This window comes from Oreochromis niloticus, linkage group LG20 (assembly GCF_001858045.2).
Source record: "Oreochromis niloticus isolate F11D_XX linkage group LG20, O_niloticus_UMD_NMBU, whole genome shotgun sequence".
In the NCBI taxonomy this organism is placed as follows: Eukaryota; Metazoa; Chordata; class Actinopteri; order Cichliformes; family Cichlidae; genus Oreochromis; species Oreochromis niloticus.
In genome coordinates, this window is record NC_031984.2 from 32,093,132 (window position 1) to 32,350,095 (window position 256,964).

Below are 256,964 nucleotides of genomic sequence, written 5' to 3' on the forward strand. Positions count from 1 at the left end.
CTTTTAAACCGATGACTCTTTTGCATGCAACAGCATGCGAGACAATCCACACAGTAGTGTCCCAGCTGCAGCCATCACACCCCCAAGCCTTCCTTTTCATCTGTGGAGATTTCAATCATGTTTCCTTGTCCTCAACTCTTCAATATTTTCACCCAGTATGTGGACTGTTTTATCAGGGAAAAAAAAGACTGGACTTACTGTATGCAAATACTAAGGATGCATATACATCATCACCCCTCCCCCCACTGGGTCGCTCAGACCATAACGTGGTCCATCTGGCTCCCTCATACATACCTGGAGCCTGGAGTCCAGGTTTGGGCTAACAGATTGAACCAGTTCTTTAACAGGTTTGATTCCGTAGCCCTTTCCTCCCCCATTCACCAGAGCTCTTCACCTCTCTGCAGCCCCGCCCCCCATAGCACGAGGGACAACAGATGCACCTCACCTGTGTCCTTTCTCCCTCAACGACTCCACTGCCTCCTCCCCCCATGCGAGTCATGAGGAACCACCCACTCACACCTCACACTCCAGCCTCTCCGTCACAGCTGACCAGGTGTGAAGTCAGCTGAGGACGATGAAAACCAGGAAGGCCACGGGTCCGGATGGAATCAGCTCCAGACTGTTGAGGGACTGTGCAGATCGACTCTGTGAGGTTACCACATCTTTAACCTCAGTCTCAGCCTGGAGAGGGGCTGTCAGACTCTATAATGCAGCTCAACATCCTCTGGTCATCTTACTCACCAGCTTGTTTGTTCTCTGCACATTTCATACATGGCTCTGTGCATCGTTACCTGTATATACGAACTTCACTTGCTTATGTATATAGGAACACTTTGCGTCTTCCTTTTATATTTTATATTGCTATAAGAACTGTAACACCCACATTTCTCATCTGTGGGATAATAAAGGTTTATTCTTTTCTATTCTAAAAATACTTTGAAAGCATTTTTCACTCAAACTGGAATAAGACAGAGAGAAGCACAGCTGTTCTTTAAGCCATTTTCATTCAGACAAAGTCAATGATGTCACTTGCCAATGAAGATGAGCAGCAGCCCCACTATGACCTGTAACGCGATGGACAGGGACAGCAGCACGATGAGGGGACATAGAAACGATACTGCGGACCCACATAAAGGACAGTCTTCAGCTGAGACGAGTTGGCCATGAGCAAGGCCACGCCGCACTCTTCTTAGTGGCGTAGTGACTCATGTCAATAGGTCGGAGTGCTTTTCTAGGCCGGGCCTGTGAGAGGACGGGTTAGGTATGAGAGCAGGAACACAAATGCAAAGTCAAATAACTTTCACAATGTTTCTCCTCTCTTTAACAGTGTGACGTCTCTGTACACGTGTCCACGCTTTTTCCACACACGTTTAGTTACCTGTCCCTGAAAACATGCATGTGTGGAGAACGAGTTGAACTGGTCCTGTGTTTGAGCTGATAAATCCAGGTGACAGCCACCATGTATCTCAGAAATACTGGGAGAAAGTTTCAACCAGCTGAGACATTTAGTCCAGCTGTGTAGCACAAGGGTGCGAGACGTCACACCTGGGTGCAGCCCTGTCTCAGCCCCAAAGCTATCATTCAGCTCTCTGTACAGCTGATGAGTGGAACAGACGCTGGAGAGGGGTCGTTCCTATTTTCTCTCCCCGTTATCATGGACTTTAACAGCATAATGATGAAGTGACACTGAACTGAATCATTAATCTTTTTGTTTTTGTGACTTTGTCATTCTGATTGTTCTTCGAGGCTGATGTGATGTCAGGGATTACTGCTGCATGCTCAAACATCCAGGTAAATCCCAAAAGGTTGGTTCTGTTCACCTGGACGTTCTCAGTTTTCATCACTGTATAGGTCATCTTTGTTATAGCATAGCCTGCACACGCCTGACGTGGATCAGAGCATTAAGAGAACTCATAGTTACTTTCAGACTGCCCGTCGCTAGCTTCACCATATAAATAAATCAGGAATAACAAAAGCCAAAGACATTAAGACGACACACAGCCCCAGTCTTTGTTAAATTTATCAGTAGGATGGGATTAAAAGAGACTTCTTAAGCTCACGTCAAATACCTTAATTTTATTATTGAATCACAGTTCAAAATGATCCTTATTTATCTCATGCTGGGCTTTTGTGTTCATCGATTGTCAAAAATGAGCTGTTTTAGCCTTTTTGATCCACCTTTCTTTTGGCTCCTCAGAAACAGAAATGTAGAGTATCATGTGGGTGAGACTAAAGTCCTGCTAGAACGAAGCTACACCTGGTTCTATGAAAAAGCCCCATGTCTAAATGATCGGTGGGGAGAGAGCCACAGCTTTACTTTTGCTTCAGAAGTTTGGTCAGTTTGCCCCAAGACAGGATAAAAAGTTTGTTTTCCCCACACGAGCTATAACTCCATATACAACTCTGCTGCTTCCTTCAGTAACAGCTTCATGATGTGCCGACACAAACTTTAGGCATTTCAGCTACGAGCACCGTGGCCCCCGAGGGCAGAGAGGATGAGACGGGCTTGATGCTTACCTATGTCGCCCAGTTTATTTAGAGCCATGTCCTCTGCATCAGTAGCGGTTTTTGATACGGGTGACATGGGCGGTTGCCCGGGGCGGGATCGTGATGGGGGGCGACATCACGGGCATCAGCAAAAAAAAAAGAAAAGAAGAAATTGCTCGTACTCATGCTGCCCCGACATCAGCCAGCGCATATTGGGAATGGCAAAGGCACCGATCGGTTTTCTACCGCCCATTTGCTGAGAGCAAGGGCGCCCTCCGTTTGCGAGGTGCGCCTGCTGCTTGCGGCACAGGGAGGAGATGGCGGGGTGGCGGGGGCTTCTCTGGCTGGCTGGAGCAGCATCTAATAATCAACTCGCAAAATAAAACAAAATAAAAACAAAACAACAAACACGAAAACACCAGACATCATGATACAGACTCATAATTTGCACCGATGTTTTTTAGAAATTCTATACGGGAAAAGTGAGCGCGAGAGCCCTCGGTGCGCCTGCTCGCTGCTGAAGTCAAAGTAAACTTTATTGTCATCTCCGCTACATACAGTCCAGTATGTAGAGAGACGAGACGACGAGGCTCCAGTTACAACAGTGCAAGTAAACAAACAATAAATATAAGAAGAGTAAGAAAATAAATATACACTTAAGACTAGGGGTGTAACAATTTAAAATGTATAATTTACAGTTTGATGATTTAAAGTCTCACACACAACCTGTCGAAAGGGGAGGGGGACCGGCTGCTTCCAAACAGAGCACATTTCATTCATAATGATGTAAATCCAAGCCCATTATGTATTCATGATTTGAATCCTGGGTTGTGCGAAATCCCAGAAATACACCCTAGACAAAGTGAATCTGTGAACTAAGGTGTAGGTCTATTAGGTTATGTTGTGGTGATCCTCGAGTTGGGGGATTTGTGTTCACACTGGAGTGTAACATTAAAACCAATGGAAGATGGACAAGAAAAGTTCAAAGCCATCAGGTGCTCAGTTTAGAAAAAAAAGAAAAGAAGAGGAGGAGAAACGAGCAAAAGATACAGGTAAGCAGATGTGTCATTGGATAATGGCAGGTCATGTATCCTGAAACAATCAGAATCAGAATACTTTATTAATCCCCAAGGAAATAATGTGGGTTACAGTTGCTCCAAGAAGAAATGGTAAAAATAGTAACAGTAACAGACTAAACTCCAAACAATACATTATGTTACAGATTTTAATATTAATTAGTCAGTGTCAATTGTTGATTTGTCCTGTTCTCATTGTATGACGAATTATGATGGCTGTTTGGTAGCCGTTTGCTGGGGCGGGCGCCAGAGGGAGTGTTCGCCCAGGGCGCCAAACAGGCTAGGACGGCCACTGCTCTGCATTAAGCGTGTGCTCTGCCATTCTTCTTCCTGCTGCTGGAGTCTGTGCTGTACTGCCAGTCAAGGGCGTAGATTTGGCATGGACGGAAGGGACATGTCCCCACCAATATACAGCGATTATTGAATTGTCCCCACCAATAATTTGATCTCTTCGAGTAAAGAAAAACAAACCCGATAGAAAGAAAAAAAAAAGATCTGTCAACGTCTCATTCACCCAGCGGTGCAGAAAGAGTTAAACAACGTTCTCTACTGGAGACCTACCTCATGTGACAAATATGGACAATGTGATTGGCTGTGCCTTTCAGGGAGCTCTGTTTAGTTTTAGCAGCGGCAAGCCTGCGCTGTGAGGACCTGCAAGGAGGAGAGGAGGATGGCAGCAAAAAGGAAGAACCTGAATATAAGAAAGTATTTTTCAAAGAAACCTGTAAGTCACTTAAAGTCAAGTTCACTCATAAAATATGTCCGTCATAATAACGTTACAGGCTATGCTAGGCTTTGGCCCACATCAGTCTAAAATTGTATGTAACCATGAATAACGTGTTTTAGAAATTAACTGCACAGCAAGCAGCACTATTAGTTACCTCAGTCTCCCAGAGTAGCATTTCTAATTTTGATTGAAACTGTCAGAGAAAACGGCAGCCTCGAGCAAGCCAGGATATTAGTTTACAGAGGCTGTTAAAATTATATGTCTAACGTTAAAATGTTGGTGACACAATAATTTCATTGCAATGGTACTGATATTTTCATAGGGTTAATTTTTGAGACAAAATATCATGAGGTAGTCATGATTTTGCAAATATTCCACCTTGGAGTGCAGTTTGCACAAATTGTTTTAAAAATCACCCTGCAAACATTACTGATGAGTCAAGATCTGCACACATCGACAGAAGCACTGAAGCAGCTACACATTTTATTCTTATTGTCATGTATGTCCTATTTGTCAGGTGACAGAAGAACCAACACAAAGCTCAGAGAGTAATGGTGATACAAGATCACAGGTGAAATTGGAGGATGACTTGGTGGTTCATGACTGTATTTGAAGCACATGTGTGACTGCATGTATTTGGAATGTCTCACTGTTATTTATCAGGTGACAGAGGCAGCTCTGCCATGTTGTAGCTCGGACAGAGGTGAAGAGGCGAGGTCACAGGTGACTGACTGATGTGTTGGTGCTATAGATTAACAAGAGGAGAAGGCATGTGTTTGGCTCCTTCACATACTGGAAATTGAGTTGTTGTGTGGGGCACCAGTAGTCCATGTCTGTTGCTGTAACAGTAGTTCATGTTTAGAATAAAAAATCCCAGCTCACTGATTTGATCGGGGCAATAGTTCCTAAAATGTTGCATAATTTTGCTGAGAGATCTTTTACTTTGTGGTAATCTTAGATGAGTAGTTTTATGGACAAAAACCACCAGGTCATTCAGTGTTCCCTTAGTGCTAATGTGTCAGAGATGTTGGTGCACTATAACTGAAGTTAAGTCATTATGCAAATGTACTGTTTATAAGATTGGGGAAACCTGCAGTCAGCTGAGACTGAAGAAGTCACTTGGATGAGTGGCGAAACGTTTCTTCCACAAAACGCTGCATCCAGATGAACAGAATCAGCTTTTGGAAAATTAATTATCTGGATGATTGAGCATGCATCAAGACGATATAACTGAAGTAATTTTGTTAAGTCCTTAAAGTCATATTCTTTTATTGTCATGATTGTATTTGAAACTATTTTTATTTTTGTATACCTGATTTATATGGAATATGGCTGAAGTAAACTAAAGTCTAAAATACTTAGTCATTTGTTTAATAGTAATTTAACATTATATAATTCACATATAAAACTATCAATTGTAATTTTAAATGGTTTAAAAGCATGTAGAATAGCATATGTAGGCAAGTATATTTCTCCCTTTTTTTAAAAAAATCAAGAAGCAAAGACAAAAAGGGGGAAAAAAAAGAAACCGGGCAGGGTTCGGTGGTTGAATCATCCGTCCCCACCAATGCCAAAACCAAATCTACGCCCTTGTCATGAGTACATTTGCATTTGCTGTTCATTCACACTGTTTAACATTCCATTTCTTTACTTCTGCCTGTGATATTGGAAACAGTCAGAGGATAAATGACAGGCTGTTTCAGACATCATAAATATGACTTCTGAACTCATGGAACTGCATTTCAGTGAGCATTAAGAGGTAAGAGGCTTTGGCAATAACCTGACAATCTGATGCTTCTCTGCTGCCATTTAGAAAGGAAAAAGTGTGCATGTGCCCAAATCACTGGCACTGACAATTCCTCATCTAAAACCCCTGAGAAGCTCAGCTGGGTAAGGACAGAGCGCACAGCAGCAAAGTTCTCTGTTTAATTTGCAAAAGACTTCAGGTTTAGGATGGGAACAAGTTTTATAATGTGTTTACAATATGGTAAATGGACTGATTTTTATATAACACTTTTCTACTCTCCCGGAGTACTCAAAGCACTCTATACAACATGCCTCATTCATCCATTCACACCCACTCATACAAGCACTTCTAAACTCAAGTGCAAACTAAACTACATTCACACACAGTCAGACTCCGATGAACGCATCAGAGGGCAACTTGGGGTTAGTATCTTGACCAAGTATATTTGGCATGCAGACTGGGGAAGCCAAGGATCGAACCACCAACCTTCCAGTCAGTAGCTGATCTGCTCTACCACCTGAGCCACAGCCACCCCATATTTATACACATTATAAAATTTATATATATACATATATTATTTCTAAAAGTAAATGGATCGGTATTTGCACATTTTGAGTTTTTCTATCCACCCAAAGCCCTTTTCCCAGGCTTCATTTACCCATTCACACACCTCTTTATTATTTAAACATACTTATCTCTCACACACAAAAGCAACAGGGGCACTGGGTCATTTACCATTTGAAAGTTTGGTGATTCATTTCCCAGCTCCTCCATTCTGCATGTAAAAGTATCTTTGGGCAAGATACTGAACCCTGAGCTGCTCCAATGCATCCATCTAGGTGCTTAGATACAGAAAAAAACTGCCAGTATAAATAAGAGTGCATGTGTGAATGATGCGTGTAGGAAAAAGTGCTTTGAGTGCTCAGAGTAGAAAAGTGCTAAATAAGTCAGTGGACCAACTTTATTAATCAATATTAGCAGAGATAGCAATATTTTACATTTACACTTAAGTAATTTGAATTCTTATCTACCATTTGCACAAAAATATTGTCTATTCATAATTGAATAATACTAGCCAAAGAAACTAGTTTCATAACAAGAAGATGATCTCATATGTTTCCATTTTTAATGCTGGTTGTGAATAACAAATAAAACTGTCATTCCCCTTTGAAGCCTAAACCATGAAAAAATTGCCAGAAAATTCAACAAGTTTGATATTGGGGCATTTATTGAAAAATAATTCAAAATTAATTTGCATATATCAGTTTCAGTTTGAATCGTATTTGCTATTTGCTGCATTTTTTTTCTATTTTTTTTTAAGGGCAAACAACCTTAGAGCCAAGAGTAGTTTCTTTTTATAGACAAGTGCACTAACACTTCCACCATAACTCATTATAAAATCCAGAAAGCACACACTGTAGTATTTTACCAATTAAAAGTACAGTCTTTTGTTTGTAAGGTAGCAGTCCTGCACATTCATGCAATTAGCAAATCGTGTCATTAAAGAAATAAAAAGGTACAGCCGGGTGCAATTATAGTGTCTGTAGAATAGCCAACAAACAGCCAGTAATGACAAGTTAATTACTGGTGTAAGGTGTAAGGTTTTTTGGGCTGTTTCACAGTATTAGATTTGAGATAAACCAAGTAGTTAGGCTTCGTTTAGGTATCGAAATACATATGATGCACTGAACAAAAACTACAATGAATTCTGAGTAAAATAAGCTTTTTTCCCTGAGAAAATGGGTAGATAAATGACAGGAGGCTATTTAACCTTCAGCTCTGTTTACCTGACAGATGTTTTTCTTTTGGAAACGGTTATAAACTGTTATAAAGACAATTTTACCGGAAATTTGACTGTATAGTGTAACAATACTATTAATCAAAATTCCTGTTGGATGAAGTCTCAGTGCATTGCAAACCCATAGCAAAGACTGGATGCTGCATACATTGGGAAATGCATCTTCCAAGCGGAGTACTTCAAAAATATTTGCTAAAGGAGTGAGAAAATTCTCAATTTGTTTGACGATTTCTAAAAAAAATGAAAACAAGCTACTTCATTCATACACTAGATGGCAGTATTGCCCTTGAGCACAATACCTATATTTTATTAGGACTTTGCATCTGCTTCTATGTGTTTTACTGAATTCCAGGTAATTGCTATTGATTTATTGTGAGAATCACCAATCTGGCAATCCTGCTCACATGTGTGGGAGCATATTAGGTAATTTATTCTAACACTAATATGTAAGCCTCAAACAATGAGACTGATTGCTTTGTAGAAAGAAAAAAGAATGTGTTTGATGGATTTGTATCTTTAACTTTTAAAGCAAATTATCCCCTTCTCTCAATAATTGCCATCTATTTGTCCAGGCCATTTGTCTGCACCACTGATTGGATTTTCACCCACACAGAAGCAGACAGCTTCTGCTTCCGTGCAGACAGAAATGCTCAGCGACGCATGAATTTCCAGAGTCTATCAGGAAAATATTTCCTTTGGATAAGAAGGTCCTTGGTTCTATCACATCTTTTTAACATGTCAGCACCTCCCACACTCTCATTTGATCTTTTTAAGGTTTGATATGATGTTGCATCAGTGTGTAAGTCCACTCAGGATGGCATGTCTGCCAACAATATCATACATACCTTAAAGATGCATCCCACCATGGAGTGGCAGGACTCGATTTCATGGCTGATGTGAGTCTGAGGAACAATTCTATGATCATAGCTCTGTGTATAGGTGGGTTACAAGAGCCATCAAAGATGTGATGGAAATTGCAAAACCATTACAGCAGATGGACTAGGTGACTTAAAGTCGTGCCTAAGGGACATGAGCTGTGTAGCAGAAGAGCTGCAAGAATAACAAGTTTCCTTTCTTTATATCATTTTTCGCTCTTTTGTTCTGTCTAGCTTTAATGTTGCTGAATGCCTTTGCAATGCTGCTCTCTTTTAAATGACAGACTTTATTCTGAGACAGACATTCAGAGATCAAGATGCATTTAGAGCTACACAGAAATAATAAGACATGATTCAAAGCCTATAAAAAAGCTTAGCGATAAGTAGGCGTAAATTACTCTATAAGATTTCATATCATCTTATTGTTTCATTTTCACACCTTTTCTGACAGTTGCACTCGAGATGCATGTAAACCATGAGTTTGTCTAACGCCTTCTATCCTTTGAGCAACTACTTCATTTTGACACATCAATAAGGTTTAGGTTTAGGTAATTAGGCATTATTACTGGTGTTGGCCAGAGGGGCCGATGGCGCGATATGGCAGCCTCGCCTCTGTCAGTCTGCCCCAGGGCAGCTGTGGCTACAACCGTAGCTTGTCTCCACCAGTGTATGAATGTGAGCGTGAATGAATAATGGCATTGTAAAGTGCTTTGGGTGCCTTGAAAAGCGCTATATAAATCCAATCCATTATTATTATTATGTGTTGGATGTTCCCTGTGATGCCAGCAATATAATCTTTTATCTTTAAGTAGATCTGTTAAACATTAGGGTGTGTCTGGTCAGACCAGACACACCCTAATAAATCCTGTACATGGAGTTTTGTCATTTCTTGTACAGGTTTGAGCACAACTCCTCTAAGCTTGCTTAATTGTTGTTACACATCTGTATTTGTCTCCTTACACACACACTGTTTTGGTATTGCATCGATTAATGCTTTCTGCTGTTTTGTATTCAAATATTTAAGCCATCCAATGTATATAAAAGATGAATGTAGCTATTGTAACGTTACACAGATTTGGGAAACTGAAATCTGAAGCCTGAATGCTTGCATGTTGGCTGTTTTTGACAGAAAAGACAGAATGCTAAGCAAGCTTTTGTAACAGAAACTAAAATATCTAGCATTTTAAAATGGTAGTCTATGGGCAATAACTTGTTTTGAAGCCACCCTTAAATGGCCACTCCATGAACAGCAGCTTTTTGCATTTCTACATTGGCTTAATTTTTCAGCCATGGGGGTTGCCAAAACCAAAAGGCAGGCGGAGGAGAGTCTACAAAGCAGTAATGGCAGTTCAGGAGGTCTGTCCAACAGGGCAAAGCAGAGGAACAGATCTGGAGGCCAGCCCAGATGCAGAGCTGAGTAGAGGCTTAGTTCAGGGGGTAAACCTGGAGGTGGAGCAGAATGAAGAAATTCCCGTGGAGGGTACTGTGGTGGTCAAGGAGAGGGCAGATGATGATGGTGGTCAAGACCCTCTGGAGACTTGGCAGGAAGCAAATGGCAGTGACCTAGTCAAGATCCCTCCGATAGCTTGGCTGAGGGCCTGCAGTGCAGAAGGGGTTCCTCAGGAGGCTGGGCTGGAGTGTGGCAGTGAAGGAAAAATTGGGGGCCAACATCGGGGTGCCCCAACAGATCTGAGCCCATCTGGAGATAAGATGGTAAATGGACTGGTTCTTATATAGCATTTTTCTACTCTTCTGAGCACTCAAAGGGCTTTACACAACTTGTACATTCACCCATTCACACAAGCACATTTGTCTAAGTGCTTCTTTTAGCTAACATTCACACACATTCATACTCCGATGGATGCATCGGAGAGCAATTTGGGGTTAGTATCTTGCCCAAGGATATTTGGCATGCAGACTAGGGGAAACCAGGAATTGAACCACCAACCTTCCGATCAGTAGGTGACCTGCTCTACCACCTGAGCTACAGCCATCCCACAAGATGAGTGACCAGCATCAATTTGGAAGCTAGAACTTGGGGAATGAGCTCAAGTGACATGAGACTCTCAGGCTTAGGCTCGGATAAGTCAGGTTGAATGAGGTTGGCTGGCACAGGACCCGCCAGACACACTGAAAGCGTGCGCCGCGCACGACCTACAGACGTTTTGGGCTGGGTCTTCGGATTTGGCATCATTAGTTCAGGCCCCTCTGGATTCAGGGGCTCAGGATAGAATACATAGGATTAACAGCCTCTGCTAACAGTCTCAGGGCAAGACAACCAAAGCATCCTTTGTGCTCTGTTGTGGCTGGGGCACAGTCTCTAAGGCAGCCTGTAAAGACTCTAATGGCACTAGCTCAGTCTCTAAGGAGACCCTGTATGGAGCAGTCTCTTGTGAGACACCACAAGGATGGGTGAGAGCGAGAACCCCGCTTCCTCAAGGCTGAACCCCCAATGAGCCAGGTATGGAGCTGGCCTGGTGAATCAGAATGGCTGAGCTGCAGCAATGGCAAGGAGGAAGTATGTCCTTAAACAGGGCTGCCAATATTTAACAGTTCATTCTGGAGGTTTTGTTTTTTCCCCCTTTTGCTGGGTAACTGTATGTGCCAGAGTAGAAACACAGAGTGTTATATTGGCATTTCTTGACACAGAGTGCCAATAAATGTATCCAAAAGGTTAGCTGAATGAACTTCCTATATGGGCTTTTGGCTTCCTTGACACACACAGCACAATTTTGAAACTCAGCTGATGCAAAACTTACCAAACTTACCAGGGTCCATTGTCATGCACCATACCTTCTCAGAAAGAAAGAGAACTCAATGTAGAACTCAAAAATTATATTAAAAGACAAAAAACCCCCAAAACCTTTATTAAGTTTATTAAGCTTAAATGCAGAGAGAGACAAAATCCAAATGTTGTTTTGGATTTTGTCTCTCTTATGGGGCAAAAAACAGGAACATTTCAAGAGTTGCCTCTCCAAAGCATGAAATGGAAACGAAGTTGCAGTACCAACAGGGTGAGATAATATATTCAAAGCCTCGAAGTCGCTCGTGACCAAGGAAGCTATGAAGTACATTTCTTCTATGCCTAAAAGGATTAAGCTAGGTGGCTAAAGTTTATTTAGATGTAAATGTCTTAGTAATGTCTATTTAGACACTTCCCTGTGATTTTTTTCATGTTAGCTTGAAGTAAAATACCTCCCTCTGCTAGTACTGCAGCTTACTGCAACCTCTGCATACATGTACATTTCAGGCTTTGGAGAGGCAAACTGTGAAATGGACAAGGTAAACAGATGTGTCTATTACACACTTTGCCATGATACTGGGAGGCAGAGACATGATGAGAAAAACCCGGGAAGCGCAAACAGTTAAAACTAATCCGGGGAAAAAAAGGAAGGTTAAGAAAAATGTCATACAAGGCACAAAAGACTGAAGAATAATCAGAAAAGTCAAAATCACACAGTCACCCTGGACCATAACCAAACAGAGTGCATGAAAATGTCCAGGAACTCAGAAAACAAACTCACAGCTCATCACTCAGGACCATGACACTGTGGTCTTGTAGGCTTAAGAAAAGTCAAAGAAACTCCTTTTAGGGATGAAATAATAAAGGATGCAATGCCGGTTTGTACAGAAAATGGATAAAATTCAAAGCACGTTAACCAGTGTTACTAACAGAACAGTTCCACAACATTTAGACCCTGAGAACCATCACGCTTAACAATCTCTGCTTTGCCATTCTGTTTGCAATGTCAACTTTACACTTGGCTGTCTCTGATGTCAACAGGCTGAAATGGTCAAAAGAAAATGATGGAAGTTCATGAAGTCATTACTAGTTAACGTTAAAGGGATTGTTGGCTCAGTAGAGCTCTGACTTTTTGTCAGTCTGGCTACAGTGCTGAAGAGAAACCTGGGGTTGTTCTTATTTTCTTCAATTAGTGACGAATAGTAAGATGTTCTGGCTTTGCGGAGGGCTTTCTTATAAAGCAGCAAACTATTTCTCCAGGCTAAATGATGATCCTCTAAATTTGTGACACGCCATTTCCTCTCCAGCTTACGAGTTATCTGCTTTAGGCTACGTGTTTGAGAATTATACCACGGAGTCAGGTACTTCGGATTTGAGGCTTTAGTTTTCACAGGAGCTACAGTATCCAGAGTCGTACGTAGAGAGGAGGTAAAATTATTAACAAGATAATCGACCTCTGTTGGAGTAGCGTTCAGATAGCTGCTCTGCTCTATGTTGGTACAGGGCATTGAAGATGATAACAGTGGGTGGATTATATTCTTAAACTTAGTTACAGCACTTTCAGAAAGACATCTACTTTGATAAAGTCTACTCTCCACTGCTGTGTAATCAATTATTGTAAATGTAAATGTTATCAGGAAATGATCAGACAGCAGAGGGTTTTCAGGAAACACTGTTACATGTTCAGTTTCTATGCCATATGTTAAAACAAGATCTAGAGTGTGATTAAAGTGGTGGGTGGGTTCTTTTACATTTTGAGAGAAGCCAATTGAGTCTAATAACAGATTAAATGCGATGTTGAGGCTGTCATTTTTAGCATCTACATGGATGTTAAAATCACCCACAATAATTATTTTATCTGAGCTGAGCACTAAATCAGATAAAAAGTCTGAGAAATCAGAGAGAAACTCTGTGTAAGGCCCAGGTGGACGATAGATGATAACAAGTAAGACTGGTTTCTGAGTTTTACAGCTGGGGTGGACAAGGTTAAGCATCAGGCTTTCAAATGAATTAAAAGTCTGTCTTGGTCTTTCGTTAATTAATAGACTGGTGTGAAAAATTGCTGCCACACCGCCCCCTCGGCCTGTGCTTCGGGATTTCTGGTAGTTAGAATGACTCGGGGGTGTTGATTCATTTAAACTAACATACTCATCCTGCTGCAACCAGGTTTCTGTAAGGCAGAGTAAATCGATTTGTTGATCAATTATTAAGTCATGTACTAACAGAGACTTGGAGGAGAGAGACCTAATATTTAATAATCCACATTTCACTGTTTTACTCTTTGGTTCAGATGTGGATACTGTATTGTTCTTTCTTTGTGATTTTTTATGTTTAAGTTGTTTATTGCTGGTTTTTAGTTTGTTTTTTGTCTTTTTGGGAGCTGACACAGTCTCAATGGAGATGGGTTTTTGGGGGGGTAGCAGGAGGAGAGAAGCTGCAGAGAGGCGTGTAAGACTGCAACTCTGCTTCCTGGTCCCAACTCTGGATAGTCATATTTTGGGGGGTTTAATGAATTTGTCCATATTTCTAGAAATGAGAGCTGCTCCATCCAAAGTGGGATGGATGCCGTCTCTCCTAACAAGACCAGGTTTCCTCCAGAAGGTTTGCCAATTATCTATGAAGCCCACATCGTTTCTGGGACACCACTCAGACAGCCAGCAATTTAAGGAGAACATGCGGCTAAACATGTCACTCCTGGTCTGATTGGGGAGGGGACCAGAGAAAACTACAGAGTCCGACATTGTTTTGGCAAAGTTACACACCGATTCAATATTGATTTTAGTGACCTCCGATTGGCGTAACCGGGTGTCATTACTGCCGACGTGAATTATGATCTTACTGTATTTACGTTTACCCTTAGCCAGCAGTTTTAAATTTCCTTCAATGTCGCCTGCTCTGGCCCCTGGAAGACAATTGACTATGGTTGCCGGTGTCTCTAGCTTCACATGTCTGAGAACAGAATCAAACATATCGATCTCTCTCTGTGAGCATGTGCGTATGAGCTGGCAGGTCTTAGCATCCCTTTGAGGTCCTCCTACAGCCGTGTGTTCTCACCAGTTCCCGGTGGATCTCTGACTGGTACACCCTCATTCCATTGGCTCATCTCCCTCCTGTGCACTTAAGTAGCAGCTCATTCACTCCTCTCTGCTTGCCAGATCATATAGCCGGCCTCCTCTCTGGAAAACCAAAACACCCACCTGTCCACTCTCCACCACTCCATGCCAAATTAGATATTAATTTGTTCTTCTGGGAGGAAACTTATTCAGATATATGCTATAATAATATAAAATTTAGAACTAACCGAGAATCCTATATTAATACTGATTTTTCAGTACATATCACTGTGAGTGCACCCTCAACAAACTTGAATAATACATATCTCACACACACGAGCCAGGTGAACAGATCATCATGCATGAAAGAAAATTAATTTGTATCGAACAAATTTTTTTGCAATGCTAGTAATATTTGCAGGTGAATACTGCATTCAAAATCAAACACAAGTTTTAACATCAAAATATCCCAAAGGTACCTTTAGTGAAAGCAATCATTATGCAGAACAGCCCATTTCAGAGCGGCACACATTATGTTGTGTTTATAATTTTTGTAAATGTATTTGGGGAAGATGTCCCTGAAGGCAATACACAAAACATTAGCATGCACTGCAGCTGAATATAAGCTACCATAATGTAAATAGGCTTTGTGTTTGTCTTAGTTAGTTTTGCTTTTTACCTCCCTTGTCTGTGTGGGGCGTACTTTGCAGCATTTAAGCGTGACTGTGGCAGGGCCTTTAAAGGAAAGACATTTCTCTCTCTCCTCTGCTTTTTTTTGGCTTTTCATTTTGCTGTGTCACTGGGCTGCCATGTTAAGGCACATAGGTACATGCACAAATCTGGATACACAGGACAGTTCAGCTCTAGTTATTAGCCATATGTGTCTTTGGAGTGCACAGCTGCAGTCAGTCGTGCCTCATATATGGATTCTGGATGATGAATTACTGATCAGCATTCAACAAAATGACCCTCAGACCACAAGGAAATGTCCTGCTGTTCTCAAAAAGCTCCACTGTACATGGTACAATGGAGCAAATGCCATATTAGCCTAAAAATTGTACTTTTCTTCAAAAAGGACAATTGTGTCAGAACATGTGTGCTTCATCATTTACATTAATGTTGTGACATGATTTTCCAGTAGAAATTTACTTTATAACATAAGTAGTAGGAGGAGAATACTTTCTTAAGCTACCAAACAGATAACTTTAGCACAACCTTGGCAGGCTTTCTTTGCTAGATTATTACAATAGTTGACTTCTGCAAGACTGAACCACTCCAAAGGGAAAAATTCCAGTCATGCAAGATAAAAGTAGATAATGGAAATGCAATTGAACTTTTAGATAAAAAAAAAAAATATAGAAGCTTATGTAATGTTCTAACCGGACAAACCTTGAAACTGATTGAGATCTGTGTGTGGCCTTCTGTCTGCCTCTCTGACTCTCATGACTTGTCACAGAAAAATATGTTCATTCTAAAGTCTGAAGACTTTATCAGTTTCCATGGTAATGCTTAAAAAAGTGTTATTTGTGTCCTTGAAAACTCCGAACCATCTAAGCAAATTGCAAATGTGAAGTGAAAATAGAGCTTAATGGTGAACAGGTGTTCTGATTAATCAGAGTATCTGTGTATGAACCAGTTTGTCTTACATCTTGGTGGACTGGGAGCTTTTTGGCCTTAGGCTTATGCTCCATTCAGGTTTTGTGTTGGGTAAGGATACATCTTAGTAATATAATATCATTATTATAGTATTTTGCTAAAATTGCTGGAGGTCCTCTAACTCACCTTTTTCCAAATTAAAGGCGGTTGAAAGGTTTCAGTCCAAAGTGGAGAAGACTTAATTGCAGGTCACAAAAAGCTTTTAAAAGCACAACAAGCAAAACTTTAAACAGTGAGTTAATACAAGAAAGCAATTGGCAATAAACAAAACTAAGGCTACGTTCACACTGCAGGCCTTAATGCTCAATTCCGATTTTTTGATCAAATCTGATTTTTTTGTCTGCTTGTTCACACTACAAATAAAATGTGACAGCAAACGCGCTCTAGTGTGAACCCTCAAAGCGGCCCGCATGCGCAAAAGAAGACGTCACACACAACGCGCTCTGTTTAGACCCAGACCAAACAGTATTGTTTGACTGATGGCCCTTAATATAAAGACTTGTTTCGGACTTTACTTTTCCCAATTTTGCTTTAAGTTATTTTGTTATTTTGTTATTTACATACGGCCTAATAATTATCCTTATTGCTGTTTTAGAGAGGAGCGGTGCTTCAAAGGATAATTGCAGATTTCTGTCAGAATCTGCAGATTATACAGTACAAATAAAATGTTCACGTTTCTCCAACGTTGTCTTCCCAACAGTTTCACTAACATCTACACAGAATGGCCAGGAAGCGTTCACGATGTCTTCTCGGGCGCTTCTCCGGCGCTGATAATTACCGTCTGTCTTGTGTCAGTGAGGTAAAAGACGGATTTAATGCGACATGACCATTCAAACAGCAGTCGCTTTCTAAAACATCAGATATGTATCGGATTCAGTACCACATACGAAAGTGAGCCAGATCGGATTTGAAAGTATCAGATTTGTGCTGTTCACACTGTCATACCATGATCGGATACGGGTCACATAGGGTCAAAAAAGTCGGATTTGATGTGCTTTTGCCTGCAGTGTGAACGTAGCCTAAGAGGTAGAGGATAAAAACAGTCATGAAAAAGCACAGACTAGAGGTATCATAGGTCTGGATTACAGTTTATTTAGCTCACATGGTATAAAAAAAACAGTTAACAACCCCTCTCGAAAAAATAAATAATCTAAGAACAGATGCACTGTCTTTATCAGTGCATGCATAGCCTCAAAGGTTATTTCCAAAGCTCCAATTTACAACAGTCATCTCAACGCACTTTATACTTAAAAGTATATTAAAGACAGACCACTAAAATTCACACAATTTCTTAAGATATGGTGCTTCAAGCTGATAGGAAGGCAACGATAACTCAAATAACTATATACTATAACTAAAGTATGCAGAAGAGCATCTCTGAATGGACAACACGTCGAACCAGCAGAAGGTCACACTGGAAGCCAGTCCTGTCCAGGTGTGGACTGGCCCTCCAGTGCCCTCCCCGACAAGACTCATATGTTGGTCATAATTTTAATAAAAATTAGCACAAAAGAGAGAAAGACACCCTACAATAACTCGAAACATTAACTTGTTACTTATACCTGCATATCCAATTTTTGTCATTGGTATTGTGTCACTTTATATGTCCCCCATGATTAGCCATCATCACCCCCTCCCCTACGCTGGACCCCTGTACTGTTTTTTTTGGTGTACCAACCCAATATTTTTGGTGGCCCCCATATGATAAAATTCTGGAGGTGCCCCTGCTCCGAAAATTGAGGCTGCAACTTACACAAACTTACCAAAATTGGAAAAAAAAGGAAGACTGGAAAAACATTGCCTGGTTTGATGAGTCTCAGTTTCTGAGAATTTGGCTTAAATAGTAATTCAGTCAGAATTTGGTGTAAACGACATGAAAGCATGACTATAGGTGTTATCTAAAAGGAAAGCCTAGTCATGAAAGTAGAGAAGAGTCTGGGGTGAAATTTGTTGGCATATTGGGGTCTTCATGTGTGGAATGTGCATGCTTGTGTTCTCGCTCAGCTTACTCCCACAGTCAAAGGAAATTGCTCACAGGGGGTCATCAGATTATTTGTGGTTTTCTCTCCATTACTTTAGAGTGTCACACTGAAGGGATGGCTGTCATCATTTGGCCCTATATAAATAAAACTGAATTGAACTGAATTATTAAGGTTTGCTTTAGTTTAGGGTGGGTCTGTAGGATATTAATGCAGGGAAGTGAAATTAGCTCTAAAAACTGTTTGTGAGAATTTAAATAGGAATAAGTAGAACAGACCAGCTCTGAAAAGCTTAGGCGCACATATGTCTCAGGTTTCTGGGATATGTGTGAATGTGTTTGAGATATAACAGCTGTGTAAATCACCTCTGAGCATAACACACTCTTTTTTTATGAAGTGGTGGATGTTAAATAGTCAGTACGTGACATTTTACCTTTGTGTGTGTACGTGTGTGTCTGTGTGCGCGTGTGTGCGCGCAGGCACATTTGAAATGGCATGTTGTTTGCTGTTTTTGTCACCTGGCTGTACTGAGAAGAGGATTTTCTCACATTTTTCATTCACCACCTTTGTAACTTCAATCGAAAAACAGGTGCACACATACGAAGTGAAAACTTTGCAGATGAATTTGAAATTCAATTCTAATATTTGCTTTGACAACAGAAATCATATTTGCACATGTGTGGAACATTGTGATTAAGCAATGGAAAAATGAACTGTGAACTTTGGGAGGAGGAGATAAAACAGACTGATCAAAGGTTTAGAGAAAGAGAAAGTTGAGAGAAGCTAAAACAGGAATCCCTTTTATCTGGTGACACCTTTTTCACATACAGCAAGGAAAAGACAAACCTATGTCTAATATGTAAGAGACTGAAGTAAGTAACTGGTAAGAATATCCATAAAAATCTGGTCCCAATATGCATGCAGTAGTAATGCAGTAGTGGCAGATTCATTATCTAAATTCCTGGTATTTCTTCTGCTTCGAGTTTGTTTTTCTTTGATTGCTGGCTCTCATCAGTTTTACAGCCGTAGTTTTGTAGCTAGACAGCTAATTAAACTAACGTTAGCTCCAAAAGCTGTTTTAAAATGCACTCTGCTTTCATTTTCCAGCTGGCTCTATAGAAGACGAAATGTTAGAAGACATAAGTAAAGCATCACCCATATCCTCCTTTTTAAGCAATAAGTCGTCATTGTGAATGACCCAAACACTTTCAGATTATGCATTTTTTTAATTGTTCTCCAAAATAATAATAATTAAAAAAAAAAACCAAAATTCAAAATCACCCTAACCATCACACATGAAAAACTGGACATTACTCAGTTCACCTCAATTCAGTTCAGCTGCATTTATATTAGCATGAAAGCAACAGCCTCCTCAAAGCACTTTACACTGTGAGGTGAAGATCCTACAATAATACACAGAAAACCCCAATAATCAGACAAACCCTTATGAGCAAACACTTGGTGACAATGGGAAGGAAAAACTCCCTTTTAACAAATTAAACTTGGCTCAGGGAGAGGCATCGATCTGCTGTGACCAGTTGAGGGTAAGGGGAAAAGAAGACAGCAGACAGAGAGACATGATAAAAAAAATAATAAAAATAATTTCTGTCCACTATGAGATAAAGGAGAACATCACAAGCCTGATACCTGCAGGCCTGACAACAGGAGATGTATCCCTCCTGTAACACCTGTAACATTCAGCAGTCGCCTCATTGTTCTGACACACACAACAAAACTATTGACTACACTACACGCCGACTACACAAGACAACACACTAACTTTAGACTCCAACGTCGCAAATCTCTCACATCTCAAAACACCGCCGCCACTCCTAAAACTCCCCCCCTTCCTAAACAACTAAATGCCATGTTGCCATATCATTTTTTGATTGGTCGACATGGTACATTTTTCCACCAATAGGAAAGTGTGGGGGTTTATTTGGATTTGTTTTTGCTCACAGGCAGAGAGTGCTTTCGAGCGCTTTCCTTATAAAATGCCGTTTTTACCGTTTCTTCCTGCAGTAAATATAAACAACGATAGTATTCGCAAGGAAAGCGTCTGGACTTCTTTAAGTTGCCTGAAGACGTTTCACCTCTCATCCGAGAAGCTTCTTCAGTTCTAAGGTCAAATGGCTGAGAGTCCCAGATTTAAACCCAGTGGGAGTATCCCCCCAAAGAGGGACAAAGGACCCCCTGGTGATCCTCTAATCACATGAGCCAAGGTGTGACTGAGAAACTTCACAGACAACGATAGTATTCAGCAAAAAACAAACATTGCATATATTTTTTATCATAACTCAGCTTTTACAACACAATTTAAAAACTGGTATAAAGTCCACACTTTTTCCGTCAATTGTTCCGGGTGTCCTGCTCACATCTCCAGTGGTTGTACACGTTGTCATTAACATGGCTTCACTCCACATCAGCCACGCCGCTTTGCTAGCTAAAATACTGATGTCGGCACATAAGGACGCTGTCATAGCCTGTCAACGACGTTGATTAGCTACATATATACGAATGTGAATCGCATCATTGGCTGGAGCAGCCAGTAACCGGTCACTTACTGACTCACACTGCAAAACAGAATGAATTGTTAACGTATTTATTTTAATTTCAATTCAAGTTAGATTTTTTTTTGTGCGCAATGCAGATTTTCTGTACACGGAGACCGTGCCAGCAGTGCGCGATTGCACACGCGCACAGCTTAGAGGGAACATTGCTTATGACCTTGGCTTTCTGCCCCCTGAAAAAGTTGTGATGTGACTGGATCACTGTAGGCACATAGGTCAGTAGGTTGGGAACAAGGTCCTAGAGGAAGGGGCCCTAATGTGTGGAGTTTGCAGGTTTTGCCTGGATGGATTATCTCTCTGAAAGGCATAATTTTCATGTTAATTGGTAAATATAATTTGCGAACTTGGTCTTTGGCTTAGTGCTGAGATAGACTGGCCACCAGGGTGACCAGAGTGTACCCCATCTTTCACCCTATGACGGGAGAAATGAATAAGAAAATGGATGGATGAGCGCTGTGTGAGAAAATCAGCATACTCATAAGACAATGATTTTGCTGTGATTTTGTCTATACTGTATATTGTACTATATGTTGTAAAAATTTGCTGCAAGGATAACATAAAACATTTCTTGTATACAACCTTCTCTATGCTAGATATTCTAAAAAGGACATCCGGTAGGTTTCAACTGTTCTTTTCAACCACACTGAGAAAAGACTAACATTTGAAGGGGTACTCAATGTAGAAATGTTATGCTGGGTTATAATCTTTCTTACCCTTTGTTCTGAATGCACAGCCTCCATGTGGGTGCATCTGATGCCAGAGAAAGCAATGGGAGAGCAATGAAAGCAAGACAGTGCTTTCCATAGAGTTTGTGACTATAGTTCAAATGTCACTGGGTGCTGAATTGGTGATGCTATAACCAGATTTGTACAAAAAAACAAATCAATACATTACAGGGTATAAAAAATAATAATAAAAGAGCTACCTCGCAACATGGTCATTAATAATGCTTTCCCAAGGTAACATACATTGTGTTACCTTATCATTTTATACAAGAATTACTTCATCTGTGTGCCAAAAGCTACAATTCAAGTTTGCTCTACTTTCCCAGCTTCTCACTTTCTTGTGTCCTTTTCCATTCTTGTTTGCAGCTTCTTCAGCTGCACAGTGACACGTTTAGTCTTTTGTTTTGAAGTGCAATCAAACACAAAGCGCTGCAATGCCCGTAGATGTGTGAAGTCTGTGTGATGACAAAAGGCAATGATGTCAAGATGTGAATCACCTTCAACTGACATATGCATAAAGAAAAATATGGACACACAGGCTAGACACAGATATCAAGAGAAATAACACCTACTCTCAAGAGGGGACTAAATTGGAGGGGTTTTTTTTCTCTCCCTCCAGTTTCTATTCAACAGCTGGGGAACATAAGACACAGGGACATTGTTTTTTTATTGATCGGTGGATCAGTCAGGAATGCAGCTCTGGGCCATTACAATGATCAATGTGCTGACAGATGCAACTACTGTCCTTTTATCAGATTTCAGAATCCATCCTCTCTTTGTTTGAAGCATTTTAAATCTTAAAACTTAAAAATCTTAAAACTTGAAATCATTAGATTCCCTTGATTTGCTTCCCCCACCTCATCCTATCCCCGTATTTAACATTGTTTTTGTCAGTTTGTGACCCCTACTCTTTTTGCCACCTTGAATGTTGACTTATCTTTGGAGGAAGAACTCCCTTTTAATAGGAAAAGACCTCTAGCTGAGCTCGTCACAGGGAAGGACAAGCATCTGCTGCAATCAGCTGAGGGGTGAAAGAAAAGTGACGCACAGCATCAAACAGGAGAAAACACAAAGTACTGAAGTAAGTAGGCAAGTTAATGACATGCAATAAGGGAATAAAGCCACACAGTGAAAAAAAGAGTGAAGTGCTCAGTGCATCATAGAAACTCCCGAGCAGCTTGTGCCTGTAACAGCATAATTAAGTGATTAATCCATGACCCTTACTACATGCCTAATCTTAAAAGCAGAGAGGATATGTGTCTCTTGAATCCGAACAGAGCAGCATCCACATGAGAGGTCTGATAGCTGAATGCTCCCCCTCTCATTCTACTTTCAGAATCTCAAGTCCATCCATCCATTTTCTTCTGCTTATCTAATTCAGGGTTCGGGGGTGTGGGGCTGGAGCCTATCCCAGCTGCCATGGGGCAAAATGCTGGGTACACCCTGGACAAGTCTCCAGTCTGTTGCCATGGCTAACACAAAAAGTCAGATAACCATTTGCATGCACTATGGGCAATTTAGACTCACCAGTTAACCTAACCCCATTAATTAAGCTGTAGCTCAGGAGGTAGAGCAGGGCATCTACTGATCAGAAGGTTGGTGGTTCAATCCCTGGGTCCTCCAGTCTGCACTAACAGTCTGCTGTTGGACCAAATTGCTCTGTTGCGTTCATCTGTGTATGAATGGTAGTTAGGAAGCACTAAGAAACTTAGACTGTGATTGGGTGAATGTGGCATGTTGTATAGAACGCTTTGAGTACTCCGGGAGAGTAGAAAAGTGCTATACAAGAATCAGTCCATTTACCAATCTGCCCACTTCATATCTTTGGACTGTGGGACCTGGTGTACCTGGAGAGAACATGCAAACTATACACAGAAAGGCCACAGCCAGATGTTGGAGTTGAAAACAGGACGTTCTTGCTGTGAGACAACACTGCTAACTACTGTCAAGCTTCCTGGGTCATTGACCCAGTGTTTTCAGTTTTGGACCTTTTGTCATTGTTTAATTTCCCCATGTATGTTTCCTGTTTTACTGTGATAACTTAAGTCTGTGTGCGAGTTGATCCCTCCAGCTGCTGTCCAGGGAGGTCCAGAAAGTGTCCCCGAGCCTGCCTCCCACATCCCGAGGGTGCTTCGAGGATGTTTGTTGGGCCATGTTGGATTGACTGGAATGATGGCGGGGGATCGGCTGTTTGCTTGGGCTTGGAAGCTGCGGCAAGGTGACTGCAAGATGGATGCTATCGCAGATTGTGCTGGAGCGGTTTGTGGAGGGGCTGCCCAGAGAGACAGCGAGGTGGGTCTTTTGTCACCGGCTTGCGTTTAATAACCTGCTGAGGCAGTATATGGGGATGCGATCACGACCTTTAGTAGCGTGTTGTGTCTGTGCGGCACTCGGGGGTGACACGCTGACTTGTCCCACGGAAGATTTTCCACTGGAATTTTCTTGCGACAACACCCTACACTGAGCCTTCGACCAAGTGATAGAGAATTATGGTCACTTGGTGCGCTCTGAAGCCGCACAGACCTACCTGCACTTCGTATTGTTAAATGATAGGCTTTATTGAGTGAGTAATGAAACTCGCACAGAGGAGGAACACAACCAGTTGTTGGTGCTTGAAAGCCGCCTAGAAATTATTTTCGCGGTGACTTACTATAACCCCATAGCTGAGCATATGGGATATGACAAAACTCTGGAAAGAATAATGGCCCAATTTCCTTGGCCAGGGATCCGGGTGGATGTGTGCCAATGGTGCGTGTCCTGCCCGGAATATCAGCTGGTTAACCGGCTGGCCATTCCAAAAGCGCCTTTACACCCATTACCATTAATGGAGGTCCTGTTTAAGCGATTAGGCATGGACCTCATCGGGATATTTCATTGAAGTACACAAGGCTATCGCTTTCTATTAGTTCTGGTGGATTATGCAACGTGATACTCAGAAGCAGTGCTGCTGTGCACCAGCTATGCAAAGAGTGTGGCACAGGTGCTGTTTCAGGTCATCACCTGAGTCGGCATCCTGAAAGAGATCAGGGTACATCGTTCATGTCTGGCATACTAAAGGAACTGTACAAGTTATTGGGCATTAAATCTGTTCGGACGTCTACCACCCTCAGACTCATGATTCTCATTCACCATTTTGAAACACAGCCTGGTGTGATCATGCGTTTACGGCCCTACAGGCTACCTGAACATAAATGGCAAATCATTCAGAAGGAATTGGCTGACATGCTGAAAATGGGGGTAATAGAAGAGTTGCATAGTGCTTGGTGTAGCCCCATAGTTTTAGTCATGAAGAAAGATGAGTCTGTCTGGTTCTGTGTTGACTACGACAAGGTGAATGAGGTGTGACAGTTTGATGCTTATCCCTGGACCGGTTAGGCACTGCTCGCTTTTATAGTTATTTGGGCATAAGGTGTCCCAGGGTGTCACAGGTGTGAAAAATTGTGTGGTACATAAATTAAATGGTAAATGGACTGATTCTTATATAGCACTTTTCTACTCTCCTGGAGCACTCAAAGAGCTTTAACCCACTTAATAGAACCCCTGTTTAAATTTATCATGATTATAGGTTGAAAACAAAAGATTAGACAGATACTCTTGTCCAAAAACAGGTAAAGGTAAATTAGGCTGGATTCAAAAGAAGGCTGGAGCGCTGACGCAACACACACTCAGATGACTTGAATCAGCAAGTGGAGGTGTTTGGCTCTAAAATTACAGTATCAGAGAAAGAAATGGCAAAATGACTGAATGACGTCCTGACAGAAATTTCAGAAGGATTAATATTTGTATAATATTTGTTCTTGCTGTTGTCATTATTTCTTTGTGCCGATGAGATTCCGTGATACACAACGTGGAAATGATACCGATTCCAAAAAGCATTACTTTTTACTGGTATGGTTAACAAAATGAAAATGTGGTGGTCTGACACAGCGAACAAAAACACTGTAAAGAATGCTAATGGTGTGAAATGGTCTTAACCCTATGCAAAACAGCGTATTATTCAATAACAAATCAATCAGTTAACACACGGATGCGCAAAAAGTAACTGCTTTGTATCCGGGGTATTGCATTGTTGTCAGCTGACTGGCAGGAAAAAAAAGGAACAGGTGCACCTGTAAGAAAAGATATAACACCTGGAACAAAAAAATGTGAAAATGCACAGATACATAAATCTGCAATTTCCCTGTGTTGTTTGTGTGTGTGTGTGTGTGTGTGTGTGTGTGTGTGTGTGAGAGAGAGAGTGTCTGTGTATGTAACTTTGTCATGAAATTTACCACACTGAAGCCACAATGCCACCCAGGTCAGATTCACCTGTTCTTAATGCAGACATTCACACCGGCCACGTAATTTAGCTGGACAGCATTATTTTTTTGAACCAAGCTTGATTTTTCAGATTTTTCAGATGTGAATAAAGAGATGTGACCAATCAGATCACTGCATTTGGCAACACATGAGCTCATAGCTCAAAAAGTGCACTGGTATGGAATATACAATGATATGGAAATAGTAAATTAATACCTCGGATACACTGCTGGACACTGCACCGGGTCAATCAGCTCTCAGAAATGATTTCTCTACCTCCTCAAACAAGGTCCCAACTATGCCAACAAGAGTTCAAACTGCCCCACTGACATCCTGAAACATGTGCGAAAGTGGTTGAGATACAGCTTCAACTCCTGGATCAAACAAAGGAATTCTCCCTGCAGCTGCCTTCTTGTAAGAGTGGCTAAACCCACAATCTCCTTTCCTTCCTGTTTAGAAACATCAGGACCACCTCAGATTGCTTAATGTTGACTCAATCTTGTTTTGTGAGGGCAAAATTTCCACAAAACGTGACACATTCAGTGTTACGTTACACGAGAGATTCAGATCTGGAAAATGTGGAATTTTGTGTCATTTTGTCGCAACATGCTTGGTGTATAATGGACTCTACACTTAGGTAATACACTGGGGGCATCTATTGACTTATGTGAGTGTATGGGGTGTAAAAGATGAGTATGACTGCGTGAAATCTGCCTTTGAAATTGAGGGGGCAGTTCTGGCACGAAGACCCAGCTGATTGTCAACAGTGCTCATCCACAGCTCCCTGCAAAACCGTCAACGTCTAATATGAAGATAAAATTGGGACAGATAGCAGTGAAAAGGTGAGTAGGAGGGGTGGCTGCAGAGCAGCTTCTAAATGAGCAAATGTTGCAGTGACTTGCTATAAATGACACTGACCACAACTGTCAAAGGTGTCAAATTTACAGCTGTCAAATGTGGCTCAACACAGTTACATTTGACAGTTGGAAGTATCAACATGTTGTACTTACTGAGTTAAATGTAGAAGAGGCAGGCAAATAAAACTTAACAAACCCAAACAAACAAAAAACTTTTTTTTTGGTAATACTATTCTATATTGTAAGACTAATTGTCAACAATAAGCCTGTGTTACAGAGGAAATACCAGCAGTGTAATTGTGCCATTTACCTAATCAGTCTATAGTACCTATAGCTATATAAATATCCACCTCTGTGGTTTATTGAGGGATCCTGTGGGTCCTGTGAGTTGCAAATTGGAGTCTCCATGACTGATGTGTTTGCAGATTTGATAGGCTTAGATCTGATGCCTCAACAAAGTACCTCTAAAATGTAATGCAGACACTGGTCCATTGATTTTATATATATTTTTTTTAGGAGCCAAAGCCAGAGTTAGTTTATTGTATCAGTCCAAAAGGGAATGAATGTGGATGCAGCAACAGGATGTTGAGGATAATGGATTTACAGCTCTTAATGCATGGATGAGGTGCTTCGGCTGGCCATGCTGGACCAGTAGAGTGGCACTTCAAGAGTGTGCAGTAGCCAGATGTCCCACTCTGCTCACCATGGACTTGATCCCTGTATAGCTGACAGACTGCTGCACAGCACTGAGGAGGTTTTCGTATGTGTTAATATTTTAATGACTAGACTCAAAAGATCAGAGGAAAGAGAATGACTTTGAACATGATTCACTCTTGTATTTCAGTTATTTCAGATCAAATTTGTTGTCCTTGCTGTCTTCATTTGATTAAAGGAACCGTGCAGTATCTTCACATTGGTTTATTTTGCAAATTCCTTAATGTATAATATATATTGAACACTGTCACATCTGTAGTAATAGAATACAGCTGTTTTATATATTTATATACAATTTATATATGAATATTTAGAAATGATTTCCTGTCTATATAAAACTATTCTGCTCAAAAATATCCAAACATTTTTTTGGGTGGAGCACAGTGGTGTGGTGGTTAGCACCGTTGCTTTGCAAGTTCCTCCACCGTGTGTTTTGTGTGGAGTTTGGATGTTCTCCCCATGTCTGCATCCTTTCAGGGTACTCTACGTTTTTCCCAGTCCAAAAAATGCAGTCATTTATTATCATTTTAATGAATGATTCTAAATTACTATTTCACTAGCTTGGACGTCTTCCTCATAGATTTGTTCACCTTTCTAGTAGACAATGGCAGATGGTTTAAACATTAATTAAGGCTGTGGTTTGGGGAAGGCCTCAGTGGTGGCTCCTGGACCGGGCAGGTCCCCATGTACTAATAAGAGGTCAATTAATTGAAAAAAGGGGCGGAGGGTGAGAACAAAAAGCTTGTAGTTCAGGAGGGCATATTTAGACAGAAAAATGGAATGGGAGTGTATGTGGTGTGGTCCCACTTCTGAAATTCAGAAAAATTATCCCCAATATGTGTGAGTGTAAATAAATAAAACTGAATTGAATTATTAAGGAACATAAAAACAATCACCAAAAACCCAAGATGTGGTAAGGGGACTGGCGTAACTGTAGGGCCCAGACAGGTGACTGAAGCTGAGGGCACTGCTGGGGAAGGATAATGGAAACAAATGAGAGAGGGATAACCAGAACCACGTCGTAGCTGACTTGCTTGGGCTGGTCACAGCTTTGTCTTTTTCCCTCTAAATGAGTCTTTGGCCTACCTGGAAAACTCCCGGCATTCCCAGTAGCCAGTCTTTCCCTGAGTTTAATGATTTATTGCTGTACAGCATATAACAGATAGGACCATGATGTAATTACAGCAGAGAAAGAAGGCAAGTGCAAAGTGCAAAAATGGATTTATCATAAATACCTAGAGAGTTTAATATTATCACTGCATATATCATCAGTTCCATCTGTCTTCACATCGTGGTCAAATTCTCTGTTTACCCACCTGAAGTGAAGATTTCAAGTGTTTATCTGGATAGATAACATTGCCAGACAAGCAAAGAGAGATTGCTGTTTCGCAAACAAAAGAAGCTCATGACTATCTCAGGCAAACATTCAAGTTGTAGGAAAAAAAGATTGCCTATGTATGTGTGTATGCTGGTTCTCGAGATTGTTTATGAACACACATGACATTTTTGTGTTTTGCTGCATTGCTTCAAGTGGCATTTCTCACTGCAGAGCCAAGGCCCAGACTTTTCTCATTATTAGTTTCTATTTTCCAATACTTTTCCAAATATTGTTGTTTTTCTTGTAGTTTTCTCTCAAACCCCCAACATATCACCATGTTTTGACAGCCCCCCAAAATTTTAGAGGCCTTAATGCATGTACCGTTAGAACTTAGTGAAAACCAGTTGTTAAGTGATGAGGTATGAACCCTGCTTCCTGTTCCAAACTACTCTGCGTTTATTAAGGCTGTTGTGTTTTTAACATGTTTTAATGCTTTGTATCTTGCTCTATTTAATCTGAACAAACACCTAAAGAAAGTCAGTGATCACTGTCAGCCTCTCTCAGTTTTTATTACCACTATTCATCGGCAGCATGTTTTAAAGCTCATGTTTTAAAACAATGCAACTACAGTATGTCTGTGAAGGTTCTCAGTCATCCAGGTCATCGTGGTCTAAGGAGCTTGGAAAGAAAAGCATCTGGACTTCTTTAAGTTTCCTTGAAGTCTTTTCATCCAAGAAACTTATTCAGTTCTAAGAGCGTCCCAGATTTTAAACCCTATGGGAGTGCCCCCAAGAGGGTCATGGACCCTATATTGATCCTATACCTAATCACACGAGCCAAGGTGTGAAAACGGGTGTGGGTCACAATCAGGCAAGGTTTCAAGTGAACCCATTGTGAAACCTAGGACAACCCTATCACATGATTTCCTGAGGTCAAATGTCCCAGGATGTGAGTGGGTGTTAAGGCCACTGGGAAGGAATCTCAAAACTGGATTATAGATGGCAGACAGTTGGTGTCGTACGCCGCCGCCTCCGTTCAAAGATGGTCGTTCACAGTGGACATAGATGGCTTCTTTCACTCATCTTTCAAACCATCTGTCTTCTCTGTCCAAAATGTGGACATTGGCATCCTCAAAAGAGTTACTTTTTTCCTTTAGATGCAGATGAACTGCTGAGTCTTGCCCTGTCGAGGTGGCTCTTCTGCGCAACCACAGCTCAGTCCGTGCAGCAGTGTGTTAATGACTAACCTCGTATTGTGGATGGATTATCTCAGTTGTTCTCCTGACTGAAGTTTGGTCCGTTTACTGCATCCTGCCATTCAACTACATTTTTCCCTAACCATCGGGAACCCTCATGTTAACTTTTATTGAGTGGGAAAAAAACTGCAGATGGTAAAATTAACAGCAACAGTATTTTGTCTATAGCTGCCATTGAAGAAAATTCATCTCATGTAGACAATAACAGGCTTCACACACAAAGGTGCACGCCTTTGACGTTTAGTGACTAAATTTCAGTTTTCCTCGTCCACACATAAGTGCAAAAACTGAGTTTTCGAAAATCTCCATCCTGGTAAGAGTTTTTAAAAATCTCAGACAGGAAACACTGGAGCACATGACAATAGTCCAAACATAGTTCAGGGGGTCGGCCTGGAGGTCGAGGGCGCAACAGTTCATACCATCCTCTATCAGGAGGCCGGCTGCGCGGAAGGTGGAGGCGTTGCAGTTCTGGAGGCCGTCCACGACGGCAGTGGTGTCCAGCTGACGGTCCGGAAAGCGGCCGGTGAAGGGCAGTCCTGGACGTGGCTTGGCGGGCCCCGGGCCTGGACGGGCTGCTCGGACCCTCCAGCAGACGAGGCAGGATCAGGCGAGGGCGAGGCAGGTCCAGGCGAAGCAGCACCAGGCGGTGGAGCAGGTGGTAGCTGAACGGACTCACCAGAGCCGTTAGCGGAGATGGAGAGATGCTGCACGGGCGCTCCATAACCCCCAGCTGACGTGGCGTGGGGCTGGACGGGCTCCTCGGGCCCCCCAGCGGACGTGGCGGGATGGACGGGCTCCTCGGGCCCCCAGCAGACGTGGTGTGAAGCAGCGGGGAGCCAGGTTGGCACACCCGGGCATCCAGCAGCAGATGCAGGATGAGCTGCTAACTGGGGTGGGAGCTGAGCTGCTAACTGGGGTGGGAGCTGAGCTGCTAACTGGGGTAATGGCTGAGGAAAAACAGGCTGTTGAGGCATAATCCCACACAGAGAGAGAGCAGGTGAAAAACAGTCCATAGTGCTTACTATCTTAGCACAGGAGTCCATGAAGGGAGCAGTGTTAATGACCACCAGTTCTGAGCCAGCATTCTTTTGGTTCTCAGGGTCTGCATCAGTTTTAATTGGCTTAAAGGCAAATGGCCCAGTCTCTGTAGTCACAGGAGGAGTCAACATAAGCTTGTTGGACCTAATCAAAGGCAGTGTAAGGCTCAGAGGGGCTGGTTTAGCCATACGACAAACAAGAATTACCACCTGACCCACAAAAACAAGACTTAGACCATTAGAGTGAGGCTCCTGGACAAACATTAAATACTCAGGTATGGATCTAACTAATGGCATGTTAGTAGCATGACTGTGATATGTTGGCCAGACACATTTGCTTGAACCCACACCCGCAGTGGTCTGAGGCTTCAGAGAGACAACTATATTGAGTGGAGAGACAGATACAGGTAAAACAGTACTTGAACCATTAACTGAAGCAGGTGACACCTCAGGCTGTGAGTGAGTGGTAACACCATTGTTCGAGGTCAAAATCTTATCTAGTAATAAGTTCACAGGGACAGGAGAAAATGGTGTCACATTAACCTTGATCTCAGCCTCCATCTCCTGATTGGAGGTAATAGTGCTGGAGCAAAACAGTTCAAAAATCACCCTGTTTATTACCTTCAGGAAGACAGAATTCATGTTGTGGTATTACACAGTCCAGGTCACCATGATCTGCAGTTATGTTTGCATCTTGACGACTTAACATGAGTTCATGATCAGCGTTCACAGTTTTCAGTTCATTAAACACAAGTGTAGCTGGGAAAACAGGATCACTAGTCATGTCACCCTTTAATTCATGGTTCGCCGCCTCTGCATTATGCTTGCTTACTGTGGCTGCAGAGGGCCCCAGAGGTGGGAAAACACATTTCTTGAGGTCCGGCTCCGACACAGGCACACCTGTTGGCCCATTGAAGAAGGGTGAGGCTTGGGAGCCGTTCAGCTCTGGTACAGCTGAACCTTTATTTAGAACATGGTTTCCAGACATGACCTTCACCAGTGACTGAGTTATGCTTTCATTACCTTCATTAAGTGACTGGTGGAGGAGCAGAGCCGACTCAGGAAGGAAGACATTTGCCATAGGCAGGTCAGACTTGGTCGGAACTGCAGACATGGTAAGAGACACAAAAGGAAACACCTCCCTCCCACTATTAACATGAGAAGCAGTGGAAGTCTCTTTCAGTCTATGTGTGGATTCTGAGGTCCTTGCAGGATTGAGTGAATTATTCGTGATTGACTGAGAAGAACTGTCTCTAGACTGTGGCTTGGTAAATAGTTCATTACTAGCCATATCTCTGGCTAAGTCTGTATTTACTTCACACGCCTTCCACTCAGAGGTAACTTGGGGTGACAGAACAGTTTCACTCACCTCCAAGTGTTGGGCGGTGTGACGGCGACGCAAACGCCGCTTTTTCTTGGCTGTGGACCCCGTTGACGTAGACGGTGGGGCCTCCTGCAGCGTCGCAGAGGCTGGGGAGGCGAGTGTTGGCGGAGCGGTTGGCGGGAGCTCCTGGCAGCTCCGGTGGCCCCCAAGGGCCAGGCGTGTACCGTGGAAAGTCACCTCATAGTTAGGGGTGAGCCACGGCTTCCCCCGGAGCTCCTCCTCCAGTTGAGCACATGCGGCTCGCTGCCGCTCCACAAGGTCTAATTCTATGATCTCCACAGCATCGTCCTGTCGCACTGTGGAGGGCGAAACATGCCATAGTGATGCGCGACGGTGGCGTGAACGCCGCTTCCTCTTTGAAGCGGCCGTGGACAAAACTTGACTCTCCATGGTGACCAGCTCCTCGTCCTCCGAAGACATCCGTGCTAGAAAGGAAGCAGGGGACGAGTAGTCCGATCGGGGCAGTGAGGGTGGGCAGCCGGTTCAAGGCTGGGCGGCTGGCGAGAGCTCCTCCTCGGAGACGAGCCAGGGCTTCCAACGGAGCTCTTCCTCGCGATACGCCCGTAACACCTGCTGCCGCTCTTCCTCACCGAAGTCAATAGCCTCTGGCATCTCCGTGTGCCGCGTAGTGCAGTCAGGCGGTGGCGAAGATGCGGAAGCCAATGAAGTGTGAGCTGACGGTGTGTCGGTGTTGAGCCTTACTGTTCCGACTCTGACTGCTTCTGGCTCACAAGGCAGCGGGGAAACAATGCAACAGCATGGCTCCGGCGACGACTCACGCACACCGGGCAGCTGCTGCTGCGGGCGGAGTCGGAGAGTGGAGACGAGAAAGTCACTGATGAGGGTGTGCAGCGTCTCCCATAACCAAGGGAACACGGACACGCACACCCCTACTTGGCGGGCTAACTCTTCCCGTTCCTCCTCTCTGGAACAGTGCAGCCATTTGTCACATAGTGACTCCACTGTCCGGGCTATCTCCGTCTGTTGTGTCGCTGGGTCCGGCATGGTCGCGTCGTACTGTCACGATCTGAGGAGACAGACCATGCGGTGGTGTGTGTGGTGGACCCAGGTGCGAACACAAGAGAGTAGACCGGAGTAAACTGGAACTGAAAGCGAGCCTTTATTATGGCTGATGACAGGTCTCAAAAGAAACAAACAAGAATGAGGGCTGCACGAGAGCAGTAACTAAACAGAAACCTAAACTGGAAACAAACTATGGTCAGGCTATGGCTGAGGATACAAAAGACTGGGCATGGAAACACGGAGGGTGGGAACACAGACAACGCGACACAGACTGCATGAAACACAGACTAAATACACATGAGGGATGATCAGGGGAAGTGGCCACACATGGGAGCACAGCTGACACACATGAACCTAACGACAGGACAGGAGAAGTGAAACTAAATACACTGACATTGAATACAGACTTTCAAAGTAAAACAGGAAACATGGAGATTAGACATGGAGATAAAACATGACATGAACTTAACATAACTGCATAGACATGAAACGTAGACGCAGAAACCAGGGAGACTGAGTACAGGGGGAGGTGACATAAACAACTAAGGAACAAGACTAAATTGCAATCTAGAAATTAACTAGGTGAACTAAGCTAAGCACAAATGAATACAAAAGATACATAAAACTCAAACACTGGGTCGCTCGACCCAGGACCATGACACCTTGAGAAAGGGCAGATACAACTTATTGTTTTATTACAGATTAACCTGATTTAATTTTTAATACATACCCACACAAGTGACACAGCAAGAGGAAAGAAAAAATAAATTAGAATAAATTAAACTCTTTGGTCTGTATTAAACTCTACTGACCTCCCAAAGACTGAGACAGTTTTACCAGAATACACTTATAGTCACCCTCCACAATATTTCTCTATTTGCCTGTATGATTTTTTCTTTTGTAAAAAAATCCAAAAAAGGAAAAATACATGTGCTTCATGCTTTTCTAAGAGGAACAACTCTGATCATGCTACCTGACACTGGTAGTGGGATTATGCACACTAAGCTAGTGTAACAGAATGACAATGCTGGCTAGAAGTTCCTAGGAAAGAGAGGAGGTGATTACGATGCAGAAAAAGCAATAGAAAGAGAATTTTGTATTTCTTATTTAAGACATACAGTGGTGTGAAAACATATTTGCAATCCCTCCTAAAAAGCCGCAACACTGCCTTCAAGTCAGGGGACAGGGCTGCGTATAGGGCGGCCAGGGCAGACCTGAGTAGAGGCATCAGGAAAGCTAAGGCTGCCTATAGGAGAAAGATTGAAGATCACTTTGCTGACAACGACCCCAGAAAAATGTGGCAGGGGATCAATCACATTACCAACTACAGAAGCAATAACCAGGCGACATCTAGGATTGATGCCTCGCTGGCTGAGGATCTAAATCGTTTCTTTGCCCGCTTTGAGACGACCAGGCCCTCAGCTGTCACACCACTTCCACCCGCCCCCAGCACCGGCACACTAACACTTAGGGAGCATCAAGTGAGGTGTGTTCTAAGGTCAGTGAATCCCAGGAAGGCGGCAGGTCCTGATGGAATACATGGAAAGGTTCTCAGAGCATGTGCTGACGAACTGACCGGAGTCTTCACTAAAATCTTCAACCTTTCCTTGTCATTAAACCCCGTCCCGCCCTGCCTCAAAACCTCCACCATCATCCCCATCGCCAAGAAGACAGCTGTGGTCAGCCCAAATGATTACAGGCCTGTTGCACTTACGCCTGTAGTGATGAAGTGCTTTGAGAGACTGGTCTGTCAGCACATCAGGGCCGGTCTGCCTCCCACTTTGGACCCCCACCAATTTGCCTACAGGACAAATCGATCCACCGAGGACGCTATCACCATAGCGCTCCACACTGCGCTGAGTCACCTGGAGCACCGGGGAAGCTATGTGAGAATGCTCTTCCTGGACTTCAGCTTAGCATTTAATCATATCATCCCAGAGATCCTGGTCCAGAAACTGTCTCACCTGGGACTCTCCACCCCCATCTGCCTCTGGATCAAGGACTTCCTGACAAATAGACCACAGTCTGTCAGACTCGGCCCCCACCTGTCCAGCACCATCACACTCAGCACCGGGTCTCCACAAGGATGTGTTCTGAGTCCCCTCCTGTTTATGCTCTACACATCCGACTGCTCCCCTACCCATCTCTCAAACACCATCATAAAGTTCGCGGATGACACCACAGTGGTTGGACTCATCTCAAGGGGGGATGAGTCGGACTACAGAGATGAGGTCAACAGACTGACTGAGTGGTGTTCAGTTAATAACCTCCAACTGAACACCACGAAAAGTAAAGAACTTATCTTGGACTTCAGGAAGGGCAGAGCAGACCCGGCCCCACTTTACATTCACGGGAACTGTGTGGAGAGGGTACACTCCATGAGGTTTCTGGGCGTGCAGATCTCTGATGATCTCTCCTGGACTGCAAATACCACGGCGGTGGTAAAAAAGGCCCAGCAGCGTCTCCACTTTCTGAGAGTGCTCAGGAGGAACAACCTGGAGGAGAGGCTGCTGGTGACATTCTACAGAGCCACCATAGAGAGCATCCTAACGTACGGCATAACAACATGGTATGCAGGGTGCTCAGCTGCAGACAGGAAAGTATGCAGAGGGTCATCAACACAGCCCAGAAGATCACTGGCTGCTCTCTGCCCAGCCTGGAGGTCATTGCAAACTCTCGGTACCTCAGCAGAGCTGGCAATATCATCAAGGACCATTCTCACCCCAGCAATCAACTGTTTGAACTATTACCGTCAGGCCGACGGTACAGGTCACATAAAACCAGGACAAACAGATTCAGGGATAGCTTCTTTCCCAGAGCTATCACCGTAGTAAATAAGCACAAAAACAACTGAACCTGCTTAGCTATATATACTGTCACTGTCATTATATTATGCTGCTATTCATACTGTCATTATATTAATGCTGCTATCCTGTATATATATCGTACTTACTATTGTTTGAGTACTTACGATTGTTTTATTGTACCTTTTATATTTTACATTTATATTTATTATTGTATTTTGCACCAAGGGAGTGGCACTCCAATTTCGTTGTACCCTGTACAATGACAATAAAAGCTATTCTATTCTATTCTATATTTGGCCCCCTTCCTGAGTTCCTATTTTTTGTATGCTTGTTACACTTAAATGTTTACGATCTTCAAGCAAATTTAAATATTAGACATAGATAACACAAATAAACACTTTGTAGGAACTTTGGCCCACTCATCTTTGCAGAATTGTTGTAATTCAGCCACATTGGAGGGTTTTTGAGCACGAAATGCCTTTGTAAGGTCATGCTATGGAATCTCAATCAGATTCAAGTCAGGACTTTGAATAGGCCATTTCTAAGTCTTTGTTTTGTTTTTCTTAAGACATTCAGGGGTAGACCCAAGTGTGCTTCAGCTTGAGGTCACAAACAGATGGCCCGGCATGTTTTATTACAGATTACCCTGATTTAATTTTTTAATACAAACCCACACAAGTGACACAAAAAGAGGAAAGAAAAAATTAATTAGAGCAAACTCTCTGGTCTGTCTTAAATGGTCGAACATTCTCCTTCAGAATGTTTTGGTAGACAGCAGAATTCATGGTTCCACTTACCACAGCAGCTAGGTCCTGAGGCAGCAAAGCAGCCCCAGACCATCACACTACTACCACCATATTTTACTGTTGGTGTGATTTGCGTTTTCTGGAATGCATAAAACATGCGTTAGTTTTATGCCACATGTAACGAGATTCAAACTTCCCAATAAGCTCAACTTCTGTCTCATGAGTCCACAGAGTATATTCACAGATGTCTTGGGGATCATCAGGATGTTTTGTGAGACGAGTCTTTAGCCCCTTTTCCATTAGTACCCACTCGGATCGAGTCACCACGGATTGCCATGACTCGACTCGGATTGACAGGTTTTCCATTACAATCCAGTACTATCTAACGTGCGTGGTTGTTGTCATAGCAATGCATCTCAGTGTCCCGTGATGTAATTAATATGCAACACGAACGCTATAATAAAGGTGGATGTCGAGGCAAGAATACACATGCTGCTTGGTCTGTGGCTTTTCGTCAGACTTGGGGGAACACAGCTTTGTTTTTTGTAGCCATTTTCCTCGTTGCCAGGTTTAAAAAATGGCGGCTTTAATTTTCGGGAACGAGATGCTCTCATGAGTCATCAAGTGACGCTACTGACCAGCCGATCTGTGGCATGCAGTCTGACAACGTCACAATTTAGTACCTGCTCGGATTGCTTGGAAACCCGGGCGAGCAGGTACCAAAAAAGTACCTGGTACCAGGTACTATGCCCTAATCGAAGTGATTCCATGGATGCCACTTGTGCACACTCTTTTACTTATTGTTGAATCGTGAACTCTGACCTTAACTGAGACATGTGAAGCTCGTGGCTCTCCAGTGTTGCTCTGGGGTCTTCTGTGACCTCTTGGATGAGTCATTGATGTGCTCTTTGAGTAATTTTGGTGGGCCAATCACTCCTGGGAAGCTTCATGTCTGTTCCAGGTGTTTGCCATTTGTATATAATGGCTCTGACTGTGGATCACTGCAGTCCCAAAGCCTTAGAAATGACTTTGTAACACTTTCCAGACTGATAGATGTCAGTGATTTTGTTTCTCAGGTGTTTCTTTAGATCGTGGAATGATGCGTTGCTTTTTAAGCTTTTTTTTTTTAGCCTGCCTCACTTTGTCAGACAGGTTTTATTTAACTGGTTTCTTGATTCAACAGGTCTGCCAGTAATCAGGCCTGAGTGTGTTTAGTAAAACTGAACTCAGCCTTCCAAAAAATTGGTCAATCACAGTTAATTCATGATTTAACAAGAGGGGCAATTTTTTTTCACACAGGACCAGGTAGGTTTGAATAACCTTTCTCCCTTAATCCATCAAATCATCAATTAAAAACTGAATTTTTTATTTTCTTGGGTTATCTTTGTCTAATATTAAAATTAGTTTGACGATATGAACAATTTAAGTGTGACAAATTAAAAAAAAAAACTAGGAAATTATTAAGGAGACAAACACTTTCACACAACTTTAACATGAGGATAGTTTTTCAACCAAGTAACTACTTAAAGATACAGTCAGTTAATTATGTCTTACAACAAACTGATGTCTTCACCTTCCACTCCTGTGTATTAAAAACCTACAGGAGCGGGCACTGGTTATTGGAAGCTGCTATGTTGCCCCGCCATCTTGAATAAAGTTGCTTAAAATGGACATGGCTGTTCTGCTTAATCAATGTTTCATGTATGTGGCTGGCGACCACCCACGTATGTTGTACACTAAAGGTGGAGGAAAATAGAACTTGTAGGTGTTCACATGCTGTGGAGGCAAATTTTAATTTGTGTCTGCACCTTCAGACTGAAGACACGGAGGATCATACCTATGATTTATCATCTGAGAAGGAGTCCTCTTAAGCAAAGAAATGTAAAACTGAAGGAAAGAGACATATGGCATCTAGATAAAACATCACCCTCTTCCTTTTCGCCTCAAATCCCATGTTCTGATTTAAAGTAAGGGTCTAACATAGGAAACTGTGCATAAACATGCTCATTTATTCCAAATATTGTTGCAATTACTTATCACACATGGAACCCTCCCGTGTCCGGGCAGGTGACAATAGCTGGATAAACAACAATGGCAGCTAGGATTGTTTATAATACAGCGGCCCCCTGTAATTAGGATTATGTATCTGAATCGGGAGGGGTAAGAAAACAAATCTGAGTTGACTGCAGGCTGCAATAAAACACATCAAGAGATTGTACACAGTGTAACTTTAAGAAAAAATAAAAGCCTGACCATCAAATTGGCTGATGATGTTTCATAGGCTTGTTGACTCAAACATTTGTATCAGGTGTCAGTAAACTGATGATATGGGGCTTGTATCTACACTCGGCTTGTGGATTCTGAAATTACATCCATGGTATATTCATAAATTTGATATCAGCTAACAGGGAATGTGACATTTTGATGGTTTTAAAGAACTAATTAAAAGTTTGAGATATATTTTCATTCTTTATTTTCTTACTTTGATTTTTTTTTACATTTACTGTGTGTGTGTGTGTGTGTGTGTGTGTGTGTGTGTGTGAGAGAGAGAGGGAGAGAGAAGTAAAATGCATTTATAGAAAACAGTACAGTATAAATCTGTGTGTTTATATGTCTGACATAAAAAGGTTTTGGAGTGGCCTGGTCAAAGTTCAGACTGATTCGATTGACATGCATGACTGTAAGAAGAGTGAATAAAACAATTCTGCAAAAACACGTGGGCCAAAATTCAATCAGAGTGATGTGAAAGAGTCATTCACAGTTATTACTTGCTGATTGAAGTTCTTGCTGCTAAGGGTGGCACAACCAGTTATTAGATTTAGATAACAACAAACAATTCATTCATTTTCATCAGATCTATCTATTTTGATGACTTCCTAAATAGTCCTGGTCAATAATAGTGACAATAATATATATTCATTCATTGTAATCAGGTTACTTCTCTTAGTTATAAACAGATAACATATACTGAATATAATTATTACACATCACTCTGGATGTTATAACTATTTACTGTCATTATATTGTAATTGTTATATATGTATGTATATGAGGCTGCTGGCATCTCGTGAATTAAAACATGAGCTATTTCTTTCACTGCTAAGTTTCAGTAATACCTTCTTAAGTTGCCTGCTTGTTTGCTTGTTTGAACCTTTATTCTTTTGTTTTTGACAGCAGACTGAGAGTTGACAGTCCCATGAACTCTGTCTCAAACACTACATTTGCAATTACCTACCAAACCCAAAAAATCAAGTCCTTTAACATCGTAACGTATACTCAACATAAACACATATAATTATAATAATTTCATGTGTAGATATTCATATACTCGTCTAGCAAATTATCATAGACAAACACTTGGTAATTTAATTTTCTCAAAAGTCAACTCTGCAGTAGCTTTTGAAAAAAGACATAATGGGATTAAAAAAGAGAAGACAGATTGCTAAACCTGCTGTTTTTTCTTTCTTTCTTTTTTTCTGAAGAGAGAATCTGTCAGAAAAAAGAAATGCTGATTCTTTCAGTCTGGGATCAAAGCCAAGACAAGGATCTCTTCAACTATTATTATTATTTTCACTTCATAACAGTTCCAGCTGGATTGCAGGTTTCATTCATTTTATTGTTGGCTTGGAAGTACATACTTCTCTACACACAGGAAAGCAGTAAAGATGAATATGATATCTAGGTTTTTCATGAAGATACATACCTTAATACATATATTTCATAGAGAGGAAGACAGACTTACTTGAAGACAGAAAACTTGAAAAGGTCAGTCTACAGGATAGCACCGAGACTTTGATCATGGCAGTACAAGAACAGGCCCTAAGCACCATATCCATAAAGGCAGTCTCTCCCCTCACACTGTGCGTTCTGTTCCTAGTTCTCAGTCTTTGTTTGTACATAATTCTAAGTTTGTGTAATTCAGCAATATAGCTGTGCTTGAATTCATGTCTGTCACTGGAGTCCTGTACTTGGGTCCTCACTCTGCCTGCCACACAGCCAGCATCTGACACCCCTTCAGTCAGCGGGGGGTGGGGCACCCTTTAAGCAGCAGGAGAGCATTGTCAGGGAGGACCAACTGACAGGAGAAAGGAAAGACAAACGTGCAGAGAGACCATAAACAACAAAGAGGAGAGAACACATTATGTGTGAGAGAAAACAGAAGTTAATGACATGGAATAGTGACATATGAATATACATAAGTAGTGAAAAGAAGTGAGTGGAAAATAAATATTTAGTACATTATAAGTCCCTCAGCCCATGAGCCTATAGCAAGATAACTAAAGGATAGTTCAAGGTCACGTGATCCAGCTCTAACTATAAGCTTCATCAATGGTGAAGTTTTAAGTCTAAAGTAGAGAGGGTGTCTGTCTCCTGAACCCAAACTAGAAGCCTGGAAAACTACTGTAGCCAACAGGTGGTCACCATCTACTGTTCTCTGCCTGCCTCCACTTTAATGCTGACAGTAAAACATTTTGTCACAGTATTGCTATAAGCATACAAAGCATACTGAAAAACTGTTTCCACTGTGAGTACAGCTTGTATGAGGAAAGTAACATGAACACAACCACATGATTATGGAAGACAGAAGGTTTCTATGGCAACTGGGAACTCTCCATTGTAGAATCAGATCAGCAGAAGAATTGAAGGAACAGGAGCTGAATAAAGAAAATCAGCTGATGGCTAATTGGTTAATTTCAGGACATTGTCATTCTTGGTGAGCTTTAGACCCATCTAGCAAAATCTTTCAGCAGATATTTTGAAAGTCTGGCAACAGATTCAGAACACACTGAAGTTTCTGCAGGACTTACTTCGTCTGATTTTCTGCACAACATTTGTACAGAAGCTGCAGTCAGGTTATGAAACAATGGACCGCTGCTTATTGGCATTCCAACCCTTCAACAAGGGAGGAAGACAGGAATCGAAAGAGAAAGTGTTATTAGTTATTTCACAGCTGAAGAAAATACTCAGGATCTCAGAAGAGAAAAATTACTTCATGACCTTTATGCTTGTCTTTTGTTGTGGATTTCTTTCCCACTTGTGATTTTAATGTTTCATATGGTGTTCTTCATGTCCCTTTGTAGTTATCTTTAATCATTGTAGTCATTTTGCATCCTTTCATTCTCATTTTTAGGTTTTTTGGTTGTTGCATTTTTTGTTCTGCATGGGTTATTGCCTTTTTGAGTTTCTCTGCAACTGTTTTGCTTTACTTTCTCTTCTTAGTCTTTTGTGTTTTTGTGCAGTTGCTCTGTCTCTGTAGCACTTCTTCATCTCTTTGTAGCTGTCACTATCTTTGTACTTTTTCTTTTTTATGTGTCTTTGTGGTAACTTTCTGCTCCTTTTTCCAGTCATATCAATACTTTTACCAAAAAAATAAAAAGAATCCTAAATTTCAGCCCCTTTGCACTTCACAAACAAGAAAGCATTAAACACCTGACATCCCAATGGGTTTAAATTGTTCTGATTGCTGTGCTTGGTTTATTTCATTTGCTTGTTTCTTACGCTTCCATGTTACTCTTTATTTTACTTCCATCCCTCACTTCATTTTCTGCAAGTTTTGTGTACCACCTCGCCAATCACACAGTTAACAGTTCCCGCTATCCCATACACAGTTTCAGAACTGTGTGGTAAAATGCCAATGTTAATTAGTGCTAGGCTTTCTTTACATCAGCCTGTTTGAGAAAACTTAAAATCCCAGCCGAAGAAATCATGATTTTGGTTATTAACCTTCTCTAATTCTCTGACATATAATTTGATTGTTCGCCTACTCCAGTCAGGATGAACTGGTCATGGGTAGGAAGATGCAAAAAGCAATGCTAATGCTGCTAACAAGACAGGACAAGAGTGCTGACGAAAAAACAAACAAAAAAACCCTCAAACACGCCCCCAAAATGCAAACCACAAAAAAACTGATTGACCGAGTTTGTAAATATATTTTATGGCACTCTCTAGTGCTATTTATGTTTCATGGGATAGCGGGACATTAAAACTCAGTTCAATTCAATTCAGTTTATTTACACAGCGCCAAATCACAACAACAGTCACCTTTATATTGTTCACAGTAGCATCGCTCAGCTAGCATGCTAAGAGCACATTTGAGTTACTCACCCCCTCCCTTGCTGTGCTGAATCGTAGCATAAGCGAATCACTCAGGACTCACTAACCCCCTCCCGGCTCACAGCTCAAACGAGTTGAACGAATCACTGACTCACTCACCCCCTCCCTTCCTGTGCTGAATTGTAGCATAGACAAATCACTCACTCACTAGCTGTGTCCCAAAACGTCGGCTGCATCCTCCGAAGACCGAGAAGGCCGGAAGTGCGAGGCTGTGAAATGGGACGGTCTAGCCTTCAGATTTGCGTCACCGCTGTGTCGGTGGAGTTTAATAAACTCGGCCGTCTGCTCCTTGCTATCTAAAATATAACAGGACACTGGCGTAAATTCTCGACCGTCTCACACTTCTGTTTAATCAGTTTTCTGTTTGACGTTTATTCAGCTGTGTGAAAATCCCGGAGGAACCCACCCGATGGATTACTAAAGTTTTATTTAATCTAATAATCTAATAACTTTGATCTCAGCCAACCCGATTTACTCCGGAACAAATAAAACACAGAAAAAAGGCAAACAATTACATTTTTAAGTCATCCGAGTGACTTATATATCATGTTTAACCTGAGTAGCGAAAGAGCGGGGATCTGAAAACGATGAAGCCGGGAGTCTGCTGCTCTCGCCGGCTCGAGCGACCATTGAACCCCCCGGCTTGCTATCGAACGGGTGGGTAACAGACGTCTCCAAAAACGTCGGCGCACTTTTGCAAATATGCGATGTCTTGATAAACCAAGCAGATATTTGAAATTTACGCCGCTACTTTCTCGCCTGAAAATATGTTAAAAGTTTATTTTGTGACCCAGAAAGATTAATAAGACTAATTTTAAAACTTAGTAGCGGCCGCCATTGTTGGCAGCTGAAATTTGGCTGGACCGCGCTATGAATTCTGGGATATGGTGGGCCACGAAGGACACACCCGACCCATCCTTCAAATTCGGGGAAATGAAGGATGCATTTGTCGGCCGCATTTGAAGGAGTCGACGAATTGGGACAACCTTCGTCGCCTGGCTGTGACGTAATCGGCCTTCAAATGTGGCCTCCGGAGGATGCAGCCGACGTTTTGGAACACAGCTACTCACCCACTCACCCCCTCCCTCCTGGCTCACAGCTTCTTCTTCTTCTTCTTGGTTGGCAACCAATGTTAAGGCTCATTACTGCCCCCTGGCTCACAGCTCAGTGGACATTTAGATGAGAAAATATATATTTGACACATTTGAGGAAATTACTAATAAAATAAAATAAAAATGAATAAATGTTCCCTTTAGAATTTTTTTTGCTCTTTTTTGCTCTATAAAATAGTTGTTTTCTTTTACAATCATTCATCTTAGCAGTAGGATTTACATTAAAAGAGAAACAAATTAAGTTTGAGTGAAAATATAAATTTTTGCACTCTCTGGTCACCTGACTCAGTGACTCAAATGACTCAAGAAACCCGATTCACTTTGGTAAGTGACTCATTAAAACTCGATTCAGTAAAAAGAATCGAATTTACCATCACTACCCTATAATAATACAGACAGTGTTCTGTAATAATACTCTTAAATATAGACATACATGTGCATCCAAGTTTGACAGCGTCCTCTAAAGAAATCATGAAATAGGTTTGACCAAATATCAGTGAAATAAATGTAGATTTTATATTACATGTGTTCTGCTTCATTGGCAGCATTGTGAAGACATACTCATTTATTTAGACTAGCTTTTAATTAGATTTGTGCTGTATGTTTGATTGTACTGTTTTATGTTTATCTGTTTTATATTATTTTGAAGCACTTTGCGGTTTTTATCCTGCGAAGAGTGCTATATAAATTAATAAAGTAAAGTAAAAGTAAAACAAGGCAAAGCAAATAGTTTTTAAAGGTAAAATGTGGAGGGAAAATCAAGAGTAGTAAAAAAATCGCCAATTATACCCCCAGGGGGTTAAACGTTCTTTGTTTTTTTTAAAGTAACGCAATAGTTACTTTTCCAAGTAATTAATTACTTTTAGAATATTGTAACTCAGTTACTAACTCAGTTACTTTTTTGAAGAAGTAACTAGTAACTATAATTGAATTACTTTTTCAAAGTAACTTGCCAACACTGTTCCTGACAGCAGTAAATATCATTCTTTTAGCATGAATACTTTTCCTAAAGTATGTCAAAATATCTAAATATTTTTAAATTCATTTTAAAATTTAAACCACAGGGGCTAGAAATGTTTTTACCCTTAGGCTGTGCGGCTCAGATTTGACCCCCATCTATTGAAATACATTTTAGATCCACAACTGTGGTTAAAATCAAGGGAAATTATGGTTTATGTTTGATTTATGGGACTGTGAGATTTTAAGGGAGATCTTGACACAGTCTTGAGAACTGCCCAACCATATTTGCCCAGGTTCCTACACAGAGAGAACATTGCTGGTCTGGTCTGGCAATCTCAAAACAGGGAAATAATAAAACAGCAAAAAGAGCCCTTCACTTACACAGCCTCAATGGCAACATTGCGCTCTGAAAGCCAATATTTCCTGTTGCTTGCATCACACACGAATGGTTTGCTGCTCCATCGAGCAAAGCGCGGTGACAGAGCTCTGTCTGTGGAGCATTTGAATGCTGTGACATACATTCACGCAGTAGAATCAATTTATCCTAAGCTAACTGAGATTAAGCTAACTGAGAGTTAAAACAGAAGCGTTGGAGATTCGTAAGACTGAACTGCCAGTGAGCGTGGGAAACAGGGAAAGTCTCACACGGGCAAGGTTTCCACCACTGCTGTAAATGCACAGACTAGTTTAAGTGTTGATTAACAGTGAATTATTATTGATAATTTTAAAAGGTAGTAATAAGGATTTTTTATGATATAGCCATAATAAATTCTTGTGAAGATTATTATTTGTCATTTATGGCCTGTAAATCTCATTAATCTGAGTTTATTTGTCTTGATGTCGAGCTCTAGAAAATAATTTAAGAATTATTTTGACTATAAAAAAATAAACAGATGAAACATAAAATACTGTTTATTACAGACTACTTTGGGTCAAAATTACCACGAGCATTTGTTTTGAAACCATTTAAACATTTTCTATCACATAAAGTAACACCTTTGTTCTCCCAAAGTGACTCTAAAAGTGACTGGGAATATTTTTCTGTTACTATGTTGTGTACGAGTGAAATTATCCCCAAATTACACTTGCTTCATCTCCAGAACCACAAACTTCCTTTGGTTCTTTTCAGGAACACTAGCTGCATGTTTTCCAAACCTGTATTTTCCAGGTATAACTTGTCCTGGCACTTGCCATATGCCATATTTAGACTGCTTGCTTGGCTTATACTGTTTGAAATGCCACCAGATGCTCATCCACTGTGACTTTTGGACTTGGGATATAGATGAGTGGCTTGTTCCAAATCACTCTGATCAATTTCTCTTGTTGACGATGGCCTTGTCTTGTATCACAGTTGTCAAAGTGAATCACCCCTAACAACATGTAAAATTTATTGACTCTCCAGACTCTGCATCCCATGGATTGCTGGTAGAATCATTTCTGTATCTGTACCCAACACTCAAAATCAGTCTTTCTGGGATACCTCCTTCCAATTTTCTTTGTAAACCTGTTTACCCTCTAAGGTGGTCAGGTTTACCACTATGGTTTGGTGAACTTTGTCAGGATACGGCACATTTTCTAGGTCCTGATGACATTTTCAGCTTAAAGCCTAACTTTATTCTCAGGTGGGGATAAATTCCAATTCTTTAATTTAATTGTAACAACAGCCTTGCTATCGTCCTTATCACAGAATTGCTCCTCATTGGTCGTTTATTGGTCTGTGCCATCCGCAGCTAGATTCCTTCTCTAACCCATCCTCACTGTCAGTTTCCTGGTCTCTGTCCTCTTCACCAGTCTAAGAATCAAATATGTAGTGAAGAGCCTCACTTAGGGTTTATCGTCCGATCATAGTACTGTCATATGGTGGCTAACTTCATAGCTAGTGTTAGGAAAAATCATGGTTTGGGTTAACACACACTCCATCACAACAGTAAACCTGCATGTTTATAATGACAAGTTACTTACTAATGCTATAACCTGGACTTCAGAGCATAGCAGCCAAAGGAAATCTTATGCATAAGTCAGCCTAAGATCATTTTAATTTACCATGGTTTCTTTTCTCACTATTTCCTCTTTGAGTTTATTTAGAAGGCTTAAACCTCATGTGGTTTCTTTGTTTTTAGTTGCTTTTGTTTATTTTACTTTTTTATGTTTTGCTCTTGCTGTTGTCTAGATCTGAGTTTACCTGTGCTGTGTTGTCTATGTGGTGTATGTGTGTTTACTCTGTTCAAGCTGTGGCTGCTACACAAAATGTATTGTGCCAGAGTAACAATGTGAATTTACACAGTTTTGGATGACATATAATAAAAAGCAAAAAGCCAAAAAAAAGATGTATAATATACTCAAGGGCTTAAACAAAGCAGCAGTAATAAAATGTAGCAAGCCAAAGGAAACAAAAGGTATTTTTTCATAAACTGTGTAGCGCTCACCGGCTCAGAAACAAGCTGAGACTCTAGAGAATAGTTGAAAGGAGCTGATCTAAAGATTGAAGTTTAGCTGTGGGGAGTAAAGCAGGAGGCAAATTTAAGATCAGGCAGACATCCTTGGTTTGGCTACAGGACATAATGTCAATCCCCCCTGAATGTAATGAGATTACAGAGACCGAGATGGATGAAGGTGTTAATGATTATTTTTATTGGTAGAGTTAAAAAAAAGGCATGGAACAGCTATTTTTCTATGTTAAATAATACTAATAAGCACTGGGCCAGAGATCAGATTAAGGCTTTAGGTGGGGAATGTCTTAACTTTCTAAACTTTTTAATGGATACAATTAGTTCCATGAAATCCAAAGTAGTAGCTCCTGATTTTTTTATTGATGCCCCCAACCCCAATCATAATATTTGATATTCTTTTATGCCAGTCTCTGTAGATTAGCTTGTAAGGACTGTGGTAAAAATTAAGTGTTCTTCAAGCTGCATGGATATGATACCCCCCAAATTTCTGTGTGATATTTTGGATGTCACTGCCTGTTGGATTGCTTTCCATAATTAACAGTTCTCTGTCCTTTGGCAGTCTTCCATAATACTTAAAAACAACGCATGTGCCTTGATTCTTCTGACTACAACAATTACAGACCAGTCTCAAAGTTACCAGTTTTTGGGAAATCATTGCCCACTGGGACCTATCCTGTTTTCATTATATATGCTAACAGTGGCTCACATTATACAGAGATACATTTCAAGAATGTTTATTAGACTGCTGCTCCTGTATCAACCAGTGGACAGCAGGCAGGCATCTGTTAGCTGTTCCAACCTCACGCTTAAATGCAAAACATGTGAAGCGTGTGTTGTTGTTACTCCACAGGAAAGCTGTTCATAATCAACAAAGAAAAACAAAACAAACACACAATAAAACCTTGTATTAGTTTTGAGGGGTTTTTTTATCAATATTTCTAGTTCTTGGTTCTTGTTTGATTATTAAATTCAATTCAATTCAATTTTATTTATATAGCGCCAAATCACAACAACAGTTGTCTCAAGGCACTTTATATTGCACAGTAGATTTTGTTTCGTCCTTTTGCTGTGTCTTCATATCTTCAGTCCCTGTTCGTGTCCAAATTCATGGGCTGCATCCTCCTGAGGACCCGGCCTTCGCGGTCTGGACCGGGTCCTCAGAAGGTCGGGTAGGCCGGAAGTAAATGGCTGTGAAATTGGATGGTCTAGCCTTCTGATTAACGTCACCGCTGTCTCGGTGGAGTTTAATAAACTCAGCCGTCTGCTCCTTGCTATGTAAAATATAACAGGACACTGGCATAAATTCTTGACCATCTCACACTTCTGTTTAATCAGTTTTCTGTTTGACGTTTATTCAGCTGTGTGAAAACCACCCGGGGGATTAATGAAGTTTTATTTTATCTAATCTAATCTAATATCTTTAATCTCAGCCAAACCGATTTACTCACAAACAAATAAAACACTGAAAAAAGCCAAACGATATCCTTTTTAGGTTGTCTAAGTGACTTATATATTACGTTTAACCTGAGTAGCGAAAGTCCGCAGTGATCTGAAAATGATGTGCCGGGAGTTGTGCCGTTCTCGGCGGCATCAGTGACCCTCGAGCTCTCTGTTAGCTATCAAGCTGGTGGGTAACAGACGTCTCCGAAAACGTCGAAGCACTTTTGCAAATATGCAATACCTTGATAAACCGAGCAGATATTTGAAGTTTACACAGCTACATTCTCACCTGAAAATATGTTAAAAGTTTATTTTGTGACCCAGAAAGATTAATAAAAGTAATTTTAAAACTTAGTAGCGGCCGCCATTGCCGGAAACTGGAGTTTGGCTGGGCCGCGCTATGAATTCTGGGATATGGTGGGCCACGAAGGACACACCCGACCCATCCTTCAAATTCGGGGAAAAGGAGGACGCATTTGTCGGCTGCATTCGGAGGAGTCTACGAATTTGGACAACCTTCGGCGCGTCGCTGTGACGTAATCGGTCTACAAATGCGGCCTCAGGAGGATGCAGCCCATGAATTTGGACACGACCCCTGTGTCAAGTTTACATCTGTTAGTGTGGGTCTCGGTGTTTGTGTGTGTGTGTGTGTGCGCGCACGTATGTGTGTATATGTGTGTGTGTTACTTCCTGTTTAATTTTGATAGTCCCTTGTCTCGTGTGCGTAGTGTTCAGTTTTGCTTCCCCTGTCTTGTCAGTTAGATGCTGCTCAGCTGCGTCCCGTCTACCCTAATCTCCTTCTGTACATATACTGTCTGCATTTACCAATTGTCCTTATGGCAGCCTTGCTCATGGTGAAGGGAGGACAGGCTGTTTAATCAGTTTGTTACAATCCAGCTCAGTTACAGTTTGCTTTTGTTTTCTCTGCAGTTTTGCCAGTGCAATAAAAGCTGTCATTTTAAGTTATCTTCTGTTTGCTCAGTCCCGCATTCCGGATCCACACTCTGCCTGCCACACATCCATTTCATGACACTTTCTAACAAAACAAACCAATCACATAACCTCCTTGGCAGAGGTGACACAGTAATTTAAAGCCGTATGTGTGGAGAATACAAACTCACAAGAGCAACACAGGAGAAGAGAAATGTAGGACTTTTCAGGTAGTATTCAGGGTGATTATTAAGACTGTAGCTTCTTCAGTTAGCTCCATAATAACAAATCATCAGTGTATTCTCTATTGTCTATTTTTCAAAAATCAGGGTTCTGCACAGAGGACTCTACAGCACAACTCAAGAGGCTGGCTAGAAAAAGTAGAAGTGAGCTTTAAGAAACACATTTAAGTTCACGAAAACTATGTAGACAAAGAAAGGACAAGGAACAGGCTGAGGCAAATTCAAGACCAAAGAAGCAGAAACCAATTGGGCAACAAACAACAGGCTCTAACAAGCAGTGGCATCTGGTAAGTATATAATGAGCTGAGGGGAAATACACTCAGGGGGTTGATTAGAAGAGTAGATGCAGGTGAGCAGAGGAGCAGGCGATGCAGCAGGTGGGAGAAGATGACCGGTGGGAGTAGCTGGTCTGAAGAGGTACGCTGTAAAAAAAAATCCTAATATAAAAGTATTTTACTGTGTATTTTACAGTTTTGTTCTGTTCTCCTAGAATATCATTAAATTTACATAAATAGACTGTGATTTCACATTTCAAATGTAAATTAACGTAAAATCACTGTAATGTAATAAAACATAATTTTCTTGTTTTTTAAATGTATTTGTCTGTACATATGCATATTTAGATTGTTAAAATACATTCACAAATGTATCATGATGTCACAAATATGTGTCCGTTATTTGAAAGATTGAACTGTTAAATTCAAATGTATTTTTCCATGCTATGGAAAAATATATAAAATGATTATCATAAACTTTTTTTACATCAAATAATAATAATAATTATTGCTATTTAGGGCGATCGTGGCTCAAGAGTTGGCAGTTCGCCTTGTAATCAGAAGGTTGCCGGTTCGAGCCCCGGCTCGCACACTCTCGGTCGTTGTGTCCTTGGTCAAGACACTTCACCTACTGGTGATGGCCAGAGGGGCCGATGGTGCAATATGGCAGCCTCGCCTCTGTTAGTCTGTCCCAGGGCATGCAATCCATTATTATTTAAACCAACTGTTAACTGTACATTTAAGTATTATTATTCATATTGCCACATTCATTGACCTTGTTTATAGGTAATTTCATTGTTTAATCACATTAACATGTTCCTAATTTAATGTTTAAAAGCACTTGAAAAAGGCAAAATCCCATGTAAAATTAGGGCAACAAACTGTATTGTCATTACTGAAAATAGTAATAAATAAGTTATTTTCTGTTATTTTATGGTATTATTTTGGCGCCCCAGCTGCCGGAATATTACTGTTTTTCTAGGATTTTTTTTTTAACAGTGTAGGGAATAGTTCATTACAGTAACAACAGCAGCACAGGTTAGCTGACCACAGCCTGTAGACAACTAAAATCAGCTGATATTATTGTGAGCAATAATTTAATTAACAACTAATACTAGCAGTGTGCAATATACTAATATAGCATGAGGTCAAGTTAGCTTGGCACAATAATAGCTGGTAGAAATATCCTTCAAAGAGCTCCTTTTCGCTTTCTTATTTTGAATACATTTCAGGGACATTTTTCTCAGTATAGAAAACTTTCTTGACTTACAGAGTAAATGAACAGAATACTTTTTTCAACTTTTACCTGAATCTTTTTTTAACAACGTATCTCATCTTAAGTAAGATGTCTGTCTTGCTTCCTCTTGTACACAGTGAACACACACAATCAGACTGAGGAGATACTTAGAATAGTTTGTTTTCAGATGTTGATTTACACCACTTTATACCACACACAGCCATAAAGTGAAGATTATAGTAGGAATTTTAAAATAACAATATGACAACCAAACATCCAATTTTCGATCACTCATCCTTGTTTAGGTAGCAGGTGACACTGTCTAAGCAGAGAAGCCCAGACTTCCCTCCCTCTGGCTCTCTTCCAGCTCATCTGGAGGAACACAGAGTTGTTTCTAAGTCAGCCAAGACATCTCTCCAAAAAGTGCCGGGTGTGCCTTGGGGCCTCCTCCCAGCAGAACATACCTTGCTTAGGAGGCATCTTAGTCAGATGCCTGGATCACCTCAACTGGCTCCTTGTGATGTGGATGAACAGAAGCTCTATTCCAAGATCCTCTTAAATGACATAGCTCCTCATCCTACCTCTAAGAGAGAGCCCAACCAACCTTTTACGGAAACTCTTTTTCCCTGCTTAGTATCTGCAACCTCACTCTTTCAGGCACTACCCATTCTGTCCATTGTGGACACTCTCATTGAAAGTCTTAGCATCTTCAGGAACTGGAAGTTAAACTGGCCGCATCATCTGTGCTTAAATCACACTGACTGAAAACAAAATAATTTTGACCCGGCAAAATTACAAGCTTGCCGCCTGACAATAGCAGCAGATTACTCTGGAGCAGTGGTGTAAGGCTGTGGCTTACTGATCAGATGACTGTTCCAGGGTCGGCACTGGCCACTTTTACCGGGCGGCTGACAGTTGCAGCATCAGCAAATCTTGATACCATCGGCCAGTTTTGGATCTCAGCGCTGAATAAACTGTTATTCATATTAGATAATGGAATAAAATAACAAATGATTTGGACTGCAAAGAAAAAAGAAGGGTATCCAAAGAGGGCTCAGATAGGCATGGAGACAATATGCAAGCACTGTGCAGAGAGACCCCAGCTGAGGTTTAAACCTTGGAACTTCTTGCTGCAAAAGTGATAATTACTGTAGCACTGCACCGCGCTACTAGTGCTATTATTATTTCAGCTGAAAATAATTTTCCAAATATGTGATAAATAAGTATTTATTATCTTGCATTACCTTAATTTGACAATTTTGACCTTCTTTTAAAAAATAAATTGTTTTACTGTATGTAGTAGTATAAAAGCTTTACTTAACAAAGATAAAATCAAGCTATAAGTTTAATTTAAATGTAAGCAACATTTTTCTGATGCCACAATCTTTATATTACAAGCCCCCAACCACCACCACCAAAAAAAGCTGAGTCCTTTAAAATTATTGAAGCAGCAGGATTTGCTGATAAAAATAATTAAGTTGTCTCCATGGCTGACACACTATGGATGATGGCCAGATAGCCAGAACAGCGTGAGTGTGTTCACTCTGCGTTGTAGATGATGATACCCAGTTTGTGTTCCAGTGGATGATGAAAGTCAAACCTTAAATACCGATAGATAAAATGTTGTAAAGCAACACATTAGTGTTTCTTCTTACAGTCACACAGACTCTGGATTCACTGATGGCAGCCAAAATTATGATGAATTAAAGCAAGAAAGTGTCATTTCATGGGAAATGGATTGGCTATGACAAATCACAATTTGTATTCATTCTGTACAATGACATTTTAAATCTTTGAGCAACTATAATTATTTGAGTCCTTTCATAGGAGGATACTAATGGGCCTAAAATTACAAATTTGTGCAGAACATTCACATAATTACAGAATCAAGCTTGAAAATGTTTTCCAGTGATCTCTTTGCACCTTTCATTCCAATAAATGATGCTGCAACTTGCTATGTGTTAACTTGTCTGTTTACAAGGGTATCTGTTAATCTGTTAATACCGCTATACTATTGACATTGCTGAGATTTCAGATATAGGATTCAAAACAAGGTACACCTTATATAACCTCTAATTTTCTACCACACAGTTGTTGACTGGAAGACAACTGACAGAGTCCTTGGCTTTCTGTGAAGATTTCTTATCTGAGAAAAATTCTGATTGGCTGTTTTGGTCTCCAATCAGCTTTAAACCAAAGCACTCCACTGGATTTAGCTAGTAGCCAGCGAGCTGATTGGAGACCAAAACAGCCAATCAGAATTTTAGCGTACAAGTCTGTGATTGGTTGGTTTTGTGGCACATTTATAATGTGCTGATAACGTTGAGAGCGTGAGCGACAGAGTGGAAGTACAGCATCCTTGCGTTTGCTGTGAAGAAAAACAGTCCAGTCCTCCAAGTGAGAAATGTGGTTGCCTTCTTTAGTTGGATTTTGCTGAGGAAACAAACTCTTCTCCAACGAAACAACAGTTTCGTTGGAGGAGAGTTTTGTTACTGCTGTGATTCTTCAGGGTCAGGTTTTTTGGGTGTACGGTTCATTGATGACCCAGTTCAAACGGCGAGCCAACCCTCCAGGATTTGTTGAGATGACTGATCTGAGAAGAAGCTGAAATTCTTTGGGCGCGCTTTGAACTTTACAAATTCTACTTAACTGGTAGGACAGAGTTGCACTTCACTGCTCCTTTGCACATTCCGCAAGGAGAGACTGTACTGCTGGAATCACACAACTTAAAGGTGTGGGCTGACACTAGAGAGACTAAGTCAAATCCCACATGGGTGTATTTTGTTTATTATTTTCCATGATTTGGGCCCATTTTTCCTTTCGTGTAATGCTGTTGTCTTTTTCTGTAAATTATTATTCATGTTGAGATTGACAAAAAAATTACAAATGAATAGAGTTCATCAAACCAAGTTCTCTGAGCGTGTTTCATTTGTCAACCACTTTGCTCTAGCAGTCGAACCCTAGCAGTTGGTTCTGTACCCATGTAAATATTGTAATCTGTATCCTAACTATTGAAAGGGGTGTTACGTGTGTTTTCTACTTTACAACAAATTAGAGCAAAGCATAGCAACTTCATTGCATATTTTGGTAAGTTCCTTTTACCAAATATTATGCTGATCATGGCTATGTTCCTTTATATTTTCAGACCTGTTCAGTGGAGTGCTGCAGAGACACAAGGGTATGCATGACAGCGATTTTTTAATGACCCTGTTAGGTCTCAAAATGGATTCACTGTAGCCCCTGTTATAACCAAGGCCAGGATAAAAGTGACTTTTGACATGCTGAACGCTTGCTTGAGTTCCCTACGTAGTCTTAGAGAATCCCCAGAATAGGCCTGCTGGCTGAGTTCTGTGTGTGTCGTGCTCCACAATAACAAATGAACAAGCCCCACCTGTCTCCCAACAACTCAAGCATGTTATCAACCCCACAACCCTGCAACACTTCACCAGCAGAGCCACAAGAGAAGCCATCAAACAGTAATGTTTTTCTTAATCAAAGAAAAATGGCTTGTTCTAAAAACTTGAGAAGTATTTGTTTTACATTCAAGTAAATAATGGCATTGAACTAGATTTCAAGCTCAAGATTCTCCAAATCAAGTTTAATTTGTTATTATTATTTATCTCTTTATTTTTTTATTTATTTAATTTTGTATTGAGTTTATGGTTCCCAATATTTAGTTCCCACAGTTTCCTTGAATAAATCATTAATAATGTCTGCTTCAAACTGAAAGATGCACAGCACAGTTGTTTGACTATTTACTAAGTAATGTGATTTGTTTTTTAAAAGAAAGGTTCAAATGTCACCAAAAACTCTGTGTAGGCATGGTGATGACACTGACTCATCCTTCAAAATTACCATGCCGGTAGAAGGAATTGAGCCCTTGAAGCAGTTGCAGAACACAACCATAACAACTTCAAATTGCAGCCAAGTATCCACACTCTGACAACCTAAGATGGGCAAACTGAAAACTAATTAAAATTGTTATGTATCCCTAAAGTGCTCTTTGAGCAGATAAAACGCTGTCTCGTCATCAAGGCCCTGCTCCTGAGAAAGAAAAAGTGTAAATGGGTGTGTTTCTTCCATGATAAGCAGCTACATATGACATACGTAAGTAGCCCAGAGAGAGCTTTACCTCTCGGTCACATCCATTCATACATGGATGTGACATCAAAATCAATGTCTCCCCATCAACTGTAAAGTAAACTGCATAGTTTTGACTGTCTAAATGAGAATTCTGTGTAAGCTAATGGTGTTCTGTTAGCAACATATCAGCTTGACACATACCCTGTATACATAACCTGTTTTATGAGCTGCCACCTGTGCCTGACAATACATCCTCTTAACCCCCTTCGTCAAGTGATGACCTTTAGCTGTACACCATGCAGCTCATCAGTGCGGCTGCACTTATTCCCTGTTGGCTGTGAGCAATTTCAGCTCCACTTATAATTTGTCTTTTAGAATTATTTAACCAAAAACCTAGACTGATAGCATTAAAGCCCTGTACTCCTAAGCTAAATCAGCTTACTACTTCTGTTTTTATTTGCTCCCAGGTTAGTTAAATTCCCCAAGCTCTGTAACTGAAATGAAAGCCTGAAGTTGTTGTGAGAACACATAAGAAAATATTACTTTCATTTCATTTTTCTAATATAATAGTTTGTTCTTTGTTCGTGAAATATATTGCTCTCCTGCTAGCAGATAAGTCTATGTTTTTAACAGGTTGCAAGCTGCAAACACCGGGTCATATGAATGTGCTTTTAGCTGGACTAGGAATACCCCCGGTTGACTTACTGAGTTGGAAATTACCTTCACATTCATTGTTTAATCAAATTGCTAATGTACGGCTAAGTAAACCCAGATAGAGAAAACATATCCTGGGTATGTTTAAGTTGCTTTAGAGTACAGACCTCAGGTGTAGCATTTTCTTCTAATAGACACCACTCTATTTTGCAAGGTTAAACACGTGTGTTTTGTTAAATGGTCATACCAAGTTGCCTTTCAATACGAAGCTGATAAAGTGTTTAAAAAATATAGGGTAAAGTGCTGAACAGTACAGTAATACAGTGAACTGTATTGTTAAATGTAGCTTGTAGTCCAAGTTGCCTTGAGTGATCCATTAGAATAGAAAATCAGAGCATATGAATTTGACTCCATTTACATTCAGTTCTTACACCAAAACGCAATGTAGAAATGCCATTTAACCTCGCAAGGATGTGTTTGAATGGTGGTAGGAAGCCTATTTAAAAAAAAGAAAAAAAGAGCACCTCTACTACGTTGCTTTCATATGCCTCAGCTCATTTTCTTTCACGAAAATCTTAAGTTAGGCTTTTAAGAAAAACCTAAACATGTATCACAAAAAATATCTTTTTTAAATTTAGTTTTAGGTTCTCTGACAATTTACCTGCCACACGAGGCATTATTGCTGTCTCCGAAGTCTCCTGTAGTTTTTTTCTCTTATTCATGAGTGTCCTCACCTTCCATTTGTTGCATGTTAATATCCAAGCTGGTGGCAATCATCTGTCAGTGCAAATGGAAAGCAATCCACTGACCCTTTCAGCCCATGTCTATTTCAGCAAAGAATTAATATAGCTCTTTGTGTAGAATGCATGTACGTTTTTATTAAGGATAAGAGCTTGGCTGTCCTATGAAGAGTGGAAAAAAGACAGTAGCAATTTCTCCTTTCATTAAAGCCAAATAAATCATTTTTTTCAGCAGGCCTTTTGGAGGATCTGACCAGTTTATGACTGACTGATAACTTATTTCTTCCCTTTCAGCCTGGAGGCTTCTCGATTCCACATTTCTGGCAGAAGATCTATCTTCTTAGAAAAGTAGTTTTAAGACTATAGACTCAGAATTTCAACTCATATTCTCATAGTTCACTCTCCACTGTCTCTGTAGACAGATCATCCTCTTTTCATTCATCAGTTTGACTCATATTACCCTTAATGTTATTCATCTGTCTGAGTCACTGTAAAATCTAATTAGATAACTTTAATAAGAGTTTGAGTAACAAAATAAAAAATGTAGAGAGTACTTCACATTTTAAGCCATATGTACACTTGACTTAGTAAACACTACTCAGACATAACATGAATGTGAAAGTTCCTTCACACATTTCTTAGTTGTATTTACTCATTAATACCATGTGCACTAGTTACTTAAAAAGAAAAAAAGTGTTATTTATTATATTCAAGAAATCCTTTGAAGTAAATGAATTAAGAACAGGTTCTCCATCCACCCATTCATCCTGCCATAGAGCCATGCATTTCTTACTGCTTATTCGAGTTTGCGTTGCAGGACAGGCAGTCTGAGCAAAGAAGTCCAGACTTCTCTCACTAAGCCACCTCTTCCAGCTCATCCGGGAAGACATGGATCTGTCAGTCTCACGCTCTACTCTCTCCTCATTTGTGAATAAGACTTAGATACTTAAACTCCTCCTGGGATAGTAACTCATCCCAGACCTGGACTGGGCAAAAACTGGTTCTATTCTCATAAAATAGTCCCATATATACAGTTATGTATAATAAAAAGGCAAAAAGTTCACAGTACAGACACATGCACATTTTATTTTCCTCATTTCTAAACAACTGACACTCTTCATCTGCAGTTTGCAGCGCAGGCATCAGCAGAAAGACAGCATCACAGCTATGTGTGCCATTTTTTAGTAGTATAAAAATGTGCTGATGGCTGAAAATAGGTTTAGTCTGAACAAGTTGGTGTTGCTCACATATTGAAATTGACAAATCATTATTTATTTTCATGTGTGATGACAAAACAATTATTTAGTTCCGCTCCATTAAAAGGTTGTAGCAGATTTGGTGAAAGGCTCTTCATTTCTGTCCCAAGCCAAGCATCAGTCTTTGAATGAATGTGAAAGTGTTTCACAGCTTTAGGGCGAGTCCAAACCAGAGGCAAAGTATTTGATATAGATTCTGGAGGCAAAAATGCCTCCTTAAAAAATCACGTCAGTAGACTCTGGGGTAAGATGCAGAGCATTTGAAGAGACGGGTACAACTTCATATGTCACAGCACTCTCATCAGACTCCAGACCTCGTCAATGTCAGAAACTTGTTTAAAAGGAAATAAAAGCAACAGATGAGGAGTTATACTTAAAAAAAGCTCGAAGTTTAACAAATAATTAAAGAGTAAGATAAATGACATGATTTCATATTGTTTACCTGTTAAGGTGTTAACTGTCCACTTAAGTTCAGAGCCTTGTTTGAGTAACAACAGCGCTACAGCCGAGATGAGGGCAGTAAAACAGATGCTAGACTGCTGAACCAGTTATGGGCTAAGCCAAACATGGATGGTTAAAATCAAATGTGTCTCTTCTTCTTTGTTCAGAAATTATTAACTGAAAATCATGTGCCAATGTTACCAAGTCAACAAGGCTTAGGTATGAAACTTTAGTAATATCTCAAACTGTTCTACTTGTTTTGTTTGTGATTGTGCTAGAAGATTCAGAACATTTGGAGCATTTAAATGTCTACATAGATATCATAAGGGGATTACATTTCAAAAGACAGGCTAGAGAAGAACAAACTGGGGAAGAAGAGAGATAAATAACTTGTCACTTTAGTCTTGAAATATAGAAGTCATCTCAGTTCTGAAAGCTTACACGTTGGAGTACTGAAGTCTAATAAAAAAGGTTTCTTTTTATTTCAGCTCTAAGAGTGCTTTAAGGTAAAGAACATTTAAAGCAATCTTGTTGTGGCTGGTTTAATGGCTGCTTGCCATTTTAACATCTTGAATTTAAGCTGAAATCAAACAAAATGATCAGATTATACAACAATTTTTTTTAAAATAATTTGCAAAAAAGCTCCAGCAAGGTAATTTTTAGTTCAGATCTGTTGAGCTGAGAGTGTTTGATATTCTTTATTACCCAGGCATTAGTCTTGTATGTGAATATCATGGCCAGTCATTTTCCTTAGTGCTGTATAAACTTGGGACTGGTTGCTCTGATGGAACAAAACAAACAAACAAACACAAAAAACAAGCATTTAACATCCAGACTCGACAAGAACGAGCCACTGTAATTGTCAGCTGAGTCATTTCTTTCTTAGTTTATCTCTAGACAGTTAATATTCCTGTTGCTGCTCAGTCTGACTGCATTTAAAGTGGACATAAAACACTGGACTACAAAAAGTCCTACACTATACAGCTCTATTATCATCGATTTACTGTCTGTGAAGCTCGATTTAAGAAATAACTTTTAGAACGTGTTTAGCGCCATCTTGTTCCAGTATAAAACATGTCGTCACTGGGTTGTCTGAGTGATTGCTGCTAATAGATTTACATGAGATTGTTCGCTAACTTTCACTAGTTATAGTGAAAGATCACATAACTCATTAGAAAACAAGGAGATTAAAAGTAAAACCCAAAAGCTTTCCAAACACATCACTTTTGTTTTGCCCCTGGCTGTAGAAATGAGTTTGGGGATATAGTGTCCACGTTCAGTTTCTGTCTGATGAAGAAAAATCTGAGTCTCTGACTCCAGCTTGTCAGTCTAGTACCAGTTGTTGTTGTGCTAAGCTAAAAGGCAGAATGCTACAGGGATGGCCCTAAAGAATGTAGCCTCATGGGCAGTGTAGTCCGTGCTGCAGGGAGAATGGACTACCATACACGTTATGTTTCTGTGAGCGAGGGAGGGAGAGAAAGGAAAAGTCCGAGCTGTCACGGAGCAAAAACGGGAGCTGGAAGCATGTAAATATAATAATAACCACTGCAGCTAAGAAGAGTGCCTGACGAGCCCAGCTCTAAGTAAGCTATTAAGACTCAACTGTACACTGTGTTCGTGTTTTCCTCCGGAAAAAATAAGTTCCGTTGGAGCAGCCTTTCAATGCCTCTCTCTGTCTCTGGCAAGCAAAGTTGACCCAGACAACAAAGTAAAGCTATTTTTCGGCTACCAGCCCGACACGGAACCCACTGTATTAGCCTGAGGTCCCTTTACTACGGTTCGGAGCCGCGGGCCTTCATTAACAGTAATAAATCACAGCAATAGTACATTCACGTAGTTGTAAACAGCATGATAATATATTAAGTAATCCAAAGTATTCAGAATACGTTACTCTCATTGAGTAACGTAACGGAATACGTTACAGAATACATTTTGGGGCATGTATTCAGTATTCTGTAATGGAATACATTTTAAAAGTAACCTTCCCAACACTGCTAACCAACCGGACATAGTGGTGGTAGACAAACAGAAGAAGATGGCCGTAGTGATCGATGTAGCGGTTCCGAATGACAGCAACATCAGGAAGAAGGAACATGAGAAGCTCGAGAAATACCAAGGGCTCAGAGAAGAGCTTGAGAAGATGTGGAGGGTGAAGGTGACGGTGGTCCCAGTGGTAATCGGAACACTAGGTGCAGTGACTCCCAAGCTAGGCGAGTGGCTCCAGCAGATCCCGGGAACAACATTGGAGATCTCTGTCCAGAAGAGCGCAGTCCTAGGAACAGCTAAGATACTGCACAGGACCCTCAAGCTCCCAGGCCTCTGGTAGAGGACCCGAGCTTGAAGGATTGACGGCCCACAGGGGCGAGCGGGGAATTTATTTATTTTTTTTATTTTTTTATTTTTTTAACATAAAATTCCTACAAAGTGACCCACTTCTGACTGCTTTTTAGTTTTAGTCTCCTTGTTTTCCACTGCATAATTGGTTCTGTTACTAGATAATGTATGTTTATTAGCAGCAACCAATCAACCCAGTGTTGTGATGGTCTGTACTGGTCTAAACATGTTCTAAAAATCTCTGAATTTAAACACTTATTTCTCAAATCCAGCTTCAAAGACAGTGTTAAATCACTTTTTGAGAGTAGGGCACCTTGGTGTAAATTAGCCTTAGTACATGTCACGTTTCTTCCACAGCACGTCTTCTATCCTGTCTTCTTTCTCTCACCCTAACCGGCCATGGCAGATGGCTGCCCCTCCCTGAGCCTGGTTGTGCTGGAGGATTCTTCCAGTTAAAAGGGAGTTTTTCCTTCCCACTGTCACCAAAGTGCTTGCTCATAGGAGGTCACATGATTGTTGGGCTTTTCTCTGTATGTATTATTGTAGGGTCTACCTTACAATATAAAGCACCTTGAGGCGACTGTTGTTGTGATTTGGCGCTGTATAAAGAAAATTGAATTGAATTGATTATCCGCTTTAATTGTTATTTGTTTCTTCATCATTTTTGTCACCATGTCTCCTTACATTCAGTGCAGCATCATCACAATACAGCAGGGCTAATAAAACCCATTTGACTTTGAAATTGTATTTTACTGTTATGAATAAAAGGATAAGGAAAAAAAATCATGCAAATTGTTCCGTAGATCCCAGGCCATGATGCCAGTCATGGGCCAGCCTTTGTATACCTGCACATTAAGCTATCAAACGATTTTTGTAATGTTGATTTTTGTTACATCCACTGACCTCTAGGGCTCTATTTACAAGGAGGGAGTTTTTTCTTTTCTTCTCTTGTTTGTTTTCAGGCCTGCTGTCACACCTTAATGCACAGCTTAAGTCACTTCCTCCACATTAGTGGACTAAAAGCCTGCATAAAATAAGCCATACTCATTCACTGCCATGGGTGGGGCATCTGTGAGGTGGTGATTCTGCTGCTGTGAACTGTAATCCTGTGTACCCAGCATGTCTGTGGTTAGATCTCTTTGTTTTGGTGAACTGGGTTAAGATATTTTGTTTTTTAAACTAGTTTTTTTCTGCTTTCTGGCCAGCCAGGGAGTTTAGGCATTGTACTCTTGTTTTGTTAGTTAAGAATTTTTTTTATTGTCAGTCAGAGACACTTTTTTTGTTTGTTGTTTTGGCCTTGGAGAACCTGAAGTCTATAGCTTCCTTTCTCTTCTTTTTAAGTCACGTGTGGGACACTGAAATTGTGAAAATAAATTACTTTAATACTGAGACAGTTTTGTTCTTTGGTTTTAATTTGCTAGAATTACTCTGTATGTTTTGTGTTGCACCCTGTGCCCCCTACACTTCCAAAGGAGGATGTAACAGTCTTACATGTTAACACACCAAAAGCTTTACAATGAATGGTCACAGTGGCTCATTTGATTGGGGTTTTCCCCAGCACCCTGTGAGGTCTGTCCATTAGATGTATTTTTTTTTAGTGCAAACACTGAAAAAGCTTTGTGTGTTAGATCTGTTTTTACCCCCTGTAATTCAAAGCTTGTTTTGCCTGCAGCATCCATCTAAATCTTAATACTTTTATCCATTTTTGAGTTGAGCCGAAATACCCATTTTTCATGTAAGCTTACTGTATCTGAGCAGGAGCATGGCTCACCGCTTTAGTTCTTTGATAACATTGTTCAAACTTCAGAAAGAAAAAAAAACCTTTTTATAAAGGCAGACTAATGGCTACATAAAGAAGGAATCCCAGACCATTAGCAAAGGACCCAAAACAACAAAAACTTTTTAAAATAATAATAATAAAAATGTCAAACTTTCAAAACCATGACTATGATGCCAAGGTTAATTTTTAAATGAATAAAATGATTTTGTTGCTAATGATTTTATTATGAAATGTTTGACTCAGAATTGGTTTTAAAGTTGGTTATTTTAACATAACAGTCTGCTGAAAATGAATACATTTCAGAGCCAAACTCATGGCTATTAGAGGGGATGCACTTGCAACTACACTGGCTTCATTCTTCAGTCCCAGAGGTTTCTGCTTGTTAAGAGCCTATGGTCAGACCCCCTGATTATGATGTTGGTGTCAGAGAGGAAAATACAGTTAGACCACAAACTGGCAAGACAACAGCAAGGGTATAAACAATGCAAGATTCAAAGTATGAAAAAATACGTGAAAAGTACTGAGCAGTAACTTTATATATGCTTTTTTTTCTGATGGCTTAATTTTATGAAATCAAAAGACCATTTACATGAACAGAAATGCCTGCATGCCAGCCACCTGAACATAATTAAGAGTGCTACTGTAATAAAATCTACAAGTTGAAAGGAAAAAAACATTTCCTTGCCTGTGCTCCTTGTCAGGGTCATGCTTGCCTGATAATCTGGTTAGGGTTGAACAGTTTCCAGTAAATCCCAGGAATGAAGCCAAATCTGGAAACCCTCACTGGCCCAACACTATCTTTCATCATAACTTTGGATTAACGTTACTGAGCGTGCCCAAACTTTGAATGTAGGGGTTAAATAAAGGCCATCTGAACCACTCATAAAGTATATAAAATTTGGTGATAATGTCAGTACGAATAATGTACTGCAAGTAAACAGTTTGATTTAATATATCTTTTTAAATGCCCGTGAATGGCAGGTCATCTCAGGAGGAAAAGGACATTTCCCTGAACAACTCCAAATTAGGTGAGGTGCAGAGGTCAAATCAATACTGAATTCCCAGAGACAAAATGAGGCTTAATCAAACACGTGAGATCAAACAGCAGCTAGTGTTGCTGTTGCTAAATGGCAAAAGCTAGAGCCTTTAAGGACAATAATGTCTGTCTTTAATTTATTGAGTATTAATGGCATTATTTAAATAGAAGCTTCACCTGTAGTTGTCAAGGGCAAATAGTTGTGGTAGTTCGGTGGTTATAATGAGTTTTCTGCTTTACCAGGCTTAATATTATAAATGTAGAAACTTGTGGCATTGGGGCAGTATCAAATCAGGGATCACTGTTTTCTGTGGTGATAAGAGGATTATTATTAGTTCTCTGCTTTTGCACTTGTGATCACAGCATTTGCGAAGGTAGCATCTCTGTAGGCACAGAGGCATATCTCTGCACTAAACTCACTTGGTAACAAACAACCAAGCACAATAAAGTAAAATGTTTATACATTTAATATTTGAGCTGTATGTTACTGTACTGTAAGTTACTGTATTTGTTGTGTCATTGTACAGCTTTCTAGCACCCAGCACTTGCCTTTTTGGTTTATGTTTAAATTTAAGTTTCTTGATAGCTCTTAAACACAATACATTTTCTTTTTTTGATATGAAGACATAGCAGTTTCTATTACACATTCTGTTGGTGGCTGATTGGTTGATTTTTTTTTATAATTCTGATCTGGTATGGCTCCCTTATAGGCTAACTGATTTGAGATGAGAAGGTGGACTAAGAATGACACGGCAGGAGGGAATACAGAAGTTAAACCTTACGCGATGATGCAAGGCTGAGTAAAGCAGAGAAACTAGTGGAAGATTTCATGAGAGTATGTTGACAAGAGACGGGAACTGGCAACACCCGACCCTGTTGAAGGGTGTTTTTAATGTCTTGATTTCAGAATCACACACACACAAATGTCTACTGAGCAAAAAGCATGAAGGTGACAGAGGAAGCAGTTTTTTTTCTCTAAAATCTTCCCTAACTGTGCATCTGCAAACCCACTATGATTAGCCTGTCAGCTAAACATGTAAATATAATACAGGGTGGGCCATTTATATGGATACACCGTAATAACATGGGAATGGTTGGTGATATTAAAGTCCTGTTTGTGGCACATTAGTATATGTGAGGGGGCAAACTCCTCAAGATGGGTGCTGACCATGGTGGCCATTTAGAAGTCGGCCATCTTGGATACAACTGTTGTTTTTTCAATAGGAAGAGGGCCATGTGACACATCAAACTTATTGGTAATGTCACAAGAAAAGCAACGGTGTGCTTGGTTTCAACGTAACTTTATTCTTTCATGAGTTATTTACAAGTTTCTGACCACTTATAAAATGTGTTCAATGTGCTGCCCATTGTGTTGGATTGTCAATGCAACCCTCTTCTCCCACTCTTCACACACTGATAGCAACACCGCAGGAGAAATGCCAACACAGGCATCCAGTATCCGTAGTTTCAGGTGCTGCACATCTCGTATCTTCACACCATAGACAATTGCCTTCAGATGACCCCAAAGATAAAAGTCTAAGGGGGTTAGATCGGGAGACCTTGGGAGCCATTCAACTGGCCCACGACGACCAATCCACTTTCCAGGAAACTGTTCATCTAGGAATGCTCGGACCTGGCACCCATAATGTGGTGGTGCACCATCTTGCTGGAAAAACTCAGGGAACGTGCCAGCTTCAGTGCATAAAGAGGGAAACACATCATCATGTAGCAATTTCAAATATCCAGTGGCCTTGAGGTTTCCATTGATGAAGAATGGACCCACTATCGTTGTACCCCATATACCACACCAAACCATCACTTTTGTTGTTCCAACAGTCTTTGAGGGATCCATCCAATGTGGGTTAGTGTCAGACCAATAGCGGTGGTTTTGTTTGTTAACTTCACCATTCACATAAAAGTTTGCCTCATCACTGAACAAAATCTTCTGCGTGAACTGAGGGTCCTGTTCCAATTTTTGTTTTGCCCATTCTGCAAATTCTGTATGCCGATCTGGGTCATCCTCGTTGAGATGCTGCAGTAGCTGGAGTTTGTAAGGGTGCCATTTGTGAGTAGCTAATATCCGCCAAAGGGATGTTCGACTAATGCCACTATCCAGTGACATGCGGTGAGTGCTACGCTGTGGGCTCTTGCTGAATGAAGCTAGGACAGCCACTGATGTTTCTTCATTCTTGCATCCACATTTTGGCAAATCCAACACTGAACCAGTTTCACGAAATTTAGCAAGCAGTTTGCTAACTGTAGCATGGGAGATGGGTGGTCTCATAGGGTGTCTTGCATTGAAATCTGCTGCAATGACCCGGTTACTGCGTTCACCAGATATCAACACAATTTCGATTCTCTCCTCACGTGTTAACCTCTTCGACATGTCAATGGCTGTGAACAAAGAGAAACTTGTAAATAACTCATGAAAGAATAAAGTTATGTTGAAACCAAGCACACCATTGGTTTTCTTGTGACATTACCAATAAATTTGATGTGTCACATGGCCCTCTTCCTATTGAAAAAACAACAGTTGTATCCAAGATGGCCGACTTCTAAATGGCCACCATGGTCACCACCCATCTTGAGGAGTTTGCCCCCTCACATACACTAATGTGCCACAAACAGGACTTTAATATCACCAACCATTCCCATGTTATTACGGTGTATCCATATAAATGGCCCACCCTTTAGAAATACTTGTTGAACCAGTGTCATCCACAGAGAGTTCTTCCTTCCTACCATCGCCAAGCGCTTCCTCCTTCCTAGGTGGTGTTCAGTGTTGTAGTTGTCTCTCTCATATATATGTTGCATCCTTACATTACAATGTCATTAAAAATGTCAGTAACAACTGCACACAGCAGCAAGAACAAACCAATCTGCTGCCACAGACAATCAAAAAGCCAGATGAGAAAAATGTGAAATGGTTTTCCTGCCAATTTGGACTTCATTGTGTGTCTCTCTGTTGGCAAACTCAAGCAAAATTGCCTCAGCATCAATTCCAATATCAGGATAGCTGTTCATCACTGCAATTCCACTCAGTGCTTTTGTGAGTCATCATATTTCTGAGATATGTATTACAAATGTCACAAAACAGCTGACCATTGCTTGAATGCCAGATGTCACTAATGTCACTTTGCATTGTTGAAGTTCCATATGTAATGTTAGCAGCATTAATGTTTGCAGACTCTGAATCTTCACTTCCCAGAACAGTTTGTGTCTCGTTTTCTGTTTTCAAAAGCTTTAAATTTTTGTTATTTACTTATTTCTGGCCTGCTTCTTTACTAGCTACGTAAGCGAAATCCAACAATGCTAAAGTGGTAATTCAGCCCAGAAACACTGACTGTGTAATGATACAGTGAAATTGTCTTTGTGTGTGTTCCTGAACACAAACTGGTTCATCAACTATAAAATGGCTTTACAAGTGTAATTCTTCACCACTCAATTTGGTCTCTGTCTATTTTTATTTTTTTATTTTCTATAAACATCTTCAATTTATGTTACGTCGTTTCGTGTCTCATTTAAAGTGTGAAAATGCAAGCACAGATTTGATATTGACTGGGTGTCAGATTGCCAAAACATATGGTGACAGCTTTGATTTCTACTGTGTTATAAACAAAAGTCAATCCCACTGTCGTCATGACTCTCTACATTGACAGGCAATGAGCCTCAGAGCTGGTCTCCTACACTTCCCTTTCTCTTTTTATTGTTAAACTTGATTAATTTAGACAATGGATTTCAGAAGATGCTGCTTTGATAATTAAGAGTTTTATGACAAGCAGTCAGTGATGTCCAAACGTCCTGTTGGGAATATTGTTTCGCTGCCATTACCGTATAATTAGTTCTAACTAAATGTGTAATCACTTTACAGCCCACACTCTGTTCCTTTCTGCCTCTCTTTCTCTCTGACTCTTTAGTTGTTTTGGTACCCATTCGATTTTAAGTAGTGTTTTGGTGTATAAGCTGCACTCAAGAGAAAAATAACATCTGTTTTTTGTTAATGATTCCTTCAGCCTAAATAACCGCATACAACAAGTGGTCCAAATATATCTGATAAATCTGTAACTTTTGAGCACTGCTAAAATAGATAATAATAATAATACATAGTACAAATATTATAACATATAGCACATAATGCCAAAATGCAAGAACAGATGAGAAACAAATTCACTTACATAATCAGTCTGAAAAGGATTGCAAAGCCTTTTTTTAAAGGCTTTTGGGACTATAATAAGAAATAGATGGGGCAAAAATGGCATCCATGGAAGAGTTCCAAGGTGAAAATCACAGTTGATTAAAAAGAGCACAAAGGCTCATCTCACATTTGGCAAAAAAACATAATCATGACTTTTAATGACCCTCAAGACTTGGGAAAATATTCTGATGAGACAAAAATTTGAAGGGTTTGTGTGCCCTGAAGCTCAAGCACATTCGGGTTATGTAGCAGGACAATGATTTGAACCCCACCCACAAACAAGCAAACAAATAAACAATCAAATGAAGGGTTGGGAGTGGCCTAGTCCAGACTTAAATCAGACTGAGCTGCTTTGTGTGTATTAGATGCCATTCCTTCAAGACTGCTTTAACAAGTCCTACTATTAATTAATGTTTCAATCTTAAATATGGTCAGTATATCTCTATTAATAGGCTACGTACCACAGCTCTTTAAGTGGGCAGTAATTAAACCATTACTTAAAAAGCCATCACTTGTCTTAGCTCATTATAACCCAGTATCCAACCTTCAGTATATCTCAAAAATTCTTGAACGAGTAGATGTAAAACAGTTAACTGATCATCTGCAGAGGATTGTGCTAGGACCAATTCTTCTTACATTATATGTGCTTCCCTGAGGCAGTATCATTCAAAATATTATATGGTGATCATATGATACCCAGCTCAATCTGTCAATGACACACACACCTTTAAACAGGGCTATCTTAAAGACAAAGGCTGTGTCCCAATTCAGAGACAGCACGCTTGAAGTACGCATTTTAAGTGCGATTACGTCACCGCCACGCGACGACGGCTGTCCCAATTCGAAGTGTACTCCAAATGCGCTGTCGATTTCCCCAAATATCAAGCGTGGTCCGGTGCACGCTTCGTGATCCCATATATCCCACGATTCATAGCGCGGCCGTGGGTGTGGATAATTTTGCCGCAAAATACGGCAGAAGGGAGCGGCCGAAGAGTGAACTGTCAAAAGTAAGTACTGAATATTATGTCACTTATTTATGTGCGAGTGTTTAATAATGAAGAACATTAAAACATTACTGTTGGCCATATGTCGGCAAAGTTGTGTGACATTAGTGATGTTTGTACTTTCAGCATTAACTTGGTTTTAAATCCTCTACTTCTAAATATATATATATATATATATATATATATATATATATATATATATATCATAATAATCTGACAATACTATAATATTGGCCATATTATATTTACATTACCACAGTGAGATGATTTTAATCTCATGAACAACATTAGCTAATTGTTATTTACTAACTAATCTTAAACTGACTGTTCAGTACAGAAATGAAGCCCAACAATCATGTTTTACAGTCCCGTGGTCTCAGCCTCAGATACTCAACTAATCAAAGTGATGTCATGACAAAAATGAATGACCAACAAAACATTTTTTCTCCTTCATTTTTGTCAAACAAAGCTGTATGAAACGTTTCTCGCGGTTAGTATCATGGTTGCTAGGCAACCTGAGCAGCACGACGAAGGCTAGACCGTCCCATTTCACAAGCCTCTCACTTCTGCACTTCTCGTACTTATAGTACGCACCGTGTGTAGTACGCGTAGTGCGCGTACTTCAAGCGTGCAGACCCTGAATTGGGACACAGCCAAAGAGCTGTATGACCTCTTTCCTACTTCTAAATTTAGATCAAACTGAGGTTGGTTTAAAAGTCTTAGAAACCGGTATCTAACCAAATACTCCGGACAGCATTACTTTGGCCTCCACTGAGAGGAATCTTTGAGTTGTTTGACCAGGATATGTCAACAAATATGTAGGACTGCTTTCTTGCATTGATCTCTAAAATGAGAAACATCCTACTCAGAGTGATGCTGAAAAAGGAGTTGATGCATTTAATACTTCTAGGCTCAACTATGGTATTTATGATTATCAGGCTGTCCTAAAGTTGATGAGTGAGGGTACTGACAGGGACTAGAAGGAGAAAGCATATTTGTCTGATATTGGCATCCTTTAATTGACTCCCTGTTAAATCCAGAGTCGAATTTAAAATCCTTCTTCTCACATACAAGGTTTTGAATAATCAGGCTCCATCTTATCTTAAAGACCTCATGGTACCACATTAATATAGCACTTAACTCTCAGACTGCTGGTTCCTAGTTCCTAGGATATTTAAAAGTAGATGGGAGGCAAAGCCCTCAGCTTTCAGGGCTCTGTTCTGTGGAAACAACTCCCAGTTTGGATGTGGGAGACATACACCCTCTCTACTACCAAGATTAGGCTTAAAACTTTCCTTTTTAACAAAGCTATAGTTAAGGCTAGATCAGGTAAACCTGGATCCTCCCTTAGTTATGCCTCAGTCCAATAGGCTTAGGTTGCTGGGGTCTGATTCGTGTTCACTCACCTTTTTCACTCCACTCTGCATTTAATCATTAGTTATCATTAATCTACACAGTCTGTGTTTTATCTTGTTGTCTTCTTATAAACATCAACCAGATGACAGATGGCCGCCCCTCCCTGAGCTGGGTTCTGCTGGAGGTTTTTTATTGTTAAAAAGGAGTTTTTTCCTTCCAATTGTAGCCAAATGTTTGCTCAAAAGGGGTTATTTTGTAACACACACACAAAAAGATTCTAGATCTGACCAACTGTCTCAGCTGTGGCCAAAAAGATGACAATAAATAAAATTCTAAAAGGTAATTTATTAACACAATAATCAAAAGATAAAAGATAAAACAGTCCAGTGTCTCATATGCGGATTAAGTAAAAACACACAGTCCAAGGCCAGAGCCAGCTATGCCACTACGCCAGTTGCACTCCACACGTTGACTTCAACAGGGTTAGCAGTTGTCCTCTGAGACCGACCACCCTGTAAGTAGATAGCCAGTGGTCATTCCAGCCTCTGCAACTCAGCTGCCTTCAGGGTGTGACATAAAATAGGCCCTGGCCTGCACAGAGAGACAAAATAACACCTTCACTATATAATTCACAGCGCACAACCCATCCATCCCAAACATATCAGGTTTCATCACATTACATACCTGCACAGAGAGACAAAATAACAAAGCAGTGTTTGTAGTGTGAACTATAAACAAACTAGCGTATCAGTGCAATCAATTACACCTGCCTCTAATTAGTCCAACCCCATTACAGCCATTGGCTCACCAGAAATGTGACACACACACACACAACCACTCCCAACCCAGTGCAACTTCACACAATAGTATGGAGATGAATTAATACAGGCACCTTAGTCTACCATGTTACATTTTGATTGTTCAGGATTTCACTCTATTATTGCAAGTATCGTTACTGTACAATACAAAGGACCTTGAGATGACTGTTGTTGGGATTTTGTGCTATATAAATAAAACTGAACTGATTTGAATTGAGTCTGTTTATGCTCAACCCACCACTCTCTAAATAGCATTCATAAAAAGAAATTCAGTTTGCCACTGTGTGAATGTCTTTAGGCGATATTGATGAAAAAATGACCATCTAATCCTCTGATACACAGACATTGTGAAGGTAAGATTCTGAACACAATCTCCCCTGAATTGCCCTCTGCAACATTTTCAGCAAGATTTGGTAGAGGGGTGTCATTAGACACACTACACCGAGCTACTGAACAATTACAGGAATGCCTGTGCTTTTACCGTGTAGGAAGCCTCCATTTGAATATTTGTTTATGTGTGTGTTATATCAAGTTGTTACTGAGCAGTGTGAGCACTGTTTAACATGTGTAGCAGAAATATCGAGGAAAAAACACCAACATTAGTCCTCACTGATGAGCTTCCTGTATCTTGGATTGTTGCTCCTTGATTTCCTGAAGCCTCCAGGCAATGTAATGGCCTCCTGCTAAGACTCTCTCCTAAGTGACATTCATTTACAGCACACATATTAATATTGTAGGGCCTTTACCCTACAATATACGGTGACTCTTGTTGTAAATTGGCACTATACAAATAAAACTAAATTGAACTGAACTGCTAATACTGTTCTGTTATAGCTACAGAGAAATGACATTTCAGCACCCTGTTGGTTTATGTTCACTGATGTATTGTTTGTCCTAAACTAAATGTCCTGTGCCAAATGGTTTGAAATGAATACGTATAGCATTATAACTCAACCTAAGACAAGTATGCTGTGGAGCCTTTGTTGGTTCATTGTGTTCCAATAAAACAACTCTTGCCTGCTGAGATTTGGACTCTGCGGGACCTCTCAAGGTGTATTGTTGTATATGTCGCTAATACAATTTTTTTTCCAGCACATCCTCTACATCTGCTTCATGGTTTGTTGTTTCCTGGGTTTATGTCAAAGTTGTCCAAAAAGTCTTAACACCTTCAACTTCTCCAGGTTTCAGGAAAACAAGAACTGAATGTGCACTCTTTTTATAAAAGCATCTCTATTTCAGCTGGTGTGAGTGGTGCAACACCATTGTAAAGAGCAAATGAATGTCTCACTTTCTGCTTTAGAGAAAGTCACATTTTATGAACTGCTGTTGTTCACCAAGGTTATCCCTACTCTTCTCAGCTGACTGTCTCCAGGTAACTCTTACTTTAACAATAAACTCCTTCATCTGTCAACTTATAGTGTAATAGACCATGCTACATCTGCACTGTATCTATACTCTCAAAAAATGTTTTGTGCTGTAGTAATTTTTCTGGGTTTCATTTCAGTTTGGGCAAACAGCATTATATATTTTGGAGAATGTTTTGCTTTTGTCTTTAGAAACATACTTTTACATTTAGAATTGGTGCAAAGTGAGCATATTCATATTGCTTTCCAGGGATTAAACTTTGCTCTTGGTGTTACGGAGAACTACGGCTGCACTTATCAACATCTTCCTATAAGAATGTGTACTATATTGCCAAAAGCATTCCTTGCCTGCCTTCACAAGCATATGGACTTTAGTGGCATCCCATTTTTAATCCATAGTCTTTAATATAATGTTGGCGCACCCTTTGCTGCTAAAACAGCTTCAACTCCTCTGGCAAGGTTTTGTACAGAGTTTAGAAGTGTGTTTATGGGAATGTTTGACCATTCTTCCAGAAGTGCATTTGTGAGGTCAGACAATGATGCCTGGCAGCATCTACTCTAATTCATCTCAAAGTTTTATGTCAGATTTCTGTGCAGGTCAGTCAGTTTATTCCACATCAAACCCACTCATCCATGTTAACTTAATAACATATCAAAATCCAAATCCACTTAATATCCACTGTATATATCCACTTAATGTATATAATATTCTCTCTTGTTGCACAGTCCAAGAGCATGTCAGGATACATTTCACTGTGTGTTCTACTCATATAACTATTCATGTGACAAATAAAGAATCTTGAATCTTGTGTGATGTAGTCACCCCATTGGTTTGTGGCATACTGTCCTGTTCAATGACAGGACTGAATGACTATTGGCCTGTAGCCCTTACCCCGATAGTTATGAAGTGCTTTCTAAGGCTGGTTATGGCCCACATAAAGGACTCTATTGATGTCACTGTGGACTTACCCTAGTACGTCTACCAGAAAAACTGCTCCACAGATGATGCCATCTCAGTAGTTCATAGGGTCTACTACACACACACTTGTAGAGTATAGAATTGTCCATATAGCGGCTATTCCTGGACTTCACTTCCACCTTCAATACAATAATTCCACAGACTCTGGTGCAAAAACTCTCAGCACTCAGCACTGCAATTTAGGCCTGGACTTCTTAGCCTACAATCTCTGCAGCCCTGTCAAGGAAACAAAGGAGATGATCGTGGACTTCAGGTAGAACAGAAACTCTCATTTGCCCCTAACAACAAGGGAGCTGTTGAAGTGGTCTCCAGATTTAAGTAGCTTGGTGTACATCTCACTTGGAACCTTACCTTGCCACAACAAGGTAAAGTAAATTATTAAAGTTCATTTATAGAGCACTTTCCACAGGCATAAAGCCACAAAGCACTTTAAAACAAGTAAGTAAAAAATCAGTAAAAAAAAACCCCACAGTTGATAATGCTTCCTCCAGTGGAGTCACTGAAGCAAAGATGGATTACTTACCAGAAGCTATGGAGCGACCATTCTCAAATGGTGGTGGAGGAAGCAACCCTGCTTTGCTGGATCTGGAAGTGATCTATGGGAGATATCACCCATAATGAGCGGTGATCATACAACAGAGCACACACAACAATGAAAAAATAGGACCAATAAGACATTTGGAGTAAACAGTTCAAGAGTTCAATCTTAAATTTATTCAGTTCTACATAGTGTACTGTGTCATGGGAGCTGCTCTGCGGCGCAAAAGAAGACTGAGGGTGGTAAAAGCTGTACAAAGGACTAAGTAAATTAGTAACGTTCATTTATGGAGCACTATAAATGCAGGAGGAAAAAGGCCTCCTGGATCTTAAAAGACCCTATTTACCCAAAATCCATGCATTTTCTTCTGCTTATCCAGTTTAGGGTCGCATGGGGGCTGGAGCCTATGTTTGTGTAAATATGTATGTTTCCTGTTTTTGTATATATCGCTCTTGATGTTTGTTATTCTTGTTGACTTAGCCAGGGCCTGGGTGCATGTATTCACGTGCACTCATGTACTGGAATCACAATAAAAACTTGAAACTTGAATCCCTTATATCAATGACAAAATGAATGTCATTTATTGTCTATATTGAAGAAGACTTGAATCCAGACATTTAGACCATAAACTACATAAATCAAGTGTGATGTAAAATCATTTCTGAACAGACATATTTGTTGTTGAGTTGTGCCCCTGCTGGTTATTAGACATAAAATATATTTTTTAAATTTTCAAAATCAAAGAAAGATTGTGTTTTCAGGCTCTCTAAGGAATTTGTTGCAAGCATTATCATTGTGATAACAGACTATTGCATGCCATATGAAACATATTAAATTATCCTGATATTGCCACCATTCGATTTAATGGTATTTCTTTGTTGTCTGTTACCTGTTTGTGTCCCTGATATTGCCACATAAATTGTTTTAAGTAAGAGTATAAAAATGACATTCATTCAGCAGATTCAATTACCTTGCATCAGTAGGATGTATATATGTATAAGATGTGCTGTGCCAATGATGCTCTATTTCAGGGCTGTTATTGAGTCTGAATCACCGGGTCACACAGGTTGAGGGATTGGAAATATCATTCAAGCAGGAGATTTTATAAATTGTTCCATGAATATAAGTGACTGCATATAGGGTATAATGTAATATTCTGCATGCACAAATTACAAATATGTCATACAAGAATTGCAGAAACAGGATGTAGGAGAGAGTTTTATGTGTGTGTGTGTGTGTGTGTGTGTGTGTGTGTGTGTGTGAGAGAGAGAGAGAGAGAGAGAGAGAGAGGTCACGTTGGTGGATTTATTAAAGTGCAAAAGAAAAAAAGACTGAATCACACAAAAAAAGTAAAAAATCAAACTCAACTATGATGATAGTAGCTACTGATTAATTGTACCTTCCAGTAATGTAATTTTCTTTGCACTTTTATGTTTGACATTCTTGATTTTAACAAGGCATTAGGCAGGGACTGAGTGGTTTGCTTGTAATGAAACCATGATCCAAGTGACAATGTTGCAGTGTGGTGTTTTTGTCGTTGTTGTCTCAGCAGAATTTAGGCTCTTTAAAGAGTGACTTGACCAACAGGGCTGCAGCTACCTGTGTCAATCCAACACAGAAGTACTCCAGGCTACAGATCTTCAAAGAAGTTGCTTCCAGAGCAGACTCCCAGGTTAAAATTTAAAAAGAAAATGTTTGCAAGTAGGTTTAATACCTGGTTTTGGTCTCCAAAGTTCATTTTCTCCTTTGTAACAACTAGATGGTGAGATTTTTCTTTTTATTATTAATCAAATAATCAATTCAAAATATTAATTCATTTGAGACTGTTAAGGTTACAAATTAGTATCAGATTTTTGCTAAGCTTCACCTCGATAGAAATCATTGAACTGCACATTTCCACTGCGTTTGTGGATTTGATTCCTTTGAGGACATTTTAAATACAATGATCTTACAAATAACATGGTCTACAGCACAAATATTAGCACTGAGGCGTAAAATATAGTGAGGCCACAAAACAATGATTTTTTTATCCACTCCTAACACTAAACTACAAACATTAACTGGGTAGTAGTTCAAATGTGTTGTCATTGTTGCCTTTTTTATTTTTGGAGCTGGGACAACATTAGTGGGAAGTTGTGGCATTAGCTATTAAGCATACAGTGCCTGCTGACCATGAAATGTGGGAACAACCGAGCAGCAGAAGCACAAACAGACTTCACAGCTGGGTAATGATAAACCTATCAAATGTATCTCTTTGAGGGAACTGAGTACATGTAAATATAATAAAACATTAGTTTTATTAATATTGAACTGTCCCTCTGATGAACTTATAAGAGCTAATAAGCTCTAATAAGACCTACTGGTATAATCCTGGTGCAGCTTCTTGCCTTTTCTCTTGAGTGGTAAACGGTTGTAACAGCTTCAATGGGGTTAACAGGTGAGCACCTCAGTGCTTTGTTGATTTGAGCCAGTTGCTGCTTAGCTTAGCAGCCTCAGAGAGTAACCTTCCAGTTTGCTAAAAGGACTGTTCTACACCCCCATTCTCTTCAGGAGCTTACTTGTAGTCTTGGTAAAATAAAACCCCCAAAATCTCTACACCTAACCTCCAAAGGGAACACCTTGGTACACTAGTTGTTGCTCTGCCTGGAATGCTATTTCAGTGTACTTTAAGCTTTCCCTTCATATACCTCACCAACTGCAGCTCCCAACTGCAGTAGGTGGTATAGGGTAGTAGACCTGGTAGTATTTTGTAGTGTCTTCTGTGAATATGCTGCAAGTTGAGCACTGGCCTGAGATTAATTGTTATTATATCTGTTGAAACGACCAGTTTGTGATCAAGGTTGACCTGCATCTTCTAGTCTCTCCAAACAAAGAGGTCAAGTCTGAAATCACTAGAATTACAAATACCTCTGAATCAGTAATAAATAAAGGGTCATATGTAGAGCTGGGCGATAGAACGATGACGATATGTATTGCGAAATAACTTTTTCTTGATAGAAAAATTAAACTATTGCGATAGGCCTCATCTCTCTTGTCCTCTTAAAAAAAAGAAAAAAGAACAGCCAATCAAAATTAAGTAGCGCAGAGCCAAACCAATCACAGCCGCAGCGTCACGTCACGTGACTTGTTACGTGCAGCACAAGTGCCAAGGCGCACATGTGTATTTGTTTGGGAAGCAGCCAGCCGGGCTGCCCAGGTAATGGAGGAAATGAGTGCGCTGACTAGAGAAAAATCAACCGAGAGCGTGAGCGAAGGTTACCGAAGAAAAAACAGATGATGGTTCCAATGCCGGAGAGCTTGTCGAACGGAAGGGCCATAGAAGTTCCGTAGTGTGAAGGTATTTCGGCTATTTCAAGTCTGACAAAAAACAGAGTAGCGCGCACTGTAAATTGTGCCGAAAGCAAGTCTGGAAATACAATAAAGCGGTGCATGCTCAATCTCTGACTGAAAGCGCTAATTCGTCATTCGGCTTTTGTCAGACTAAAGTAACTGTTAAAACTGTTTGAAAAGCTAAGCTATACAACAAGGAGAGATTGAGAATTTCCTTTTAGTTCTCAGTTTATTTGATATTGACAAAAGTTAGTCAATTTTGTCTGTTCTTCTGTAAAACAAACTAAGATTTATTTTTAGAATTAAAATTTTGTTTCTAAGTGGAATTGACAATTTAGTGGTCTGTTTTGTTTGTTCTATTTTGAAACTTAAACACTTTAGCGGCTGCCTTTTGTGTAGTTTGCAATATTTGCCTTTATTTATCTGAAACTGAAGTCTCATGTTCCTTAAGTACATCTACCCTGTTGAACTTATTATGGGAAATAAATATTTAAATCAAAACAAGCTGCTGATTATTTCACATTTTACTTGTGAGCAACGGGACATTTAAATCTTACAAATAGTTATTTGGCTTATATCGTGATATATATCGTTATCGCCTGAAATGAAAAAAACATATCGTGATATGAAAAAATCTTATATCACCCAGCTCTAGTCATATGAAACTTCTGAAAGTGTAGCTGTAGTGCTGTCATGTACATTCAAACCGGAATGAAATACTGCAGTAATAATATTTTGATCTAAAAAGGCTGGGGGCTGAAGAAAGACAACTTTCTCTAGTACCTAAGAAATTCAGAATTAATGGGTGGAGATTTTTCTTTTTAATAGAAGAAAAAGTTAGATTTAGATGCAATAATATTGTTTTTGCTGCTCTCATAGCCTTTTGACAATATAACAAGGAATCTCATAGTCAGAAGAAAACAAAAGTTTATCCTTTTTAGTCTTTCAGCTCACCTACAGACCTGAGTGCCTGGGTAGCATTACTTAGCCAAGCCTAGATTCAAGAATACTGGTCAGTAGTCAAATGAGGAGAAGACCTGTGAAAAAGGAGGGCATGATTACTATTTTGATAAGCAGAAAAACATCCAGCAGTACTCAAGATAATCATGCACAAGTGATTTGCAGGCAAATGAAGTTTGACAGGCTGACATGAAAGAGATTTTGCAAATATCACAGTCTGAAAAATTGCTATCACAAATTTCAGTTTCAGAGAGAGACAGGTCACTGGACAACAATAGGTCCACATCTAGGTTCATGTAAGTGCACACAGCACAAGAGTAGACAAATTGATTTGAAACACTTGCAGTTGAAAGCTGACGGAAACATCAGATGTTAGCTGCTGGCAGTTGAAACTGTCTTTAAAGACACCAGCTTAAAGCCTAAGCTGGTGTTCTGTAACAATAATTACAGTCTGAAGGGACAAGTTCAGAAAAAGGGGTCAACTTATCCATGTTTAGCTAAGTTTCTGTCAAAGGAAGGCAATCCAGCATTAACAGGCCCCAAATCTGATTAAAAGCAAGTTGCTGATTGACTGGGATGACCCAGTTGGTGAAGTAAAACTCTTCCACCTCTGCGAAGAGGGGGCAAGTGATGCATTGGAAGCTAAACAGGGAGATGTGGAGCCACATGTAGGATCTAGTGATAAGAAGGTAATGTTGACAGATACACTTTCTATTTGCTCCTTATGTAAGAAAATGAATGTGAAACAGTCCAGGTATTGTATTTTATACAATACACAATTTATACAATGCACAATTTCACAGGTAGTACTGTATGGCATACACTTAACTTTTGTTTTGTTTTGTTTTGTATCTTTTTCTTTGACTGCATTACCCTTTCTTTACAACATTTTTTAACAAGAAAATTGCTAAATACAGTGTTCATTAAGCATTAGTGAGTTTAGACCTTTTTCGGGGGTGCTCAGGCCCCCCTAAATTTTATGAGAGCCCACTCTAAACACTGGACATTGGATAGACGTGCAGATGATGTCTATATTAGGTCCGTCGATCAATGACCAATTCTGGACATCTGTACGACGTCCAAAATTGGTCCACAATTTGGACGTCCAACCATGACCCAACCAGGACATCAATATGACAATCAACATTTGAACTTTGACTGCCTAATTTTATCATATGAACATCTATGACAGGTGCAGGACATTTATATGATTAATACAAGTATTTTTTAATTTTTTATTTACTGTTCTATTGTGAAGAGCTTTGTAAGAGGAAGTGAATGGTGTTGTGATCGGTAGCCTGTCATGGAAAGTAGGAGAAGTGTGGATGTATGAACTCAACTATCGACTCGGCAGTCTTTGTCTGTATGCACATTTTGCAAACTGCCTGTGAGAAGATAACATTTCTGTTCCAAATCCACTGCGCAGCTGCTCATTTTTGTCTTAGCTCAAGAGTCTCCTCCATCTAGCAGATGTCTGCTAATCACTCTGCATTCCTTCACACATAACTGTTTCTGGAAACATGAGCCTATACATGTAGAAGCATTATAAAAATGATGCCTAAAATAAGTTTGACATTGAAAAGATGTTGACCATATTTGAACAGCCTGTATACGGCAGTCCTTCGGATGTTAACACTAGAAGTTTAATAGATGTCAAAAAGAAGATGTCGCTTGAAGTTACAAAACAACCCCCTCAGTGGACGACAATTGTGAATCCAAAAAATTACTTATAAAAGAAGTCGCTCTGAAATCAATTTGCACAGTGGGCCCCTAAAAATAACTAAAGTATTAATAATACCATATTTTAGTTTTGTTTTTTTTTTTAATTATCTTCAAATGTTATATTTTGCAGTACAGGATAGAATGAAAACAGGTTTTATGTCCAGTGTTGTTGATGCCATGATGTTACAGTGCGCTCACACAGAGGCGTTGCTGCATGTCATGGCTAATAAGACTTTCATTGCTGCGGGAGAAAGATGACGAAGAGGGAATTTCATGACACACATCAGTGATCTAGATGTAAAACACACTTTAACTGAAATACAGCAAAAGTTTAAACTGTTTTGATTGTACAGGGACATTAATGTGACTTCTAAAGTGACTGCTTATTTTTATTTGTTCTCTAAATAGTGTCAAAAGCGGTAGCTTTAACCTTCTGATTCACTAGTCTGCTGGTACACCAAAGAGCCGATGTGCATTATTATTTTAGTTTGGTAAAATTTCGATTGCTGTTCTGATTTAATTGAACTTCAGTCTTTGGCCACAGTAAAGCTCTAGATCCAGGTGACAACACGTCAGAATGATGTTACCTGTCTATGTCCAGCAGCAGTTTGTATTCAGTGTGATACTGCAATAAACTGATATGGATCAGTTTGTTTTTTTATTCACTGTAACACTTAAATTTAACAAAAATTATAAAGCTGTAGTTTCCGCTTTACCCACATTCATTGATAATGATTTTACATAGCTAAGCAGTCTGTTGTAGTGTTGTTGATTGTGGATCTCCCACTTACTCTTATAATAATTATTATAAGATTATATTTCTGTCATTCTCCAGTTTCTAGTTGAGTGAGGAGGGTGGAAACACAAAGGGAGAGGACAGAGAGATTGTACAAGAACACAGAGAGATTGTACAAAAACAGGGAGAACAAGGGAGCAAATAATGAAGTTAGTTGGAAAAACAGAAGTAATTTTTCATGTAGTTCATGAATGCCTTGAATGCTTTCCAGTAGGACACTTAAAAATGTCTGTGGACATTCTAAACAGAGCATATTGATATGAATGGTGGCATTTTATAGGATCCATACCACTCTAAACATTGCTCAAATAGGATGCTTGCCACTATATTGATGTTCTTTAACTTCTTTAACTTTGCCTCAGGTTTGATAACTAAATTCACTACTGTAAAAATGGTGGATTAGATTGAAATCTCTGATTATTGACTCTAAATTATTCTTAGAAATTACAATAGGCCCGTCCAATTAATTAGGTTGCTTTTGGAGGTAATATTTGCAATGTCTATCCAATTGATTTGAGATTTGCAAATGTAAAAAGGGTTGATTACATTTGGAAACAGCATATTCTATCAAAAGTAATTACAAGACACTGCATGCATGACATTATGACTGGGAGCTAAGCTCCCCAAACTAAGTATAGTTGTAAATTACCTTTCAGCTTTTAGTTTTGGCATCACTGTTCCAACATAAAGTGAAGTAAAAGAAAGGGAGAAAAGTCAGGAATGTTGTCTGTGACCCGGCCATTTCTATGTGACTGGTCTCCCTTCTCTGTCAGACTGCAGCTAATGAGAGTGACGTCTCCCTCATAAAAACCTGTGGGAAAGCCATCTCTAAGCTCCTGTGTTGGCTCTGAAAACTATTTGCTGTGCAAATTCCCAGAGATTGGATTTGAGTACCTCCTGTGTAGGTTTACCTACCTCCAGTGACTGGGCAGTAACATGCTGTTCATACGCTTGACCAAACCTCTCTCCCTGTCTGTCCTCTTGGTTCTCTTGCTTAATTTATATTTTATTTCTATTTCTCTCTTCTGTCTCTCAACTTTCAATTATTTTTCCAAAGTCTTCCTTTGACATTTTTCTCTGTACATCTGGATCCATCTGCGTTAGTGTAATGTAACTGGGAGAATGAACAGGAGAAAGATGGGAGTAATAGCTCATTCAGCAAGTGATGTAAATAAAAAAGAAATCATGTGACATGTATCTGTTTATTCTCACAGACTCTGCAACCCCATTTGAAGTTGGATCAATAATTAGATGGCTTTTAGTGATCTGGAAAGTTAGAACCCCAAACAGCTCTGTTCAAAAAAAGAAAGTAGTTCACTGTAGCCCATTTAAAGGGGCCCAAGCATGAACCCAACTGAAATAGTTGTTTTTTTCTTTATTACCTTTAACTGGTTAGCAAGGAATTTTTTTTACAGATTTATTATTAATCATATTAATTATATGATTTTGATCATGATTATTATTAATCCTAGGCAGCTTCTAATGATTAAATGTTTTGTCCTAATTGCCATATGAGTTGTTTTTCTTTACAGTAAGATTTGCAAGAATTTCAATCAAACCTTTTTTAATTTGTCATTATGAGTTATGGTCTGTAGAATTTCAATGTTAAAAATTAATTTAATCCATTTTGGAATAAGGCTGTGACGTAAAGAAAATGTGGAACAAATGAAGTGGTGTGAATACTTTTCACATACATATCGTCATATCTTGGATGAGGTTAGTAAGGAGAAGTGGACTAACTTTTTACATCTGTCAGTGTGCTGCATTTGGGTTACCACACTGTAATACTACTACTACTACTACTAATAATAATAATAATAATAATTAACAACAGTTTGATAATCAAATTAATTAAAAATAAGCTGCCTATTATATACAACCCTAATTCCAAAAAACCTGGGATGCAATGTAAAATGTAAACAAAAACAGAACGCAATATTAAACACATATTTTATTTACAGCAAAACATAGAAAAACAACATTTTACCAAAAACCTTGTGACAGGGGCAACATAATAATAGCGGTGGGCAGATCGATCCAAATATTAATAATATTGATACCAACAGTGGTATTAGTATCGGATCGATACTAACACAATGGAAAAATACTTGTTTCTATCCAGTAGGTATGGATCCTACTGAACTGTGTTAAATACAGCCTGGCAACCTGTGTGGGATGTGTTCTCTTGGCCTCTTGCCATATGACAGCTAGGATAGGCTCCCCCCAAATCCCAAAAGCATTTCCAGTGCTGCTATAAATGTTAAAAAAACAAACAAACAAAACACCAACAACATGTGACAATGAAAACACTCTTTCATTGGCTCATGACTTGTCAATCACAAGTCACTTATTATTCTCAATATTCTGACCATACACAGAATAGTCCTCCTTTTTTAGAAGTATTATGAGGAAGATTTACAAAACAGCCTAAACTTTTATACAATATAACCCAAAATGAGTGACCTCCTCATCACCTCACTCAGCATTCCACTGACATTTCTCTCCCTCTGTTTCAGCGACCTCTGTCCACGACCCACGATTGCTTCTGACTCACGTTTAGATGCTCCTCCCATGTTTTCTGAACTTAAGTATTTAACTTGTGTTTCTGTAAATAAGGTCTCACTGAAAATCCACCAGTTTTGCCTCTGCCTAAATCTGCATTTGGGTCATTTTTCATGCACTGGCCCTTGCTGGCATAACAGTAAACTGAAATAAGGCCTGATAACGTTTACTTCCCGATTCCTTTTGCAATAAATCAATAAGATCCAGTTTGATTTTTATGTTATTGAGGTTTTGGATCAATTGTCTCCTCTCGATCTGATACTTCTGACAATTCAATATGACATGTTCCATAGTTTTCTCTTCCCCACAGTAATCACATTTCCCGGTATTATGTTTCCCTATTATGAATAATGTAGTGTTCAAGCCAGTATGTCCAAATCTCATTCTTGATATGACCACCTCCTCTCTCCTGCTCCGTCCTGTGGTTCTCATTCCTCCCAACGTCCTTTGAATTTTATACAGCCATCGTCCCTTCCTTTCTTCCTCCCACTGTTTTTGCCATCTTTTCCTCATTTCTTGCCTTACAATACTCTTTATCTCTGCTTGGCCAAAGCTAACAGCCATGCCATGTTTTGTGGCCTCCTTTGCAACTCTATCTGCCCTTTCATTTGCCCTTACTCCATAGTGTGCCGAAATCCATAAAAAAACAACTGTAAGTCCCATCATGTGTATTCGGAAAAGTGTTTGCTGAACTTCTGCTAAAACAACCAGATGCAACTTGTTTCCTTTCCTCACTTTTGATTGGGTGTGGTGCTTACCCTTAATTGCACTCAACTGTCACCCATTATATAAGGACTGTACTCACCCGCAGCTAACTCTTTCTTCACTCCCACATGGGGCGGCAGCTGAGGTGAGTTTCTGGTTGAGTTTCCCAAGTTCATGTATTTGAGTTGAATGACTGAATGACTTAAATCACAATTTATTTCCTTTCAGAGTTAGCAATCCATGTGTGTCTTTCCTTTTCCTCATTATTCAATAAAACGAGAAACCTGCAAGTGATTGCTGACTGTTCATTCTCATCCTGACCGGATGAGCCATGATGGTAACAATCTCCAACCTCCTCTGAGCCTTCCTGCAAAACAGAGCTGCTGACTTTGACTGAGTACACTGTCCAGCGGTGGAAGAAATGCTTTGAGTACCTACTTAATCCCGCTGGCACATCTTCTGTAACAGAAACAGAGTCTGGGGACGAGAGGGATGACTCGTCCATCACCGGGTGTAGCAGGACAAGCACAGAGATGAGTCCACTGTCAGAGGCCATAAGAAGATCATTTATAACCTTCACTAAAGCTGTTTCTGTGCTGTGATGAGCTCTGAAACCTGACTGAAACTCTTCAAATAAGTCATTCCTCTGCAGATGATCTGTTAGCTGTTTGACAACTACTCTTTCAAGAATTTTTGAGATGAAAGGAAAGCTGGTGATTGGCCTATATTTAGCTAAGACAGCAGATGGCTTTTTAAGCAACAGTTGAACTACTGCCAGCTTGAAGGTCTGTGTTACATAGCAACTTCTGATTGGTAGAACTGACATAAACACGGCCTCATTAACGTGAATCTATTGGGTCAAACGATTAAAAACTGAGGTTCAGCATGCTGAAACTTGTAATTTCAACTGCTGAAATGAATTAAATCTTTTAAAGGAGAGTCATTCTCTCGTATTTTCTTAAAGAAAAAAACAAACACTGGTTTGGGAAGAACTGGACAGAAGGGTGAAAGCGAAGCAACCTACAAGTGCCACACATTTATGGGAACTTCAGCAACAGATTTTGCAAACAGAACTCCGATTACTTAATTGTACAATACTTTCACTTCAGACAGCAATGAGACTTTAAACTGCATAATTTTCCCTAAAAAACTGGAAAAAATTGAGGTTTGTTAAAGCTTTTGACCAGTAGTGTGTGTGTGTGTGTGTGTGTGTGTGTGTGTATATATATATATATATATTCTATTTGTTATATATATAAAACAAATAAAATATATATTTTCATTATTCATCTAATTTATTTAATAGAGCTCCTTCAGTTTAGTGTAATTTATAGTCACGTTAGGCTATAGTTTGTTAGGATTCAGAGATTCTTTTATTGCTACCATATAATCTGCTTTATGATAAATGCATTAATAACATGTTTTACAGCATTATTTTATTAGTAATATTTCTTACAGGGTTCATATTGCATTGAATATGTTTGTCATCACATTCACTCTATTCACAGGTTTAGTTCATTTTATACACATTGCATATCTGTGCTTGTTTAGAGTTGATGTTCCATCCAAGAGGGTTTTAAGCTTCACTGGTGAGGGTGTCCAGGTGATACATGTTGAGGGAAGATGAGAACATAGCAGGTTAATTGCATGCATGCTTACAATACACAAATTAATCTAGTAGCAGGCCTGAGCGAAGGCCCCAGTGTCTTCTGCTTTTCTTTGAGACCTGCTGCAATTCTGTCTACTTAGTGATTGGTGACGAGGGTCAATTATTAGCCCTTAGAGACCCTGAAGCTTGAAGTTTATTACCTTAAAAGGCAAATGTTATAGAAAAGAGAAGTTACATGTCTGTTTATAGTTATTAGAGATGTACAAGATGTACCCTTGTCTGTAAACAATGACTGTACACAATGTATTTTTGACCTGTATTGACGTGTATGTGTGGATGTTAATTTTCTATGCTATAAAACCAGCATTCAATGTATTTTTGTCAGAGGAAGCCATATGCTGATGTTTCCTCTCCGGTGTTAATAAACTCATCGTTTGATTGCACTTGTCTGGTGCCTCCGTCGTTTGTTGTTCTGGTCTCCAATTGATTGATCTCGCACGATAAGTTGCTTTGGAAAAAGGAGTTGCTGTAAAATATCATTGCTCCTTTTTGATGGCATCTACTGATGTGTGAAGTTGTGACCTCTTTCCACCTCTGATATTGCATGGGAGGGATGTGCTGCCTTTGTTAGGTGTGTCCTGACCCATCAACAGCTGTAGTGAGGGAATTTTATGTGTGCCGTGGATTGTCTCCACCATTCTTGCGGTTTTTGCTCTGGCTGTAATCAGTTAGATCCCAGCTTCAACTCCTCTCAGGTTGGTGCTGATAAACATGCGCTCATAAGACTTTCATTTTGAATGATTAGATTCTATCCTATCTTCCTCAGCTGGAAACTTGGCAGATGCAACGCACCGCACTTATAGAAATGTGTCCTCCAAACTAGAGCTTCTTTAGCTCACCACGTTCGTCAGGATGTGGTGGAAGATTCACTGCAGTTTTTTGTCTTCCACACTGAAACTGTCAATACTATTTGATATTGAGGATTTTAACTTTCACATAGATGATACATCAGTAAATATGCTGCAAAATTCAACAAACTCAGGGAATCTCTAATTTGGATTTATACTTTCAGTTTCAGTACACAATAAAACCAAAAACACCTGCAGCAAACTCCGTCAAAGATTACTTTGACATTCTTCATTTTATTTACAATGCACTCTTCAGCTTCAGTTCCATTAATCAATTCAATTCAATTCAGTTCAATTTTATTTATTTAGTGCCAAATCACAACAACAGTCGCCTCAAGGCACTTTATATTGTACAGTAGATCGTACAATAATACATACAGAGAAAAACCCAACAATCATATGACCCCCTATGAGCAAGCACTTTGGCGAAAGTGGGAAGGAAAAACAGGAAGAAACCTTTTAACAGGAAGAAACCTCCAGCAGAACCAGGCTCAGGGAGGGGCGGCCATCTGCTGCGACCGGTTGGGGTGAGAGAAGGAAAACAGGATAAAGACATGCTGTGGAAGAGAGACAGAGATTAATAACAGGTATATTCAATGCAGAGAGGTCTATTAACACATAGTGAGTGTGAAAGGTGACTGGAAAGGAAAAACTCAATACATCATGGGAGTCCCGGCAGCCTATGCCTATTGCAGCATAACTAAGGGAGGATTCAGGGTCACCTTGTCCAGCCCTAACTATATGCTTTAACAAAAAGGAAAGTTTTAAGCCTAATCTTGAAAGTAGAGATAGTGTCTGTCTCCCGAATCCAAACTGGAAGCTGGTTCCACAGAAGAGGGGCCTGAAAACTGAAGGCTCTCCCTCCCATTCTACTTTTAAATACTCTAGGAACAGCAAGTAGGCCTGCAGTGCGAGAGTGAAGTGCTCTAATAGGGTTATATGGTACTACAAGGTCATTAAGATAAGATGGGGCCTGATTATTTAAGACCTTGTATGTGAGGAGCAGGATTTTGAATTCAATTCTGGATTTAACAAGAAGCCAATGAAGGGAAGCCAATACTGGAGAAATATGCTCTCTCTTTCTAGTCCCTGTCAGCACTCTTGCTGTAGCATTTTGGATTAGCTGAAGGCTTTTCAGGGAGTTTTTAGGACTTCCTGATAATAATGAATTACAGTAGTCCAGCCTGGAAGTAATACATGCATGAACTAGTTTTTCAGCGTCACTCTGAGACAGGATATTTCTAATTTTAGAGATGTTGCGCAAATGGAAGAAAGCAGTCTTACATATTTGTTTAATATGTGCGTTGAAGGACATGTCTTGGTCAAAAATGACTCCAAGATTCCTCACAGTGTTACTGGAGGCCAAGGTAATGCCATCCAGAGTAAGGATCTGGTTAGATACCATATTTCTAAGATTTCCAGGGCCGAGTACAATAACCTCAGTTTTATCTAAATTAAGAAGCAGAAAGTTAGCGGCCATCCAGGTCTTTATGTCTTTAAGACATTCCTGCAGTTTAACTAATTGGTGTGTGTTACCTGGCTTCGTGGATAGATAGAGCTGGGTGTCATCTGCATAGCAGTAAAAATGTATACTATGTCTTCTAATGATACTGCCTAAGGGAAGCATGTATAATGTAAACAGAATTGGTCCTAGCACTGAACCCTGTGGAACACCATAGTTGACCTTAGTGTGTGAAGAGGACTCTTCATTTACATGAACAAATTGGAGTCTATTAGATAGATATGATACAACTACTGCAGCGCAGTACCTGTAATTACAGTGGGTGGCAAAAGTATTCGGCCCCTTTGAACTTTTCCACATTTTGTCACATTACAGCCACAAACATGAATCAATTTTATTGGAATTCCACGTGAAAGACCAATACAAAGTGGTGCACACATGAGAAGTGGAACGAAAATCATACATGATTCCAAACATTTTTTACAAATAAATAACTGCAAAGCGGGGTGTGCGTAATTATTCAGCCCCCTTTGGTCTGAGTGCAGTCAGTTGCCCATAGACATTGCCTGATGAGTGCTAATGACTAAATAGAGTGCACCTGTGTGTAATCTAATGTCAGTACAAATACAGCTGCTCTGTGACCGCCTCAGAGGTTGTCTAAGAGAATATTGGGAGCAACAACACCATGAAGTCCAAAGAACACAGCAGACAGGTCAGGGATAAAGTTATTGAGAAATTTAAAGCAGGCTTAGGCTACAAAAAGATTTCCCAAGCCTTGAACATCCCACGGAGCACTGTTCAAGCCATCATTCAGAAATGGAAGGAGTATGGCACAACTGTAAACCTACCAAGACAAGGCCGTCCACCTAAACTCACAGGCCGAACAAGGAGAGCGCTGATCAGAAATGCAGCCAAGAGGCCCATGGTGACTCTGGACGAGCTGCACAGATCTACAGCTCAGGTGGGGGAATCTGTCCACAGGACAACTATTAGTCGTGCACTGCACAAAGTTGGCCTTTATGGAAGAATGGCAAGAAGAAAGCCATTGTTAACAGAAAACCATAAGAAGTCCCGTTTACAGTTTGCCACAAGCCATGTGGCAAACTGCAAACATGTGGAAGAAGGTGCTCTGGTCAGATGAGACCAAAATGGAACTTTTTGGATTGGATCTAAATCCAATCGAGAATCTGTGGCAAGATCTGAAAACTGCTGTTCACAAACACTGTCCATCTAATCTGACTGAGCTGGAGCTGTTTTGCAAAGAAGAATGGGCAACGATTTCAGTCTCTAGATGTGCAAAGCTGGTAGAGACATACCCTAAAAGACTGGCAGCTGTAATTGCAGCAAAAGGTGGTTTTAGAAAGTATTGACTCAGGGGGCTGAATAATTACGCACACCCCACTTTTCAGTTATTTATTTGTAAAAAATGTTTGGAATCATGTATGATTTTTGTTCCACTTCTCACGTGTACACCACTTTGTATTGGTCTTTCACGTGGAATTCCAATAAAATTGATTCATGTTTGTGGCTGTAATGTGACAAAATGTGGGAAAGTTCAAGGGGGCCGAATACTTTTGCAAGCCACTGTATGGTCAACAGTATCGAATGCTGCACTGAGGTGTAGCAGGACAAGCACAAAGACGAGTCCACTGTCAGAGGCCATAACAAGATAATTTATAACCTTCACTAAAGCTGTTTCTGTGCTGTGATGAGCTCTGAAACCTGACTGAAACTCTTCAAATAAGCCATTCCTCTGCAGATGATCTGTTAGCTGTTTGACAACTACTCTTTCAAGGACTTTTGATATGAAAGGAAGGTTGGAGATTGGCTGATAATTAGCTAAGACAGCAGGGTCTAGAGATGGCTTTTTAAGTAAAGGTTTAACTACAGCCAGCTTGAAGGCCTGTGGTACATAGCCGATTATTAGAGATAGGTTGATCACATTTAAGATTCATCTGAAACTAAGGTTTCATTTACTTATCGTGATGGTTTAACTGCTTTAATCTTTTGCTCCTCAAATGATGCATTGTGGTGGACCACTAGAGGGCTCCACTCACACCCAGTGTTGAGGAAGTGTGTTCCTCTGTTGTGTGGCGCGATATGAGCAGTTAATGGAGAGACGAATAAAGGAGGAGTGAGAACTGAGAGCCCTGTGTCGTTGATGCTTACCTCCACATTGGTGACCCCTGACTCGAGCATGCAACGGGCCGCAGATAACGCAGACTCCGCTATGGAGGCATCAGCGGACGCCGATCCTCCGCCTCCTGTTGCAGCTACGTTCGCTGTGGCGCTGAAACTGCCGGACTTTTGGCTCCATGACCGCCCGTCATGGTTCGTACTAGAGATGGCACGATACCACCTTTTTTATGTCCGATACCGATACCGATATCATAAATTTGGATATCTGACGATACCGATATGAATCCGATATAGTGTTTTTTAATCAATAAAACTGTTTTTTTAATATCTTGCTGCATTTTGTATAAGTTCATACTCAAGTTTAAATAAACAATAACACTAAAGCTATTCTGTTATACCTGTATGTAAAAAATACACTGCACCCAAAATATTTTATAGTTCAGCAACACTGATCAATCTAATAAACTTAAACCTACTCCATCCTCCCTATTCTGGTATTTTAAAGAGTACTTAGCAGAAATATTAAGCAACCTAACTAATAGGGTTGCAAACTCCCAGCAAAAAAAAATAGGGAACCACCCCCCACCCTCCACGTCATGATGCTTAATCGATGTAATCAACTTTGATTTGATGCAGGGTGAAAAAAAATGCACAGAATTAAATTATTTTTCAAGAATAATTAAATAGATTCAACATCTTTCTTCAACAGAATTGCAGACTGCACAGATGGTATCTTCCCAAAGGAAAAAGTACTATAGCTTACTAGGGTATATTAGACTTAACAGTTACTATATACAGTAATGGACTTCTATACATTTTACATCAGATTAAAATTTTGGGTGTAAGATTCAGATAATTATTTATTAAAAGCTAGACATTTTAAATGAGAATAAGAAAGAAAAGTATGTCTTTGTGCCCCCTTTTCCCTGTTAATGCCCTATCGGCCCCCCTGGCTAAACTTTGCTAGATCCGCCCCTGCACAGTTACCAGCAGTCAGCTACGTAGAAAAGGATCCTGGTCTAGAAAGTAATATTAAATAAATTCTAACAACAGCTTATCAAGGTTAAAGGTGCTGCTGTTGTTCCGCCGCTGGTTTCCTCTTTCTGGTGCAAAGTGGACCAAAAACAAAGAAGAGAGACGGACTCGCGACAGAAAAGCCAATCAGCTGATCATTAAGCAGTTTCACGATTGAAGTAGCCGCAGGAAGGTGAGGGAGAGAGAGAGAGAGAGGCAGTCGCTCCATATATCGGTTGTTAAGCTTAACATGGGAACGCTTTACAAACATTCAGAGATGAACTTACACACTTGCTTTACTTCTCTCTGGGATAACTTCCTCGGAGATGAAATGCTGGTTTGGTAGCGAGGCTACAAATACACACAGCTGCTCTATCACGTGAGCACACTGCTCCGACGTGCTACGGTTATGAGCCGAGTTACGCCGTGTCGCAAGTTTTGTGAGGTGTTTTTTTTTTATATTTAATGTATCGGATTACATTTTTAATTTCTCACCGATATCCGATCCAGTAATTTACGTCAGTATCGGACCGATACCGATACGTACTATCGGATCGGTCCATCTCTAGTTCGTACACGTGGAGGCTCAGTTCGCCCTTCGCGGCATCTCGGCTGACGACACGAAGTATCACCATGTAGTGGCCTCGCTCGACCCGCTGGCCACCCGTCGCGCAATGACGCTCCTCCGGGACCCACCCGCCCAAGGGAAATACGCCGCCCTTAAAGAGCTGCTTCTTCGGCGCTATGCCCTCTCCGACGCTGAACGAGCCGAAAAGCTCCTCAACCTGTCAGGCACGATGCCCATAGGACTCCGCTGCGTCCCCCATATGACGGGCCATACAGGGTTCTTAAACCAGGCAACAAACATTTCATTTTGGACTTTGGCGGTCGGCAGGAGGTTGTCTCGGTTGACAGACTTAAGCCTGCACATGTTATGCATGAGGATCAGGTGGTCCCGGCCCAGGCCCCTCGCCGCGGCCGCCCACCTGCCACCCGGCTGATGGATTCTGTTTTTTCCCCCAGGAGCGACCCACAATCAACGGAGTCCGAGTCATCTGCAGCTTTTTCTGACCGCCAGTGCCAGCCTCGCTTCCGGGCTGGGTTGCCCTCTGTCAGTTCCCCACCCCCCGGTTCAGCCGTTCCGGCCGTTTGCTTAAGCCCCGGGTCCTGGACTAGTTCTGCTGGGTGTTCGGGGGGGGCATGTGTGGTGGACCACTAGAGGGCTCCACTCACACCCAGTGTTGAGGAAGTGTGTTCCTCTGTTGTGTGGCGCGATATGAGCAGTTAATGGAGAGACGAATAAAGGAGGAGTGAGAACTGAGAGCCCTGTGTCGTTGATGCTTACCTCCACAGCATATCAAATTGTTTCCATGGATCATCTGAACTGAGTGCCTGTCACTTCTATAGTTAGTCTCCAAAGCAAGAATTTTCCCACTAAGCTGTGGTAAGGACTGACTGGTTGCTTTCTGCTGTATGTTTAAATTGCTGGTAGAAATGTCTGATGATAACAAGTACCAATTTTCAAGTCACAGAAGTGTTCCATGCCTGCTCCTTTGGAACCTTGGATAGTGGAAATAGGGAGCTGGGCAATTTGCTCCATAGTCCACCAGTGCCATTGAGTTACCTTTGACACAGAGCCATGGTGACCCTGGAGGTGCTCTGCTTTAACCCATGTTAGCTTGGTGCCAGCCTCAGTTTTCTCTAGCAAGTGGATTACCCAGACTGGCAACTTCTGGCCCAAGCCTCAGTCCAGCAGTAAAACTTCTAGACTGGTATAATGAGGAGCACGTTGTCCTCAGAGGTGGTCTGCTTCCAGAATCAAGAGCTCTAAGTCCAGAGGCCAGTGTGCATGTTAGACCACAACACTGGAAATCACTGATCATTAGCAATGTCAACAAATGACATTGCCAAAGAATAGTATAAAAACATAAAAACAAGTTTTTGCATCTGTTCTGATCTCTCAAGAAATCTGTGAGGTCTGGATGTAGCTGTTTTAGTGGGAGAAACATTTTGTCACTCATCCATGTGACTTCTTCAGTCTCAGCTGAATGCAAGTTTCTCTAACCTTATAAACTGTACATTTGCATAATGACTGATACTAGCACCACTGACTAACAATTGGTCGTGAGGTCTCTAGCACTGTGTTTGACATTAACAAATGGATAACTGAAAACTTAAAGTTGATGATGGCAAAAGGCAAATTTTAACTGTCCATAAAACGGAATATGATCTGCTTATTCATGAGTTAGGAACATTGGTTCAATGATTAAAACTAGAAATGAAAACTCTTCAGATAACTTCAATAACAGATAACAGACTTCTTCCATCCTATGAATATCACCAAAATCACTTCTTGCTGTGAAGCAACAGTGCTAACCACAACAGCACCTTCTGCTCTGTTTATTTTTTATTTATTTTTTATATGTGGTGTACAGTGTTGGTCAAGTTACTTGAAAAAAGTAATCAGTTACTAATTACTGATTACTTCCCCCCAAAAGTAATCCCGTTACTTTACTAATTACTTATTGTCAAAAGTAATTAATTACCTAGTTACTTAGTTACTTTTTAAAAACATGATTTACAACCTGAATAGGTGATAAAGCGATAGATCTTTCAGACCAATTCTACTTTTTCTGCATAATTCATCATACAAAATGTAATCAAATGGAAACGTCTCTTTTTAAAACTTTAAACTTTAAATCTTTTAACTTTATGCATCAAGCAAAAACTTAATTATATGCAACATTCTCTGACTGGAAGAAATTTGTTTAACATTTAAACCTATTTTCTGCACATTCCAGCATATAAAATAAAATATTTTTTTGTGTTTACACTCATTCTTTCAAATAGATGCAAGTAAAACACAGCAGAAAATAAATAAAATCAAAGACTAGCGGTCCTGTTGCTCTATTTTCACCTGTAAAGCAGGACTGGGGAAGGCGGAGGTTTGCCCTGGTGCAGGTGTGCCGCAGCGGTCAGTTGAAGAATCCGCGAGTTTGTCTGTGAATTTCCCATTACGTCGTAGCGCACTCGGTGCTTGCTTGGAAGTTTAGGGGGTTTTTTCGCTGTAAAAAGAAGTTTTCTTCCCACGCACAACGGACACTAATGTTTTTGTCACTTTTCATGGAATCAAACTCAAAATAAGGTCAGTACTTCCACGCTTTAAACGCTGCATGCTCATACTCTTTCCCGCACTGTCCATTGTTGATCTGCACACAGCTGTTGTCACGAACGTCGCACTCGCTTACGTCACTGTCATGAGACATTCTCGCAAAAAATCACGGTTTTAGTAACGCAGTAACGCAGTGTGCTTACGGAAAAGTAACGGTAATCTAATTACCATTTTTGCAATAGTAATCCCTTACATTACTCGTTACTTGAAAAAAGTATTACGCGTTACTGCCCATCTCTGGTGGTGTATAAGATAAAGGTCTAATCATCTCTTACTTTACTCAGATTGCACAGAGTGTATATTTGTTAATAATTTGAATTATTTTGGATAAGGATAAGTGTAAGATAATGGGTAATTTCAGTTTCTACTTTATAATTTTGTTTAGCGTAATATTTACAGTTAAATTGTATTTTCTTTCCTTATTTAATTTTTACGTACTGTTCCTTTAATACATGGCAACCGTGCACGGAGGGAGCGTTCGCGACTGGCAGTGGGGAGTAACGGGGCTTTAACTAGCTGTGGAGTCAAACAGTTTTCTTACCGTGTTTGCAGTTAACTTTTGTAACCGTTTAACTTTTTTTTGGTGATTTCCTTCCTCTTTGGAGCTAAAAGAGGCCACCCAAATGCATGAGGTATTAATGGAATTCCAGGAGTTATTAGGATAGCTCAAATAAGTCAAAAGAAAAAGACCAAAACACAAATGTCCATTGCAGAGGACATAAATAAACAGGATGGTTCTCAGGAGAATATTACCAGGCTGTACAGCTTTCTTCATCCGTTACTTGTAGATTTCTGCAGCAATAACGGGGTAAAATCTCACTTGTTTCTTGTCAGGCCAGCATTATCTTCATTACCCTCACATTTGCTGAAGAGGATGTGCTCTGTAGTGAGTTTTCAGAACAGCTGAACCTCTGCTAATCATGTATCATGATTAATTAGAGAAATAAAAGCTTAACTTTAAAAAAGGGTAAACAGAGTGTAGTGCTTTACTCGAATGAGGATCCAACTGTAAGACAAAGGATGAGTGTGGTCCAAAGAGCTTTAAGCTGATTAAAATGAAGAAGTCAACTAAGAAGTCAGACTAGGAAAACTGGTGAGTTTAAAAATGATACAGTTTACAAAAGTATGTATTGTAATTACAAGTTTCTTCATGGTGGAACTCTGTATCTTATTTTGTTCTGGAAAATCAGTAAAGGTGTTCACTTTAGATAGTGGAGGAGCTGCAGTGTTGAGGTTCTGAAAACTGAATCAAACAGGAGGCTCAGACCAGAGGTTTCTGTAGAGTTTCATTACCTGCTTTACAGAAAAACAGGTGCTAATACCTTATGTTATCCCAGAAAATCCCAGACAGTGTGACATGAATAAGACAGAGGCAGCTGTAATCTGCATCTCTCCATTCTTTATTATTCCTTTTTATATGGAAACAAAAGCACATTCTGAGAGAAATGTTATACACATCTGCAGAACAGAATCATACAGCAAAAAAACGAAATACATTGTTAATTTTAATAGCAAGTTGAAAATGTAAGACATCAAAAAACCAAAAAACAAATAAAAACAACCACAACATATCATATGTATAAACTTAGTAATGTTTATCATTTATATTTATTTATTTAAGTACTATATGCTCACTTTTAATTTGATGGATCTACATGTTTAAAAAAAAACGAGACTTGGGCAATAAAAGACTGAAAATTTTAACTGTTAAAAATATAAGCGGTGGCTCTCACTAGCTAAATTAGCAACAAGCCAAAACATGGGTGTGAAAAAAAATCCCCCTATTGTAAAGATGGGAAGATCTAATCTGTGACAGAAATAGTTGTAATTGTTTTTCAGTGTAAAATGACAGAGAATAGGTTTAGTCTCTCATTTGCTGTAAGTTATATAATTAAAAGATTAAGGAAATTGTGGGGCTTGGTCATAATTCCAATAATAATTCTCAAAAGTGTTTTAAGCTCTACCATGCACTCTACCAACTAATGAATAGGGAGACCATTTAGCTTTTAAATTTCTATTAGTGCACATAACTAATTTGCATATATGTTGCATGCGGAAGAATGTCCAATTCAGTTCAGTTCATTTTCATTTATATAGAGCTAATTCATAAAAACAGTGCTCTCAGGGCATTTCATATTGTAAGATAACAATATTAGAAAGAAATCCCAACAACCACACAACCCCCTATGAGCAAGCACTTGACGACAGTGGGAAGGACAAACTCCCTCTGGCAGAAGAAACCTCCAGCAGAACCAAGCTCACATCTGTCCACCATGACTGGGGGGGGGTAAGAGGAGAGAGCAAAAAGAGATAGGACAAAAGGCAAACTTTAGGAGAGAGAGAGAGAGAGAGAGAGAGAGAAGGATTGGCCTTTTTTTATTCAGCAAGACAATGTCAAAATATTCTGTGCATATTTCATCAGCATGGAGCCACAGTAAATAAGTCTAGGTGCTAAACTGACCTGCCTGCTCTCCACACCTGTCACCCACTGGAAGCAGTTGGCACATCAGGAAAGGACAATACAAAAAATGCCATGTTTAGTCTTTTCTGATACATGTAGCTGGAATCAAATTCAAAATGAGCATATGTTTTTTTGTTTTAAATAAAGGAGCCACAGTTTTAACATTTGATATCATATAAAAGATCTCACCTCCACTATGTCACAAGATAATTGTCTAGGGCTCTGATTGGCTTTCATTATAGCTACTTGCTAAATAGACACATTCTCATAAGCTGTGTGTTTGCCTAATCTTATTCAAATGTTCACAAAAGGCAAAAAATATTCTACAAAAACATAAGTAATTAAGGTTTATTGATATTGTGTTTTTTAAGAACAAAATTCACAAAGTGTTTTACAATACAGAATAAGATACAACAATTAAAACTGTATAAATAGATCAAACTAAATAAAAGCAAAAAGCCTGAACAGGTGAGTCTTAAGTTTCTTTTTAAGGGTATCAACAGTGTCCACAGATCTTTGGTCTAATGGAAGCGAGATCCACAACTTCCACTGGATATAAGATCTACACAGCTCAAATATCTAAGTCTCTGACACACATTGGCTGCCAATCACTTGTTGGATGGGCATTTCACACATTTCACACAGTGTCCCACTTAATTCACTGTAGCAGAGGCATTACAATTATTTCTGGACTAGAAAAAATAACAATTAGAAAACATCTATGTAAAGGCTCTTACCGTATAGTTTACAAAACAACACGTACATGTGCATTGTATTAATTTGTAAATTTTTTGTGTATTTTTGATTTAGGTTCAATTGATTTTGGGTCAGTTTCTGTTTTAGGGAATCTATTGTCTGGCTGAAGTTCCAATGAGGCACATGCAAAAGACTATACAAACACAAACACGCCATAGGAACACATTTCAAGTCGTATTACAACAAACAGCATATAACTGTCACCGATAATAAAAACAAGGGTCAGTTTTTTATAAGGAACAAACAAGACACAGAGTTTAAACCTTTTTTTAAAACACTTTTGTATGGGTGACCTTTTTCTATTTATGAAGCAACACCATGTAGTTCACAAAGTTGTTGTTATGTGGGGGAAAAAAGGATTAATAACTATGAAATTGATATCCCAGAATATTCTGTGCATATTTGGCATATTTGGGCCCCAAAGTGTAGCCTTGATTTTTTTTTTTTTTTTTGGAGGGGCGGTAATGTGAGCTGTTTTTGTTTATTTTTTCCCTCTGGGAAAAACTGCAATCATCTGGGGGTTATCACTTTATTTTTCAATCATAAGGTCAAGGTATTAGTTTGTTCAGTGCTTTGATTTATACCTAAATGTTTGGAAAACCAGTGACACACCCATCAGCCACAGCTGCTGTTTCTATTTAGCCAGTGCTTGCATGCTACAGGTTCCTTTGATGTATGCTGGCAAACATAAAAGCAGGTTGCAAAAGTAAAACTCAAAAGTAAGACTTTCGTAGAATAAAAAGTGCAATGAGTGATTCTACTTCTGTGATCTTCACACTTTACCATTACTACACTTTTCTATTATGAATATCATTGATATCTGCAGGTAGGTTACATCAGTGCATAGAAGGTTCTGTTATAAATGAATTAAAAGCATGGGCTCTCTTGGTAGCTGCTCAAAATAACATCTTGTGAATCAAATGGGTAACTGCTGCTAATTCACTGACACCACCGTATATATGAAATCACAATAGGTGGTGTTGTATAAATTAGTGCTATAAGTTGTAAATCACTTGCACTACATGCACAGCGTATTAACTAAGAGCCGGTGATTAAAGCATTTCTCTGACTCTACAACATACAACAAACAAGTTTGAAATAGCAGGGCTTTTTCAGTATAAGCTGGCTTGACAAAACCTAAAACCCCAATTAGAGATGCATAATGCATTATCAATGCGTTATCACAACACTGGTTATCAGCTTTCTTTATTAAACTAGTCTTTGTGCTTTGGGATCTGTGCACGGTATTATGCAGAGTGCTCTCTTCCATTTATTTCTTCAGCATCACAGGTTCAAATTAGAGCTAAAACTTTAAACTTGATGTATTCAAACATTAGTGTGTTACCTCAGTACTGCCCCATGGCCCGAAATATAAAGATCAGGAAATCATATTAGGTTTTTTGTGAGGGGGGTGGGGGGGACCGATCAAAGTGTTTTAATGTTACTGGGTTTTTTTTATGTTTTTTTTTTTTTTTTTTTTTTTTACTGTTCACCTCCTCACTGATAAGTAGCCTATAAATAGATTTTTTTTCCCTTTTTGTGTCCCTTTTTTGTGTAGATAAAATTCTCATTCAGCAGGCTGCAAGTGTAACACTTATTACATATCAGCAATGAGTCTACATATCACCAGGAAAAGAATGAAAATCGAATCAAGACTCTGAACATAAACTACTCCCTGGTTAACACTGGTGACCAGATGATGGCTAAAGAATCACAGACAACCAGATGTTGATGTTATTCCCACACAGAAAATAGGTGTGATCAGACTGTCTCTTATAAAGTGAAAAATGTCAGTCTAATTATTGCAATGAAGGAATGATCAACATCTTTTTCTTTATTCCCCTTCTTCCTATTTAAAACAACGAGAGCTGATTTGGTTACTGTGGCTGCCACACAACATCTTTTCCAGATTAGGAGACCTGTATGATTGGAGTCTGCTTTTTAAAAAAAAAGAAAATATAAATAATACTTTGCAGGAATGGAACAGCCAGATCAACGAATGTGAAGAGTAAAACTATTTTTAACTGCAGACATGACTATGGATTGCACCAAAAGGAAAGTATGTTATTCATCTCTAAACCATGCTCTGTGAGGTTATCATTAGGCATCCTTTATCAACAGAGGCTAAGAGATTTTTTACCCCACATCCTTGTAGGGTGTTTAGTTACCTGACACAATAACCCCAAGTTAAATCACAAGGTTTGTAATTTCCAACATCATGTTGTTAATCCTTTCTAGCAGCTTGTGTGTTTTAACCATTCAGATTGTTTCTACATCGTTGTGTTGGTCCTGAAGAAAATCTTTGCTCCCCAGATCTCTGTCTGTTTCTGCAGCACTGTATCGGTTACTACTCTTTTCTCCATGTGAGGATGTTTGCATCCATGCATCCATTGCAGTTTCCTCCAAATGGCCTCTACTGGTTCTTGAAATACTTTAAATAATCAATTACAGCCACTTCTGTTCTGGCCACAGTAATGTCAAAGTTTCTAAAAACTGCCAATAATATTAGTATATTAGTATGTAAAATTGCTAAATGAATATCAGCGTTGAAGCAATGAGGACTCTCTATTATGTGGATTCGCCTCATTTTCACCAAGAATTTAGCTGAAAAGCTTGTTTTGCAAAAGCCAAATCACACAAGAGAAGTAAATTTTAATGATGCAAGAGATTCTTCCTATACAGCTGTCAATACAACTTAGATTTTAGAGAAATACATGTTCCTTGCACTGTTTTTTCTAACATCAAAGCTAGGTTTCTCCTCAGATCAATCCATCCAAAAGGAAGGTTACATCATAGCTGTTGTTGTGGTGAAAGTATTTCTACAAGGCGTTGTTTTCGAGAAAATACTTTTAGGAGTTACACAAGCTAAATGTTTAGAAAAACTGAATCAGTGAGGTACACCACCCATTAAATTCATTTCAGTGATTGGTGTAATAAAAACATATATGTACAAACATACAGTATAAATCATTTACATCAGTATCTTTTGTAAAGTCTGGCCTTCCCCCCCTTTCTTCCATCGTATTTTCTTTTTTGATTTAACAATCTCATGTTAAAGGTATGAAACACAATAATCCATGAGAAAATGTGTCTGAAATTAAATCAAAGCATTTAATGAGTGAGAATTTAACCTCACATGACGATGATGGTGACTACATTCTCCAACTCAATGCCAGAATTTCCTCTGGGAAGATGGAATCAAGATGTGGCAATATATGAATATATGACAAAGTGAAAGAAAATGTGTTTATTTGCAGCTTAATCAGTATGCTGTCTCTTTAATGATGTTAGTGGAAAGGGTGTGGCTACTGGAGATGCTAATGGAGTGGCGGTTGAGGGGGTATGGTTGCTTCCTGGGTGTGTGACGGCAGGGCATGCAGAAGTACCGCAACGTGGAGAAGAAGATCTGACGGTAGGTGGCTGATACCAGGTTGTAGAGGACAGGGTTTATGGCCGAGCTGACGTAGAACAGGACATTGGTCAGCATGTAGAAATAGTGGTAGAAGTCATATAACTCACTGGAAGAAAACACAAGGGAGAAGTATAAGAAAATAGTTATGTATCCTATGTTTAAGGCTAAACATAAATATATTACTTTTAATGCTTTGTATAAAAAAGATACAGAGGTGCACTGTGACTTGTACAGGAAAGTTAGTGCATGTGAACAGCCTCTGGAGCAGCGCATGGTGTCGAGACTCATCCAAAACTTAAAAGAAAAAAAAGAAAAAAAAAACTCAACTACATATGGTACTTGTACTGCTGAAAAACAATAAAATTAATTTTTTTAAAAACATGGCTGTTTCAAAATACTAACTTTAATAACTGACATTCAAAATGCAATATCGACATCGAGATAGACTAGTAATGTTGCAGTCTTTATTTTTAATTTTTTTGCCTGTCCCTTTTGGTTCTTTAGCCGTCAGAATTGATGTTTGAAGGCCAGCAAAGATACCCAACGGTATACCAAGTGGATCATCGGGGCCTTGCCGTATTGGTCAATTTGATTGACCTTTGTTGTTATTATTTTATTTTATTTTCAGTTGTTACAGATGGGACACACATGGCAAGAGGCACCCCCGCCATCTGGAACCCACCAAGGCCCATCCAGACCGGGGCCCACGGCAGCAGCACCCCCAAGCTCCACAGGAGAGGTAGAGGAAACTGTATCCACCCCATCAATAGACACCCAGGTTAAGTCCATTCTCCACCTCTCCTATGTCTCTCCCCCACCAGCATAGTGAACTCCTGCAAGGATGAAACAACCTCCCTGCCCATTGAAGAGCCCCCCGGTTTGGCTGATGCACCAGAGGCCCCCTGTACCAGGGCTGAGCTCGCGTGCACCCACCCGCCCACAACCTCGGCGACACACCAACAAGGACCAAAGCCCCGTAGGCCCAGCCAGAGCCCCAGCACGGAGGCGGAGCACCCCAAGAACCCCAAGCCCCCACCATATCCCAGCGCTGGGGTAGGGAAACACCATCTAAGAGCACCATCTAAGAGCCTCCAGAGCCCCTAACCAGATCATGAGCACAACCTCCAGGATAAGCCCACCAGGGATAACATCCCTAGGGACTCTCCAAATGCCCTAAACCCGTCCCTACCTCCACATCAACCACAATAGCGACCAAACTATGAACCCCACCCCAGCTAGGTGATGGAGCCTATCAAAGGAGCCCAGAGGAATTGATCTAATGTGGTTGCAGAGGCTGTATCAACTAATGTGATATATTAGATGGTTTCTATATTGGTTAGAATTAAGATTATTCTTATTTTTCCAGTTCATGAGGACCATTTTCTTGGCAATGCATAGGGCCGTAAAAACCATGTGGACTGTATTTATTTCTTTAGTGACATCATCCAATTTGCCCAACAAGCACACTAAAGGGGAGGTTGGAATTTTACATTTCAGACACTTTGATAAGTCTTCACATATCCTGCGCCAAAACTTCTGAACTGGTGGACAGAACCAAAGAGCGTGGATATAATTGTCCGTGGATGTGTATTGCCTTGACAGTGTTGCAGTCTTAAATACAATCTTTAGAACCTGATAACCCACTGATTTACTGGGGATTTTAAGTTTTTGGTCTCTTACTCATAGTATCTTTAACTTGCAGACTTCAATTCATTAATTGTACTTACAGTGAAATTGTGATTTAACCATATAACATAACAGAAAATGAGTAGTTTTGCAGTAAACAGTGCTAACTACTCTTCCTGAAAATAGACGTAAATAAAAACAGCTGCAGGGTGATTAACATTTATTTTAAACATTATATTACAAAATTAATAGATAATCATGAACATTAATATTTTGTAATGAAATGCTGTATTTTAAAGTTAACTAAGCTTTTTTCAATACAAAAATTACAAAAAATGGTGACATAGTAACCCAGGTTCTTTGACTATATCTCTGTGCTACATATTTTTATATGCATGTGTGGACTGATCTCGAACAGTATAACTCACATGGATCGTGTTTAAGACACACCACCTGCGGTGGCAGTGCAGTAATACACCTTAATAGGAATGTCTTTCTAAGCGACTTGGAGCTGGAATACATATTCCATAAGGGGACTTGAAAACTGAGCTGAAGCAGCTGCTCTTGCAGGAGCATAGAATGGCAGTTGAATTTAAAAGACAGATATTTCAGAATCAGAATTAGAATACTTTATTAATCCCTAAGGAAATTATGTGGGTTACAGTTGCTCCAGTACAGTAACAGAAACAGACTAGACTATTTAACAATACAATATGTTACAGATTTACAGATTTAAGAAACAGCACAATATATACAAATCACTCAATAATAAATATCAAGGATTGACAGAGGTGATTATAAATAAATATCAATAAAACTGACAACAACATTACAGAGTAAGAAAAGATTGTGTGCAAAAAGGATGTAACTATTGCAGTGTTTACAGTGTATTAGATGGAGGAGTTGTACAGGGAGATGACCACGGGCAGGAATGATTTCCTGTGTCATTCAGTGGTGCTTTTTGGTAATCTCAGTGTCTCACTGAACGTGCTCCTGTGGCTAGCCAGCACATCATGGAGTGGGTGGGAGGCATTATCCTACATTGTCTTCATCTTGGACAACATCCGCCTCTCCGGGACGGGAGTCCAGCTCCATCCCCACAACATTACTGGCCTTGCAGATCAGTTTATTGAGTCTGTTGGCATCTGTGACCCTCAACCTGCTGCTCCAGCATGCAACAGCATACAGGATAGCACTGGCCACAGCAGACTCATAGAAAATCCTGAGTATTGTCCAGATGTTGAAGGACCTCAGCCGCCTCAGAAAATAGAGACGACTCTGGCCTTTCCTGTAAAGTGCAGTGGTGTTTTTAACCCAGTCCAGTTTACTGTCTATGTATACTCCAAAGAATTTATAGGTATTTATAGTTTGAGAGTTTCACACAGGCTACATTCACTACACATAACTCCAAAACAACAACTGAAGGAATCGAAGAGGTCACACACTCGTACTGCTTATATACCCATGGCAGCAATTAGTGTGTGTGTTTCTGTGTGTGTATAGACACTTTTCCCCCTTAATAAATAATAACTTAAAAGCTACATTTTGTATTTTTCTCTGTGTAACATAAAAAAGGGGCCAAATACTTTTCACAGCACTGTGTTACACTGAACCTATAATGCTGATTTTAATCCTTGTTGGTCCACTACCAGAAACCCTTCCAACGTCATTATCAGATCAACTTTTGAGGAAGTGTTTCCAAATTTGCAATCTAGGCTGCTCGCCAGTCTCCAGATTTATTAATGATGTCAAAGCCCCTGCACGAAAAAGGGAAGAAAAACAATTTCCTACAAACGCTAGAATGAGATGGGCTTTTCAAGTCCAAGTGGTACAAACCTAATCTTCAGTTGGCTGGAAAAAGCACAGTATTTCTGATTTCTGTCTGCATGGATAACAGAGAGAGTGCTACTGCAGGTGGAAATTAATCCTAAATAAAAGGAACATTTACATGAAAAGCTGAATATCACACTCCTTTCACAAATATTGCACTACTGTGGAGCAACAAAAAATACAGAAATTCAGACATAATTACATATTTCAGAAAAAAATTCTTAATTCATAAAAAAAGTTTACAAGAACATTTTTTTCTGAAAAATTTACAAGAAAGAAATGTTTTTAGTGAAGCAGCAAAATCCCTTCAATTCTGATGGAATTTTAACACATAGTGGAGACATTCCTGCGCGTCATCAGAGTCGATGCGTTCTGCTTTTGCAATGGACAAGGGTTGGTGAAGTGTGCAGCAAGTCAATGATGTCTATATCTGTCTGCATACAGGCACACTATTAAAGATGAATGAGAGGAGAGCTGAGAGAGACAACAGGGACAGCATTGAACACGACCTTTTTGTTAAATATGCACTCGGGTAATTCTGTATACTGCGTTTATTTAAGGAAGGTTGACATGGACTATAAGTGAGTCTTTGCTGTGACAGAATTTTGAATCCCTCAGATTTATTTTACACTAGTTTCCTAAGTTTTTAAACAAAAGCAAACATATTTACCAGCTTACTCAAAAAATGCTTCCCTCTGCCTTCACTTCTTCTTCTTGTTGATTTACAGTCATCTACAGACAATCTGATGTTGGCTGTCTTACCTTGAATGGCTTTGATGCATGCTCTTTAATAGTGTAGCCTTTAAGCGTTTGAAAAAAATGTTTAATTTAAGTTAATATTTCAAATACCCAAAATATTTTAGGTTTACGTTTCTACAAAAACCATCCCTGTTTATCATTTTCAAGTGTCTTAACTTTTATTGAATAACGGTATACATATACTGTATATAGTATATGCTTTAAATGCAAACATTATAACAACTTTGTTCATTCTAGAGGAGTTTAACAAAATTATATACAAAAGAACACTGCGGTGAAGGACTGTGTAAATATAAGGCAGAATGTTGACCTGTACTTTAAGTCCATAAAATTGTGTATAAAAGCAAATTGTATCAGATTCCATTAACAATGTTGACAAATTAAATAACACAACCCTCTGACAGACACGTTGCAACCAAAGGACAAAAGAAAATGGAAAAGTCTTAATTTCTCCCTTTCTATAACCAGTAGCTTTCTGGTGATGGTTTCACTATCTTGGAAAAAGCTTAGAAAACATTATGGAAACAAATATGATGCTCAACCAATACATAAACAATTTTCATTATCATTGTGCAAAAGGTTATTTTGCTAAAAAGCTGTATGCTTTTATGAGTGCCTGTTCAAAGAGGCCATGATGATATTCAAAGCTCGTAACCCAGCGTGTAAGACTGACATCCAGCTGTGTCTTCTGTATATTCTAGTGTTTCAAGTAAACACATTTTGACAGCAGATTGACTAGCTTTTGAAGACGAGCTTCCCCAGTGATAAGCAACTGCAAACAGTTTCTGATACTGTCAAGCTCTTAAAATTCTTTACACAGTCTCTGAAAAATTGATGTTTTGCTTCAAATCTCATTGTCCAAATATGAATGAGTGGTCCAATTTTTAGAATTCACCTAGATTAGTGGACCATGAAATGATGTTTCAGAATAAAGTTTTTTGATGGGTAGAGTTCTTTGAAGAGTCGGTCGTGTTGCATAATAATGGGCTTTAAATACTATGTCATTGGTGACTGAGTATGAGAACACAATGTTTATAAAGTTCAAGAGCAACAAAATCAAGCTCCAGAGCAAATCCTCTGGTACAAGTCACCAAATATTAAAGGTATGTTTGTGTTGACATCAGATCTATCCCATGTCCTCAACACATTTTTCTTGTCCAGGTAGCCATAGTTAAAAATATATTCTATTTAAAAAGCTTTCTTTAGAGAAACATTTTTTAAGAAAATACTCAAATAATACTTTGACTTCATGACCAACTGACCAACCCCTTCCAAAATATTCTGTATGATGTTAATGCATGGAAAATTTTAATATTGTAGAACATTATGCTGGTATGTACGCTCCTTTTCTTTATGGTAAGTGAAGAAATTAATGCTGCTTTAATGCTCATCAACCAAAAGAAGCATAATGCTGATCAGTTGAGAACTGGTGATCTTAATGTCAAACATGGGTCATCTCAATTTACTGAACGGAAGATTACAAAATAAAAATTGACAAAAAAAAAAATGCTCTAAATGACTCCGAAATGGCTTACGCATTCCCAGGTTGTCACCAGTAATTTGTGCAAGATTCTCATGTGCAGAAACATCAGCCACTCAAAGACTCTCTTGCACATGAAACAATGATACCGAATGAATGTTCGGGTACGGTAGGGTAGAATTCAGGCTGGAGGGAAGATTCATAAAGAAGATGCAAAGGCAGCTGAATTTACACATACCTTTTTTAGAACCTAAGAAATTTGCATGCTCAAATTTGTCATAGTGCAATAAGATTGGGAGGGCAAACTAAGGAAAAACAGTCAAACTGAAAAAAGGATGACTTTTGAAATGGCTTCAACATGGAACTCCTCATATTTGTCACACTGAGTATGTATTTGCATCAAATTTTTTCATCTTTAAAACTGAACTGGAGTTTTCACTATGAGAATATACAGTATATGAATTTGTCACTAAGTGAAATTAACTTATAGGTTCCAGTTTAACTATTTTGCCTGGTATCATACCTTTCTCTTAGACACAGTGCAACTCAGAGTACTATAGCCCACTTTTTCAAAAATATTTTTTCCATTTGCTATCAGACTTCCACTGGCTCAATGAGTTGCCATTACCTTGTGAGTAAATTCAATACTTGGTCCTAAATTTTAGATGACAAATGACCCGCAAACTCATATTCTCAATTGTATAAAGAAGTACAATATTTGGTGCACTACTTGAGAAATTATTTAACCGTATTTTACTATTATTTTTTTTATTCCAGGATATATTCCAAGAATAAATTTATATCTATCCAAGACTATCCATGTAGAAGCTTGAAATCTGCCCTTTTGAAGATATGAAAAGATATGACTCGGGGTTTTCTTTAGTGATAGTTTCCTGCTAGCCATGCAGTTTGCCATTCAGTGTTAATGAGACAAAGCATGTTTGGTAAACATACTGCTAGAAGTAGAACTGCTGCATAATAACACAAGCTAACAATACACATACAACTAAACTTGACTATATTGCTATCAACTTATCTTCATCAGGCAGCTAACTAGCAAGTTTGACTAGATTGACCACTTTTTAAGCAGACAGAAAAATCCTCACAGTTTAACTTGTTTAGTTAGTAATAGTAGCAAATTTCAAAGTTAGGTGAATCAGCACCTCAGTGAACACCAAATCATACAACATACCATATATGTGTGTGTGCTTCTACATGCAGGACTGGTCACGTTGCTTCCATATTAATGTTACCATGTGCCACAGTGATAAATGATATCAGACAACTATTGTTACTAACTGCTAATAGTTAAATAGCTAGCATTAACGTGTATACTGGCTAGCAATGTTCCCTCTAAGCTGCGCATGTGCGTAATTGCGCACTGCTGGCACGGTCTCTGCGCACAGAAAATCTGTGTTGCGCACAAAAAAAATTAACCTGAATTGAAATTAAAATTAATACTTTAACAATTCTGTTTTGCAGTGTTAGTCAGTGAGTGACTGGCTGCTCCCATATTGTATTAGAACGATGCCACCTTATCCCATAGTCCAGCCAATAATGCGATCTACATTCGTATATACGCAGCCAATCAACGTGGTTGACAGGCTATGACAGCGTCCTTATATGCCGACACCGGTCTTTTAGCTGGCAAAGCGGCGTAGCTGATGTGGAGTGAAGCCACGTTAATGACAACCTGTACAACCATTGGAGATGTGAGCAGGACAGACGGAACAATTGACGGAAAAAATGTGGACTTTATACCAGTTTTTAAATTGTGTTGATAGGCCACGTAAAAACAGAGTTGTGATTAAAAAAAAATGCAATGTTTGGTTTTCTTCCTGAATACTGTCGTTGTTTATATTTACTGCGGGAAGAAACAGTAAAAACGGCATTTTATAAGAAAAAAGGCTCGAAAGCACTCTCCGCCTGTGAGCAAAAACTGCGACGTTTAGCGCAAATCTTGTGTAGTTAGTGTGTAGTGTAGTTTTGTTGTGTGTGTCAGAACAATGAGGCGAGTACTGAATGTTACAGGTGTTACAGGAGTGATACATCTCCTGTTGTCTGGCCTGCAGGTATCAGACTGTTGTTCTCCTTTATCTCATAGGGGACAGAAATTATTTTTTGGAGTGGCACAAATGATTTGTGTGGCATCAGATTTGATGCAGAACACCTGATTGTTCTGTAAATAGTTTGAAATGTTTATTTAAAAATGCCTTGGCTGCATTTAAAAAAAATAGCTGCAAAAATCTTTGTTGTTTGCCAAACTGAGTTACTTTTTTGAAGAAGTAACTATATAATTAATTGCCCAGCATTGGTCATTATATACTATATTTTGCAGACAGAGAGTTACAGGACTCTCTCCCAGACCACAGACTCATAATACAAGTCAGAGCTTTTTTTTAAAAAGAAAGAAAGTTGTGTTTTCAAAATTGGAGTTCAAGTTATTTTTACTTCCAATAGTGTTAACATACTACACAGGTCAACGACTAGATTTTTTTTACATTTTCATTGTAAGTGGGATAAAGCAGTTAATTAAAAGTAGTCTAACATAAATGTAAATGCTGTAATTTGATTATTTTAATAAACCATGTAACTTGGATGGATTAGATGGGTCCAAGGGATCGCTCAGGGAGTTTGTGTGTTCGCTCAGACACGTGAAAAATTAGAGGGAACATTGCTGGCTAGGTTAACATTTATAACAGTGTAATACTTAAATGTTGTTGAAACAGACGCTTTAGTTAGTTTTTTTAAAGTGCTGTTCTGTGTTTTGAATGTCAGCTACTGCTCATAGGATCAGCTGCTAGTGAGGGGAGGGCCGTGTGTGCAGCTGGATGTTGGTATCAATACTGAGTAATAAATTTTAGTATCGTTTAGTTTTGATTAGTATCTTAGTATCATTTTTTTTCTGACAAACTCACTACTTTAATCACACACAATCCCAGCAAGTCAGTCAGAGTTTCTGCATGTCTGCTGCCTCAGTGGAGTCTCTAAAAAAACTGATAGCCTTAGCATCTCAACAGGTTAGCAGAAATAAAAACAAATAAATCCTTTCCAGCTGACTGCAACCAAGCACCCCTATTTTACTTCTGCTTTTTCACCCTACAAAACAAACATCTCTTAAAAATAACACCCTTTTACATTTGATATTGAAGATGGCTGTCATTTTATACAGTAGAGAACGGGAGCATTGACTCATGCCATTTATATGACAGCCCTGCTGATGCTATACCCTGCAGTTACTGGGGTGCCTGTGGCAAAAAACCTACTGAGAGAATAATAATGATGCTTGCCTCTCAATAATACCTCCCCTGGAGGCATAGAGCAGGCACACCAAACCATCACACCACTCTAGTGTTGACACTTATTTTAACCTTCATTTTGTGTTCATTTCATGTTAAACAATTTTGTGTTCTCGGTCAAAAATGGTCATTACATTAAGACTCATGATAAAAACTATAAATATATATTATCATTAGTTGTTGTGTTAGATTTTTTTTCTTCAACCTAAAGTATTGTTCTTCTTCTACTTGTTATTTATGGCCTGCAAGTTTCATTGATCTGAGGTTATATGCCTTGAATTCGAATTCTAAAAAACATCATATCTGGATTATTTTGTCTCTAAGAAATAATCAGATGAAACATAATAAAAAGTTACCAAGAATATTTGATTTTAATCCATTTAAAAATATTTATACAGTCAAATAAAGTAACACCTGTTGTGTTCCCCGTCAAAAGTGACTGGGAATATTTTATTAATGAACAAAAGAAATTATCCCAAAATTACACTTGCGTCAGAGACAGCTCACGTTATCGTATGCTTGGCTCTTTTCAGGAACACCAGCTGCAGGTTTGTCAGTATAAACCTGCGTGTTCCAGGCATAAAAATCTGGCATCAGTGGTTGCCCATATTTTTATGTCATATCTAAACTGTTGCTTGGAATATACTATTTGAAAGGAGAGTGTTCCCTAAAAACAGCGAGATGGTCATCCACTGTGACGTTTTGACTTTGGATATATATGAGTGGCTTGCTTTCCACACACTTGTCCCAGACTTCTCTGATCGCTGCCATTTGTCTTATTGACGGCGACCTGGTCATGTATCATGATTGTCAAAGCGAATCACCCGTAACAACATGCTAAACTTCTTGAATGACATGGTGGCCTGAAAAATTGTCTGACCATACTCTGCATCCCATAAACTGCTGGTAGAATCCATTCTGGATCTGTGCACACCACTCACAATCAAAAGACTCATGTATGCTTTCACATCTTTCTGGGTTATTTCCTTTCAAATGTCTTTGTAAGTTTGTTTTTTCCCTTCCAGGTTGGTCACGTTTACCACTATGGTTTTGATGGACTGTCATAAATAACTCAAAGCAGGATTTGTCATAAGTCCAGGATACAGCATATTTTCTAGGTCCTGAGACATTTTCAGCTGAAAGCCTAACTTGATTCTCAGGTGGGGATCAGTTCCAATTCTTTGATTTAATTGTGACAATTATCACTGAATTCCTCCTCATCAGTCGTTTCTTGGTCTGTGCCGTCTTCAGTTCCTGACACTTCGTCCTCTAATCCATCCTCACTGTCAGTTTCCTGGTCTCTGTCTTCCTCATCAGTGTGGCAATCAAATATGTAATCAAGAGCCTCACTTAGGGTATATCGACATGCCACGATGCCATCACACAGTCAACTGTGAGCAAGCCATCAAAAAAGCATTAAACAGTACAGCTAGAAGAAATGTTCAAAGCTACTGAAACAATGTAGCCACTAAATCGGCCAAATTTATGAATAACATAACAACTGCCTTGGGTGTTACCACAGACATACAGAGCAGAGTGATATATAGATGAGCTGTAATATAGTACACACACACAATCACACACACACACAAACACACACACGCACACACACACACACAATGATTAGAGTTAATTTCACTTTTGTAAACATGCATTACATGACTTACCGTTTGATTTAATTTCTTACAAGAAAAAATACAGTGAATTCAACATTGATATATTTTGTTTTAGATGTCATGACCACAAAGACAACTGAATATGATTGGAAACCTGGAAATCAAACAGAAAGGCAAGACATATGTTTTGACTGCATGTTGGGGGGAGGGCATGAATGTGGCCAGGGGGCTTTTCCCCACAATATTCTGAGCAGACAGACACTTCATTTCCTGCAGTCTGGTGATTATTTTATACACCAGTTAACATTCGCTTCTTGTCATAGTTTTCTTTATTTATGCAAAGGAAAATACAAAATTAAGCAATAATGCAATTATCTTAAATTATTTAAGCAATAATCGTAAAGCTCTTAGGCAATATGTGTTGTTTTCAGACGTTCAGTGTCCCTTAGAGCTTCCTGCTGAATCAACACATAAGCATGATTTACTATACTCTTCTCTTTTTTTTCTTTTTGTTGCCTCACAGCATGAAGGATCTAGGTTTCCTTGTGGAACTTGTATGCGCTCCCTGTCCAGTGATTAGTGATTCAAAATTGTCTACAGATGTATGTCTATAGGCAGATGGATTCAGATGTAGTTGCTTTTTAGCTTAAAGTGGACCGTGAGTGTTAAAAAGAAAAACTGCCAATTTTCATGAAATGTGCATGTGGCAAGATTTTAAAACTTCGGATTTCAATAGTTCAAATTTATTTCAATAAGACTTCACATTTGCTTTAAAATAAAGGCTTATTATATCTGCTTTAGTCTATAACAACCTGAAAAAAAAATAGCTGTTGTTGGCAGCCTTCAGTTGGTCAGGTTTTGAGATGACTAAACTTGCATACTTGGTAGAAAAGAAGAATCTATTTTCCTGTTCTGAAAATTAAGCCAACATAGAAGTGCTTTAAACCTGCATTTTTTTAACAGTCGCATGGGGCAACCCTCTGCCCTGACCTCTGTAAACACTCTCCTGAGACTCAATCACTCTTTTGGAGTTATACTGAATAAAACTTTTTTGTAAATTCCCAGTGCATTTTGTAAATGTTTTTTCTGAGTGTTAGAAAGAAAGATTATATCCCTCACTTGTCATACCCAGTTTTAAAATACCAAGATGATGATAGCAAAAACACTTGGGTATCATCAGTGGCTTTTATATTGTACAATTTCAGACATTAATAAAAGGAAACCCAGGTACTACCCTGCACTAGTGCTGTCACAATATCATAATTTCACTTTACCTGTGATCTATATATAATTGTGGTCAAAATTATTCACCACTGCGCAATTTGTATTTAAAATATAATTAAGCTGAAATAGGGCACCAAACTGCATGGCAGTAACACTTGTGAGTAAAGGAGCTAGGTGAAGTAGAGCAGTCTCACCAACAAAATGACAATAAAGAGTAATTAAATTAGGTATTAATTACTCATTAGTCAGCTCAACCTAACAAAGTTACAGCAGCTTACCTGCTAACTGTGCAAGTGACTCAGTCTGACTTAGCAGGTTTAATGTGAAAAGTAAGTGAAGTGATCGAAATTTCAAGAGTCTTCCTCTCCTCTATAAACTGCAATATGAGTAATGAGTATATATAACTGTGCTGTCACTAAACTGATTATGATTTTATTTTAGGGGATAAAGTAGACTGGAAGGATGTGGAACAGCATTTCGCTGAGTTAATGCCCTTCTGATCCAGCTCTTCTCGTGTAATGACCTCTCTTGTGGCACCTCATCAGCATTAATGAGACTCATCTTGGGGGAGACAGCAAACTTGTTTGCGACAGCACATATGGATCTGCCGGATGTGAAAGAGCTGTAGGGACCATCACATGCTAGTGACAAAGCCATTAGCAAAACCCCAAAATGGAGAAAAAAATCAGTTAAGAGGAAAAATCTGTGGCCACAGCCTGAGAAATATTATTCAAATTCATGTAAATAAATTGTTATTTAGCATATAATTACTCTACTGTTATGTTCAGTGCCACGTGATATCACAGTCCAGAGCAACTACTTAAACTTTATTCCTAGTGTCAAATCTTCACTGCCTGTGATGCTGACTCCTCTGCAAAAGAAAGACCCAAATCAGAAGTTCTTATGTCCCTGGTTTAACTGACATGCACCCTAAAGCAGATAATCTGTAAGCTGGACACGAAATGGTGTCTCACTAATTTCGAGGATCTTCATTTTGCCTGGAAAAAGACAAAAAGATGTTACTCTGTAAAAAAACCCCAATACAAAACAAAAAAGACAAAAAAGCCCTACATAAATTCATCACAGTACCGAAACAACACTGGTGAAAGTTACAAATGATCTTCTTTCTGACAGTGGACTTCTCTTCATGTTTCTCCTGCTAGACCTCAGTGCAGCTTTTGATACTGTTGACACAGTATTTACACCATTACAGAGATAAGAACATGCTGTTGATATTAAATGTACTGCATGCAGTGGTCTGAATCATAGTTGGTTAATAGACTCCAATTTGTTTACATAAATGGAGAGTACTCTTCACACACTAAGGTTAATTATGGATTATGGATGGCTAAGAAGAATTCTGTTTACATTATACATACAGTACTTCCCCTAGGCAGAATCATTAGAAGGCATAGCATATATTTTGACTGCTAGGCAGATGATACTGAGCTTTATCTGTTAATGAAGCTAGATAACATACACCAATTAGTTAAACTGCAGGAATGTCTTAAAGACATAAAGACCTGGACGACCTTTAACTTCCTGCCTCTAAATTTACATAAAACTGAGGTTGTTGCACTCAGCCCTTAAAAATCTTAGAAACTGTCAATTCAATTCTGTTTTATTTATATAGTGCTAAATCACAACAGCAGTCACCTCAAGGTGCTTTATACTGTAAGGAAGAGACCCTACAATAATTCAAACATGGTGTTTAATCAGATACTCTGGATGGCGTTAAGAGAGTAACACTTATAGTACTGCTTTCTTGTATTTGTGCAATATCTCTAAAATCAGACAGATTGGGTCTCAGAGTGATGTTGAAAAAATAATTCAAGCATTTTTTACTTTTAGTAAGTCAATAAGAGGGGAAACTCAAGTTCAATTATATATACATTCAATTTTGTGTATACTGGGTTATTTTTAATTAGAGATACTTGTACTTATTAGAACAGTTTTGTGTCTTTGTAATATATTGTTATATATTTAATTTAATTTAGTTAATTGCTATTTTTACTGTCTTAGAGCTACTGTGACCACATCATTTTCTCTTGGATTAATAAAGTATTCCAAATGTGATAAGGTAGACTATTGTATGTCATTATTTATCAGGTCATTCTAAAAACTCCCTGAAAAGCCTTCAGTTGATCCAAAATCCAGCAGCGAGAGTACTGACAGGCACTAGAAAGAGAGTGCATATTTCTCCAATGTTAGCTTTTCTTCATTGGCTACCTGTTAAATCCATAATTGAATTTTATTCTTCTCATTACACACAAGGCCTTGAATAATCAGGCCTCATCATATCTTGAAGAGTTCATATTAGCATACCACACGAATAGAGCACTTCGCTCTCTCACTGCAGGCTTACTTGTGGCTCCTAGAGCCCCTCTTTTATGTAATCAGCTCCCAGTCTGGATTAGGGAACAAACACCATCTTGACTTTAAATATTAGTCTTAAAACTTTCCTTTTTGATAATTTAAAGTAAGGGCTTGATCAAGTGACCCTGAACCCTAACTTACTTATCATGTAAGAGGCCTAGCCTTCTGGGTGCTTCCCATGATATATGGAACTCCGTTACTCACGTCTTTTCTCTCTCTCTGTGTTTATATGATATTTTGCATTTAATCATTAGTTATTATTAATAACTAATGATTATGATAAAGAGCCTGGGACGGTGGTATAATGCTGATCTCAATGATACCTGGCAACTTGAACAACTAAGGCAGAACATGGCTAATGACCTCAGGCGGATTAACAACACTGCACTCCCAGGGAAACTGAAGCTCTGGTGCTTCCAGTTTGGGTTGTTACCCAGACTACTGTGGCCGTTGACAAAGGTCTCACTCAATCATGCCAATCGATTGGAGAGGCTAGTGAGCTCCTACGTTAAGAAGTGGCTTGGACTTCCCAAATGCCTCAGCAGCGTTGGGATACTGTCATTGCCTATCCCTAGCCTGGTAGAGGAGTTTAAATGTGCAAAAGTGAGGCTTGAGATGTCATTCATGGACTCCCGGGACTCACCTGTTCCAGAGAACTTTGTGCATATTTTGTTAGTTTCAATTGAAGGGTAAGACCTCTGCTGTAGAAACCTCTGCTGCATGTCAATGTTCAAGATGCAAATGTTTTTTCACATTTGCATGCATTAAAGCTAATGTCTACATGGAAATGAGATGTCAGACATCAAATGAGACAGAAATCAGCTATGACATGAAGTGGCAGACTCGACTCAGAAAAATACATGAATAATATACTTTGTTTGGAAAGTCTTCTGAACAGTTCAAGTCATATTAAAGAACCCTGTAACATAGTCAGTTTTGCATCTCTAATGAATAACTAAATGTTAAACTATCTGCTTGACGTTAACTCATCATGAGTAATTGCATTTCAGAATAAATGCAACACTGACCAAAAAGAGTTTGATCACATGATTATATTCTCTATTTACATATTCATGTGGTTGTTCATTCTGACAAATATGTTTTTGTGGTATACAGTTTGACAGTTCAACATATTTAAATTCAGAGGTCCTAATTGAGCTGTATGTGATTTGCTGGTGTTTTTACTGAGGTTGAATACTACAAACTTATTTGTTAAAGTAAAGCTTTCTCACAGTTTCCCTGACAGGCTGACAGTTATACTACATGATCAAGATAGCTGCCAATACATTCTTTTAGACTTCATTCATATTTTTATCATCATAAAATATGTGTTACTGTATCCAAAGAGATTAATTAGGAGTTTCTTTCAGCTACAAGCAAATCAGGTTCACAGCTTAATATTTGGCCCGGTTGTATAAGGGCCATTCTGTCATGGTCCTGGGTCTATATCCCAGTGCTTTGTGTTTTTGAATTATTTACAGTTATTTATAGTTTCTAGTATCTTGGGTTCCGTCTCTGTGTCTCACCTGAGTTCCTTGTGTCATGTCTAGTCAACTTATGTTTTCATGTCCGTTCTTCCCCTGTTCTCATTCTGTGTCTCATGTTTCCTGTTTTATTTTGATAGTTCCTTGTCTGGTGTGTGTAGTGTGTTCAGTTTTGCTTCTCCCCAGTCTCGTTGTGTGTGATTACTCCCAGCTGTGCTCTCCTCCTGTGTCTCATTCCACCGTTATCTCTCTGTGTATTTAAGCCCTGTGTTTTCCTCTGCCTGTTGTCATGTTGTCCCTCATGCTGCTGTGTGTCTCTCCCATGTTCCTCGTTTCCCCCAGTGGTTCCTAGTTAGCTCCTGGCTCCCAGTTTTTCTGTTTATTGTTTTCCTAGCTCCCTAGTTTAGTTTCCAGTTTAGTTTATGTTTTGTGTTTTCTATCCTCGGATGTTCACATCCATGTCCAATCCTGCCTCCCACACAACGCAACTTTGACAGAACAATGCGACCACACCATGGACCCAGCAGATTCAGCTCACCTCGAGAGGGAAAGGGATCTCACTCATATCCTAGGGTTGGTGAGTCATATCGACCACGCCTCAGACTTAAAGACACTGAATGCCATTGAAACCATATTCAATAAGAATCGTCACCTGCGCCAGCTCTCCCTGGCTTCAGAGTTTTGCCGTTCCCTGACTCAGGCTAAGAAGGCACTCCAAGCCCAGGAGCTGGCCAAACTCATCAGTTCATAAAGACTGTTTTTCCTTGAAGCTCGAAAACTTTGATTTTGTTTCCAAATCTGAAGAAGCAGAGGTTTCTGTTTCTGTTTGTGTTGAACCCAAACTAGGCCCCAAAGAAACTGAACTGTGTGTTTCCCAGCTCTCAGAAGCTGTGTTTTCTTTTCCTCGGGTCACCCATTCAAAGACTGTGTATAGTGTTTCTGTTTGTACCATTCGGTCGGTACTCTGAGACTGTCCCCACTCTGAGCTGTCCCCAACTGTTCCTTGTGTGGGGACAGCTGGTGTCCAACCAAAGCAATGACATTCAGTGAATATAAAGCTAAATTAAGAAGCTACGAGAGCACCGAAAAGGCCACATGTTCTGAAGATAATGTGATGAAGGCAAATAACTGGAAGAAAGAGAGAGACAATGCAGAAATCATATGTTACAACTGTGAAAAAAAGGGTCATATAGCACGAGAGTGTTACACAAAGGCCGAAAGGAAAGAACAAAAAGAGAAGCAGTGGTGCGGTTACTGCAAAAGCTCAACGCATAAGGACAGCGACTGTCGCCGACGAAGGAAGATTACTGCTAAACACGTAACTGATGCAGAAGATCATAGTTTCGCGTTCAAAGCTAAAGACTGTGGAAATCAAGGGCTGAAACAGAGAGGCCTAATGGTTGATACAGGGGCTACTTCTCACATTATTACGGACATTCAGAGATTCAAAAGTTTTGATGAGACATTCACACCTGGAAGACACTTCATGGAGTTAGCTGACGGGACGAGGACGAGTGGGGTCGCACTGAAGAGGGGAGATGTGGAGGTCTATCTACAAGACAGTGAGGGACGAAAGGTGAAGGCGACACTCGAGGGAGCACTTTACATTCCCTCTTACCCGCAAGATATCTTCTCGGTCCAGGCGGCGACGGCCAAAGGAGCCTCAGTAACCTTCAAGATGGGCTGCAACCAGCTTATCCATAAGAACGGGACAAGGTTTAAGATAAGTGAATATGAACGCCTATACTATTTGAACAGTGTTACATCTGATCATTATGTTGACAACGACGAATGCAATGGCTGTCATGATGTAGAAACTTGGCATAAAATCCTCGGCCACTGTAACTATGAAGATTTGGTTAAACTAGAGAACATTACCGAGGGTATGAAAATAAAAGGTAAAGCTAAACATTACCAAGATTGTGAAGTGTGTATAAAAGGGAAATTTATCCAAACCAGGAATAGAGAGCCTGACGAAAGAGCAGAAGAAGCATTAGAGCTAGTGCACACTGACTTAGCTGGACCGATAGAACCAGAAGCTAAAGACGGGTTCAGGTACACGTTAGCATTTACTGATGATTACTCAGGCACAATGTTTGTGTACTTTTTAAAGGCTAAAAGTGACACCGTAAAAGCAACTGAAAGATTTTTGGCAGATGTCGCCCCCTATGGGCAAGTAAAGAGAATCAGATCAGACAATGGAACTGAATTTACATCTAAAGAGTTTCAGACATTGTTAGATAAAAACACGATAAAGCATGAGACATCAGCGCCGTATTCACCTCATCAGAATGGGACTGCCGAGAGACAATGGCGAACACTTTTTGAAATGGCACGGTGTAGGTTGATTGAAAGTAACCTGCCAAAGAGATTATGGACTTATGCTGTTATGACTGCCGTAGTAATTCGTAATAGGTGTTACAACAGACGCACAAAGCAAACCCCTTATTACATGCTGACAGGAAAGAAGCCAGACATGTCGAGGATGGGGATTTTTGGATCAGTTTGCTACGGTTACGGACACAACAAAAAGAAGTTAGATGCGAGATGTGACGAAGGAGTTTTTGTGGGTTACGATAAAAACAGTCCGTCGTATCTAATCTACTACCCTAAAACAGGACGAGTTCTTAGACATAGGTTGGTCAAGTTCCCCACTAAAAGTGTAGTTGAGCACCAAACCCAGACTATTCAGGATGATGACGATGGAGATAATGATTTGACTCCAGGGGACATCTTGAAGTACCCCGCTAGAATGGACAAAACAGGGAATGACCAGAGATCAAATGAAAGTGTGATCCTTGAACCTGAAAGTGACATTCAAGACAATGGCACAAATGACACACAAAATTCAGACAAACAGAGTGACAGAACAGAGTCTGAACAATATCCTAAACAAAACAGGAGAAGGCCAGATTACCTGAAAGACTATGTCCAAACTGCAGAAGACGACCAAACATCGCTGACTGTAGATTACTGTTACAGGGTGATGTATAACATACCAAAGACATTTGAAGAAGCTATGCAGTCATCGAACTCTAAGTGTTGGTCAGATGCTATGGAAGATGAAATGAGATCCTTGAAAGACAATAATACGTTCACTCTAAGCACGCTGCCAGAAGGTAAAATTGCAGTGGGAGGGAGATGGGTGTATGTGATAAAAGAGAACCCGAATCGGACTAAAACATTTAAAGCAAGATATGTTGCTAAAGGCTATAGCCAAATTCAAGGCATTGATTACAAAGAAACCTTTTCGCCGACTGCAGATATGACATCAGTGCGTACTCTGATGCAATTAGCAGTACAGTACAACTTTAAACTCCATCAAATGGATGTGAAGACTGCTTATTTGCACGCCCCAATCGATTGTGAGGTGTATATGCAGCAACCAGAAGGTTTTGAAGTAAAATCAGACACAGGTGAAAAACTGGTCTGCAAACTGAACAAATCACTATATGGTTTGAAACAATCTGGCAGAAACTGGAATAAGATGTTACATGACCATTTATGTGAAAAAGGTTACAAACAAAATCCTGTAGACCATTGTGTATATTCCAGACAGACAGCGAGTGAGACAGTGATTCTTATCATCTGGGTTGATGATGTAATCATAGCTGCCAACAGTGAAGACGCTATCAGAAACGTGAAACAAATGTTGAATGAGAAATTTAAAATGAAGGATCTTGGTGAGCTCAAACATTTCTTGGGTATTGACTGTATACAAGAGAACCATGAGATAAGACTAAACCAGACACGGTACGTCACAAAAATCCTGGAAAAGTTCAAAATGTCTGTGTAATGGAGACCAGAGGTTCCATTACCTTGTTTGCATTGTTAGTATTTAATCGATGGATTGGGAATTTAAATTAGTATAATAAAGAAAAACTCATTAGTTCTTATGAATTCTTTTATTAGGTTTTGACATACAATTAAGTTGACAGCTTGTAACGGTGAAGAGACAGTGGGACTGGCCATCCTACCTGTGTCAGAGAAGAGCCAAAGTTAGAGCTGCTTGCAGTTAATCATTTGTCAGTAACCTAAAGGTGTGTGAAATGAGAACTTATAAAGGTACTCACCTGTCCTGGTCGCTTCGTGCAGGATGTGGAGCAAAAGATTGGAAGTGGCTCAATCACCTGTTTAAGAGCTCTTGGAGCAAACCAGTGTGCCAGGTTAGGGAGTATGGTTAAAGTGGGTTTTAATTTATATAGTAATGGGAGTAGCTTATATAACTGGTTTGTTTATAGTAAGTGTTGGAAATATGTATATGTTTGTGATGTGCTTAAATGTTATTGTATGTTTGTGTGTGTGGAGGGTTATGTTTTCATTTTGATTAGTTTAACCCCCACACTTGGGCTATTCCCGAATGCTCACCTGAAAAGGTAGAGTATAAAAGGAAGCCATTTTGTTTAGTTGAGGTTAGTGTTTGTGGTGTTGTCATGCTCCTTCTTTAATAAAGTGTATGTATTTTACTCCAGTCTCGCATCATATTATTGGATAGAACCTATGACCGCCGGCCAAACTGACAGTCTGACTGTAAGCCCCATTCTACTCCTTGTGAACTCAAAAATGACTTTGATGCACATGGTGAATCAGTTGATTCAGGAAAATATAGAGAATTAGTGGGCAGTTTGATTTACTTAATGACATGTACAAGACCAGATTTGAGTTGGATAGTGAACAAACTGTCACAATCTCTGTCTGAGCCAAAAGAGCACCATTGGACAGCAGCAAAACATGTATTACGTTACCTTAAGGGGACACTAAACAAAGAGCTGTGCTATAAAAGGACAGAAGGAAGCCTAAATCTTATAGCATACAGCGATGCAGATTGGGCCACAGATTTGAGTGACAGGAGAAGTACAACGGGTTATTGTTTTGTACTATCCAAAAATGGGCCAGTCATCTGTTGGAAAACCAGGAAGCAAGCTACAGTAGCTTTGTCAACGTGTGAGGCAGAGTACATGGCGATGGCCGCCACAGTACAAGAAAGCTTATACCTCTCACAGCTACTTAATGGCATGGACATTAAAAGGCAATATTCACCAGTTACCATTCTTGCAGACAATCAAGGTGCAATTGCATTGTCCAAAAATCCTATAAACCGTCAAAGATGTAAACACATTGATGTCAAGTATCATTTTATTAGGTCTGCTATAACTGAGAAGGAAGTACAAGTTAAATATTGTGCAACAGAAGACATGGTAGCAGACATCATGACTAAGTCTGTAAGTAAAGTGAAAATAGATAAATTTACGCATATTTTGTTTGGAACATAAATGTTAATATGTGTATATCATGTAAATGTGTAATGTACAGTGTTAAGAGCAAGTGGGGGTGTTGCCCTATCATATATGTATGTGCTCTTAATCTGAAAGGTATAAATACGGAAGTGTGTGTGTTCAATAAATGATGGCGCAAAGGAAGGCGTGTGCCTCTGATGTAAAACTCTAACAATGTGTATGTGGTTTATTCCTCCATGAGATGTGCGAGTTACCACGGTATTTCTGCCCTAGAGAATGGAACATGCAACACCCTGCCTGTCCTTGCACCAATCCATGCTCCTTGGGGAGGGGGGAATAAATAAAAATAAATAAATAAAAAAAAAAATAGTTTCCAGGAAGGAAACAGGTTTTGGCTGTTGTGAGGCCAGCCCCTCACAACAACTCCAGCTGCTGCCTTTAGAGCATCCTGAGCAGGCTTTGTAATCTGCTCCAACCCAGCTTCCTCTGCCGTCAGCTGGTGGCTCAGGTGAGCCGTCTCAGTTTTCTGTATCACCAACTGGGAGCTCAGACAAGTCGACCCAGCCTTCACCTGTTCCAGCTGGGAGCTCAGGCAAGCTTATCCAGCCAACTACAGACTCCACATTGCTCTTGATGCCAGTGGAGCCATTTGAACAGACTGCGTACACTGCACAGCCCCAGCCACAGCATCCTGGGCTGGCTGTGTTTCTGCGCAGCTCCACCTCACTCTGTCTCTGCCAGAGGTTTCTACACTGTCTGGTTCTGCTCTGCCAGAGGGTTCTACACCGTCTGGTTCAGGTCCTGTTTCTGATCTGCTAGAGGTTTCCATGCCGTCTGGTCCTGTCCCTGTGTAAGGGGCTACTAGCCCCGTTATGTAGGGGTACAGAAGTGCACAAGCTGCCTTGAACGACAAGGGGGTAGTGGGATCTGGGTCTGTGACCTCCCCTAGTACAGTTGACCCAGATACTTACTACTGTAAGAATGCTTTTAGCTGTCTGCCTGTTGCTGGCACAGAAGGGGGGGGGGACTCCAGGGCTCAAACCTGCGAACAACGGCTGCCCGGAGTGCACTATGCTGTCGAACATTAACTCAGCCTAGCCCCACATACCTGTACCCAACCAGTACCCGGGTGCCCCTATTCCAAGGCAACCTGGTTTGACATTCAGTAAAAAGGACTAGATGTTACAGTCCCTGATAATGCATTGCTTTAGATGGAGAGACTCTTGACGGATGGCTGTTATGAGGAAAGGCAGCCCAGAAACTTTTCCAGCAGCACACATCGTTGTGTGCCTCAAATTTCGGTCTTTTACCCAGTCTAATCTGCCATTTTCCTTCCTTGGTTAGGTTTAGGGATTAGAGATCTGATCAAGCTTATCATTTTAAAATTTGGGACACATTGACAGTAGTGGACCTTGGATTCATCAGGTGTTTCGGCCATTATCACTAGACACCCTCATCCAAGGAGGCCCTGCCAGGGTTGATCAGGCCCTGGAGTGTGTCACTGGTTTATGTTAAATTGTTATTTCTCTTCTTCTTTCTTCTGTTTAGTTTCCTACAGTTTATTTTCTATCTATTCACTGCAACTGAGAAATAATACTTACCTCTGTAGCATTTATGGAGCCTAACTTCTTCAAAGGGATAGAAAAGGTGATAGAGAGAAGTAAGACAAAGACAAAAGGGACAAGATAGGAGAGAGCAGAGAGGAGAGCCGGAAGGGGGGCACCCGATCTGGCTTCCCACACCTCCCCGCTGGTTCGGGCTGTATGCTCTACCTCCCCACTGCCTCCCAGAAAAGGGAAGAAGAGCAGAGGGGAGAAGAGCAGAATATTTCTTCTCTCTCGCGATTAGCTGACTTGCTTAGCTGCCCAAGTGATGTCAGCCCTTTTTTAACCATAGCCAGTGACTGGTCCTCTCAGCAGTGTTAGCTAGTTCTCTTATAGCCTGCCGTTGCGCCTGTCCTCTGATTCCAATCTTTCTAAGCAGTTTTGCTGTTGTACTTCCACCGACCGCACCTTGATCTTCCAGCCTCTGTCCTCAGCTGCCAAGTTGGCATAACGCAGCTTCTTACACTCAAACGCTTCCACAATTGCTTCCTCCCATGCAATGTTCCCTCTAATTTTTCACGTGTCTGAGCGAACACACAAACTCCCTGAGCGATCCCTTGGACCACTGTGAGCAACATCAGACGTGTGCACTGTGGTCGCGCCGGCATCTAATCCATCCAAGTTACATGGTTTATTAAAATAATCAAATTACAGCATTTACATTTATTTTAGACTACTTTTAATTAACTGCTTTATCCCACTTACAATGAAAATGTAAACAAAATCTAGTCATTGACCTGTGTAGTATGTTAACACTATTGGAAGTAAAAATAACTTGAACTCCAATTTTGAAAACACAACTTTCTTTCTTTTTAAAAAAGCTCTGACTTGTATTATGAGTCTGTGGTCTGGGAGAGAGTCCTGTAACTCTCTGTCTGCAAAATATAGTATATAATGACCAGTGCTGGGCAATTAATTATATAGTTACTTCTTCAAAAAAGTAACTCAGTTTGGCAAACAACAAAGATTTTTGCAGCTATTTTTTTTAAATGCAGCCAAGGCATTTTTAAATAAACATTTCAAACTATTTACAGAACAATCAGGTGTTCTGCATCAAATCTGATGCCACACAAATCATTTGTGCCACTCCAAAAAATAATTTCTGTCCCCTATGAGATAAAGGAGAACAACAGTCTGATACCTGCAGGCCAGACAACAGGAGATGTATCACTCCTGTAACACCTGTAACATTCAGTACTCGCCTCATTGTTCTGACACACACAACAAAACTACGCTACACACTAACTACACAAGATTTGCGCTAAACGTCGCAAATCTCTCACATATCAAAGCACCGCCATCACTCCTAAAACTTCCCCCCGTTTCTTAACAACTAGATGCTACGTTGCCATATCATTTTTTGATTGGTCGACATGGTACTTTTTTGGACGAATAGGAAAGGGAGAGGGGGGTGGAGTTTGTTTTTGCTCACAGGCGGAGAGTGCTTTCGAGCCTTTTTTCTTATAAAATGCCGTTTTTACTGTTTCTTCCCGCAGTAAATATAAACAACGACAGTATTCAGGAAGAAAACCAAACATTGCATTTTTTTTTTTTAATCACAACTCTGTTTTTACGTGGCCTATCAACACAATTTAAAAACTGGTATAAAGTCCACACTTCTTCCGTCAAATGTTCCGTCTGTCCTGCTCACATCTCCAATGGTTGTACACGTTGTCATTAACGTGGCTTCACTCCACATCAGCTACGCCGCTTTGCCAGCTAAAAGACCGGTGTCGGCACATAAGGACGCTGTCATAGCCTGTCAACCACGTTGATTGGCTGCGTATATACGAATGTAAATCGCATTATTGGCTGGACTATGGGATAAGGTGGCATCGTTCTAATCCCATACAGGAGCAGCCAGTCACTTACTGACTAACACTGCAAAACAGAATTGTTAAAGTATTAATTTTAATTTCAATTCAGGTTAATTTTTTTTGTGCGCAACACAGATTTTCTGTGCGCAGAGACCGTGCCAGCAGTGCGCAGCTTAGAGGGAACATTGCTCCCATGGTACCGTCAGCTCAATGACGTACGCAAGCTTTTGGGAGTTAGACTAAAGGACGAGGTCTCGTCGCAGAGTCATTGTTATGATCTCTGTGGGAAAAATTAGCCTCTGACTGGAGACACTGGAGTCCACTTGCATCTGCCAATCCCTGGCAACCTTCAGCAGGCCCAGGTCTGGGGTTGAGGGGCTTGTCCTTGGCTTGTCTCCTTCCTGGACAAATGTTGATGAAAACTGACGCTCCTCTTGGTTCGTGAAAGGTTGGGCATTGATGGAGTTTCTTTTGCACTCAACTTTCACGGCTAGACACCTGAGAACCTGGTTGTGTCTCCATGTGTATCGGCCCTGAGTAAGGCTAGTCCTCCAACCAACCGAGATGTGCTTGAGTGTTGCTGGGACTGTACACAAGGGGCAGGATGGGTCTTTTCCAAACCACAGCTGCAGATTTATTGGGGAAGGTAGCACATCGTATGTCTCTCGGATGATGAAACTTAGTCTATTAGACTCCATGCCCCAGATTTCACTCCATGAGAGTTTCCTCTTTTCCACACTTTCCCAATTCATCCAGCGACCCTGCATGGCCAGTGCCACGGCTCTGGCATGTCTGGCTGTTTCCTCCTGTCGACGCACCTATCACCACCATTTTTCAACGTTCGGTTACAGATGCCTGTTGCCACCGAGGTGTTACTGCGGCAAGACCAAATCCTCCTCTGCCCTGTTGGACATGACCCACCATGTCACGTTGCCGAAGAGCGGATTTCGCCTGTGGCACAGATGTGGCTGGGGTCCACTTCCTCCCCGTTGCTAGGGTGGGAGCAGTGCCTCTTACTATGGGGTCCTGGGAGTCCGTGAGTGACATCTCAAGCCTCACTTTTGCACATTTAATCTCCTCAACCAGGCTAGGGATAGGGAATGACAGTATCCCGTCGCTGTAGAGTCCAACACTGCTGAGGCATTTGGGAAGTCCGAGCCACTTCTTAACGTAGGAGCTCACTAGCCTCTCTAGTCAATTGGCATGATCGAGTGAGACCTTTGTCAACGGCGACAGTAGTCTGGGTAATAACCCAAACTGGAAGCACCAGAGCTTCAGTTTCCCTGGGAGTGCAGTGTTGTTAATCCGCTTGAGGTCATCAGCCAAGTTCTGCCTTAGTTGTTCTAGTTGCCACGTATCATTGAGGTCTGCATTATACCACCATCCCAGGCTCTTTTTGGTTTTCTCTGAGACTGTTGGAATTGGTTCTCCACTGATATAGAATTGCTCGGCTGTCAGCTTTCCTTTTATGATGGAGATGCTGCGAGATTTACTTGGCTTAAACTCCATTCTCGCCTATTCTATGTTATCCTGGAGCTTCTGTAGCAATCGCCTAGTACATGGTTTTCTTGTTGTAATGATGCTCATGTCATCCATGTAGGCCCTAATGGGAGGAAGACGAAGGAAACTCTGGAGTCTCTCACCTCCCACTATCCACCGGGATGCCCGCATGACCAACTCCATTGCCATGATAAATGCCAGAGGGGAAATCATGCAGCCTGCCATAACTCCAATTTCCAGGTGCTGCAAGGCTGTGGTGGTGTTCTCAGCTGTCACACAAAACTGTAAATCCTGAAAGTAGGTCTTGACCAGTCCTGTGATGTGGTTTGGTACGGTGAAATAGTTGAAGGCCATCCACAAGGTCTCTTGCGGAACTGACCCAAAGGCGTTGGCCAGGTCTAAAAAGACCAAATAAAGGTCTATTCGTTCTTTCTTGGCAGTTTGTGTCACGTCCGGTGTGGCAGACGTGTGGAGTTTGTAGAAAAGGACCCAAAATGCGGCAGCTCTGGTGCAGGTGAGTGTTTATTGACAGGAGTGGAAACAAACAGCGATGGCGGGGGAACATGAAACTGGAACCTAAACTGGGCAGAGCTAACAAAACAAACCTGAACGAAGATTCAATTCAATTCAATTCAATTTTATTTATATAGCGCCAAATCACAACAAAAGTCGCCTCAAGGCGCTTTATATTGTACAATAGATCGCACAATAATAAATACAGAGAAAACCCCAACAATCATATCATATGACCCCCTATGAGCAAGCACTTTGGCGACAGTGGGAAGGAAAAACTCCCTTTTAACAGGAAGAAACCTCCGGCAGAACCAGGCTCAGGGAGGGCGGCCATCTGCTGCGACCGGTTGGGGTGAAGAAGGAAAACAGGATGAAAGACATGCTGTGGAAGAGAGACAGAGATTAATAACAGATATGATTCGATGCAGAGAGGTCTATTAACACATAGTGAGTGGCTGGAAAGGAAAAACTCAATGCATCATGGGAATCCCCGGCAGCCTACGTCTATTGCAGCATAACTAAGGGAGGATTCAGGGTCACCTGGTCCAGCCCTAACTATATGCTTTAGCAAAAAGGAAAGTTTTAAGCCTAATCTTGAAAGTAGAGATAGTGTCTGTCTCCCGAATCCAAACTGGAAGCTGGTTCCACAGAAGAGGGGCCTGAAAACTGAAGGCTCTGCCTCCCATTCTACTTTTAAATACTCTAGGAACAACAAGTAGGCCTGCAGAGCGAGAGCGAAGTGCTCTAATAGGGTGATATGGTACTACAAGGTCATTAAGATAAGATGGGGCCCGATTATTTAAGACCTTGTATGTGAGGAGCAGGATTTTGAATTCAATTCTGGATTTAACAGGAAGCCAATGAAGGGAAGCCAAAACAGGAGAAATATGCTCTCTCTTTCTAGTCCCTGTCAGGACTCTTGCTGCAGCATTTTGGATTAGCTGAAGACTTTTCAGCGAGTTTTTGGGACATCCTGATAATAAAGAATTACAGTAGTCCAGCCTGGAAGTAATAAATGCATGAACTAGTTTTTCAGCGTCACTCTGAGACAGGATATTTCTAATTTTAGAGATGTTGCGCAAATGGAAGAAAGCAGTCTTACATATTTGTTTAATATGTGCATTAAAGGACATGTCCTGGTCAAAAATGACTCCAAGGTTCCTCACAGTGTTACTGGAGGCCAAGGTAATGCCATCCAGAGTAAGAATCTGCTTAGATACCATATTTCTAAGATTTTCAGGGCCGAGTACAATAACCTCAGTTTTATCTGAATTAAGAAGCAGAAAGTTAGCGGCCATCCAGGTCTTTATGTCTTTAAGACATTCCTGCAGTTTAACTAATTGGTGTGTGTTACCTGGCTTCATGGATAGATAGAGCTGCGTGTCATCTGCATAGCAGTGAAAATTTATGCTATGTCTTCTAATGATGCTGCCTAGGGGAAGCATGTACAATGTAAATAGAATTGGTCCTAGCACTGAACCCTGTGGAACACCATAATTGACCTTAGTGGGTGAAGAGGACTCTCCATTTACTTGAACAAATTGGAGTCTATTAGATAGATATGATACAAACCACTGCAGTGCAGTGCCTGTAATACCTACAGCATGTTCTAATCGCTCTAATAGGATATTATGATCAACAGTATCAAACGCAGCACTGAGGTCGAGCAGGACAAGCACAGAGATGAGTCCACTGTCAGAGGCCATAAGAAGATCATTTGTAACCTTCACTAAAGCTGTTTCTGTGCTGTGATGAGCTCTGAAACCTGACTGAAACTCTTCAAATAAGCCATTCCTCTGCAGATGATCTGTTAGCTGTTTGACAACTACTCTTTCAAGGATTTTTGATATAAAAGGAAGGTTGGAAATTGGCCTGTAATTAGCTAAGACAGCTGGGTCTAGGGATGGCTTTTTGAGTAAAGGTTTAACTACAGCCAGCTTGAAGGCCTGTGGTACATAGCCGATTATTAGAGATAGGTTGATCATACTTAAGATCGAAGAATTAATTAATGGCAGGACTTCTTTGAGCAGTTTTGTAGGAATGGGGTCTAAAAGACACGTTGATGGTTTGGAGGAATTAATTATTGAAGTTAACTCAGAAAGATCAATTGGAGAAAAAGAGTCTAACTTAACATCGATGGTATTAAAAGTAGCTGTAGATAATATTACATCTGTGGGATGATTATTGGTAATTTTTTCTCTAATGATAAAAATTTTATTCGTGAAGAAGTTCATGAAGTCATTACTAGTTAACGTTAAAGGGATTGTTGGCTCAGTAGAGCTCTGACTTTTTGTCAGCCTGGCTACAGTGCTGAAGAGAAACCTGGGGTTGTTCTTATTTTCTTCAATCAGTGACGAATAGTAAGATGTTCTGGCTTTGCGGAGGGCTTTCTTATAAAGCAGCAAACTATTTCTCCAGGCTAAATGATGATCCTCTAAATTTGTGACACGCCATTTCCTCTCCAGCTTACGGGTTATCTGCTTTAGGCTACGTGTTTGAGAATTATACCACGGAGTCAGGGACTTTGGATTTGAGGCCTTAGTTTTCACAGGAGCTACAGTATCCAGAGTCGTACGTAGTGAGAAGGTAAAATTATTAACAAGATAATCAACCTCTGTTGGAGTAGCGTTCAGGTAGCTGCTCTGCTCTATGTTGGTACAGGGCATTGAAGATGATAACAGTGGGTGGATTATATTCTTAAACTTAGTTACAGCACTTTCAGAAAGACATCTACTTTGATAAAGTCTACTCTCCACTGCTGTGTAATCAATTATTGTAAATGTAAATGTTATCAGGAAATGATCAGACAGCAGAGGGTTTTCAGGAAACACTGTTAAATGTTCAGTTTCTATGCCATATGTTAAAACAAGATCTAGAGTGTGATTAAAGTGGTGGGTGGGTTCTTTTACATTTTGAGAGAAGCCAATTGAGTCTAATAACAGATTAAATGCCATGTTGAGGCTGTCATTTTTAGCATCTACATGGATGTTAAAATCACCCACAATAATTATTTTATCTGAGCTGAGCACTAAATCAGATAAAAAGTCTGAGAAATCAGAGAGAAACTCTGTGTAAGGCCCAGGTGGACGATAGATGATAACAAGTAAGACTGGTTTCTGAGTTTTACAGCTGGGGTGGACAAGGTTAAGCATCAGGCTTTCAAATGAATTAAAAGTCTGTCTTGGTCTTTCGTTAATTAATAGGCTGGTGTGAAAAATTGCTGCCACACCGCCCCCTCGGCCTGTGCTTTGGGATTTCTGGTAGTTAGAATGACTCGGGGGTGTTGATTCATTTAAACTAACATAATCATCCTGCTGCAACCAGGTTTCTGTAAGGCAGAGTAAATCGATTTGTTGATCAATTATTAAGTCATGTACTAACAGAGACTTGGAGGGAGGGAGGTACGGGGAAATACACCGAGAGGCGGACGGAGAGACACAGGAAGAGCGAGGTGAACAACACAGACGAACCAGCAACGAGGACAGGTGAACACACACTATAAATACACACCAGAAATCAGGGGATGGGAAACAGGAGGGAAACACACCTGGGAAACATAACAGCTGACGGGGCAGGGGAAACGTAAACAGAACGCGCTGACATAAGACAGAGACCTTCAAAGTAAAACAGGAAACACATGCACGTAATGACACAGACTCAGAGACGCGGACCAAACATAGAGACCTACTACACTAAGGGGATGCACAAGTAGGGAAGACACCAAACAGAGGGAACACCACTAAACCCTAGGAAACCCAAAACAACAGTCATAATACAAACCAATAACACTGGGTCACTGACCCAGGACCATGACAGCACCCCCCCCCCCCACAAGGGCTGGCACCAGACAGCCCAACACAAGAAAACCAAAAACGGCCAAAACAGAAAACAACCCGACCAGGGCGGGCGGTGGGGGTCCAGGACGGAGGGCTCGAGGCAAAACAAAACAGGAGCACTAGGAAGTCAAAAAACAAAACACGAGCCAACACCAAAAAAAAAAAAAAAACAACAACAAAGAAACACACCGGAGCCCAAGAAGACAGAGTCCAAAACAGAAGAGTTCAGGGGGCCGGCCGTGCGGAAGGCAACGGCGGCGACTCAGGCGAAGGGAGTCTGGGGGCCGGCCGTGCGGAAGGCCACGGCGGCCACTCAGGCGAAGGGAGTCCGGGGGCCGGCCGTGCGGAAGGCCACGGCGGCGACTCAGGCGAAGGGAGTCTGGGGGCCGGCTGTGCGGAAGGCCACGGCGGCCACTCAGGCGAAGGGAGTCCGGGGGCCGGCCGTGCGGAAGGCCACGGCGGCGACTCAGGCGAAGGGAGTCGGGGACCGGCCGTGCGGAAGGCCACGGCAGCGACTCAGGCGAAGGGAGTCCGGGGGCCGGCCGTGCGGAAGGCCACGGCGGCGACTCAGGCGAAGGGAGTCCGGGGGCCGGCCACGGCGCCTGGCCAGTGGCCAGTTAGCTGCAGACCCAGACGAGGCTGGGCCAGGCGACGCTGAAGGCGAAGACGAAGAGGCTGGGCCAGGCGACGCTGAAGGCGAAGACGAAGAGGCTGGGCCAGGCGACGCTGAAGGCGAAGACGAAGAGGCTGGGCCAGGCGACGCTGAAGGCGAAGACGAAGAGGCTGGGCCAGGCGACGCTGAAGGCGAAGACGAAGAGGCTGGGCCAGGCGACGCTGAAGGCGAAGACGAAGAGGCTGGGCCAGGCGACGCTGAAGAGGCTGGGCCAGGCGACGCTGAAGAGGCTGGGCCAGGCGACGCTGAAGAGGCTGGGCCAGGCGACGCTGAAGAGGCTGCAGCTGGCGTGGGTGATGAGGCTGCAGCTGGCGTGGAAGCCGGAGACGGAGGCGCTGCAGGCGGCGGCGTGGAAGCCGGAGACGGAGGCGCTGCAGGCTGGACGGGTCCCTCGGACCCTCCAGCGAAGACTGAAGACGAAGGCCGGAGCAGTCCCTCGGACCCTCCAGCGGAGACACAGAACGAAGGCCGGAGCGGTCCCTCGGACCCTCCAGCGGAGACTAGAGACGAAGGCCGGAGCGGTCCCTCGGACCCTCCGGCGGAGACACGAAACGAAGGCCGGAGCGGTGACACAGGGGGCTCTGAAGACTGAGCTGAAAGTGACACAGGGGGCTCTGGAGACTGAGCTGAAAGTGACACAGGGGGCTCTGGAGACTGAGCTGAAAGTGACGCAGGGGGCTCTGGAGACTGAGCTGAAAGTGACGCAGGGGGCTCTGGAGACTGAGCTGAAGGTGACGCAGGGGGCTCTGGAGACTGAGCTGAAAGTGACGCAGGGGGCTCTGGAGACTGAGCTGAAAGTGACGCAGGAGGCACAGGAGACTGAGCTGAAAGTGACGCAGGAGGCACAGGAGACTGAGCTGAAGGTGACGCAGGAGGCACAGGAGACTGAACTGAAAGTGACGCAGGAGGCACAGGAGACTGAGCTGAAAGTGACACCGGGGGCACAGGAGACTGAGCTGAAAGTGACACCGGGGGAACAGGAGACTGAGCTGAAAGTGACACCGGGGGCACAGGAGACTGAACTGAAAGTGACACCGGGGGCACAGGAGACTGAGCTGAAAGTGACACTGGGGGCACAGGAGACTGAGCTGACAGAGAGTGAGCAGCTGACACTGGAGACTGAGCTGACAGAGAGTGAGCAGCTGACACCTGACACTGGAGACTGAGCTGACAGAGAGTGAGCAGCTGACAGTGGCTGCTGGGCGGCTGGCCGAGCTGACGGTGGCTGCTGGGCGGATGGCCGAGCTGACGGTGGCTGCTGGGCGGCTGGCCGAGCTGACGGTGGCTGCTGAGCAGCTGAATAGCTGTTCACTTTAGTATCTGCCACACAAAACACAGCTCCGGAATAAACAGTCACACAGTCCGAAAACGGAAAAGAGTCCTCACTCACCACAGCCGGCGAATTAGAAGTCCAAACGTCCGGCTGTGGGGTGGCGCGCCGGCGGCGTGATCGGCGTTTTCTCCCCGCAGACGGCTCCGACGGGCCGGGCGAAACCACATCCGGCGGGTCGGGCAGCGAGGTAGAAGTGGCTGAGAGAAGGTGCGGTGTGTTGTGGAGAAAGGCCTGCATGGTCGGTGGAAGCGATTCCAGAAGCCATGGCAGGCCGGAAAAGAGCTGAACACGCTGACATAAGACAGAGACCTTCAAAGTAAAACAGGAAACACATGTAATGACACAGACTCAGAGACGCGGACCAAACATAGAGACCTACTACACTAAGGGTATGCACAAGCAGGGAAGACACCAAACAGAGGGAACACCACTAAACCCTAGGAAACCCAAAACAACAGTCATAATACAAACCAATAACACTGGGTCACTGACCTAGGACCATGACAGTTTGAATCTGGTGCCAGATGACGCTGGCATGCTCCAGACATACTGAGAAGCCCCGGATGCCGGCCTTCTGCACTGATGTGTCAATATAGTTGTTTCTTTGCAGGAAAGTAGACCCAAAGACAGAAACATACTACAGTCATTTTCAGATCACGTGTAACCCTTTTATTTGTTCAACTGGCCCTCGTGAACCTAGACCGTCCACAAATGTTAACGGGGCACAAGTAACAGAAAGAAAAACCCCAAAACACTTAAAAAAAATAAAGAAATCCAATAAAACAAATAAAACAGGCTTTTATTCCTCGAAGTGGTGAGTTCTCACCCCCTCCTGAACCACTCTAGCTACGGGAAAAGGGCCCAACCATCACAATACAGCAAACCAATGAAAGGTTAACACAGAAACTCTCTTATTTAGGATGGTTAACACAGCTTCATCACATAATTCGAAATGTCCACACCAAAAAAAAATTGTTCCAGTCTTTAAAGTAAAGTCTGATCCAGTGAATTGTCCCTGGTATGTGAAACCATTAAACAGTTTTAGGTGCAGCTGTCGTGAACCAGAGTTCCAGTCTGTTAGGCTGCCCAGATATTCCGCAGCTGGAGCAGATTATCCAGTCCCGGGCTCACAAACAAACGAACAAAAAAGAACACAGAAACTGTACCTTTGCCTTCAGAGAAACGGGATATGAAGAACATGTTAATTCACCAAACAACTAGTAATGACTTCATGAACTTCTTCACAAATAAAATTTTTATCATTAGAGAAAAAATTACCAATTATCATCCCACAGATGTAATATTATCTACAGCTACTTTTAGTACCATCGATGTTAAATTAGACTCTTTTTCTCCAATTGATCTTTCTCCAATTGATCTTTCTGAGTTAACTTCATTAATTAATTCCTCCTAACCATCAATGTGTCTTTTAGACCCCATTCCTACAAAACTGCTCAAAGAAGTCCTGCCATTACTTAAATATGATCAACCTATCTCTAATAATCGGCTATGTACCACAGGCCTTCAAGCTGGCTGTAGTTAAACCTTTACTTAAAAAGCCATCCCTAGACCCAGCCGTCTTAGTTAATTATAGGCCAATCTCCAACCTTCCTTTCATATCAAAAATCCTTGAAAGAGTAGTTGTCAAACAGCTAACAGATCATCTGCAGAGGAATGGCTTATTTGAAGAGTTTCAGTCAGGTTTCAGAGCTCATCACAGCACAGAAACAGCTTTAGTGAAGGTTACAAATGATCTTCTTATGGCCTCTGACAGTGGACTCATCTCTGTGCTTGTCCTGCTAGACCTCAGTGCTGCGTTCGATACTGTTGACCATAATATCCTATTAGAGCGATTAGAACATGCTGTAGGTACTAAAGGTACTGCACTGCAGTGGTTTGTATCATATCTATCTAATAGACTCCAATTTGTACATGTAAATGGAGAGTCCTCTTCACCCACTAAGGTCAATTATGGAGTTCCACAGGGTTCAGTGTGTTGGGAAGGAAGTATAATTTTTTGTTATTTTTATTATTTCCATTTATTATTTTATTTTTATTAATTCTATTTTTATTATTTTGTTATTACTGTTATTACTGTCATTACTGTTGCATCATAATCATATAGCAAGCATATGTATACAAGAAGTATTGATACAAGAGGTATTGATATTGCATTCAAATGTTCAAACATATTGGTATCATATCAGCCTTTATTACAGGTCCAGTAAGAACCACTTTAAACTGTTGAGTTGAATCTATAATCTTAAAATGTTTATAGGCAGATTACATTGCATTATTTGAAAGGCTCACCTCTGAATATAATCTGGGCCTAAAGGTCTTGACAGGAAACGGCAGGTTCGCAGAGAAATGAAACTGAAAGCAGAGTCTCAGGAGACTCTCACTGGTTTATTCTCTATTATCTTTTATACTTTTATATCTTTTGATTAAGCTTTTAGTAGAGGTTCTTGATTAAAACATTTATTCAGTAGAGTACACATACATAGTTTCGGTTCGGTTATTACATACACAAGAGCGGCTTCTGTCTCTCTGTCTGGGGAGAGGCCAGGAGCTAGTTGGCGAGGTGAAATGGGGTGCGATTGTGGTTAGCACATAGACACACACGTAACCACACACACACACACACACACTTAGTTAGAGGGTTCACTTGTAGGTGAAAGTTTAAGCATGTTTTGCTAGGGTTGCAGTTTTATGTTGGTGTACGTAACTGTTTGATGAAGAAGCAGGTGCACGAGGCGAGAGCTGAGCGGGCTTGCGGGAAACCACCGGGGAGAAGATGGAAGCCAGTGTCCTTTTAATTGTGTCACAAGTTGTCAAATAGAACATTCGTGGTTTTGAGTTGACGTATCCATGTAATTTACGCAAGAGGGGGCTTTCTAATACCCCGATGCATAAAAACTGTGTTCTGACGTTTTGGAGATGAGATTTTGATGCTGTTTGTATACAGTGTCCATCTCCCACGCTGCGTGTGCTTCATTAAAAATCATTCGTTGACTCCACCTGACTAGGTCAGTGTGTTATTCCGATCTCCCACATCTCTCTCGTCCTCAAAATGAACCTTAACAAGTGCTAGGACCAATTCTATTTACATTATACATGCTTCCCTTAGGCAGTATCATTAGAAGACATAGCATAAATTTTCACTGCTATGCAGATGACACGCAGCTCTATCTATCCATGAAGCCAGGTAACACACACCAATTAGTTAAACTGCAGAAATGCCTTAAAGACATAAAGACCTGGATGGCCGCTAACTTTCTGCTTCTTAATTCAGATAAAACTGAGGTTATTGTACTCGGCCCTGGAAATCTTAGAAATGTGGTATCTAACCTGATTCTTACTCTGGATGGCATTACCTTGGCCTCCAGTAACACTGTGAGGAACCTTGGAGTCATTTTTGACCAGGATATATCCTTCAACGCACATATTAAACAAATATGTAAGACTGCTTTCTTCCATTTGCGCAACATCTCTAAAATTAGAAATATCCTGTCTCTTAGTGATGCTGAAAAACTAGTTCATGCATTTATTACTTCCAGGCTGGACTACTGTAATTCATTATTATCAGGATGTCCTAAAAACTCGCTGAAAAGTCTTCAGCTAATCCAAAATGCTGCAGCAAGAGTACTGACAGGGACTAGAAAGAGAGAGCATATTTCTCCTGTTTTGGCTTCCCTTCATTGGCTTCCTGTTAAATCCAGAATTGAATTCAAAATCCTGCTCCTCACATACAAGGTCTTAAATAATCAGGCCCCATCTTATCTTAATGACCTTGTAGTACCATATCACCCTATTAGAGCACTTCGCTCTCGCTCTGCAGGCCTACTTGCTGTTCCTAGAGTATTTAAAAGTAGAATGGGAGGCAGAGCCTTCAGTTTTCAGGCCCCTCTTCTGTGGAACCAGCGTCCAGTTTGGATTCGGGAGACAGACACTATCTCTACTTTCAAGATTAGGCTTAAAACTTTCCTTTTTGCTAAAGCATATAGTTAGGGCTGGATCAGGTGACCCTGAATCCTCCCTTAGTTATGCTGCAATAGACGTAGGCTGCCGGTATTCCCATGATGCATTGAGTTTTTCCTTTCCAGTCACCTTTCTCACTCACTATGTGTTAATAGACCTCTCTGCATCGAATCATATCTGTTATTAATCTCTGTCTCTCTTCCACAGCATGTCTTTATCCTGTTTTCCTTCTCTCACCCCAACCGGTCGCAGCAGATGGCCGCCCCTCCCTGAGCCTGGTTCTGCCGGAGGTTTCTTCCTGTTAAAAGGGAGTTTTTCCTTCCCACTGTCGTCAAAGTGCTTGCTCATAGGGGGTCATATGATTGTTGGGTTTTTCTCTGTATGTATTTTTGTATGATCTACTGTACAATATAAAGCGCCTTGAGGCGACTTCTGTTGTGATTTGGCGGTATATAAATAAAATTGAATTGAATTGAATTGAACATATATTAAAAACTATTTTGATAATTATTCATTATTCATAATTATTATGCACATCATCTAAAGTGTTTTTGTTTTTTTTGCAACAAGCAAACATGCTCTGCAACTTGTGTTGCTCTAATGGGGCGCCAGCCACAGAAGCCATGTGGTTACTGTGTTTGATTGAATAGGAAGTGTGTTTAATTACTCAGGATGTATGATTTTTCAGCTGCCACATTTACAAGCTGCTTATCCATTATTCATATGGAACAGAAGAAAGAGACTTTTCGAGTAGGACCATTCAGCTGCTGAAATGGTGTTTGTTTGATTTGATTAATGAAACAATGCAAAGGTTAATAATGGGGGGGGGGCTCAAGAACGGGAGGTTGAGATTTTTAAATGAAGACAGTCTAATTACGATGATACATATATATTGTTCCTTTTTGTCAGGCATTGCTAATACCTGGTCGTATAATGACTTTAGTCAATATTAGTATGTGTATACATAGTAGGATTGGCCCGCATGTGTGTGAAAGTGTGTATAAAGAATCGTGTGTGTGTGTGTGTGTGTGTGTGTGTGTGTGTGTGTGTGTATGCAGCATCTGTATGTTTCTGCATGGATTAAGTGACTAAACCAACTAGTGAATGTTCCCTTGCATGACAGACTGAGAAGAATCGTTACTCACTCTGACCACTCAGTCACGTAGCAAAACATAAGACGGCGAGCGTGATAGGGCAGCCAGCAGACCACAAAGGCTATGACCACAGCTCCTGAACACAAGGAAGAAGGGTACCATTAGAAGCCAGTAACTAGGCAAACAGACACAGAAAAACAGAAAATTGATTCGTAAATGGAAAATACTCATTTGTACACTGTGCAGGATGTTGACACAATTATCTTGAAAGTAATTAGGAATCCTGCTTAAACAAATGCTTTGATTGTTGACTTATATCCAGTGTTGGGACTAACGCGTTATTAAGTAACGCGTTACAGTAACTACGTTATTATTGTGGTAACGAGCACGGTAACTAGTTATTATGCCAAAACCAGGAACGCGTTACTCGTTACTGGGATTTAGATAGGCTCGTTACTCGTTACTTCGTGTGGTGGATATCGCGGAGCTTCCACAGATTCAATAACATTAGCAAGTGGTGGAAGCCAGCAGGTGGATGAAGGAAAAGGGAGGCAAGAGGAGAGACCCGAAGCGGCCGCCGGTCCGCGTGTCAGGTGAACTGAACTTCAGGTAAGAAGTTATGACCTGCAGTCTATCTGGGTCAGATATAAACCAAGTTTAGGTGGAGTTTATTTTCGGTATGCTGACATTTTCGTACTGCGTAATAGCTAGCATGACGGAGTTTCTATACAGCTGGGTGGGTGCTATGTTACTGATGTTGAACTTTATTTTGTTCATACGGTTAATTATTAGAGTTGCCAACCGTCCAGTAAAAAACAGAATCGTCTCGTATTCAGAGAAAATATTACGCGTTTCGTACTGAGGTGAAAAGGAACACAGTTTGTCCCGGACTTCAGCTACAATGAAAAAGACACAAAGCTGAAGCTGCACAGCTGCCTCTTCTTCTCTCATTCTCTCCTCTCCTGTTTCTACTTCAATCACGAAACTGATCAATGATCAGCTGATCGGCTTTTCTCTCTTGTTTATTTATCGCCCACTTTGCGCCAGAAAGAGGAAACCAGCGGGTGTCGCGTTAAACAACAGCAGCACGTTTAAGCTTGATCAGCTGTTGTTAGAATTTATTTAATATTAATTTCTAGTATCAGCTGATGTACAGCCACAGCTGTAAAGCTGCTGGTCATGATATCGGTTTGGTTATCTGGTGAGAGGGAAACATGCAGATGAAACCAGGAGATGTCCTTACTGAATCATCAGAGCTGAACAGGTGATGTAGAAACAGGTTTACCTTTTAGGTGACATGAATGCGTTGAAGGGAAGTTATGAACTGTTTCTGAGAGACAAATAACACCAGGATCCTTTTCTAAGTAGCTGACAGCTGGTAACTGTGCAGGGGCGGATCTAGCAAAGTGTTGCCAGGGGGGGCAGGTAGGGCATTAACAGGGAAAGGGGGGGACAAGGAAATACTTTTCTTTATTATTCTCATTTAAAATGTCTCGCTTTAAAAAAAAATAATTATCTGAGTCTTACAACAAACAATTGATAGATTGATACATATATACCATCAGAACAGTGTACATCACTGTCACAACAGTGTTTATTTTCATTCAAAGGCTTTATGATTTTTCCTATAATGGTGGGCCGGTCTCTAGTCAAAATGCCCGGGACGATTTTTTTGTCCCAGTCCAGGTCTGTATGCAGCTCATCTGCAGTCTGGTGTTACCTACATCTTCCTATTCAGAAGGCAGAATTTCCAAGTTCTGAGTACAATCAAAAGCACCACGACTGCAGTTTTTGTGTTGGATGTAAAAAAGCAGGCTAGAATCATGGCGGCGGTCAACGACGGTCCAGGCGTGGGATTTCTCTCGTGGAAATGTGCGCATTATTTTTTCCTTTCCATTGGTAGGTGGCACAGTGCACTTGTGGCATGTAAGCAAGATAGAAGACTGACAATCTTGCTGGGTATCCAGTTACGGAAGCAACACATTAACAAGAGAATTCTGAGTAAAACCAAAGTTACTTTCCCTAGTAACTAGTTACTTTGAAAGTAACGAGTAACTTGAAGTAACTGAGTTACTTTTTTAGAGAAGTAACTAGTAATGTAACTAAGTTACTAATTTAAAGTAACTTACCCAACACTGCTTATATCAAGGACATCAGAACAAAGAAACCAGTGACTTTGTTTGATTTAAAAGATCAGCAGAACAGTCTTGTGATAGTGTGTATAAATTTCCTGCACACATCACATGATTTTTCAGTTGAATTTTTGAGTGTGAAATCAAAAACCACATGGATTGAATCCAGTATCTCCTGCCATTTATTTATCATGTTCATGATGACCCACTATGTCAACCAGCTGGCAAATATTTCAGTTAGACTTAGAGACTTAGACTTAGAGACTTAGAGCTTTTTATTGTCATTGTGCAGTTTCTTGCACAGCGAAATTGTGTAGCTGGACCACAAAGGTGCTAAAGTAAGAAAAAGAGAAACCAATATACATCGAAGGTGGAAAAATAAATAAATAAATAAATAAATAGGATAAAATAAAAAGCAGTGTATATATATACATGTGTGAGTGGAACTACATACATGGTGTATGTGTAGGAAACATTGAAACAGACTGGGACCAAAATAATTGCACTTGAGCCAAAAATATTGCACAGAACATGGAAAGACTGTGATATTGCACATAGATGATCAACAGCAGTGTCAGGGTGGATGTGTTGGGGAAGTCTTTACACACTCTTAGTTTCCATTAATAGTTCTGACAGCCCACGGGAAGAAGCTATTCTTTAGTCTGTTGGTTTTGCACCTGATGGATCTGAGCCTTTTTCCAGAGGGCAGGATGTTGAAGAGGTGGTGGTTAGGATGGAGGTGGTCCTTTATAATTGCCCTGGCTCTGGAGAGACATCTTGAGCTGGCAATTAAGTCCAGGGAGGGGAGCGGATAGCCGATCACCTTCTCTGCAGTTCTGATGACCCTCTGTAGTCTCTTCTTGTCAGCTGTTGTGCAACCAGCGTACCACACAGGGATGGCGTGCACCAGCACACTCTCGATAGTGGCACGGTAGAAGGACACTAGGAGTTCAGTCCCATACCCACACAATCTATTAACTTACTTTTTTTGGACTTTACACAGCACTACCTCTGTAAGACACGCTGCCCTATGGACAATCTTCTTCACTCTGGGTTTACAAGCTGCTACACTGGTCACTTTAAACCACACCAACTGTAAATTCTAAATTGTGAACTGTAAATTTTAATTGTAACTCTCACGCGTATATTTATTTATTTTCTTCTCATTTTTATATCTATTTATTAGCTTGCTTTGCACTGATGAAACCGGAGCATCGTCGTCTAATCTCTCTGTATGCTGTACTGGATATAGCAGAGATGACAATAAAGTTTACTTTGACTTTGACTTAATGAATGAATGATTGTTTTTACTTTTACTGAAAAGACCAGTGAAACTGTAAGTTTCTTGAAAAGTATAGACATGTGTGTACTTAGTGATGAAACATTAGTGTAACATTAAACGTGTGAAGATTGTTATTTTGGTCTTTGGGTCAGGCCATTTTGAAATTGTAGAGCTTGTTACCGTTCTGTTATGGTAAGCTGTAGACAGGTTTTGGACCCATTATGCAGGACTCAGGAAATGGGCAAACTGAAAACACCTGGGGAGCACAGCTGAACAGCTATTCCACAGTCACCTGCTCCACAGGTGAGGGCAGCCATGGCCCAGTCCTCCTCTGCACTGGAATCTGTTCTGTTCCTGCGCCTGTCCCTGTTCCTAGGGTGCGGGCAGTTGACACTCAGCCTGTCCTTGCACCCATTGGGAGGCGGTGGCTGGTGTTCGGCCAACACCTGCACTCTACCCATTCCCATGAGGAAAATGGTCAGCCGTCCACAGTAGCCTTAGCTGTGGCATCATGTGCAGGGGGTGTGCTCTGCACAGCTTTAGCCAACTCCGCCTCCACCTGTCTCAGCTGGGAGCTCAGGCGAGCAGTCTCAGTGTTCTGTCTCTGATGAGAGCTTGAGTGAGCCGACCCAGCAACCTGCATCGTCTGCTGGGAACTCAGGCAAGCTCATCCAGCCAGCTATGATCTCCACATCACCATCTGGTTCTGCTCCAACAGAGGTCTCCGCACCGTCTGGTTCTCATCCTATTCCACCAGAGGTTTCCGTGCCGTCTGGTCCAGCCACGTTTCCACCAGAGGTCGTTGCGCTGTCTGGTCTGCACGCCTGCCAGATCACATCCTGCGCGGCTTGCATGTCCACATCCTGCTTGGCCACAGCCTGCATGTCCTCCTTGTCCTCCTCTGCCATCAACCAACCACACCATCACAGGCCACCTGAAGTTTTATTTGGCGCCGCCATCGTCCCCTAGACCTGCCCTGCAGTTGCCGCCGCTTCCCATGTGGTCGGCCTCCCAAATCGTCTCATCGCTGCTGCTTCTCACCCAGATGGCCTCAGTCAGTCAGGTCTCCATGAATGTTTCGCCATGACCATTCTCCATTTCCCAGGTTATTTCAGAGTCTGTTCCTAGTTTCTTAGGTTCCTAGTCTCCTAGTTTTCAGTTTCTAAGGTCTTTCTTTCTAGTTTCTAGTTTTAGGTTATGTTTTTTTATTTATAGTGTTTGGATGTTCACAGTTGAAAAAAAAGCTGCCTCTTTGAGTTTATCCTGTTGCGAGTCCTACGTTGGGCCAAATCCTGCCTGCCACACAGTCAGGGTCAGCTGACTACAGGCTACAGTGCTACCTTGGGTAGCGTAGCCACTATTACCTCTTCCCAAGCAGATTTTCCTGTGCAGCCAGGAAAGCAGGCTGCCTGGCTGACAATGATAAAAAAGTGCAGTCCTACTATCCTGTTAATGTCTTTAATCTTTTTTTCCCACTCTGCAACACCGCCAAGAAGAATACTCTGGTTATTGGCAATCTATTTTGAAACGTGTGATGCTACACCAGCAACCATAGTGAATTCTCTTCCTGGGGGCAGAGCAGGCGACACTGAAGGAACCCTGAAACCGTTGGATAAAGATAAACCTAAATTCCATACAATTATAATTCACGTTGGCGGTAATGACACATGGTTACGCCAATAAAATATAATAGTATAAAATATTGAACCTGTTTCTAACTTTGCCATTATTGGACTTTGTAGTCGTCTCTGGTTCCATGCCTAATGAGACCAGGAGTGACATGTTTAGCCTCATGTTCTCTCCAAATTGTTGGCTGTCTGAGTGATGTGGGCTTTACAGGGAGTGCAGAATTATTAGGCAAATGAGTATTTTGTCCACATCATCTTCTTCATGCACGTTTTCTTACTCCAAGCTGTATAGGCTCGAAAGCATACTACCAATTAAGCATATTAGGTGATGTGCATCTCTGTAATGAGAAGGGGTGTGGTCTAATGACATCAACACCCTATATCAGGTGTGCATAATTATTAGGCAACTTCCTTTCCTTTGGCAAAATGGGTCAAAAGAAGGACTTGACAGGCTCAGAAAAGTCAAAAATAGTGAGATATCTTGCAGAGGGATGCAGCAGTCTTAAAATTGCAAAGCTTCTGAAGCGTGATCATCGAACAATCAAGCGTTTCATTCAAAATAGTCAACAGGGTCGCAAGAAGCGTGTGGAAAAACCAAGGCGCAAAATAACTGCCCATGAACTGAGAAAAGTCAAGCGTGCAGCTGCCAAGATGCCACTTGCCACCAGTTTGGCCATATTTCAGAGCTGCAACATCATTGGAGTGCCCAAAAGCACAAGGTGTGCAATACTCAGAGACATGGCCAAGGTAAGAAAGGCTGAAAGACGACCACCACTGAACAAGACACACAAGCTGAAACGTCAAGACTGGGCCAAGAAATATCTCAAGACTGATTTTTCTAAGGTTTTATGGACTGATGAAATGAGAGTGAGTCTTGATGGGCCAGATGGATGGGCCCGTGGCTGGATTGGTAAAGGGCAGAGAGCTCCAGTCCGACTCAGACGCCAGCAAGGTGGAGGTGGAGTACTGGTTTGGGCTGGTATCATCAAAGATGAGCTTGTGGGGCCTTTTCGGGTTGAGGATGGAGTCAAGCTCAACTCCCAGTCCTACTGCCAGTTTCTGGAAGACACCTTCTTCAAGCAGTGGTACAGGAAGTCTGCATCCTTCAAGAAAAACATGATTTTCATGCAAGACAATGCTCCATCACACGCGTCCAAGTACTCCACAGCGTGGCTGGCAAGAAAGGGTATAAAAGAAGAAAAACTAATGACATGGCCTCCTTGTTCACCTGATCTGAACCCCATTGAGAACCTGTGGTCCATCATCAAATGTGAGATTTACAAGGAGGGAAAACAGTACACCTCTCTGAACAGTGTCTGGGAGGCTGTGGTTGCTGCTGCACGCAATGTTGATGGTGAACAGATCAAAACACTGACAGAATCCATGGATGGCAGGCTTTTGAGTGTCCTTGCAAAGAAAGGTGGCTATATTGGTCGCTGATTTGTTTTGGTTTTGGTTTTGAATGTCAGAAATGTATATTTGTGAATGTGGAGATGTTATATTGGTTTCACTGGTAAAAATAAATAATTGAAATGGGTATATATTTGTTTTTTGTTAAGTTGCCTAATAATTATGCACAGTAATAGTCACCTGCACACACAGATATCCCCCTAAAATAGCTAAAACTAAAAACAAACTAAAAACTACTTCCAAAAACATTCAGCTTTGATATTAATGAGTTTTTTGGGTTCATTGAGAACATGGTTGTTGTTCAATAATAAAATTATTCCTCAAAAATACAACTTGCCTAATAATTCTGCACTCCCTGTATATATAATTATGAACTTACTCTGGAAAACCTGGTCTTGTTAGGAAAGATGGTCTATGGTCTATGGTCTATCTATCCTATGTTAGATGGAGCTGTTGCCATTTCTAGAAATTTGGCTAAATTTATTAAATCCCCAGAAACGTGGGGCTCCAGATTTGGAACCAGAAAGCAGAGTTGCATTCTCTCCTCCTGTTACCCCCCCCAAAACCCCATCCCATAAACCCTGTGTCAACCCCCAGATCACTATAAAAAACACAAAACAAAAAAAACCCCCACAAAGACAGAACAATGTAGTATTCACAACTGCACCAAAGAGTAAAAACTGTGAAATATGGATTATTAAACATAATTTTTCTCTTTTAAGTCCATGTTAAAAAATTATTTAATAATTGACCAACATACTCTGCCTTACAGAAACCTGGTTACAGCAGGATAATTATGTTAGTTTAAATGAATCAACACCCCCGAGTCATAGTAACTCTCAGAATCCTCAAAGCACAGGCCCATGATGGGGAGTCGTACAGTCTTCCACTCTGGGTTTACAATTAACCATAGAGTCAGACAGAGTTTTGATTCATTTGAATTCCCTTGTCCACCCTAACAAGAAAACTCACAAACCAGTTTTCCTTAATGTTATCTATCTTTCACCTGGCCCTCCAAGTTAAATTTTTCGCTGTAGAAAGAAGTTTTCTTCCAACGCAGCGGCCTTAATGTTTTTGTCCCTTTTATTGAATCAAACTCAAAGTAATGTCAGTACTTTCAAGCTTTAACTGCTGCATGGTCGTACTCTCTGCAGCACTCCATATTATCCATTGTTGATCTACACACATCTGCTGTTACCATGGATGTCGCACGCTTGTACGTAATTGTCATGAGTCATGAGTAACACAGTAACACAGCATGCTTACGAGAAAGTAACCGTAATCTAATCACTTTTTTGCAATAGTAATCCCTTACTGTACTCGTTAGTACTCGTTAGTAATCGAAATACAGTAACGCGTTAGTAACGCGGCAGTAACACGTTACTGCCCATCTCTGGTCACATGTCCTGCTAGACCTCAGTGCTGCGTTTGATACTGTTGACCATAATATCCTATTAGAGCGATTAGAACATGCTGTAGGTATTACAGGTACTGCACTGCAGTGGTTTGTATCATATCTATCTAATAGACTCCAATTTGTTCAAGTAAATGGAGAGTCCTCTTCACACACTAAGGTTAAATATGGTGTTCCACAGGGTTCAGTGCTAGGACCAATTCTATTTACATTATACATGCTTCCCTTAGGCAGCATCATTAGAAGACATAGCATAAATTTTCACTGCTATGCAGATGACACGCAGCTCTATCTATCCATGAAGCCAGGTAACACACACCAATTAGTGAAACTGCAGGAATGTCTTAAAGACATAAAGACCTGGATGGCCGCTAACTTTCTGCTTCTTAATTCAGATAAAACTGAGGTTATTGTACTCGGCCCTGAAAATCTTAGAAATATGGTATCTAAGCAGATTCTTACTCTGGATGGCATTACCTCGGCCTCCAGTAACACTGTGAGGAACCTTGGAGTCATTTTTGACCAGGACATGTCCTTCAATGCACATATTAAACAAATATGTAAGACTGCTTTCTTCCATTTGCGCAACATCTCTAAAATTAGAAATATCCTGTCTCAGAGTGATGCTGAAAAACTAGTTCATGCATTTATTACTTCCAGGCTGGACTACTGTAATTCTTTATTATCAGGATGTCCTAAAAACTCACTGAAAAGCCTTCAGCTGATCCAAAATGCTGCAGCAAGGGTACTGACAGGGACTAGAAAGAGAGAGCATATTTCTCCTGTTTTGGCTTCCCTTCATTGGCTTCCTGTTAAATCCAGAATTGAATTCAAAATCCTGCTCCTCACATACAAAGTCTTAAATAATCAGGCCCCATCTTATCTTAATGACCTTGTAGTACCATATCACCCCATTAGAGCACTTCGCTCTTGCACTGCAGGCCTACTTGTTGTTCCTAGAGTATTTAAAAGTAGAATGGGAGGCAGAGCCTTCAGTTTTCAGGCCCCTCTTCTGTGGAACCAGCTTCCAGTTTGGATTCGGGAGACAGACACTATCTCTACTTTCAAGATTAGGCTTAAAACTTTCCTTTTCGCTAAAGCATATAGTTAGGGCTGGACCAGGTGACCCTGAATCCTCCCTTAGTTATGCTGCAATAGACGTAGGCTGCCGGGGATTCCCATGATGCATTGAGTTTTTCCCTTCCACTCACCTTTCTCACTCACTATGTGTTAATAGACCTCTCTGCATCGAATCATATCTGTTATTAATCTCTGTCTCTCTTCCACAGCATGTCTTTATCCTGTTTTCCTTCTTCACCCCAACCGGTCGCAGCAGATGGCCGCCCCTCCCTGAGCCTGGTTCTGCCGGAGGTTTCTTCCTGTTAAAAGGGAGTTTTTCCTTCCCACTGTCGCCAAAGTGCTTGCTCATAGGGGGTCATATGATTGTTGGGCTTTTCTCTGTATTTATTATTGTGCTATCTACTGTACAATATAAAGCGCCTTGAGGCGACTTTTGTTGTGATTTGGCGCTATATAAATAAAATTGAATTGAATTGAATTGAATTGAATCATATCACCCCAATAGAGCACGTCACTGTCTGACTGCTGGTTTACTTGTGGCTTCTAGGGAATTTACAGTAAAAGTAGAATGGGAGGCAGAGCCTTCTGCTTTTAGCCCCCTTTTGTGTGGAACCCGCTCAGAGTTTGGGTTCAGGAGCCAAACACAATTTCTACTCTCGATATTAAGCTTAAAATTTTCCTTTTTGACAAAGCATGTATTTGGGGCTGGATCAGGTGACCTGTGTGGTTCCTTGTGTGGTTAAAAAACAGACAACTACATTCTTGGATAATTCTAGGCTGACTATGGCTTACAGCTTTAACACCCTGAATATACCAGCTCATCAGGTCTTAGAAGCTAAGCAGGGTCAGGCCAGCTTAGTACTTGGATGGGAGACCGCTTGGGAATTACAGGTGCTGTAACATAGGTATTGTAGCTACTGTAGCTATCCAGTCTTTAAGTGATGACGTGATGCTTCCGGGCCCAAATTACCCTGTGTTTAATAAGGGTTTTGTATTTTTAACATGTTTTAATGCTTTGTATCTTATTCTGTTTAATCTCAACAAGCCCCTAAAAACAGTCTGTGATCACTGTCGGCCTCTCTCGGTTTTTATTACCACTAATGGATTATCTCAGTTGTTCTCCTGGCTGAAGTTTCATCCGTTTACAGCATCCTGCCATGCGATTCCATTTGTCCCTAACCATCGGGAACCCTCACGTTAACTTTTATCGAGTGGAAAAAAGTTAGCGTTCATCCTCCAGCTTCACTGCTTATATTATGCTAACATAGCTGTGTCGCTAGCGATCATGTAGCACATCATTATATACCAGCTAGCCAAACTTCAGTAACCCTACAAACGTCACTGCTGTTTAGTTTTCTGTCTTCATTTATGTCGGAAGTGATAGCAGAGCTGTACGTCTGAATTTGTTTCAGAAATCCCTGAGTCTGAACATGGCATATTATATTTAGATGGAAACTAGCGAGCTAACTCCCTGCTAACTTTCAACTCCATTAAATTTAATAAAATCCATTTTCATGGATGCCTGGATGTTAAACTTAATTGTTACAGCTGGTAGAGCAGCCACACTGATCATTTTATTACAGATGAAAGAATTTAGACAGTTTTTCAACTCTCAGTGATGCCGCAGTGATTGTTTTACTTAGGGACCTGCAGCAGAGTTTGGGCCCACACACAGCTAATGATGTCAGACTTAAAGACCGGATAGTTATAACTTGGTATTTTAAAGATTGGTGGTTCAATTCCTGGCTCCTCCAGTCTGCATGCCAAGCATGCCATGCAAGACACTGAACCCCAAGTTACTTTCTGATACAGTACTTTCATCAGAGTGTGACTGTTAGAAGGAAGGTACTTACGTATAGAAAAAGTGCTTGTGTGAATAAAGCACTTGACATCAGACTGAACTCATTGATTTCACCACAAACTTTTTTTACTCAGATTTCATTGTTTTGGAGGGACCTGTAAGAATGAATACATAGTGACACAGCACAGTTTTTGTATATATATCTCCCTAGGTTAATTATCTATTACCTCAAAGTCCTGGTGTGGCCAAATAAATGGTGGCAGTTGCTGCTGATAATGGCTAGTGTTGTCATTTGTGTCTGCTGGTTTCCTAGCAGCTTCTTAAAGATTCCTGCTGTCATATCCAGAATGCAAAGTAACACATGTAGTTACAGAAACCTCTCTAAACCTTGTTTATACTCTGTTATTTCTTATCACTGCATGATAGGCAGGCAACAGAACAGAGACCCCAAAGATATTCAAGAGCTGATTTTTATGCCTGTGAGGAGAGATTATTACTGGGTCAAACATACATTTACTCTTTTATATCTCTGGGTATGAGATTCTGTCTACAGCAGGTGATTGATAGTCCTTTGTTTTCCATCTTTTTGTGTCCTGTCAAGAAATATTTGTCTCACAATATCCCACAATACTGGCAACACTTAACTTTGATATTTTTGTTTTGATTTGTTTTGATTACTCAGTGGGTGTAATAACATCTACTGTTTGTTGAGACAAGCCTCAACAGGGTAATTTCCTGTCTTTCCATAACCTTAAGTACATAAACAAACTGAAGAAGTAAAAACAGTGTGCATTTGTGTGTGCGTGAGTTGGGGTAAGGTATTGCTCATGTTGTGGGGACAACATTAGTTATGGTTATGTTCTAAATTAGTCTCCAGAAAATGACTTTAAATTAATGTAATGTCCTGCTATCATAGATAAACAAACATGTTTATTTATGTGTGTTTGCATTACACCCATATAGTCAATCAGTAAGTCAGAGGCAGATCTCTTTTCTCAATAGTCTCCAGCATAATGACAATGTTGTCCTCAGCATCTGCTCATTCCCATTTGTCACTGTCAATACGTCTGTTCAGCAATTCTGAAACCATGGTACTTTCCTCGGTCATAGCTTTTTTATGCATATTGCTTAGTAGAACTTAACCATAGCACTATGGTGAAGAGTAAGCTCAAATATTTGGAACCGTACTTGTCTAATAAGGTCCTTTGCAACCTTACACCCCTCACCCCCACCCCCAACTCTGGCTCACCAATCCCTGGGGCCACATGTGCAGATTCCTAACTACCACTGTGCAAATACACAAACAAAAGAAAACTGTACTCACTCTTTTGGACAGATTTATCTGAGGGTTGATAAAGTTTAGTATAGAGATGGCACGATACCACTTTTTTATGTCCAATACCGATACCGATATCATAAATCTGGATATGTGCCGATACCGATATGAATCCGATATAGTGTGTTTTTTAATCAATAAAACTGTTTTTTTAATATCTTGCTGCATTTTGTATAAGTTCATACTCAAGTTTAAATAAACAACAACACTAAAGCTATTCTGTTATACCTGTATGTAAAAAATACACTGCACCCAAAATATTTCATAGTTCAGCAACACTGATCAATCTAATAAACTTAAACCTGCACCATCCTCCCTATTGTGGTATTTTAAAGAGTACTTAGCAGAAATATTAAGCAACCTAACTAATAGGGTTGCAAACTCCCAGCAAAAGAAAATGGGGAACCACCCCCCACCCTCCACCTGATGATGCTTAATCGATGTAATCAACTTTAATTTGATGCAGGGTGAAAAAAATGCACAGAAATAAATTATTTTTCAAGAATAATTAAAAAGATTCAACATCTTTCTTCTCTTCAACAGAATTGCAGACTGCACAGATGGTACTTTCCCAAAGGAAAAAGTAGTAGTAGTAGCTTACTAGGGTATATTAGACTTAATAGTTACTATATACAGTAATGGACTTCTATACATTTTACATCAGATTAAAACTTTGGGTGTAAGATTCAGATAATTATTTATTACAAGCTAGACATTTTAAATGAGAATAAGAAAGAAAAGTATGTCTTTGTGCCCCCTTTTCCCTGTTCATGCCCTATCGGCCCCCCTGGCTAAACTTTGCTAGATCCGCCCCTGCACAGTTACCAGCCGTCAGCTACGTAGAAAAGGATCCTGTTGTAGAAAGTAATATTAAATAAATTCTAACAACAGTTTATCAAGCTTAAACGTTCTGCTGTTGTTCCTGGTTTCCTCTTTCTGGTGCAAAGTGGGCCAAAAACAAAGAAGAGAGACGGACTCGCGACAGAAAAGCCAATCAGCTGATCATCAGTTTCACATTGAAGTAGCAACAGGAGAGGGAGAGAGAAGAGGCAGTCGCTCCATATATGGGTTGTTAAGCTTAACATGGGAACGCTTTACAAACATTCAGAGATGAACTTACACACTTGCTTTACTTCTCTCTGGGATAACTTCCTCGGAGATGAAATGCCGGATTGCTAGCAGGCTACAAATACACACAGCCGCTCTATCACCCGACATGCTACGGTTATGAGCCGAGTTACGCAGTGTTGCAAGTTTTTTGAGGTGCTTTTTTGATATTTAATGGATCGGATTACATTTTTTATTTCCCTCCGATATCCGATCCAGTAATTTAGGTCAGTATCGGACACTGATATGTAATATCGGATCGGTCCATCTCTAGTTTAGTACACACTAAATTATCTGGAGAGGCATATGTGAATAATAAATTGTACATTATAAATAGAGGTAGGCATGTTGGTAAACATAAAATTAATTTATGATGATAAAAAACACAAGTTGTGAAATAGTTTTGGTGTGTGTGAAAGTCTGTCTCATCTTATCCCCACTTTATTGGACTTCACTCGAAAGCATGTTTCCCTTATAAATAAAAAAATATGTTGCCTATATAAGTATATAAGGTTAACTTATGTACCCAAAAGTTGATTATTCTGTTCATCTGAACAGAATCAACTTTTGTGATCGTCATCGGTATGCTACGCTTTTGGCCACCCAATACATCTCTGTGTTACACGTTTGGAAACATCCGGAAACATGAGAACCATTTGGAATGAATCTACAAATACATTTTGTTTTACTTTTTCATCATTAATTGCTTTGGAAAACACTATCTAATACGATTAAGACTGTGGTTAAGGTTAGGATTAGGGTTAGGGTTAGGGCTGGAATACACAGCTGGAACATGTGGTACCGCCGGGAGCGTCATTCTATTGGATTCCATCCACAATCCGGTGCATATCATAGGGACGAGGAAGGTTACCTTTTGCGTTCCTATGGGATGCCTCGGGAAGGGACAAATCGTCAGTATGTTACGCGTCAGTAATGAGAACAGTCTGGGTCTTATTTAATTTAATTATATTTTTATTTTATTCTTCGTTTACATTATGTGAATAGGTCTCTATTTTATTCCATCTATGCCTTTAAACTGAAGTGAGAGCTACAGCCTTCCTCATAGTGCTCTGGCCCAGCCTATTAGATTTGCAGATGTTTAGATTTGGTCCTTGTTTTCTGACAAATTATTAATTTCTGGGAAACCTCGATTGTAGGCTGGTGAATTGTTATTAACTTGAGTGAGCCATGTTTTGTTCTGCTACTGTGCTAAGTACACACACACACACACACACTTATATACAGTGGCTTGCAAAAGTATTCGGCCCCCTTGAACTTTTCCACATTTTGTCACATTACAGCCACAAACATGAATCAATTGTATTGGAATTCCACGTGAAAGACCAATACAAAGTGTGTACACGTGAGAAGTGGAACGAAAATCATACATGATTCCAAACATTTTTTACAAATAAATAACTGCAAAGTGGGGTGTGCGTAATTATTCAGCCCCCTTTGGTCTGAGTGCAGCCAGTTGCCCATAGACATTGCCTGATGAGTGCTAATGACTAAATAGAGTGCACCTGTGTGTAATCTAATGTCAGTACAAATACAGCTGCTCTGTGACGGCCTCAGAGGTTGTCTAAGAGAGTATTGGGAGCAACAACACCATGAAGTCCAAAGAACACACCAGACAGGTCAGGGATAAAGTTATTGAGAAATTTAAAGCAGGCTTAGGCTACAAAAAGATTTCCCAAGCCTTGAACATCCCACGGAGCACTGTTCAAGCCATCATTCAGAAATGGAAGGAGTATGGCACAACTGTAAACCTACCAAGACAAGGCCGTCCACCTAAACTCACAGGCCGAACAAGGAGAGCGCTGATCAGAAATGCAGCCAAGAGGCCCATGGTGACTCTGGACGAGCTGCAGAGATCTACAGCTCAGGTGGGGGAATCTGTCCATAGGACAACTATTAGTCGTGCACTGCACAAAGTTGGCCTTTATGGAAGAGCACAAGAAAGCCATTGTTAACAGAAAACCATAAGAAGTCCCGTTTGCAGTTTGCCACAAGCCATGTGGGGGACACAGCAAACATGTGGAAGAAGGTGCTCTGGTCAGATGAGACCAAAATGGAACTTTTTGGCCAAAAAGCAAAACACTATGTGTGGCGGAAAACTAACACTGCACATCACTCTGAACACACCATCCCCACTGTCAAATATGGTGGTGGCAGCATCATGCTCTGGGGGTGCTTCTCTTCAGCAGGGACAGGGAAGCTGGTCAGAGTTGATGGGAAGATGGATGGAGCCAAATACAGGGCAATCTTGGAAGACAACCTCTTGGAGTCTGCAAAAGACTTGAGACTGGGGCGGAGGTTCACCTTCCAGCAGGACAACAACCCTAAACATAAAGCCAGGGCAACAATGGAATGGTTTAAAACAAAACATATCCATGTGTTAGAATGGCCCAGTCAAAGTCCAGATCTAAATCCAATCGAGAATCTGTGGCAAGATCTGAAAACTGCTGTTCACAAACGCTGTCCATCTAATCTGACTGAGCTGGAGCTGTTTTGCAAAGAAGAATGGGCAAGGATTTCAGTCTCTAGATGTGCAAAGCTGGTAGAGACATACCCTAAAAGACTGGCAGCTGTAATTGCAGCAAAAGGTGGTTCTAGAAAGTATTGACTCAGGGGGCTGAATAATTACGCACACTCCACTTTTCAGTTATTTATTTGTAAAAAATGTTTGGAACCATGTATGATTTTCGTTCCACTTCTCACGTGTACACCACTTTGTATTGGTCTTTCACGTGGAATTCCAATAAAATTGATTCATGTTTGTGGCTGTAATGTGACAAAATGTGGAAAAGTTCAAGGGGGCCGAATACTTTTGCAATGCTTTTTTCTTAAAGCATTGTAAATTGTAGGTTATTAGATACATAAATGTGAGCATTAAAAAAGTAAATTACAGATAAACCAACAAACCAAACTTATTTGAAGAAAAATAAGATCAAAAATTGAAATGCAAGTACCTACCAAGTCTCTGACCACCAATACTGAAAATGACCAAATTCAAAGTTCTATGAAAAGCAAGCACAGATAATGTACTGGCATTGCTGGGAAGGCAACTGAAATCTTCTGGTTGTAGGGGTAATAAAGGCAGAAAAATCAGCCACAAAACCCTGTGGGCAGATTTCATGAATGTCAGCTAGATTTGTCGTTTTTGTAATGAAAGCTATTTATGAATTGTCAATGATGAAACAAAGAGAGGCTATGTTTTGACTGGGCTCAGAATTGGGACCTATTCAACTGTAATTATCGCGCACACATATGAAGAATAGTTCTAATTAAGTAAAGGACATGGAGTAGGAGTAAAGGGAAGGGAGGGACTGGTCCTGTTCTCATAACCCAAGACCACATTATATGTGAGGCATATTACAACTAGGTTTGCCTGTCTGTGTATGATAATGATAGCACTCTGTCAGAACAGTACGAGAAATCATTACAAAATGTATTTTTTCTGTATTTAATTTGCCTGACATTATCCACCTAATTGGATTGTCACTAAAGTGCGACATTACTTTGAGTACAGCAGGACAGACCACAGCAACTACTGCTGTAATTGGGAATATTAGAAAAAATGGAACCCATCTGGATACAACGTTCCCCCTTGATCCAGTTAAGCTTGAAAGTCAGTCTGTGATATGACAAAGTGGGTCCGAAGAATGGAAATTGAATTATTATAGAAAGACATTATATGTTTTATTACACAGTAAATTTTTCATGAAATGCCAGAGATCACGTATCGTGTGTCGTTTCATCAAGCAGGGGATGAAAGATATTTTCAATAACTCTCAAATAAATGGAAATGTATATTCCAGGGTTTTTTGCCAGTGTCATATGAGCCAGGTATTAAGTGAACCAGGCCCAGTCAGTTAAACCACAGCACCCTTCCCGAGCTACAGGTAGAGGAGGTCATCTGCCAATTGCAAAGTTGGTTGTTTGATCCCTAGCTACTCCAGTCTGCATGCCAGATACTAACCCCAAGTTGCTCTCTGGTGCATTCATCAGAGTATAAATATGGGTGAATGATAGAAAGTAATGACATAGAAAAAAGCATAGAAAAAAGTGCTTGTATGAGTGAGGCAAGTTGTGTAAAGCGCTCTGATTGCTAAGACAGAGTAGAAAAGTGCCATGTAAGAACCAGTTCTTTTAGAAAATGTGTGTATGAAGTAGCTGGCTGTGCTGGTTGAATATGACTCCTATCAGGAAAAATGCTTCTGGAAATTCTGCTGTTTCTTATAATGGTTGAAATCAAAATGTCCTTTTTTCTTTTGTTTTTTGTTTTTTACGATTTCTCTGAGCAGTGTATGGTCTGACCACCCCAGTGTATGGGGTGAATTTCTTGGGACTTCCACTCCTGGGAAGATTAGCAACTTCCATTTGTGAATAATCTTTCTCATTGTAGAATGAGAGACTTTAAATTATTTGGAAAGAACCTTCTAACCATTCCCAGATTGATGGGTGGGAAAGACCTGAATGCTTCAGAACAGCAAACTGCAAAAACTTCTGCTTCATATTTACTGATGATCAGTTAATCAAGTGCACCTGATTAGCAGTACCCAGTTGCTAGTTACCCTCGTAATTTCTATGGAAGCAATAAAGTATACTTAGTTTTTCACACAGTGCTTCTTTGCTTCGGCTTGTAAGTTTTTTCATACAGCTGCAATTTATTGACCACAACTATTGAAAACATGATAAATAATTGTCAGAAGAACAATTGTTACCACACAGAAATTACATTTTGGACTACAGCTGTAAAGGCTGGATTATCTCAAAATTTTACAGATAGGCCACTTCAGAATCTGGACTCTACTAAAGTTTTTAACAGTTTTTCATTTTGCCTCTGTCTATTTTAAGTAGGCCAGGAGAAGACAGCAACATTTCTGGAAGATACTTTTTTAACAGAGCTTAAACCTGCATTTGTGGATGGCACAGAGAGCTGTGTTCATAAACCGTGTTTTCTAGAAGTGTTTCTGACCCCATGTAATGATTTACATGCCAGAATCGTGCTGCATTAGTGCCCAACTATAACAGGCATCCAGTATTGATTTTCAGACTTGTCCCTTGCACGTAGAAATGTGACATTCATAGTCTTCTTGAGGAACATTATTCTGAAACGGATTCACAATCTGTAGGTGCAGTTTTGTTGTAGATTGGTGAACGCCTGCCCTATTTTGGAGAAACTCTGAATCCAGCTGTATCTTTTTTAGTAACTTTCACTTTTGCTTTTTTCAAGCTCAAAATATGCCAACAGTTTTTTATGATTTTTAAAAGATGTTTCTTGTTTTAGAAAGAAAGAAAGAAAGAAAGATTTGATTTTTAACAACACATTTATTACCAATAAATAAACATCAAGACATCACAAGTTTTGTTACAAAGGGAAAAAAACAAAAAACAAAACTGTCACGTGAACATAGGGCTGAAGTACAAACGGCCATCTATAACAGAACACACCACATTCCTAAAACACCACTGAGAAGAAAACTCTGTTAAATTATTCATCAACGAGTAAAACTGAAACTCTGCTTTAACTCTATATTGACCAGCAAAATGAAAGTAGTATCAACCCTTTTCTCTGAAAAATTATCAATCTTATCCTTTCTACTTTTATATATAGAATATTTTGCTTGGCCCGCCACAAAATTTAGCAGCTTCCATTTTGAAGCCTCTTTTTTTGTATAACCAGCACCAAAAAGAAATGCCAGTGGAGACCAACCCACTCCACAGTTTTCAAAGACATACTCCAACATAAACAGTGGTTCAAGGCGTGTACATTCAAGAAACATGTGAAAAACCGTTTCTGTTTCCTGACAAAATGGACACAATTCACTTGCACCTTTTTTGATCTTGGACACAAAACTATTAGCAGCAATGGCCCCGTGCAAAATCCTCCATCCTCCCTGACCTCTTAGTCAAAGGGGGTTTATAAAAGACGCGCCATAAAGGTTTTTTACCATCCTCAACTTTCAACTTGTCTCTCCATACAGTATCTGTTCTCCCACTCAATTGCCTTTTATTTAACCCTTGAACAGACAATTTATATAACACTTTTCCACTCAACATGTGAAAATCTGAGTCTTTTTGGTTCACAAGCAGTGGTCCTGTCATCCCTGTAAAATCAATATTCAATCCCAATCCTGGAAAAGGATCCCTTCCATCAGGAATCTCCAATCCACTGGAATAGTCCAACAGCATTTCCTTTTCAGATGCAGTTAACCGTCCAAGCCACGAGTCCAGAATACACCTCATGATGCGAGTTGATTTCAAACCAACCAAAGATGCTGCTGCTTCTGCGTTCCGAAGGTCTGGTCCAGCCACCTCCACAATTTGTCTTAGTTTGAGAACCTTTGACTCAAGCAGCCTTTTCGCAAAAGCAAATCCTGTTCCATCATGTGCATCCAGCCGGGCTCCAAACAGCAACGGTTCCTCTAGAAGCCAAAACAATGAAGAAGTAGGTTCCAGTCTTTTCCATGTGAAAATGGTCCAAGCTTTGAAAAGTCCTTTATAAAACAGTGGCATGTCATAAGAACATATCAAATTACAGTTTAATAAAAACATGGAAGCATCCAAGCCAAACTCTCCTATTCGTCTTAAAATAACAGTAGTTACCGGTTTCCAGAAAACATCTTCTTCCCTCCCCATCAAGTACTTCTGAATAAACTGCAATCTGAAAGCAGCAGTTCTGCTCTCCAATTGAACCAGCCCTTGTCCACCATCCTCTTTGGGCAAAAAAAGCACAGCCTGGGGTATCCAGTGTCGGTTATCCCCCAAAAAATTGGTCAACAAAGATTGAAGTTTACACAATAAGCCAGGGGGTGGCTCCAGACAAGCTAAGCGATGCCACAATACAGAAGCAACTAAGTTGTTTATAATCAACACCCTCCCCCTATATGACATCTGGGGTAAAAATAACCATCTCCACTTCCCCAATTTCCCCTCAACTGTCCCCAACACCCCTTCCCAGTTCTTGTTTACCGTATCCTCATCCCCCAAGTACACACCCAAGTACTTCATACCACCTCTTGTCCACTCCAAACCACCTGGAAGTTGCGGGAGTCCAGTGCGCCAATCCCCTACTGCAAGAGCCCCACTCTTAGCCCAATTTACTCGTGCAGCCGAAAGTCCGCAGAAGTTTTCAACAATCATTCCTAACTTACTGACATCATTTTGACTTCTAACAAAAACAATAATATCATCAGCATATGCAGATAGGTTAAAAGGCATGGTAAAACCTGCTAAACTCATCCCAGCAATAGAACACCTAACATTATGTAACATTGGTTCAATAGACAGAGCATATAACATACCAGACAGCAAACAACCTTGCCTGATACCTCTGGTAACTTTAAAAGGTTTACACAAACAGCCGTTTATTTTCAGTACACTTTCAATGTCTTTGTACAACACCATAATCTTGGCAATGAAGTTAGCGCCAAGACTAAACCTTTCCAACATGCTCCAGAGGTAATGGTGCTCAACTCTGTCAAAGGGCTTTTCTTGGTCCAGAGAAATCAGACCAATATCACATCCCAATGAACTGGAGACCTCCAAAATATCTCTGACCAATGACACATTATCGACAATAGACCTGCCTGGCACACAGTAGGTTTGTGTTTGATGGACAACTTGATCCATCACCACCTTCAGTCTGTTTGCCAGCACTTTCGACAGTATTTTATAATCAGTGCATAATAAAGAGACAGGCCTCCAGTTCTTAATATCTTGAAGATCACCTTTTTTAGGCAACAGTGTTAGAACCGCTCTTCTGCAGCTCTGAGGTAAAGATCCTGTAGTAAAGCACTCTTCAAAAACCTCCATGACATCAACACCCAGGTCAGCCCAAAAAGCTGTATAAAATTCGACCGGAAGTCCATCTATGCCAGGGGCCTTCCCTCCTTCCATACTTTGGAAGGCAGTATTAATCTCAGTCAATGTTAGAGGCTCTCCCAGCTCCTTGGCGAAATCCTCAGAAAGCCTGGGGAGACCACTGCAGAAGGCATTAAAAGCTTCTCCATCCTCCAAGTGCTCAGAACGATAAAGCTCAGAGTAAAAATCTGCTGCTCTCCGCCTGATGTCACCATCCACTGTCAAAAGATCCCCAGCAGAGGACTTCAAACCATGTATGAACTTGCTCTGTCCTTTCTTTTTTTCCAGCGAAAAGAAAAACTTCGTAGGAGCGTCCATCAAAGAAAGGTTTTGAAACCTGCAACAAACCAGTGCCCCCTGTGCTCTAGAGCCCAGCAAGTCAGCCAACAAAGCTTTTTTAGAATTGAGATTCTCAAAACAACCTCAGTTTCCTGTGGAATTTGCAGACACCTGCAGCTCCACTATTTCAGTCTCCAGTTCTCTCATAGATTTGGCTAAGTCCGAAGACACATTGAAAGTGTACTGTTGACAAAATTCTTTGATTTCAGTTTTGCCCCGGTCCCACCACTGCCGTAAACACATAAAATCATCTTTCCTAGATTGAAACACTCTCCAGAAAAAACTAAACGCTGTCTTGAAATTTGCATCCAGTAACAAAGCAGTGTTAAAATGCCAGTACGCAGACTTATGCTTAAGATCTGCAATAAAAGCATCACAAGAAACCAGAGCATGATCAGAGAAAGAAACAGGATGAATGTTGCACTCTTGAAAAATTCCAAAATGATGTCTAAAACAGTATATCCTGTCCAATCTAGCTGCAGAGAGAAAGTTCCCTCCACACCTAGCCCACGTAAATTGTCTTTTTTCACTGTGCATTTCCCTCCAAACATCAACTACAGACTGTGCTTCTGTCAAACGCTTTAGAACTGTCTGTGAGGGCACATGGGGTTCTAAATGATTTCTGTCCAACCGATCATTTTCTGTACAGTTAAAATCCCCAGCCAAAAAAAGAAACTCTTCTGGATCACACATGCACAAGACAGCCTCAAGCTTGCGTAAAAAAAACTCTCTCTGGCCCCAAATTTGGAGCATACACATTCACAAACACAATCGTGAAACATTCATACTTGGCCTTCACCACCATTAGCCTGCCCTTTACCACCTCCTGAAAATCATAAGACTCCGGTAGAAAGTCTTTCGAAAAAAGGAGCCCCACTCCACCACTGGCTCTAGTTAAATGACTCAAAATCACTTCTCCCTCCCAATTCCTATTCCAGTCTGTCGCATTTAAACAATCACTGTGTGTTTCTTGGACCATTAATACATTTATGTGCTTCAATTTCATTAACTCATACACACTGACCCTCTTCCTCATATCTCTGGCTCCATTCAGGTTTAACGTAGAAACTCTGAAGTTACTCATCACCAAAGATACAAGGATAAATAAAGATAGAAAACACAAAACCTTAGATGCCATCATACTCCTCGTCATTGTTAAATTCCTGCTTAAGTTTTGCAACTATCTTTCTCAGTCTATAGACTTCTTTGTCCGTATAATCACCCTTTCCTTTATTGCTCAACTGTGATCTCACATACAACAAAAACAACTTCTTGTCTGGAAAGAAATCCTCTATTTTCACATTTTTCATATTCTTTGTGACCCTGAGAAAGTGTTTAACATTTTGCACCCCGTAACCTTTCTTCTGCTGTTTAACAGAGGCTCTATAGGTTGAACTTGCCAGACTATCTTCAGTCCAGCCTTCCTCTTCGCCTTCATCCTCTTCTTCCATATCACTATCAGAGTCTACCCGATTCTGTCCTGAGCTTCCCAACTCCATCTTGCCTATAGCATCATTCCCAATTTGAGAGCTAGCTACCTTAGGATCATTTGCAGTTGTTCTCCCTTCTTGAGTCTCCCCTAAGCTCTCCTGCACTACACCTGTGTTATTTTCTTGATTATCCTGTGAATCTATCACTGTTTGACTTTGAGCGTGGACAATTTGCTCTACGTCTTCTTCTTCTGTAGTCGGCTTTTCCTGCACTGCAGCTGCTTTCTGACCAGGTGTCACATATAAGTTATAGTCAAAATCATCCACCCGCACATTAAACACTAAATTTAGGTCTTCATCCTTTTTATTTAGGATCATAAGAACCTGGCACCTGTGTGAGACAACGTGCTTTAACAGCGGCGATTTGCAACCCGATGACAGTTTTCTGATCGGAGAAATTACTTTTCCGTGCCGAGACAACTCTCTCACCAGTAATTCATCACTGATGAATGGAGGAATATTTGCAATCGTGACTTTTTTTGCTGGGGCGCTAAGAGGAGAAACCGACAAAAAAATGTCATTCACGACAATACCCTTCTCAATCACTTTATTTGCCTTCTCCACACTGTCAACAAAAATCACCACTGCGCCGTTCATCCGAGCAGCAGATTTAATGCTGCTATGACCCACAATTTCACCAACCGCCAGACCACACTCCTCTACAGAGCAAGGACAAGTAGGTATGATCGTAAAACCATGTTGTCTCGAAAGGTTAGTGAGGTCCATTTTTGCGATACGCACGCCAACCGGCAAAAAGCCGGTTTTATGCACGCAGCAAAACCAGTAACGCTTACTTCAGCACCACGCACAATATAAAAATCTAAACTATAATATCAGAAAAAGGACATAACAGACAGAAAAGTAAAGTTGGAAACAAGTCCCCAATCGCTCAGTCAGACTCACCACACACTCCACCACCAAACTCCCAGCATGCAATGCAGAAAGAAAGAAAGAAAGAAGGAAAGAAAGAAAGAAGAAAGATTATTTTTGTGTGTGTTGTTTCTTTGGGTCTCTGATGATGACCATTTGCAGCTCATAATTTATCCACATTTGATAAAAAGGATACGTCTAAGAATAAGCCTCCTTTGAATCATTTACAGGGCTGGAGTGATGGGTGTGTGGATCACTGACAGACTGATGAAGCTGCTGAGTTAATGCAGGTGGATATCGATAAAGTGAACATGCTTGCGTGCATGGAAGCTTAGTGAGTTTTATGCCTCTCATAGTGGGTGATGGAGTGTACCCAAGCACAAAAGGTTGAGGACAGCTTAACAGGCTATTAATATCCTCCTTCAAAGCTTGAAGTCTGTTAACACCAGCATCTAAAATCCAAAGCTTTATCATAAAATTTTGTGAATATTTCTCATTTATTTAAAAAATGTTGGTCTTCATAGTGATAACCTTATCATATAAGTAAATCTGTATCATTAAATTTTCAAGCTGAACACTGTCTATGAAAAAAGAACACCACTGCACTAAAACCTTTTGCAAATGGTGTCAAATAAATCCTGGTAATTTGCAATTCAATCTTTTTTTTTTTTTATCAGGGAGTGAACCATGATTGTCTCTATACAGTGAACATTGTACAAATTTGGTATAATTATAAGATATCACTATTTTTACTCTCACATTTACATGCTATGCTATGAATAGAGCTATGTTCAGTTGCATGTACAATGACAGCAGAAAATGTCTTGATACCACAAGTCAAAGGAGAATAACCAAACTGCTTTGAGTCGTTAGCAAAGCAACAGAAAACTAATAACCATCTGCTACAATTCAGGTATGCAGAAGAATGCACAACATGCTAACCCTGGAACAGAAGCAGAAGACCACACCAGATCCTATTCCTGTCAGAAAAGTGTTGGAGTGTTTACTTACGGAGAACAAGAACTCCGTGGCGTAGTGACTGAGCACGGTTGGACTCCACAGTGCAATTCAGCATGGTGGGATTTGCGCCAATCATGCAGACACGGTTGTCTTGCTCAGCCTCACGAAACATCCGCAACAGCTGATTTGCAATGACCCCATTCAGAACAGATATGGCCACCATCGGTATGACAAAGGACAGGAATGCATTTACCTGTTCAAAAAGAGAGAAGGCTGTAAACACTGGAGATTAGTGCTGACAGAAAAACTATATATCTGGTGCACTAAGATAAAATGTATATATGTTATTTAAAAAGCAAACAGAGGCTGATGATTGGCCCTTCCACCTTAATAGGTTGCAGATTAAAGATGGCTCCCGTGTTTCTTCTGTTTGCATCTTGCTGAATGTGTAAGTATACCTTCGGCCCATCTACATATATGTATACACGTATACACACACACATACACACACACACACACACACACACACACACATACACACACACACACACACACACACATATATATATATATATATATATATATATATATATATATATATATATATAGATCTATAGTAGCTTGCAAAAGTATTCGGCACCCTTGAACTTTTCCACATTTTGTCACATTACAGCCACAAACATGAATCAATTTTATTGGAATTCCACGTGAAAGACCGATACAAAGTGGTGTACACGTGAGAAGTGGAACGAATCTATCTATCTATCTATCTATCTAGATACACACACATATATATGTATATATATACACACATATATATACATATATGTATATATGCATATATCTATATATATATATATATATATATCTCTATATCTATATCTATCTATCTATCTATCTATCTATCTATCTATATATATATATATATATATATATATATATATATATATATGTATATATATGTATATAGGTTTTAGGGCTTGAAAATTCAAACACAAGAAAGTCTACAGTTTCACATTTTTGATACAGCACAATACCCTGAAAGGTGCCACTGTATATAGCAATAATAATAACAATAAAATTAATATATTTTAAGAATAATAATGTAATAATATTTGTTATACTTTATGATGGTGGGTTGGCAGTATTTATCGACTTCTGTCAATCATATGTGCATCATTAATAAATGAAAGGGAATCGTACCAGGGGCTAAAAATGACACAATGGTTTGTAAACTAGTGTCAGGATTTGTGAGAGCTAAATGCTATACAAAGGGCTTGTGAGTGTGAATGCGCTGCCACAAACAAGCAACATGCAACTCTAATAAAAACAGACACATGGAATATGCAAATTGCTGCACAGGCTTGAGGGCTTTAAAGGCAAAATGTTTTTCTGCCACTGGACAAAAATCCATGATAACCTTTCGGCATGTTGTAATTGAAGCGATCTGAGGGAGAACGGAACTCTTATTCCTCCTGGGCTCTGTTTTTCAGGCTTTAGACAGGAGGTCATTCTCAGTTTTTTCTTTCTTTTTTTTGAGAGCACACCAGTTAATAGCATAAAAACCATATTAGAAGTAAATTCTGCTGGTTAGATGGATTCCATGGATTTAGAATGGACCACGATGAGGTATCTTTCATAGAATAGAATAGCTCTTTATTATCATTGTTACAAAAACAATGAAAGGCAGTTTGGCATCTCTCCATGTGTGGAGTTACACAACAACACAGACAAATTTACATTTACACAAGAAAGATATGTAAAATTTATATATACACCTGAATACATACGGATACACCCATGCATACATACATGCACATACATACATACATATATATATAAAAAAAAAAAAACACCCAGCACGCCCCTGCGGGCGGTTTATCCTTCAAGCTCGGGTCCTCTACCAGAGGCCTGGGAGCTTGAGGGTCCTGCGCAGTATCTTAGCTGTTCCCAGGACTGCGCTCTTCTGGACAGAGATCTCCGATGTTGTTCCCGGGATCTGCTGGAGCCACTCGCCTAGCTTGGGAGTCACCGCACCTAGTGCTCCGATTACCACGGGGACCACCGTTACCTTCACCCTCCACATCCTCTCGAGCTCTTCTCTGAGCCCTTGGTATTTCTCCAGCTTCTCGTGTTCCTTCTTCCTGATATTGCTGTCATTCGGAACCGCTACATCGATCACTACAGCCGTCTTCTTCTGTTTGTCTACCACCACTATGTCCGGTTGGTTAGCCACCACCATTTTGTCCGTCTGCATCTGGAAGTCCCACAGGATCTTAGCTCGGTCATTCTCCATCACCCTTGGGGGCATCTCCCATTTTGACCTCGGGACTTCCAGGTTATACTGGGCACATATGTTCCTGTACACTATGCCGGCCACTTGGTTATGGCGTTCCATGTATGCCTTCCCTGCTAGCATCTTGCACCCTGCTGTTATGTGCTGGATTGTCTCTGGGGCATCTTTACACAGCCTGCACCTGGGGTCTTGCCTGGTGTGGTAGACCCCAGCCTCTATGGATCTTGTACTCAGAGCTTGTTCTTGTGCTGCCATGATTAGTGCCTCTGTGCTGTCTTTCAGTCCAGCTTTGTCCAGCCACTGGTAGGATTTCTGGATATCAGCCACCTCCTCTATCTGCCGGTGGTACATACCGTGCAGGGGCCTGTCCTTCCATGATGGTTCCTCGCCTTCCTCCTCTTTCTTGGGTTTCTGCTGCCTGAGGTATTCACTGAGCACGCTGTCAGTTGGGGCCGTCTTCGTGATGTATTCGTGGATGTTTCTTGTCTCATCCTGGACTGTGGTGCTGACACTCACCAGTCCCCGGCCCCCTTCCTTCCGCTTAGCGTACAGCCTCAGGGTGCTGGACTTGGGGTGAAACCCTCCATGCATGGTAAGGAGCTTTCTTGTCTTTATGTCAGTGGCTTCTATCTCCTCCCTTGGCCAGCCTATTACCCCAGCAGGGTACCTGATCACGGGCAGGGCGTAGGTGTTGATGGCCCGGATCTTGTTCTTACCGTTCAGCTGACTCCTCAGGACTTGCCTGACCCGCTGCAGGTACTTGGTGGTTGCAGCTTTCCTAGCGGCCTCTTCATGGTTCCCATTCGCTTGCGGGATCCCCAGGTACTTGTAACTGTCCTCTATGTCTGCAATGTTGCCTTCTGGTAGTTCAATCTCCTCAGTTCTGACTACCTTCCCTCTCTTTGTTACCATCCGACTACACTTCTCCAGTCCGAATGACATTCCAATGTCATTGCTGTATATCCTGGTAGTGTGTATCAGTGAATCGATGTCTTGTTCACTCTTGGCATACAGCTTGATGTCATCCATGTACAGGAGGTGGCTGACAACCGCTCCGTTTCGTAGTCGGTATCCGTAGCCAGTCTTGTTAATGATCTCACTGAGGGGGTTCAGGCCTATGCAGAACAGCAGTGGGGACAGAGCATCTCCTTGGTAGATCCCGCACTTGATGGTGACTTGTGCTATGGGCTTGGAGTTGGCCTCTAGTGTTGTGCGCCACATCCCCATTGAGTTCCTGATGAAGGCTCTTAGGGTCCTGTTGATCTTGTACAATTCTAGGCATTCCAGTATCCAGCTGTGGGGCATTGAGTCATAGGCCTTCTTGTAATCAATCCAGGCTGTGCACAGGTTGGTCAGTCTGGTCTTGCAGTCTCGGCTGACTGTTCTGTCTACCAGTAGCTGGTGTTTTGCGCCTCTGGTATTCTTGCCAATCCCTTTCTGTGCCCCGCTCATGTATTGACCCATGTGCCCGTTCATCTTAGCCGATATGATGCCTGACAGGAGCTTCCATGTAGTACTGAGGCAGGTTATTGGTCGGTAGTTGGATGGGACCGGTCCCTTCTTGGGGTCCTTGGGGATCAGGACCGTCCGACCTTCAGTTAGCCATTCCGGGTGTCTCTCGTTAACTAGCAGCTGGTTCATTTGTGCTGCCAGACGCTCGTGGAGTGCAGTCAGCTTCTTCAGCCAGTAGGCGTGAACCATGTCGGGCCCTGGTGCTGTCCAACTCTTCATGCTGGAGACCCTTTCTTGGATATCTGCCACTGTGATGGTTACTGGACCCTGTTCAGGGAGGTTGCTGTGGTCTGCCCTCAGATCCACTAGCCACTGAGCATTGCCGTTATGGGTTGCGTCCTTCTCCCATATGCCCTTCCAGTATTGCTCCGTCTCCAGCCTTGGTGGTGCTGTTCTGTTATTGTTCCCTTGCCACTGAGAGTACACCTTTGCTGGTTCTGTGGAGAACAGCTGGTTTATTCTCCTGCCTTCTATCTCTCTGGTGTACCTCCTCAAGCGGCTTGCCAAGGCTGTGAGTCTTTGCTTGGCAGTTTCCAAGGCCTCAGGTATGGACAGCTTGCTGTATTTCTTATGCACCTTCTTTGTCGCGCCTTTCTGCAACTCCGTTAGTTGGCTAACCTCCCTCCGTGCTACTTTGATCTTGCCCTCTAGCCTCCTTCTCCATGGAGGGTACTGCCCCTTGTGGCTGTTCAACTTGTAGCCAAGCATCTCACTGATCACTGCTGCCGTAGTGTAGATCAGCTTGTTAGTGTCGGTAACCGTGGTTGTAGGTATCGTCCGTAGTGCTGCATTGACATCATCTAGCAGACCTTCTGAGGGTACTTCACGTAATCTTGGTAACCGGCTACGGGGGATCCAGGTTTCAAGCTTGGCCATGATCCTATCTTTCAGGTCAGTTCCTCTCGCACTCAACGATCCTTCTCCTATCGCACTTGGGGCTATGTACCCAATCTCGGGTGGGGGTGATGATGATATCTCCCCCCTGACCTGGCGTCCTGACTCCTCCTTGCCGTAGCATTTATGTTGTACCTCGTCAATCTCTAGCTGTGAGAGCAGTCCCTTCTTTCGAATGTTGGAACACTGAGCTACTAGTTGTTTCGCCGTCATTGTGGATGTTGGGTATCGAAGAATCCATAGGTCCCTCATCCTATTCATGTAACCCCTTCCGCCAGGGTTACTTGCGTAGTAGCATTCCAACAACGCCCTGTTTTCGTCTCTTGCCCACCGATGCCTTCTTGTTCCAGTAGCCCACTTGTCGTCAGGGTGCCCTGGTTCCTCAACACCTGACGCGGACCTTGTTGATCCGGGCGACGTCCGAGCCGGCATGCCTTCATATTTATCTGTCTCGCTCATGTCTGCGGTAGGCTCACTTAGCATAGGGGGTCTAGCCTTAGGACCCTTACTGGATACAGACGCCCCAGGCAGGAATCGAACTTGCGATCTTCTGCTCCAAAGGCGTGTAGTTTAACCACTACGCTATCCAGCTGCATATATGTATATATATATGTATATATATATGTATGTATATATATATGTATATATATACATACATATATGCATACATACATACTTACACACACATATTTCCACATACATGCCATCTGAGGAGCAGCTGCATTGTGATCAGTGATACTGCACACTGAGTGTGTGTGTGGGGGGTCATATTGCACATTGAGTGGGTGGGTGGGGGTTGGGGGGTGAGGGTTGAGGGTGTTGCAACTATAATAAATAGTGTTATAATAAATACAGTTTAAAGAGGTAGGAATGCATTTAATGCATGTTGGTTGCATTAAAGTATACATAGAAATATGGTTGATAAATAAGGTGTAATGTCCATGAGTGTTGGCAGTGCAGTTATCCTCCAATCAGGGTGGAGGTAGGGCATGTTTGACAGCCTGTGGGTAAAAACTTCTATTGAGTCTGTTTGTCTTCGTCCTGATGGACCTGTAGCGTTTACCAGAGGGAAGGGGGGAAAACGTGAGTGTCCAGGGTGCGAGGGGTCTTTGATGATGATGCTGGCTTTCTGCTGAAGTCTGCCAGTACAAATGTCTCTGAGGGGGTTAGTGAGGTGCCAATTGCCCACTCTGCTGTCCTCACCACCTGCTGCAGTTTCCTCTTGTCCTCCGCGGTGCAGCAGTTGAACCACAGTGTGCAGCAGTAGGTCTGAAGGCTCTCGATGGTGGAGCGGTAGAGGTTTACTAGCAGTCTTTGGGGTAATTGGGCCTGACACAGTTTCCTGAGAAAGTACAGCCTTTGTTGTGCTTTCCCTACCAGGTGGGAAATGTTTGTGGACCAGTAAGGTCGGCCGAGATGTGGACTCCAGGGAACTTAAAGCTTTCTACCCTTTCTACCTCCTCCCCATCAATGTAGAGGGTAGAGTGCTCAGATCGCTTTGTTCTCTATAGTATATTATACATATATTACACCTGTGTCACATCACTTGTAGTTATTTATTTATTCATTAATATTTCAGTTTTCTTGCTCTATACCACTTCAACATGTGAAATGGTGGAGCCAGTCCTTAGCTTTGGTAGACTACATTTGAAGATGAACAGGTGCTATGAAAAAAAGCTTGGATTAGATATTTGAGACGCATTATTCATATTGTGACACAGAGTGGGCCCTATATACCCTGATGGCTGACAACTGAAGTGAAGTTGCTGGAAATTTTGCACAAATCAAGCCGAACAGGCTTTCTTTAAAACAAACTTTTATCAGATTCATTTTCAACTGGCCTTAAGCAGATTTCAGTGGTGTGATTTCATTACAGATAAAAACCCTCACTTCACAGATGAGAAAATCTTTAGGGGTGAGGAGAAAGATTCAGAATGACAGAAAGCTGATCATTTCTATCACATTAAGTTATGTATTTTCTGCTGCAAGCACTAGTATATGCAAAATGGACTGAACTGGAAACTACAATACAGATTATATGTGAATCACTGGATAAGACTGAGTGCAATACATCCCTGTGGCCTGACAAAATGACAAAAGGATTATAATGCCTGTGTGTTTTACAGTCTAGCACAAAGACAGTTTTGGCCTCAGTGACTTTCTACCTTGACAACTGTTTATTGCTTTTTGAAACTCATCTACTGGAGTTAGCTGAGTTACTCAGTGAGTCAGCTGTAGCCAGCAGGTAACTGCTATTCTTCATCCAGTAACTGGAGTTACTGAACTTGGTCTTTTGACTGTGTTGTGCTTTTTTGTGGGTTTTGGAACATTTTTATTGCACTAGCAAAGTACATGACCCACTGTTGTGCCACACAGAAATTCAGTGCTTGAGCTAGAGTTAATAACGTTATATTATAGTATTAGTATGTTACCTTGAGGCCTTGAGGCGACTGTTGTTGTGATTTGGCACTATATAAATAAAACTGAATTGAATTGAATTACCTACTGCTTTGTTACTAGCAGGTATGTGTAGGGCATACTTTGGTCTTCACTTACGGTGTTACCCTAGACTATTTGTACATAAATTAAATTCAGTAACCTTGCAGTGTCTCTTAGAATGTTTTTTTTTTACTTGTTTTTATTATTGATTCTATTTTGTTGATGACTGAATTCTTTCTTCTCTCTTTCAATTTTCATCTTTCTTTCATGATAACATTTGTAAATTCTTTGTTTTTGCTCATTCTTTGTTAATTCTTTTAGTGCACATTATCTTGTAATTATAGACCAGGTCTCTCCTTACAAAACCACTTATCACTATTTTGTTTCTAGCTCACTCTGACGCTCCCGTCAAAAAGCATTATGGACGACCACTGGTTTGATTGTCCATAGAGAATATTTTAAAGAATTTTTCCATTCTCATAATGAGGCAGTGAAAGAAGCCAGATCTTCTTATTTCACTAATCTCATAAATTGTAACAGGAAAAACCCAAGGGTATTATTTGAGCCTATTAACAGCATTGTTTTGTCCCCACCTGAGCAGACTGTCATACTCTGTGATGATGGCTGTAATACATTCCTTAATCAGTTTGTTAATAAGGAGATGGACTTGAGATCTAAAAGTTCCTCCCCTTATGAAGAGGGCCCTCAGCATCCTGAGTCAATTACCTTATTAGCTCCAATTGCACTAAATGACTTGGCTACAATAATGGGTAAAATGAAGCCTTCATCTTTCTCATTAGAGAACAATTTGGAAGTCTTATGGTACAAGCATTTGGCCTTCATTGCTAACCATTATTAACAGCTCATTGAGACGAGGCTGTGTTCTTTTCGTACTGTACGCATGCTGAGGTAACTCCTATACTTAAAATAAAATCTTCATGCCATCTTTTTTGGTAATTATTGGTCTTTAAATTAAATTGCCATTTATCAGCAAATTATTAGAAAAAGTTGTAGAAAGATCCTTATTATGTTGATTACAGATCTCTGAATTTATTTCTGCTGCAGAGGCAAACTGCACAGAAAGAGTCTGTTTGGCGATATCTGTTAAGCTGTTTGCAAAAAATGCATCTACTTGTTTATGACACCTGCGTCAAATTTGACACATTCACCATTGGAAAGGGATGTAAAAAAGGTTTTGGTGGTCCATGGGATGTTTTCAATACTGATCAAATATCTTTTTGCCATTAGCTGGAATAAACCGCAGCACATGTTTTAATCTGTTGATTTAAGGTTTAAATACGGATTTGCTGAAAGTGTGTGTTTTCTTTTTGCATTGTTTTTCATAGACCATGATAATTAAATGTCTGACATTTTCAAGTTTAAAAAAACTAAATAAATAACTCAATAAATGAAATCTGTTTCTTGCTTGTTGATCCCAACAATTTTACATTTTAGGAAGTTAATTTTGGACTTGGTTTTTACATGCTGCATCACAGTAGACATGAGGTCCCAAATTAAATGATATTACATGACCTCCTCCTTAGCAGTTGCCAGACACTTATCATGACTGCTGCAGACAATAGTACAAATACTTCCACAGTGTAACAGGGTCTGCCATCAGGCTTGTGGTTACAATAGGACCAGCTGAGTGCCACAGAGTTGGCAATAGACAGAAACAAAAAAAAATGTATCAGATATTTTTGTTAATTTTTTAACAAAACAGGGAAAATTGTTTATTGCTACTAAACACACACTATATGCTAGTCTTGTGTTTGACAACAGAACTGAAACAAAGAGATGAAAAATTGAAATACATTCTGATTCAAAGGTATTTCAGTATCTTTTGTGATTTGCCATTCAATTAAACTTTAATTGATGTATGTTTTCACTCTCACTTGAACTTTTTCTGTCTTATTTGAACATTTTGATGAAGTCAGTGAAAATATATATTGCCATCTCAATGCAAACACATATTTCTATGGAAATATCTCGGATTATTCCTCTAAAGCAACCACTGTGTTGACTGGTGGAAAAGCAATAAGATTGGAAGCCTATTAATAGAGGTAATGTGAGAGATAGCGAAGAAACAAAGTATCTAAAAAGAATGCTGAAAACACAAGGTATTAAAAGCACGTTCAGAGAAAAATTAGAGAGATGGAGCACAACAAAAGTGAGTGGGTGAGATTTGGTGCTGTTGAAAACCTTTTTGCAACAAATGCGATGTTGTGCATCTTTTATTTATTTAATTTGGCAAATGCACGAAGCAGTAGTTTGTAGTTCTTGTTTGCTGTTACCGAGGAATGATGAAAACATCAACAGTTCCACTGAGAAATAATTTAAAATCCTCATTAAAATTACATTTTAGTGCCAACTTTGATTTTTGGCCAAATAATTTTCATCCAACTGTGCTACCTTTGCTGTATACAAAATGGAGAATAAAGTGAGCATTAAAAAATAATGAGAGAAAATAATGAAAGGGTAAAAAAGAAGAAAGGGAGAGGAGGTGCTGTTTGACATCTTGCTGTAGCTGCTGTGGAGCTGCCTGTATGGTGAAAATGTGCGCTGATGTCTGACTTGTTAATTTGTGTGGATATTCGCTTAATCAATGTATGTGTAACAGCTTTGGCATCACTTCTTCCCAAAGGCATTCACTCTCCATCCACCACATACTCGCACAGAGGCACACAGCGATGCAGTGCTGTTGTTTTTCAAAGGGATAATCATGAATGAAAAATGTTAATGGTTTTAATGAACAGGCTGGCTGACTTCTGAGGTTCCCCCTGCCTCCTAGACAAGAATGAGTGATTAAAGCTGATAAGGAGAACAGCAGAAGCGGTGCAGCAAATCAAACCCTTAGCTTTAGAGTGAGACCAAACTCCAGCATTAGTGCGAAATTCTGGAAAGCCAAAAAATGTGGGCGAGCTAATGTGGATAATTGGGAGTAAAGTGCAAGAAAACTGAAATATTAGGCATTTAATTGTGGTGAAACCTTGTTCTGACATTTGACGCATGCAGAAGAAATATCAAACCTATCTGTCTACATAGATAGACTTTTTTTTCAATTGTATTTCTTTCTCTTGACTATGCTTTTGTCTTCCTGTTTCAGTGCTGTTCACCGCGCCAAACCTAGTCTTACAAGATGAACTTTTACACATGTTCCATTTTGGTGTACATGAAATAAAATAAAATCTATGACAAGGAGGGGCAGGTTGTAATCCAAGTCAAACTGTGGAAGTCACTATAGTCATGCTTCACTAAATTATAAAGAGGACCAATCAGCATCTGCCGAAAGCATACACATATAAATAAGTTTTGCATAAATTTCTAAAAAAGATTACAAAAGCGGGCTCAAAGAATGAAGGCTAAAGAGAGGCAAATGAAACTCTGTAAATCAGTTCCACATTTGGAACCTTGTGGTCAAATTTGGATAAGTGGTTCTGCTTTCTGTTAGATGACATAACTCTGTCTCGATTGTCATGAGTAGCTCTCTTTATGGCCATGGAATGATTATTTTAGTGTCAAATGCTACATTAGGAGCAGATGTCCATGCTCCTATATTTCTTCAGGGTTTCTTTAGCAAATTGTCATTATATCTTCTATTGCCTTTACAAATTATTCCGTTCATGATATTTAATTTATTTCCTGGTGTTCATCGCGCTTCCTTCTCTTTAACCCAGTAACGCCAAGTATATCATATTTGATGAGCTTTTGTGATTTTTTTATATCCTGAAAAACCTGAATAAATTATACAATAAATATTTAAGCAATTAACTGCACAAAAATGTTGGATGTAGCAAAAATGAACTGTTTGATTTCTTCTTCTTTTTTTGACTTGTCAGAGGGTTCAATAAAAACTCCAGTTTAAAAAAAAAAACAGAACTGAAATTTGTGGCAATTATTTCATGTTTACGGTTAAAAAATAGGTTTTTGTCTTGAATCAGTTTTACACATACCAAGAAAATAACCATTTGTTTACAGTTTTGTATTTCTGCAATTTCATCGTCCCAGAAACCCATCTCAAACACTAGCTAAGGCTCCTTGCTTACCAGAGAATTCACATCACAAAAACCAGTCTGCAACACCAGTGGTGAACATGTTCAGGTTTCTGCATTCACCTGCTATCCAGCTCACGTAACAGTCAATCCTAGTGCATATGTCTATATGTGGTGGGTCAACAAAGCAGGAGCTGCATTTAATTTGTTGGACTATGGCTGGTGGTTAAGGCTCATAAGATGCTCAATGCAGTGCTTCACTCACAGGTCTGGCTTCATGTCTGGACTATGGTTTTCCTTTCCAGTCAAGGTAGTGACCTCCTACTGAACCATTTCACAAAGCTTTTTTCAAAACATGGATTTTTACTATAGTAAATTGTAGCAAAAACTCAGTCAGCTGAGGCTCAATCAAGACTATAAGAAGTTCTCTCCTTAAATAGTCAGTATTTTCAAGACATCTTGCTGTTACTCAAAGGGACAAAGTGAAGTGTCAAAATACATCAGATCTGGCATTTTTTCCTTCTGCTTGATAAGTGAGCTGGTCTGCTTCCTCCAATAGCTTTCAGCAGTTTTCTCTGTTCATTAGCCACCTTATGTGACAATAAATTACATCCATGGTACAGATTATTTTGGCTTTGAGGTTTTAAGTTTCAAAAGTGTCAGTGTTCAAAAAGTTTAATGATGCAAAACTTCTTTTTCTCTTACAAATTCATCCCTATGAACAAATCCATTCCAATTAAGATATTGCTGTGAATTTTAAATGCTGGTGCGACTGAGCACACAGAATAATGTGTTATCACCAGAGCAGCAGATATACTGTAGTGAGCTCAGCTCAGATTTAAATGTGTGGGTGTAAACCCATAGTGTCTGCAAATGGAAACGTGATCTGACTGCTGAACGAGTGTGAAGGGGTTCCAGCTCGCAACAAACAAGAGGACTAATGCTTTTTTAATTCACATGTAGAGCAGCCAATGTTGTATGCCCCACAGAGAAAAATTTCACCTGGAATACCCATTAATATTCCATTAAAGCAGGAAATTGAAAATCAAAGGAACCTCTGCTAGATTTCTCATAAGAACTGCAAAGTGAGCCAGAAATTGAAACAATGGAAGCACCAGCTATTATTCTCATTTTTTTTGTCTCTCGACGCCATCACCTTAGTCACAAGACCCTTTACACCACTAGGCAAATGTACTGACAGGCATGTATGTTGCTGAGAGCTGCATGGCTGTAAAGCTCTGGGAATTTTGCCTTAATAATGAATGATGGCCAGTGGGACAGAGAACACTCAGTCTCATTAGTTCTTAGTTCTGTTCTTAGACATGGGCTAACAGTGAAGACCTGACTTTAGCATTTTGACTATCACCATTTACCATTTCACTAGCTGGACCCATGTCCTCATTTTAGGTTTGACAGCGTTTTAGTAGGTAAAGGTGAATGGCTTGGACATGAATTGAGCTGCGGTTTGTGGAAGGCCTCGAAGGGGACTGGCGACGGCTCCCGGGCCTGACAGATCCCCGTGTACTAAATAGAAGTGAAGAAGTTAAAGAATTGAGAACAAGGAGGGAGGGTTGGGCGCGTAAACGAGAATGAACAGCTTGCAGAACTGGGGGAACCTATATAGATGACAACCGGAAGGAGCGTGTTCGGAGACGTGGTCCTGCTCCTGAAATTCCAATACATAATCTCCAATAATGGATTTACCCAAGAAACTGAGGACACTAGTCATGAACTTTAATCTTACTTAATCATACAGGCATGGATTTTAAATGCTTAACATTATTTACCCGCAGGGTTAGGGTTTGTTTCCCTTCTGTCTCTTTGTATTAGATTTCAACCTATTTGGCTAACCTAGATGAGAATCTCATACTCATTTTGGCCTGTCAGATTTTTTTTTATGCATGTGACTAAAATAGAAAATGTAACCTAACTCAACTATTAAGTGGGCTGTTATTTATAAAGTGAATATTGTACTGTAATTAAGGAGACCTTTGGTGCTAATGGCTGAGATCACAAATAAGGAAAATGCTCTCTGAGGTTCTAGATCATATTCATGGGAAGAAATTTTGTTTCTCATGCAGTCACCAACTGCAAACCATTAGAAAGAAGAAAAAGTTGATGTACTGCCACAGTGGCTTCAGATTTCTTGGGGAAAATGAGAATCAGAGTGAGCAACAACATTTAGCAAAGTTTGAAGTTAAGTTCAAATATGTCCAGACGATGAAAAATCACTGTCGTTTGTTGTCTGGACTTTTGTAGGCTTTCTTCTTCCTGAGTCTAACTCACTCGTGGTGATGATGATCCAGTTTGTGCAATCTTAGTTGCCATAATTTCCCACAAAATTGAAAATTTTTAGAAACTAAGTATAATCTTTGAAAACTGTCACATGTATTTTAGCTTTTACCTTGTCTGCAGCTTATTTCTGTTTCTTGTCATCATCTGGTCCTTTTGCACATTGCCACAGATCAGCACCTTATTCTACAGCAGTTTAGCGCCTTAATACTATTATACAAATATATTCAGGTTTATACATTATATTCTGTTGAATTTAGATTGTATTTAGATGTTTATTTAACAGTTTTATATTATCGAGTTATGTTTAATGTTTTGGTTTCTTTAACAGAGAAATTTCTCAAGTTTTTGGCATAAATGACCTTATCTTATTAAAATAAACACAGACACCTTGGCACAAACATCATGCAGCCAAAGCCACACAGCTGCCCCTTGGTACAGCTGAGTTTTGATCACTGTTCTTAACAGCCTCTTTAGATGTTGGCCCTGTGCAGCTCAGCTTTCAGCTTGGATCAGCTAGACAAAGCTCATGAGAGATGGCAGATGCTTGATTGGTGTTAACAGACTTGCTTTCATGTCTGTGAGCTGCCCCTACGGATAAAGCTGCGTTAATATTTATCTCTCTGGTGAGGTTTCACATTAGTGCTACAGCTTGATTTATCCAGCACAAATATGGTGGTCACTAAAGTCATATACCAAAAACTAATTGATATCTATTATCACAGCACCATTTTAAAAAAGCTTTTAGCATTCTTTCTGGAACGTGTCATTTACTACATGGTCATAACAAGTTTATGCAGAATGCAGTCATGGTATGATTAGTGCTTAAAAAACAGACTGAACAAAATGTCCAGTCTATCCCAGGTAGTAGGTAAATAAGCTGGTAATTTCTTCAGTCATTTTATAAATAATTACAACTTAAAAGACAGTTTTATCAGTACGTTAGTAGCCTGATGTTGTGTTTAGGCATAGGCTAAGAAACTGAGAAAAAAACTCTGAACAGAAAGCCATCTGAGAATGAACAACATATATAACCCTGAAGCAGATGGGCTGCAACAGGACAAATTCCTGTGGGGTTCCACTGCTGTCAACTAAGTACAGAAATCGAAGCTGCAGTAGGCACAGGCTCAACAAAAACTGGTTTAGGAATCTGCATTTCTGCTGTGGCTGCAGATGGTTGACTTCAGCACCAGTAGCACGAATCACGAGCACAGCCTACTTTAAGTGACTTTATTAATAATGAAATATTTATAGGTTGCAGTAGATCCAGAACTTCCCTAATATGGAATGGCTTTAGCAAAGTTACACTGAAGTGCCAGACAACCGTATAAACCAAACACACTGTAGAAAAGATGGAAAGCGCAACCATAATGTCACCCATTGCTTTCTGGTACCTGTTTGAAGAGCACATAACTAACCTGTTACTGCGCAAATGTACATTTTGTTAGAAAATAATAAAACAATTAGAGAAAAGGGATTTACAGACCAGTTCCAGAAACATAATAAAGTAATGACAATAGAGGTGACAGTTTCATTGTCCTCAGTTATAATCAGATACTCGCTGTGTTTCCAACTGAACTGATAAACAAGGGATGCACTGCCAGCTAGGACTGAGGAAAAAGTTGCCAATACATTTTAATGCTCCCACAAACTGTTATTGTCAACGACTGTTATATTTTGTAAAATGGTAGAAATAGCATTTTTTTTCTCTACCTCTCAGGGTCTCACATGATGAATGCTGTTTACCAGAACCAAATGCTGTATGCTGTGTCCTCAGTAAACACGCACTTTATCATTCTGGTTTCTGGACCCAGTGCATTCACACAGTAATATACTAGAAGTGATAGCAGTCATTTGGCCAAAAGGACACAGTGTGTGGTCAGTAATCGTTTATAACACACAATGGTAAATATACAATATCTCAATCTCAACCTTTTTTCTTTTGTTTTTATCTTTAGTTGGAATGGGCACGCTGCATCATGGAACCAGCTGTATGTCTTACCTTTCTATCACACAAAGTTAGTTTATCCCCATAGGGCTGAGTAACAGCATGATTTAAAACCGTTGTTGCTTTCTCAATGGAAGCATGTACAGCGCTGCAGTCCTGTTGAAGAACAGAAGTTAATAGAACATTAATGTCTTCAGAACTACTGCATCCATTGTGTTACGCATCTGTTGTTTTCTAAGGAAACACAATGCATATTTTAAAGTGTTATCAGTCACACTATGCTAGGTTTTTACACTGAGAGAATAAAGTAATCATAGAGACAATAATTATCTCTGAGTTTTTCAGTCTCTCACCCTCACAAAGACTGTTTATTGTTTACCAAAGAGTCTCTAATCGTACAAATAGAATATTTTTCAGTAGTCAGTTAGTGGGCAGTGAGATATGGCAAGAACACATAATGCATGGCAGTTTTGTTTGGTTCAACAACATCAAGGATGCGAGAATTTATTTACTTAAGCTAAGAGCATACTCGGACTCTTATTATAGACAAAAGCAAGACACAGAAGTGTCACAGAGAAGATGGTCAGTTTTCAAAATAAAACATCCCAAGCAGATTAAATGCCCTGAAATGTTCCCAGTGTGATTCAAAGCTACAACCAGTCCATTTCCAGGGAAACTAGGTCAGATGTTTCTATAGTCAATCACATACCCTGATACTGGGAACATGCAGACATATAATATTAATATCTTTAATAGGATAACCATTCATTTTGTTGTGTTTTATGTACATGTAAACTTCCCTAGCAATAGGAAGTAGCAAGTAACCATTAGCAACTGGTGTAAGCTAGTTAGCAACTTAGCAACTGGTTGACTTAAAAGCCAAATAGTAGGATTTTTAATAATATTTTTAAAATGCTTTTTCCTTTTTTTTCAGGAAGATAAGATGAAGATGAATTTCCTGAATGCTACTGGAGTTGAATAAAAAGTGGACATTTGATGAACTTCAAAATATGGCACTTGGTCTTGATGGTGGATATATTCGCTGAGTGACCTTCTGATTAGCGAAGGTAATCAACAAACAAAATGCTTCAAAATGGGTTTACTTATACTTTTAGTTTATTCATCATGAGAAATGCTCTAAAACCAGTGAAATTAGATACTTTGCAAGGTGTTGGAAAATAACTCCTGCTGATATATATAACCCAGATGTGGTGAGTAAAGAAATCAATCTAGTTTTGAGGAGCTCAGTAAAAACATTTTGAATTTATGTGGATTTCTATCAACTTCTGCTAGTCAGTAAATCTTTGATGAGTCAAAGCAGAGAGTTAATCAAGCTAATTCTCAACATAGAGGCCATTAAACCTACAAATGAAGTATGACAATCTCAAAGCCATATTTAAAAAATAAAATATAAACAGCTGGATTGAGATACATTTACAAAAATTAAATTTGCATTAAAGAAAGCCTGTTTTGAGAGTCTTGAGTTTTGAAAGCTGAAGTTTTTATTGAGGAAAATTAAAGATCAGCCTGACTTAGATTAGGTCAGGGGTGTCCAACTCCAGGCCTCAGGGGCCAGTGTCCTGCTGGTTGAAGATGTGTCCTTGATCCAACACAGCTGATTTACAGACTAAATGACCTCCTCAACATGTCTTGAAGTTCTCCAGAGGCCTGGTAATGAACTAATCATTTGATTCAGGTGCGTTGACCTAGGGTGATATCTAGAACCTGCAGAACACCAGCCCTCGAGGCCTAGAGTTGGACACCCCTGGATTAGGTGCTAAAAACATCTTTGACACGACTGCTTCACTTTTGAATCTATAATGTACACTCGCCTTAAAAGAACTGATCTGAAGATGATGATTACTTTGAGAATTTCTCATTTCACAAAATGTTTTGGGTTTTTTACCCCCGTTGGTAAGCCCTTCTTTACATCTGTCTCCTTCTCCTTTCTCATATCTAAAACTGGGAGCAATTGGAGTAAAGAATATGAGAGGAATGATGAATGAAGAGGGAAACAACATGTGACAAGAAGAAAACACAAGTAATGCAAAATCTGTTAACTACAGCTGTTTCTCTGACTTTTGCCTTACTATTTCCCACTGAGAAGCCAAAAAGACACAAAGAAAACGTCATCATTGGAGGCCAGCTCATGCTCTGCTTTGCACATATATTGTAAATTTTTATGAAATTTACAAAATTAAGTTTTAAAGTTTAAATTTAAGAAACTGTATGTATCACTTGACTGGGCCATCTGTTCTGTACCAATTTTATATCTGCAACTCTCTCATGGTTGATCTGAGTTATGACCTTCTTCAGTTCTTTTGAGTTTCCTTAATCCCATTCTAATGGCATTCTAACTTGCAGTTTGTATATTCTCCCACCCCCAGCAAAAACTCTGCTCTACCATGCTGGGGGAGTCTGAGGACATTGAGTCCAAAGGGACCATACTGCTCAGGCTGCTCCAAGGAGCTGTGGCTGCAAGATGGTTGGTGCCTGTTGTGATGGTAATTCCCAAAATCAGATACTAATAATAATGGATTGCATTTATATAGCGCTTTTCAAGACCCTCAAAGTGCTTTACAATTCCACTATTCATTCACTCTCACATTCACACACTGGTGGAGGCAAGCTACAGTTGTAGCCACAGCTGCCCTGGGGCAGACTGACAGAAGCGAGGCTGCCATATCGTGCCATCGGCCCCTCTGGCCATTACCAGTAGGCGGTAGGTGAAGTGTCTTGCCCAAGGACACAACGACCAAGACAGACAGAGCTGGGGATCAAACCGGCAACCTTCCCGGTTAAAAGATGAGCGTCCCAACCCCCTGAACCACGGTCGCCCCGACAGATGATGGACACCAGAGGTGAACGGAGCCATCAAGCTGAAGAAGGAGTCCTATCGGGCTAGGAAGCAGCTGATGAGTACATTTTACATTTTTTTTGTAAGCCTTTTTTTCTCAAAAGTTCTGTTAATGGTATGGTATCCAAGTTCAACAAGCCAGTACTATTTCTTATATGAATTCCTTCAGTATTTACCAGCTTCAGCACCTAACATGCATTTCTTCTTTGGCTCAGATTTTCCAGATTTGTTTAATTGCTGAGGCCATGGTCCTCACCCGGAAAAAGCTGGAGTGCCCACTCCGGGTCAGGGACGAGTTCCTGCCCCAAGTGGAGGAGTTTAAGTATCTTGGGGTCTTGTTCACAAGTGATGGGAGAAGGGAGCGGGAGATTGACAGAAAGATTGGTGCTGTGGCTGCAATGATGTAGATGCTGTATTGGTCTGTCATGGTGAAGGGAGAGCTGAGTGTAAAAGCAAAGCTCTCTATTTACTGGTCGATCTACGTCCCTACCCTCACCTATCGTCACGAGCTGTGGGTAGTGACCTAAAGAAGAAGATCGCGGATAAAAAATGAGCTTCCTCCGAAGGGTGGCTGGCCTCTCCCTTAGAGATAGGGTGAGAGGTTCAGCCATCTGGGAGGGGCTCAGAGTAGAGCCGCTGCTCCTGGGCGACTCCTGGGTGAGGTGTTCCGGGCATGTCCCACCGGGAGGAGGCCCTGGGGCAGACCCAGGACACGCTGGAGAGATTATATCTCTCGGCTGGCCTGGGAACACCTTGGTGTTCCCCCGGACAAACTGGAGGAGGTGGCTGGGGAGAGGGAGGTCTGGGCCTCTCTGCTTAGGCTGCTGCCCCGCAACCCAGCCCCAGATAAGCAGAAGAAGATCGATGGATGGATGTTTAATTGCTTTGGTTAATTCAGGACTATAACTTTCCAGGCATGTTACTGAATTTTCAGCCACTTTTTTCTAAGTGGTGTGGCAATCAACTTTTTGTTTCATCTCTGTCATGGTACTGTCCATGATTGTGACAGCGTTGCAATTCCTAACTAAGTGGTCATCGATACTGTCAAGTTTAGATCAAAGCTCTAAATGAAGTGTTTTTAGTTCCATTAGCACCGCTTTCAGATCTGCCATGTTACTCAGAGCTTCCTTGTAATGTTCTGGCAGAGAAGTGTTGGTTTTTAAATTTTAGGAGTTGCATTTTCAGATGAAAATATCATAGTTTTTGATTACATGGCTTGTAGTCCAAAGCCCTTTGATTGGTCAACAACACTAGAAGAGCATTACAAAAATATGAGTACATTGTAGCTCAGCTGGCAGTAGCTTAAAATGAGGTAGAAGTGAAGCCTTTTTTAAAAATCAGAAGAAAGAAAACCTTGTCATATTTTTGTTAGATATAGAATAGGACATTTTCCAGGGGAAAGATTAGCCAGCCATGGATATCTGGATCTGGTGTTGAGACAACAAGTTTTTGATAGAGCATAACAGTGTTGTCTACTATAGCAGTGAGGCTTTAAACCAGTACAATCACTATCCATTACCTATCTAACTCATGTGACAAATCGTCACAATCTGCTGCACTGTTTGTATATTTCTCTTGACAATTTGTGAAATAATAATAGGGCTAGGATGTCTTATACAACCAGCTTTAATCAAATATCTTATATAACTGTGATAGAGTTCAAACTATGGTTGCTTATAATCAAGTAAGTATTGAGGTTCAATAGCAGGTCCACTATTTTTCACTTTGTATATAAATTATGCTTTACTGTTGTACAGATCTTTCTGAGCAGGGCTTGATAATATCCAGACTGCAAAGGCTGCAATGAAACTGAATGTTCATTGTTCATTAAATGTTCATTAATAGAAAACCTAAATTCTGATCTTTGAATACTATTATCAGTTTGCTCACATAATGGTATTCAAACTTTTGGATGGTTTTCCTTCTTTTAGAAGGTAGAAGGGCTTTTATTGGCAAAAAAACAGTAGAACAGGGATATCACTTACATCTATGTTGCCTCCTCTTTGGTTCACTGTCTAGAAACTGTGTGTCATAGCTTTTTCTTTTTATATTAAATGCACAACCTCACTTCCAAAAAAAATCTATCAAAATCTCATTCACCCATATTTTATTCACAATAAAAGAGAGTGCATGTTAAATGTTTAAATCTAGACATTTTGCTATTTTTGATGCATTCTCAATCATCCAGGAAAGTAAATCTCCAAAAGTTGAATCTGTTCATCTGGACGTAGCGTTTTGTGGGAGAAACGTTTCGTCACTCATCCAAGTGACTTCTTCAGTCTCAGCTGACTGCAGGTTTCCCCAAACCTTATAAACAGTACATTTGCATAATGACTGAAACCAGCCCACTGAAGGAACAATGGGCTGTGAGGTCAGTTCCTTAATCATAATTAAGGAACTGACCTCAGCGGTTGAGAAGGACAACCGCTGCCCAGGCGAAAACCTGTAGTGATCCCATATGTGTCAGGAGTATCGGAACAGTTGAGACGCATTTTTTCTAAACACCGGGTCTCTGTGGCTTTTAAACCCCAAAACACGCTGCGCCAAAAACTGGTCCACCCAAAGGATCGGGTCCCCCGACACAAACAGAGTAACATAGTGTACGCTGTTAAGTGCCAGGAGGATTGCCAGGATTTATACATCGGGGAAACCAAACAACCTCTAGCGAAGCGGATGGCACAACACAGAAGAGCTACCTCATCAGGCCAGGACTCTGCAGTCTATTTACACCTACAGGCCAGTGGACACTCTTTCAATGATGAGGTTGTACACATCCTGGACAGGGAAGAACGCTGGTTTGAGCGCGGAGTCAAGGAGGCCATTTACGTGAAGAGGGAAAGACCATCTCTGAATCGAGGAGGGGGCCTAAGGGTACATCTTTCGCCATCTTACAATGCTGTGATTGCAGCCATTCCCCAACTCTCTGTGAATGGTACTCATGGCCATTGATCAGTGTTCTTTGATCAGTGGGTTTTGGTCAGTGATTGTTGATCAATGGTCATGGGAATTTGCATAATTATGATTAAGGAACTGACCTCACAGCCCGTTGTTCCTTCAGTGGGCTGGTTTCAGTCATTATGCAAATGTACTGTTTATAAGGTTTGGGGAAACCTGCAGTCAGCTGAGACTGAAGAAGTCACTTGGATGAGTGACGAAACGTTTCTCCCACAAAACGCTACGTCCAGATGAACAGATTCAACTTTTGGAGATTTTGCTATTTTATGAAAAAATATTGGCACCGTTTGAATTTGATGGCACCAACAAGTCTCGGAAAAGTTGGGAAGAGGACAAAAAAAGTCTAGAAAAGTAAGTGATACTAAAAAAGCACTTATATAAAAAGCTTGCATCTCTGGTGGTATGTGGGTGTATCAGTGCCTATGGAATTGTCATTTTACAGATCTGGAAGGGCACCATCATTGCCAAACGTTGTAACGGTTGCCTGGATGGGAGGAACATATGCTTTACCACCATCATATGCTGTATGTTGGTACAGCCATCCGTGGTTTTGATCCGTGGTTATGAAATAACACTGGCTATGAAGACCACACAAAGGTTTAAAGATTTCTCAATCCCTAACATGCACCTGGAGCTATAATTGAGGATGCAATTTTGTCCTTTGTGGGAGTCTTTTTACTCCTTCTAAATCCAGTATTCAAGTATTGTTACTATGTTTTAGTTATTTAAGACTTTCAATATAACTGGCCTTCACATATGAATATATACTATATTGCCAAAAGTATTTGCTCATCTGCTGTTACATGCATATGAACTTGAGTGAGATCCCATTCTTAATCCATAGTGTGGCCAACCCTTTCCCAGCTATAAGAGCTTTCCACAGGTTTTTTTGTCCAAAATTTCTTGGTATGGTGAAGCATTAAGAGACCTTTTAATGGAACTGAGGGCCAAGCTCAAACCCTGAAAAACAACCACTCACTATATACCCCCTCCATCAAACTTTACACTTGGCACAATGCAGTCAGACATCTTCAGAAAGTTGGTGACAGCTGTACATTATGTGCCTCAGCATCCACTGACCCCGCTCTGTGATTTTACTTGGCCTACCACTTCGTGGCTGAGTTGTTGTCATTCCCAATAGCTCCCACTTATGTTATAATACTATATTATAATATAATATAAGCTAACTGTGGAATATTTAGTAGTGAGGAAATTCACGTCTGGACTTGTTGCACAGGTGGCATCCAATCACATTACCATCCTGAGAGCGACCCCTTCTTTCACAAATGTGTATAAAAGCAGTCTGCATGCATAGGTTATTGATTTTATACACCTGTGACCATGGAAGTGATTGGAATACCTGAATTCAATGATTTGAATGTGTGAGTGGATACTTTTGTCAATGCAGTGTGTTAAAATTTGTATCTATTTTATCTATTTTGTGAATTTCATGAAGAGAAGCAGTAAACACAATAGATCAGAATCTAGTAGACCACAAGAAAAAATGGGCAGACGATGCAGCTTCATCACACATTTAAATGTCGTGGCTTTTGTAGTTCAGAAAGAGTAAAAAGGCAAATAATAGAAGGATTTTTTTATTCTGAAGAAGCCAAACACCTTTTACTGTAGTCGGTGGTGGCATGCTGTTTACAACCAACTGAGAGGCCATTTATCTGTTCTATGAGCACAGTGTTCCCATAATGGCCAGTTTGTGGCCATTATGGGAACACTGTGCTCGTAAAAATAGGAGCTTGTAATAGTTCTCTCTCACCTCTCAGCAGGGAATAATCCAAATATTTGTATCAATGTTGACATAGTTTAAACAAAACACTCTGCAGAGGCTACATGCCACATGTCATGTGCTGTTTTATAATTGTATGCAGACCCAATCCCTGACGTAAATGAATCTGTTTTTTGTCTGGTGTTATGTCTAACGTCCTTAAAGCAGAACCCAGAGAAATACAAATATGCTTTTACACTATTTCAAATATTATAAAATTTACAACGCAAATGGAGAGATTTGCTCTCTTTTTTCACAATAAATGTTCAGTACCAAATAGCTTGCCATAATTTTTAATTCTGATGGGGAGGTATCTGGAAAAAAAAAAGAAAGAAAGAAGCCCTGAGCTCCCTTAAAAGAATATATTTTTAAGTCACTACACAATATGAGAAACTAAGGCAGACTTTTTAAACTGTAGACCAAGTCAAACTACCTGGTCTTCAGACCTTGGTGGCACACAAATGTATATAATGTATATAATTTAATGTCACCGAAACATTTTTCTGTGAAGCGGTCTTTGGAGTACTTTCTGTCAGCTCTGTGGTTAAAGTCATAGTCAGTCACACTATAATAGTTTAGTAAATTCTCAGCTGTTGATTCATCCCAAGACTTGTTTCAAGTTAAGAGAGCTTATGTTTAGAATTTGTAAGTGGTTCAAAATTACAAATTTTAAACTTAACTATATATTATTGAACTCCTCCAAAATAAAACCAGTATCAGTTTTTCATATATGCAAGAAGACACATGAAGAAATCAGTCGTCAACATTTTCACCTAAAAAAGTTTAAGCAATAAAAATTCCCACATCAATGTGACCTAGCTAACTTTGAAGTTGGCAATGGGAAACAAAGTTTATCTGCCTTAATAACATATTATTATATCTTTTTTGATGACATAGGTGTGTCTATGTCTCTATGCAATGATTTTACTTCAAGACTCTGCTGCAGTTCTTTATTCTCCATCATGCACATGGCATGGAGCAGATACATGCAGAGAAATGGAGAGGTGATGTAATATGAAGAGCACAACTGTTCCCTCTAAATTATTTTTTGCTAAGGAGAGAAAAGAAGAAAGGCAGGTGGTGGTGGATTTTTACGATGATGGAGGATGGAAATGGCTGTCGTGAACATGTAATTTAAGAAAAGGGAGAAACAGAGTAACAAAACAGAGGAAGGTGCACACAGGTGGACTTCATCTTATGCAGAAGGCAAAATCTGAAAGAGACAGAAGAAAGTGCACAAGAGAATTGATGGTGGAATGAGGAAGTACAAGAAAGCACTCAAAGAAAGAGGTTAGCAAAGAAAAAGTGGGATAGTCAGGGAGATGATAAAGGAAGAGAAGATTACTGGGAGGCTAGGTGTATGGCAAAGACAGAGGTGGCAAAGACAGAGGATACGCAGCAGATTAGTACGCATGCTGTTCCAGGATTTTCCAGTTCATTGCAGACTTGAACCTTGATGTTTACTATTTTGCTCCTCAACAACCTAACCAATGTCCTCTCATTTGAGGGTGATCTTAGGTTATCTTCCGGACATTGACAAAGTTGTGACAGATTTTAAAAACTTGTTCTTATGCAGATGTCTAGAAATGACCCATTAGGCCTCTGGAATGACCTTCCGAAAGCCCTGATATCAACCTTACTGAAATTTTGTGGACTATACTACCAGGAAATTAACTAATTTAATTCTACCACTTATGTCCAAGAAAAGGATTCAAAATTCAGCCAGAGTTATGTCAGAAGCTTGTTTATGTTCATACCAAAATTGCCTAATTGAGTTGCAAATTGCTAAAGGACATTTAACCAAATATTAGTGGGAGTGTTTGTGTACTATGACCCTGTGTGGATTCCAACTTGTGCACCCAAATCTTGTTTTTTTTTTCCAAGTCATTAAATATGTATGCTGTGCAATTCATCAATCATTAAAAGCGTAAAATAACATAACATTCATGCCTATGATGAGTGTGTGCAAACCTCTGACCACTACTGCATATCTTCTGTAGTGACTTAATGCTAGCCATAAATAGGATTTGAAGTGACTTTGATTATGTGAACATTTTACGAATAGAAATCAGTTAAATATTCCTCACATACAGCACAGACAATGCAAGACATTAGTGATGAATCTCTATCTGATCCTGAAAATACCTATTGTGAGAGGAAGGAACTACCAGGAAAATAATCTTCAACTCTACACAGTTTGCTTCTTCCAAGCCAAAAATAACTATAACAAGTGAGAGGCAACAAGATATTACACACACTAGTAAAACAGATCTAAAAGATTTGTCGAGAGTTGTCATAAAGTAGCCCTCGTATGGAGCTGCAAATCAAATATCAAATACCAGCAGGGGCTTCAAAGCAGCACAGCACTTGAGTGAATACACTCTGTTGCTTTCAATGAGGCTGGTAGAGAGGCCAAATTTTATTATGTCATTTAGATTTCAACTACCGCTGTGTGAGAATGTAAACATAACCAAGGCTCTGTTTTTCTTGCAGTCCATTAAGGTCTTGACCAATTCCTATGAAGAGGAAGACCAGGCATGGGAGGCTGGATATACTATAGTCAGAAAAGAGATGTTTAAAAAAAGAGTTCTTACTTCATGAAGACACACAGGACAATAGTGAGATTGTAGTTGCACCAAGTCGATGCTTTATTCAGACTTCATTTTGCACAAAGGCCATTCGATCAACCAGCTGACTCTTAGATGTTCAGCTGATCAACCATACTGTTGGTCACAAAGCAGATGCTATGTAACTTTGTAAAATCATTTTTTGAGACTATGCTGTAGCCTTGCAATTATTGTAAGTAACATTTGCTTCTTTTTCAAATTAAATGTGCAAAATGTGGCAGCAGATGGGACTTTCTGGAAAATATGGCTCATGTCAGCAAAGACAGATTGGTTTTGACACAAACCATAATGAATGCGATACTCCTCCACTTAAATTTCAGCTGAAGGTTCTAGAATTTTAGTCATGGGTAGGTGGGAAAAACAAATTCTCTACAGCATACATAATAGGAGATGGGAGCAAGAAATACAGGGGAAGTGCTGACTTTACTGGACAAGTGATACATTTTCTGAAATTTATCTCAGTCTAAAATTCCCCAGGACCTCACTGTTACCAGGAAAGACAGGTTTTGTTCTACTTTCATCTCATTTCAGTTCAATTCAATTTCGGTTATATAGCACCAAATCACAACCTTATGGCGCTTTCTATTGCAAAGTAAAGATGCTACAATCATAGAAAGAAAGCCACAACAATCAGACTTTGAGAAGGAAAAACTCCCTTTTGATAGGAAGAAACCTCTGGCACAACCAGGCTCAGGAATGACAGCCATCTGCTGTGACTGGTTGGCAGTGAGGGGAGCGAGACAGAGCAAAAGAAACATGTTGGAAGAAAGCCAGAAATTAATAATAACTAATGATTAAATGCATAGTGGTGTATAAACACATAAGCGAATGAAGACAAAACACTCAGTGCATCTTGTGAAGGCCCAGCAGCCTAGGACTATTGCAGCATAACTATGGGAGGGTTCAGGGTCACCTGATCCAAGCCAAACTATAAACTTTATCAAAAAGGAAAGTTTTAAGCCTAATCTTAAAAGAAGAGAGGGTTTCTGTCTCTCGAATCCAAAATGGGAGCTGGTCAAAAGCAATTTGGATTTGTAAAGATAAAGTGATTAGTGACAAAATGAATGTGGATATTGTTCTAAGCAGAATATGTAGAATAGTCTACATGAAAATATTATACATGTAGTCCAGAGAAGTTCAATCGAAAAGTGGAGTCTAAAAATGTATCACAAGGGATCATACTAAAGGTTTTTCACATAGGCACTTCAGTTCTAAACTTTTCTAGACATTGCTCATTGTACCTAAGAATGCAAAGTGTAAAAAGGACAGATCAGATATTAATTGCCATTGTGGAATGGTTTTTTCAACCATACCCACTCAATCATCCGAATTTTCCTTAATAGGTAAAGTGGAAGCATACATCACTTTCCATTTGATTTTTACATCAAACTGTTCATCTGTAACCTGACAGGGACAAAAAGCAGGTGAACACACAGACATGGATATGACGTATCAAATTATTTAGACCTGGTTAAGATGTACACAATTTTCAGTGGAAATAATGTTGCAGTTAGGATATTAAATTTTCAAACCTATCAAATTGTTACAGCATTTAATGATTGCATTTCAAAGTGTGAACATATTTCATCATAGAATGCAGGATCAGATTCTGCAACCTGCTTTTTAAACTACATAAAGTGACTGAAAGTCATTTCAGTCACATCTTCAAGATTCCAGCTGTGACAGGCATTTTTCCATCAGTGTGACTGATTACACAGCAACAAATGATTCATGGCTGATTAGTGTGCTGTGTATTTGAACTATATACAGATTAATTTTATTTAAGCAGCAACACACAGTCAATGGTTCAGCAACAGAGGAACTTGTCCACAAGTCACAAAGTTTTAGAAATGTAGATAGCCTATTTGATTTTTAGCTGAAAATAAATCAGGATTGTCCAGTTACCACCATCTATGTCCTCACATTCATGACTGTTTAATTATAAATACTCTCATATGAAATATAACACCAAACAAATACCTAACTGTGACTTTGTGTAAGAGGAAAACTGGAGTTTTTTAGGCGTGACATAGTCGTTTTTTCATCTTTTTCTAAATCTGCTTTCTGGAATAGGGCCCTGTAACGTATAGATTTAAATGTTCTTTTTGTAACTAAAAAGAATAAAACCTTCAATTTGAAAGATCATGAAGTGTCAAACATTTTTTCTTGTTTTTTTGCATTTTTTTATGAATATGAAAGTGTTATTTCCCATACACTCAAGATCTATTTAAAGAAACAGCATGTGTACTGAACTTGGAAAGCCCATAAAAAATGGGTACCGTGGCCAGTCATTACTATTATTTATAGTTACTGGAAAGGAAAAATAAAACTACACCCCGATTAACAATGCAGGAAAAACACACAGTGAAAGGAACATTTCAGTCAAGCAGAAAAAAAATGTAAACATCCTTCTCCCTCCATGAATTGGTCAGGTTAAATTCAGTCTCCTGCACTAACAATGACACCTTGAGTAACCCACTCCCTCACAGCTTGAGACCACTCAGTGCAACAGCAGTAAACATGCTCACAGGTATACCAGCCCAGGAGCAGTTCACACAGCAGCACTGCACTACAATACTGCATATAGATGAATCCCTGCTACACTGGAATGTCTTCTTTACTTTCAGGCTCCTCCCGCTCTGCAACAATTAAGAAATTTAAAAAAAACAAACTGACATCCTTGCACATTTAGATTTCTCTCCCCATCTTTACCTTGCACATTTTACACACATACACACACATATAACAGTTTTTTTCCCCTCTATGATGGAAAAAAACCAACTAAACATCAAGAACATTCTGGAAATCATTTGTGTTTTCTTCCATTTACTTATATTAATGGTAAATGTCCAAACATTGTGGCTCTTTTTTAAACCCACTTTGTTCAGGTACAGGAAGTCAAATTATACATGCTGCTCCGGTGCTTTTTCACATATGAAATCTGCCAGTTCTACAGGGGGCCAATAATTCTCTTGTCATCTGTATGTAACTTTGATTTAGCGGAGTACTATTAGTTTACCCAGCTAATATTTTTTCCTCGGGTAGGTTTTTCAAGTAATTGATAAAAGGTCAAATTGACTGATTGATAAAATATAACTACTCTATTGGATTCTAGCCTTGTTGTTTTTTTTAGTTGGCAGTCAAGAGTTGTTCAAAATCCTCCAGCTCAGCATTATCCTGCCCCTCTCACTTCTCTGTCAAGTTATCTTTCTACACTTATCATCCAACAACAACGTTGGACTTCCCTTTTAATAACATTAACTGTCAGCAAGAAATCCATATTACTCAATAGAAAAGAGAAAACAAAATTACCACCAAACTAGTTCAATCTGTCAGGAGACCACACAAACCTCAGAGCTCATATCAGCTTTTAAGGGTCAACATGATTTTAATCCTTTCATACTAGGGCCCTGTACTACAAAGAAAATTCAGTATAGCCAGGATATATTTCCATTATCTGGCTTTATTTATTCTTACACTGTCAATCAGCCAAAGGGGTCACATGAAGGAGGATAGATAGATCAATCTAGAGTTTATCAATTTAGCTTCAAGCATGTTTACACAAAAGGGATGGCAGCATTTAACCATTCTTAGACATGGACATGTAGGACTGGTAGCAGAATGGCTGTTTATAAAAATCTAATATTAGAATAATTTAAAGAGGTTACATACATTCATACATACAGTCTGAAATGAACAGGTGCTGCAGAGGAAGCAAAGGTACAAATGTCTATAACAGGAAACACACTGTAGAATAGTTTAGTATTAAAAAAAACTCTGAATATATATTTATGTATGTATTAATGAATATACTTTAAGCACTTTGTTCAGTAACTGGAAAAGACCTGATACATTAATAAAACCAAGCCTATTTGAAGACAATAAGGAGAGATGGCAAAATTTGCAAAAATAGCTTTGTATGCTAACAATCAATACTCTGATGGATAATAATGATGATTAAACTCTGATTATCTCTGATATAAAGCTCCAAAAGTACAAATAGGAATCCTGTTTAGGACCATACATAAGGCATTTAAACAAAACAAATGTTGTAAACAAATTTTAAAAAGAAAAAGAATAAAGTTACAAATATATCCATCAAGGAAATACAAAGACTTTAGATGCTTGAAAAACTTTGGATCCTCTCACTGTCCATGCACAGAGATCCGAGATCCGAGATGAATTGGTCAGTTTAAATTTAATCTCCTGCACTAACAATGAGACCTTGAGTAACCCACTCCCTCACAGCTTGAGACCACTCAGTGCAATAGCAGTAAACATGCTCACAGGTATACCGGGCCAGGAGCAGTTAGCACAGCAGCACTGCCCTACAATACTGCATATAGATGAATCCCTGATAAACTGGAGTGTCATACTTTACTTTCAGGCTCCTCACACGCTGCAGCAATTAAGAATTAAAAAAAAAACAAATTCACATCCTTGCACATTTAGATTTCTCTCCCTATCTTACATTTACCTTGCATATTTTACACACATACACTCACATTTAACAGTTTTTTTTCTATGTTGGAAAAAGACCAACTAAACATCAAGAACATTCTGGAGATCATTTGTGTTTTCTTCCATTTACTTATATTAATGGTAAATGTCCAAACAGTCTGGCTTCTTACTTTTTTAAACCCACTTTGCTCAGGTACAGGAAGTCAAATTATACAAGCTGTCAGTTCTACCCGGGGCCAATAATTCTCTTGTCATCTGTATGTAACTTTGATTTAGTGGAGTACTATTAGTTTACCCAGCTAATATTTGTTCCTCGCGTTGATTGATAAAATATAACTACTCTATTGGATTCTAGCCTTGCACACCTGTTGCTTTTTTTGGTTGGCAGTCAAGGTACAGGGTAGGGGGCCTTTCATACTAGGGCCCTGTACTACAAAGAAAGTTCAGTATAGCCAAAACTTTAGATCCTCCCACTGTCTGTGCACAGAGATCCGAGATTCTTCCAAGAATGGTGACTTTGTTTTCTGATTGGTCAGTATGCACTGATATTGTACCAGTTCATGTCTTATCTGCTCTGGAACAGGTCAATTCCTTCAGCATAAGTTAGACCTGAACTGCCTTTGTAATACTAAAAAGTCAGGGTTAACACCAAACGTAGCTAGATAAGCCAAAATCCCATTTTGAAGTGAATGCCTCAGGTGTCCTTTGCTTTAGTTCATCTCCACAACACCTTACATACCCAAACTACAGCCTGACTAGGTCATGATTGGTACTTCCACCAGTGCATCCCCTTTTTTATTTTTATTTTCTTAATTTTTAAATTTTAGAAATGATACAGAGCTTCTGTTGTTTTAAATACTTTCACAACCCAAAGTTCTTTTAAAATTAAATGTTGCTACATGGGAGAAATTGCTGTGTTTATTTTGACATGACAAGATCAAGACTGAGATGCCAGAGACAATAAATTATTTTAAACAGTCACCAGAACAGAATAGAATAGAATCTTCAGCCATTTCTGTTATAAAAAAGACAAAAAAAAAAAAAAAGCATTTTAAAGTTTGGTGATTATGCCCTAATCAAGATGTCTTTTAGTACTGGTGCCTTGATCCTTAGCACTGAGAGGAAGTCCTCATGTTAGAGATGTGAAAAGGCCACATAAGGACGTAGCAATGGTGGCTGTGGAATAAAGTACAGGTTTATCCTGGTCTCCTTCTCATGTGTTTTGCACTTGGTTTTACTGTCTTTTTCACTCTCACTTGCTGCTTAGGTTTAGAAACTAAGAACTACTTGGTGAGGAAGTTCAGTAAAAATATATACACCTTCACAGCAGCTACCCTTTGCACTGAAAAATGAGGAGTTGGAAGAGAGCACTTTCTCTCTAATGCACTGCTGCTAAAGGACACCCGGTGTAGGGATGGGTATCGAAAACCGGTTCTTGTTGAGAACCGGTTCCCACTGTTTCAATTCCTTGGAATTGTTTGCCATTTTTGCAAACGATTCCCTTATCGATTCCAGTCGCCCCGAATGACGTCACCACGTTGCGGAGCGTCATTTACCTGGCACGGCGCCTAAGCGGCTCAAACGCTAAAAAGTTTGGTTATACTTTACGAGAACGGATGACAACAGGGCAACTTGCAATACTTGCAAAGTAGATATTTCATTTAAGGGAGGAAACACTACGAATATGCAAAAGCATTTGCTCACAAAACACGCGATAACCTTAAATGAATGTCGTGTTTTTAATTCCACTCCGGACTCGTGAATCTCAACCCCGCAGCAGCGGTAACGTTTGCACGTCCTCTCCCGTTAATCCAGCAGGTAAATAATCATCTAACAGTGCATATTATGTTAGCGCGATCTGCCTTATTACAAAACCTGCCATTACTGTGCATTTAGGTGACCATGATGAGACAGACAGAGTCTGGCTGGCGCTCGCTGGCAGTTGTCGCTGCAGTCTACCGGTAGCGTCTCCTTTCAGGCCAGGATAGACGAATGTCACCGAGCAGTGACTAAGTTTGTGGTCAAAGGCTTGCACCCATTTGCCACAGCAGATGCCCCCGATTTTCGGTAAGTGAATGTGTTTAATTGTAGGCAGGGACATTACTGGATATTCTTGTGTAATTGCTACAGAATAATTTATGTTATACTTTGTTATTGCTACAGAAGAATATTTATTTTATTATTTTACATTTACAATTTTTTTCCCCGGGGACCCTGTGACACCCCATTGAAGAGCCGTAGGCTGTGGATCTCTTAAGGATCTCTTAAGAGCTCACTGTTGGGTTTGTAAGGCCATGTTACTCCTAAATTTCTATCTTGTTCAAAGAGAAGATATCAAACAAAGTTCTAAGCTAATCGACCTTAGTGTTCTCCTTTTTTTAAAAAAAGAATCGATAACAGAATCGATAAAGCATCGAATCGTTAAACAGAATCGAAAATGGAATCGGAATCATAAAAATCTTATTAATACCCATCCCTAACCCGGTGTGTCTAGAACATACCAGCATTTACTAAATGATATGTTTTTAATGCTTTGTTGAAATTGATCCTTTAACAGTGTAAGCCATGTGGGAAAGCTGTGAAGGAAAATCATTTTCCCAGTCCTGATCCAACTTGATTGGTCAGTTGAAATGGCATTAATTATGATGTTGTAGGAACAACACCATATCCGACACATTTTCAAGTGTTACCTTAAATTAAAGCTGTTGTTAGCTCTAGTGAGAGAACAATACCAACTAGGAGTAACATCTTAGTTAAATATTAGTAGAAGTATAGAAAATATTTAACATTTTTGAAACCCTTGAGAGATTTCGTTTGACAGTTTTAAGAAACACATCCAGGAGTCCTGCATTATTTATATTTGCCATTTACACACACACACACACACACACACACACACACACACACACTTTTTTCCCCTCAGAGTATTTCACTGTTGTCCAAACAGACCGAGCGTATGGTGACCGTCTACTGCAACAGGGTGCCTCCTAAACTGCTTACATCAAATCTATCATAGATGGACAATAGAGAATATGTACACAAACACTCAAAATGTTATTGTAGCAATTCGATTGTGTGATACCATCTGCTGCCAGACCCCAACACCCCAACTTATATTTCTACAGCAACACGTTGTCTACAGAGAACCGTGTGGAAAATGTGGACTTTTTAATGCAGCCTGGCTCACTTATGGCCTGAATGAAAGCAATGCAAGATAACAATTGCTATCCTTGGCACAGCTTTAGTTAGTCATGCAGGAGTGATGAAAACAGAAAAAAAAAAATGAGACATTGAAGGACATCAAAAGAGCAGAAAAACAGATATGGAAAAATAGATTCAGTATGATGCAGAGAAGCAGGGGGCACTAATCATGATGATCATTAACGATTACACTGGAACCAAAATCGCTTTTCTCCACAACCTCAACAAGTTTTCAGTCAATGTGAAGTATGTCGCCTGTCAAGCGAAGGGAGACTGGCCTAATCAATTACACAGCCTCTAAGCTTGTTGCTCTGTGGGAAGGCCTGGAGACAGTTTTGAGAAATATCTTTTCATTAGATGTGGGTGCCGCACTCTCAGTAAAAACTCAGTGTCTTGACTTCTATCAGTCACCTACACATCCAGAGCTCAAAGGCAAACTGCCATAAGGCACTTGTAGATTATTCCTAGGGTATCTGCCGTCAGACACAGATCAGCCTACAATGCACATAGTCCAGGGACTGAGGCACTTCAGGCATTTTCTCTTCTCTGGCATTTCAGACAGTTGCTCGAGAAAACAGAAGACCATGATATTTAGCTCTAATTTGTGTCCCTGTCCATTTCAACTAATTTCACAGAGTTTAAAGCTGTGATTCTCAAATTTTTGGTGGATGAGAGACAATTTAATGGGCACGCATTTGATTGAGGGCTGCATGGGTTAAATGCCACATAGTGGTGGTAATGTCATGGTTTGAGGCCAGACGGCTGGCCATCATTGATAAGTTTCACATTAAGCATGTGAAATTTGACATTGTGACATTTCACATGTAATAAGGGTCAAAAGCATCAATTCAGCGCTATGATTGAATTGAATTATTGAGACTGACATATAGAGCTGCAGAGGGACTTGCAAACATGCTTACACATCATATGTAGAGTTAGAGTCTGGCTGGTATTTTTCTGGGCCAAGGGAGTCCGAACAGAATGCCCCGTACTTAAATAATAAGTAGAACCAATAGGCTGAGAATTGTTAGATAATATTAATGCAGCAAGGTTAGGTTAGGGAGGTGTTTTTCTTTCTCTATCTTTTTCCAGAAAAGGAGCAGATGGTAGATGAGGTCAGACGTGGACGGAGTGGAGGAGAAGATCCGCGGGGGAGAAGACAGAACCGACCACGTCGTTTCCCAGAAGAAGATAGTCGTAATAATACTTGTTTTTATTGTGGCATAAAACTGTAATACAGGGTCATCCTTTTTGTCGAGCAGACCACTTGTTCACATCAAGGTTCAGCATGTTGTAACTTATAATTTCAACTGCTGTTCTTCCTTAAAGAAAGAAAAACAAACACCAACACCCTTTTTGAATTATATTTGTAACTGGTCTGTTCAGGGGGTTGTGTATAGGACTGTGCTTTATGCTGTTTTATGCTGTCATTTTGCTCTATTTTATAGTTCTCTGGCAATTTAGAAAGTGGCTGTTTTTTTTCTTATTCCTTGGCAGTACCTATACTTCCTGGTGTTAAGATATTTAGTCTGCTGTGATGATGAGATGAATTTCAAAAAGAATACTCCTTTAGTGTCCTCCTGTGCTTTTATATCATATCGTATAACATGGACTGTACGAATGAAGGTAAAGTGACACATTCTTTCTTTTCTTGTCACCATCACGGAGTGCATAATGTAAGACGGCTAGTTCCCTACATGAAAGCATCAAACCTACAGCAGTTCTGTGGGTGCTTCCACCCTCAAAATATTCAGTTTGCCACACAAAAGACAATGTCATGGTCTGATATTATCTTTTACAAGAAGCATTTCAAGAAATAGAATATCTTTGGAACCTGATCATTTTCACAGCTTGCATAAATTTATATTATATTTTTGACACTTCTGTATTTAACATTACTTTGACATGAGTTCAACCAACTCTCCCATTTAGGTTTCATGTGTAAAATAGCGCAAGCATTGGATTTTACTTTCCTAACCTTTCAAAGAGACCAAAAGCAACACATTCTCACATCTGAGGAGCTATAATGGTCAGATCTCTGGTGCTCTGTATGAAAAAAATATAGCTATAATCTAACTTTTTAGTGTGTTTATGAATGAATCTCTAATCATTCGAACTCTACCAGCTTAAAAACAAAGAAGAAAGTAAGCCAACACAACACAATTTGCTCACCAAATGTTTATTTTCAACAGATATATATATATAATTTATAAATATAACTGAAGACACGATAGTTTAAATAATTCGACTAAAAGCAATATTTGCTTTTTTCCGACTAAAAGCTATATTTGCTGATTTGCAGATCATTTGCTTGCAGCAGGAAAACACTGTTTTTGACAGACTTCGTTGACCCTACACGGTTTAATAACTAAAATGTTTTCATGAGCAGGCCACCATGTAGTTTTTTTTTTTCTCGACGAAACAACAACAACATGTATCGGTGCGCACAGACGATAATGGTAAAGGCGAAGTTGCGCGTAAAACTACAGCACACACTCCTAGATGTTTAGAACGATCTCACCATCTCAGCCATCTCACCTACCACTTGTGGCTCAAGTACTACTCATACTGTAGATTTTTACTCTCTCTCGATGCCTAAAGAAACCACAGTGGGGAGACGCGCGTTTGCGATAATAAAAGCTTTCCACGACACCCACCTGCAGCACGGTCTTCACCGTGACCGGAGACACCACAGTGGTGCATATCTTCTCGCCGTTACGCATCCCTTGGCCCATGATGAAGGGCATCGGCGTCGCGAGGGCGAAGGAAGCGAGCCACATGGCGCTGATGAGTTTCTTGGTGCGGCTGCGGGACATGATGCTCTTGGCTTTGAACGGGTGGCAGATGGCCATGTAGCGCTCCACGCTCAGGCTGGCGATGTTAAGCGCGGTGGCATAAGAGCAACTGTCCCGGAGGAAGTAGTAACCCCTGCACACGGCATCCCCAAACACCCATGGGTAATGGAACCAGATAAAGTTGTAGAGCTCAATGGGCATGGAGAGGATCAGGATGAGCAGGTCGGACACGGCGAGACTGGCCAGGTGATAGTGTACGGTGCTCTGGAGGTTCTGCAGCGTCTTTCTGGTAATCAGGGTATAAATGGTGATGGAGTTGCCCAGGGAGCCTATGGCGAACAGAGCCAAGTAAATGATAGTGACTATGACCTTTGCGTACACATTCGTATTAACTTCCAGGTCCTCCTCATTACTTTTGGGACCGACGGTGCTGTTATCAAATGGAGGCAGTGAGTTATTCTCAAAAAGTTTCTGCGCCAACGAGCCAAAGCCGATCAAGTCGCTCCCCGAGAGCGTGAAGTTTAAATCCATTCTGCTTTTTTTCATGAAGGTATGAAACGAAAAGGTACAACGGAGCAAGCCGAGCGGATATGTGCCGACGCGTTAACACTTGAAGTAAAACGGACTCGCTCTGGTTTAAGTCAGAGGAGACCACCCTTTATAATTTGGCACGACAGGAGGCGTGCTCGCTTATTGGTGCTGCTGCGATGACGCACGACCATTCACTTTGTCCGTTTGTTCCATCTTGTCCGTTTATGGTTCACCTTGGAAACAAACAGTGCGATGCAACAACGGATCAAGAATTAAAGGAATTTAATTTCAAGTATGGTTTCTAATATAAGTTTTTTTCTTTGCTGTTTTTCTCTGTTTTTTTTTTTAAAAAACCTTTAACTTTCTCTCCAAAAAGCTTTTGTCCTCTTTCTTCTCTCAGTCAGCCTTACAGAAAGAGATGATGTTATGTGTAAGCTGGAGACTCCACAACAGGGTACCAGACTTTACTCTGGGCCCCAGATAATGATTATGCTCATGATCTACTCCTAGTGTGAACTCCTTTGGACAAGAAGGAGAAAATTATTCTAATGGTTATTTCACAGCAGTTGGCACTGAATGCAGTGTAGCAAACCAGGCTCACCTCTTTTTGACATTTTTCCCACATTGTTTATCACACAGTTGTACATCTAAAGATTTTAATATATGCATATCATTTCAGTTTTTCCTCACGCCTGGGTGCTCACTATCATTCATATGTTGCTCATACATTATATAAGGCTTTAAAGCATTGTTTATGTGTTGCAAGATCATTTCTGTTGTGGGACTCTGCCGAGCATCAACAACCTGTCCATGACACCCTCCAAACTCTGATAAAACAGAACATCTCTTTCTGATTGCTGCCCTGGGGCAAAAGTCCCCTAAAAATCAATACAAATGTATAGAATAGAAATAAAACCAGTGGATTATTTAACAGTGGCTATTGTTTTAGTTATATAGTTAAGATTTGTGGGATTCATAAAATAATATTTCTCTAAAAAGATAATTTGATAGTCATTTGTCTAAAAAAAGGGAGAGGAAAAATCCCAACATGCAACATTCAGCATGGTGCAAAAGTCTGAGCCACTTATGATTTCTGTATATTTTGATAGGAAAACAATTATATATTTTTACAGTTGCAACAGGCTTGAAAGTCAACATTTTGTATGATCACCTTTATGCTTCAACACTCTCTTAGGCAGCTTTCCTGTAATTTTTTTTTAAGGAGGCTTCAGGAATAGTTCTTCAGGCTCATGGAAATGTTGTCTGCCTTTTGTTCTGCCATCCTCTCAGGATGATCCCACACTGCTTCAATAATGTTATGTTGGTCTAGGATCTGGGAGACCAGCTCTTGATTGATGTATGCTTTTGTATCCAGACCTGCTTTTCCTGCATTGACAATTTGTTTCAGTACCATTGTACTGACAATTGAAACTGTTGCCAATCAGATGCTTTCCAGATTAAATTGCATAGTCGATCAAAATCTGATGTTACTTTTCTGCATTCTCTCTAGGCTTGTGTTTATGCTATAGAAACGCACTGTGATACCGTTCTCCTCACCTCATCCTTAATGATAATTTGAACAAAAAATTTCAAATTTGGATTAATAACTTCATAAGACATGTTGCTACTGACTTCAGTCCAGTGGTTGTGTAATTTGGCATACTTTGGCCTTTTCTTCCTGTTTCTCTTCCTTGACAATGGCTTCTTAACAGCCATGTTTTACTGAGACCATTTTTGATAAGGCTTCAGCAAACAGTAGGTGGATCAAATGAAGGGCTAGGGTTGTCTCTAGTGCTGTGTCAGGTCTTTTGCGGCTTATTTCATACTGCTTAATAACACAACTTTCAGATACTGTTCAACGCTTCTCCTTTTACCGCCACTTGTCCAGTTTCCTCAAATTTATATGGACATACTGCACAGCATGCTGAGGTATGGCAAATTTTCAGGTATTAGCTCTTTGGGAACCACCTTGCTGATGCTAAGGTGCCTAATGATGCAATTTAAAGTGTACAAGAAAAACTACATGTATAAAGGGTAATTTACACGGGGCGATCGTGGCTCAAGAGTTGGGAGTTCGCCTTGTAATCGGAAGGTTGCCGGTTCGAGCCCCGGCTTGGACAGTCTCGGTCGTTGTGTCCTTGGGCAAGACACTTCACCCGTTGCCTACTGGTGGTGGTCAGAGGGCCCGGTGGCGCCAGTGTTTGGCAGCCTCGCCTCTGTCAGTGTGCCCCAGGGTGGCTGTGGCTACTATGTAGCTTGCCATCACCTGTGTGTGTGAATGGGTGGATGTCTGGATATGTAAAGTGCTTTGGGGTCCTTAGGGACTAGAAAGCGCTATATAAATACAGGCCATTTACCATTTACACCATGGAGGAGAGCAAAATATAGACATGAGGGGTGGTTCAAGACTTTTTCACATTTCTGTATGTGGTTTTTTTTTCCAATTCACCCAGTTAAAGAACAATATTAATTGTTATTAACTGTTAAATATTAAATATATTTTTGTTCTTCTCCTATTTTTGTAAAAAACATTTTTCTGGTGTGATATAAGATAACAATCCAATAGTTATAACAGGCAAAAATACTAATAGTGCTAACTCCTTTTTAAAATGTTTAGTAACAGAGTTAACTTAAACAGATCTGAATCATGTACAATTTCCAGGCAGTCACTTACCCTAGGTTTGTTTTTAAGGAAAACCAGTGTGTCCACATTAAATTGTAAGGAGAAGCTTCTTAGTTTTAATAATGAAAAGACAATTTAAGCACTTATTCAACCTTCATGACTGAATTAGTTGTTATTAAAAATGTGGGGAATTTAAAAAGTCATTTATAAGCACTACCTGCTTTTAGGTATAGCATAAAATGTTTAGAAAGTCTTTATAATTAAAATATAAGATCTAAAATATAAGCTTTAAAAGAAATGTCATGTCTCTGACTGTCCACTGTTAACCCTTTTAGCAGAGCTCCTGTGACTTATATTGTAAGTATCTTATGTTGCTCTCTCTCAGTAAAATTTGGGCACAATAAAACTGGTGTGAAAGCCACCCCAATTTTTTGTCAGACATATGTATATTTTATCCACAGGTACAGTTAAAAAAATGATGCTAATATGTTCTGCTAGAGAGTATTGCAGGGAAACGTTTTAAAATCAGACAGTCTTCCATGTCATCCCTACTCTCAGTTCACAGGCAGAAAGGAATGAAAAAGAAAATAGAACCTTAGAGAAAATGAAAGTGAAGGTGCCATAATGGTAGCGATGTGTCGTTTGTGAATGAGCCGGTTCTCAGAGTCGATTCTTTCTAGCGAATGACAAGAGCTGACTCTAGCCAGGGAGAGCCACATCTTTAGCCTACCCTACTGAGAACTCATGCATGTAGGGATGGGATATTATTTTGATTGACATGCCATATGGCCAATCACATGCAAAGACAGACCATTATGTGAAAGAAGGAAGGTTGGCAGCTATTTCAAACAGAGCATGTCGGGAAAATAATATTTTAAAACTTTACTTTCACTAAAAAGTGATGAAATGAGTGAAACATGAAAAGAAGCATCTGACTGCATTTCAATGGTATTGGAACTGCAAAGATAAAATTATATTTATTTTTTCAACCATTTGCCATTGTGGAGGACAACAGATTTAAAACTTTTTTTCCAGGCCTTAAATTCCATGTATTTTCTACCAAGCAGTTGCATAAAATTTAAGTGTTTTTGAAAACACTGAATCAAAAATTGGTTCACAAAAGACAAACAATTCATAATTGTGAAATTAGGTTAAATAGAAGGCTCTGAAGTGGGAAACAAGCCAAAAGAGCAGAATCTTCGAAAAGAGCCAGATCTCCCATCACTACATCATAGATACAGCATATATTTACAAAAGCTACAGAAAGCTGCAAGCAAACCTAAATTTGTACATGATCTTTCAGGAGCTCCCTTTAGGGGTCACTACAGCAGAACATCTGCCTCCACCTCACTGTATCCATACCGTCTTATTCTGTCAAACCAACCAACGAACCAACCCTCTTTATCTTTATGTCTGGCAGCTCCATATTCAACATCCTTTGCCCATTATATCCACTCTCTGTCTTCTTCAGCCTTCTCAGCTTTGGCTCTTTAACTTTGTCTTATCCTCTGTTACCTTTAGTTGTGCCTCTTGTCTTTTTGTCAGTTTCCAAAACATACATCATGGTAGGTCTCACTACTATCTTGCTGCTAATCCTGTGTCATAAACCACCCCTGGCACTCTCAACCTGCTGGATCATTTCTGCATCTTCATTAGGCGATTTGGTAAGAATTTAGCTATTCTGATTCCATTATAGATCTCTTATTGATTGTGATTGGGTTCTTACTGGCTCTGTTTTGAGAGTAACTGCCATTGCTAAGCAGCAATAAAGAAATTACATTGGATCAAATGTTTCTGCATGTTTGTTGAGGTATTTCCCCTCTTTGTTGTGATCAGTGTTGGAGTCATTATTAAAAAAGTAATTATTACACATATTATGCAGAACATGTTTCTTAAAAGTAATGCAGTACCTTAATTAACTACTCCCAGAAAAAAGTAATTTATTATACTACTCATTACATTACTTTCATGTTACTCTGTAAAATAGCTGAAACACACTGTCTCATAATCACCATTCAACAAACATAAATCTGAGGCTACAACCCCGCAAACCAACACAAATCCCTAGTAAGGACAAACATCTTTAAGATCTTTCTCTTAGTAGAATACAAAGCTGACCGCACAAAGCAAAGATGAAAACCAGCACAAAAAAAAGATTGCCACATAGATTCTGATTTAGAAACATGAACAGGTAGAAAGGGAGGCTTCAGCCTGAATGCTCATCTCTTTGTTACTTATTGAAGTAAAGGGTCCAGCTGCTGGGGTTGGCATTCACCCAGCTTTCACCCTGGGTTTTTGGCTAGCTTAGTATTAGCATCCTGTCTGTAGAGATGCAGAAGCATAATGTGGTTGTTTCTTTGCTAGATTGCCATGTAGCTTGTCTTTTTGTGCAATAAATATAAATGTCCATATTCACACTCTAGACTGCGTGGCTGTTTTCCTCCTCTGACTGTGAACTGAAATCAGCTGATTGTAGCAGCAGGCAGACTAACAATTCTAAGGAATGGGCTACTGGGAACTGATTTTCTACAAGAACATGTTCTCAATTTCCATACCTAATCTAAATTTTCTTCCTGCATCAGGAACTCAAGCCTTATTTATTAAGGACAAACCTGCTGCTGAACCATGCAGCACCTCTGTATGGCTGCACTATAACATCATGATATCAACATACTGGACATCAGACCTGGTTTTGTTCAAACCTAAAGATATACCCAACACCTTTTGGCAGTTTCCCTCACTACTACAGCTGTACTTACCTAGTTATCTGGTAACTTCCATGCCACCTAGAGCCAGTCTTCCTAAACTCTGCAGAACATCCTTTCTTCTTCTACTTCCACCGTTTAATCCTCTACTGTCACTTGTTTCCTTGTCTTCATGTCAAAAGTCATCCTATAGACTACCATTCAATGTGTGCTACATTATCTCCTACCACCATCTTGCCTTCTCTTACCTTTTTCAGATTAAACGTTTTGCATAAGATGCTGTACATGTTATGTCCCTCTCTCTTCCTGAAATATCTCTTCACAACAGCCATTTACATCCTTTTTTGTTTAAATCCACTACCATCTGGCCTTCTGCATTTCTCTCCTCAATTGGAAAATGACATCATGACTAGTTGCTTTCTTAGTCCCCCACTGTTCTTGGAGTTCTATTGCCCACTGAAGATAACATCATATAAATATTTGTAGTATCTCGGTGACTATTCTGGGGTAGTCTCCAGAACAGTGAAAAGGGCTCCTAAAGAGGTCAGTGGCTTCCTAACTTAGCTGCTAGCATAAACCAAACATTTAGCTATCACAGAAAATTTAGTAGTTACTTAATGTTAAAGTTGTTATGGCTTCAGCTGGACTGGGGATATCAATAGTCGTCTTGGAAAACCAAAATCAAACTTGGCTTATTTTAGAAAAGTGCTGGATCAAAACTACAGGCTGTAAAACCATGTTAGGCCGAACATACAAGATAGATGCAAGGTGAATTTTAGTGGAGCTTAATCCAAAGACAAATATTGCAGGTAGATCCAGATGCTGCAAAAGTATTCTACCTTGACAATACCATTAAGAACTACAGGGTGGGCCATTTATATGGATACATCGTAATAAAATGGGAATGGTTGGTGATATTAAAGTCCTGTTTGTGGCACATTAGTATATGTGAGGGGGCAAACTCCTCAAGATGGGTGGTGACCATGGTGGCCATTTAGAAGCCGGCCATCTTGGATACGACTTTTGTTTTTTCAATAGGAAGAGGGCCATGTGACACATCAAACTTATTGGTAATGTCACAAGAAAAACAATGGTGTGCTTGGTTTTAACGTAACTTTATTCTTTCATGAGTTATTTACAAATATCTCTTTGTTCACAGCCATTGACATGTCGAAGAGGTTAACACATGAGCAGCGGATCGAAATTGTGTTGATATCTGGTGAACGCAGTAACCAGGTCATTGCAGCAGATTTCAATGCAAGACACCCTACGAGACCACCCATCTCCCATGCTACAGTTAGCAAACTGCTTGCTAAGTTTTGTGAAACTGGTTCAGTGTTGGATTTGCCAAAATGTGGACGCAAGAAAACTGTCACTAATGAAGAAACATCAGTGGCTGTCCTAGCTTCATTCAGCAAGAGTCCACAGCGTAGCACTCGCTGCATGTCACTGGAGAGTGGCATTAGTTGAACATCACTTCGGCGGATATTAGCTACTCACAAATGGCACCCTTACAAACTCCAGCTACTGCAGCATCTCAACGAGGATGACCCAGATCGGTGCACAGAATTTGCAGAATGGGCAAAACAAAAATTGGAACAGGACCCTCAGTTCACGCAGAAGATTTTGTTCAGTGATGAGGCAAACTTTTATGTGAATGGTGAAGTTAACAAACAAAACCACCGCTATTGGTCTGACACTAACCCACATTGGATGGATCCCTCCAAGACTGTTGGAACAACAAAAGTGATGGTTTGGTGTGGTATATGGGGTACAACGATAGTGGGTCCATTCTTTATCAATGGAAACCTCGAGGCCACTGGATATTTGAAATTGCTACATGATGACGTGTTTCCCTCTTTATGCAATTAAGCTGGCACGTTCCCTGAGTTTTTCCAGCAAGATGGTGCACCACCACATTATGGGTCCCAGGTCCGAGCATTCCTAGATGAACAGTTTCCTGGAAAGTGGATTGGTCATCGTGGGCCAGTTGAATGGCCCCCAAGGTCTCCCGATCTGACCCCCTTAGACTTTTATCTTTGGGGTCATCTGAAGGCAATTGTCTATGGCAGTGGTTCCCAAACTTTTTTTGCCAGGCCCCCCTTTTTTACAAGAAAAATGTTCGCCCCCCCGCACAAACACATCCTCCAAACACACACACCCATATTTTGTTTACAAACTCCATTGTGGTTTATTTCACACCTCAAACATTTGGTAAACAATTAAGCAAATACAAGTAAACGGTAATAAATTACAGGTAATAATAAAATAAACTACTAACTCTTTTACGCTACGTCCACACCTACACGGGTATTTTTGAAAACGCAGCTGTTTCTATGCGTTTGGGCCTTTCGTCCACACGTAAACGGCGTTGCGATTCACCGAAAACGGAGATTATTTAAAACTCCTTTTTTGCGTTTACGTGTGGACGAGGATTACAGAGTTCGTCACGCAACGACAAAGGTATGTGCCTCTTTTCACGTCACGCTGTGCGCCACGTTATTGTTTACATGAGATGAATTGCAGAATGGCAGATAGAGACAAAATACTGTTAATCTGACTATCTGCAGTTTTTACACGCTTACATACACACACGCAGTTACTGTCCCTGCATTTAGAAAGGCAGAGGCGTCACGGTGTAATTATTTTACGTGTAGTTGGTTTGTTTCCTGTGTAATAATTTTCAACATTGCTGTCAATACATTTTTCAAAAAATGCCTCTCTGTGCAAAATGGGTTTAAACACATAAACAGCTGTGGGATACTGTTTGTCCGTGATTTGAACAGGGGGAACAAATTACGGCAGGATCAGCCTGATATTATTTGTATCCCACTGTAACTGGATACTGTTTGGCCGTGATTTGGAGAGCCCAGCGCTGCTCCCGACACAGGGAAACTAATTTTGCAGGGGAGACCTACCTTGGCACTTATGCAGGTGAAGCCAAAAGGGAAGACATCCTTCACCATATTTTCTAGTCTTTGGCTTGGAAGGAAGTTGGTTTGGAAACATATTTGGCGATGCTTCATCTCCTGCTTTGTGTTTATGTGGGAGCCCCGTCAAAAACCTGTCCACCGTGTCCAAGCGCTCTTTTGTTTTTTTTTTCATACCGCGCCCCCCTGCAATGGCTCTGCGCCCCCCCTATGGGGCGGGCCCCACACTTTGGGAACCTCTGGTCTATGGTGTGAAGATACGAGATGTGCAGCACCTGAAACTACGGATACTGGATGCCTGTGCTGGCATTTCTCCTGCAGTGTTGCTATCAGTGTGTGAAGAGTGGGAGAAGAGGGTTGCATTGACAATCCAACACAATGGGCAGCACATTGAACACATTTTATAAGTGGTCACAAACTTGTAAATAACTCATGAAAGAATAAAGTTACGTTGAAACCAAGCACACCATTGTTTTTCTTGTGACATTACCAATAAGTTTGATGTGTCACATGGCCCTCTTGCTATTGAAAAAACAAAAGTTGTATCCAAGATGGCCGACTTCTAAATGGCCATCATGGTCAGCACCCATGTTGAGGAGTTTTCCCCCTCACATATACTAATGTGCCACAAACAGGACTTTAATATCACCAACCATTCCCATTTTATTACGATGTATCCATATAAATGGCCCACCCTGTAGCAACTTGGCTATGACATAGAGGCTGTTTTACACAGAATAAAATAGAACAGAACAAAATAGCCCTTAATTGTGGCTGCTCCACACCAACTGTGTATGGTAAAAAAAATATACAGGTGTGTCTTAAAATATTTACTTTCACCTCTGTGTGTCTTGGACACAAAATGCTTGAAAACTACTGCTTGTTAGCCTCATTCCTAATGAGTTAGGAATGGTCTTAGCCTGAAACAAAGTGTGTTATTGTTAAATACCAAGTATACATGTGTAACCCATGTGAAATACAGGGTTGCAAAATCCCTTTTTGTTATTTAAGGCTATAGCCTGTTATTGTCACAAGGGGGTGCTGTGATGCAGTCTTGTGTTCTGACGACCTTGCGTCTAGTGCGCAGGAAGTATTACCTGTCTCTTCCTGTGAGATCTTCCCTCTGATGGCGGTCAAGTGCGTGTCGGAGCGCATGGAAAATAATATTTTGATATGCAATGCTGCAACTCGGTTAATGAGACCAGATTGTTTTATGTATAAATGCTAATAAGCTACTGTTTTATTAGGCCCCGAACTCTGACCACAAAGGGAATAACATCTGTCAAGTTATTTGTGTTGGAAAATCCCGGTGAGTCACGTGCTTTTGTTAGCTACCTGTTAAGTTAGATAATGTATTTCACTAGCCGATTCAGCTCAGAAACCTTTGAACAAAAACCAATCGGGAGCTATGAGAATCTGGTGTGTTGTTTTGCTTCTCTTGTTGTTCTTTACAGTGTGTTTATAAGTGTTGAATGCTTTGAGCTAACGATGTTTTACTGGCGATGCTAGCTGCTAATAGCTGTTAGCCACCCCACCGCCGAAGCCATATTCCGATCGGGGAGGTATTCAGATAGAAGCACTAGCTCTGTATATATTAGAATGGTTATGTCTTAATAGATATGAGCATATTACAAGTTTAATAGTATTTGCATTGTGAATTAAGTCACATTTGCTTGTAAGCCTTAAGGATCAATGTCACTTTCATTGCTATGTCTGTTTATGTTACTGTTTAAGCTGCTGATGTTCTTTATTGTGATATAATTTTGATAAAATAGTTGATACTGGTACAGACAAGTTACTGTAACCCTTGTAACTTGGTAAAGCTAAAGAGAATGCCATTTGTTATTAATACATTTGGAAAAGAAGTTAATGAGCTCATGTTTAAAAACACAAGATGGGAAAAGAAATTCATTGTTCTGCACTGTTTGTGTAGACTGGTTTTTTTGAACTACCAGAAAGGATTCTGGAGAACCACTGACGGCGAGAACAGCCCAAATGAGATCCTGGATGATCGTGAAATGGTGTGGCCAGCCATGCGATCGGATTGTGGAACTTGCCTGAGAAACTGATTCATGTAACCCTGGATTTCAGATAAGCCCTATGCACTACTTTTCCTACCCGGATAATAGGGTCTGCACACTGACAATTCCCCTACAGTACACCTGTTTGGGTTTCAACGACTTTAAAGGACAATTCAGACTGGACAATTCAAACTTCACAAGAGGAACACTTTAATCTGTCTGTGAAGGTTCTCAGTCATCCAGGTCATCGTAGTCAAAGGAGTTTGCAAAGAAAAGCGTCTGGACTTCTTTGAGTTGCTTGAAGACGTTTCACCTCTCATCCGAGAAGCTTCTTCAGTTCTAAGGTCAAATGGCCGAGAGTCCCAGATTTAAACCCAGTGGGAGTATCCCCCCAAGGAGGGACAAAGGACCCCCTGGTGATCCTCTAATCACATGCGCCAAGGTGTGAAAGCGGGTGTTCGACCTAATCAGCCAGGGTTTCGGGTGAGCTCATTGTGAAACCTGGCCCCACCCTATCATGTGATTTCCTGAGGTCAGATGGCCCAGGATGTGAGTGGGCGTTAAGGCGTCTGGGGAGGGAACTCAAAACTGGATTATAGATGGCAGACAGTTGGTGTCGTAAACCACCGCCTCTGTTCAAAGATGGTCGCTCACAGTGGACATAGATGGCCTTTTTCACTCCTCTTTCAAACCATCTGTCCTCTCTGTCCAATATGTGAACATTGGCATCCTCAAAAGAGTGACCTTTATCCTTAAGATGCAGGTGGACTGCTGAGTCTTGTCCTGTGGAGGTGGCTCTTCTATGTTGTGCCATGCGCTTGTGAAGTGGCTGTTTGGTCTCTCCAATGTAGAGGCCTGGGCATTCCTCACTGCACTGTACAGCATACACCACATTGTTCAGTCTGTGTTTTGGAGTTTTGTCTTTCGGGTGAACCAGTTTGTGTCTGAGTGTGTTGCTGGGTCTGAAGTACACTGGGATGTCGTGCTTGGAGAAAACTCTCCTGAGTTTCTCTGATACACCGGCTACATAGGGGATGACAATGTTGTTGCGTCTGTCTTTCTTATCCTCCCTCGCTGGTGTCTGATCTTCTTTTCTGTGCCTCTTTGCTGACTTTATGAACGCCCAGTTAGGATAACCACATGTTTTCAGTGCTTCCTTTACATGTGTGTGTTCCTTCTTTTTCTCTTCAGGCTTAGAGGGAACAAGTTCTGCCCGGTGGTGTAGGGTCCTAATTACTCCAAGTTTGTGTTCCAGAGGGTGATGGGAGTCAAAGAGGAGGTACTGGTCCGTGTGTGTGGGCTTCCGGTAAACTTCAATGTTGAGGTTGCCATTCTCTTCAGAAGATCAGACACCAGCGAGGGAGGATAAGAAAGACAGACGCAACAACATTGTCATCCCCTATGTAGCCGGTGTATCAGAGAAACTCAGGAGAGTTTTCTCCAAGCACGACATCCCAGTGTACGTCAGACCCAGCAACACACTCAGACACAAACTGGTTCACCCGAAAGACAAAACTCCAAAACACAGACTGAACAACGTGGTGTATGCTGTACAGTGCAGTGAGGAATGCCCAGACCTCTACATTGGAGAGACCAAACAGCCACTTCACAAGCGCATGGCACAACATAGAAGAGCCACCTCCACAGGACAAGACTCAGCAGTCCACCTGCATCTTAAGGATAAAGGTCACTCTTTCGAGGATGCCAATGTTCACATATTGGACAGAGAGGACAGATGGTTTGAAAGAGGAGTGAAAGAGGCCATCTATGTCCACTGTGAGCGACCATCTTTGAACAGAGGCGGTGGTTTACGACACCAACTGTCTGCCATCTATAATCCAGTTTTGAGTTCCCTCCCCAGACGCCTTAACGCCCACTCACATCCTGGGCCATCTGACCTCAGGAAATCACATGATAGGGTGGGGCCAGGTTTCACAATGAGCTCACCCGAAACCCTGGCTGATTAGGTCGAACACCCGCTTTCACACCTTGGCGCATGTGATTAGAGGATCACCAGGGGGTCCTTTGTCCCTCCTTGGGGGGATACTCCCACTGGGTTTAAATCTGGGACTCTCGGCCATTTGACCTTAGAACTGAAGAAGCTTCTCGGATGAGAGGTGAAACGTCTTCAAGCAACTCAAAGAAGTCCAGACGCTTTTCTTTGCAAACTCCTTTGACAACACTTTAATCTGTTTCATTCATTCAAAAGAGCTCTGATACAATTCAGTATAAGTCTTCCATTTAAGTGTCTTTATTTTATTTTGTTCTGTTTTACATCTATTCACCTTCAAAATGCACTATTAGTGTGCAATTTGGTTTATTGTGTTGTACATGTTATGAATGGTACTGAGGCAATAAAGGTCCCAGTTATTCACTTCCAAGCCAACTCCTTTTGTGAGTCTCCAAAACAAAACCACCTTCTGAACCTAGAAAGATGTCTAGGGTCTCTATTTGAGGTGAAAGTGTACTGGTCCTGAGTAGAGGCGCTACACATGCTTCACTTAATTTTGTCAATATATGAATAAGTGTCATGGTATCATCTACATATAGCCATGCAAAGATTATCTGTCACACCGTTGTCAAGAGGACCAGTAAAACTCTGTGTCACTCAAATTGATCCATACAGAGCCTTCATTCTGCGTTTGCCATTAATAGATACAACCACAGAGCAATAATGTGACTTTTTCGAAAAAATGACCTTTTGTGAAACAGGGATATCTTCTTCACCAGTTTCTGGGCAAACTATTCCTCACCTTATTAAAATTTACTGACGGTAAATGGCCTGTATTTGTATAGCGCTTTCTAGTCCCTAAGGACCCCAAAGCGCTTTACACAACCTGTCATCCACCCATTCACACATTGGTGATGGCAAGCTACATTGTAGCCACAGCCACCCTGGGGCGCACTGACAGAGGCAAGGCTGCCGGACACTGGCTCTGACCACCACCAGTAGGCAACGGGTGAAGTGTCTTGCTCAAGGACACAACAACCGAGACTGTCCAAGCCGGGGCTCGAACCGGCAACCTTCCAATTACAAGGCGAACTCCCAACTCTTGAGCCACGATCGCCCCTTACTACTTACTAGATTGTATTACTGTGACTTTGGGACCTGAAGCCAAGTTTGGACCCGGAAACAGCTAATGACATCAGACTTACACTTTTATTATCAAAATAGGTTACTTTTAATTTTATTAATTTGCACAAACAAAACTGGAAGTCAAAGCAGCCCACATAATTTAGTAGTAGTAATAGTATACTTAATAGTATTTCTGTTTTAATGTAGACTTCCCTCACTTATTGGTAACAAAATTAAGTAAATAATAAACAAAGAATTTGATTCATTTTCATTCTAGAATTCAATGAAAGCAACAAAAAGATAGTACTAATGTAATGAAAATGCAAAGTTAACACATTAAATCATGAATATCCCACTGTGGAGTCATATGTGGTAAAAGATTATGGCTTGCAATGGGGCATAACGCAAGAATTGCTTAAAAATGTTGTTGTTGTTTGATAGTAAAAGTTGCTGTCCCCTGCCCTAGTTGAATGATTATGATTTATTTGCCCGATTTGCTCCGCTGCATAGCTGCCTTTGGGCAAAAAGACTGATGAATGACAAGAAGAAGCTGCTCAAAGTAAACTATTTATGGTGGTGTCCAGTCTTGTGGTGAGCTTAGCAAATGAAATCAGCAACAAGTTTCTCCAGAATTTAAAAAATAGCTTTTAAAGTTGAGCTGTAATTATTCTAAATCTTTCCTTTCATTGAGGGTTTTTTTTTTTTTTTACAAGGAGGAATGGACTGTGGCATTTGGAAAGGATGGCAGTGCTGCAGCTAATCTGTAGCTAATGAGCTTTTCTTTGAACGTCAGTCAATGGTGTGGGTTGGACATAAAAGAATAATAAAAAACAGTTTCTCACTTGAAATACAGATATATTATTGCATACCTTAATGTGGAGGCAGTGTGCTCTGTATGCATGCAATGTGCTGGCAGAAAAAACCCCCATTTGATTTAATGTAGGATAAAAAAAACTCCAAAAAAATTTTGTCATCAAAACTGAGAGACTCCACTTTCACACAAGCTGACAAATACACCTGACTCCTTAAAAGGTTGTCAAACTTTTCCTCTAAACCATAAGATAAATTCACTCATTAACAGTTAAGAGTTATTTAATCAAGTCCAAGGATCTTACTCAAGTGCAACATTTAGTGCAGGAGAGCCAGAATCTTGACAAAAATGAATTTCATTAAAGTATCATCGTTCAATTTGCTACTGTTTGCATACAAACATCGAGCTATTTTATCATTGGAGATTATATCTGTTATTATTCATTATATATGCAACAGATGCACAAAATGAGCAGGTTAGAAACTGGGAAAAACCTCAAACTGCCTGGCTGGTGACCTCCAGATCTCACAGAAATGCCAGAAAGATGATATGTGTAATATGTGTAATAATAACCTTTTCATTGCAGTGTTACTGTCCATAGAGATGATGTGAGACTACCGCTGTCATTATGCCCATGGTCTGCCAGCGAGTATTAATTACCAGGTAGGGGTGAAGGGTAAATACAATGTATAGAAGATTAGAGGGAAACTACAACAACATCACACCAAAGTGATTATGATCATTACTATCATAGCTATTTTTAATATGGAAACAAAAGTGTAAAAGAGACATATGGGAAATACAAATGGTTTCTCTTAAAAACAAAAATACTCCTGATAGAATGAATTATTTAAAGCACTCTTTAAATTCCACTCTTTCCCAAATATAGACTGTTTTGTGTATTTCATATTTAGCATGTCCAATAGAGCTGGAAGATGGTTAGTTGGTTAGTGGGTGAATAAAAGCAAGCCTCCCTTTTAAGAGGCTGGTAATGTCATGAAGTCAAAGAAATTGAGGTGGGGCATCCATTTGGAGCATCACTTGTGCATATCACCGGAAACTGCAAGGACTATGGATGGAAATTAGCAGCTAGATCTAATACAATGCATTGAATCTCTTACTAACATTAATGTTTTTCTACATTGTCACTGACAAATAAATACAACTTCAAATCTAAAAAAGTTGGGAGGCCGTGTAAACTGCAGTTAACAGAAAGCAATGATTTGCAAATCCCACAAACAAATATTTTACTTACAGTAGAATGTAGCAACCATATCAAATTTTTTGACTGAGAAATAAAATTATAAAATTACTAGCCCAACAAGTGCATCCCAACCAGTAAAGTAAAAATCTGAACTGTTTTATCCTGATAACACAATGGGAAAAATTGTACTGACAAACTTGTGAGTATTACTGCACACAAGGATCATTTAGAGTTGCCAAATCTACACAATCTCATTTTTAATTCTAATACCAAGGTTAAATGGAAACCTGGCGAGACCAAACAAGCTGCTAAACTCTTAATAGACCACTGTGTACTTCATAGTTCACTGTCTATGATAAAGTTAACTTTGAAATGTCTTTTAGAGTAAAATTCCTGTAGGAATCATATTCATTATCTATGTGGTAAAAGCTCCCAGTCCTAGAGGAGTGGGGCATCTGCTAGTTATGCTGCAGGTGTGGTAGAGCTAGTGGAGATGTGATTTAGTTTCTAACTGCTCAGTTGATTTGTATTTTGTTTTTGCAAACACTTATAAAGTTTGCAGTCAAAGAAACTAGATGGAGTTTGTATCTACAGCTACAGATTTTACACAATAAATCAACTTTGTTATCAGAGACTGAGGAGATTTTATACTTTGAGTTATTTTTGAAAATGCATAAAAAGACATTAAGTAGTAATTGTTTTGGGCTTTTTGAGAAGCAAATGGGCCATTGTAACATCAAAAACTATCACTATGGATATAGTATATACCAAAGTCGTTACAGTTTGTCTTGATCTGTCGTATAGCATTGCATAATAAGATGCACTCTGTTTACATGCTGTTAGTCCATATCTGAGTTGTTCGCTTATGCCTGAAGTTTGCAAGTGCTAAAAGATGGATATTTGAGACCACAGTATTTTTCCCCACAGTTATAGCAATAATAATATAGCAATAATTAATAACAGGGCTGGGAGATGAATTTAATTGTGAAGTCACAATTCTGTCTGTTAACACTTAATTAAACAAGGTGGGATAAAATTTCAATTCATTGATTCATCATCTTACATTCCTTTAGCTTTGATGCTTTACTGTAACCCAGACAGTCTCTGTCAGTCGAGACACTGGAACAGACCTGATGGCGAGATCAATGGGATTTTGATCTGTGCCACTGGTGAGGAGCAGTCATCCGTTGGATTCAGTGAATGCAATTGTGCACATATCATCGCATATCGTCTCATTGTGGATGTATCCAAGAACTACGTTAGTGTCACACAAAAAAACTTCACAGCATCAGGTTTAAGGGCAAGCTCCTCGAGGATTAGTTCTGCCATTTCGACAGCCAGCGCTGCCCCACAGAGTTCAATGCGAAGGATAATTGGCTCCGGTTTAGGAGCTAGCTTTGCTCTTCTGAGTACAAAACCATCTCGACGCTGTCATCTGTAGTGATGACTTTCAGATAAGCTACTGCTCCTATGGCCCACTTTGAGGTGTAAGAAAATACACAGAGCTCAGTATATGTAACCGTGGACAAGGGCTGCTGTATGTTCTCTGGGAGAGGGGATTCCTTTTGCGCTTTCATTTCAGGATTTTTGCCCAGTATGCAATACAAGGAGTAGAGATGAGAGAGAGCTTGAGCATGGTTGTTTGGTAGGCATGGTCTGGGTGATCTGAATGGTAGGGGAGCAACCCAGCTCTTTTGCTCATTCTGGCAGAACTCCTGCACGACGTTCAGAAAGCGCTTGTCTTCAAATGACAAAACAGGCTTTTTATCCTTTGTGTGTCTAGTAAATACACTTATCCCAAGTTCTTTTTCAACAGGCACATTAATGGACCCATAGCTGTATGGGCAGGGGTAGATACCAGATCTGTGCTCCCTGCCATAGCCCAACTTATCTTTCACATGGCAGCATTAAAGATGGGTGTCCATTCTGCAGGATGTTAGTCCTGTAGACAGCCACAGTGGGTTTATGAGTACTGTCAATGCAAACGTCCCCAACTATGACCCATCCCAAATCTAAACGCTGAGCAAAAGACCATTGTGGGGTCCGTTAATTTGTTGCTTTACTTTGTGAACACGTATGAGAACTCTTCCAAATAAGATCAAAATCTGTGCTTTAGAGTCTATCTCAGGAATATAAGGTGCCATGGTACAAAGTGGGCATGTGAAAGCGCAACCTCTGGTGAGGGGATTTTTGACCTGTTGCTCAATATCTCATTGCATTCAATAAGTGGAGGTAGGTCTATGCACACTTCACCATTTAAAGCCTCCGTTTGGAATCCAACTGCTTTCCTCCCTGTCATCTCATTGTTACCAGCACATGTCTTTAGCAAATAAGGTGAAAAGTCACTAAAGATGCCAAAGAGCTGGAAAAACGCTGACTTGGCCAGTAAGCGATTGCTCTGGTCGTCAAGGATAATGTTGTCAAGGATAATGTACACCTTGATTGAGCCTTCTCGCTGTCCCTTTGAAAAAAACTTGCATTGAGCTTATCTTACCAGATGATGAAACCACCTCCACAGACTTCTCGGGTGTAGAGTTGTTTTGCTGGCCTGTATCTGGCCCTGATGTGGGATGCAACACTTCTGGCGATATTGTCTCTAATGAAGAGCAGAGCAATTCTTTTTAATATTAATATTTAATATTTTAATATTTATGTATAGCGCTTTGTGATTGTCTATCTGTGAAAAGCGCTTAATAAATAAAGTTTACTTACTTACTTCTTCTTCACTTCTGCACTCGTTGGATTGTAGGTGCACCTGAGAGTTTCTGGCAATATGAGTTACTGAGCAACATCTAAAGCACTGTATGTGGTCTTTTAATAGCTTCTTGCGTTCTGTGAAGCAGGTAGGAAGGAGGATGGGATCAACAGTGAAGTCGACAGTATTTAGCAGGATCACTAGCACCTTTCCTATCTGCTTCTTCTCTACATCCAAAGATTGAATCAGCTACTGTAGACACAATTGCCTTTACAGCTTTGGCTGTTCTCCCACCATCATGCTTTATCATTAGTTTTTTATTCCGAACATAAAAACGACTGCTATTCTTCAAAACAAAACTTGGATCTTTCTGGCCTTGGCCTCACTGTTGACAAAGTTAACAAAAAAACAAATGGGGAAAGCATACCCTGTACTGCTCTTTGTACCGTGAACCAGCAGAGAGTCATTTCTCTTGTAGGTTTACCGGCAGTGTTACAACAATAGGATTAATGCTCCGCTGAGTATCCAAATAACTAAGACCTGGTAAATACCCATCCTCCTTGGCTGCCAACAACTCCATTAATAGTTGATTCAATTCCCTTAGTTTTATGTTTTCCTTAAAAGTAAGGTGAGGGAAGCACTCCAAGTCACTTAAAGAGAGCGCACTCTATCACTTCTGGGGCTGCATAACATTCCTGAAGATAACTGAAGTGGTGCTTTAGGGTTAATGATATAAGCAGCATGAATCCGTTTTACATGTTCTGATGATTCCTTACCAATCCATTATACAAGTAGATCTAACTCTTCACTAGCTGTCAGCTCCAAGTCCTTAATGCCATTAAGGAAGGATGACTGCCAAGCTCGGAAGCCCTCAGGTTGATCACTGAATTTGTAGTTAGATCACACCTGTAGTTACCAATTCCCTGCACGCTTGAGAAGTCTAACATGGCTGGAGATGGAGTCTGAGAATTTTGCTATATATTGATCCTTTGAGCAGTATCTGAATACTTCATGGACTCCCCGTGAAGCCTTAAAAGTATGGTGAGCATGTGATGTGGTGTACTGGGGAAAGAATGGGTGTTGTCCTGTAGCTGGTTGATACTCAAATAGCAGTGAGTACCCTGGTTTTGTGGGTGAAGCATGATATTCTGTGCTAGTTTCTGGTAGTTCTTTTGACAGTGATGGCTTCCTAACACCGATTGGACTCGAGGTGCCTGGAGAATCTATGATGTGTTTGAAACTGACATGCACGTGATTATCAAGGTGTGCTTCAGTTTGCTGTTTGATGATCGATGGTGAGATACTACTCCTGATGTTCCATATATCGTCACCTTCTATAGCTGCTGCTGCCTCCAAAACCTCCGCAGCTGCTTTTTCATGTTCCACTGCTTCCAGATCTGCCTCATGTCTGGCCTTTTACAAATTCAACTTGGCCTTTTTTTTTCCCTTTTTTGTTACATCAAGCTCCCTTTGTGCAAATGTAGTTCTTGTACGCACAGCTTCAGCTACAGCTCTGGCTTTAGCAGCAACACTGGCTACTAAATGTTTTGAGGAAGAGGTAAGCTTAAAGCTGGAGATGGTCGATATTTGTCATTCTTGTCTGCAGTTTTGACATACATAACTACAGTGGAGAATCCCTCCGATGATATGGCTTTTCACTGTAATGTTCTAGCTATATGTTGAACTCCCTGATTGTGAACATTGATCAGCCAGCCAAACTCCCTTTCAAGAGCCAGGAAAGAGAGTGTGCTTGCTCCTTTGATGACTTGATACACAGGAATCACAGTGAAGTGACATCAATGAACTGGAGTAAAACTAGAAAGAGACATAAAACAACTCTTAATAGACTACCATATAATCTGGCACTAACACAGTAGAGTACAAACTACTACATTTGTAAAGAGGGGGAAAAATGTCACAAAACACACTATTTTTAATTTCTAGATAAACATAGAATTAATAGAACTTACGGCCATTACTTTCTGCAGGACTCATTTGTAGGTTTTAGATTTTACATTAAACTGCCTCAAAAGTGCAGGGATGCTTTTCCCACTGTTCTCTACACTTCCTGTTTCCGATAAATCCAAATTTCAAATGCTTCAAGATGTAAGCCTGTTTTTCTGACCTTATTAAGAGCTGATTGTTTAGATATACTTACAGGACATTGAGTACAAGCATTTTTTATTTTAGAAAGTGATGCACACAGAATCAGCTGGTCCAGTTTAAATTTGTCTTGTTAAAATTTCTGGAGATGATTTCTCTAATCAAGCAAGAATTATTTTTTCCACATGGAGATCTGCTGAATTCTTGTAATGGTTCTTATTTGGAAGAGGCAGGACTAAACAGATTTTTGGCTCAAAGGAAGCAAACAATGATCATTTATTAGTGGGTATACTGCATATTTTATATGTATAAAGAAATACTTCTAAGTAAATCAAAGTATAAATATAAATGAAGCACATCTCTAGAATCTATTCAACAAAAAGAAATTCTTTTTCTCTTTCAAGAATAGCCTGAATTCACATGAATCCATAAAATCACTATACTGCCTTTACATAGTGGTGCTTTTATTGGGTTTGAATTTCCAACATGCCAAACGAGAGAAGGCAACCAGCTGCTCCTTCATTGTGTCGGTTACCAGGGTGATACCAAGGTTGCCCAAGATAGTGGGGATGACACCATCGTTAGTAAGACCTCCTACTCAACTGGTCTTACAGAAAATAATGCACTTACTTCTGGCAGAGCTTTGTGTTATTGTAGATATATGTGTGGTTAATTTGTAGGAGAATGGTGTTGTTCTCAGGTGATCTGCTTATGTGGATTTTTATTTTTTCGAGGTCAGAAGTTGTTACTTCAATTTCAAGTGTTATTGCTGCAAATGCTTTTTTCAGTACTGCAAAACAAATGTGATTTTGTTTTGTAGTACTGTTTTTTCCATCGAAATACCGCACTTTAATTTGCCTCATTCTAACAGAACTTGAACAAGTTTCATTTCCAATAAGCAACTCTAGTGTCTTCAGTAAATCCTCTTTTATCTTCATGCTGAAACTACATGGTCCTCTGCATTTAACAGTGATGGGTATGACTCCCTCCCAGCTCAGCCTAATAAACCTCATACTTTGTGGAATAAATAACCTAGCTATAGTAGAACCTAACCTCTACTACAGCTTTTCCTTCTAATAATATAGCACTCTAATTTCTGCATTGCTTTGTTACACTAGAACTATCTGATTGATACCTTTATTTTTCGTTTAGTGAAAATGTTCCTCAGCCTATTAACACACAAAAAAGGATGTTAGGGAATATGCTGCTCAAACCTCAGGAAGTTGCAATCTAATTGTTAATTTCTCCCTCATAAATGAAGTCATCATGAAAGAATTGTATTGGTATATGTGCTCATATTTCTGTCATTCTGCTGATCTACTAGTGTGCTGGTATGTTTAAATGTTGTAAATATTCAAGAACTGTATGTATTAAATTTTTCCCCCTGTTTTTCTGCAACATGGTGTGACTGTTTCCAATCTGGAAAAGCCTAAATGTCACAAAAACAAGTACTATATGACCTGTTCATCCCTATTGCAAACAAGAAGCGTTTCAGAGATGATCCCTGGTGTAACCTACTGTGCTACCCTAACTCTAAACTGATCTGTCACTCCTATCACACACCTCATCAAAGTCTTGCTGTCCTCATACATGTTCTGCACTACTCTCAGATAATTCTCTTCCACTCTTGATGTCCTCATTCAGTACGACAGTTTCTCTTTTGGCACCAAAAAGATCTAAAGTTCTTTGGACAAATGAATGCAAATAAAGCTCTTGGACCTTCTCAATACTCTCAAAGTAAACGTCACATCTGTCGTGCTGTTTCTCAGCATAAGCTATACTGCTGCTCACTGATTGTCATCTCTTTCCTTAACATAACTTCAACAACTCCTTCCCATCGCTTCACAGAATTGCTGTTTAACTTTATCCCTCTGTAGTTACTGCAGCTCTGCACGTCACACTTTTTTTCCCATTCCTCAGACATCCTCTCACTCTTCAAGATTGTGTTATACAATCTGGTCCACTGCCCTCTCTTTTATGGGTATGTCATCTGGACGAACCGTCTTTCCACTCTTCATCTTCTTTATTGCTGCCCTCACTTCCTCCCTCCTAATCCTCTGCACTTCCTGACTCACTATGGGTCCTCCATCTGTCCTCCTCACTGTCTCATTTTCATCATTCATCAGCTCCTCAAAGTACTGTAAAAACGTTAGCAGTGCTTATGTCTTATGTATTTTGTAATTGCCCCCCTAAATCAAATAACTCTTTCTCAGCACACTCTTCTAATTTTTTTTGTACATTTCCATCTCTATCCTTAATAACCCTAACCTGTTGCACATTGGGTCATCACCTGTACTTGCCCACTCGTCCATCTCAACTCGTTTCTGAACTCTGTGCAACAGTCATCCTTCTTCAACTTCCACTGTTTAATCCCAGCTCTACCTTTACTCACTTCCTCTTCTTGGTTTCCAAATTCATCCAGTGCTACCAAGCTACATTCTCCCCTGCCCCTTTGCACTCCCTCACGGTTACCCAGTTCTTGTCTCTTTCATTCTGCACGTCTGTTGGCATTGCGTCTGTCAACTTTGCCAGTTAGGTCTTGGTTGACGCTAACCATCTTTTTATAATGTCTCAAAATGTCCTAGGACTACGTCTGCATAATTGCCAGTTGCTTTTAGAAATCAAAGCATCTTAAAATCTAATTCTTAAATAAACTGAGACAGGACAAGGTTATGGACTTCCTCCAACCCCTTTTGAATCGCCTGTTCCGGTTTACCTGTGCCGCCACGCTCATGCCACACCCTGGAAGAAGCATCCAAGGAAGGAAAGTGAGCTGGTACACTCGTCAGAGTTAAGGTTTGCCTCCGTGCCTCTCGTGGAACTACAGGACCAGCAGAGTACACGTTTAGATGGACCCTGCCTGTTGTCCCCCGGAGCTCCCACGTCATTGGATCTGCTGCTCCCAGTACTCTATTTTCCTAAGTGGGCTTGGACCTGTGGATGTGGTGTGGACCACAGAAACCTTCACACCCTCACATGTTAAGATCTGCACCCTTCAAATGGCTTTATAAAATGCAAGATCACTAGCAAACAAAACTTTTGTATTAAACGACTTCTTTAAGTCACAGCAGCTGGATTTTCTGTTTCTGACAGAAGCATGGCTTCACCGCGATGAGTCTGTAGCTTTTTCCGAGCTACTGTTCATTCTTCAGCCTCCCTCAGACCTCAGGCAGGGGGGTGAAGGTTTAGCCACAGTGTTCAACACCCATTTTCATTGTCTTCAAACACAGCAGCAATATTCATTCTCCAGCTTTGAACTCCAGATGTTTGAGCTACACCTGATCAGTCCTGTGCCTTTGCTGTGTGCCCTCATATATTGTCCTCCCAAGTTTAACAAGGACTTTATCCAAGGGTTTTCAGATTTTATGGCAGGAATTGTTCTTAAGTTTGACAGACTTTTAATCCTCGGTGATTTTAATATTCATGTCTGCTGTTAGTCTAAACCTCTGGTCAAGGACTTTCTAAATCTTATTGACTCTTTTAACCTGACACAGTGGGCTACCGTTCCTACTCATGAAAAAAGACACATACTGGACCTTGTGCTATCCCAGGGTTTGGATGTGTGCATCACAGAAACATCCAGCTTGCGCGTCTCTGATCATTTTCCTGCGCTGTTCACTTTAACATTGCTGTTCACTTTAGCTTATGCCGTGCGCTACAGCACGCAAAAGACGAGCACTTAATGCTTTAATAGCGCCTAAATTTTCTGTTGCATTTCTAGATTCTGGAACAATGAATTTGAGCTATGAAAACGTCAAGGACCTTTCTGACACTTTTAATTTAACCTGCACTGATATCTTGGACTCAGTCGCTCCACTCAGGGCTGTGCACACTAAGCCATTATCAGAGCCATGGTTGAATGAACATACGTGCACCCTTAGATGCGATTACAGACGTGCTGAGAGGAGATGAAAAAAAGATAGGCTGTGTTTCTTTACAGATTCTTAGGAACTCTCTTTCTGCTTACCAAGAGGCTGTAAAGACTGCAAAGTTTCAAACCTAGTCCACAAATAGCCACAAGCCTCAGGTACTTTTTAATGTCTTGATGCATGGTCAATCATCCAGGTAAGTAAATCCCAAAAGGTTGATTCTGTTCATCTGGACGTAGAGAAACGTTTCATCACTCATCCAAGTGACTTCTTCAGTCTCAGCTGACTGCAGGTTTTCCCCATTATGCCACTCGACTGTGGACTATCATATTTCTTCTTTGTCTTCATCTATTTCACTGGTGGTTGGCAACCCACTTAACTGGAATTGCAAGAAGTTGTACTGCCCTTTAGTGGAAGAGAATGTAATTGTCCTGTCAATATACACCGCTCGCTTAGAGCACCAATAAGGTAAAACTGGATCTTCCATGCCACATCTGATCATTTCTCATAGCACACTTATGTGCTGTGGCACTGTGGTTGGGAAACACTGCCTTAAACAAAGGTATAGACTGCCAGATGAAAACTGAACTGTGCCATGAACACTGGCTAAGTAATGATCTGTGATTAAGTGTTGAGGTGATTCATTTTACAAAATTTACAGTGTGATACTTCTAGTCCTTTCACTGAACCTGAACTTGAAAGTGGTAATGGGGGCAAAAAACTGCCTCTGAACAGCAAACCTTTATGCATTTATTTTTGCCTTTGTGGGGAAACCTCCATGATTTCTGGTGTTTATTGGGATGATAATTATACCTAACAAAATGCCTGATACTACCCGACTCACTGGACCCTCTACAGTTTGCATACCGCCACAACAGGTCCACTGATGATGCCATAGCCCTGACACTCCATGCTGCCCTGTCACACCTGGAGAAAAGAGACACGTATGTGAGAATGCTGTTTGTAGATTACAGCTCAGCATTCAACACTATCGTTCCCTCGAAGCTGGACAGGAAACTGCAGCATCTAGGACTGAGCAGCTCCCTCTGCAGCTGGATCCTTAACTTCCTGTCTGACAGACGCCAAGTGGTCAGACTGGGCAGCACCACCTCATCCCCCATCACACTGAACACTGGTGCTCCACAGGGGTGTGTACTGAGCCCTCTCCTGTACTCACTCTACACCTACGACTGCACGGCCACTAGAAACTCCAACATCATTGTGAAGTTTGCGGATGACACTACAGTGGCGGGTCTTATCACCAACGGTGATGAGACGGCCTACAGGGAGGAGGTCGGCGCCCTGACCCACTGGTGTCAAGACAACCATCTCACCCTCAACGTTGCAAAGACAAAGGAGTTGATAGTGGACTTCCGGAGGTGCAGAGAAGTACACACCCCAATCACCATCAACGGCGCCGCTGTGGAGAGAGTGAGCAGCTTCCGCTTCCTTGGTGTACATCTGGCTGAGGATCTCACATGGTCAGTACACATAAACAAAACAGTGAAGAAGGCGCAGCAGCGCCTCTTCTTTCTCAGAAGACTGAAAAGATTCGGCATGAGCCCCCGCATCCTCAGGACCTTCTATCGCTGTGCCATTGAGAGCATCCTCACTGGATGCATCACCACCTGGTATGGCAACAGCACCGCTTACAACCGCAAAGCTCTCCAGAGAGTAGTGCGGTGTGCTGAACGGATAATTGGAGGTGAACTTCCCTCCCTCCAAGACATCTACAGGAAGCGGTGCCTGAGGAAAGTGGGGAGGATCATCAAGGACTCCAGTCACCCCAGTCATAAACTCTTCAGACTACTTCCATCAGGAAGGAGGTTCTGCAGCATCCGGTCCCGTACCAGCAGACTGAGAGACAGCTTTTTCCACCAGGCCATCAGACTGCTGAACACGTCATAGACACCTCACCTTCACTACTGGAACTTCAACATTATGCACTCCATACTGTACATTAATGCCACTGTTTTGCACATGTCCGACTACCAACCTCTGTATATTTTATATATCTTATTTTACTGTCTACTCTATTTCATTTGTAAAATATGTATATACACACTCACACACACTCACTCACACACACACACACACACACACACACACACACACACACACGTAGAAAAACATATTTAGTATACACATCCAGTAATGCATATTCTCTTATATATTGTACATATATTTATTACTTTCAGATTTAGCCATTCTTATATTTTTGCTTGTTTTACGTTATTGTATTTTTGCACAACTCTGTTGCTTGAGAAGCTCGCACACAAGAATTTCACTCGCATGTACTGTACCAGTGTACCTGCACATGTGACGTGACAATAAAAGTGATTTGATTTGATTTGATTTGATAATGAGTTGTTATCTCCAGTCTGAATGTTGAAAATATTATAATTAAAGCAGAAAATTCTATATAAAAGGGCAAAAGTGAACCTAACCATAATCCTACCTCTAACCCTCATGTAATCATACACCAGCAAGTGTACAGTCCTGAGCCTTACAGTATTTAAACTGTCTGATCCTTTTTGTATTTAAATTCTTGGTCACAGGAAGAAAAAGTGTTTCAAATAATGAAAAGCTTTATATAATCTAAACCTGGAATGAGATAAGACTAATGCAGATCCAAATGCATGATGCAGTAGCCAATAAAAACAATTAGCAAACCTCTAAAAGGGTGCTTCAATGATATCATTTTACTTTCATTAGCTCAAAAGGTCTTTGCATTTCAAAAATATTGTGGTACTCGTAGTACTAAGAGTCAGTACAATTTGAATATTTTTTCCTCACATTTGATTTTGAACATGTGTTCAAACATATTCAGATTCTAAACGAAAACTGGCGAGTATAATCAGGAACAACCTGTGCAGGGTTATTATGCATTTACATTTACTGTGGTAAAGAAATCCAGATGTCACATCTGTCATCTTCTGCTTTTTATCACTCTACACAAAAATTAAATGGTTTGCATTCATGCAGCATTACACATTATAACACATTACACAAGTGTTATAAATGTTCCAAACAAAGCTGAGAGTGACTGTAGCAGTCAATCATACTGACAAATACAGATGGTAAACAAAGAGATCTTTGCATATTAGTTTCTGTATTTCCACACAGATGTGCCTAAAACTCAGTAAGATGAGAAAAAAAACCAGTTTCCTCTATTTTCTAGTTATTGTTTAAATTTTTGAGGTATTAAGATTTTGATTCATTGTTATGCTGGGGTTTGCTATCTGTCAAGCCACCTCTGATTTAATGCTTTTGCTGGTGGCATTTGCTTGGTTGCTGGTGGCATGAGCGACCACTTATCAATACTAGCTGTCCTAGTTGTTTACCACCAGATCCCCATTAAAGGGTGGAAGTTTACCCTGCTTAGTTGCAGCTTTCTGGCATATATTGTTTTCTCAAACACAACATCATTCCTCATTCAAAGAAAAAGTATTCAGTCATTAAATTATTTTTTATTATTTTACTGGAATTTATTTATTACTTTATTGTAATTATTGTTTGTTACTTTAAAAAAAGCTATCACGGTGAAAATTTGCTTTTTCAACTACTAATGGATAGATTATCTCATCCACAATTTCGTCGTACATGTACAATGACAATAAAGGGCTATTCTGCTCTATTCTAGTTCCATTTGATGGCATGATAAATTTTGATAATATAGACAAAGTTGAGGCTGATTAGAGGGTATTTAATCATAAACCACAGCAAAAGACAGATTGAATATATCGATCCAATTCCCTCCAAGCTCAACACCACTTTAATTAACTCAAATGTTTCATATGTTTTACTATTATATATTGTTTATGACTGTAGTGTGGCAGCAGAGGAACATGTAGGAGTGATTTTGCCAGTACTGCTGATACAGCTTACAGATAAGCAAAGAACACAAGTGTGAAGATATACTACAGCATCTTCAGGACGCTGAGAAACTGTCAGCTGTAGCACAGCAGCTGCCAGAGTTACGTCACTGCCTTTGATATTGAGCTAGATAGCATCGCAAAGATCAACCAATCAGGACGAAGCCCCAACAACAACATGATATGCATGTTTGCTTTGCTTTGCTTTGGTTCATACAGTAGTGACAGCCAACATGAGGCTACAGTAGCTACAATACCCCACCTCCTCACCCAAAGGCATAATTTAGCATGGACTTCTTCTGCGTGACAGAAAACCTATTTTTCCTACTTTGAAGTTTTCCCTATCTTTGAAGTTTACACTTTCAGTTTGAGTCTTTACTTGCTGAGTGCATGTAAAGTACTCTGCTGTGCTATTCCCTAAAGCATGTGTGTGCTGTCTTTGTTCTCTGGCAGATCTTCTAAGGATGACAAAAGCTCGTTGTCTTTTCTGCGGCTCTTGAACCTGTGTGATGTTGAGCAAGCTCTGTATATTAGCCACACCACACATTATTGAGAGATCTCAAATACACACTAAGAAGAGGTTTTATTACTGCACCTTTGTATTGTGATATTTTCATCATTTCATATTAGCTTTGTCATTTTGTTCTTGATACATAGCAGTAAATCAGTCCACCAGCACTCACTTTAGTCAAGCTGTGTTGAGAAATCAACCTTTAATTAAAACCCTTATAAACACCTAGTTTTAAATGGCACACAGTATATAAGACATGCTAACTAGACACGTCGAATGGCGTCAGCTGATCCTTCAGTTGATATGGGCTCAGCTAATCTGCCAGGTTTGCAACTAAAATGAACTTTGTGGCCTGCCTGTCTTGACTAAATGTTTTTGTATTATTTGAAAGTATCGCAGTTACAGCAATTTCAGATATGCAATGGGTAAATCAAATGCAAAGGAAGTGTTTTCACTAATCTTGAAATGTTCAGCAAAAAAAAAACAAACAAACAACAAATACAGATCTATGCATAAAATATGCATAAAATAAATAATATATAGTGAAGAGGATCTTAATTTGCTAGAGTAGAATTTATTAAAATGTGTGTTTAATATGCTGGTTAAATTGTGATAGGTACTGGGTCAAAGACAAGTGTCAGGACAAAGTGCATCCTAGCTTGCTGTGCATCTGTTATTAATCTCTGTCTCTCTTCCACAGCATGTCTTTATCCTGTTTTCCTTCTTTCACCCCAACCGGTCGCAGCAGATGGCCGCCCCTCCCTGAGCCTGGTTCTGCCGGAGGTTTCTTCCTGTTAAAAGGGAGTTTTTCCTTCCCACTGTCGCCAAAGTGCTTGCTCATAGGGGGTCATATGATTGTTGGGTTTTTCTCTGTATTTATTATTGTGCTATCTACTGTACAATATAAAGCGCCTTGAGGCGACTTTTGTTGTGATTTGGCGCTATATAAATAAAATTGAATTGAATTGAATTGAATTGCATGGCTCTGTGTACCTCCAGACCATATGCCCACACTCAGCCTTGGTCTTTTTTTCTGTTTTTTGGAAATATTTCAGATTTATGTGGTACACATTTTTCTTTCTTCATTGCCCATTGGTGAGCAATATTAAGATGTTCTTATCCTGGTTCATACTGTGTTGTCATTTTGTCAGAATCAGCCTGCAAAATTGATTATTTTTGGCACTAGAGAAATGAAAAATGTATCTAAAATCAGGGTTAATGGAATTGAAATTGAAAGAGTGTTCGAAAATAAATTTCTTGGAGTGCTAATTGATGATAAGCTGAGCTGGAAGTCTCATATAAATCATGTGACAACAAAAATGTCAAAAACTATTGCTATTCTCTACAAAACAAAGCATGTCCTGAACAAAAAATCATTATACACACTTTATTGTTCTCTGTTGCTTCCATATATGACTTATTGTCCGGAGATATGGGGTAATGCATATAAAACAAATACTCTTCCTATTTTCAAGTTACAAAAAAGAGCTATAAGAATTATAAATCAATCAAACTATATAGAACCAACTAACATTTTGTTTATTAATCTGAATACCCTAAAATTTTATGATATAGTCGAATATAAAATGGCACAGATAATGTATAAAGCACAAAATAACTTGCTTTGCCGCAGTATTCAGAAGCTGTTTAAAGTCAGAGAGAGTCAATATGACTTAAGGGGAACAGATGTCTTTAAAAAAAACAAGATAAGGACAAACATAAAGCAGAGATGTGTTTCTGTTAGAGGAGTTAACCTGTGGAATAGTTATGGCAGTGATTTAAAAAGTTGTAGTTCATTTTCCTTGTTTAAAAACATGTTTAAAAATAGAGTATTAGAAAAATATATTAATCAAGAATGAAAAGAGCAAAAATAATAATTCTGAAACTCTTGATTGTTTTGCTTTGATGTAGTTATCTAAGGTGGAAAGTTTTTTTGTTTGTTTGTTTGTTTTTGCTTTGCTTTGTTTTATTCTTTGCTTCGAGCCCTGTGTACAGGAGCTGCATGCAAAAGATTTTTTGTTAAAAGGGTTGGCGTAATAAGCAAATGCTTCAGCCAATACCTTTTGATTAGCCTTGTCTCATGATTTTTTGCTTTGTGATAATCTTTATTCTGTATTCTGTATTCACTGAGATATTTGAATGCTAATCAATAAAATCAAATCAAATCAAATCAAATCAAATCTCCCTATTTAGACAACATGTCACAAGTATCTAACCACTGCAACTAACACATTTCAAAGGGTCCAACTTTTAATATGAAGGTACATGTTCTCAGCTCTGAGAGTGAAGAAAGTGTTTCAAGAGAAGCTGATGTTTCGCATGTAAACTATGGGAAACTTTAACAATCATGTGTAGTTTTGGTTGAGGAACACACAATTTTCCCTAGCGAGCAGAAGTTGTGATTGTGTGGACTGACTGAGTAAATGGCTGGTCTGCATGACTTTTTAACTAAGACCTTTTTGCCTTATTTTCACTTTAATTAAAAAAAAAATACTGTATTTTTTGCTTTAGCTGTAAGTCAGTGATTAGGTTTACTCACTGAAAACGTCTTGGTTAGGTTTATGAATGACAGATATGCTGGGTCAAGTAATACACAATGATACCATGTGTTTAAGTGAGTCAGTGGCTCTGACAAAATGATATTAACAGACACCTTTAAAATGGATTGGCAGCACAAACTATGAGGAACTAATAATATTTATATAATATTTGTTGTCCCTTGCATTGCCTTTCCCACGTCAATAAAATCCATTTAACTACTACATGAAAACAGGGAGAGCAAGTGAGATAGATTCTTCACCTTAAGTACAAAATTAATTGGCAATGGCTTATAACTGCACATTAAGTCATCATAGTATGTTTCAGATGCCCGCAGCTTTCCCAAGGTCTCACACGTACTGTGGTGTATTTATTCTTTTTAACAAATTACCATTTTCCATTAATGGTTCAGAACTAAAAGGACACACTTCAAAAGCCTTGATAAACCATAAACTCCAACATTGTCAAAGCTTATATGTATGGCTTTTCTAGGAAATCACTCAGGAACTAAGCTACCCTCTACCCTACACCCCTAAAAGAAAACCACAATGAAGAAAAAACTGAACAAAAACACAACTTGACATTGTGTTCTTTTTCTTTAAAGTCTGCCTATGTTATGTCATTTACATTCCTACCTGCATTAGCCCATCTATTTTCATCATATTATTCCTGTCCTTTGTTGTTGTCCCTTTTCCCAATTCCATTTTTTGGACAAGTCATCATCAAGGTCTTTTTCTTTTCTGCCACTTTTAGCTGGTAGAGTGTGGGCAGAATACGTCTAAAGGGTAAAATTACTTCAACCATGAGCAAGTTGATTACACGTGGTTGAGGATGTTAAAAGGCATAAGGTGAATACTGAGAGTCATAGGGACTGATGTGAAAATGTGAAAAAAAGTCCCTTTAAAAAAAGTGCACATTAAGACATAAGATATATATGTATATCTATCTATCTCTATCTGTACGCTGTGAAGAAGGATCTTAGAGAAGCAAGTATTGCTGCCCACTGTACTGAAAATCAATAAACTACCCGATATCATGGCAAAACATGTAACAGACATGCCGGTGTGTCCATTTCACGCTTTACCTATCCAAAACGTGAAATGTACACACATGCAGAAGTTGCAGGAAGCTGCAGTAACAGCAGAGTGAGATATTGTATTTCAAGCCAACATGAAAATAATCACTGGAAAGCATTTAAACAGATACAATTAGCACATTTACATCTAAATACATATTAGCTACCTAGCTTAATCCTTCACAGCGATTAAGGACCCTGGAATGTACTTCATACATTTTTTGCTCATTACAGACTTTGTGGATTTTAACTATACTATCTCCCCCTGCTGGTAATGCAAATTCTGCATGCAGTTATGCAACTTCTTCATATGTGTCCATTTCATGTTTTGGAGAGGCAAAGTGTGAAATGGACACTGTGGACATGCGTGTCTATTACACATTTTGTCATGATACTGGGTTGCTATAAGGCCATTTCCAGACAATTCGAAATCCATCATTCTACATTGTGAAAGGCTATTCACAAGTGGAAAACATTCAACACAGTTGCCATTCTTATCAGGAGAGGACGATATAAGCATGGGATATTTGGAAGAGTTGCCAGGAAAATATTTTTTTCTCTGAAAAAGGAAAAGGGCTTAGGTTTATATCTGAACAAACCACTCGCAGAATAGTGTCCTTTGAACAGGACCAGAGAGGAAATGTTTGTCTTTTTTAGCTAGAATGAAAGACAGAATATCAGCACATTGCATCCACAGGACATAAGAAGCTTGCAGTCATTAAGTTAGCCATGAACTTCTCTGCATACCAAAGTACTCTCAAACCAGGGGTAAGGCCATCTGCCCAAGAGCTAAACCTTGGTCCAAACTGAGTTCTGATCCAAAGCACACCAGCAACTCTACAACAGAACTGCTTAAGAAAGAAAAGAGTAAAGGTGTTTCAGTCCAGACCTAAACCCAACTGATATGATGTGTCAGGACCTTAAAAGAGCTCTGTTGAAACAGCTCTGCAAAGAAAAGTCGGCAGAATTCCTCCAAAGTGACGTGAGAGACTAATAAAGTTATACAGAACATGATTACTTCAAGTTATTGTTGCTAAAGGTTGTTCAACATGCATCAGACACTGCTTCTGTATTTTGGCATAGATTTTGTATTTCAATTTTTGTATTTCATTAAGGGACAATTTTCTAGTGTCCCTTAATGTGTAATGGCAATACAAAGATACTGAAGAAAACAATAAACATGATAAGGGATGGGTGATGAAATCTGGATGGCTCATAGAAAATTATTATTAGTCTTTAATGTTAAAGTGAATCCTGCAATCAGTGGATTATGAACAGTCATATTCCTCATGCAGAGCATGTTTGATGACCTGCATAGTGATACATGAGCCTCTGGCTTTTAAAGTCTGCCCCATTAACATTTTTGAGATTAAGATGGAAGCCTGTATATATGGACAATAAATACATTGCTAAGAATAAAAAATTCAAAGTCATAAATTCCTCATAACAGTGGCTTTCCTGGAATTATTTCAACACTGCATGATTACCGATCAATGCGATTCTAGTTTTTATGGTGTATTTATTTATTTAGAAATGTACACCACAATGAAGACTTTCTTTCTTGTACTAGCATAATTAGATATTAAATAGAAAGAGGGTGAGAGATTAAAACAGTTTACTAGAGCGTAACATAATCTAATACAGAAAGGAGAAGAAAACAGCTACATTGCAGCAATACTAATTACTGAAACTGTAATTTTATGCATCCATCCTGCAGACAAAGCTGTGCCTAGCTTGTATTTTCTGTATACATCTTTTTGTTTTTGAATTTAACCATAATTAAATAATTCCTTTTTGCTGTTTGCTTTGTGCAATCTTTTTCCAGTTGATAAAATGAAATAAAATCAAATTTAACTGAATTGGAATTTAGAGCAGTCTAGAATTAAACATTGCTTTCCTGACTTTGTGAAATGAAATGTAACAAATGATCACTTTCTATTGTGAATTACTGAACTGATGTGATCTAAAATCATAAATGGTAAATAAATAATGAAAAAATAATTTCAACAGGAATCTTCTCTTATCTAAAATCAACATCTAAGTTTAAATGTACTATATTAAAAATATAACACACGCAGAACACACAGTACTTTTCTTAATTTTTCTAATTTTTGGTTGAGAGAGACGGCGCTTGTTGGCATGGAGGATGCCAGTGTTTTTTCCTGAGAAATGTTCAGACATTTTTCTGAGCCATCAAAATCAATCTGACTTTCATTAATAACTTTAATGCTGTTCCGAGACTGAAGCACGTATGTTTAGTTTTTAACAACAGGGTTTGCTAGGATCACAATCTTTGTGTGTAATTAAAAGATTCCCACTGTGGTTTTGATTAGTGGTACTATGGCTCACTCTATTCTTGCTCATTACTAGTGCAATTGTGGTTTCATTGATAGCCAGTTGGTCATCAATCTTCCTATATCCTTTTTTTTAAAACTTTAAGCAGTCACATGATCACCTGAGATTTCAGTAATATTGCACTGGGACTACAGTAAACAAGCAAAAGTCTCATCAAATATTTCACACCTTAGCAGTCATTATTTGTAATGATGATACATTTTCATGTAACTGGTAACCCACAAGGGACCATACATCATCATAGAATTTCTTTTCTGTTTAGCCATTGTGGATCAGCAACAGGGCCTTTAAAAATATGTCTACATATGTTTGTGCATTGCATTCTGAACTTATTTATTTGGGCCTCTGGGCATTCAAAACTTGCTGGTTAATCAGTAACACCTGACAGCAAAAAAGTTCTGGTTGCCTGAAAAGCTGGTGGAGATTTGAAGAAGAGTAGAGCGCCTCTCATCAAAATTAGATGTAAATGTATGACTTTTTTTATCTAGATGTTGTGTTAGTGACAATATTCAGTTTATTTTTTAAAAGATAAGACAAGATAACTTTCTCATGACCTAAATGTGTTTGAAAACGTTAGTTGTTTATGTTTACGTTGGTAGCCAGAAACTACCCCTATTTTAATACATTAATCAGTAACATCTTAGTGTTTTAAAGAGTAGACAGTTCAAGAATACATGCAGATCAATCAATAGTGAAAAAAAATCTAAATATTTAAGAGCCTCTTTAGACAAGAAAAAAATCACCAGTTTGATGAAAATTGTTTTCGTAAAGACAGTCCCAGGAAAGAAGAAGTAAGAGTACTCTCTCATGCAGACTTCATTAGCATGAACAGTCTCAGAAAATCAATAGTCAACAGCACTTTTGATTAGAACCAAGTGCAATGCTTCCCAGCACTGATGTAGGTTCCGATATCTAATGTTAATGTGTGCCCAGAATCAGCTGTTGGCTGCAGACTTTGTGAATCAGAACATAGGAGTGAACTGCTTGGGCTTAGAAATATAAGAGAGGGACAAAATCTCTGTTTGAAAGAAATTTATTAAGACAGCAGTTACTTACATGGTACTCACAACATTACACTCCAGCAGAACACACGTTAAGGTTCTTTAGGAGTGTTTGACTTTGAAGAAGCTGTATCACAATCAGAACTAGAATCAGAAACATCTTTATTTTTGCAAAATTCTTACTAATCATTTCACTTTACATCCCAACTGCAAGTGTCAAAACAGGAATTTCACTGTAGTTCAGTTTCATCTTGTGCATGCAATGATTTTTTTTTTTTTTAAAATAGGCAGTATATGCAATATACATGAGTCATTCTTATGACAGGGCCTTATATATCACATGAGCCTCATCACACCTTGACTCATGTGATGAGGCACATAATCAATGACTCTCTGAAGGGACAACTCCCAGTAGAGCTTAAATACCTGGGAATCTGAAGAACTGACGAAGTTTATCCAATGAGAGGCGAAACGTCTTGAAGAAACTTAAAGAAGTCCAATCACTTTTCTTTCCAAGCTCCTTAAATTAAAAGGTTTGCAGTTTATAAGAAAAGACTACAGGTGAGAACTACATGACCTTCCTAACGCTGTGACATCAGTATACCAGCAGATTTCGCGTACTCTTGTTTTTGCTGAGAGCGCTGCCCTGCTCAAAACCCCCCCCCCCAAAAAACCCAAAACAACTTGCTGGTCTGAATAACTATAACCCTAGTAAGATGGTTTGGAATGCATTTGACTGCAAAGTAAAGTAAAACCAGCAACTAGTGTATAAAATATATTGTAAAGGCTACGTATAGTAACTATATATATGTCGCTGTGTGTGTGTGTGTGTGTGTGTGCCCTTCCCAGCAGGAGAAGGTGCGAGGCCCCAAATGGGGTGCCTATGACGTAAAGGTGAGAGTCCCAGAGGACAGTCGACCCTGCTAGAGGCCGGCCACCCTGGTACAAGTCAAGAGCAGGGTCCCAGGGCCCCAGGCACCCGGGGAGGTCCAGGACAACCACAGCCACCAAGGAAGTGGGCCAACGACCACACTAGAACATCCAACAATGCAGACCAGGACCAGGACCAACAGGCATCCATATTCCAAGGGAGGGAGAGAAGCATCCAGTGACCATGTGTCTTGAGGCCAAGGCCCAGCAAGCCCCAGGCCCGCCATACACACACACTCACACACACACACACACACACACACACACACACACACACACGCGCACACACACACACACCATTCATTCACCCACTCTCACCCGCCTACTGGTGCCACACAGAAAGACAAGGACACATGTGGACACATTGACCCCCCCCTCTCCTGTGGCGTCGGCGAGCAGATGCCACCCCGAACGAGCAGCAAATCTGGACAAAGCCAAAGCACGCCACAAACTGCCTATAGACCTGGGTCCCAGGCAGGGTGTGTGAAACAGGAGTGTAGGAAGATGCCCCTCCTTCCCCCCTCAATGTTGAAGGTGCGATGTTGAGCTGGTGTGTTGCAGAGTGTGACTGTACTGGATGAGTGTTGAGTGTTGTTAAAATTCACTTCACCTTACATCTTAGTGACTATAGGAATGGCTAATGTGAAAAAATCAGTGAGATCCCAGTAATTTATTGGTCTATTTAGACTGACAGACAGTACATGTTGTTACAGAATAGACAGCATAGGAATAAAGAAAAAAACTGAAAAAAGAACAAAATGTATTGAAACTAAAAGAAGAAATACTACTTGAGTGTTACCAAAGTCCTTCAGGAATCAAGCATCCCAACTAAGCAGTCATCTTGAAAAGCCTCCCTTATATTGGTTAGCCTTTCTTTTCCTCTTTGTCTATTTTAAAGTATCTAAATTAACTTATCTCAAGGTACTAGGAAATAATAATTGCATTTATTTAACGGCCAGTCAAATCTGACTGCATTAAAACTTGACATTCCATTATATTCTTGAAAAAAAGTATTGTTTTTTGTTTTGTGTGTTTTTTTTAATAAAAGCTTTCCCCAGAACCAAATTTTCTGAGGAATTCTCAGAGAATACAATATATTTTTTGTCTCTTAAAATATTGTTGTTATTATGTCACAAGATCAGATTTTGTTGGGGAAAAAATTCTGAAAAATATGATAATAAACATTTTTTTACAAATTGTGCCCACAAAAAGAGCAGTCCAGGTGCCATCATGGTTACTTCACAATCAACATGCCGGCATGAAGGTGTTTTTTGGGCTGGATTCCAATGTAAATTAATTTTACTTCAAATGATCTTTTTGCCTGCATAATTAAGCACTAGTGCTCCATTTTTCAGGATCTGAACAGAAACCTTGTAACTGTTTTTATCCTAACAATGAAATTGCCTTTAAGTTACTCTCATGCCTCCTTGTCTAGCCTTGGAAGCTTGATCTGTAGCATCCATAAAGCATAATGTTCATTTTTGCTGTTATCCTAAATGAAATAATACTTCACTGCAAAGAAAAGTGCAGATTATGTTATTTTTTCTCGTTCATTTGCTTGATGAGATTTTGCAGTCATTATATGCTGTTTCATTTTCATGCTGTTCAAAAATATGGCAGTGATAGGAATTTATTAAATTAGTGTTTAAAATACTAAAAGTGTTTCAATTGGCTTATTAACAAAACTATATAAGTTCAATTTTAAAGTAGTGTTTCAGGAAATCTAATGTTTTGATAAAGATCCCTCATCAGCGAGTTATTGAGGTCTGAAGAAGCTAAAACGCATCGCTTCCACACTCTCTACACTCATTTCCTTCTTTCTTTTTTCTTTCCTTCTTTGTTGAACTTTATAACAATCTCACCTTTTAATTTAATATGAATAGCTGGGAAAAAAAGCAAGATTCTGTTTTTCTGAACCTTTGCTCTTGGGGCATCTGAGCTGCAATTATTTTCTCTTACAGAGAAAAATTTTTTTCTCCTACAGTTGGGTGTGAACAATGGCCTTTAGCCTGGCCTTCCAAAGGCTTCTGAAAGTTTCCATCAGCCTCATAATGTTCTCCTGGAGAACCCTCTCCTGTTACCACTTCAAGTAATTTCACCTGATGCAGGTGAGTAATAAAAATAATAACTGTCATTTTTGTTGATACAACAGAAGGTGAAATAAGCCCAAAGGTTAACATGAACAAACTTTGTGTTTGTGTTTGCTCTTTCAGTTTGTGCTGTTCTTATTCCAACAGCAATTGTACGCATATCAGAAGGTGATGAGTCAGAGCGTTAAAATCACTTTTATGGGAAGAATTAAATTCTACTTTTAATGTCACCAACGAGACCTTTCTAAATTGTTTAAGTTTTATTTAGTAGCTCCTTTTGTGTGACAGCACTATCAGTCTTTCACTATGACCAGTAACACTTTTGGAGCTATGTTTCATTAGTCAGTTCAGACTTTATAACAACTTTTGATATCACAGACCCTGCTCTACCTTAGTTCTTTGGTTTACTTACACAAAAATGGAGAAAAACAAAGAGAGAAAAGCACACCAGAGTTCTTTGTCAAACCGAATAAATACACAAGCCTTACCTGCTCAGCACCCTGCTTGCTAATATTCAGTCCCTGGATGACAAATTAGATGAGCTCTGCACATGGATATACATCAAAAAGACACTAGGAATTGCTTTGTTTCGGCATTCACAGCGACATGGCTGGGGCCCAGTGTGTCAGACTGCGTAATCATACTCAATGGGTTCACTGTTCAGACAGATCGAAGGGTTTGAGCAAGTCAAGGGGAGGGTTTGTATGCTTTATGCTTAACTCCTGGTGTGCCAAGGATGTCTGTGTCTAAGTAATGCCCTACTCTTCAGCTCTTGAGCTGCTGTCCATTAAAATTCTTTCATAGTGACTCTGTTAAAATCTCTCTACAACAAGGAATACCACCTCTGGGTTAGAGTTCTCTAAACCACTAATGATGCTGTACAGTTCATTCCTAATTGATCTGTCAGCTTCTGGCGGGATGTAAACAGGTAAAAGAAGAACTGAACTGAACTCTCTTGAAAGGTAATAGGGTCTAATCTCAGGGTCCAAGACAAAGGGACTATGACAAAAGGACAGTTTTTATTATCAAGTCATAAGATTCCTCAACTGCCACAGTTGATGAACTTCACTGCACTGTTTCTTGTCCTGTTGTTGTCTTCAGGTATGGTCAAATATGGTCCAACGTACACTGTCACATCACTGCAATACAATGCACAATACAATGCTGCAAAAAACTAACAATGGTACTGGTGCTTAGTGTTGCTTATCTTCTTCTCATATGCAATAATGCTGCATATTACACAATGTACATATGTAAATTTAAGAATGTTTATCTATTTATGACTTTCTTTCTTTATTTCTTTCAATATTAGATTTTAAATTTCATGAGGTAGTCATCTGAATTGTTTTTCCAACAGTCTTGAAGGAGTTCCCAGAGATGCTGAGCACTTGTTGGCCCTTTTGCCTTCACTCTGCAGTCCATCTCATCCCAAACACATCACTCCATCACTCTCCTTCTTGGTCAAATAGCCCTTACGCAGCCTCCAGGTGTGTTTGGGGTCATTGTCCTGTTGAAAAATAAATGATGCTCCAACTAAACGCAAACCGGATGGGATGACAGGATGCTGTGGTGGTGGTTCAGTGTGCCCTCAGTTTTAGGTAAATCCCCAACAGCGTCACCACCAAAGCACCCCTACACCATCAAACCATCACACCTCACACCTCCTCCTCCATGGCTCCTCCATGGTCGGAACTATGCATGTAGAGACCATCCACTCACGTTTTCTGCGTCATACAAAGACACAGTGGGTGGAACCAAAAATCTAAAATTTGGACTCATCAGACCAAAGCACAGATTTTCACTGGTCTAATGTCCTGTAGCAGCTTTTTGTCCACAAAGCCCTGATTCCTGCAGTCTCCTCTGAACAGTTGATGTAGAGATGTGTCTGCTACTGGAAGTTTGTGTGGCATTTATCAGGGTTTGATCTGGGTGCTCTTTACTTGCAATTTCTGAGACTGGTGACTCGGATGAATTTATTCTCACCAGCAGAGGTGAGTCTTGGTCTTCCTTTCCTGGGGTGGTCCTAATGTGAGCCAGTTTAATCGTAATGCTTGATGGCACATTCAAAATTTAAGCAAGTTTCCACATTGACTGACCTTCAGTTCTTAAATTAATGATGTTGTTTCTCTTTACTTAGCTGATTGGTTCTTGCCATAATATGAATTCTAACAGTTATCAAATAGGGCTGTCAGCTGTGCACCAACCTGACTTCTGCACAACACAACTGATGGTCCCAACTCCATTAAGAAGGCAAGGAATTCCACAAATGAATCCTGACAAGGCACGCCTGTGAAGTTAAAACCATTTGAGGTGACTACATCATGAAGGTCATTGAGAGGAGGCCAAGGGTTTGCAGCTCCCTCAACAAAGCAAAGAGGGGGTACTTTCAAGAATCTAAAATATAAGAGATATTTAGAGTTATTTAGCATTTTTTTTCTTTGCTACATGTAGCTTCATATATTTGGTGTCTTCAGTATATATCTACAATGTGGAAAATGGTTAAAAATATAGAAAAAACATTGAATGAGAGGGTATGTCCAAAGTTTTGAATGGTACTGTGTGTGTGGGACTTGCATGGTTTTAGTTTAAATTTTTAAATGCCCTGGGCTTGTTTTATTGTAAATAAACATTTTTTGCTACTCTTGAGTTTAATACTCCTTGGCTAACACGACCCCTTTATTTTATTTTTTTAGCTGCTCTCCACCTGATGGAAAAGGACCTCCCTCTTCCTTCCTGTTTTACCTCATTACATTAACACATGATGCATGCTCAATCATCCAGGTAAGTAAATCCCAGAAGGTTGATTCTGTTCATCTGGACGTAGCGTTTTCAGTGGGAGAAACATTTCGCCACTCATCCAAGTGACTTCTTCAGTCTCAGCTGACTGCAGGTTTCCCCAGCCTTATAAACAGTACATTTGCATAATGACTGAAACTAGCACCACTGAATTAACAATATGACTGGGAGGTCAGTTTCTTGATCATTAATATACAAATTTGCGTATTAATATGGTGCTGAATGACAGTGAGGAGTAGCAGTGGGAGCCAAGTCTGACTGATTAAGGCCAGTTGGAGAAAAAATGTCACAGTCCTACACCTCCAAGTTTCCTCCCCTGGGGCATTGGCACTGTAAACAAACCCATTAATTCAGGTAATATTCATGAATGGGGTAACAGATTTTTCTCAGAACTATTACATATATACGTATGTATATTGCAGTACAGATAGCCAAAGAATTTCCAGCATACTTGATAGTATAGGTGTATTACCCATATTGAAATTTGAAATTTAAAATAGATCTGTTTTGATTTTCTTTATTTATATATATAGTTACGATGGATGAATCTTCATATTAAAGTTGGACAAAGTTTCAGATAAGGTCAGCATTTACTGTATACAAGTAGTCCTTGTAAGCCAAAAAGCTCAGACTTTACAGTGCTCTAAATAAAATCTCTTTCTACTCTTGGTCTGGTTATCAACAACAAGAAAGGATTTCTTTACATGGTTATAGAAAGAGCTCTCAGCACAGCATGTCCACCCACCTGATCTATCTGATTCATAACATTCATCCATCACTGTGCCTAGATGTACTTTTTAATAAACTGGCTTGATAAAGTTTACATTTTATAAAGGGGCAGCAACATGGTGAACACTGTCACATTACAACAAGGAGGTCCTGGGTTCAAATCCAGGATTTCTATGGAGAGTTTGTACGTTCTCCCTGTGAAAGTGTGGGCTGTGTTTGGATATTCCAGCTTCCTCCCACATGCATGGGGTTAGGTTAATTGGTCATTCTAAATTAGGGGTGGATATGACTGGTTGTCTGTTTTTATCCATCAGACTGGCAACTTGTTAAGGATGTATCCTGCCTCTTACCATATGGCAGCTAGGCCTCCTATGACCCTGACCTGAATAAGTGGAAGAAAATTGATGGATTTATACACTTTAATGTGTAGGATGTCTAAACAACAACCAGTAACATCATCATATTTTATCATTATATCACTGTTTTGGTCAGTGATGTAATGTTGACCATATATAGCTTATGACTACAGTTTCACTGAAGACATTAGACATATTTATAGTCTAACCTGCTCTTGTCATCTGCTTTTATATTTGTAAAGTGGATACAATCTATTGTGGATACTATCACCTATTGACAGCAGAACATCCCATAGATCTCTGCTCAGGATCCCTCATATCATCCTTATATAATGTGTGTGCTGAAATCTCCCAACCTTATTTCACCATCAGTTGTCGGTATTGTGTTTACAGTTTGTTTCAAATGTCCTGTTAATCTATTTCATCACAAGAAAAGTAATTCTACATATGTAATCCCCTGAGACGTATGCTGAATTTGTTCTGAATTGAATATTTGTTTGCTAACAACAGGGCCTATTATCTTTAATGACTGTATGCATGTTTCAGTATTATTTTAGTTTCTATTTCAGTAGTTTCAATACTGATGAAAGGTTCTGATTTCCTGAGGAATATTTAGCCCTGCTTTTGAATTAAAAAAAAAAATACTCAGAGAGGCATAAAGCTTGTCAGCATGTGTGTCTAGCTTCAGCAGGGGGGTGATTCAAGAGCAAACGTCAGTCAGTTATTTATGGAGTTATGTCAGTTTCATTTTGAGTTTACTGAGCGTCAATACACACAGAAACAACAGTAAAATACATGTATCATTTATTTTTATACAATGTTATGGCTAAGAATTCAAACCCAGTCTGTACTCTACATTCTGGTAGGTGGTCAGGCTCCATACACAGTATGGTACATAATGTCATATGTAATAACCCTTCAATTCAGCACCAAGCATATATATATATATCTATATCTATATATATGTGTATATATATATATATATATATATATATGTATATATATATATATATATAGATAGATAGATAGATAGATATACATAGATTGTTTTTTTATTTTTTTATTTTGTTTACGTGGGCCTGTCAGTTACGCCTGTTAAATCTTGATATTACACTAGGGCTTGTCAGCTGGTGGTATCTTTACATTTAAGCCTTTCCTGTGCCTTCCCTGTGTAAATTCACTCTCACTCTGTGAGAGTGGATTTAATCTCCTCATCTAACATACAACTATAAATAACCTCCATTTGCCAAAACCATCATATTATTGTATATTAAATATGAGCAGAATTTCACATTTTCGTCAGTTTACAAAAACACCAACTAATAAAGCAAATGCTTTATTTAATGAAAACCCTGTGAGTCTTTATCAAAATAAACTGCTGGAATAATAATTAGCCCTACAAAAATGGTCAAATTAAAGAGCCCACAGGGGTAATTATTATGGGCGTTTAGCTGCTAATCAGTGATGCACTGGTAGATGAAGATGAATAGAATGAATGGCAAGTACAATAATTAATTACATTAATGAAGTATATCCAAGCGTGTTAAAGGATGTGACAATGTCAGGGGTGATGTTTCTCATTCTCACAGTTAGTTGCTAATTCAGAATGTGCCATGGACCGGGTGAGTCTCGCCATGTTTGGTGGCACCGCCGCTGGGCGGATTCCTCAACAGCTCACCTGTTCACCATCTGAAGCAATCAGCCAGTGGTATTTAAGGCCAGCGTTGTCAACTGTTCTTCGCCAGTTCGTCTGCTAACCTCTGTTAGTACAGGCCGTCTTGGTTGCCTAAGCTGTTTTCATGCACTGCTTGTATTGCTCAAATAGAAGTGAAGGAGACTGTAACGTGATGATTTTTTTTGCTGTAGATGCTGATAAATAGGATTTCTGTTAATGCCTTGGTAAGAATCTTGGTTGTGGTGTGATGCGCATGTAGCAACCTATTATGTTTTAGACTAGTTGGAAAAAGTAAGACTTTACCCGGTGGGGCTAAAAATAACAAGTTAAACCACATCTTAAATGTGCATAAAATAATGCCACTTGCTCTGTACAGGTGACCTGATGAAGAAAAATCACACATGGCATCAAGTTCAGCTTGTCGGTCTAACAAACAAATGTTGCACCTGACCCTCTCCTCCACACAGTCCTCATTAAACTAAACTAAACATTGCAGCTAACAGGTGGATTCTTCCATTTTACACACACAAAGTGTCACAAAAATGACCCCTTTTGAACTGCTTTTATCTTAATCACATTTTCTTCCATTGAGTTACTGGTTCTGTCACTAGTTAGCTAAGATTAACTAATATAGGGCTGATATATAGGCGGCAACTAATAATGATATTATATTCTATACTTTTACAAGATGGTGCAACACATTCTGTAAATTATACCTAATAAATGTAGGCTTCATGTCCACTTTAAAACCAAGTGCTAATACAAATAGTGTGAAGACACTGCATAGAGAGCCACAATTTCACCAAATCTTTTTAACGGCAATTGTAGGTCAAGGAAAAATTAGAAAGGTGTTTTGTTTACATTCAAGGCTTTACCTTTCTATCTGAAATATTTTTCATTTTAAAGTTCTCTTTAACATATTTGCACTGATGACCTCTCTAAGCTTTACTGCTCCAACTGGTTTTATTGGTTCACAGAACAGACGGAAAATGGTTCTCTGTGAAATGGAAGGTTTGCAAGTTTAAACATTTAATTAATCTCAAATGCAAATGGCAAATAAATGGAAAAACAGAAATAATAATAAAATAAATGACAATGAATATGCCCTCTGAAAGCAACAAAAACATCAGTTTGTCCATCAGAGTCTGGCTGATTAAACACTTAGAGCAGAGCTCAAAATCATCATCTACATGTTTGCCTAATCAATGTGTTTCTTTGTGTTTCAGGGAATGTGGAGAAATTTAAGACAGAAGTGGAAAAAAACTGTAACAGTGTGAAATGCTAAACCTTTTGATAGGTCTGTAACACACATTCCTTTGCAGGGGATTTGTAGGTGTTTAATGGTGGAGACTGTGGCAGAAATCCAGCTATTAAGGTCTGACAGTCAGAGCGGTCCAAAGACAGAGAAGAAATGGAGGTAGGAAGCTTTGGTTTTCTCTGACTGTAATAAAACAGGAGTCAATGCAGGGCCTTTGTTGACAGTTTGCACAGATGTTTTTTCATTAAGAATGCTCGGAGAGGCAAGCCAGCAAACAATACAAAAAAAACCTGGGATATTCATATGCCAGGTCTTTTTTCAGGGATTGGCTATTTACCTTAAGTAAATGAGGTGAGATTTTCAATTACAGCACATAAGTAGGTGCCAAAGGAGATGATCCTTTTGAGATACTAACTGTTGTTCAAGAATACTTAATGATTTTTGTGTTTTTTTTAACAGAAGACTGTTGCAAACAAATACTTCCAGAAATACTAGAGAGCTGAATGGCTCCATGAAAAACACATAAAGAAGACATTCAAATTTTAATGCCTCTTAAAGGAAAATAATTCTAATACTAATCAAACTGTTCCATTTTCCCAGTGGACGTACATAGTGTATCGTGACATCTGAAATCACATTCATGCATAATTAGCCAGAAAATTCTGTTTGCAGTGATAGTTTTAATATGGGGCAGTTTCAAATTTACTAATATGCGTATTGAAATGCACATTCAAAATTACCACTGGATTCATAAAACATGCACACTGGGATAGGGAATCCAAATCATTCTACATCAATGGGCTAATGCTTGTCACCTGCAATCTCCAGTCTGTGTATTGCCAGACTATCTTTTCTTTTATATAAGGAGGTGAGATTAAAGTTGATATAAAAAAAACCCTATTCAGACCATATGAAAAAGAAAAAAAGAAAAACAGGTGAAAGCAGCTGACCTGATTTGTCAACCTGAGATGAAAAATTTCCTTTAAGCATTTTCTTCAACATCCATAGGATTTTGCTAAGAAATCACATTTTTCTTTCTGTTGTTGCACAACTTTAGATGTTGTCTTGATTCATGCTCAATCATCCAGGTAAGTAAATCCCAAAAGGTTGATTCTGTTCATCTGGATGTAGCGTTTTCAGTGGGAGAAACGTTTCATCACTCATCCAAACAACTTCTTCAGTCTCAGCTGACTGCAGGTTTCTTCCTATTGAAAAAACAAAAGTTGCATCCAAGATGGCCGACTTCTAAATGGCCACCATGGTCACCACCCATCTTGAGGAGTTTGCCCCCTCACATATACTAATGTGCCGCAAACAGGACTTTAATATCACCAACCATTCCCATTTTATTACGGTGTATCCATATAAATGGCCCACCCTGTATATATATATATATATATATATATGTATGTATTTCCCTGAGACAGCATCCTGACGTGTACTGGTATCTGGCTTTTTGAAACTGAACAAAGCTCAAAAATTCCAAATGCCAGGAGACAAAACCCCTCTCTATTATAAAACACAAGACTTTAAACTCTTATTTTGATATAGATACAGTAGATACAGTTAAGGCTGGATGGACTAACTTTGAACCATCCCTTAGTTATGCTGTTATAAGCTCTGGCTTCAGACTTGCCATGGTAAAAAACACCACATACATTCCAGATGTTGTACATCAATTTAGAAATCCATATTAGGAAAAGGCTTTAGATTATGTAAAATAAAAGAAATAGGGGTTGACTCAAGACTTTGCGCTATAGTGCAGACAACCAGTAAAACCCCCCACAAAGACTGAAGAGAAAGTAGGAGTGTTATGCCACAAAGAAGACAGTCTTTCAGAAGTTAATTAACACGTTCAGCATGCTTCTACTTTTTTTCTCCATTTTAACAATTCAATAGTTTTTCTACATGAATGGAAATGAGCTCATTAACATTTTCTATAGTTCCTGCTCCACTGTAAAAGAATAACTTCTGTTCTTCTGATAAAAATGGAAATCACTGCCTTCAGTTTTTTCCTATGGCTTTTAATTCATGCTGCACTCTTTTGTTGTTTCTGTGTGTCATGCTCTGAGTGGCAGATACAGTACCACACTGGTCACAATGTATACATATACAGAATAAATCCAACAAATTGGCAGACTTTTTGAATGCTAAAAAAAAGGATCAGTTTTCTGGAAGCTGTGCTATTTTCTTCAGTTTTTCCACGGACATTTAGCTTCAGACTGTGGGAACTAAGGATTGAACCAGCAACCTTCCAATTAGTAAATGATCTGCTCTACCTCCTGAGCCAGACGGACCCAAACCTCTTGTATTATTTGACTTGTATTTGACTTGCAACACAAACCAAGCTCTGACTACAGTTGTACAGGGATCAAAAATAACTAAAAGCAGGTAAAGCTTCCCAGACGCATAAGGCAGTCAGTTATAGCATGCAGTATGCCTCACACTGGCATGTGACAGCAGGAGCTAACAGTTTCTACTTCCCTCTCTGTGAAGAAAACTAACACCTTCGTTGAGAAGTTCAAGCTGTTGCTGGAAAGTCACATCAGCAGGGGGCATTTTCCTTCTCGCCTATTAGGGTTGTTGCCCACTCATACTGATTGACAAAGTCATAAAAAATGGACTGACTGGTAGTAGCTGGACTACTTCTTCTATAACGCTTTTCTACTCTACCTGAGCATTTAAAGATCTTTAAAAAAAAACAACTGTAAGATATAATGAAAAATATACCCGTGACATTAAATATACCTTGATAAGTAGGATGAGAATTAAACCACATTTAATGGTGGTTAGCAATCCCTCTTCACAGGAAGTAGTTTTTGGTTCAAATCATCTGGACAGCTGGGGAGAGTGTCAAATTTTGGATGACCTGTTAGTACAACTATTCACCTCATGTTATATCTAAAATCATTCAGCTAAAAATTCTGAAAAAAGCACTAACAAGAAAGATGCAGGTAAGAGATCCAGTAACTCTGCTTAGCAGAGGCGAAGACTACGATTGACATGTACTCATACCCAGTGGCTACCTGTCTTGGATTTCATGTCAATCATAGGGCCACGTAATAACGTTAAAATGGGTTATAAAGTTATAAACAAAAAACACATCCCCAGTATGGTGTTATGAAAGTTTCCCATAGAGACCCAAACTTTATTTGTGCTGTAAAATAGGACATTGTAAAATAGAATTCAATAGGGACTAACTTGATTTTGGAGCAACCCTGAACTGGCCACTGGAGGCCAAATGCATTGGCATATTCAGGCCTGGAGCACTTTTTCTCAGTTAATCCACAGATGTGAACAATATTGTTTAAGAATGTCAGAACAAATGCATTATTTGTAGAGATTTACAACTAAGTGTGAAAGGTTCAAGGCACATAAAATCTGTGGTCTTTAGAATACAGAATGTTGAAAAATTACTGTTTTCCACCAGTTTTATCTAGAAGTTAGTCTCAACTAGAACAAAAACTTCTGTGGTCTGTTTGCTGCAGTTAATGTCTTCACTTGTGGGACAATGGTCAAAGCAAGGAGACAGACTTTTTTTTTCCTTTATAGTTGGACTTTAAGCTGCCACTCTCTTTGGGGAGTTCTGCCAACTGTATTGCAAGAAAATGATCCACAGAGTTGGCAGGGAAAAAAAGGGAAATAAAGGCCAAGTTGTTCACAGTAATTTCACTTCCATCACTACATGAGCTTCCCAACATTGCCCAAGGCGTGTGATTGAAGTGCCAGGGAGCACCATGCTGACAAAATGGTTTTGCTGTTTATGCAAATGCTGGCCATCCAAGACAGAGATTATAGGGTATCCAGGCTTTGGACATGATACCAGTGGTCCCATCTTCTGGCATCCCTCTTTGGCAATTACCTCTATGTGGATGGTCTCCATCCTTGAGTAAAATGGTAGCTGGTATTAGGGAATTGCAAAACTATTTAACTATATCTTTAAATGTTGCTGCCTTTGCTAGCCTGACTAGTATTTCTAGTAGGCAGAAATACAAATTAAAAAAAATATACAAATTAATTATTCTTGTTATTGTATTTTCATTATTCTTAACTCTTCTATTAAGGATTCCCAATTCAGGACTGCATCCTTCAGCAGCAGCCACATTCAGAGGCCAGTTGCATCCCATTAAGGCAACGAGAAGCTGTTCAAATTCAAAAGCCCCTCCAATTGTGATCCAAAAATGCATTTTTCTTTTCAAAGGATACACCCCACCCTATCCCAAGATTCATCACATGTCGATCAACAAGGTGCTTGATTAGCTGGAGGCTTACCAAAGTAGACCTGAAGCTGGAGTTTCAACCCAATATCATGGCAAAACATGTAACAGACAAACTCTATATTGTATCAAACCAGGACAACAAACTGTCTCTCTACCAGTGGGAAAATATCCAAAGGAAGGAAAAGCATCACTAATCAGAAATTACCCTAATGACCACAAGCAGTATAAAAGTAATATTTTCTGTTTCCTTGGGAAACACAACACCCTCATTGTCCAATTCCTCACTATTGACACAATAGTGAAGAAAATGTGTTGATCAGTACTACAACTCTTACATGCTACATCAATATCTTTATGAGCAGTGAGGCAGCACACCCATTACATTCACTCCAGAAAAATAAAACTTACTCTTAGGAACTGTTCCCATCAAAGCCTTTTCTGACAGATGAAACACCAGGTACTCTTTTGAAGACAGCACTCTTGTCGAGCTCATATTCGTTGGCTGTTATAATATGAAATGTCCGCAAAGTAATATGTGTTGCAGTTTTCTGACTACTGCTAAACTGATAGATCCAGAGTGTACAAATGCTCTTCCAATAATAACTTTTTGGAGACTTGGACAATCAAATAACAAACAGCAGCACTCATTTTCCTCCAGTCTGATTCACCACCTGTACTATAGAAGTATTATGTAGTGGTTGGTTGTGGAGGATTAATTTTGCCTAATACTCCATTTGTGGAGTGTGTGGTACAACATTAGTTGTCCCTTCCCTGCACTGTAAATGAATGTTTCAAAGTATGCAACATTTTGTAATTAAATGACAATGTTTGCTGTTTTCTAGCCTAAAGAAGGCCAGAATTGCTTTTATGTTCAACATAAACTGTAATTATCTGTAAAATTAAGTTATGGTTTACCAGTGAATGGTCACACCGAGTGAAATGCACATGCATGCAGAAGTTGCAGTAAGTTGATGTAAGCTACAGTAACAGCAAACAGAGTTATTTTGTCTCAAGCTAACCTGAAAATAATCACAGAAAAGTGTTTAAACAGACATTATTAAAGCATTTATATATATTGACACAGTGGACCGGCATGACTATACATGTTTTGCCATGATACTGGGTTGGAACTCCAGCTTTAGGTCTACTTGGGTAAGGCTTTTGTAAGTCTCCTTGGGTTAATGGCATTCTTCCTGGCAGATCCTCTCAAACTCTGTCAGGTTGGATAGAAGCAATTCAACAACTGTCAAAGATCCATCCCAAGACCATTGTAGCATTTTTAGCTGCATTCTTTTGGTCACTGGGTGCTCTGTGAAGTGAACTGCCATCTGTAAATCTCCTATATAGAACTGATTTTATCATGGACTTCTTGATTTTGCTTCATTGAGTTACTATGATGTTGCCTACTAGAAAAATATCCAATTTAGCAATTCTTCTTCATGAGATTGATTTAACTTCACTTCAAAAATCCTTCCACCTGAATTCTGGACAGCATGGTGAGAGGAACTGTGCAACCGACATCCTGCTGGTCACTGTGAAGCTGAGTTTGGTACACTCTACTTTATGTTTGTTGGTCAGTATTCAACCAAATGTGCATTTTCACATTTCACATTTCAGATTCATATTCAATATTTTATCTAATTACACAGCAAGAAATCATGGTTTGGAAGATTGTGTGCCTGTTATTATGAGCTAGCAGGTACTGCCCCCTGGGTTTAGTTACTTCCTATCCATGTTTTTTCCTAAATGTAAAATTACTGATATTCACAATTTTATAAGTCAGCAGTAAGTTAGCTAGCTACTTTCCATCTAAAGATGATATAACATATTCAGACTGAAGTATTTCTAAAGAAAAAGAAAAGAAAAACACACACACATACACAAAACAAATAAACAAAAAAGGCAGCTCTGTTATTACTTTGGACATAAAGATGGAAAACTAATTAGCAGTGCTGTCATATTTTGAGGGTTAGTGAATTTGGACTAGCTGACATATAATGGTGTGCTACCTGGTGGCTGTCTGCAGCGCTATGGTTAGGCTAATATAAACACATTAGCACAGGGAAGATGTAGATAGAGGACAAAAAGTCCTGGTGAGCGTGATGCCCACACTGTGAGCCTGAAATGCAGTGTACACCATGAGCTTTTACTTAGCTTAAAGGTGTGCTGTGATAAACAGTGCTGATAACAAACCAGAGAGGCTAAGAATGATCACTTGCCTTTCATTGTTTTTTTCTACTAAAAAAAACAAGACACAAAGATTTACAACATGCTGGTACATCGCCACTCAGCAAGCAGATTCATCATGCCCATGTGCCACTGTTTTTTGAACATCCTACGTATTCCTTTGCCTTATAAGAAGAGACAGAGAAAAGTCAAATCCCTCTCTTGCTGTACAGAAAATCTCACATGAAGCCACTCTGAGATCTGACTACATGCTGGTTTATAGCTTTATAGTCACTCATCTTTATCCTTGTCCATTTACAAGAAATAAACAGGATATTCAGGATATTACCATGGTAACTGAGGCTATGCAAGTTCATGTTTACTGGTTTATCTTTCGAGAGTGCGGGTGAGTCATTTTAAAGGATGGATATATAAAGAATAATTGTTTGGATGCCATAGTCTCATGTAAAAGCCAATTTCCTGGATGCTAAGTATTTTTCCATTATTACTATTTAATGTGGAAATAAAGTAAAAGAACATTGAACTTAAACCTGCATGTTACTGCTTGTGCATTCCATGTCCACACTGATAAGGATGGCTACTGTATTATTGTGGCTTACCGCCCCCTAGTGGGTATAACTGTGAAAACAACAGACACCAGCAAAACCTGTAAGAGACACTCCCCACATAGCAAAATTGGTATGGCCCGGATCTGGCCCACACAATGTGCTTACACATGGCCCACATACTGCAAAGAATGACGGCCCTTTGGTGGCCCAGATCAGGTTTGCCAGAGGTAATCCACACATGGGCAAGCACAAGGCCAGTTGCAGACACACTGGTGGTCCTGTGCTGGCCCAGAACAGTTTCAGCTCTGGCCCCAGATGTGAGCCTAATGTGTACCTTAATCAAGCCTTGTAATAACAATATGTTCCGGAACATAATAGTGCAAAAGCAACATGACGAAACTCTGTTCAGACAATGAATGGATTGATTCTTATATAGCGCTTTTCTACTCTCCTGGATTACTCAAAGTTCTCTAAACAACATGCCACATTCAGCCAATCACACACACTTTCTCTAAACTGAGTACTTCCCAACTACATTCATGACATGCAGACTAAAGGAGCCAGGGATTGAACTACTAACCTTCTGATCAGTAGGTGACCTACTCTACCTCCTGAGCTACAGCCACGCAGTGGAAAACATGAGTAAACCCTCACTAGGTTTTGGATAAAGTGTACACTCACAAACTTGTCAAACCTGCATTTCAAATGTTGGCTACCATAGCACTATAGTATTGCAACATGGCATTTGGGTCTTCTAAGTAAAATAGGAAGATAGGAACATATATAGTGCCATCATTGCCAGACCTGGCCCACATCTGGTAGACATACACCCTGCCATGACACCAGTCAGTCAGAAGTGTCAGTTTGATGCCAGATCCGGGCCAGACCTGTTTTTTATGAGCCTGGGCCACATAAACCAAACCAGATGTGGCATGCCATCACATAAACAGTGCCAACTACGCCAGGCCTGGCCCATATCTGGATGGCATACCACTTACCATGCCAGAAGTCAGCCAGATACGGGCCAGACCTGTATGCTATGTGGGTCTATTAGCAGTGTTACTCAAACAGTATTTTAAAGCCATTTAATCACTGACATCAGTAATATGAGCATTTTATGTAGGAATTCTGAAATATATATTAATTTATTCGAGTGATCCACTAGCACAAAAGTCAGTATTTTCCTTTTATGCTTCTTTATGAATATATAAAGTTATTTAATTTATTCCAAATAAATCTTGATAGGTATGGTGGTTAAACATAAACACATCTTAACATTAACCAGGTGGGTGGCCTAATGTGGGTTATGGTTATGGTGACATATGCCAAACCAATCATTTCTCTGTTTTTGCAACAAACAAAACAGCACAAAACAATAGAAAACAAAAAATACTGCTATGAATAACTCTTTGGTAATGACCAGCAACACCAACAGCCAGAAACACCATACCAGTCAAGAATGTCTAAGCATTATATTGGTGCATTTTGAAAGGTTAGGATTTGTTTCATGTGAGCATCTTTTCTCTCCACACTTTACTTTTTATGTAATGTTAATGGAAACTACTTTTTCTTTCATAATTCCCCAGAACAGTGATTCTCATTGTGTTGCCACAGCCATCTGGTGTGCTGTTAAGGTACTGCTGGTAGGCAATGAATGTATTTAAAATAAATATTTTTTTCAGTTTTAGAAGTAAGCATGAAATCAGCATAAAATTGTGGTGACTAAATATTTGCATTCTTAAAAATAATGAGCTAATAAAATATTGTAAATTGTTTTGTATTCCACATATTGTACTTCATCCAAGGTAGGCAAGAGTTTACAGGTGGGAAAGGAAAGTTGTTATTGGTCATTTCTTCTTAACAAGCAACAAAACTAAAATTAAAAGTGCTTAAACCGAGTCTTTTGTTGATCAGAGTTATTATTGAAAGTTTTAGGTGGGTCACAGAAGATTTGCTGATGTCAAATAGAGCCACTGCTTTATTTAATTTAGTTGGCATAAAACTTTCAACAGCTCCAGTTACCAGAGTTTTGTGTGTGATGAGTCCTCTGACGTTCTGTGCTTGATGTTCTCTGTACCATGAACGTTACTGTGCACGTTTTTCCTCATAATGCAAATGATTTTCCCACTCATCCACCACAAGACAGGCTCCTCTGCTTAGCAGCTTGTCTGCTGTTTCTCTAGTTTTCCTTTGAGCACCTGGTCTCATAATAAACCCAGCTGTTGATTTTGGCAAAGCCGCACTTGGTTTTTTGCCTTATTGTTATTCTCTTCATGGCCAGTACAAGATATAGTTGCTGATAGTCTGTCATTTGTCTTATCCGACATTACTCATTAATGAGAAATAAGAAGGAAAACAATATGTCAATCAAGTTAAATAATCTAGACTATATTGAGAATACCAGGCAAAGGGCAAAAGGTAGGAACTAAAACAGAGTTTCTGTCTGATTTCTCAGACTTTTTATCTGATTTAGTGCTCAGCTCAGATAAAATAATTATTGTGGGTGATTTTAACATCCATGTAGATGCTAAACATGACAGCCTCAACATTGCATTTAATCTGTTATTAGACTCAATTGGCTTCTCTCAAAATGTAAAAGAACCCACCCACCACTTTAATCACACTCTAGATCTTGTTTTAACATATGGCATAGAAACTGAACATTTAACAGTGTTTCCTGAAAACCCTCTGCTGTCTGATCATTTCCTGATAACATTTACATTTACAATAATTGATTACACAGCAGTGGGGAATAGACTTTATCAAAGTAGATGTCTTTCTGAAAGTGCTGTAACTAAGTTTAAGAATATAATCCACCCACTGTTATCATCTTCAATGCCCTGTACCAACACAGAGCAGAGCAGCTACCTGAACGCTACTCCAACAGAGGTCGATTATCTTGTTAATAATTTTACCTCCTCACTACGTACGACTCTGGATACTGTAGCTCCTGTGAAAACTAAGGTCTCAAATCAGAAGTACCTGACTCCGTGGTATAATTCTCAAACACGTAGCCTAAAGCAGATGACTCGTAAGCTGGAGAGGAAATGGCGTGTCACAAATTTAGAGGATCATCATTTAGCCTGGAGAAATAGTTTGCTGCTTTATAAGAAAGCCCTCCGCAAAGCCAGAACATCTTACTATTCGTCACTGATTGAAGAAAATAAGAACAACCCCAGGTTTCTCTTCAGCGCTGTAGCCAGGCTGACAAAAAGTCAGAGCTCTCTTGAGCCGACCATCCCTTTAACGCTAACTAGTAATGACTTCATGAACTTCTTCACAAATAAAATTCTTATCATTAGAGAAAAAATTACCAATAATCATCCCACAGATGTAATATCGTCTACAGCTACTTTTAGTACCATTGATGTTAAGTTAGACTCTTTTTCTCCAATTGATCTTTTTGAGTTAACTTCAATAATTAATTCCTCCAAACCATCAATGTGTCTTTTAGACCCCATTCCTACAAAACTGCTCAAAGAAGTCCTGCCATTAATTAATGCTTCAATCTTAAATATGATCAACCTATCTCTAATAATCGGCTATGTACCACAGGCCTTCAAGCTGGCTGTAGTTAAACCTTTACTCAAAAAGCCATCTCTAGACCCAGCAGTCTTAGCTAATTATAGGCCAATCTCCAACCTTCCTTTCATATCAAAAATCCTTGAAAGAGTAGTTGTCAAACAGCTAACAGATCATCTGCAGAGGAATGGCTTATTTGAAGAGTTTCAGTCAGGTTTCAGAGCTCATCACAGCACAGAAACAGCTTTAGTGAAGGTTACAAATGATCTTCTTATGGCCTCTGACAGTGGACTCATCTCTGTGCTTGTCCTGCTCGACCTCAGTGCTGCGTTCGATACTGTTGACCATAATATCCTATTAGAGCGATTAGAGCACGCTGTAGGTATTACAGGTACTGCACTGCAGTGGTTTGTATCATATCTATCTAATAGACTCCAATTTGTGCATGTAAATAGAGAGTCCTCTTCACACACTGAGGTCAATTATGGTGTTCCACAGGGTTCAGTGCTAGGACCAATTCTGTTTACATTATACATGCTTCCCTTAGGCAGCATCATTAGAAGACATAGTATACATTTTCACTGCTATGCTGATGACACCCAGCTCTATCTGTCCATGAAGCCAGGTAACACACACCAATTAGTTAAACTGCAGAAATGCCTTAAAGACATAAAGACCTGGATGGCCGCTAACTTTCTGCTTCTTAATTCAGATAAAACTGAGGTTATTGTACTCGGCCCTGAAAATCTTAGAAATATGGTATCTAACCAGATTCTTACTCTGGATGGCATTACCTTGGCCTCCAGTAACACTGTGAGGAACCTTGGAGTCATTTTTGACCAGGACATGTCCTTCAACGCACATATTAAACAAATATGTAAGACTGCTTTCTTCCACTTGCGCAACATCTCTAAAGTTAGAAATATCCTGTCGCTTAGTGACGCTGAAAAACTAGTTCATGCATGTGTTACTTCCAGGCTGGACTACTGTAATTCTTTATTATCAGGATGTCCTAAAAACTTGCTGAAAAGCCTTCAGCTAATCCAAAATGCTGCATCAAGAGTACTGACAGGGACTAGAAAGAGAGAGCATATGTCTCCAGTATTGGCTTCCCTTCATTGGCTTCCTGTTAAATCCAGAATTGAATTCAAAATCCTGCTCCTCACATACAAGGTCTTAAATAATCAGGCCCCATCTTATCTTAATGACCTTGTAGTACCATATCACCCTATTAGAGCACTTCGCTCTCGCACTGCAGGCTTACTTGTTGTTCCTAGAATATTTAAAAGTAGAATGGGAGGGAGAGCCTTCAGTTTTCAGGCCCCTCTTCTGTGGAACCAGCTTCCAGTTTGGATTCGGGAGACAGACACTATCTCTACTTTCAAGATTAGGCTTAAAACTTTCCTTTTTGCTAAAGCATATCGTTAGGGCTGGATCAGGTGACCCTGAATCCTCCCTTAGT

The 256,964-nt window shown here is 40.1% G+C and overlaps 1 protein-coding gene and 1 long non-coding RNA gene across 8 annotated transcripts; both read right to left on the minus strand.

Annotated features, from left to right (window-relative positions):
- Positions 1-70,840: 70,840 nt before the first annotated feature.
- On the minus strand, positions 70,841-71,335 carry LOC109196181 (uncharacterized). The gene is made up of 2 exons (XR_002057655.2): positions 71,200-71,335; positions 70,841-71,106 (listed from the first exon to the last, which is right to left on the minus strand). It is a non-coding gene; the product is annotated as an uncharacterized LOC109196181 (long non-coding RNA).
- A 2,494-nt stretch (positions 71,336-73,829) lies between these two features.
- On the minus strand, positions 73,830-199,888 carry ntsr1 (neurotensin receptor 1 (high affinity)). Of its 7 annotated transcripts, none has more exons than XM_025901858.1 (6): positions 199,131-199,888; positions 163,271-163,472; positions 138,553-138,637; positions 101,197-101,328; positions 74,200-74,272; positions 73,830-73,892 (listed from the first exon to the last, which is right to left on the minus strand). In XM_025901858.1, the coding sequence occupies exons 1-5, from the start codon at positions 199,812-199,814 to the stop codon at positions 74,206-74,208; spliced, it is 1,170 nt and encodes a 389-aa protein (XP_025757643.1). In that variant the 5' UTR covers positions 199,815-199,888; the 3' UTR covers positions 73,830-73,892; positions 74,200-74,205. The 7 variants fall into 7 exon arrangements, with proteins under 7 accessions (XP_025757643.1, XP_019205702.1, XP_025757641.1 ...); XM_025901859.1 differs by lacking the exons at positions 73,830-73,892; positions 74,200-74,272 and adding exons at positions 96,787-96,920; positions 97,055-97,081; XM_019350157.2 differs by lacking the exons at positions 73,830-73,892; positions 74,200-74,272 and adding an exon at positions 95,975-96,870.
- Positions 199,889-256,964: the final 57,076 nt, after the last annotated feature.

Excerpts from the sequence above, each read along its gene's own strand:
- ntsr1 (XM_025901856.1), bottom strand. The coding sequence starts at position 199,814 with ATGAAAAAAAGCAGAATGGATTTAAACTTCACGCTCTCGGGGAGCGAC. Across the intron at positions 138,638-163,270 it reads CCACGGAGTTCTTGTTCTCC|GAGCTGTGGTCATAGCCTTT; the intron begins GTAAGTAAACAC and ends CCTTGTGTTCAG. Across the intron at positions 96,921-101,196 it reads ATCTTCTTCTCCACGTTGCG|TTTGCCTTTTGTCCTATCTC; the intron begins GTACTTCTGCAT and ends TCTCTCCTAAAG.